The sequence below is a fragment of the Melopsittacus undulatus genome, chromosome Z (assembly GCF_012275295.1).
Source record: "Melopsittacus undulatus isolate bMelUnd1 chromosome Z, bMelUnd1.mat.Z, whole genome shotgun sequence".
Classification (NCBI taxonomy): Eukaryota; Metazoa; Chordata; class Aves; order Psittaciformes; family Psittaculidae; genus Melopsittacus; species Melopsittacus undulatus.
In genome coordinates, this window is record NC_047557.1 from 22,183,259 (window position 1) to 22,415,276 (window position 232,018).

The window sequence follows — 232,018 nt, forward strand, 5'->3', positions numbered from 1 at the left end:
TCCAGGGCTCTGTACAACCTGGCCTTGAACACTGTCACATTGCCACATTGCCTTGAGCATTCACCACTTCTCTGGGCAACCCATTCCAGTGCCTCACCACCCTTACAGTAAAGAACTTCCTCCTTATATCTAATCTAAACTTCCCCTGTTTAAATTTTAACCCATTACCACTTGTCCTATCCACATATCCCACTTCAGTCTCAGATATACCAAAGCTGAAGGGGATCTTCTGATAACTGTATGGTCTTAGCTGCATTTAAAGCATTTTGGTTTGTTTTTTTTTTTGTTTTGTTTTGTTTTGGTACAGAAGTTATTTTAAATCACACTTTTATAACTATGGAAAACCCATTACAAGAAAACGTCTGCCTGGATGAAAAATAGAGTTGTACAATCTTTACTCTCTCCAGATGTTTATGAATGTTTATGAGATGTTTATGAGAGGCTCAGGAAGAAAAAGAGATAGATGGTGACAGTGCCTGGATGTATCAGTAGACCTACATACTCCAAAAATAATTTTGTCACAGACTCTATGTCAGCGTAAAGAGGACTTTATCAGAAAGGCTTTTGTCCCTTGAAAGCATTATATGCTAACTCTAAAGCCTCTGTGTGTTAAATCCACTTCTCTACAAGAGACTAGAATTTCAGAACTGGGTTTGACCTCTTCAGTCTTATCTACCTCCTCCATTTTCATGTCCCTCTCTTCATGCCTGCAGGAGTGATTTCCCCGAAATGACCAACTGTGAATAATCCCTGAAGCAGCTGAGGAAATATTACCATATTTATCAAGTAGCAACTCTGTGGCCTTCCAGGGTTGTGTACTTGACAGTGGTCACAGATCTTTCCTGTCTTTTCCCAGCTGCGCTCAGGTAAAGTTTCCACAGACTGATGTCCTAATGTTTTGTATTTCATGTATCATATAACTTTATTTGCATTATTCAAATTCCCAGTAAACTGGATGACTACAATATGACCATAAAAACAAGTCTCTGAGAGAAATAAAAAATATTATTATATATGACAGTTCTGTAAATATACACAGGTAAATGCCTATTTCAAAATTACTTTGAATTGTGAGGTTACAAAAGCATTAGTAATAAGACTATTCAATTTTTTGTTTAGCATGAATTTTTTTATTCATTGGAAAAGGGAGTTGAAATTGCTTGGAGCTACCTTCTTAAATAACTTCCAGATTGAACATGTACATTTTGCATGCAAATAAGACTGAGAGACTGTGGCTGCAAATAGCTATGCTTAATCTGAATATGCAAAAATAGTATTTGCATGTGTGAACTTTACTAGGAAACGAGTAAGGGAGTTTAAAAAACAGGCTTGATATCTGTGTTTTCTAATCTACAGAATGACAGGCATATTTCTCAAACACATAGGATATCAGGAAAGAAGCAAGTCTGGAAGCTGATGGAGGAAAAAGGGAAAAGTATCAGATTATAATCCAGTAGATTTCCATAATTTAGCAATCAATCAGATTGTACTTTATAGAAATACAGCTTCACATGCCCAAACAATAATGATAAACATATCACAATATACATTAACCGAGTATTTCTTAATGCCAAATTGGTAGACCTTGCTTTCCTTCAGATAAGAGTCCTTGGTTTTTTTACTGAGTCTCCTACAGTTCTGTGCCCTGGTTCTGCACTTGGATGAAGGCCAAATTCTATTCCTGCTACCTGAGGGAATCTGAAAGTTAAGAGACAAATACTGGATAGAAAAGCAGAATAAATCAAGTTTATGAACCATTCAGAACAATACAGTAAGAGCCAGACTCAGAGTAGAAAAAAATACAGCTCTTAAAATAATGAATAGTAAGATCATATATGCACCAAATATCCTACTATTATAAGTGTATTTGAGGCAGGCAGCAGCTGTTACTTTCCTCACCAACAGTCCAGAACTGAACATCTGTGTAAAGACACCACCAAATAAAAGGTATCTAAATTTTTATCCCAGTCTTTATATTTGCATAGTATAGTAATAATACTGGATTTTTTTTTTTGGTAGAGAAGTAATCATCATACTTCATACAAGCATGACACCAGCATTAGTCAAAATGTGTGAAAAATTCTGAGTGTCTAAGACAATGTCCTAATACATTCTAACACATGTAGAACAGACTGGATGATCACTCTACAGAATTTCCATCAAGAGCTGGGTATCTGTGAAATTCCTTCTATAAAGCTTCCAGGAGTTGTCTCCCTGGAATTCTGAGTACTAGCAGGGAATCTCCAACAGGGAGGACAGCGAAAAGATCATCTATACTAAAGTTCTCTGCTGGGTATACTCAGTTTAAACAAAGGGTATATACAACATCATAATAAAATAATGAATTTTCCTGTAGTATTTTTCTTCATAAATGTTTGGCCAAATAATACATTTTCTTGTTGAAATATTTCAGGTTAGATGGTGTTTGAGGCTATGATAAGTAAGAAAGAATATGTGTTAAAAAGTTATTCAAATAACAATGCTGTAGGAATCAGTACTGCAAATATATGTACATATACTTTATGCACAGTAAACTTAGAAAATTAAGCAAACATATTGATTTAATGACTTTGATATTTATAGAATCAGAGAATCATAGAATAGTTAGGATTGGAAAGGACCTCAAGATCGTCCAGTTCCAACCCCCCTGCCATGGGCAGGGACACCTCACACTAAACCATATCACCCAAGGCTTCATCCAACCTGGTCTTGAACACTGCCAGGGATGGAGCATTCACTGCATCCCTGGGCAACCCATTCCAGTACCTCACCAGACTAACAGTAAAGAATTTCTTCCTTATATCCAGTCTAAACCTCTGCTGTTGAAGTTTCAACCCGTTACCCCTTGTCCTATCACTACTATTTGTTTGGGTTTTTTTAAATATTGCATGCATGGGTAGATGGAGAAGCCAAATCTCAACTGTAATCCCTTCCATCATAAAATAATGATAAAGCCAACTTAAAGCTGTCTGGGCACCACGTAAAACAGTGATCTAATAAAAAAAAAAACAACAACAAAATAAAGAGAGTAATTATTAGGTAGGAAGAACAGCAAAATGGAGACTGTAATGCCACCAAAATTTATTATATATGCAGATTTGTAGAAGCTTTCATTTTTTAAATAGTTCAGTAGCATTTTCTTTTAAAGCTTGTTGGGTAAAACCAATAACAGATTTAGTACGACATAGGTTTTGTATGTGGGAAAAAACACAATATGCTTGATTTCTGCCTTGGAGACCGTATCTTTTAAGAGAAAAGAGAAGGGGAAAAAAAGAAAAAGCTAAACCCCCAAACCTCAACAGAATGTGTACAGAAAAATAGATCTTTAAGTAATGGGAATCACCAATACAATCTGACTGATATATATACCAATTCCAAAATTATTTCTTATAAGTCTATGTGTTCCTATATGCACCAGCATATATGTTTGTTGTACTTAATAAACACAACCTGAACCTGTTAGCTTAAGTGATCAGCTCATGTGTTAACATGCTGATTATTTTCAGATGTTTTATTCATGTATGAACCATTAAGATTTACAGTTTTCTTGCTAGTTTTAAATTCCTAATTTCTTTGGAGGTTTCTTTTTCTCTAATGTAACTCTCTTTGAATGCCGTCTTTTGTGTTACAAATCCCTGATTTTTGGATTTGATCTTATCCAGATATCTTTGAATGGCTACTCCAAATTAAATAACTGAGACACATTTCCAAGATTGAGTATCAATTTACTCAAAACATTTGGTGACCAGATACATCTTAAATGATGACCTGATGTAGCTAGTGCTACATCAGCAAGAGCAGCTTCTAGTACTGCATTGACTATAGGATTCCCTAGACTGCTTTCTGCTGCTCACACAATATTCATACAAGCACCTAGTTCTGTATCAGCTGGACAAAGAACTACTTTTGAAAGATGCTGAATAATAAGACTTCCAATATACTTATTTGCAACAAATATTCCTGAATTCTAGAAATCTGTTTCAAAACCAGATTTATTTTATAATTTTTTTGTATAAGAAAACCATGAAAAATGTGTATTATCCCTTCAGTCCTACGAATCTGAATAAACATAAAATATCACCTTCCCCTCTGCATCCATGCTCACAAGAAGCTTAGCCATAGCAACAGCAACAAAGCTACAAAATACATCTCTGGAGCTTATCTAAGCAGGTGGAATTCTAGTCTAGCATTTTTTCTTACTGTATCTGACATAAATTATTTGCAGATAATTATAGTGGACAGCAGAAGTGATCATAGACCTACAGCAAGATGATAAACCCAAAACATTTCTGCAAAAGCAATAAATACAGTTGCATCCATCACTGGACTTAAGAAGAAAGCTTGACTGGACTGCAAGAGATGACTCTAAGGGTGACTGAATTAGGGAGTTTATTCTCATGTAGGGAAATAGTTCTCAAATGCAATGGATATCTTGGATTTTCCTTGGGAGCTTTGAAAATTCAACATCAGTGGAGTTTGGGTTTTTTTTTTGTTTTGGGTTTGCTTTTTCATATTGCCTTTGCAAAATGGAAGTTAAAAGGACTGAACGGATTGTACTAAATCCCATGAGAAGACTGAGAAGAGATTTTCCAGAACTTGAGAATACATAACAGCCAATAACCATGTACATCAAATTAACAGGTTGTACCTTGTTGCTTAAATCCCTTCTTGGAACCATTATCATCCACGTGCACTTCCAGAGCAATTTTCTTAACTATTCTCCCAGTTAAAAGTTCAAAACAAATTCACCTGTGGTCAGCAACAGAAATGCTTCTGTAGTTTTAGAACAGTTAAGATCACAGGTTGCAGTCAGCTTACAGTTAACCTAATTTGAACAATCGCCAAGTTTCACTGTTACATGTGCTTGTTTTTACCATCTCTAGTGAATACCAACAGTATAATTAAAATTGTCTTGTGATCTCTAGAGTCCGCTCAGTAACAGAGAATATAGCAGATGCCATGGTACTGCAGCATAGCAAAGCTGCTTTATAGGAGTGTACCTGTCGTTGACTGTATCCGCACTGTGTACCAGAAAAAAATAGCTTATTAAAAATTTAATATTTTGTCAGAAGTATTTTATTCACAGTAGGAATGCACTGTGTAACTCAACAGCAGTAATCACATAAGAGATTTAAGTGTAAATCTCTAGGGATTGAAGTGGTACAGTAGTATTAATAAATATCTATAATAAAGGAAATTCTTATGGATGGTGCTCTTTCACTTAGAAAGTCCTAGCACCTATAAAACAGAATGTTACTGAATGCTGCAGTCTTTTACTCTGCCTTTGTTTCTAACTGTTGAATGAGTAACTATTGCAAGGATAAATTAATTTATATTAATCCATATGCCATTCATATAATTCATATACTGTCACCAACTAATTCTGCCAAGAATTCAAGAAGTAAACACAGAGGGATGTCAAGGGCACTTGTTTTACTATGAGCTTTCCTATTCAGTAATATTTTAGGAACAAACCTGATAAATAATAAGATTTCTAAATGCCATTTTCATTTGATAAGGTGTTGTCTTTTAGTAGTGATCAAATTTAGTTGTGGTGAACTAGAGTAACATTTCATTAAAAATTAAACTGAGGCAATTAAAAAAAATAGGCCACATTCCTCTGTGGTCTAAGTCTACTGAATCAGGAAGAAATATGGATCTAATTTCAAGATAGAGGGGCAAATTAATCCACAAATTCCTGTTAAAAATAAATCTAGACTGTATTTATAAAAGCAGAAAAATTCTATGACCCCAATGGGATGTACACAAAGTACACAATGTACACAAAGTATATTTAATTGTATCTAGAGTAATAGAGAGTAAAGGACATAGAGCACTTACAGCTTCCAGCCCCCTAAATTCACACTCCAATATGGAATCAGAATGCAGCCATAGTAAATCTCAAAATCCAGAAATAACAAGGTGCTTTCTGGCCTGGTATTACTGATATGACCATTTAAAAGAGTTGTTGTTTTTAAATAAATTTGAACATGATTTTTATTGGCCATTTATTTTGTAAATAAATCATCAAGAAAATCACAACTACATGAAAGTTCTCAATATACACAGTGATCACTGACTTTATGCATAAATCTCTTTTCGGGATTTCCCAAAATGTCAGTTCTTTGAAAATTATACTGAAAAGGTGAACCAAAGTGGTTTTTTTTTCGTTTCTTTTCTCTTCTTTTTTTTTTACTTTTTTTTTTTAAAGAAACTCCTAAAATGAGATTTTTTTTTTCCACGGTTCATGTTCCACTAACCTTTTTTATTTAATTTTCATTGTCATGGCCAACTAGTATCAGATCTGCTTCATGGATATTCTGTGCAAGTCTGACATTTCATTTGTGTCATAAACTCTGATAAGCTCTGCTTCTTCTACTTTTAAGTTTTGCAGGTATTTCATTAGCTGCTTTGATATAACCTGGATTGGTTGTTTATAGTAGCAAAAGCATTGAGCCTGTTAACCCAGTTTTTACACTATTCCATATTGAGCCTGTTAACGCAGCTTTTACACTATTCCATGTTCCATTTAATTGTATTTTTTAATATGCCTAGACCTAATGGTTCCAAAGCAAATCTGTCATATATATTGTGGAGGAAACCTGGAAAGCTGCATTTGTTACATATATTCTTCCAGAATATCCAAGGCCAAAATCAAATTCACGGTTTCCTAAAAGTAAGTTCAGAAAGTAATTTTTTTAAAGTTAATAAAAATAACTGTAAATTTTAGCCATGTGCTTTTTTATGGTTTTATTTTGGTTTCGGGGTTTTTTTTTTTGTTTGTTTGGTTTTTTTTACCATGAGGTAGAGATTGGGGAAATGTACACTTCACCTTGTTCTTAAAATAAGCTCAGTAGGGGGATTTAGTCCATCTATCCTTTATGTCAAGAAAAGATGGATCAATTTAATTTATTTTTACAGTTATTCCAGATGCACAGTTGTAAAGGACACTTTTGTGCATCCATGATTTTCAATTCACAAGTTACCTAAGTCAAAACAATCATAAATCATCCTTACAGGAGCATTTTTTAATGAAAGCTCAAGGAAAACATTTACATTTAATGCCCAGCCAAATAGTTGAAGTTAAAATAATCTCTCTCAACTTATGACATTATTTTCTGAATTGAATATAAAATAATATGGAGGAAAGAAAAAAATCTTTATCAGTAGCCTGATAAAGCAGTATTCTCAGATCTGTGTATGTTACAGAATCCTACGTAATGGCAGCAATAAGTGGGCTTTTGGTTCAAACCCTGCACCTACAACTGGTGTAGTCCCTGAAAAGGTCCATCTTCAAGGAATTATCAGAGATGCTAAATTAGCTGCTTCTGCAGAGGATTTAATTGCTAAGGGCAAAATCCCACACACTTATTAAATTTGAAAAAATACTAGCATGAGCAGAAGGAGTGTTTAATATGAAAGTGACTGTTAACATGCAGACAGGCAGATTTTTACAGATAAAACCACTTTTCTTTGAAAAAATATGATCTTTTCATGTTTCATGCTGCACACATTCTTGCTCTGGCATATATGTATAACAAGAGCTGAAAACCAAATTTGATAAAAAGGAATTAAATTTACTTCCTAAAAATTAACTAGCCTCTGAGCTTTGTAAAAGAGTAACCAAAATAGTAGGAACTGAAAAAAGACTAGGTGACCTCATCCTTCCATCTAATAAAATCCATGGCTGAAAGGACAGATATGTTTGGAAACAAAACAAAACAGCAAAAAAAAAAAAAAAAAAAAAGAAACCCATTAAAAGAAAGAATCAGCTACTTGCTGTATTTTTGCTTTCCATTTCTGTCTCATAAGAAGTCTTGTACTGGCTTAGCAGCCCTAAAGGACCTTTGCCTTACTTACGTGCATAGCTGCTGAACAAACTAGCTTGTGTTTTATTATTTTCTGGGTTATCACACTGTTGTTTTCAGTAGCCAGTTTTGTTGTCTACTCATTCCAAAGCTATTTATCACAATCTCATTTGGGAATCTGAACACTTGCTGCCCACATCAAAACCAAAGTCTGTTTCAACTGAGAATCAATTACTCTATTTATTAAAAAATATTTCCTCACAAAAGCACATTGTATATTGTCTGCCTGTGAATTTTGAAGTAGATTGTAGGCCAAACCAAAAAACTTACATAGACTTGAAAGGTCTTGGATTTACTGTTCCCCTGAAGTGATGGTCCCATAGTTGCTCCAAGTAGCACAGATCAGAGATGAGCTGTTTTCTTCTTTGAAGCTACTGTTGACTGATGATTTTATGTTACAGCCCCGTACTTCTGTGATTATGTTTTCCTTTTCTTTCTAAAATCCTAGAGGCAAACTTTGACTCTTCATTCATTCCTGAGAAGGATATGCCTCTTGTAGAGGAGTGCTGGGGAAGAGCTTGCAAAATTGCATGCCCTACACCCTGCATATGCTATGAAGCTGGGCTCCTCAGAGCATGGACATACCGTGGTACACCTCCATAACAGCAGCTGGCAGAGGCACAAAGACGTTGCCACTGTACAAATCATGTGCTTGGCCTGCTATGACGAGGTCTATGCTGAGGCTTGACTACTACTTCAGCCACTGAGGCTTGAAGTACTACTTCAGCCACTAGATCAAACAATGCTTTTCTATCCATCACATCAAGAATACAGGCTGTGTTGACAAGGCAAAGACCACAAGCTGCATGAAAGGTAAGAACAGAAGGTGTTGCTTGAGACAGCTTATAATGAAAAGCTGCAGATGATCACCCACAACTGGAAATAATCAAACAAACCACAAGTATTATTATATTTAATTTATCTTAGATTTATTTACCAAACACAGCTAATGGATAGCACATGTAAAATAGGACCTGTGTTTTTCTTTTGTTGTACAAGCTGGTGGATTTAAGCAGTGTCCCCTAAAAAGTAGATGCAAGTAATCAAAGTTTTTCTATCTTCAAGATACAAATATCTTGTAGAAAATATATAAATATCTACAGAAAATGAACAAACAAAACACAGGTCAATTTGACATAGTCTTGTTGCTGTTCATGCATACGCGTAACTTCCTTTTCATTGCTCAATTACACCAAATCTCACTTGGCATTTCCTCAAAACAACTGAAATAAAACAGATGTACAATGCTTAGAACACTCCATTCTTTTTCAAATGTCAAAAGAAAGTGTCCTGTAAATAGAAAGGGAGGGAAAACAGAAGAAGGCTAAAGGCAAAATGTGAACTTGCTCTTTTTCTGTGTCACACTGACTTGTGTTTTCTCAGTCTGACGTCAACACCTAAATAACTGTTCTTACCACTTTCCATTTCACTTTATTTTGTCATTCATAAGCATTCCTTGTTGCTGTTCAGCTTTTTCCACCCTGTTTATTCATGTTAGTATGTTTCTCTTTTTCTCCTCCTTTGTTTCTTCCCCACTTCTTCATTAGCTTTATCTGTAAAAGCTGTGTACATTTCTGGAATATTTAATAGCACTGATGCTGGTGTCATTAAATCACTTCCCTAGTGCTCTACTGGGAAAAGCATTTCCAGTAACTTAATGCTGAGAAGTGTTGCTTCCAGCAGTACTGAATTTGAAGAGTCAAAATAATGCTGAAGTAGTGGCAAATACAGTAGAAGAAAGTATTTGTCTCATAATTCCAATTTCCAATAAATAACGTTTTCTAACACTTGGGAAGATTGTGAAACCAGAATTTTATGCCTCCTATAGGAATATAAGTTAATATTTCTTATGAAACTGGCATGATGTTTTTGTCACAGAAGAATAGAGTTGAAAATGTCCTTGAGGAGTCTATAATCCAATTTCTTTCCCAAGGGGTGATTAACAACACACACATAATTTCTGGCAGAAGAGTGTTTTTTCTTAAAAACTTTCAACTAAAGTCTCCTGTGGGAAATTAATGCAACTGTTCACTATTTTTAACATTAAATCAAATTCTGTTTCTAACCTGGATGCTCTCACTGAAATTTATTATATATTTCTATAACGGAAAAAAAAAAAAAAAAAAAAAAAAAAAAAAAGAACCTGTTTCTGTCCCTGTGCTTTAGCACTTTTTGGTGTTGAGAACAGTTGTTTTCCGTCAGTCATGTACTTCCAGCACTTTCAATCTCTACAGAGTGCATGTTTTCTAGCCTACCTTATCACTTTTCTTATCCCTCCCTCTTCTCTCCAAGTGGCCCACATCTTGCTTGATGTGCAAGGCACCAGACTGGATAGGTCTTCATCAACTGGTAAAGCCAAGACCAAGTAAATATTAAGTGGAACTACTATCTCATCTATCGTGCTGACTATAACACTAATTCTGCCTCCTGGTATAATACATGTATTTCCCATTAATAGTTCCATCTTCAAATCAACAACAAAAGCTGCTAGTTCCCATTCTGCAGGGTTTTACCTACCCGAATCTTGTATTTGTGTGGTGAATAACTTCTACCAAACTGCAGTATCTTACATATTCTTTTACTTGATTTCACAACATTTTAAGAGATGGTATCGTCTCAGCTGGCTAAGTTCCTTTTACATTCATGTCATCTAACTTAATATTCATATTCCCATGCTCTCATCCCTCAGATAAGGTGGACTCTCAAGCATCTCCTGAACCCCATTCATGTTAACACCATGTTAAAAGTAACCCATTGGTTACACCTTGAGCTATTCTTTAAACTATTTGTCCTCCCTTAGCATTGACATTCCCTAGAGTGAAGGGGAAGAAATAGTACATAAGCAGACATTAACCATAACCTATATATATATATTCTATATATATATGTAGCATATATTCAATATGATTTCTCCAGTTCTCTATGGTTACTCATGGTGAGCAATCACAGAACTAGGTATCTGGCCCTGTAGATCTACCATGTAGTGCAATCTGTGTGAACTCTGTCCCACATGACATCCTTGTCTCTAAATTGGAGAGACATCAATTTGATAGGTGGACCACTCGGTGGATAAAGAACTGGCTGGATGGTCGCACTCAAAGAGTTGTGGTCAACGGTTCAATGTCTGGCTGGAGACCAGTAACGAGTGGTGTCCCTCAGGGATCGGTGTTGGGAACGGTCTTGTTCAACGTCTTTGTTGCTGACATGGACAATGGAATTGAGTGTGCCCTCAGCAAGTTTGCTAATGACACCAAGCTGTGTGGTTCAGTTGATACGCTGGAGGGAAGGAATGCCATTCAGAGGGACCTTGACACACTTGTGAGGTGGGCTGATGCCAACCTCATGAAGTTTAACCATGCCAAGTGCAAGGTCCTACACCTGGGTGGGAGCAATCCCAGGCACAGCTACAGGTTGGGCAGAGAAGAAATTCAGAGCAGCCCTGCAGAGAAGGACTTGGGGGTGTTAGTCAATGAGAAAATGAACATGAGCCAGCAGTGTGCACTCACAGCCCAGAAAGCTAACCGTATCCTGGGCTGCATCAAAAGGAGCATGACCAGCAGGTCGAAGGAGGTGATCCTGCCCCTCTACTCTGCTCTCGTGAGACCTCACTTGGAGTACTGTATGCAGTTCTGGTGTCCTCAACATAGAAAAGGACATGGAACTGTTAGAACAAGTCCAGAGGAGGGCCATGAGGATGATCAGGGGACTGGAGCACCTCCCATATGAAGACAGGCTGAGAAAGTTGGGGCTGTTCAGCCTGGAGAAGAGAAGGCTGCGTGGAGACCTCATAGAAGCCTTCCAGTACCTGGAAGGGGCCTACAGGGATGCTGGTGAAGGGCTATTCATTAGGGACTGTAGTGATAGGACAAGGGGTAACGGCTTGAAACTTCAACAGCAGAGGTTTAGACTGGATATAAGGAAGAAATTCTTTACTGTTAGTCTGGTGAGGTACTGGAATGGGTTAGGGTTAGTGAATGCTCCATCCCTGGCAGTGTTCAAGACCAGGTTGGATGAAGCCTTGGGTGATATGGTTTAGTGTGAGGTATCCCTGTCCATGGCAGGGGGGTTGGAACTAGATGATCTGAAGGTGCTTTCCAACCCTAACTATTCTATGATTCTATAAGTCTATGGATGTTTCTGTCTTTTTTAAAACTCATTTGTGTAAGTCTTCCTCTCATAATGAGTTTTAGCCTATGCAGGATAAGTTTTGAATTTTGCTCATATTTGGAGGTCTGACACATTAACTTCAAAACTATAGTTCCACTTGTCATTTAGAAGAGCAGAACACAAAACCATTCTTTGATCACACAGTAAAAAAACAGATGGGAATGTGGACAACAGAGAAATGAGTGAGAAACAAAACGGGAAAAATGAGGACAAAACACAGAGTAGAAGGATAATTTGAGAGTAGAAGAACAAACAGAAGGTGAGAACAGGCCAATTAAAAAAAACATACAGCATAAACTGTGAAGAAATTAAAGCAAAGAAATAATTGGACAAAGTTAAAAGGAACAGGGGAAAAAAGGCATGAAAATTGAAAACAAGCACTTATTTCTTTGCATGTATAGAATAACACAGTCCTATATATTTAGCATGTATAGAATAATTCAGTCCTATATATTTAGCTGAATGGTCATACATTCTCAGATCTTTAGCTCTTTACTGGCAGCACAGCAATCTCATGCAGAATTGTAAAACTTATTTCAAGACAAAGATGCTCTGTGTCTTTCCTAATCTCTGCAGGTCCTCCCACATGCTTTGTCCTTTTCTGAATCTAAGATTTGTTAAAAGTGAAGTTGCCTTGCTTTTTCTGCCTTTGAAATACACTGTCAGAAACATTGATCCTGGAGATTATGGCTCCTTAAATCCTCCATCTTCAGAATTGATGATCTTGTTTAATCATTTTTTGACTCTTACAAAGCTGTTTATTTCACCATCATACAAAGCCCAGGTAAGAATTATTAGAAAGCATTATTTATTTTTCTGTCATCCACCAAGCAGAAATGAGGAGGAAGAATTAGAGATGGAGTTTGCCAGCCAGAGCCTTCATCCTGATGTTTTTCAGGTTCCAAGCAACGAAGCTGCCACCACAAGTGGAAGCACACATCCCTTATTATTCTACCATTCTAAAACACAGGGACAGGGGGAAGAATATAATCTTTCATTTACTTTCTTATGGATAATCCTATGTTTGGGGGGGGGGGGGGGGAAGGGGGGGTTGATTGATTTTCATATTCTTAAATTCCCTAGTTTATTCAGTTCTAGTTTTCCTTAAATCTCTCCCTGCTTTCAATAAATATCCTTTGAACAACACCAAGGAGCACCATCATTTGTAATAATTTTCTAGATATTTTTTTAGAGGGTAGTGTGGAATTTAAGGGTCAGGAAAGCAAAAAGGAAGGTCCTTGTTATTGTCCTTGTATGTCAGACATGCACAGCCATATTCTCAGAAGGGCACAGCATTCATCAAGAACAATTGCAGGATTTGTTTTGTTTGTTTGGAGTTGAAAATTATACCCATGAAATGTAAAAAAAAAAAAAAAAAAAAAAAAAGTGATTTTTTTTCTAATCAAGCTTATCAAGTCGCTTGATAAGCATGGTGGAAGCAGGCTGGTAACTGACTAAGGACAAGTACAACCAGAGGCATTTGGCAGTATATGTTTCTATTAGGAATGGCTTGATTTCAGTGTGGTTACTCTGAGCAGAAAGGCTAAAAAGCTTGTAGGGCAAAATAAAAGCTCAAGTTACCCCACTGAAATCAGTGGATCATTTGATTCAACCCACACTGCATTTTCATGTAAAATGAACTGTGCTGCACCTGCCATATAGTGAAAGTCATTGTTTGTGTTGTCCTGTAAGGACACTTACATGGAAACCACATTAAGTTTCCTTGTTATTTAAGCTTTCAGTTGAAGAAAATATGAAAATTCAGTTATTAATACAATCTTTCAAATGTGAAAACATAACAGTCCAAGTGATAGCTCATAAGAGGATATGATCCATTTCTGTTCATTTAAATAAACATTAATTCCAAAGTGAAGTAATGGCAATTTCGAAAATCAATGTTGTATCTCTTCCGACCATTTAACAGAAATGTGCAAGGATACAATAACTGAAACTGAAGTCAAAGTTTACTCTGTAGGGCTACATTGTTTTCATTGTAGCCTTTCAAACATGTAGCTACTTCATAGTTATCAGGACAGGCAGGAGAGCGGAGATACAAAGTAGCCAATAAAGGCCTTTTCACAAAGTCCGGAGAAAAAAGGTTTCTACTTACGGCTGCCTCCAACAAAATTACTGATTTTGAGTTGTGTTCTCATCATCTGACAACACAAACAGAATTATGTGAAACTGACTAGGCCTGAGTGTCCAGTATGATTTGGTTTCCAGATTTTCACTAGGTCATTTTCTCTGGAAGCTGTATTTGGATTATTTCTTGGAACAGTATAATTTTTGTGCTGTATTTACATTAGAAACAGTAGTGAAGTTTTACCATGCTTTTGAAATCTGAAAATATTTGTCCTTTAAATGTTATCAGACCTTTGCTTTTTAAATCTCTAAGGGGAACGGCCAAAATATTACAAAAATAATCTTCCTTAAAAAAATGTGTGCAGATAGCCTAGTAGCAAGATTTCTCTCATTGGTATAGATTATGCTGCTTGTTATTCTGTTTCTGAGCACCTGAACCATGTGACTAGGAGACACTATGGACAAAGTGACAAACCATTTCTCATGCTGACTAAACCAGAAATTTTCTATAGGACTTTTATTTCCAGTAACCCCCTGGGTCTATGGGAAAAAAAAAAAAAAAAAAAAGTACTTAATAATGACTACAAAATTTTACATCTGTTCCACTTCTATAAACCGTATGACTTCTTGAAACTTTCCTGAAGATGTAGTGAAGGGCCTCTGTATTGGTCCAGTCATTTTTCCTGTAGGAGTAAAGGGGATGAAGATATTTGGGTTCAGTATTTATGTGTTATTCTCAGATTCTCAAAAGACTATACTTGGGTTTTTTTGAATTAAATATATATGTTCTGAATACACAGATGACTGCGATTTATACATTTAATATAAAACCACAAACCACACATACATCTTTCAAAACCACACAGACGTCTACCACACACGCATCTATCAAACAGCCTCCAAACCACTGTATGCCAAACATTACATTTACTAAGTAGCAAAATACTGGTACATCTACAGACATTAATTTCTTAAGCATCCATTTGGCGAAAGCTATGTTCTCTCACTCCTCTGTCTTACAGCTCCCAATAAACCCCTAGTGTTTTCTTTTCCATAGCTGTTCCTATTCTACTGTAATAATAACAATATTTTACTTTTAAGAGTTTAATCTTCACCATTCCACAAATAATGTACAGATTTATTATATGTAAGACTTTATCCTTTTATTTTACTACCTAGTCATTTATAAAATTCATCATGGAACTTTGAATTCATAATGAATTTAAATAATATAATAAAAAATTAGCTTTTAATTGTTAGTTATTATAAGTAGTTCTTAATTATTTGCAGGTTCTGTGTTTTATGATTTTAAAGATAATTTTTCTTGTCATATTTTTACACATACTTACAGAAAGATGTATGAGTGGTCTTTTTCATCTTCCATTCATTGTGTGGCTCTGTTTTCATGCCAGGTTTTCTATCACAGAAAGGTAACATTAAGAAAAATTTATATTTATTTATTGCAATCAATCTCTGTTCTATTGGCTACACTACAGATAAAGGTAAATTACTGCATTGACACTTTCATAATGAGAAACTGATATTAGCCTTGTGCTTTTCAAGTTTCTGCAGTTTGAAGATTTGTCAAGATAATGTTTGTTTTTTTAAAGTAGGCATTTGCTTTTTTCCCATAACAGAATTGCTGATGGCACTAGTATTATTTTAGTAATTATGTTATGTTTTAAAAAGTACTTACACAGGTGAAAGCAAAAAAAAAATATCTGGTTGCATGGGTCATTCTCTCAGACTTCCTTGTCATTAAACCCTGTAATGTATCAGGCAAATCTGGCTAAATTTGAAACAGCTAACTACCTGAATGCCCCCAAAGGTATCTCAATGTGAATTCATGTTCAATTACATATGTAAACACATATTGTAAAGGAAATAGAGAAGGTGGGAACACATCCTGGATTATTTGATTTAGAATTTCTTTCATTCTCTAATTTAAGGAATGCAACAGTTCATAAGTGCCAAAAATCTCACCACAATGATCTCTAGCATCCTCAGGGCACGACTTCCATGTCACAGTCTTGCAACACTTACAAAGAAGGCAAGTAAAGCAGACTAAGCTGTTTTGACATTCTTGCTAGCCTAAGCATATTGTTTCATGCATACATAACCAGGAGCAACATGCTTGTACTGGGCTGGCAGCTACAGACAGGCTCACTAATGACTGCATGCTTTTTTAAACGTTCAGTGTTTGCAAGCAAAATAAACCTCTTCCTCAGCATCTCCACTGCTAATGCACTGCATGAATATTAGATTCCTAAGTAAGCTTGGGAATTGTTGCTAAAGACACAACAGAACTTAAAGTTCCTGCTTTCTTTAAAATCTCATCTCTTATATCAGTAGTCTTTGTTGAACTGTGGCTAAATTTCACAGAACAGAGATGTTTGTCTTTGTTTTAAGCAGTACCTAGATGTGCTGGGTTTAGGAGTAGCAGTCATTTTTTCTCCTTCTCAGTATCTGGTGCAGTGCTGTGGTTTTTATTTTTGGCCTGGGAGCAGCGCTGATAACACTGATGTTTTTAGTTACTGCTCAAATATTTAGTCTGACCAAGGACTTTGTGAGTCTCATGCTCTGCCAGGGAGGAGGGGAAGCCAGGAGGAAGCAAAGACAGGACACCTGACCCAAACTAGTCAAAGAGGTATTCCATACCACAACATGTCATGCCCAGGATGTAACTGGGAGTTACTTGGAAAGGTTGGCTCACTGCTCGGTGGGGCTTGGTATCAGTGGGTGGTATTGTTATATATATATATATCCCTTGTTATTTCCCTTATCATTATTATTATTGGTGGCAGCAGCAGTGATTCGTGTTATACCTTAGTTACTGGACTGTTCTTATCTTAACCTGTGGGAGCTACATTCTTTTGATTCTCCTCCTCATCCTCCAGGAGCTGGGGTGGGGGGGAGTGGGGGAAAGAAAGGTGGGGGGTGAGCGTGAGGACTGCATGGTTCTGATTTACAGCCTGGGCTTAAACCATGACAATAGATAAACTGGTTTTAGACACTTAAAAAAAATTAAAACAACAAAATAAAAACTTTATTACTATACTTAGGGTCAGAACTGCTGTATTTACTTCTATGCAAACTAGGTGTAATATTTTTGTCTTGGTACTAGACCAGTAGACACTAAAAATACACTAATGCACAATCTTTGCTACAAAATTATTTGACTTACTGAGCCCTGCACTGAGTACAAGCTGAGGAGAAGGGCTGCAGGGAGCTGCCACTGATGGAGGAGCCCTGAAATCAAGAAGGCTAACACCTTGGGTACATGAAAGACTTATTTATGGAATCAGGCCAGAACAGCGCTTCCTGTGGCACTCCTTTCTCTAACTTGGCCTGTAGGACATGAGTAACAAGAAAGAAATAGCAATTGAAGCTCTGATTCTCAAATGCATTATTACAGTGTTATTTATGAAGGTTGAACAGTTTTACTCCAGGGGAAGCTTGGTACAAAATTTAAGCACTTTACCTCCAGACACTGATCCAACCCTGCATTTCCAGGGAATAAGTCTGTGCTCTGTTTAAAAAGTACAATATTTGCTTAGAAATATGGTTGGTTCACCTTCTTTACTACTAAAAAAAAAAAAAAAAAAAAAAAAAAAAAAAAAAAAAAAACTTTAAAGAAATTTAGAAAATTCTCTTCTGTTATTCTTAAGCTTCTCATTTTCAATCCAGCATTAACACTTATGTTTTATTTTTCTGTTCTATAGAGATTGTGCAGAATTACTTTATTCATTACCTGTTTTTTGGTTTTCTCCTCTCTCTGTATCTCTGTACAGAAATGGCCTTTTTTGCCTTCTCCATTCTTTTGTCTCTTTTTCACTTTTCTTTTTTTTTTCCCTCCAAAGACATCTCCTCACATTTCTCAGCTAATCAGAGTATCAGTGTCTCTTTCATAACTTATCTAGTCCATTAAATTCTACTCACTCTTGGGAAATGTTATCAGAAGCCAACAACCAGAGAAATAAATGGATTAGACAAAGATTGCAACAAAATGGAACAAGGGAGACTCCCAAGTAAAAAGTTAATCTGAGTTCAGATTTTAGAACCACAGTATAGGGTAGGTATAGCAAAACCTACATATTTACATTTATTTCATTTTATTTCATTCAGTTGCTGTATAAGAAGAATCTGATTGTGTAACAGATACAGTACTCTGTGAACCTGTTTCAAGGTCACCAGCTGTAGTCCTAAGAGGCTGCTTTGGGAGGGAGCAGCAAGTCCCTGGTTGTGGCTATCAATTAAACATCAGGATATTACTAGGAGCTTCTCCCACATAACCCTGGGGTGTCATCAAATTCATCATGTTCCGTGATGTTTTCAGAGGTCAGCTTGAAGAATGATGAAAATATGCAGTCTTACAAACTGTAGAAAAAATCATCAGATCCACTTCCAAATGTGGACATACAGAAGATACAATCAGAAGCTAACGTGCTCTAGGTCACTGGGCCTTCAAAACTGCACCCAGATGTTGGCTGAAGGGCAAAATTCAGCTGTGGCTCAGCTTTATGTAGGAGAGATATATCACCAGGAACTAAACTGTAACCATTCTAAAAGTCAGTGAGACTGGCATAGACTTGAAGGGACCAGAACTTCAGCCAAGGAAGGTAATGTACAAGTAACCATGCTGCACTCTTTGGTAGATGTATTGCTATTCGTTTTGGTTTTAGAATTAGTATTAATTATTGCTATTACAGTAGCTCTTAATAACACTAGAAATAGACTGAAGTAAGACTAGAGCATATGAGTAAAATCATATATGAACAACAATTAAAACACTAGCAATAATGTAGCATAGTACTATGTTTTAATTTCCTTTTACAAATATATGTATTTTGTTCTATATAGATGTGAGGAGATGTACTCAATTTGCTTTTTGCCAGTATTTAATACATTTTCCTTGTCATTAAGTAATGGTTTGTCTGGATATGGATGCAATATGATGTCCTGGCTTGTGCTCATGCAGCACCAAATTCAAGCATTTATTTCGTATCTTTAATAGAATTAAGTTCAGTACGGAGTTAAAAAAAAAATGAAAAGGAAAAAGAAGAAGAAGAAAAAGAAAGAAAGAAAAGAAGTGGTGTCCTTAAAACAGCTCTTGCAAACTGCAAGTTCGGGCTGTCTGAATGCTGAAGATCTAGTAGTGGGTTTACAATTGTAACTTTGTAATTACAAGGTCATTCTAGTTTTACCTAAAGCAACCACAGGGCTTGCAAAGCACTGCAAATCGAACGCTAGCACATCCAGTAGCTTTCACTTCTGGGAAAGCAGCTGGAAATGTCTAAACAAAGTTTAAAAGCAGACTAGCAGCAATTTCCACACTCAGTCAAGTACCACCAGGATGTCTACTACAGTAACGCTTAGGATTGCTTGGAAAGAGGCCCTCGACCTGCCAGAGTGTCGTCAATTGCATATTCAAACTCCGTGGCAAGACTGGGTTTTTGTGTGTGATGCATCTGGTGCTCCTTCGCTTGCAAGAGCATTACTGAAACATAAAAATCTTTTTTTTTAATGTTCTGAAGAAATAAAATTATACCAGAAGTCAATTAAACAGCCACAGCTGCATGACTACAGAGGAACGGGACCGGCTCTGCAGCTGAAGCTGGCCCAGGCTGTCTCAGTGCCCATGGTGGCCTGGGGAAGTGGGTTCAGAGGAAGCGGGCACAGCCCCACAGCCGTCTGCTACGGAGGGACTGCGGCCGAGCATCAGCCCAGTGAACTCCAACCGTGCTGGCATGCTGGAGCACAAGAGGAAACTATTTCTCCAACCGATTACTATTTCACTTCTTCAACACTGAACAAATACAATCTACAGTGTAGCTGCATCACACACTCCAAACATCTTCCTTAGAGACAAAAATAAGAGGGGTTTGGTGACAGAAAACAAAACTTCTGCGTCTGCCGGACGACCGATGTGCTCATGGCTGGGGGAGTAGGTATCTCTAAGGCTGCGGCCACTGGAGGAGGCGCCGCGGGCTTCTCCCTGGGGCACGTACCGGGAGGCGCTTCTCCCCGGCCCTGACCCGCCTCCCGCGACGGCCGGGCTCGGGGGCGCTGGGCGGGCGGGCTGGGGTGGTGGCCAGCCGTGGGGGCGGCTGCCGCTGCTGCTCCCGCCCCGTGGGGGCGGTGCGCTGTTGACAGCGTCACCCGCCGGGCCCCACCGGCCCCTCCGAGCTGCATCTCCCGACGGGCGCCCCGGAGAGGCGAAACGCGCCTCTGGGGGGAGCGCGTAGGGGCGCGGCGGGGAGGGGCGGGCTCCGCCGCCCGGAGCTTCGGGCAGGGCTTGGCTGTGGCTGGATGGGAGCCCGTGCCCGCCGGGCACTGCGATCGTCACCCGCCCGCTGGCTGCCGGAGGGAGGACGGCAGAGCATGCCACCGGCGGGGCGGTTCCGCAGGGACTGACATGCTGCTGAAGGAGGCAGGGCCCCAGCCCCTCCGCCTCTCCCCGCGGTAGCGGAGGCGATGCTACAGGGCGCTCCCCGGGCTCTCCCGCAGGCGCCAGGCTACCGCCCGCAGTACCCGCGCTCGCTGCCGTGAGCGGCCCGGTCCCGGGAGGGCCGAGCCGACGGGCGGCGCGGACCCGCACCCTCCTCGGAGCGGCGGCGGCGGCTGGGGGGGAGGCGCTGCCCGCGCCCGCGGGGCCCCGCACGGCGGGCGGCTCCGCACGGCCCATGCGTGTGCATGATCTCTGCACCGAGCGGGCGCAGAAAGCGCCCCCGCTCCGCCGCCTCCATCTTCCAGGGCAGCAGGACCTCACCGCACGGTCGCGACAGTGAACGGCGGGGCAGCGGCTCCGACGGCACCTACCAGACCCAGAGAGCCCTGGATGACTGCAAGATGGTGGGTACCGCGAATAGGCTTGTCTTGGTTTTTCGTCTGTTCCGAGTGTCCTCCTTGCGGGCGGCGGTGCCGCTCCTCACGCCGGCTTGCCTATTCCCATCACGTGCAGATGCACTATTTTTAAAACTGCGGTCCCCATAGGGGGTGCTGCCCCGTAGCCCGACTCATCCCGGTTCCAAAGCGAGAGAGGGGAGCGGTACCTGTGGGGAGCCGGCGGGGGGACTGCGGGTCGGGCAGGGCAGAGATCACGGCCCCGCGGGAGCCCTCGCCCCAGCACACGCCGCCTTCGCGGCTGCCAAAGCCGGAGTCACTTTTTGCAAGTTCTGGCTAAATCTGTCCCCAGACTTGAACTCACCGAACCCTAAATAAGAGGTGAGGAGCTGGTTCCTCTGCGTGACTGCGCGCTCTGCGTGCTGTCTTGTGCGGCAACCATGCTCTCGACCTAAAATCCTTCTGAAATGGGACTCGGAATTTGAGGCTCTGAAATTGTGCTCCTGACATATGTGGTACCTGTTAACAGTCTCCCCGGAGTAGCTGGTTGCAACTGTAAAGCCCCGGGTCAAGTAACTGTATTCATGCTGGTTTTGTACTATCACATTATGGTGTGATATTTTTCCCCTTTCACGTTAAAAATTGCTTGGATCCTGACAATTTCCTCCAAACCGGTGCAATTTATACCCCCATCTGGGTTCGTCCACGAGCTACGGTTAGCTGGACATTGGGCCCCAAAATTGCCCTACTAACCAATGACAGAAATGGAAAACAAAATGAAGTTGCTGCTACTTTACTTGAAAGATCTGGATATTGCTAAATCTCTGTCCAGTAGCATTGGAAATGTACCTGCTACTTCTGTTCTGCTGGATTCTGGCAGTTTTTTCCTCTAATACTGCAAAATGTGCTGGCAGATATCCACTCTGATACTTCAAAATTGGGAGCAAGTCCTAGTGCACCGAGAAACAAAAGCTGCCACAGTAGCTCTATAAATATACCCAACAAGTGGATCCTACTGGGTCCTGCTTTTTTTTTTCTCTCACCCCTGGCAGCAAAATGTGGTTAGTTAAACAGAGATGTTAGCTTGGTAGAATCCACCAATTAGAAATAAAATATAATTTGCAGATGGGTTGTCAAGATGCAGTACGATTCAGGAGTTAAACTCAATGTTGTATTTTCTTGTCCTGTGACTGGATGCTGCAGCACTGATGTGGTTTTGTTTTCCCAGGCAATACTGAGGTGGCTGAATGTGTCTGTTTAGACAGGGGATGTCAGGAGAGTTGGCAAAATGTGTCTGCAGAAACAGTTACCAGTTCCAGGATTCTCTTGATGCCGAATAATTATGCTGTGACACAATGTAGTTCTTTATTTTCCCTCTGTATTGCTTTCATGCATTCTCTTAAACTAAGAACGAGAGAGTTGAAGCCAGGTTTAGCAAATACTGTGCCTACGGCTTTGTTTGGTGTGCGCTTTTAATTTAGCTTGGGGTTTACAAGTGTGAGGGTGCAGATGTATTGGAACACACCAGGATTATTTTGCTGCTCCAGAAGCAGAGAAATCTATTTGATACTCTCACAATGAAATTCGAGAAAGCACATCCAAAAATGAGGTCCCGGTACTAGTTTTCAGTTATACAGGTAATTACAGTTCCGTGCATGAAGAGTCAGAATGTAATACTACAGGAGAAGTGACTCGTTCATTTTCTAGCTATGAAAATTTGGGGGGTTGACTTTAAAATCTGGTAAAACTCAGGTTTTAAGCATACTTATATGTTGGTATATATTGAACTCCTGGTAGTAATGATGGCTGGAGAATTACAAGCAGTTCTCTTGTCTGTTTTTATGTAGTTTGGAAATTGAGGTCAAATTAGCAAAACACAGATAAATAAATATATATTCTGTTCCATTGCTCCCTGCCTTCCACCCCCGCCACCATGTGGAGCAAATGGTCTGGTGTGCTTTCTTTCAGAAGACAGCAAATGCTTAATTTCCTTAAAATATAGTCCCATGTACGTGATCAGTAGAACTAAACAATAATGATCTTTCCATCACAGTAAAATCTACCCAATATCATGTAAGAGTTACCCAATAGCATTCGTGTGTATCTGCTGGATATTATATTTCTGTAAAGGTTTAATTGTTTATTTTCTCATTTGATTGTTTTACACACACACACATTGGGAAAAAAAAAGTGCTTTCTGGAATCTGAACTGGAAAGTGACAATCTGGTGCATTCTCTAAGCCAATAACTGCAGATCAGTTTTAAGTCTGAAATCTGGTTTGGGGACCAGTGACAGAACAGAAATTTTTACAAAATAAATTAGCAAAATTGCCAATGTAAAAACAAATGCCACATTCCAATCTGTAAATGCGCTGTTAATCAGGAAGCAGGAGGAGCAAAGGCAATAATTTCTGGAGTTATTTTTGTCTTTTATGATAGCAAAAAATAACCTCACGCTACTAGTAAAACAGCTGGTTTTTTGTCTGCTTCATATTTAAAACTAATAATTCAAACACTTTTGGAGATCAAAAGCAGAAACACTGCTTTCCTGCAAATGAACATTTATAGTTCACAGAAGAGGCAGCCGTCAGGGAGGCCCTAGTCATTTAGTAAATCTTGGGATCTTGATCCTGTACACCATGCTATTGGAAGCAGCAGGGACAAGCCCTAGGTGGGCATGTTTTTTAAAAGTGATTGTTTTCATCAGTGTAGTTAAATGTCTCATGTAAGTAAATCCTCTTTGTTTTTCAGCTTGTCCAGGAGTTCAATACCCAGGTGGCCCTATATCGGGAGCTGGTCATATCTATTGGGGATGTCTCAGTCACCTGTCCATCTCTGCATGCAGAAATGCACAAAACTCGAACCCGAGGATGTGAGATGGCCTATCAGGCTCATCAAAAACTATCAGCAATTTCTGGGTAGGATTCTACTTACTTTTAATTAAAGCTGTACTCATGCACACATCTTTCCACACAACATTATGGAAACCTTCAGCCAAATCATTGACTTGTGTTTCTGTTTTAGGCATAGATGTGCATGACCACAAATTCTACAGAATGCTCATATTCTTATGGTAGTGCAATTTTGGGTCATATCCTTGTCCCCTTACTAACATGATATCGTACTGATATCACTGGATGCTTTTATGTAAGATGAACAGGATTTTATTCTGCATCACTAGACCACTTTAAAAGATCAAGAGGGAAGCCTTGCTCTTCAACAGTGAAATAGCAATAACATTCTGCCCACTCCTTTACTTGGTATACCGATTGAACAGTAAGAGACAAGCTCAGCTCAACTAGAGACTTTACAAAACTTTACAAAACTAGATGAAAAAATAATTAGGCAAAAATTACATAGGGGAGGGGAATACAAATACTGTTGTGAAAATTTGTGTTTATATTCTACAAGTTTCTAAATCCTTGAAGTAAAGAGTGAAACCTTCCTGGCATATAATGTTTTCATTTACGCTTTAATATTAACGTTATATACATTTCTTTCCATGGTGACAGAATGTATTATCACATACTTGAGACTATGCCTCAGTACAAGATAAACCGGCATAAATAGCTGTGTCTTTTAAAATGGGTATTCGTGCTACTTACACAAAGTCTAATATTTGTGTGTTATTCACATTATGGTGACTAGGGCATTTGCATTAGCACCTGTACTCCTGAGTCATGCCTCCCTGACTACACTTTGTTGAAACTTTTTGCACTTGCCTTATTCACTGTAGTCCTTTGTGTACCACTGGAAAAAACAAACTTTCTCTTCTTACAGCTCTGCCTAATTTCCATTGAAGTTCTTTCATGACTTTAATGTATATGAGAAATCTGTCATAGGTTTAGTGTAAGAGGGAAGACCACACTAACAAACTTAACAGAAGGAAACACTGGTTGGCCATTTTAGTACAGCTGTCAACATTTTCAGATGTTGTTTTGTGCAAAGACTCGTAAGTTGATATCGTGACCTTTGATTTGCTCCTCAAACAAAAGTTGTGCTTTCAAATTCCTGAAGAGTATGAGAATTAAATACACAAAAGCAACCAAGAGACACAGGTCCTTTCAATCAGTGCACTGAAAACATGGAAGCAATCAAAATAATACATTCAATTATCAGAACCTCACTTAGATTATTTTTTCCCATTAAAAAAAAAAAAACAAACAGAAATATATGTTCATTTAAAAATATAGAGGCTTTTTAAAGTAATAATTTCACAGCTGGGAGTCTGTCACATACACAAAGATGTCCTGAAGGTTGTGCAGTCACTGCGAGATTGACATTTAGCTAATCTAAAACTGTTTTAAATAACTGTGATAATAATGTGATATCCATAACAACTGGTAGGTGTTAGAAACCCTCTGGAAATTACTTATTTGGCTTGACAGACATTTCACTAGAAGTGCTTCACATCCCCACATTCCTACAGCTGAGGAAAGCTATATGAGCCATTAACTTGTTTGTTGTATCTGTGAGGAAAGATGGGACATGAAGGTGCAGCAAGGATTCAGTGTAGAAAAGAAATAGGAGAGGAGCAATAAGTAGTCTCATAGGTTCAGTCATTAATTCATCAAGAACAGTGACGTAGTGCTTATGGCATAGGATCTTGAATGGGAACCTAATTTGGTAGGGAAAAAAGTCTTCTCAGTAAGAAAAATACTTAGGGACAGGAATATAGTAGGGACAGAATGTATTAAATCATACAGTATTAAATAGTCAGGAGGGTAGTGTATTACTCAGAAGCTACTGTTAGTTAACAAACAGGACAAAGGCTCATTTAGTTTGCTGCTTTATTTCAAAATGCACGGCCTTGCACTGTGAAAGCTGCTGGGTAACACACCCAATTCTGTCTTCCAAAGCTTGTTAAAGAAAGCCTATTGCTTTCCTACCCAGAGACAATAACAGCAATTAGTGGATTATGTTTGGTCTATAAAATTTTCTTACATATCAGCATTCTATTGGTTAAGGTCATCAGTAATGTTCAGTTGGTCTTTAAGTGACCTGAGCTGTTGTGGGGCACAGTTTCTTTCAAGAAGTTGGCATCACTATCCAGTACAACATTAAGTTCATTAATCTTACTTGGGCGGGTGTCTTTCTTGGAAAATCAGCAGACAGCTTCATTTTACGCCTCCTGCTTGAATACATCAGGATTGGAGACTCTTAAATGCACTCCTAATTCAGGCAACTAGAAGAGGCAGCTATTCCCATTCCTAACTCACCTGTTCCACAAGACTGGGGAAAGTAACAAAGAGGAAATGTGCAAAGACTTAGAAGGAAGGAAAAAAGAATATATCCTATGAGTGCTGAGAAAGGCAGCTCTGGAAGAAAATTTGGAAACTATGGGAAGAGAAAGAAATGATGAGGTGGAGATAATGCATTAGAAACTGAACAGGATAGAAGTCATCAGGAGAAGAAAACTTTGACTATGGACATACCAGTTATGGAATATTAAATGGACATCATAGTAGGACAATGGTGTAATATGATAGGAAGACCTATATAATAAGATGTAGCTGTAGAAAAAGTATACAAAACAAATGAGATTCAGCTAGTGAAAAGGAGGAACTAAAAGCCAGACTTACATTCTAAAAACTGAGAGAAAGGAAAACAAAGGACACTATGACAAAGATAAGGAAGTAGCAAGGAAACGTAGTCTTATGAAGCCTGCACTGGATTAGACCATCTAGCTCAAATCTGACAGCTGCTGGTAGCAGAGATCTCATAAAAAAGTGTGTTAAAACCAGGCTGTGCATAGAGCAATAACTCCCATAGTATGCTTGCCACTACCCAGCAATCAGTAGTTATGAGATTTCCTGCAAAGGATGCATCTGAACAATTTGTATTTGACAAATAGGAGTTCTTACAAAAGATTTTAGGAGTTATCTAAATACAAAGGTCTTCTACTCAGAAAATGTTGAGGATGAATAATGGCATCTTTAGACTGTTGTGTGTTTAAAAATATTGCAACAGAGAAAAAGATTATACGAGAAAGAAAACTTAAGATTCAATCTCCAGCTTCATAGGGCCTCCTAGCTGTTACATCCTTGTCTTCACTTGTTCTCTTCTGATTTTTCTTGTAGAAGCAGGTGAAATTTTTCAAAAAGCAGATGCATGCCTGACTTTACCAGCACTATCGTACCTTTCAGGAAATGATGAATACGAAGAAAAATAATTCAAATTCAGATATCCTAGTTCTAGTTGATGATCTTCTAGGAATGCAAGTTGAAGTATACTCTTAAGTGTTGGTTTTCTCAGAACTTCAGGCCAATTCCTGCTCACCACACTCATGCTAACAATTCTTAGTGATTTTTAATGAACTGTCTTCTGAAGAAAGTGAGTATGGTTTGGTCTTTTTATTACATTTTCTGCTGTATCAATTTATCAGAAATGCAATATCTCAAATTAATTACATTGTGCACCCTTGCGGTATCAGATGACATGGTCAAACCTGGAGAAAGAAAAACAGCAAGAAAATGAGTCAGCATTACTTTTTCCAAAGGAAAAATACTTGTAATAATATGAAGGGGGGGAGGTGGGTAGAATGCAGATCTCTGTTTTCAAAGTGGGTCTGCTTTATGGGGTGATAAACAGCAATGATATTTTAGAAGTCATCAAATAACAAGCCTGTTTTATAGGTGAAGTATACCAAGTCTGGGGTGTAAACGGAAAGACAACTCAGAGATGTATTTTAAGATACAGGTCTGCACAACTGTCTACACACTTTTGTAAATGTCCCTTTCATAGTCTCAAGCACTTGATACACTTACATAATGCAAGTATTTCTGTGTGTACTTGGCACACTGAAACCAGAACTGGCAGTATTATCTCTGTGACAGTCTGCTATTTATGTTGACAGTGGGGTTTTTGATTGGTTTAATTTTTCTTTTTGAGTGAAATGAAACTGAGAGGTGTTCAGGGGTGCATGGCAGTGTAGATCTGTGCGAACACAGCTTTGAAAGTGGTTCTCCTATGTTGTTCAGATTGGTGTTGCAAAGTCCTGATCTAAGGAGGAATAAAACCCTATATCAGTACAGGTGTGGAGCCCACCACCTGGAATGCAGCTTTGCAGAAAAGGAGCTGGGGCATTCTGGTGATCACAAGTCAAACATGAGCCAGCACTGTGTCCTTGTGTCAAAGGGGGTGAAGAGCCTCCTATGCTACATTAGGGAGTGTTGCCAGCAGGGCGTTGATCCTTACCTTCTGCTAAAGGCTGTTGGGGCCATATCTGGAGTACTGTATCTAGTTCTGGGCTCCATAGTAGAAAAGAGAAAGGGACATACCGCACCAGGTTTAGTCAATGGCCACGAAGATGATTAAGAGAATGCAACATCTGACATACAAGGAAAGGCTAACAGACCTGCTATTGGCTAGCCTGGAGAAGAGGACTGGAAAGGGATTTTGTCAGTGTATATAAAAAAAACCTGATGTGATAGTGTAACAAAGACAGCCAGGCTCTTCTCAGTGGTATCCAGTGATAGGACAGCAGGCACAAATTAAAATACAGAAAATTAGATTTAAACATTTTTAAAACCCTTTTTTTCTGTAAGCTCTGTAGAATATTGGAACAGATGCCCTGAGAAGTTTTAGAGTCTCCATCCTTGGAGATACTCAGAACTCAGCTGGATATGTTCCTTAGTAGCTGCTGTAGCTGACACTCCTTTGAGCAGAAGCAGTGAATTATTTCTAGATGTCCATTCTGGCCTTTGACAAGAGACACTGTAAATCTTCTTATTGGAAAAATTCCAAGATGAAGCTTCCTTCTTTGACATTGAAGTTTCCTTCTTTGATATTGAGGTTCTGTAAAACAGTTGTCAATGTAACTTCCCCCTGAATCCAAGAAAAGTTAAGGAAGTAGACCTAAAAATCGCATTCTGATTGCATTCCTGTGTTTACTGCAGTGCAGAAAAATGTTACCATAGTTCAGGGAATCATGGAATCATAGAATGGTTTGTGTTGGAAAGGACTTTAAGTTCACCCAGTTTCACCCACCAGGCAAGGATGCCTCACACTAGACCATGTTGCCCAAAGCTCTGTCCAACCTGGCCTTGAACACCACCAGTTTCAAATGCTCCAGGGGTGGAGCGTTTATCACTTCTTTGGACAACCTGTTCCAGTGCCTCCCCACCCTCATAGTAAAGAACTTCCCTATATCTAACCTGAACTTCCTCTGTGTGAGTTTAAACCCACCTCTTGAGCCTGTCAAGGTCCCTCTGCATGGCATTCCTTCCCCACAGTGTATCAACAGAACCACACAGCTTGGTGTCATCAGCAAACTTCCTGAGGGTGCACTCAGTCCCACGGTCCATGTCACTGACAAAGATGTTAAATGGGATTGGTCCCAGCACCAATCCCTGAGGGACACGACTCGTTACTGGTCTCCAGCCGGACATTGAACCGTTGACCACAACTCTTTTGAGTGCGACCATCCATCCAGTTCTTTATCCACCGAGTGGTCCACCTATCAAATTGATGACACTCCAATTTAGAGACAAGGATGTCATGTGGGACAGTGTCGAACGCTTTGCACAAGTCCAGGTAGATGACGTCAGCTGCTCCACCCCTGTCCATCACTTTTGTAGCCCCATCATGTTGTTTTCCATGTGTCTTAGCTGCTGCTTGAAGAATATAGTTCTAGGTAATTCCTACTTTTGTTTTCCTTTGAAATCTACAGTAGATTTCTGAATTTTTCAATAAGCAATAGAGGTTAATTTGTCAGCCCCAATTAATATATCAGTTCCTATGGTTGTGTGAAAACATTCTGTGGTTACCCAATTATGGCCAAATTTTTATTAAACTGCCCACCTTTTCCCCAAATTATGACACTTTGAAATTAATAATCTTATTTCCACTAGCACACAAGGAAACAAAAAAGACTGCTGCGAAATATTTTACAAATTAAGAGAAAAGGAGACTTCAGGCGTATAACTTAGTGAAAGCTACATTAAGAGAGACATAAATTCGATTTTAATCTTCAGATGTTAAATAAAGCACTGCTGGCAGGCAGTATAGCTGAACAGAAACAAAACACTTAGCTCAACAGGGCTAACTATAGTTATGTCAGGAGATTGAGCAACAAGCTAGAGCTTCGTCCAAACTAGATACCAGTCAAGCAGCATGTATGGAGATCTCCACCCTCCATAGATGTCAATAAAATCCCTGCTATTGTATCACTTGGAAGTGTATGTGTGAGAGGTGGGATGAGTGATATTCGTGTTGATCCCTGGAGTTCTGAATTACAGGAACGGTGTCTATATCCTACCTCAGTTACAGTTAGCAAGTTGAGAATAAGGTAAGTGCTTCATAGAGGTTGCACCATGATAACCAGAATGTGGCCTGGTGAGAGCATAATTAAATGTTAAAAATAATGTGGTGATATGTAAGAGAACAAAGCAAGCAGTCTATATTCATTGAAAGAATCAGTACTGTTACACATGCTAATGCCCCCTGAATTCATACAGGGGTTTTTTTTGCTGAAATACTGCAGGTATTTGAAAGAGTAAGATCTTAAAAATCCTATGAAGAAAATACAAACTGTTAGGATTCTCCACTTCTGAAAACTGCTGGAAATATAAAACTTCCCCTTTGCATTCACATGTGTATACTAAAACCATATCAGTAAGTTTTTCCAACCTGGCGGGCCCGATCTCACAGTTCTTACAAGCATTGAACAGTACCTTACTCAGTAAGTTGTCCTGATGACTTAATTGGGACTGTCCAAAATGAGAAAAGTCAGGAGGACCTTTGTCTCCCTCTGAAGAAGAGATTTGAGGGTCTGAAGTGAATTCATTCCAGATCATTCTTATAATTATGAAGTGTTGTTTTCCCTCAACTTTACATTCAGCTTCCATAAACGTTGCTGTAACTTTCTTCAATTCTTACAATTTTGTTGTGATTTCGACCATATCAAATTCTAGGGGCAAATTCTGACTGATTGTTCCACTTCAGAATATCTTCACTGATTTCTTAGTCATGAAGTTGCTCCAATCTTTCTGCTGTGTATCAGAGACTGCACCTGTTCCAGTGACTCAAATCCTGGTTTTGACTAATGGGAGTTGGTCTACATGAAAATGTTTGGGGAATTAAGCTCATACATGGATATTTTGTGAACATACTGTTTATGGACAAACTAGCACACAATAGCTCAGTAAGTATAACATAGCTTTCTTCTTTCTTAAGAGGGTAAATTACACATACATAATTTTCATTAGATTCCTTTGTAAATTTCTCTCTAATTATACCAGTCATGTGCATCTAAAATGAATGATGGAAAGGGACATGGAAAAGCTAAAACCATTTTATGTGGCACTGAGTTAAAGTGGATTCTGTTGTTGAAAATAAATATGCTTATTTAAGCTGCAAGTTGAAAAAGAAATTGTTTAAGTTGGCTACCTCAAGTTCTAAGAGGCAAATTCAGAAAGCAAATAATGGAGGAGGAAACAAGGTTACTTACTTAAGCTAGAGTTCTCAAAATAGCTAACCTCCAAAGACTCATTTTTCCTTTGTACCTCTGCCTTTGGAACTTTGCTGTAATAGGTAGTTGGGATTTGAAAATACAAGGTACTAATATCTCCCTTTCTAGAGCTATCTTTTATAACTGGAGGTCACATATAATAAAGGGCAAACATCCCTAGAAGTGAATTTAGCATTTACTTCTCTGTGTCCAAAACAGCAATACTGAAAAGCCTGGAAGTTCTACATCTGCAGTGACACAGTATAGCTTAGTTTTGACAAAGCTGAAAAGCTTAGAGCCTTGCTTAACAGTAAACATAATCAGCCGGCAGAAATGGGGCATTCTTGCTTGTCCAAGCTGTGATGACCTTCATCCCAGAAGTGCTGTCAGAGCATCCTCAGAGCCTGACACACACTGTCAATTTGGACTCTTCACAAAACACAGTGACACCTGCTACTTTCTTTTAAACCAAAATTGAAAGTGGGTCAACTTAATTTCTAGACCACTTGCACCCACTTCCTAGAAGAATGCTCTGACTACAGTCAGGGGAATGTGGGAACTAAAAGTAGAACTGGCAGCACCTTTGTCAGTCACTTTTTTGACCCTTTCATCCATCTCACACTAAACTGCACATTCACAGAACTTGCCAGTGCAGCACTGCACTGTTCAGACACTCAAGGACATGCTGGGTAAGCCAGGCAGGTAAGCCTGCTGCTGATATGAAGGGTCCTCTAACAGAAGAGAAGCTGTGTCTCAGCTCAGCAGCCCAGGGCTCTGCCCCATGTTCAAATGCTCAAGGATCACCACAAACAGCAACATTCTCCCTGGGAGATATAGAGCAGCATAGCTTATCCACTGTGACATGAAGCTGTAACTGCAGGAAGAAAGAGGTACATTGCCATCATCTCTACCCAGTGCAGAGAGTATTATGCACAAGGGAGCAAAAGGGTGTACAAGTCTGCACTGTACTTGGGTTTCAAGCAGTGCTGGTGCAGGTGAAGAAGACTGTTAAAGAGCTTCCTTGGTGTTAAAGAGAGCTTGTGTTCTAGTCCTTTGTTCCATGGTATTTTCTGTGCTTAAGCAGATAAATCACATAAAGATGGAAAAGAGATTCAGAACTCACATAAATGCTGAGTATTCTTCAGCATTCTCCATCTTCAATTTGGTGAACTGTAAATTCAGCTGCCTAGTACCTTGGTCTAGGGTTGAAGTAGGCTGAAGATTTAGGGTGATTTGGCTTCTGTTTTGACATGTCTTCTGCATTCTGCATTCCATTCTGGATCCCAAGCTCCAGCCTGGAAGAGGAAAACAAATAGGAAGGTGTTGCGGTATTTGAAGTCCTTCACTGGAATACTCTTCTCTGCTACGCAAATGCAGCATTTCACTAAAGTTAAATTCCAGGAGGGTTGTTTTTCTAAATCTAAGTCAGGAATAATGAAGTATTCTAGCCATTGGTAAGCCTATTTATCTGTAGCAATTCTTGAAATAACCAGTGTTTCACACTGCTATTTTAAGGTATAGGAAACTTTTACATCAGAAATGGAAGGAAAACAAGATATATAGCCTGAGAAATTTGGAGCCTGAATTACACTGGCAGGGTCCCTTTAGAAATGCTGCAGAATCAGAGCTGACCTTGTTCAGATCAGTTGGTGTTTGTGCAAGTATTCTGTAACTTAGTGCCCTTCTCCTGCCCCATTTTGTCCTTCCTTCAGAATATGTGTTATCACATTTGACATAAAAGGCTTTCCATGCTTCCTCTGTGAAAGCAATTTTCTCAGAGACTAATCAGCCAGAGGATACAGCTGTTAGGTACATCTATAGGAGCAAGAACTGTGGGATACCTGTGCTTATTATCTCTGAAAAATACTATACTACTTCATGCTTTTCATGCATCATATTTCAGTCTTTCAAGTGAAGGCATAATATACAGATATTATATTTTATTATTGCTATAGTGTTTACTAAATAAAGAATGTGGAGATTACATTTTTTTCTTAAATTCTTTTTTTAAAAAAATTATTTTAAATGTCAGTTTGGTAGAATTTTAAGCCCTGACACATAATACCACATAATGACTCCTTGTGACACAGTTAATAAGCTATTCTTGAGCAAAAACCTGAGTGAAACTAACATATATCTGTAAATATCTATGCTTTAAAATGGGATTTAAAACTAGATTTTAAGAGGTATTTAAAGACTTTAAAATGTATCTAATTATAAGTCTGTCATCTCATGCTCATGACCCTATGGTCACAAAAATTAGGGGTATCAGAGAAGCCTACATGATCCAAAATTAATGTTAGACCAATCCATTTTTTTTTTTTATTTCAGTTTTTCTGAGATAAAATTTCTTTCTCGGCAAAGTTTTGGAAAAAACATATTTGATAGGAAAAAAGGGGATATAGAAGCTTCATATGCAGGTTCACAGGTGTGATTAAAAGTTGCAGATGGCTGATCTGTCACCAAGATAGTAAGAGCACCTTTATGTCCCCTTGAGGCCTGCTGCTTTAAGATCTGTCTCACTGGTTTATTTCATTAATTTTCTTCTCTAGATTTATGCTGAAACACAGCTGATGCCAAAGCTGAGAATTTAGTCATGAGTTTTAAATGATTCTTTCCTGATCATTTTCTTAAATACTGTTTGATTAAGAAATTCCACATAGCTGCAATTTTTAGTGTTAGACACTCTGTTTATCTTGGTTCTGTACAGCTTTGATTATACTGTGTCCAGAAAATTACTTCTGAATCTCACTGAATCTTATAAATCCAGACCAGCTTAGCAATATGTTCATATATCTCAAAGGAAGTGAGAACATGAAATAATTAAAGTTGTGCATTAGAGAATACTTCCAACGTGAGATCCTAGAATTCCACATATACTGTTTTATTTAACAAGTATTCTGATTTATTAAATCGTTTCTGGAGTCTGGACTTAAATTTTCCTGTTAACAGAAATATTTTTACTAATTCTCAGTAATTCTCAATATTCTGAAACACTTTAATTAGAAAAAACCCCAAAACACCCAATTTTGATTCTGTGCCCTCACTGGAATCAGCCAGTGCAGTTGCTAAGGTAGTTGTGCAGGACCACGCAATAAAGTGACCCACAGTCTGTCATGCCCCTTCAAGTGCTAGATTTCTGCAGAGTTATCTAAGAAAACATTTCATTTATTATGAACATCAGTGCATGGTACTCTAGTAAGATGTTGACTACCAAACAATAAAGGATAGCTACTCTCAACAGCATCATCAGGAACTTGCAAGATCAGTCTCTGACTCAGGGTTATACAGGGAAAATTCCAACCACATGCAAACTTATTATAAGGTGTGTAAGATCTGTTATATTTTTTCTAGTTGTTTTGTAGTTTTGTTTCATAGCAGTTAAATATTTGAAAACATTTTCTGGCATTAAAGTCTTATATGAACAAAGCATTAGATTAAGAATTACTTGATCAGGAATCCTTTCAGTATTATCAATTAAATGATGTTTAAACTCATGTTCATAAATAAAAGTATGCTGAAGTGCTGGCTATTATTTAACATTATCTTCTCTTTGCTGGATACGTTTGCAGATGTACATTTAGATTTACTACATCATTTTAATTGTAAGAGAAATAATGCACTTAGTTGTTTGTATATGAACAATTATTCACTGTTTTCTTTTAATTTCATTTATTTTAATTTCATTTATTTTCACTTCTTTTCTCTCTTATGTTCCATTTTTTACCTTGCTATTCTTATATTTTATATGAATATTTTCTGCATGAATGTTTCCTGCCAGCAGATCTGCCATAAGAATTCAAATACTGTCATAATGTATTAAATTATGTGCTCAAAGTTGTTGAAGAAACTGCTTTCCCATTGCAGAAGAAAGCAAGTTTGCATTTATTGAGTGAGCAAAGGAAAGTTTACACTTCATATATCTGTCTGTCATGGCAAGGCAGGTCATTACAAATGTACTCTTGGTAAACTTATCAGAATGGCAAATAGTTAAGCAGCAAAGTTATTTCCATAAGCTCTGGAGCTGTGATTTTGGAGAAGCAGAGCTATCTACCCATATACATTTACACCCAAAAAAATTTACCCATCCACAAGAACAGCGATTGGTACTATGGGGATAGTATGACAACTACAGCCCTAGGCCTTTTACAGAGGCTGACCAAAGTGAGGCCTTATGCTGAGGAAGCTGTCCCATCATGCAGGTTGAAGAACACCAGACATGATTTCCACAAGTGAACATTAATAGTATGCCTGTGCAGCTGCCAATACAGAATCCTGGATGCCCAAGGAAGACTTTCTGGAGGCATCCTTGCTTCCTAAGCAGAAATAAGCATTTCAGGAAAGGAAAAAAACCAACACCAGTTCACAAAGTCAAGGGGAGAGTAGAGTAGGATTAAAAACCTGAAGTGAAAAATTTGCAAAGCTCTTTATGCTGAAATACTTCTTTCTGAACACATTTTGTCAACAGATGGTTTTTAAAATTTCTTCCTCTACATGGGAATTTAAATTCAGAAAGCTAATCTGTATCTTTTTTTTCACTCCTCTTTTTTGACACATGGAAGTTTTCTCACAGTCTCTCAGCTGTGATTTTTAACTACTTGTACAGATTTGATCTGTGAAATATCTGGTGGGACTGTGCTACGTACTTCTACTGACACCATATCACAATTTCTTTTTCACTTGGAAAATCCAGTATGTTAGTAGTTTGTTGCGAGCTAGATCCTACAGCACCAAATACCTGAAGTATATCATTCATTTTCAAGCATTTCTGGGAAGTCTGTCTTGTTTGTCCACACAAATCACAACAAATAGATCATCCCACCATGAGATACTTGTTTTTACTAGTTTTCAAACATTCTCTTTCCAGCTATTAACCACTGGACCCGCACAGTGGTATAGGTATGAGTTCTTACCATTTAAGTTTTGTGGACTTTGAAAGATCATTTATAAATAATTTATCAGTGAGTAGTATCTGATTAAGGGACATTTAAAATAACTTAGAACCTTAACTAAAATCAAAGGAGAAATCCGTAGGCAACATGAGTTTCAGCTGTTAAAGGTCAAATTGTAAGAGGCAATATGGAGGAATGCAGCACTTACGCCTGGTAGCTTGCCACTGACCTGTTTACAGGTTTATCAGAGAAATTCATTTGAGAAGAACTTGCAGATGCTTACAAGGCAGGTTGCTGCACAGACATTTCTTTGGGAAACTTAAAAATTGTTGCATATAAAGCTAATCTGACTGCCTCCTTGGTTAACATGGATCTTTTTGGGAAGTTCTGTGTTATATTTTGGGTTTATCTGTTAGTTGGTATCATAAATCTGGGGCAGTGAGACTGCAAGGTGTTTTGACCAGTTGAGGATAGAGCTAAGAGAGGCTGACTTGACACTACCTCTTCAACAGGGAGTCTGATAATGTGAGAATGAGACTGATAATGAAAGGCTCTGTTCAGCTCATCTTTGGTTACTGGAGGAGTCTTACAGATTTCCTCAAAGTAAAAGCAAGGGACAGCCAGCTGAAGAGAAGAACAATGGAAAAGGTGCTTAGAATTGTTTTCTGCAAAAAATGCAGAAATGCCCTGCGTTCATTTTTTTTTTAATCTTACAATAACTCAAAAGCATAATTAAAGACATGTGCAATTTCACTTGGAATTCTGAGTGCTTAGTATCCCATTGGGGATTTTAAGCTTAACTAGTGTGGTGGTTTAGCCTTGTCCAACAGCCAAACACCCACCCAACTTCTTGCTCATTCAGTCCTCAGCAGGACAAGGGAGAAAGCAGGCAGAACAGGAAGGAGAAAGCTGGGTGGGGGTAAAGACAGGAACATTGCTTGCCAACTGTTCGAGGCAAGGCAGGCTTGACCTGGGGAAGATTAACCTAATTTATTGCCAATGAAAATAAAAATAATTACTGATTTGGGTAAATGGGAATCAAATAGACAAATATTGAACCAACACATTTTCTGCCCCTTTCACATGCTGTTTCACTCCGGACTTCTCTGCCTGCCCCCTGCCCTGAGCAGTGCAGGAGGGATAGGGCATGGGAGGGTTACAGCTAGTACATAATAGTTCTGCTTCACTCTCCTTCCTCCTCACTCTTTTCCCCTGCTCTAGCGTGGGCTCCTCCACTGCCTGCAGCCCTGTTGGGAAAATCTGCTCCAGTACAGGCTCTCCACAGGTGACAGTTACTTCAGGAATATCCATCTGCTTGGGTGTGTACTTCTCTGCAGGCTGCAGGGAAGATCTGCTGTGCTGTGGAGAGCCTCCTCCTCCGTTCTCTGAGCACGATGTTCCCTCGTTTCTCACTCTTTTCATTCCCTTTTCCTCTCTCCTTGTGGTGCTTCCTGCCCTTTATAAAAACGAGTTTTCAATGAGGTGCCGCATACTTGACTGGTGGGCTCAACTGCATCCTGCTGTGGGAGCCAGCATGAGCTGTCTGGAACTGCCATGCTCAGCGCTGGGCAGCCTCTCACCTCCTCACACAGAGGCCATCCTGTGACAACCACCACTAGCAAAACGTGGCCACCCTCACCCAGTACACGTAGTCTTACCTGAAGTGGTGCGAGTTTGAGCAAAGTTTATTCTAGTAGTGCTATTTTACTCAAATCTGTGGAGTTTTACCTAATGGTTGTAATCAGACTTGTCCTCTAGTGAAACAGTTTGGATAGTACTCTGGTAATTCTTGCCCATGCTTGAGTTAATTCAGCTATTAAAATTAACTTTCTAGAACAAGTCTAGAAGACTCCAGTCTGTAAATCTGAAAGCTGAAAAATATGGTTTTCTGAATAGCATATCATAGAATAGTTAGGATTGGAAAGGACGTTTAGATCATCCATTTCCAAATTCCCCTCTTTCAGTTTGAAACTCATAGCAGCTTTCCAATATTTGAAGGGGGCCTACAAGAATGCCATAGAGGGACTCTTCATCAGGACTATAGTAATATGACAAGGGATAATGGGCTTAAGCTCAAACACAGGAAGTTCTTTTACATATAAGGGAGAAGTTCTTTACCACGAGGGTGATGAGGCACTGGAATGGGCTGCCCAAAAAAGTTGTAAATGTGCCATCCCTGGCAGTGTTCAAGGCCAGGTTGGGCAGAGCCTTGGGTGGCATGGTTTATTGGGAAGGGTCCTTTCCCGTGGAACTAAATGATCAATCCAACACTAACCATTCCATGATTCTGTGGTTCAATATAGTGAGTTTCCAAGAGAATTTTAGAACTACAACATAAAAAAATAGAATACTTCAATAATACAAGTGATGGCTTTTTTTCTTTTTCTTTTTCTTTTTTTCTTTTGGGGGTATTTCTGAGAGAGAAATGGAACAATAGCATATTCAAAATCACTGTATCTTGCAGACCACACATGCCTTTGGTTTATCAGATAATTTCGATGGAAGTAGGTGAGATTTTCTTGAATGGATTAGAAAAGAATATTTCCTACTATAACAGTTGTAGCTAAATTGTTCTAGCATGGGGACATCTAAACTGCCATCAACCTGATGGTTAGAAATGTCTACAATATGAGTCACTGTATTGTGTTTTTAGTCCACTTGTGTTATCGCATACCCAACTGACTCCATCAGCCTTACCATTGTAACTGGAGATTTTGACTAAACAAAATATGATCTTTTATGTTATTAGGAGCACTGTTGTAATTGCTTCAAAACAACAATAAAAAAACCCTGCAGACTGGAGAAACACAAACAAGGATTTTTTTTTTTCCAATATCTGTTTAGATGAAAACATTGTCATTGGATGACTTTTTTACTTATATTCAAAATGAATCAGCAAATCTTTTATTACCATTAAAGATGAATGATTAAGTGGTAAAGAAATAAGTTATGTTTTTAAGGTACAAAATCAGAGGCAGGTTTAGTAGGCTGCTGTGCTTGAGCCATAATTGGAGCAGTCTCTTGCCCTCAGTATCTAAGGGGATTAAGAGTATCTCATCCACTGTATTCGTCAAAGTTTTCATTCTAGCAGAAGCAGCATAATGTTTGAGATAGATCTTGTTTCCAGATCATATTTGTAGCTGTTATTTATTTCTAAACTCCAGTGTTTCTGATATTAAGAGACAATCTACAGGGTAATGTTTACAGACAGTGATTTTTCACAGCTTCTCAAGTTGATCTACCTTTCTTTTCATGGAAATATATGGGGTGTCAGGCAGAATTTGATTAATTCATTTTCACATCTGATTTGGTAAAGATTATTTTCCTTTTTCTTTTGAACACAGTCTTCATTGTATGTCTAAAACATATCTATCTTTACATCAGCTTGTTAGAATATAGAACTATTGATACCATTCATAAAATGATACTTTTCCTTAGAGTTAAGCATGGAATTTGTCAAAACAATACTTTCACTAAAAAGTGTATCAGACCGTTCATAAATCTTAACTAGTCTTTTAACCAGAGATAATAACATCAGTATGTATTTTTAAATGTTGTTGATAGTAAAGTGCTGCTCTGTTGTAAATGTAACTCAAAATTCTTGAGTTAAATTCATAATTAGCCCATAAAATTTACTTTCAGTAGTCTTAAGTTTCGTTTATTTCAATGGAACTATGAATGCTGAGCAGCTGTGAGAATTCAGGAAAACCTAAAGGTATTTTTCAGGTGTAACCAACAATAAAATAATCTGATCATTATTTTGAAAAGAAAAAAAAAGGAATTTCACTCTTTGCCTTTTCATACTAAGGAGTTGCATTTTAGTCATGCTTATTCTTGTATTTTAAAATTATTACCCAGAGTTGCATTCACCTTTCTTGGGTGTATCAGGCGCTGCATAGTTGGTATAAGAGCTCCCTCTATAGGTTCTGTTTTAAATATCAGTTTAGGGAAATACAAGGGAAAGTAAATTCCACCTCTTGTCAGTGCTCCGTTAACATACTTAGTTGAACAACATGACCTGATTTTTAAGAAGCATGATTTTATGGTAAGAAAAACGTCGGTTTTAGCAGTAGTTAGATTATTAAAATGTAGTGTTATTTATTGAAGCTGTATTTACAAAATTTGTATTTTTAATTTTAATAGCAGCCTGAGAAACTGCATAACTTAAACTACTTTTTTTATAAAGGAATAAACCAGTATTTTCTTTCTTATAAGTACCTTTAATACATATATATCTCAGGGCTCTCAAACTGCAGAAGTATGGCTGACACAGTAGTATGAGTTTCTTATCAAGTGAGTGCTATTCGTATCTTTGAATAAGGACTTTTACCCTTTATGGCACGCTGGTGATACAGTTCCCATGCAGCAACTACAGAAATTCCTACTAGAAAAAGGGACAGGATATTTAGAACTATTAATGTACGGTTATCAGCATAGTATAGCAGAGAGATAAAAGGAAATTCTGAGCCAAATGACTAGATATCAGCAAGTGTTTCTGGGTCAGATAAACAATCCTACAGTCCTCATTATGGGAAATATTGTTGTTGTTATTAATAAGCTAACCATCTGGCAGTTTATGCAGTTTTTATTACTAAAAGCAAAACCAAAAAGTCTCTTATAAAGGAACCTTTTCTCTGAGTTCTCTTTAAAGAGCAAAGCCTACTGTTTTCTAGTGAAGACCATATGGGAGTAAAGTCTGACAGATATTAAACAATATGCCAGCTTGTATGGACGTATAAACTTTACCTTACACGAGAAACATTGGCATAAGCCCATGCACACTTTTCTCATCATTTTGTCTTCCTCATGTATGGGAACATGTGTGTCTTGCCACTTCACTGACAAGTCAAGAGTCTTTCTCAGAGACAAAGAATTCCATAAATTCTGTCCTTCATCCTTTCCTATATGGGCCATTCATTGCATTCATCTTGTGAAAGGCAGCAGTTCTGCCCTGTCAGATGAAGTATCCTGAAAAATCCCATAAAGGTTATCAGTATGTCTTTATCTTGCCTAAGTGGGTAGAGAAGCAAGAACATTTCTGCTCCACAGTGGATGCATGAAGTGAGCACAATTCCTATTCACAGCTTTGTGGCAGCTGTGCTTAGAAGTCAGTGATGAGGAACTGGTGTTTGGCTCATGGGCAGGTGCTCAGTGCTGAGCTAGCTTTCATATGTTCAGCTCCACATGAGCTATTGAACAGCTCCATTGAGAACAGACCTTAGCATAGTACTCTTATGAGACTGTGTAGTGTGAGATTTCTCTTGAATATGTAAGTGGTCTTCATACAGAAAGCAGCTGGACTAATTGAAACAGAGTAGCTGACTTTGGGGGTTACTAATACAAGTTTGCATAAACTTTTCTTTGTAAATACGAATTTGTTATATTGCTATTTCATAATAAACACATCATAATCATCTCACTGAAAATTACATTCGTACTAGTCCACTTCAGCATTTCTTATGGCATGACACTGAACATACAGAAAATCACTGAAAGAAGTGAAACTGATGGCACATTAAAGGGAAATTTTAAGCCCGCTACAGAGAATGTACTTCAGGAACTGTAAACAAAATCTTTATGTGCACTGGCATCAGAGCATGTGGCTTTCAGAGATGAAAATGAAGCCTATACACATGAATAGGAGAGAACTGTTTGGTTGCAAACTAATGGAATCCTTGTGGTCATTATTGCAATTAAATGCTAATTAAACAGTTTGAGAAAATCCGTGAGGGCAGTGGCCTGGAAATAATTCTTATTGTATAAACTTTAGATAATTAAAAATATTTTTCTTGGATGTCACTGCTGTTGTTTTGGATTTGCAAATCAGAGAAGAATTTTGACACAGTCTCATTACAGATTCTCCATATTCTGGAAAAAAACAAGAATGGATCAGAATATGCATATATCATCATAGACGTTTCTAGTTCTTATTCGCATGCTCTTCATAAACATAGTTTACAAGAATACATTAGATAAACACAGGAAAAAAAGTCAATGAAAATGCTTATTGCTGTGCTTTCTGATTAATCTTCCAACTCACTTGTGAATAGCAAGCCACTGATAAATTTGTATTGGCCTATAAGCCAATCATCTTGTGTATAATTGCGGCTTTCTTAATTTGCACAATCAAAAATTCTGTCAGTTAGACCAAAAACCTTTTCACCGTTCACAAAACAAGCTTTTCACCATTTTTGCTTCTTAGAAATTTAATACCTGTATGAGTAAAATGACATTTTCTTACACCAGAGTGCAGACCCTTACTCATTTTGCAGTGACAGCTGGAAAGGAATAAAGATTCAATATTGTAAATAAAGTTCCTGTAATGGCCATGATTTCTAAAATATCTAACGATTTCTAACACTTCAAACAATGCAGATAAAAATAGGACAACCATAATCTGCTACAAGGAAATTATCTTCTCAAGATGTAAGTTAACATACTCCTCTTAGTGGTACGCTCGTGGTTAAAGAATCCTAGCTTTCAGAAGAGCTAGAAAGGTTCAGCTTTGCTTGCATAAGTGAGTGGAGTGAATATGTATCTCTCTCTCAGAGAAAGCTCTCATGACTGAGCAGAAAAAGGTCATTGTTACTATCCGTAGTGGCTTTATTTTTTCGCAGGTTCCACTTTGCACTTGAATGTTTATGGAACAATGCCCTGCAGGTGGAATAGGCAAGTCAATGACATTAATCCATTTTTAAAAAGTTATGTAATTGTTTGTCTTCGGGACAGAGGAAACCCTGCTCAGAAAGACAGTAGAGGTATCTATGAAACTGAAGCAGAAACTGAATGTGCTTGTGTGTATGATGGTAGGGCTCCAGGACTTACATATTACATGAAATAAGCCGTAAGTTTGAAAAGCTAAATTTTGGACCTGAAGGCTAAATATGGAAACTTAAGCTAAATTCTATACTCCTAAATTGTTTTTGTAATCTCTCTTTTGGTAAGGATAGCTTAAATGAAATTATTGTGTGTGTGTGCTCATAGGGAAAGAGCTGCAACAGTATGTAATGCAGATGATGGGGGAAAAAAGGATGCATCTACTGCAGGAAATCCATGGTGCTGAACTTGGGAATAGTATTCAATGCACATACAAGAGTATGTGACACAAAGGGGTATGAAAAAATCTCATCTGTAAGCTAAAAAGGTCAGATAAATCAGGACAGTAAAAGAGTATTATGTATTATGTAAATATATACCACATGATTCTTAGATTTAGCTATCAGAGAAAGTTCAGAAATTTAAAATACTGTTCCAGAGAAAGAAAAAGTGGTATGCTGTACTTTTGCTGTATTTGGCTAGTTGCTGGTTCATGCTGTATTTGATTAGATGAATTCTATAAGGTTACATTTATTCCTGGAACTGCCTCCTATATCAAACATGACAAATCTATTCTGCTGTAGGATTCATCCAGTTTTGTAGCAACTGTTGTAACGAAAATGTTGAGATCCTTAAGACTAGTATATGCAAACTGAAGGACTAGAGGCTGATCTTGAAAATGCTAGTATGATTTAGAAATAAGTCTACTTTTGAAGAACTGCTCCTGATTTATAGTAAAACAAATTAAACTGATATCTGGATTACATGTGGTTTATCTCATTTAATTAATAAAAATATGATTACATTAAAAACCCTTCCTGCCATCTGCCAATTTGAAAAGAAATGCTGTTAAATTGATGGTTACTGTTTATGTAGAGACAGCAGTCCATTTCTAATCAGCTAAGTGATCACAGATCTAACAGCTGCAATTCATATAACAAACAGATTGGTTAAAAATTAAAGAAATGGCAAACACAACTGCAAAGAATGTTGAGATTTAATTCTTTTTAAGACAGGACTAGATACTTCGAATTAATGCAAGATAAAAGATACTACATACGTAATTCAAGGTAAAAAAGTACAAAATATTGTAAGAACTTCAAAGTGTTTGAGGAGTCTGCAATGAAGTACAGTTTTAAAAAATCAAATTAATTTTATCCCAAACCGATTTTGTGTGCATGTGTGTGTGTTGTAATGCTAAATTGTTTTCTAAGCATAATTTTCAGTATTTCAGAACTAGCATTCTTTATTTTTTTATACTATTGCTTATGCGGTCACTAAGAATACTTCTTTTTGTATACTTTGGGAAGAATGTGGGATTTGAACACAGATCCATTTCTAGGAGATACATGTTTTCATACACAGTTAAGGACTTGACTCTGAATAAAGAAAAAAGTCTGTCAGGTAGCTAATTTTTCAGGAAAATTATTCAGGGTCTTCAGGCTATCAAATGTTTTCTGGGTTGGAATCACTGAGAATAGGATATGAAGCATCTGAAAAGATGTCTGCAGGGTATTGAGGGTGAACCCTTTTTGTTTTGCCACCATAGCTTTATTCTGTATTTATGATAAGATGCAGGAAATACCCTATCTTGCATGGCATATTTTTCCAGCAAACTCACTTAAAGACTTCACTTCAAAAGCAGAAATATAGATGTGGCTTAAGAGAAATGCACATTTATAGCCTAGCCAAAAGAAATCAAGCTCCTAGGATGGGCAGATTTATTACGACATGTATGGTGTTGTTACTGAGATAACAAGGACCACAGGAATTGTAATTCGTACCCCAGTCATTTCCTGCTTTTTTTAATAAGGTCTGCTTTGTAAGGGGTTGGCAGCTGGGGCTGACTGAGTCCAGTATCATTTCAATCTTCAGTCTTTTCCTATGTTACCTTTTTTTTTTTTTTTTTTTCTTTTAGCTGCACCTTCTCCCTGTGTAAGTGTTCTTGATTGTACAGTTTGCTGCTACTGTGATTTGTAGTTTTCTTGATTTTCATTGGCATGTATGAGCATCAGTAGGCCTCTTTCATATTCTGCGGAAGTGCTGAGGTTGCTTCTTCCTTTTTGGAAGGTTTTCACTAATTCATTAAGACCTTCATGATCTCATTTGATTTCTGATGTCACTTGGAGGGACAGAAACTCTTAAGGACCTTGGAAGACCACAGCTTCTTCCTCAGTGAAGGCAGATTATGGCAAGTCCTTGAATCAGTAATTTCTTTGAGACGGCTCCTTTATCCTGCTCACTGAGCCACCTACATCAGGGCCTACCTTAAACTGGATTTATATTCTTAACCCAGGATATCACTGGGTATATTCTTCATCAGTATCACTGAAGTCAGTGGCAGAAGCTGCACACTTTCTAGGCAATGTATGGTTGTCTTTGTTAGAAATAATGGTGAATATCAAATACCAAGAATTACCAGGTTTAAATGTGCAGTATTCATTTGAATTGAACTTCAGGAAAATTGTATCAGCATAAACTGATCAAATTTTCCTCAAAATAGAGGGTTTAGGTTTTGTTCTTGACAAAGGAGCTGGATGTAACATTTTGAATGGACCCTGAATCTGGGTATAAATAATGCCCTCTTACCCTTGAAAAGGAATAACCTATATCATCAGTTTAGATAAACATTGTTTGCTATAGCTTTCAAAACCTTTGGCCTAAATTGTCATTAAGAAATTTGACTCTAGCAGTAGAATTTATTGTTGCTACAAAAAATTTATCAGCAAATAATTTATTTATAATAATTATTAAGATAAAATTATTACTTGTGATAATTTATCAGCAATCATTTATCTGCTTTGGTTTTCTTAAGGAAATCCAGAAGTCTGCTTTTCTCTCATACACAGCAGGGTCTTTTGAAGCATCAATTTAACCACAGGAAACTCAATCACTATAAAGAATGTTAGCAATCTTTTTATCGTAAAAGCTTCACTTACATTATTCATAGTCTAGAAATCTGAAAGAAAGCATGCTGAAATTTTTTTTTGTTGTTTCTTAGCAATAGTAACCAGAAATGGCATTATGTTCAGGTTATTTAGAAAAGCAGGTTCCTCTAGCTGTTATAAAATGCATTTTTGAGGGTTAGTTTACCATTTAACATCACTATGTAGTAAACAAATAGCAGGAATGTCTGAACATGAAATGGCTGAAATCCTGACTCTTCAGTCTTGCCACTTATTGCACCTTGGAGCATTGAAAACCTAGTTTTGGGATATGACTGGATACATCACTTTGTTAGTGTAAATCACTTACAGAAACAGTTACATTTATTAAAAAGTATGTTTATCTCCATGCTGCATTATTAGACTACAAAAATGAGGTTTAATGTCTGATTTTACAGCCAGGCATGCAAATTGGCTCCTGGATCTGTATAAATTATTTTCCTAGTGTCCTAAACAATTTGTTGAAGGTGAAGGATTACTCTGTATTTCAGTTTCTGTTTTCAAGAGAGTTACTACTCTGAAAAAAACTCTCCTCTTTGTGCAATATTTAAACACGGGGGGAGCATGAAGAAGTTCAGGTAGAAACTGTAGAACTAAACGACTACAGATGACTTTTTCCTGATGAGTGTCTTCAAAGTAGGGTTAATTATACCTTATCCAGGATTTGTAACTGCACGGTGACTGTGAAAGTGGCCATGCAATATCCTGCCTCTGCACCAGGACCAAGGGTAACTGAAACTGAATGGCAAAAGAACACTTCAATCTACCAGAATATACTTATCTAAAGCTTTTAAAGAGGAAAAGAGATCACAGTCATTTATTTACCCCTTTTTCCAAAAACAAGCAGAGGAGTAAATAAGGACATGCAATTTTACCAAAGACAACCCGAGTTTTGCTGGTTTAAGCTTGGAGCTTTGTAGAGCTGAAGTATTTTTGTAAATAAAGCTTGATATAAAAGTTGGGTTTTTTTTATCATATACACATAGCTTTATAGTTTATGAAGCAGATTATGATGTGGTTGCTTGCAACAGCAAGGAAATGGATTTGATGACCCTCACGTCCTTCCAGTCCCATTCCTAACAAATTCTTTTCTCTTTTACTGCAGCCCGGAAGATGGTGAAATTCATCCTGAAATCTGTAGACTATACATCCAGTTACAGTGTTGCTTAGAAATGTACACAACAGAAATGCTAAAGTCCATATGTCTGCTAGGATCACTGCAGTTTCATCGGAAAGGTATGGAATTGCTCAAATATATAGATTTAAAGAAGAAAACAGAACACAGTCTTGTGAGGGTATGGTTGGGTATTTCTGATAGACAAAGCACTGTGCTGGTTTTGGCTGGCATAGATTTCTTCATAGTAGCCAGTATGGTCTGGTTTAGGTTTGTGCTGCCACAGTTTACAATGCAGGGATGTTTTCATTTCTGCTGAGCAGTGCATACACAACATCAAGACTTTTTCTGCTTCTCACCTCACGCCACCAGCAAGTAGGCTGCTGGTGCACAAGAAGTTGGGAAGGGACAGAGCCAGGACAGCCAACCCCAACTGACCACAGAGATAGTCCATACCATCATACTCAGCATGTAAAGCTGGCAGGGAGAAGAAAGAAGTGGGGACCTTCCATGATGATGGTGTTTGTTTTCCAAAGTAACCACCACACATGATGAAGCCCTGCTCTCTTGGGGATGGCTGAACACCTGCCTGTGCATAGGCAGTGGTGAATGAACTGTGCTTGCATGCACAGCTTTGCTTTTTCCCTTCTCAACTGTCTTGAGCTCAACCCATGAGTTTTCTCACTTCTACTCTTCCATTTCTCTCTCCCACCCCACCAGGGAGGAGTGAGTGAGTGGCTCTGTGGGGCTTAGTTGCTGGCTGGGGTTAAACCATGACAAGCACCAAACTGTAAAATGAACTGTAACACTGAAGCTCTTCAGCTACTGAAAAAACAGCTGTATTTCTGCTTCTTTATCATTATTCTTACAGAAGGGTGTCATATCAGGCATTTATCTCTAATGTCCTTGAAGTTTAGAAGTCTGAAATAATTTTTTTAAGAGTGATCTCAAAAGTTTTATCTGTCGTTGGTCAGATCAGTGGGCAAACTATCTTAGTCATTTTGTAAGAGGCATTTGTCTGGTGCAGTATTTGAGGGCATGTGGTAGGTAGAGCAGTATGGCATGGTTTTAGTACTAAACTGATCTCTTACTGTCCCAGTTGTTACTTCTGCAGAGATGCCAGCTTGGAGCAAAAGACAGATACATATGGTCAGAAACTGGCTCACCTTCATAAAACTAGATACAAGACTGGGAACTGAAAACTATCTCAAAGAGTACTTTTACACACAAAGGAGATGCTCTTGCTTCAGCAAAGTTGCTTCTCTCTAATGATCTTATATTTGATTAGCCACATACTAAAAGGAAGATGTAGAAATGCAGATAATTTACTGAATAGGTTACTTAGTAACCTCATTACTCATTGATGGAATACATTGTTTGGGAGCATATCTCTGCTGATTGTAACTGCCCTTTTCCCAGACAATATCTCAGCAGAATTTATTAGGTGAAGACAAGATGAAGTTCTGTAATGAGCTGTAATGTAGGTTTTGTAATGAACCTTATATATTTCCTGTCACCCTGAAAGATCTCATAATGTATTCTTCACATCTAGCTATAGCATACAGCTAAATCAAATTATTTTTTTATTGTTAAATTAAGACATAGAGGTTTATAACTGCTCATTTGAGCTTTTCAGTGATTTTCTCAAGTCTAAAAGAAATCTATAAAATAGGAAGAGACAGAATTAACAGAGCCATCATATAACAGTTGACAGTAGCTGCTAAAATGAATCATCATTTTTTATGACAGATTGTATTGCATTTCCTAGCATTGGCTACAGTTGTCAAACCATCTTCTGTAATTGCAGAAAGAAAGTAGCTTGAGGTGACTGAGTAACCCTGATATATCCATGTCTCTCCCTTTTGCCTTTGGATGGAATCTACGTTAATAACTTAATATCAAGCCATTAGATGTCTAAATTGGATAAGGTTAATTACAGCATTATAGTATGGACCACCTTAGTTCCTATTTGGCTGTACTTTTGTCCATCATTATTTCCTCTTCTCACTATAAAGTTATGGTAGCTATTCTCCCATTGCTAAATATAGTAATTTTTGTCCTGTATCCATGTAGAGATAATCATAGTAGCTTGACTCTAAATTTCTATGACATTCTTTGAGAAAAATTCATAATAGGCAAAACATGTACAATTGCAGTGATTCAGGTAATTTGAATTTTGGAACTTAGCCAATAGAACATTGATCTTGTATAATAAATACTGGGTGTTTGCAACATCTAGAAGTATTTTAAAGGTATCATGCCACAAGGGGAATTCCAGTTATATGGGTTTTTTTCACACTGAAAATAGTCATATACTCAAGAGGCACCCAAAGAGGCTGTGAAATCTCCATCCTTGGAGATACTAATAACTCAAATAGCTGTGAATAATGTGATGCAAGTTGACCCTGCTTTCGGTAGGGTATTAGACGAGATGGCTTTCCAACCTATTTATTCTACGTTCTGCCAAAACGTACTATTTTCCAAGGAGCAGAATGAGCCCATACCTTTCTTTAATTTCCTTACTTTTGGAGAGTGGTACTGCAGTGTAGGCAAAGTACCTACATAAATCTATCTTGGGGAATGAAGGAGCTGGTAACTTCACCATCATAAAATGCATTGTGCTGTTTCTAGTATATAGCTTTTTTACTTTTTCACCTGTTTAGTTCTTCACCATCTGAGTGACCATATTAAAAAAAGATTAATAATTTTCCTTGGTATAAAGACTACTACCCTTAGAAAACATCTTTGCTTAATTCATAAATATGCATGTCTGATGTTTTTGTTGTGTCTTGAAGCTCATTTCTGAAAGTAATATTTTCCATTTGAATGTAATATTTTTCATTTTCAGGTACCATTAACTGTTGAGTACGTAGCTTGCAAGGTTTTTAACTCTCCCATGAGATTTCACCAATTTGTGTTCTTACTCAAACATCAGATATTCAAGTAGGATAACATGTAGGCTTTTCTCAGCAAACTCCAGTTAATAAATAGTAATGTGCATACTAGTATCTTGATGAGATTGTTATCAAACAAACTACAGAACTAAGGCAGTGGGCTGATGCTGATGCTCTTTTCCCAAGAGAAACTCAGTGTTCCCTACTGAGAAACAGATGCTTTTTAACAAAATACCAACTATAGTTTGAAGGGCTGAGCTCTAAGTATCTTCACTGTCTTTCACAGCACTGATCTTCTCATCTCTCTATCTGTTCTTTCTGTTGTACAGAACAGTCCTATATATAACGTATAGTATATACCAAGCTTCCTGTACAGAAATTTCTTGCATGTTTATAGGACTTTAGATAAACTTACTACTGTCATACAAACTCTGCTAGAAAAGTCATATAGTCTGTTATTTCTTTGAGATGTAACAGTCACAGTGGGGCCAAAAGTCATAAATATTTCCAGCTGTGTTATGCAGTAAGTAAACTGAGGTAAGTGCTCTCTATAATTCTTTTCTAAGATACATACACCCAAAAAGCCAAGTGTTGAAAACACATTATGACTGTAAAACTCAACATTCAGAAAGTCTCCAAAGGATGCAATGAAAGTAGCCTTAATTGAAGCTTTTTGTAGCTACTATATGTTTGGTTAGCTGATCATATAGTTTATTATTCCTCTTTTCCACAATCCCAATATTAGATTACTTAACCTTATATTAGTATTAGATTAGCCCTTTTCCAAATTAATACTGAAGTTGTCAAGGTCCCACACTGGGACAACCCAGAATTACTGCAGAGTTCTTAAGTGCACTTCAGCATATGTTGCTGTATTCAAGCCACAAATATTTTGCAGTCAGATGTTTTTACTGATACCTTATAAAGAACTTAATTGTATGTTTAATATGTAAACATAACAGATAAAGGAGCTTTGCAGATTCATATATGAATGATAATAATATATTAATTTCACTGTGAGGAACTGTAAAATATTTTTATTATAATTGAATCATTATAGCATGTCACTGTGGAAATGCACATTATTGAAATTTAATGTCTATATATATATATAGAAGCCATTAATTTCTTAGGATACTCTACAGGAATAATTGACTTGTTTGGTTATACAATTATATATTACAAAGTATTCTGTAAAATCCTAAATAGCAGATTACAATAATTCTGTTAGTTAGCTATGCAGCATGTGAGCAAGGCACTTACTTTAATAACCAAGGGAGTGGGCCCATACAACACATCAAAGGCAAGAGGGAACAGTTAAAATGAACTGGAGGTGTTCTCCAGAGTTCAAAACATGCTGTAAAAATAGTTAAAGCTCCCTTGTCTAAGAAATACAAGGTCTGAAACTGATAGCTGTTTGTGCTGAGTTTGAGGAAAGTAATTCCTGCATTCTTGATACATAAAATCACAGATTTGATATGAAATCACAGATAATTGTGTATCATATACCACTCTAGAAATTAATAGTGTAACTGTTGTTTTTCCAGTATGCATCTTGTAATAACAACATGTTATTTCCTTAAGGTAGTACTTAAAAGCCTGTGATAACTTGTGTTACAGATTACAAAATAAACCCTCAATTCAGTGAAGGGATTTTGTTTTATTTGGTTTGTTTAAATTACATGATTTTTAGGGTCTTGGAGGAGAAAGGAATGATTGCTTAGTGAAATTACTGCAGTCTCAGAAATCTATTTTAAAACTGGTAGTAGATATGTGTAATTACTTACACATACTACTTACACAGGAAGGATAAGACATGAGAGAAAAGCACACAGATGTGGAGAAACAAGCACTTAAAAAATCCAGAGACTTGCCCCTTCTCAAGTGGACACTGAAGAGACCAAAATGAACAGAACAAAAACAGGCATGGAAGGAGGACAACACAACTTCTACCACAGATTTATTCCTACTGTGTTTTCTTTAGTAATAACGAAGGACAATCACTTGAGTTCTGCAGGTCCCATATGTGAGTCAGGAATGAAGTTCCTCAGGCTGTTAGCCATATTTACCATGTTTCTTGTTTACTTCTTATGTGATTCTTTCCTATTCCACTTTTTACATTCTCCTTTTCATTTAATTAAGCTGTGATCTACAACTTATGCATTTATCCTTAATAGCAGGGTAGAGGTTTGATGCAAATGCCACCTTCTTTTTGAGAGAGAGGTTCTGTCAGCTTTGTTAAATTCTGTTGTTCCCCTGAAATATCTGTCCAGTTCATCTGTAGTAAAATCTATCTAGCTCTGAGGTGCCTATAATAGGTCCTTTATTCATTACATGAGTTTCTCTGCAAAGCAGGTGATGACTGAGTATGTGCACAGGGTAGCATGACTAGCAATACGGAGCAGAGCAAGGGAAACACATTAAGCACAGTGATCACAGATGTTGTATGTAACCTTAGTGAACTGATTATTTTCTACCCTTTTATTTAGCATCAATAAAGCTCAAATTTGATGTTCACAATTATTTAATTCGATAAATTTAATTTTGTACCAAAGGCAAGTAAAAAAAAAAAAAGCTGAATTAGAGGCTAAAAGATAAAGAGTAATCATGCTTTATCTTAAAATTTCACAGTAAAAAGAGCCTCTGCCTAGTCAACTGGCAAGAGCAGCAAGCATATATGAACACCTTTAACAACACTGTGGGCATAATCAAAGTCCAACTGAAGTTAATAGAAGTCTACTCACTAAATTGAAAGTAAAATGTAGGATTCATATCCCTATTTTAAGAATGTGTAACAGAAAAGCTATCCTTACCACCACTAGGAATATAAGAAGATTTGAAAAGCTTTTGTTTCCCTACAGGCTGTGCCATGTAGTAGAAACATTGAGCCTGAGTCATATACATTATTAAAGCAAAACCTTTATTATTAGCTGACTCTAACTCTTTTCAAGTGATTGAAGAAAGGCTTCATGAATTGCTCAAAATACAACAGAATTACTGTTAAACAGCTCTTTTCAACTGAAATTTGTGCTGTTCTTTCTCTTAAATCTACAAGAGTTTTCTTTTGTGCTAACAGAAAGAATGTTACATTCTCAGTGCTTCTGTTCTCAACTTGCAAAAAATAACCTTTACTGTTATTTCATGTGGTACTGATATTATTGCCACTGAAACACCTTTCATATGCTTGAAGGATGCTTCTGTAGATAGGGTTGTTCTTGACACCATGTCACCAAAAGTCAGGTCAGATTTTCAACATAACACTTCAAAATAACGGGAGAATTAACTAATACCCCATTTCACAAGTAATACCTTGTGGTATCCCTGGTAAATTAGATGGTTTCCCTGGGGCAACCCTCTTACAAAGAAATAGTAAGAGGTAATAGTATGTAGTGTAATGGGCTTCTTGTAATGGGAAAAATAATGAATAACGAAGCTTACACAATTAACTATTAAACTTGTACAATATGAAGTACCTAAACCAGCATAAGCTGCATTTAAGAGACAGAAAAATTGGAAAGTTATACCTACAGGGTGATACAGAGTAAAACAAACAATGTGGGAAGTAGTCTTTGGCTGCTTTTCCAGAAGCAGCTGGATCAACATAATACCTTGTTACCACCAGAAAAATACTCAGTTCTTCCTCTTTATTAATGCCCTACCCTGTATCATGCCTTCATTTCTTCCTCCCTTCCACTGCTTCTGGCCACATGATCCTCCTCTGGCACTTGCTCTCAAACATGTAAGCACTCTTTACTGACCTAAAACTTTACTGACTTCAAACACTTCATCAGAAAACTTCACATTTTATTTGATCTTTTTTTTTGTGGTAATCTTCTACCATTTGATGGTTAAAGTAGCTCACAGAGGGGTCTCACAAAGCACAAGTTAGTAGTAGATGCCAAAGTAAGGAGCAGAGAAAGGAGAGAGTACATCAGTCTGTTACAGACAGTAAACTTGCTGTGTCAGGTCATGCGATCTCTTGGAATCATAGTAAGATGACTTAGTCAAGAGCAAAGCAGGAAGGGATTCCTACTGACTTAAAAAAGTAATGAAAACATTAAGCAACTATCTTCTGTAGTACAAGTAATGTCTAGTTTGACATTCAGATGAGTTGCTAAGAATATTATCTTCTTTTTTTAGAAAAGGAATAATTTTCCTATTAATATAATTCCTATCATTGTTATTTCTTGTCAAATGTTATAGTAACTACTCAGGGTTTTTCCTGATGTGAATTTTTTTTTAAATTTCAAAAATTGTGAGGTGAAAAAACATTTCCTATTCAACTCCTAATATCACTGGTTTAAACACTGGCAGGTTTTCTCTATTTTTAGAAATTTTTCTTTCTTTCTGAGATTGTTTACTCCATTTCATGAGAGAACTCAGAAGGGAAAAAACTTTAATTCTCAATAACATGTCTGGGATGCACTCCAATTTGAATTTCCTTATTTAAATGTACGTTGTGCCAGGACTGTATTTGCATTACAGAAAGGAATACCATCAGACAGTCCAAAGGAGGTTTGGAAGGATGACAAAAAATCCCACCAATACTTAACTCTCTCTTATTCTCCACTGTAATGGACCACATCCTTTATCCCATTCTCTCCCTGGCAGAGGCAATGGCAGATCTGTCATGAAGCTCCCATTCGATTCCAACACTGCATTTCATTTCCATATAGTGAGCATGAATTAGGCAAGTGTAAGCATGGAAATTCAAAATGTGATGCTCTGAGTGGTGGCAGCTATATATTGCTTTTAAAATCACAAAGTAAATATTTTGTCTCTTGTTTTCCCTTAGCATTACTAGGAGACATGGATTGCAGTGTTCTTTAGTGTCAAAGTTTTTGAAGCTGCTTTCAGAATGTATGCTGTAGTTTCCTTGCTTATTTTGTTCTGTTTTGTATCACATGTGAACCACTAGAGTTTAAGTGAAGCCTTTCGTAATGCTCACTATGTAAAATTCTAAACTCCACATGTGCCTCCCTGGAACACCTCTTACTTTGGCAGGAGTAACACACAGCAGCACCCTGATTAGCAGATGGGTGTCTTGCTCTCTTTATGAGCAGTTCTTCCTCAGAGTTTGCATTCATTGCTTTCTTCATTTATACTCTGCAAGACCGAGCTCAAAACATCAATGCTATTATCTGAGTATACAGTTTAATTAATAAATAATGGGGATATATGTTTTCTTTAAATATTTTAAAGGAAAAGAATCTGGTGCCTCGGCCAAGATCCTAGATACTAAAGTGGAGGAGAGTTCCGAAGTACCTTTTTTAGAAGACACATCATCATCACCAACGGATATTCAACAGCATTTATGGCAGGTTTCCACAGATATTGAACACACTGAAAGGTATGTGTAGCACTTCAGTCCTAAACAAAGCTAATTTTCATCTAGGGTTTATGTAGTCTTTTACAATTAGGAAGTCAGTGTTGCTAATATTAAAGACATTGATAAATTAAATCACCTGTTGACATTTCTGTTACGTTTATCATACCTGCGAGCAACTCCTAAAATAAGGGCAGAGAGAGGTGACATGCTTAATTTGGCCAGTTAACGGGGGGTAATTAGCAAAAACAAAACATGGGAAACTGTGTTGCTAGTGGGCCAGGTTCTCTAAAAGAAGCAAATCTGCTGGCCTGCAGCTCTGCATTCAGAAGTTGAAAGCACAGAATCTAGTTCATTTCAGTTGCTTCTGCCCATAGTTATCAATGTGGAAGCCTTAGGAGGGGAACATCATCCACAGGTTTATCAAAGCGGAGTTCTCTTACTCTCTTAACTGTGCAATTGAAAGACTGGGAGTAATCCTGATGGCCAACATTTCTTTGCAAGAAATACCTGATGTCTTCACATATTAAGCTGCTGATGAGATGTTAATGGTTATCATGTATGTTTGTATAAAACTAAGCTCTACTGAGAGAGTAACCTGGAGATTAAATCTGACAAATTTCTTATGAGACGTACTGCTTTATTTCTAAGAGCCATTTTGCATGTAGGTGCAAAATCCTGAAAACTTTTAGACATTACAAACCTGCTCACAATATTGCTGGTGTGCCACCTATCTGTAAAACAGGAACATTTTTGCAGCTTTTGGCCTCTCTCAAAACATATCCAAATGTAACTTGCTTTGTGAGACAATATTTTATTACCATTTTCTTTTATTTACTTAGAAAATTTCATGCCAGATTCTCCTAAGAGAGATAAGAGTGACATCTCTGTTTCCAAATTTTCAGTTAGTGTGCAGCAATACATATAATGGGTTAGCTACATGTATTATAATTTCCTTTTGAACAATGAAACACATTCGTGGCACAAGCTACAAACTTCTGATAAGGCATATCAAGTTGTCATTAGTACTAGCTTGTCCTAAAAGATGTATTGTGTATTTTGCCACTAGGATCACATTGTGCCCACCAATTCATTTAATATGATTTAATATGGAAGTGCCAGAAAAGATCATAAATGTGGACCAGATGAAACTAGTTAATATCAGACTGGCTTAAAAGTGCTCCATTATTAAATCTACTGCCCTTTATTGTATGCATCTTCTGAAACATGTATGTGAACCAGCTGCTTGCCCAATAGATTTTTGTATTTATTGCTCCATTATTTCAGCATATAAAGCTATCCCGTGAGCCATTCCCCATGCAGTCTTCAACTGCTGTTCTATTGTATCTCTTTAAACTTTTGTTTCCACAGAGATATTAGAGAAATGAAAAACCTTTTAAGTAAACTCAGGGAGACTATGCCTTTACCACTGAAAAATCAAGGTAGGTTTTGTATTTTCTTCATATAAGGAAAAATAAGATAATTAAAGGGCTTGCCTTCTATTAAAAAAACCAAATTAAATAGAAATGACAAAAAGAAAAATCTAGGTGAAGACTCTTCCCTACTGATTCAGTGCAGTCAAAATTTAGTATGTGAACTTCAGCCTTTCAAGTTTCACATGAGGTATTCTGGAATTTTATAGGTATGGTATCTATAGATAAAATAATACACTTTTTCTGGTGACATGAGGGAAACAGGAACTAATTCCCTGATGTAACCAGAATAAGAACATAATGAGACATAGCTCTTAGCATGAAACCTGCCTGAAGATGGCTCAAATTCAAAGTGAATTCTAAAGATTTTGCAGCTCAGTGGTAGTGCATGAGTTGGTGCTAATATATACATTTTGTATGAATTTAAAAGTAGTTAATATAAAAACTAGAAAGCTAACCAGAAATAGGGACAGCATATTGTGCTGACTTTTCCAGACAAATGCCTCTTCTCTTGATGCACCGAGATGTACCAGTGCTCTAGTTTTTAATTAAAATTCTCCCTTATATGCACAAATGGTCACCAAATCATGCTGGTCAGTTTTATGCTGAAATTAAGCCAGAATTTACCTTAGGATTGACATTTCCAAACTTGTATGTCTGCAAGATCTCAAGCTACTTATGCTTAGGTTTCATCTGGGACCCTAACATTATTCATTCATGCAGGAGTATTGTGGCTTAGGTGTCGCATTTTTGGAGGTGTAATTTCTCTTAGGTTTCATTAATAAACTGCTATTCTCCTTGACAAAATTTCTGTTACATTACCACAGAGACCCAGATAATTAGCATTGCAAGACCCTTATTTACAAAATTCAGGTTATTATTTTCTCTGTGCCTAGAGCAGTGGGATCTATTACTTAATCACATCATTGCTGTTAGAATGTATAAATGATAAAAACGCTTGTGTGTGTGCATGTGTACATGCTTGTATTAAAATGTGGGGTTTTACACACAGATGATAGCAGCCTCCTAAACTTGACTCCGTATCCATTGGTAAGAAGACGGAAGAGGAGATTCTTTGGATTGTGCTGTCTTGTCTCAAGTTAGAAGATTAAGCCAAAAGCACCAAGAAAATCATTCATAACTTTGATTAAACCACTATTATTTGACCACTGAAAAGGTGAACATTGCTACTCTTAATTATAAAGTACATTTTCTACACTAGCCTATTCCTTTTTCTCTTCTCCATCCCCCTTTTCAAAAAAGGGTTTTAATAATTTAAGTTGTGGTGGTCATAAACCAGCTGAGGAATAGATCTAGCATAACTAAGAATGCTTTTAAAACTTTTTAAAGTATGTTTTGCATGCTTACTTTCAACCACTCAAAGACATGTGAATTATAGTTAATAGATAACTTTAAAGGGGATTTTTATTGTTCAAACTGCAGCTAAAAGTTTGTGCATAGTATAATACTCATATTAGTATCATATTAAAATACTTGATCATATCCTAACAGTCTTTAAGCATAGAAAGCTATTTAACAGTATTAAATGAAGTATTAAAGTTCTAAAACATTTAAACAATATTGTAACAGAATTTGAACAAAAACCACAGTTGCTTTTTTGTGCTCTTATTCATATTTAGTCTTCCACTATATCTCAATTTAAAAACTTCATAGAAAAATACCTTAATTTATGATACACAAACCATATACAAAAATACTTAGAACTTGTAAATACAGAGAAATCATAATACATACATACTGCACAATGCATAAAAGCAACAGATTTCCTTTTAAGCTGATAGTATCTCTACAAGATTTTTGTGGGAGCAGAAATAAATAATTTATTAAAAGAAGAGTATTTAAAAGAAACCCAAAACAATGTAAAACACAACACCAACCCATTTTGTTTCCAATAGAATTCAAAGCATGGTGTCTGCATCTAAGTACTAATTCATATAGGGCATGCCAGAATTATCTGAGACTGTAATATATTAAATGTTTTACATTGTTAATAAAGTTTTTTTATTTAACTTAAATGTTGTCTTATTTCTAGTTATATTGCCAGAATATGTCTTTTTTTCTAATTTTGAGTGCTACACAAGGTTTTGGTAATTTCTCCATTTTAAGAAGTATATTTACAAAGACAGATAAAAAAATATGATGAATATGTAAATGCTAAAATGACAGCTAGTAGCAGCAGTAAACATTAATAGGTCATACTTACTGTATTGATATTTTAGGATGGTAGGCAAGACACCAGAACTGATCTCATCCTAGACTATAATGCTATGAAGCCCATACAAATCTGTAACTACAGTATAGAGCAGGTCAGCACAACCATGTTAGTAATACATGAAGAAAGTGACTACGAGCCCTTCTGCCATTCCACCATGACCCAGCATAATCCAGAACCAAATTCTTTCTTCCTGTGTAAGGGATTAGTGATGGATAGGCAGGTATTGTTTTCTTGCCACAGGTAACACACCTTTAAATTCTCCATGGGAGTTTTTTTGGTAGGATATGCTCCCCAAAGCAGTTTGTTCAGCTTATTCAGGTTATCTATTCATTGAACCTATAAAGTTTGATCTGACTGATTTTTCTACCAAGTTTTTCTCCTGAAATGCTGTTTGTTGAGAAAGGAAGGGAATACCCACATCATCAGAAATATTAGTGTATTGTCTATAGCAAGGACCAAAAATTCAGATTTAATTCCCAATTAGGGAAGGCAGAAACTTTTCTCCTAAGAGCCACACCGATCCTGTTATAGACATTCATGTAACCGAGCTGCCAGCATTTCTCTGGAAGGATATTTTTCTTTTTAGTCAGAGAAACCAACGTGTTTTGTTTTTTTGTCAGGTCGGACTGATCTGTTCACCTTTCACCTTGCAGTATCCCAGACAGAAAATATTTTTTTTTTTATGCTTAGGTCCCCAAATAAATACTTTAAATGCAACAAGGGAAAATAAATCTAAAATGTCCTCATGGTAATTCTGTCTTTCCATAAGCAAAATTAATTCAATCTGAGGAATGCATGACTTTATTTTAAATAGCACAGAAAAAAAAGGTAACTTCAGTATCTTTTAAGATTTCAGGTCACAAACTATTCATGGCATTTAACACAGGGAGATCCCTATAACTCAAAAAACTCTGCTTGTGAGCATGAGTGCATTTTTAAGAAGAATGGACTCAAAGACCACAGCATGACTTTTTTTTCAAAGTTATTTCTTTGACATTTTCCTCACATCCCTCATGAACTATGTCCACATTAATCAGATCAAAGTTCCCTGTAATTAGTTAAAGAATGTCCAAAAGATGGCAGGACTGACAGGCTTTCATTAAAAGTCTACAAACTAACATGCTTGCTCTATGGCTCCATCCCCACAGATCCACTAGGTTTTGCAAATGTTAAAACTTTGGAAAAATTACTCCTGATTTCTAATGGCTATTAAAAATATTGCCTGGGAAAACAATCTGTAATTACAATTAATAAATTACTTCTGGCTTAGCATAAGTTAAAAAAAAAAGACTGATACTACTTTTTTAATTCTGAAGACATTGATGCCAAAAAAACAGTGTATGAACACACAACTGAATATGCAGAGATGCTACAAGAGAAAAAAGGCAGAAGAAAATGTCACACAGTATTTCTTTAAAAATCTTTTCAGATTGGTACACAGAGAAATTCCTGCAGGAAGCCAGTACAATGCCTTTTTTCAACAACCACTTTCAAAGGAAGATGGGCAGATTAAATAGGGTAATACCCACCACATATCATAACATGGAAGTTAACGTGCCAAGTTACATGAGAGCTAGTATCTCTGTATTTTTACTGCATCTATTGCAATGGAATATACATTAGTGACACAAATGTATAAATTTTTATTAATTTTGCAAAGCTTTTGACATCACAGTGAGTTGCACAAATGTAGCATATTCTGTGAAAGAAACAGGTTTGCCTATATTGTCTTTAAAGTCCCTTTTGGTTGCACTGTTTTAAAAGTGTACAGAAATATGCACATCCTTGTACCTCTTGTTATTCTGGAAACATTAGTTGTGTCTCTTCTTCCTGAACTAAACACTAATAAAATTTCAGTCTTTGCTCATTTTGAAGACTTTCTATATTTGTAATCAATTTTACAGCTTCTCTCAAACCCCTGCTATATGTGGCACCCCTTATTAATCCTAATGGACAAATGCTGTAATCCCCAGGCTTTATGACCACTTACAGCATATTGGCAATCAAGGATGAATGGAATGTCCTCCTGTTATCTTTTAATAGAGAGTGGACATAAATCAAGACCTGGTAAGTATCTGAATTGAAGAGGTTTTAAGGGATAAGTTGCCTTAGGCATGCAGAAGATTACATTTCACTAAAAGTCAAAGGGAAACGAAACTTTTTTTAAGCCGAGCACATTATGTAGGTCCAAAAAGGATAAATGTTAATGATAGTTTAATGGAATAGAGCAATGTGGGATCAAAGTTCAAAAGTTCCCACAATAAAATGATTCACAAATTATTTACAAATTATTTAGGACCATTTTTTGAGGGTTTTTTATTTTCCAAAAGAGAACTTTACATTGATAAATATTAGAATGCATGGAAACAAACAATTTAGAGAAAATACTGAGGAAAACAGTACTTGCTATTCAAACAACAATATTTGCGTGCTCAAACCCTTCAAGGGGTTTGAACAGTTTATATGAAATGATACAGGTTAAAGGCACTACAACTTTTTTGCTGTACCCTTATTAAAACTTTGTGTACCTTGGCTTTCAGAACAAAACTAAATATTTTTTAACCATTGTTCACTTGTAAAACCATGCTTTTTTTCATAGGTATTTCATGTCATATAAATAGCTGTCTAAAAATTGCTTATCTGCATACAGTGTAAAGTTAGCATTTTCAGAACAAAATACAATCATACAGAAATAATAAATACATAATGCAGACTGCATGTTAACCTACCCAATATATAGAAGTTAACATGCAAAATCTGAATGTTAATTTATGCGATAACTTTCAGATACTGTATTTCTTGCTCTTCTGGGACTACATCTTGATGCCAGTTTCCAGCCTAAATCTACTCCTGGACAACTAATACCAATTTATTTGTATAATCTTTTAAATGCTTTCTTTGCTGTTATTTACATCTTCTCCCCTAATATTTAGGGAGGATTACATCCTTATCAACTTGCATTTTACTAATTAAAAAGTCAAGTTTTCCTAGTTTCCTGCAAACATTCATATAGCAATATCTTCATGGTGAAAATGCCTTCCTCCTCAAAGACTGAGTAAATACCAATTTTCTTCTGGTTTTGAGTTCCATCAGTAACAGTTTACTGAAAGGAGACTTAATACAATGCAGTTACCAAATTTAAGAGCAAAAAACTGCATAAATTAAGGCTTTGTTTAGGACACAAAAGATCAGTTTACAGCACCTAGAAAAGAGTAAAAACATCCTTTAATAATACGTGTGATTGTTTTCACTCATATTAGGAATAGTTTATTAATTTTTAGCTATTAAAAAGTAATCTAGACATACACTCATTTCACAATGGACAATAAATATTCCTCTTTGCTTTTTCTTCCTTTAGTTTACTTAACTCCAGTATTTGGGGCCTTTACCTGGAAAATTACAGTTTTAGACATCCGTGAAAATTGAAAGAATTTCTACTGTGTGCATTGAAACACAGCTTTTTAATATTCTTTGTGCTGCAACTTCAAAGAAAAGTAATAAAGTTTCTGGAGCTGTGGAGGATGGGTAGAGAAAGTTGTTGACCCTAAGAGCTACACTCTTTCAGCTGCCTTTCTCCAGATTCAAACCATTAATCTCTTTTAGTCAGCTGAAGATACAAGAGCAGCAGAAACAGCAATTAAACACAGAACAGGTCTGGCAGATGTTCTAGAGAGAGAACATTATTCCAGATTCAGAACAATTAAGAGATTTGGAAAGATCTGGCAAAGCAGATTTGTAGAATTTAAATGTAATAGATTTCCTTAAGTAAGCCAAGGTTATTTATCTAAAAAAACATGTCTTTCATAGAATTAAGAATCTGCTTTTTCTCCTTTGAAAGAATGAAGTTCTCATTGGTACAAATCCACAAAAAGACTTTTTTGTTAGACTTTCTTTCATGCTTCTTCCAGTAACTTGCATTCCTAGTCCCTGGCAAAAGCAACCCAGTCTCCCAGAAAGAAAAGTTCATCCTCCTGGACTTCCTTACTTCTTTCATTCTGAAGTTGGGCTTAATACCACAGCGACTTCTTTAGGTACATAAAAAAGTATATATACTTTGAATCAACAAAGAGAAGAAAGGATTTTCCATGTTGACTCACATGTTGCAGAGAATGGTGAAGTTGTAAATTTTGTGCTGTGAATGTGTATTTCCTTCAGCTATTTGTAAAATAATAGTTTTATAGAGCTTTGATTCAGTGACTCCAGCCTTTGGTGCATTTTATAGCACAGCCTGTTCTCTAGTTATTAGCTGGGTGGCAGATGTGCACATCTTTCTTCTGCTATCTGCAAAAGACAACTTAAGGAAACACCAGGTATTTACTTTGTTTCCTCATGCCCACCAATGAAGGCTGCTGTATGCTAGTAACAAGTGCCAAGACATGAATAGTGAAATTCATGTCTCACGCTCTTGTACAAAATACCATTGTAACAACCATAAATAGCTGCTGTAAAGCTACATGGACTGTAATTACACTATTACCATTTAGATACGTAATCTTTTGATGTCAGCAATTAGAACTAGAATCTAAAATGGCTATGTGAAACTACACAAAAGTATGAGGAACACTACTAAAATGTATACCAGTTTTCTCCTGAACTTTAAGCTTCTATCCATTCTCTGTCATTAAATAAAGTTTGATAGATAAATTATGTATCCACAGAGATATACTAACTCTAATAAAGGTTAACAAATGCTTCAGCCATCCTTGTCTTCAGATAAAGCTGATTCAGAAATCAAGAAGGGTACAAACTCCCATTCCCCAGAGCTGGCATCATGGGATGATCAGAGACAAGATCACAGGAAAACCATGGGAAAATTACATATGACATCTGAATTCTGCTAACTCCAATAATCCTTCTAATCTCATTAAATAAGGAACATTTCAGGGAAGGAAGGGAGGGGTGGAGTATAATGAGTTGTGTCTTAAACTGTGGTCTGTTTAAGTATTTCCTCTGGCAACAGCACTGGCTTAGGTAGCTCACAACTCCCCTGTGCTCTCTACAGAATGACTGTCTAGAGTTAAGCCTGTCAAAAACAAGCTCTAACAGTCCCAGCAACACTAAGGAAACTAGAGTGAACAGGGTGAAATAATCTGTTAGATTAATATTTATGAAATAAATGTTCTTTAAACTATGCACAGGTATTAGCTAATTAAGGGGTCCAGTCTCCAGCTACGTTACCCAAGCACATCTCAAAAATCATTATATATGACATGAAAAATTAGCGTAGAGCAAAGCCAGCAGGAAAAAAAAGCAGATGCAAGGACTCTTGCCATCTACTGAGACGTACAAAGAAGGTTACAGGTAATTGCTCTTTGCTCTTTGGCTTCTATGACTATTTTTATTCTTAATGCTCCTAGCACAGCACCTACAGCACGAGTTGCCCAGTAATAAGGGTATTGGTCTGAGACATAAAAGGTTGAAAGACAGTCATATTTAGGTATCTAACTTTCAGACCAAGTGCAGTAACCATTAAAATACTTTGTACTGACTCAGTCCTCTAACCCAACACAGAAAACATAAGCTTTTTTAACAATAATATCCATGGCCTAGGTGCTCTCACTCTTATTTTCACTCCCATGAGACTTACACTGCAGCTGTATGCAAGCTGCTCAGGCAGAAACAGTTCCATGTCTAATGTATTAATCCTTCCCCCTCAAAAAAAAAAAAAAGAAACCACAGGCATGAACAGCATTTTCAAGCTGTAAACATAATCACTTTGAGGTTTAGGCATTTCTGAGGTAGAATTATACACCACCTGCTCAACTCTAAAGAATCAGTCTGTCTTGAACCAGTACCCTACCACAATACAAGATTATGAACTGGATACTTCAGAACCCAGTTACTAAATGTTGACATGCTTACCATTGCTCCTGATAGCAAATGGTATATTTTGCTACTGAGCTCAACATGACGGATTGCTGACATTCCACAAGAGCTTTATTTGTTTGGGTTTTAACTTTTCAGTGCGAGTTTTATTAAAATGAATGGAGTCTTCACAATTCTTGTCAGTCTTCTAATTTCCCATTTTGATTCATGTAAGTATTAATCACCACATGTTGTATTAACATAGTTCTTAGAACTTTGTAAGGAATCTTACTTTTCAAAGAAATGGACAGACAACTAGTGTTAGGAAGTGGCACTTTATACCCATGCTTAAGATGAAATGGCCGTAACTGTAAAATAACCAAACCTAGGCAGAGAAGACTGAAAAATTAATAGAATCATATTTGCACTTACTGATTAATGTATGTAAGCAAAAAGTGTTCTGAAAAACATACATTTATTTAAAATATAACATAATAGAAAATTTCATTTGAATTTCCAGGTTTGATTTACCCATTCTGTTAGTACATATATTTAAACCCACATCTTTCTACACAAAGACCTGCAAACTGAATTTTATCATATCCTACAGTAAAGGATTCCAAACACAAGTATTCACAACTGAACTTAGAGTGAAGAACTAATCAGATTTGAATGTCTTTAAGCAGAAGAACAAGACTTTTTCCCAAAAGTCTTTTTAAAAGTTTGAAGCACTGATATTTGCAAACAGATTTCTTAAAAATATGTGTATAATATATACATAAAATATATTCAAATATATATATTTTATATATACATAAACATATATATAAAATATATAAATACATTTTAAAACAACAGGATTGCAAAGCATAATAATTTTGATTTGAAAGGAAAATCATCTCTGCAGAAGTGAACACAAAAATAGGCCAGCACCTCAGTCACTACTAGAACTGTCTGAACTATCAGAAGGTGAACTTTTTTCCTTTCGCCTCTTCTTTTTTTCCTTTTTATGATGTTTTCCTTTCTTAGATTTATTCTTTTTTTCCTTTTCTCTTTCTTTTTTGTGTGGTTTTTGTCTTTTTGACTTTGGCCCATCCTCTTCAGCTGCACTTGATGAGGAAGATCTAGGGAAAAAAATATATACAGATTGATATATAATTAAAGAAGAATAATGCTACAAACATAATGTGGGGGGGTTAATTTCAGTATTTATATAATGTCGCAAATTGAACATGGTGTAGAATTTGTACATCCACTGGAAAGCTTATGATATCTTGGTCTGCATGTTCAACTGAACGATGACTTTTCTAATTAGGCTATTGTGATAGATAATCAGACTATTTATTTAGACTATTGTGCCAGAAAAGCAGTATGTTTACATTATATTAAATAACAAAGGAATAGGCAAGTTGTGTTTTTCAACATTCAAGAAAAGACTGAGTACAGATTAACTGAAAACTGAAAGCAAGACAATATGATAGAGCTTCCAGCTTTTAAAATATCTTCTGATCAATAACAATGCTATAGTAACACCTTTAGACAAATTTTATTGTATTTCTCTCAATACAAAATCTAAAAGAAATATGTATGACAAATGTAGATGCTCTTGCAGCTGCTAATATTGGTCTCTAACCAGCAGTGATGAGTGACTACATATATCCAAGAATTAAGATGACAGTAAATGAAAAGTCATGATTATTATACTCAAGAGGGCAGATTTATGCTACTGTTTCTATGATTATTAATTACTTGCCTGTAAGGACCTCAGCCAGCTGACTGACACTTTTCTACTGTTTCTGTAAGTTTAAGTTAAAGCTACTTTATGTAAATAAGGAAGGAGATAAATGCCAATACAACCGGTGTTAAATCCTGTTTGATTATTTCTGAAAAACACCATACTGTGGCCTTCAAATATGTTATACATTTCCTAGCTCTCAATGCTGTTCCCAGGACATTGTCCCATCAACAGTCCTAATGACTAACCAGTCTATAGTCTCATCTAAAAAGAAAAAAATTTAAAAAAATTAGCAGGCCAAAACTCAGATTCACAATAGATTTGGGTATTATGGCATTTCCCTTTGAAATTACAGTAACACTTAACTTAGGCTTCTACAGTGACACTGAAAGTCAACACATGCTAAGCATAACTACAGAAGTTTTCCTTCTGATAGTTGCATATTACTCAGAGTGTGCGTGTCTACACATGCATGCACGCACACAGTGAACCTTAGGGTCTCTGAACTGCAGAGAGGTTTCTGTAAGCTCTGGACCAACTCCATGTTCCTCCTGACTCATTGGTCTTTTCCCACCACATCTTGCCTAGCACTGAATAGTCAGAGGTAGCATTGATTTCTCAGACCTGCAGACCTCCAGCTTGCTAGAGAGCTTTCTAGACCTTCAAGGTCCTAAATCCACAGCAGAAAGCCTATGGCTTTAGCATATCTCAAAGAACAAACAAGTTCTCACCAGAAAACAGGAAGCTTTTTAAACCTAAGATGTACTTGCAAATAAAGTTGCATCAATAGAAGCAGTGCTCTCTGAGAAACAGCCCCAAACATCAGAAATATTTCTGAAGTTCTATTTTGAAAATAAAATAGGTATGTGATAGTTACCTTTTCCTTGGTCTTTTCAATTTTGCTTTTTCCTTGCTTTTTCGTTTTTGTTTCTTTTTTTCTTCCTCCTCATTTAAATCTATGGATAAAAAATTACAGTTTACAAAGCACTTGTCTAATTTAAGATCAGCATTAAAAGAGTGCCTTCAATAGCAAGGTAATATTACCACAAAATGCTTTTTAAAAGTTTTACTTTCCTTTCCTCCAAATTCTGGTCCAGTATAGTAATTTTAGAAATATTTTGCAAAGTACCACAACTTTCCATACAACTTACATTCTAATGACTTTGATCCAAGAACTAAAAATGAAGGAAGGCCTGTAAAATGTAGCAAACTTGTGACTTTACATGTTTACATCAGCTTTAGGTTTTCATATCCATTCTTCTGTATTCTAAAAGTCTTGTCCAAGTCTGAAAACAGATAATTTAACTAGAATGTACCAAAAAAAGAAAATTCTCTTAGGCTTACCTAAACAACTTCCATACCTCCTCATTTCACAATGCAAAAATAGCTATGCCATAACTAAGATACATTTGAGTTAACTGTCAATAGTGTCTACAAAAATTGACAGAAGTCACCCCTGATCTGATCAGGTTTGTTTCCTGCCCTGACACTTTATAGTACTGTAGAGCATCTTCACATTTCAGTTACAAGCAATATTTTTATCACACTGGATGAAATTTTTGAGTTTAGACTTTTCTGTAGCAGTTCAAAAAGTATTTTTGAATTCTTTGAAATGCACTACATAAATATACATGACAATGTCAGCTAACAGGAAAATACTGGCTTTACAATTTATCCTTAAAACAGATAGCAACTTTTGAGCATTTAATCTTATTTCTATCATGCAAATAACTTTCCATAGAATCTGCATGGTAGTGCAGTTATTCATTTGCTACCATGAATAGAAATTACTGGTACCAGTATTTTCTCGAGTGAAATTTTAAAGAATCCAATGTGAATTACAAAAAGCAAATTACTTTTGGAGCAATTAAAAACCACAAACAAGAATGTGTGAACAAGCACTCAGAATTATTTTTAAGAAAACAGTGCAAAAATCTTGAGATGAAGTCACCCGAAAATGGCAAAATCCTGCCTAGATAATGGAAAATTAAAGATCCATATCTCGTTAGAGTACACATAGCAGCCACAATTCAAGAAAGAACGTATAATAAACAGAGCTATTACAAGATCAAGTAAACAGCTCTTTTTCCGGCAGACATCCATCTTCAATCAGTTTAAGGCCAAAAAAAACCCCTTATATCCAAAAGTACATAATGAGAACAAGTTTTTCCAAAGAGACTTGTTCCAGAAAGGAACAGAAAATGCTGTTGCAGTATCAACTCAGTACTCCTGACAAGCAGACTATCCATTTCTTTTGAAGTGATCCAGCAAATTACAAGGTTCTCTTTATCCCTTCTCCTTTCTAAATAATACCTATAGTAGGAACTGAATGTGAGCCTGGAACATGAGAGCAATAGAACAAAACATGACATTTCAAGGGGCACAGGGGAGGAATATTCATGTATTTAAAACTTCATATGGTGGAACAACCTCCACTAAGAAGGAGGGAGGGGAACAGCCTCTTAGGAGTCCAAATTCAAATGAACTCAAATTATCTGCTAAACAACCCACCTATTCTCTCTCTGACAAACAACTGATACTTAGACCTTACAAACAAAGAACAGTACTTCTCCAAATATCAATGTTTAAATTCAATTCACTAGCTGTTTCAGTCAAAACACAACTTAGAACCTGGAAACAAATTAAACTGTCATATTTATCATTAGTTTTAAGAGTTACTGTTAACTTTAAGATTTTTAAACTACATGCCATAAACAACAGATTAACTCAGAATGTCCATGTAATTTTCTCCTAAGCAGCTTCTTAGTAACAGTCTTACAATCTTCTGCATTTAGAAGCCCTTTTTGAGATGTTCCAAATGCATACAATACTAATTTGCTATGACAGGAATTAATGATAATTAAAAAAGATGTCAGTATAACAAAGCTCTGAAGCCTGAGCACATGTAGTAAAAGACCACCTTTTAAAGCACAGACTGAAAAGAACTAACAGTAGTTATAAAAAAGGATAAAACGGGCATTCCCAGTATCTAGTGTATTTATTTAAAAACAAAAAACAATAACAACATCTTACTCTTTTTTTCACGCATGGCTTGCAGTCTCTGTAGTTCTTCTTCCTCACTGTCTTCACTGCTAGTGCTGCTAACATCTAAAACAATATCTCTTTGCGGATCTACCCGGAGGAAGTTTCGACATTCAAATGTCAGATGACCAGCTGAACAAAACAAACATTCAGAAAGAAAAAACAATTTACCAAAACCAACAGAAACTAAAGAACATACATTTTAGTATGATTCAGTTTTGAGAAGTGAAAAAATGGTAGGCAGCAATCTGTGAACAAGGAGGGAGAAGGCTTACTTTGAAGAAACCTCAAAGAATTTCAACAGGTTGTCCCTTTAAGAGTGCTTTATGACCTCTCTTACACCTAATTTCAAGATTTTGTCCAACCTTTCTTTTCCTTTTTTTTTAATAGTCTCAGATCCCTCCTGAAGAAATTACCTAAAAGTATGAAGCAAAATATTTAAAAAAAACATGGCAAATGTGTTACATTGATATTTCTGCCTCCTCTAGTGTTATAGAAGAATCTTGTTTGCTTATGAGACAATTTTTAACAACCAGTACTTAATACTGACGGAGGTACCACTTGGCTAGTATTTTTAATTTTCTAGGTTACATCTCAATAATCGTGGCCAGAGTTAGAAACCTACTGGAATAATAAAGACATATAAAATAAAGTGAAGGTGTGATTTGGGAGAAACTAAGCTAAAGACACTGGAATTCAAGTCATTATTTAAATAAACTCATCTTCATATCAAAATACCTACATCTGAAGACAGAGCTTTTAGGAACACAAATACAGAATGTGTGATTTGACTGCAAGTTTTGTTAACTTCCAGAAACCTTGATATTTACTGCATGTAGAAATGAACCACTAAATCTATTGATATCCATGCTATGTTGGAAGAACAGATATACAAAGCAATTCATTAATAAAATTTTTTGGAGGCAAAGTCACCAATGAAATAATGAAGCAAGCTTTTCCTCCTTCATCTCACACAGCACTTATTAAAAAGAACAGATTAACCCATGCTGTTAAAAGTTCAGCACAATTTACTGCCGAACAGTGCCCACTGCTCCATTGTTCTAAAAGTAAGAGGTAGTGATTAACAGACTAAAAACTTCACTAAGACCTGTCTCCATTCATCAGGAGAGCAGCCACAGAGATGCTTGTATGATCAGAGCATAACGCAAAGCAAAATTTTAACCTCAGAACTTGTGGCAGAACTGTTTCTTGAAACATAGAATACACAAAGAAGTGTGTTTTCTTCACACAGAAGATCATACAGATTTTAAACTATTTTTTCTTTTAAAACAGACCTAAGTTGAGCTGAAACACTTGCCTAAGTTTGCAGTGAGACTCAGAAGAAGCACAAATGCTAATCTCAACAGATATCGAAGACCATGCATTCAATTCAAAACTTCTCAAGTAATTGCATTGCAAATGTAGCATATGTGAATAAAACAGCACACTTTGTGGGGGTTTTTTCCCTGAGAAAACTGAAGAATTTTCAAATGCAGAAACAGATGTAAGTAGCTGAAGAATGTAGAGAATAAATAATTTTTTAAAATATGGTAATTTAAACTGACAAACATCTGTGCCACAAGGGGGACCATTTCTTTCTTATTTTCCCCCACTCTTCAAAAGGCAGTTCCAACATCATAAATTGAAGAAAACATTGTAACTCCATGTTGCTTACTACAGACTTACGGTAGCCGCACTTCTTGCATCCAGCCCTGATGTTATCCTTATTTCCACCTGAAAGATAAAATTTCATCAATTAGGTGTTGCTAAACAGAACTGTCAAGCTTCTTTTAAACCTAGCTGGATAATGTCAATACATAGACAGGAGTGATCCTGACTCAGAGTATTAAGTACACTAAGATGTCTTAAAAAAAAGAAAAGCAAACCAGTGCATTTCTAAGGCCACTTTTCTGTGCATTAGTCTCATTCTCATTTGATTTATTCTGATCTTTCTATTATAATTTTAATAATTATTCTGTGTCTCTAAAGATTTATGCATTTGTTTTGGTACAGCATGAACACAGTAATAACTATCTGATATTCCAGTGGTACCTAATTGGACACTACAGGTCTACTTATTAATTCTAGTAGTGCATGGATACCTACAAACATTCACTGGGAACCCTGAAATAATTTATATTTTAATTACAAGAACCGTGTTAGAAAGCCAATTAAAAAAAAATCAAGGTTTTCTGTTGATACCAAAACTTTACTATGACATGCCACCTTCCAGGTCTATAAACTCAGCAGTGTGTAGGTGCTTGTTTTATAACTGTCTTTTGAGGAAAACCCATGAGACGTAGGGAGGTAAGGAACAAAGAAGAAAGTCTCAAGAGCCAAGGAACAAAAGTATACCTGTGTCTTGCAATGTCACATCAAAGAAATACTCGAAACAGCATCAGCTTGTTCACTACAACTCATGAATAAAATGCAGTAAAACCCAAGCTACATACTTCGTCTCAGCTTTCTGAAATACTCAGTAAACTTTGGTGCTACTGTGTAACTGACCCACAGGTAAAGAAAGAGTTGGTATTCCATGGAAGTCAGATCAGTAAGGTCATGCACATGCTGCAAAATCTCCTGTAATACATAGAGGTGCCATTTGCCAGCATTTCCAAAAGAAACACCCAGCAAATGACAAGAACATTGCCACCAAACACACCAAATTCCTGAGACTGAAATATAATTGTTAATTAATTTAAATAATTTAAATTTTAATAAATAAATAATGTTATAATAATGCTTTAAATAATAATGTTAGAAGCAGGGTTTTACACTAGGTGAAGTTTTAATTATTAAATCAAATTACTGGCACAGGTTGCCCAGAGAAGTTGTGGCTGCCCCATCCCTGAAAGTGCTCAAGACCACGCTGGATGGAGCTTTGAGTAACCTGGTCTAGTAACTTGTACCTGCACAAAGCAGGAGGACTGGAACTATATGATTTTTAAAGTCCCTTCTAAACCAATCCATTCTATGATTCTATGAAGCTTCCTGTTCTCATGCTCTTCTTCCAAGATGTGAATCTTCCAGAATTACAACTGACACAGCAGCAACCACCACTAGGGACCTTACTCATTTAGTAGTAAAGCTGCAAAAGTATCTTTGGAAACCTCTGAATGCAAACATGAGATGTCTTCCTCAATAACTCCTTCTGGAAGTGAAGTAAGCTTATTAAGGTCTTCTCTTTTCTCAGGAGAAGCTTACCAAGGCTCAGACTTACTCAGCTGTTCTTCAACCAAACACTCTTCATGTCTTAGGCTTAAGAAATCTTTAAGCAGTGGCCATATGTGTGGCTAACGTAGACTCAAATACCTCACATACAGTGCAAGCCTTCCAGTTCCTGTCTCATTATTCTCGGTGGGTCCATTTACACAATAATATAGTGGGACACAAGCTTTACTCCATTAACAAACGACGAGGAGGAAAACCAAGTCTGACAACAAGCGTTCTTTGGATATAACTTTAAAACAAGGTGGTTTATAATAACAGACAAGAGGAACACAGTACTCCGTCTTCTCTCATCCAAAACTCTGGGAGGAGACCCCGCAGGCCTAGAAAGAAGGGACTGCACGAATGGCTGCGCTCATCAGCGGCTGACCCGCCGCGCGGCCTCCTCCAGGCCATCTCCCTCCCGCTGCCCCCAGGCTGGCTGGTTTGGAATGCCGGCCGTGCAGACCAAAGCAACGCTTCTCCACCGGCAGCCCGGGCTGTCTGAAGCAGGCACGATAAGCCGCCGCCGCCGCCCTCCCCGCCTCACGCTTCCAGCTACGACCCGCAATCGCGCGCGTTCCCCGCTTAATTTTCCATCACCCCGCCGCTTATTTCCCCTTCCCAACACGCCAGCACCGGGGTCAGTCGGTCTCTGTCCCTTCTTCCCCCGCACATCCGGCGGGGCGACCTTACCCGGCAGAGCCATACTACCTCCCTCCTCTGTCCTCCCCAGCCCGGCCCGCGCCCTCGGTGGTCTCTTCTTCCCGCCGGAAGGCTTTGCTCGGCGCACTCTCTGACCGTACCACTCGCAGGAAGGATAGGGGATCTCAGTACCAGACGGAAGCCACAGAGAGAGACTGCAGGGACCTGGAGAAGTCTTTCTCAACTTAATTTCTTCCTCAGTGATTCCCTTGGAGGTTTTGGCAGGCACACATCCCTTCATTCTTTCTCCTGGCTTAAGGCAACCTCCTCCCCACCTCCCTTCGCTGCATAAAGGCGCCCAAGATGGCGGGAGGTTCGGTGTGGTAGGAAGCGTTAGTGGCGTAGGGTAGCTGAGTGTCGAGGTTGAGCAGTTGGTTAGCTGCCGGGACGCTCCTTTCTCGACCATGAGCAACATCTACATCCAGGAGCCCCCCACCAACGGCAAGGTGAGGCCCGCCGCGACAGGGGCTGCGGTGGGCGAAGGGTTGGTGTAGTCAGAGCAGGCCGGGATGGGAGTTGCACTGCAGCGTAGGTGAGGGGGCTGCGGACGGGGATCTGCTGCTGGGGTGTCCATACGTGCGTGCTTTCGAGTGAGGGGTGTGAAGAAATTGTATGTTGTGGTGGGGGGCAGGAGACAGGTGAAGAGAGTGTGCGCCGTATGTGTGTGGTGATGGTTGTGGTTTTTATGTCGTGGTGGTGGTTTGCTTAAAGTTGAAGTGATGTCCTTAAAAACACTACGTGAGTCAAAGCACAAGGCGTGCAGTGTGGATAGGTAACACAGCGCTGTGCTTAAAGCACTACATTTAATTTTCTCTGTTCTTGACTGTATCTTAGCAGAAGCTAAGGACTGGTGGTAAATGGTGTCACATCGAGCTAGCGACCGGTCACCAGTAGTGTCCCTCAGGGCTCTGTATTAGGGCTGGTGTTGTTTAATGCCTGTGTTGAAGATCTGGATGAGGGGATTGGGTGCACCCTCAGTAAATTTGTAGATGACATCTAGCTGGCTAGGGGTGTTGGTCTACTGGACGGTAGGAAGGCTCTGCCCCTGCTCAAAGGGATCTGAACAGGCTGGATCAATGGAGTGTGGATAATGCCACTTGCACTTGGGCTACAACAACTGTATGCAGTACTACAGGCTTGGGAAAGAGTGGCTGGAAAGCTGCTCAGTGGAAAAGGAGCGGGGGGTGCTGTTTGAAGAAGTTGAACATGACCAGGTTGTGGCTAGGCAGCCAAGAAGACCAGCAGCATCCTGGCCTGTATCAGAAGTAGTGTGGTAGCATGACCAGGGCAGTGATCATCCCCTGTACTGGGCACTGGTGAGACTGCACTTCGAATCCTGTGTTCAGTTCTGGGTCCCTCACTGTAAGAAAGACAGTGAGGTGCTGGAGTGGGAGCAGAGAAGTTTCTGGAGCACACGTGTGAAGAGGAATGGCTGAGGGACCTTGGGGGGGTTTACTCTTGAGAAGGCCTTATTGCTTTCTATAGCTAACTGAAATGAGGTTGTAGTGAGGTGGGGATGAGTATCTCCTCCCAGGTAACATGTGATAGGACAAGAGGTAATGGCCTCAAGCTGTGCTTGGGGAGGCTTAGATTGGATATTGGGAGAAATTTCTTCACAGAGGGGATGGTCAGGCATTGGAACAGACTGCCTAGGGAATGGTGGAGTCACTCTCCCTGAAAGCATTCAAAAAGCATGTAGATAAGGCCCATAGTGACATGGGTTACAGGTGGTCTTGGCAGTGCTGGGGTAATGGGTGGACTTGGTGATCTTAAAGGTCTTTTCAAACTGAGTTGATTCTTATGATTTCTGTAATTAGGTTCTTAATTTTATGATCTCTTACTGCATTGAATGGTGTTACTTGTATGAAAGATATGGTTTTGGAGATTTATGGTGTAATTTTTTTCCTTTCCCATGTTGTTTCATTATGGAAGTGCTAAAGGGTATCAAAGTATCTGTTGTGTCAGGTACCAGGTCATTGTCCTTGAAGCCTCATTATACATAGCAGTACAGAACTGTATCTGAATAAATAACTTTTTACATACTGTAGAGGGTGATAAAGTTCCTGTAGTACACATAAAGAAAATGCTAAAGAAGATACTCTGTGTTATTCCTGCATCAGGCAAAGGCAAACACAGTCATGGAATTGCTTTCACTCAAGGACCTGGGCGCACTTGGTGGGTAATGCAGAAAAAATGGGGAAGTCTGGTGTGTACCTCAAGGGGATTTGATAGTGCGTGAAAGTAGTCAATTAATTAAACTTTATGATGCTGTATAATACCAACTGTTGTTGCATGAAAGCTATCTGAATAGATGCAGTTCTGGCTAGAATTATATAGTTTATATTTTTAGAATATATAGTGCTTATTATATACTATATATACACAATATGTGTAATATTGTGCAATATATATATATAATTATGTAGTGTTTCTAGAATATATAGGATTTTTTCTAGAATAGTATTCTGGTAATACAGTTTAAATTATCAGTATCTGCCTGGCACATTTAAATGGCTATTACTGGTAGGATATAATGAGTTCAGAAGTATTTTTTTAACTCAGGATATGTTCTTTGGTAAGTGACTGAGTTACAATAAAACTAATGGTGTATTTATCTATCTTTTCCTAGGTTTTGCTGAGAACAACAGCAGGAGATATAGATATAGAATTATGGTCAAAAGAAGCACCAAAAGCATGTCGAAATTTCATCCAGCTTTGTATGGAAGGTAATGGCTGAATGAGATAGGAGTTATTGAAATTATTTCATATGCAATCTTTGTGTTTTGTTGTTTTTTTTTAAACAGAGGTCATGTTTTAATATGTTGATAAATTTATTTGTATTTAGAAAATATTAACTAACAGTCAGACACTATTTCAAGGTTATTAGTAAGCCCAGTGGGGAAAAAATAATAATTTAAATGGGTTTTCTCCAGTGTAGCAAATGACAAGTATTGGTGAAAAATTAAATGTCATAGGCTTGAAAAGGCTTATTTTCACCAAGTCTCTACAAATATTACTTCTTCTTTAATATATGCATGAAATGGCAATATGCGGTACTGAACATGCTCCAAAATTCTCATTTCTGTATCACCATCTTTACTACGTTATAATTTTTTTCATGAGTTCTTTTAACATTTCCTTTGCTGTAGTTTTTGTTGATGGAGGCTCTGTAGTGCTCTTCACTGAGGCAGTGGCTACCAGAATGAGAAGCTTCCTATTGGAAAAACTGTAACAAGAATTTGTGAAGGACCCTGTGCCTTTATGTGCTCTCTAGCTGCTGCTGTTATCCCATGTATGCATTTATAAAGTGGTTAAGAGTTCTTTTAGCACTCCTCTATTAAGGAAAAATATTAGTTTAGGATTTGTACCTCCAGCATGTGTCCAATTTGTTCCATATTCTTACACCTAATGTGGAGATATTTTGCAATGGTGAATCAGTTTCTTAGTTCTTGGTGAGTACTAGGAATTCAGTTGTCCTCAGTGTTGAACTGGGCTTTATTTCCTTTCTAAATGTGTCTGACTGCTGTGTAGGATCCTATGCTTCGTATAATAAATTTGAGTAGTTCTCTTATGAGTATCCTAACATGTAACGATCCATTAATAGAATCACAGAATCATAGAATAGTTAGGGTTGGAAAGGACCTTAAGATCATCCAGTTCCAACCCCCCCTGCCATGGGCAGGGACACCTCACACTAAACCATATCACACAAGGCTTCATCCAACCTGGTCTTGAACACTGCCAGGGATGGAGCATTCACAACCTCCCTGGGCAACCCATTCCAGTACCTCACCACCCTAACAGTAAAGAATTTCTTTCTTATATCCAGTCTAAACCTCTGCTGTTTAAGTTTCAACCCATTACTCCTTGTCCTATCACTACAGTCCCTAATGAGTAGCCCTTCACCAGCATCCCTGTAGGCCCCCTTCAGATACTGGAAGGCTTCTATGAGGTCTCCACGCAGCCTTCTCTTCTCCAGGCTGAACAGCCCCAACTTTCTCAGCCTGTCTTCATATGGGAGGTGCTCCAGTCCCCTGATCATCCTCGTGGCCCTCCTCTGGACATGTTCCAACAGCACCATGTCCTTTTTATATTGAGGACACCAGAACTGCACACAATACTCCAAGTGAGGTCTCACGAGAGCAGAGTAGAGGGGCAGGATCACCTCCTTTGACCTGCTGGTCACGCTCCTTTTGATGCAGCCCAGGATACAGTTGGCTTTCTGGGCTGTGAGTGCACATTGCTGGCTCATGTTCATTTTGTCATTGACTAACACCCCCAAGTCCTTCTCTGCAGGACTACCATGAATTTCCTTTTTGCCCAAACTGTAGCTGTGCCTGGGATTGCTCCCACCCAGGTGTAGGACCTTGCACTTGACATGGTTAAACTTCATGAGGTTGGCATCAGCCCACCTCACAAGTGTGTCAAGGTCCCTCTGAATGGCATTCCTTCCCTCCAGCATATCAACTGAACCACACAGCCTGGTGTCATCGGCAAACTTGCTGAGGGCACACTCAATTCCATTGTCCATGTCAGCGACAAAAATACTAAACAAGACCGGTCCCAACACGTATGCCTGAGGGACACCACTTGTTACTGGTCTCCAGCCAGACATTGACCCGTTGACCACAACTCTTTGAGTGTGACCATCCAGCCAGTTCTTTATCCACCGAGTGGTCCACCTATCAAATTGATGTCTCTCCAATTTAGAGACAAGGATGTCATGTGGGACAGTGTCGAATGCTTTGCACAAGTCCAGGTAGATGACGTCAGCTGCTCCACCCCTGTCCATCACTTTTGTAGCCCCATCATAGAAGGCCATGAAATTGGTCAGGCAGGATTTTCCCCTAGTAAAGCCATGCTGGCTGTCACCAAGCACCTTGTTGTTTTTCATGTGCCCTAGCATGCCTTCCAAAAGAATCTGCTCCCAGATTTTGCCAGGCACAGAGGTGAGACTGACTGGTCTGTAATTCCCCGGGTCATCCATTTTCCCCTTCTTGAAAATGGGGGTTATATTTCCCTTTTTCCAGTCATCAGGAACTTCACCTGACTGCCATGATTTTTCAAATATGATGGCCAGTGGCTTTGCAACTTCATTCGCCAGCTCCTTCAGGACCCGTGGATGGATTTCATCAGGTCCCATGGACTTGTGTACATTCAGGTTCTTAAGATGGTCTCAAACCAAATCCTCATGTACAGTGGGCCCAAGGTCTAGGTTTTCACAGTCCCTGCATCCGCCTTCCAAGACTCGGGTGCTGCGGTCAGAGCCTTTGCCAGTGAAGACTGAGGCAAAGAAGCCATTCAGAACCTCAGCCTTCTCCAAGTCCTGTGTAGCCAGTTCTCCTGAAAGTTTCCGGAGGGGGCCTACATTGTCCTTAGTCTGTTTTTTAGCCACTACATACCTATAAAATCCCTTCCTATTATCTTTAACATCCCTTGACAAGTTTAGCTCCAATTGGGCCTTAGCTTTCCTAATTTATTCCCTAACTACCCTGACAACATCCCTGTATTCATCCCAGGCCACCTGTCCTTGTTTCCACCTTTTATAAGCCTCTTTTTTCTTGTGATTTTTTCTCAGCAGCTCCTTATCCATACAAGGAGGTCTCCTGGCCCTCCTGCTGCACTTCCTTCTGGTCAGGATGCAACACTCCTGAGCCTGTAGCAGGTGATCCTTGAATATTAACCAAGAGTCTTGGTTCCCCCTTGTCCTCTAGGGCTATATCCCATGGAACCTTGCTAAGCAGGTTCCTGAAGAGGCCAAAGTCTGCTCTCTTGCAGTCCAGGGCAGTGAGCTTACTGCATGCTCTTCTCATTGTCTTGAGGACCTCAAATTCGACCATCTCATAATCACAGCATCCAAGACTTCCCTGGAGAGTCACATTTCCAACGAGCCCTTCCCTGTTGGTGAACATGAGGTCAAGCAGGGCACCTCTCCTCGTCGGCTCCTTTATTGCTTGCAGAAGGAAGTTGTCTTCCACACAATCGAGAAACCTCCTGGATTGCTTGTGCCGGGCCGTACCGTCGCCCCAACAGATGTCAGGGTGGTTGAAGTCCTCCATGAGAACAAGGGCCTGTGAGCGTGAGGCTTTTCCTATTTGTCTGTAGAGTTCTTCATCCACAGGTTCCTCTTGATCAGGCGGTCTGTAACATATCCCCACAGTAATGTGTCCCATCACCGATTTCCCCTTAACCCTGACCCACAAACTTTCTGTTAAGTGATCACCTGTCCCCAGACAGAGTTCCGTACTCTCTAGCCTATCCCTAACATAAAGGGCAACTCCCCCTCCCCTCCTACCGGGCCTGTCTTTTCTAAAAAGCCTATAACCCTCCATTCCAACACTCCAGTCAAAGGAGCCATCCCACCATGTTTCTGTGATGCCTATTATATCATAGCCCCGTAGATGTGCCCACATCTCTTAATTCCTCTTGTTTATTCCTCATGCTACGGGCATTTGTATAGAGGCATCTGATCCGAGCTCCAAATGAAGGCGGCTCAGTGGCTTTGCTGCAACATTTGTAGATCCTGCTTTGTCTTGCAGCATCCTGAAGATTTATTTTTAGTTGTTGAAAAACCCAAACAAAAAAAACCCCAAAACCCAGAAATCTATGTCAGATGAAGTTTTCATTCATTTGTTGTCTTATTTATGATCTCATATCACTTATCTGGATAGATAGATGGATGGAGAGATGGAGGGGTATATAGATGAAAGAAAATAACTTAGGGTGCAAAATGTACCGCATGTTTCATTTTGTGAAAATTACCGGTTTAGGTACAGTGTAGGTGGTGAAAGGGAAGACACCTGTGTTCCATGCTGTTGAGTGAACATGTTAATCATTTGGTGTATGGATATGGCTAACGATTTATGTGAGATGTTGGCTGGGACACAGCATACTAGTTTTAGCTCTCGTTTAAATTGATATACATTAGTAGTATCATTCCAGTGATAAAATTTGAAAGCTGAAAATAATTCATTTATACCATCTTGTTGGTGATTGGCAGTATTTTTTAAAACAGAAGCATATGGTACCCCTTCTTTTTATCTTTTCTTCATAAATGTCACTAGCATTACTCTATAGCTGAGATACAGTCACACTGAATGGAACAGTGGAAGAGGAGGGAACCCAGTGGAAATAGCAGAATCCAGTTACAGTACTTCTTTCTGGAACTTCAGCCTCTGGACATTTATATGAAAGTCTGATTTTGAGACTACTTAGGTATTTTTAATATCCTTTTTTTTGTTTGTTTTTTTTTTTTAGAGTATTACAGTAACACAATATTTCACAGAGTAGTGCCTGGCTTTATAGTGCAGGGAGGTGATCCTACTGGTACTGGATCAGGTGGAGATTCAATCTATGGAGCTCCTTTCAAGGTACGTATCTGTATATCTTATGCATTAGTTTTTGGTTATTCTCTATCAGTTGTTCATCCTGTTATGTTAGGTTGTGAGAAAACAAACCTTACATTAGACAGCATCATTATACATGTATAGAATCAGAGAATAGTTTGGGTTGGAAAGGACCTTAAGATCATCTAGTTCCAACCCCCCTGCCATGGGCAGGGATACCTCACACTACTTTCACATGTTTCTTTGGTGTGTTTGAATATGTCTTTTTAAGTTGAGAGTTCTTAACTCTGGGTGTTCTGATACTATGATAAATGTATAACCTTACTAGCGTGAACTTCACATGTTCATGTGGGGCCAGGAAGAGTGAAGAGTGATCTGTGGCATATGTACGTTGTTTACACATATTGTCTCTCATTTAGCAAAGATCTTTTAATGTTGTTTGTGTGTTCGTTAATATTACTGACACTAGCATGGCTCATCTCTTAACCAGGAGGCTGAGATCCTGAGTGAAGCTACACAGCTGTGTCCTGTTCTGCCTTCTTATTTTATTTCAGATGGGGCTGGCACCTTTAACTCATGACAAAAGCTGCATGGCCTGTATCTGGGCCTTCTATTCCCCTGCTGCCAGAGTAGACTCATAACATAAATGTTAAGTTTGTGAAAAGGGTTGGTATCTGAACAGAGAACAGAAAAAAAATATTACGAATATTGTGGAAGCACCGCTCCTTAAAATTAATGTATCTCAATCTTGCAGGTTTTAAAACCATTATATTAATGGTATTTAATGGTATTAATATGTTACTCATCACTTCAGCTTCGCTTTGAAAGTAATTGTATTCTATCTCTTTATAGTCCAGAAAATATTCCTCCTATGAATTGTTGCAATACTGTATTATTGCAACCTGTTACTGAGCTTTCAATTATTCTACAGGAATTAGATTTTTTTGCCTAAATACAGTGGTTAACAAGAATAGTGGTTTTACAATACATGTAAGAAATGTAGTTACTTTCAGAAATGCTTTGGATTTTCTAAATACTGGGGAGATAATAATTCCAGTAAAAATAATGAATAACAATTATTATGCAGTGATAGGAGAAAGAGGAAGTTAGTAAAACAGGACTTAGAATTTTATTACTGATATGTTTCTATTATTGATATACTAATTTCTATTTTTTTTTATTTCAGTGTTTGTTGAATACATGTTTACAGTTTCTCTTGAAACAAGACTGTTCACTTGTCTTCATTATTATAGGCACTAAGAACAAAAAACACTGACTAAAAATAATCTTCTCTGCTGAAAACAGAAGTTTTTAAATTTAATTTTGGCATGAAGTTTCAAAAGACTTTTTCTTTATTACTGTCTGAAATAAAATTAACAGCAAATATTCTGTGTGTGCATATTGATGTAAATAAGATGTAGCTAAAGAAGTGGAAAAAATATTTTTATACTTAAATCGTGTTCTTTTCTCTCTGTCTTTGCCAGGATGAGTTCCATTCGCGATTGCGATTTAATCGAAGAGGACTTGTTGCTATGGCGAATGCTGGGCCCCATGATAATGGGAGTCAGTTTTTCTTTACATTGGGTCGTGCAGATGAACTTAACAACAAGCACACAATCTTTGGAAAGGTCTGCTATACAGGCTGGAGTGCTAGCTTGAGTGTAACAGAAACTACTATGAGTTTCTCTGTGTTGAAAGGCTATTTTAGTGTTGTCTGCTGCTACATACATTTGAAATTTATTTCACTGCTTTCTAAGCTGTTTCTGTTCTCTGTGTTTCCCATGTCTAATAGAAATGTTGGTATGGGGTTTACCCATAATTATCTACTTTGCTGTTGTTATTCTTCTAAACTATATTTTCGTGGTGTTCTTTCTTTGGATAATCTTTCAAATATTACTTTGGTTCTGTCTTACTAATCAGTTCCGTCTAATACTAGTGACACTTTAGAAAATTTTGATTATAAATTCCAATTACCCAAGAAAACCAAGAAAATGAAAAACATGAGATGAATTTACCGCTGGTGATATAGTTGAAAGAAAATAAGCCAACTATTTTTTATTTCACAGTGTCTTTTACTGTTTAACAGCTCACACTGAGAATTTGACATCTTCCCCTGCATGTGCTCTCACACATTAAGGTTTAGCTACCTGTTTTCCTTCAGCTTTGGCATTTAAATTTAAAAAACACAAACCTTTGTACATTGTACTTGGTGTCTTTCAGAAGTCTTAGATGTTTACAACATGTAAGGCAGTGATATTTCCTATATCATTTGTATTTTCAAAATTCTTTACATGACAATTGCTTAGCATACTGCAGAATAATTAATGAAAATTATAGGTGAGACCTTTCAAACTTTTTTTTTCTTTGCAAATTTAACAGGTTACAGGGGATACAATATATAACATGTTGCGCCTGGCTGAAGTAGAAGTTGACAAAGAAGAGAGACCTCTTAGTCCACACAAAATAAGAAGCACTGAGGTGAGCATGCTCTGGTGTGAAATTTGAATTTTGAAAATTATTTTGTTCATTATGTTCAGAAAACAATGTTCTAATATGAAAACTTGGCATGGATTTATATATATTGTTTTAAAATATGGAATCATTTAACAAAACACTTATTAAAGATTACTTTTGTTTAACAGGTTTTGTTTAATCCTTTTGACGACATTGTTCCAAGACTGAATAGAAAACTGAAGAAGGACAAACCAGAAGAAGAAACTAAAAAATCTAAAGTAAAAGGCACAAAGTAAATATATGCAACATAAGTGGTGGTTAATTTTCTTTCAAATTTAATTTGCAGCCTGGTAATTTTCTCTTGCCAGTTTCGAAACACAATGCTTTACCAAGATGTACAGAGGAGCGTTCTCTGATTTAGCAAAACTTACTTCCCTGTTTCTGAGAGGATAAGGAATCTTAATTGCACTGACTGAAGTGGTTACTGTTACATCAGCTGAGCTATACCTATTTCATGCATGACGATAGTTTGTTTTGTAAAAGAGGAAAAGGTAGCTTAAGCCTTTCCCATGGGCAAGAATATGCAGTAATTCTTTTGTGACAGAGATGACACTGAAATTAATATGTATTAGTAACTAGGCTGTGGCTCAGTTCTTTGACATTTTTGAACTTGTTTTATCAGCTATCACTTCTCTTCCACTAAAACGCTAAGCAAAAAGCATTTTAACATGAGAAATTTCTGTTTCTGTGAATGAAATTTGGTAGTCATAAATATGCAATGAAAAGTGAAATTGGTGCATTTAGCAGGAAAAAAGGGGTTATTTTTTTAAGTTGCATTCAGTATGAAAGTAGTACATTGAAAGTTTGTGGAATATTATTAAGATAGTATGTAAAGATTTACTAGAAAATGTGTTTTCTCTCTTAAAGGAATTTTAACTTGCTTTCGTTTGGGGAAGAAGCTGAAGAAGAAGAGGAGGAAGTCAGTAGAGTTAGTCAGGTATCATACTAAATCATCCCTATTTTTCTTTTTGATTTAAGATTACCTTTTTTGCATGTCTCTGAAAAGTTCTAAGGTTTTTAATCTTGTTCCTATGTTTGAGTTTTGAACAGTAATAGTAGAAATTATGTCAGGTTTTATGTTTCTACAATTTTAACATGTTGAAAAAATAGGGGTTTTTAACTTGTATCTTTGAAGGTTCCTTCACTTATTGTGTGATATTTTTACATTTCCTTAAACATAAAGTTTCGTACTTCATAGTGTGGATCTATGTCTGCCATTTAAAATTCATGGAGGTGATGGATACTTCATTGTTCTTCACATAATTATTCTTAATGATAAGAATGTGATTTCTTGGTAAAATACCTGTGGTTTGAAATCAACTTGCTCACTGCCAGCACATTCTTAGCTCCATCTTCTTATGTATATCCATTCTGTGTGCAAAATGAAGTGGGATTGCTGTGTGGAAAATAGTACATTGTCATAACTAAATATTGCACTATTGTGAACTGTCCACATTCACAGAACTAGGGTTGCATAGGTAGTCTTTGAGTTAATTTTTCTTAACTGAATTTGTCTTTTAAATAGGGCTAGTTAAAAAATTTCTTTAAAAAACAGTAATTTTGATTTCTACTGCTGAGCAAATTATTTCTTGAGAGCACTATGGTTTGGCTACCTACCTGCTTCAGTTAATGATCAGACTGCATCATGGTGAGTCTTGTACCACATGGTGGAAAAATGGTCCTTAGGATTTAATTAAAAATGCAAAAGATAACAGTGAATAATGGTGGTCAGTATTACAGAGAGATGGTATCAGGATTATAATAGAGGTTTATCACAACAGCAGTTTTTAACTTGATGCTTCTCTTCCTGGAACTCCTCTATTCTGCCATTAACAGTGTTCATACTTATTGATTGATCTGAAGCTAACATGAAATAAGTTATCTTTTTCTTACCATTACCTTTGTCATCATCTATTCCCTCAAACAGTGGAACTGATAATACCTTTCTCTTTCTTTTTTTTTTTTTTTTTAACAGAGCATGAAGGGAAAAAGTAAAAGTAGTCATGATCTGCTGAAGGATGATCCACATCTAAGCTCAGTTCCTGCTGTCAAAAGGTTAATATGTGATTTCCCGTTTCCAGAACAGCTTTACTTTCAGGATGTTAGATCTGATTAGCATCATGCATACTCATTTTTTGTCTGTCACTGTTGTAAGAAATTAAGAATTGGCAATGCTGGATCTGACCAAATGCTCCTCTAACCCACTATGCTGTCACCAGCACTGGCCATCAGTGGATGCCCAACAAAGAGTAAAAGCAGGGCAAGCATAATGTTTAATTGAGCAGTCCACCCAGCCTCCATCTACTTTCAGCTCAGGGGACTGTCAGAGTTCGATGTGGTTCATCTACATAATAATCCTTAATAGATCTCTCATCAAAGTACTTCCTCAGTCTCTCATGATATTGTTTCTATTCACAGCTTTATGTCTGCTGCAGTAAAAAGTACTCCTCTTTTTGTTTTTGTTCTGAAACTGGCATCTACTGGCATTATTTAATAAATACTAATCTTTACTGGATTGCTGGATGAGACAGTGAGCAGTCAGTTTCTTTATACTTTTCTTTACCACAATCCCTACTTAGGCCCTCTTTTGTAGCCTAAACTTTTGAAGCCTCCTCAACTCTTCTCCCAACAGAAGTTGTTTGTACTTTTTGTTATCGTTGCTCTTGCAGCCTTGGTTCTGTCCTAAAATCAGGTGAATTTTAAATCTATATGCTTGCATAAAGATAGTCTGCTTTCTTTTCTATTTCTTTTTAAACTTTTGATCTGCTTTTTTTAACCAGTGTTGAGCACTGAGCTGAGGCAGCGCCATGAAAACACATCAGCTCCAAGAATTTGCTTATCATAGAATAGTTTGGGTTGGAAGGGACATTTAAAGGTCATCTAGTCCAATTCCCCTTGCATTTGTGAGCAGGGACATCTTCAACTACGTCAGGTTGCTTAAAGCCCTGTCCAACTTGACCTTGGATATTTCCAGGGAATGGGGCACGTGTGGCCTCTCCAGACAACCTGTTCCAGTGTTTTTACTACCCTAATTGTGGCAACAGGCCCTACTAAAAAGTCTGTCCCTATGAAAGGGCACAATAAGATGTCACTGACACTTCTATTTTCCAGACTGGAGAATCCCAACTCTCTCAGCTTTCTTCATATAAGAGGTGTTCCATCTCTGATCATTTCTGTGTCCTTCCTATGGACCTGTACGAGCAGGCTCAAGTCTTTTCTGTACTGAGAACTCCAGAACTGGATGGGGTCTCACGAGAGCAAAGTAGAGGGGAGAATCACCTGTGTTAACCTGCTAGTCACAGTTTTTGATGCAGCCCAGCATACGTTTAGCTTTTTGGTCTGCTGGTGCATACTGCTAGATCATGTCCAGCTTTTCATCCACCAGTACCAGTCCTTCTCCACAGGGCTGCTCTCAATCTCTTCATCAACCTGTATTGATACCAGGGAGTTGCTTCAACCCAGATGCAGGACCTTGCATTTTGCCTTGTTGAATTTCCTGAGGTTCACATGGGCCCACTTTTCTATTTTGTCCAAGTCCCTCGAACGGCATCTAATCCCTCAGGTATGTCAGTTGCACCACTCAGCTTGGTGTCATCTGCAAACTTGCACTCGATCCCACTGTCTGTGTCATTAGTGAATTTATTAAACAGTATTGGTCCAGGTATGCACCCCTGAGGGACACTTCGTTATCAGTGATGGCCAGCTGTAAGCAACTTGTTCTGGCTCTGGAAGACCTTTTCTTCATGTGCATAGCTTTACTTTTATCTACTTCAGATTTCATCTGTCATTTTGTTGCCTTCTCATACATGTCCATCTTCAGTTCTTCAATCTGCTCTTGGCTTTGCCATCCTGCATAACTTAATATTACCAGAACACTCAATGACCTGGCTGTTTGCCTGTCTCACTGAACAGGTTAAGCTCCCACATGGACTACCATGGATATACACTAGTGAGCTCATTCACTGCAAGAAATGATTGTTTTCTTCTAACTTTTGTTCCCTATTACTCGTCTTTTTTTTCACACATGGACTTACACAGGACTACTTGGTTTCCTTAAAAACCTTCGGTCCAGAGATTCTGTGTGAGTCCAAATAGATCAGAGAGATCATCCACAGCCATGTATAGCCTCTTCAAAACACTCCCAGATTGGTAAGGCAGTTCCCTGTATAGCCATGTCACAAGTTCCAAATAGAAGTAGGCCGTTTAACTCTTACTGTAGCTTCTACTTGTTCTGGGCTAACACAAGAATTACAGATCTGAATGAATGCATTCTAAATATTTGCTTTATAAATGGGGGGAGAGGCTTGGTTTTGTTCCTGTTTTGTTTGGGGTTTTTTAATAATCTCTTAAGTAATATTTCCTCAGCGAGTTTTCTGAATGAATTTTTGAAATCATTGTAATTGATTCCAACAAATTTATAATTTCTTTGATGACCTGGATGACTTCCTTGACTTTCGGGACTCCTTTAATATTCCTTGCTTTGTGTCTCTACTGTAACTTTTTTTTTTAATAGTGTGATGGAAGAGTCCTCAAGGGTCTTCATTATTAGTTTGTGACAGTTAATACTGGATATGTTAGCCTCAGTATATTCACATAGATTCCTTTTTTTAATGCATTAAACTGTAGCTGTATAACAAATTAAAAATTTTACTTTAAACTTAATTATCACTATAGTGCAAGTTAAACATGCCTATACAAAGAAGGCTTTCCAAAATATAGAACATTTGCAATGAAATACTAGGGATAGCTTGATACATGAGATCAAAAAGCATGCATCTTAAGTGAGTTCTTTGTGGGTTTTTTTCCTATCTGTATACGTTAGTGTCTTCTCTTGATGGCTTAAGATACGGTTAAAATTTGTCTATTGTATGGAAGTGTGGTTTTATCCTGTGTTTTTAAACATTTTAATTAGAATAAATGACTAGGTTGACTAAAATTTCAAGAAGGTAACCAAACAATTTTTTTTAATATAAGAACTTGGGTTTTAAAACACTTTAGATCTCTGGTACTTCAAAATAGTTACAATTATTTTTCTTCTTTTAGTGAAACAGCAAGTGAAGAAGGGGATGTGAGTGAGGTAGGTAACATCTTTTTACAATTAGACTTGTTTTTTACACTGTGTGAATTAGATTTCCTTAGGGAACAAATGCTACTGTAGAGGTTTCTGAAAACTAGCTCAAATTGTATTTCCAGCAAAAGGCTGGAGGCCTTTAAGACGTGTAAGGTTTGTCTATTGTAAATATTCACAGCAGAGTAGTTACTTCTGCATACTATCTACTGCATTTTATAAAAACTGCTTAGCAGATAGTTCAGTCAGTAGATCAGGTATACAAGAGGTTATGTACCACAGAGTGATAAACCATTAATAGAACCTGTGAAATTGCTTCTAAAAAATAAATTGTCATGAATAATTATATAATTGCAATGTCTGAAGAGAAATCTGTGTGTGAGAGTCTTGTTGGAAACATTTCTTCAAGGAGACAAAATTTCAGCAAGTATTTGTATCTCAAATTGTATTGGTGAAGATGATCACATCTGAAAGGCAGGAAATGTGAGTAACAAAGCAGTAACGTTCAGCCAAACATGGAGGCTATTTTAGTTGCAAGGAGTTTGCTATATATGGTGTGAAATAAGTTTGCTAGCTGAAGTTTGCAATGTTTTTGCCTGCAGCCATAGGTCATGGCAGTACCCCTTTGAGTTGCCATTGAGACAAGAATGTAATATTTCAGTAGGAGCATAATTTCCCATTCCCCAAACTGCATCCTGAAAAGTCCTGTACTCCATATGTTCACCATGCACAGGTGCTGCGTTGTTAGCTGATGCAGTATGTAGGTGAAGGAAAGTCAGAATCTGTCCCATTCTTGTGTCCAAGCATAGAAAAATAGAAGATTCCAGCCTCATTCCTTTTTTTTTTTTTACACAATTCATAGTACGAGTTCAGGTTCTTGGACTCTTCATAATTCCTGCTTTACAGGAGAATTTAAATGTTAGAAGGGTTCTAGGAATGGTATTTAATTAATAATTCATCAGATGTTCAGGTAGGCCTTTGTTAAATGAACTGGATTTGGGGAATATAGAACATTGTCACGTTAGATGTATATATTTAAATTTTTATTTTTTAATCCTGAATGTTCTAATAATGTCATGACATGGGAAATAGGAAAGCTTTTTTTTTTCCCTGCAGGGGCTTTCCTTAGATTTCATTGGATTGAAAGAGCTTAGCTAGAATCTAGCATTTCAGGTGGTTATTTGAGCCTTGTAAAGTGATACTAGTATTTTATCATCTTTCTCGGATTTATTTAACACATAACAGGATCACTTTTGCATTTGCATAGCTGCAACGTGTTGTAGTTTCATAGCTGTACAAATAATTTTTCCAGGTCCCCTACCTCCCCCATATAACAAGTCCTTGGCGTGTAAGAGAAATGGTTATTATTCCCTATGCGTCTAACCTTGCTGTTCATGCTATTAAATACCATCCTGTTTCTCTTACTGCAGTCCTCAAGGTCATACATTTCATCCTTTAAGAGTCAGATCCTTTGTATTAGCAGTACTTTGTTGCTGTTCATTAAACCTCTTTTAGTGCCTAGTGGTACCCACTTCCCAACTCAATAATCTTCTCAAATGTCTAAATCGTATTACATACAGTAGCTACTAGTCATTCTGACACAAAAGCTCTCATTACATTTTTATTTCCAGAGGAAACAGAAGAATAGGACAATTCCACCCAGCTAATAACAGCAGCAAAAACCAGTATAGCTTCCAGGCAGGCAGTTTTGTATTTCTGTGTCACAAGGGGAACACTGTCATCCAGCTGAACAGCCACTTCCCTCCTGAGTCAGGCAGCCCTCTGTGAGTGGAAATGTGTTAAATCTATTAGTTGGTAATGAGATCTCAGAAAAATGAGATTCTGTAAGGTCTGAGATGAGATGGAGTTAATGAGACAGAAGAGGAGCTGAAGGTGGAGACTGGGCAGAGAGAATAGTAGAGTTGCAAGAGGGACAGAGTTGAGGAAGCTTACATCCTCATTTATCAGTGTTTTTCTAGAGAAAAAGTGGTAAAATCCTGTGCAGTCAGGGGAATGGGAGATTTGGAAAGTAGGGAATTCAACTGAGCTCGACAAGTAGAACCATTTTTTCTCTCCCATTTTAAAATACCGTCCTTGGAAACCCTTCCTGTTAATCAGATTTCTGGGGTTGGGTTGGTTTGGTTTGTTGTTTTTTTTTTAATTAGCTTGCTACTTAGCAATTTCAGTTTGTCTAGAGCTGTCCATTTTTATTCTGGAAATTCTCCTATCCAAGTCTGTGTTTCAGTGCAGTGCTCTCACCTATGCCCTTGCCAAATCTCCACCAGTAGTCTGTCTTTATTCTTAACTGTTAAACACATTGAACACAGTCTGTCACATTCCTTTACTAGATTCTGCCCCATGCCATAGAAGTCTTGTCATCCCATCTCCCTGGTAATTTATCAAGTAAGCAAATCCTTCATAAGTTTTCATTATCTGATCTGTCAAGCAGTACTTCAGGAAATCAAGTGAAATGCTGATTCTGACCTACTTTTCTCTTTCACATATTTAAAAAAGAACAGACAAAACCTCAACAAAAACCTTTCAATTATTTCCCTGACAATATATTCAGTTATTTTACTGTGCTGAATATTCGCATATTTCATTTTGTATTCCTGACTGGTCTTCTCTTGTCTAAACCTAAAATCTAAGTATGGTGGTTTGAAGATCCTGAAATAGTGACTGAAATACAAAATCTGAAATCCAGCTCCTGATTTTTCTCTTTATGTTGCCAAAATTGTACCTCTTGCTGCTTTTACGTTTTCTCCTCTCTCCCCTTCCATATTTGTGGACATAGTCTTCATCCTCCTTTTCCTCCTACCTGTCAGTCACACCTAGAACATGTGCATTGTCTTTAGAGTGTTCCACTCCAAGTGCTGGCATCCTGACAACCTCTTGGTTAAAGTACAGTCCTTTGGAATACCAGTTCTAAGTCTGTCCTTTCTCTCTGTAGTTAAGATTGTAATTACATAGGATCTTGTGCTTTAGCTAAGTAGCATCACTCCAAAATAAATATAAAAATATGTGCCAGCTAGTCTTTGTGCTGACATCCTTCATTAAGATTCATGCAGGCTTTCTCTTTTGAGGAAGGGAGTAGTCAGAAGCCTGACTAGACCAAGGAATCTTATTCATTACTGAGAGGAATGGCTTATTTATCACTCCAAATGTCTTCAAACAAGGTGGTTTATTCTCTTTGCTTCCTGTACTAGGAAGTATAGTATCTCTGCAGTAAGTCAGGATGGTAGATTCCACAGGTTTTCCCAGCCTGCTTATCAATGTGGTATTTGTAAATTGTCTCATGGAGACTGGTGGACAAACCTCTTCAATACCACCATGACTGTAGTATAGTCCTGTGGCAGGAGCTTCTTAATACATTTTGTTTTATTCTTGGGAGAAATTGGAGATGTTTAATGTATTGCCTTGGTCAAATTTTGGGTTCATGAACAGTGACCAGGCTAATACTACCTACCTGTGAGATCTTCTACAGACCTGTAAGGGTTTACAGTCTAGAATAAGCCATGCAAAATAAGCCACTTAAAAACAGTCTTACAAAAGATATGTAATTTGTGTACAGAAAGATATTCAATTAGCATATTTCTAAGTTTTTGTTCTCTCTGAAGAAAAAGCTAAGACATTTGTTTGAAAAGTTTGCTTTGAAATCAAGTATTTTTCTTTCTTTCTTGTAACTGATTGTCTTGGAAAAACTTTCCGTATTCAACATCTATAGTGAAAAAGAAAAAAAAACCTGAAGGAGCAATTTTACATTTTTAAATCCATAAAGGAGGAAGAACATGATGAAGATGCTGATAGTGTAGAAGGTGAAGCTGCCAGCAGTGAGAGACTTCAAATAAAGGAGCGCATTGCCAAGAAGTTGAAAATTGATACAAGTGAAAATGTGGAACAGCAACTTCAAGAGGAAGACACTAAGATAGAAAAGAAAACCAGTCGCAGGTAAATATCATGGGGTTTTTTTGTGGGTTTTTTGGTTTTGTGGGTTTTTTTCCTTCAGATTGTTTAGTTAGATTTTACGCTCAATTTCAGTTTTGCAGTTACTGTACTGGTGGGTTAATATTACAATAAAATTATTCCGCTTGCCTGCCTCCAGAATGAGATGGAAGATGAAATTGGCTACTGCTTTCTCATTTCTTAGTTTCATTTGGCAGTTAAGCCAAGCAGTTACTTTTTTTTTTTTTTTTTGACACTGAGCACTAACTGGTACTTTGTAAGGAAGTTCTATTTTTTCCTGAGTTATAAATAAAGAGTATTTCTATGTATCTATCATGCTTTACTTTGTCTTTCTGCATAGTTGTAAGATTGAGTTTTGTAGCTTCTTTATCTTTGATTGACATGTGGTGGTCATCCATCATTGAGATTTAGAGAAAGTAAAGGCTTCCTAATAATCCATTCAAGTCTGGTTTAACACAGTAGTAATTCTTGCAGTTTACCAGTTTTTTAACACTGCAATTGGTACCTAGAGTTGTAAATACCATCTAGGGCTGCTCTTAGAGGATTGAAGTATGTCTGTGTTTAGTAGCGTAACAGGGTATTCAAATTATTAAACTAGCTCTAGACAAATTATTATGTTTCTATGGCAGTATTCAACTCTTTACGGATCTAAAAGTGTGTGTTGCAGTCATGTAAATAACTGTGCTAACCTTGTGAACATCTGTACTGTTTAGCACTAATTTTTCAGTGAGTTAATTTGTTTTCTTGGAACTTTGCGTCTTAGCAGTCTTTATTCCAGAGTTGGTTTCGGAATTTCTGCCTAATAATATTTATATTACATAAAAACATTCATCATGTATGGAAGTGATATGTAGTGAACCTGATGGCAAACTTACTAGGAATTATTGTCCACTATTTCAATAAAGATGGGCTCCAGAACTTGCTGAACAACTTTGCAGTTATAAAATTTAGAGTGTAAATTTTCTTATTCAATAAAACTTATTGGGGGAAAGATTTATATGATCATAAAAGCAAGATTAGTAAGTTTTGAGCATCTCACATGAGGTACTCTTTTTAACTCTGTGCAGCCTGCTTGCTTAGGAGCAGGCTGTGGTGGGAACACTTGCATTATTTTGGATCATTTTTTAATGTTGGTGTATTATAATGTAAAAACTTTTCTTATAATGTGAAAGCTTTTTGCTTGCCTGTTTTGAAGACATAAAAAGCCCAGTCAGAACATTGCCAAGAAAACAATTCTTATTAACCACTTTGATAAGTTTGAATAGTTCCAGAAAATAAAATATTAATGGGATTTAAGCAGAAAATTTGGTATCTTTCTCCACATCTTCTCCAGCATTGATTTGAGTGTGAGAAGCACACCAGTACGCTACTGCAGCAAGCTTGTAGCAGGAGGGGAATGCGAAGCTAGAGCATAACCTTAGGAATGAGATACTCTATGCCCAAGCTTATGTGATGTTTTACCATATTTTTAGAGATGTGTGTGGACATTCTGTAAGCTGCTAGCTCTGCATGTGGGTGGTTAATGTGCTGTATTTGTAGTTATCCAGTCTTTTAGGGCAGTGGCAGTAGTATTACAGCCAAATGGGCTATCTTAACTCAGAAGAGGGGTTTACTGGATGTGTTTTTAAGTAGTTGGGAGCCATTGCTCAGTACCACAAGTAACATCAGTTTCCAGACTTATTGTTAACCAAATAATTGTCTGGCATCCTCTGGCATGAAAATCAGAAGCATAATATTGTTTATTATAAACAAGGTGGTGTTAACTGTGGTCTGATGAGATAAAGTAAGATTAATATCAAGTTTTATTGTCTGGAATAATGCCTTTTTTGTAAGTATATTCAGACAATTGGTAATATTCTTATAGGACTTCAACATCCACTGTAGTCCAAGGGTGTGTTGATCAGAGGAGGTGGAGATATGGAAGGTGCAAATATGAAACAAAAAATTATATCCACCGTATATATTTTGATGGGTAATGTCTACTAACATATCAGAAGACCATGAAGTATTTGATAAGAATTGTTTGTCTCCTCAGGTATTTAAATGTGGTAATAGAATAGTTAAACTTCTAAAAATAAGTTTTCAGAGTACAGTCTTCTAATATGCATGACTTTTTTTACAAATCTGTATTGATTTATATCAGTCCTGTTTCTTTTAATATTAATCTATTTATGGCGTCAAAAGTTTGCACGCATCTTTCAGAGACTTAAGGTGGAAACAGTAGACACTTTCTCCAATTCATGGTACTGAGATCCAATACCATTTCTAAATGCAATCATACTTTAAGTGCTCAGATGGTGAAGTTAATTTCAGTTGTTTCGGTATGCATTTGGACCTTATGTGTATGTTTTAAAACGTAAGTTCAAACACTTCCCACTTTCGTGTTAAAAGGAAACTTTGAGAAAAAGAATTTCCCACTCATCCTGGCAAGTTGTTAGAGAAATTCTGCAGGTCTGCTGTTTTTTTGTTAAAAGGCTTAAACCTGATCTTGAAAGAGTTGAACAGGTGTTTACATGAAGTAATGTATACAGATAGAATAAGTGATTTCTATCATTGTAAGAGTAATTACATTTATCAGATTACATCGAGTTTGTAAATTGGCTGTGGTTTGAGGTGATCGTGATTTCAGAGTAAACAGTCTTCTAGTTTGGCAATTAAAAATATTGAGTTTACATTTGTTCTTATCCAGTAGGTGGAGCTCGGGTACTACACATTTCTGGTTACTAGCTTCAAAATTTTTCACTGGTTTTTGGTTGCAAGATACGCAGTCCTCAAATAGAGTACAATTGATTGTACAGTTGCATCCTTATAATGGATGTGCTAGCAATATGAAATAGGTGTCTAGAATAGCTAAGCTACTGAGGAAGAAAAGCTGACTTTCTTTCTGGGTGATTAACATCAGTTGAATTTAACTCTGTGTTTGTATTTCATGTTGTGTATTTTTCTCCTAATAATACTAGCATTGCAGTTGAGCTAAGTAAGCACATTTCTTTTGGCTTATAAACCATTGCTGACTATCATAAGGAGATGAATAGTAATAGAAATAGCTACTGTTGACTGCTTTTGTAATTAATAGTAGCTATATGGCCACTTTACATTCTTAGTTTTGCTTATATGCATGTTGCTTGTCATGGGTAAAATGAAGCTTTCGACATCTACTTTGTGTATATATAAGAAATCACCTGCTTCATCCTCAAAGCAGAATTCTGTAACACTTTTTAATCTGTAATTTCTCTGACTTCTTTTTTCTCAGTTTGTTCAAAGACGAAATAACTAGTTTACTTACAGATATCTACATTTGGTCAAGTGAGTTGCATCCCACTGTCATTTTGTCATCTAGGCACAGTAGTAGTAAAAATAATGCTAGGCAACATGCTCAAGTTCATGCAAAATCCATTTTAGATCATGCAGTAAAAATTCATGTAGTTAAGACACCTTAACATTTTCTTAGCATCTGAAGAAACATTGACACATCGAGCATGCAAGATTGCTTTCCTATGTGCACTCATATTACTGTGGTGTAGAACAGTCAAAGGTAATTCTGTTTGTGATCTGATGGATGTCTTTTAAAAGATCTTTAAATCAAAACTTGTAAATCTGCAATTGTTATAAATGAAGAATTGAATATAGATTAGCTGCAGGTAAAATGTTTTGTTGTAAATGCATTTTCTGTGCACTTCATACCTTGTGCTTGTAATGCAGGCATTAAAATGGAAAGAAATAATTTTATAGGCGCATAATTCTACAGTGGAAGAATTTTTGTCATTCTTGTAATTGTTGAAAATCTGTAACTTCTTTCTTATTTGTAACAGCTGCATTTCTGTGCATCTATGGAATATGTTCAGGTGGGCTGAGATGGGTGTCAGACAAGTCTGCTGTTTATAACCTTCATTGCAAATTGTCTGTCGTTGCAAGGCTGCTGTCTGTAGTCTTTGAAATCCTGTGGAAATCCTGAAACTAAAGGATGTTGCAGATGTTGCACCTGTTTTCAAAAAGGCAGTGACCATAGGGATAATCCAGTTAGCCTTACTTTGGCCCTTGGGTAAATAATGGGGTAGATTCTCTTGGAAGCTATTTCTGGTCATGTGAAGAAGTAAAAGGTGACTGGAAATAGTCGCCATACATTTAGCAAAGGCAAGGTGAAGAGAGAGCAGTGGGTATCATCTGGTTTGATCATGAGGCTAGAGTACACAAGTGTTAGAGATTCATTCCAGCCTGAATGCTTCTGTGATATGGGGGTTTTGCGTTTAGGCTTTTTGTTTGTTTGGGGAATTTTTTATAAATTTTTGGGACATGGGTGGTAGGTTGTTTTTAATTGAGCTCTCTGTCCCTCCCCTTTGGACTCTGCTGAGGTCTGTAGTAACAAGAGCAACAGCTCTTCAGTTGTTTGGGGTGGAGCTGTTTTTTAGGTACCTGTATTTAGGCATTTTATTTATGCTTCTACTTATTTAAACTTAATCCAGTATCTCATCTTCTGTTCTGGAAGATACTTTTATACCTTTCTGTGAATGTTGTTTGTATATAAATTGTGGCAACGTAATGTGAATACCACGTACTTAGAGCTACCAATTCACTCTGCAGTGTGAAGTTTATCTAACTGTAACTGTGATATTATTTCTGCACAGTAATTACTATTACAACTTATTAAGTAAATTTATAATCCTACTAGCATTTTCTTAAACTATTTATGAGTGTAACTGTCAGCCCTTGTCCAGCAATACAGCTTGTCTCTTTGCTTTTCAGTTTAGCAACAGGAAATAAAAATTCTCTGTTAGTAGGACTGGCTTTTGAGTTCTTGAGTACTAACTCTCTTTGGAACTAACTTTGAATTTCACTACATCTAAAGAACTGCTTCTGTTTTCATACAGTAAATTCAGGTATTCTGTTGATAGTGTTTTAAGCTGAAGGAGAACATTAGACAAATCATGTGTCTCATGCCATAATTTACTGCCAGTTATCCCTGTATTGAGCTCACTATTTGGCTACAGCTGAACAGGAAAGCCATTGAAATGTAATTTGTAGTTATCAAGAGAGTATAGTTTGGTCTGTATTTAGTCAGTGAATGTAATCTATTCCAGTATTTAGATACCTTACCCCTAACAGTACCTCATCCAGTTTTACATTTTAATTTGTCTGGGTTCAGCTTGTAGCCAATTTTTTTTTTTTTTTTTTTTTTGCTGTGCCTTTTTCTGGAGTTCACTGCAGTATGCTGCATTTGCTTTTGCTTCTTAAATTCTTATTCAGTCCTTTCTGCCTTTTTGATAAGCTGTACCTGTTGAGTTCTTTCAGTCTTTCACACTAAGACGTTTTCCAGTCCTCAAATCACTTCATGGCTTTTTTTGTTCCTTTTCCAATTTTTCAGCATTCTTTAAAGAGCTTTGATCAGTAATCTCTTATTATCCTTACTACCAGAGTATGCAGAGATCAACAGCTTTTTTTTTAATTTCCACCTCCCTGTTTATTCATATAGTGTCCACATCAGCCCTTCTTACTGATACTTCACTAAGACTGCTTTTGTTGCTGGGGCTTTACAGATTATTTTCAGTCATCACTGTCCAAGAACTAGTTTCTCATTTTGTACACTTTCGGTTTTTTCATTTCCTAGATTTTGGCAATTAGTTGTCTTCTGCTTTTGTTTTCTTTAGCAACAGCCAGTCACCCAGCAATCCTAACGGGAATTTGCTACTGTAGCAGTTTTTGTGATTGGCTAGTAATATATTTAGTACCAGGTTCCCTGGACTGAAAAGATACATTTTGAGGTTAATATGTCTTGGCAACTCTTAAGTTGCCGATGTGGTAACTATTAAGTTTCCAAAGCAATAACTTCGTAACCTAATTACTACTTAATGAAGATATGCTTTCATGCTGGTTTGTGTTGTAATTTTTTTAAGGACTTTCTTAACTGAAAGTACTGAGAAGCAAATTTTCCTGATTTGATATAATAAGAGGGGTTATTTGGGCTGATGCTAAGATTAGCCAAGTTAGCAATGAGTTAGGAACTCATTTTGAATTCTGCTAAGAGATTCTTTCATAGAATCAGCTAGGTGGGAAGAGACCTTTAATGTTGTAAAATTCTTTGATAGCATTATGTCAGAATAGCTATGCTACCATTTAGTTGTATTGTTGTATTCTAGCTTGATTTTTAGAAGTACTTTTCTGTGTGCATGTAATCCAGTACCAGATTTTTTTAAAGTTACATTGCAATAAAATTAATGTGATGTTTATTTAACTCTTTAGATGAGTGTATGTAAACTGATTAGTTTTCATTTTTGATATGTAATGAAACCAATAGCTTTAGCTCCAGCTCCTCATAATACAACAAGCCTTTAGAGAAGTGTAAAGACAAACCTTTAATTGTGACCTCTTAACTTTGTATCCAGAAGTATTTGCTAAAGTCCATAGAATGACAGGTTTTAGAATAATGAGAAACACCTTTAGGTATAAGAGAATAAAAGGAAAACTTAAACACACCCCATCACACCAAAAACTAAAAAAACCCCAAAGAAAAAACCTGTCAAGGGGAAGCAAAAATCTATCACTATAGATATACTATACTATTACAAAAGCTTATTGCATGTAATCGCCTTGGTATTTGCAGCTTTTCCTGCTGTTGTATTTTTTTCATATTATGGTATCTATAGATCTTTGTTATTCTGCTGCCCCTACATTTTGAATTCAATTTTCTTAGAACTTTTGAATTTTTACATATAATTTAACTATGAAATTTGACTTATTAATAAATGTATATAAATTTTGTAGTTAAATTATAAATATATAAGTTGAGTAATGGTTGTGTCTCATCCAGTAGTGGAAACTCAATTGTAAATATTTGTATTTTATTCCAAGTCATTCATTCTGGATTTCAGAAAAAAACATGTTCCCTGTGTAATTATTATGCTTCATTTGTATGGTTATTCTTTTAAAACTAGGAACCACTGATAGCTATAAATCAGCAAACCAGCTTAGTTTGTTTCATTTTAACTTTCTTGAAGTGGGCCATTTTGTGCTCCGCACTAGAATGAGTATCCAAAACTATTTTAAACTATTTAATATATTAAATTGAGAAATCATGGTTTTATGTAAAAGTAATATTTAATCACATACTGGTGTAGAACAATTACTGGTGACATGAAATTAGACTTCTTCCTATCTCTGCTTTGGTAGATACAGGAGTATATTCAAAGTACATTGTCTTGACTTGAAAACAGAGTGGATAGTGATGGTTGCATAGCACATGTCAAAGGTATACATCTATGTAACATACTTCTATAAAACAGCAGTTATAGAGTTGCAACACTTTACATTTGACTCCATTGTGCTTTATGTAGCCTGCATTTCAAGTAGGATAGTAACTAGAGATCTGTAATCTTTTCTTAGGGCTGGGGAAAAAGTATTTTATGACCAAAAAAACCTTCAGCTTTCCTTCTGAATACTTCTGATTTGTTCTTCAGTGCTTCAGGTATTCATATATCTGTGCTGTGCTTTGCAAGACTACCTTAAACATTAAACTTCCAGAGAGTACCCTCTAGCATTCCTCACCTTGCCTTCTGCATTCTGCTTTTTAGGTATAGTGTAATCAGCATAAGATTTGGAAGTTTTGCTGGGAATTAACTAGAGTTCAGCACCAGCATCTCCACAGCTCCATGTGTTAGAGTACTATATCTATATTAAAATATAGTCTACTACTCAATATCTAATATTAGAGTGGAAGCTAGATGCTGAAAGGTTATCTATACATTCTTGACCTTGTAGTTATTGTGGCTTGTAAGAGACTGGAAAGTGTAATGGAAGAATCCTATATCCTGAAATGGAGGTAGAAGAAGTTACATGTTATCTTCTGTAATCTCACTTCCTTTATTCAGTTTTGCCCCATAATATGCTGACAGAGAGGTCTGAAATTATTGTCTTAGGAACAGAGCTCATAAACTTTCCAAAGAAGTTGTTTTGCTCTTCAGAACTGCTGCATAGCTTTTCTCAAGTGGGATGTGGCACCAACTTCATAATCCATAAACTTCTAACCAATATTTCTGGAAAAGTGCAAAAGCTCATATAATGATGAATTTCAAAGGAACAGCAAATCTTTTCTACTAGTCCTGTTTCAATGCAGAGTATCAAAATGTTTGCCTTAAATTCTAACTTTTACTTTTATTACACTAAACATACTTAGGACTGTTCTAAATGCTCTCATGGTTGTTCTTCAGATGTTAATAGATTTGGATTTCTATTTTTGCTCTTTCAGTATTGGATTGAAATACCATTTTTAAAGCTCTTTGGAGAAGCAGTACCTCTCTGATGGAAAGTGCTAAAAATTATGCTGATATAGCACTATGGCAGTATTTCATATATATATAGTCTTCTTGGTTTTCTTTATCTTGATTGACCTGTGCCCAAGCAGAATTTCATTAGGTTAGTCATTTGCCTTAGATAGTACATCATAAACACTTGCTGAATTAGACAATTTTTCTTGTTGCTCCTATAAATTCTTGAGAAGGCACTAATTCAAGCATGTGAACTTGGCTGTGAAGACCTGGCAAGGACACAGGAGGTACCATGGCTGTATTATGCAGATAGTACCTACATAAATGCTGTTTCACTAGAGGAGCACTTTGCAGGAATCTGGACAAGACTCAGTACAAATAAAGAGGTGAAGAGTTTTGGCTATTAGCTGTGAGGGACGGATTAAGTTATTACATTAATTATGAATTTACTTTACAGCATAAATACAGAAAGCTGCTGCCACATGTCAAGATCACCAGATTTTCAGAATTTACTTCGTAAGTGTACGTGCATCTACATGCAGTCCTTACCACACATACACAAACTTGTATCACACTCAGACTTATGACTTACTTATGTGGGGCACTACCTTTAAAGAATTTTGAGACTATGCCAGAAATTATGTAGAAAGAATAATAGTCTATCAAATATTAGCATAAAACATAATACCTAGTTGACACTGAAAGTGCAATACACTGGTTCTGATTTACACATGCCACCTGTGGTTTGCAGGTGCAGCTCTCTTGTATTCTAAATATTTTTAGCTCTGTGTTACCTAAGAGAATACGTCTGTTGTACTTTATTGCCATAGCTATGGTAAGCAGATGTGTGTGAGCTGCAGCTACCTGATAGGAAAGTGAAAACTTGGCTTTTTCCACCTGCAATGTTGAGAAAAAGCGCAGCATTCATTGTTGAGGTATGAGGAGGCAGTGGGAATGGTGTTGGTATAAGCTAAGTCGATGTGGCTTTTATAGAGATCTGCAATAGGAACTTGTTTTGCTTGTATTCTTTTAAAATAGTACTTAGAAGAATTAATTATTTTAAATTCCTGTTTGGCTGAGTGTGTGTCTGAGTAGTGTAGTAGCTGTTTTAATTTCTGCCTTTCAAAAAGTGTAAAATCTTCCTCATCTTTGTAAGTTAGATACTTTTTTTCTTGGTGTCTTCATAAATTAGATCCCAAGAAAAAAAGAATGTTAAATATTTTTGTGGTGCATTGCTTGAGTTTGACTATGGCAAATATTAAAGTCAAAAATCAGAACCAAAAGTTCACTTCACATTTCAGAGGAAAAGGAAAGAAAGCCATTTAGTCCCAGGTATTTTAGGAGTCCCTGAAAGGAGGGAAATGGTTTCTGAACTTCTTGTTTTGGTGTTGATATCCTAATTTCATAATGATACCATACACAGACTCACCCACAGGCCATATTATATCTTACAGTCATACATACTTACATGTCATATGCTTGTTTTGACAGGCTACCACATTAATTCTGTGTTTTTTATGCTTGGAGTAACTTATCACATACGGATATGACAAAGATAAATTTATGGATAATTTACGGATAAATTCAATACGGATTTGAAACCAAAGTGCTAATTTATAAATTTACATTTATCCACAGTCATATAGAAATTGCTCCCAGCTGCAAATGTTTAAATGACTCAGTGATTCCAGTGAAACTGTTAATGTAAGTAAAAATTCATGGAAATAAGCCTGAGAGCCACTGAAATTCCCTAGGACTGGAATTTGACAATCATTGCATTGTAGGAAGGATGAAGGAGAGGAAGGAATATTTTGGCTAAAATGACAGAAAAAATCCTTACTCGTGGGACTGAGTAACCTCCTCCCCTGCTCCAGTCTCCAAGACTTTCATAAGAGATTATCACCTTCCTTTCATGTCCCCTTGGCCACTTTTTCTTGCCATTTTTTTACTCAGTATCACAGTTGCTTATGCAGTTCCTTGTAAATCCCATATACAATCCCAGTAAATAAGATTTTAAAAAGTTAACTAGAAAACCATGGCCAAAAGTAAGCTGTCAAAGACAAGAGACTTTTAAGCAAGTTTAAGTGCTGTAGAAAGTGTACATGACCTTCTGCCCACAGCACTCTGAATAAAAGATGCAGACATCAATCTCACAGAGAAATGGGGACAACACTTTGCTGGGACTAGAAACTTGAATAATATTTGATCTAGCTAAGTGTGATGGTTTAAATTTTACTCATTCTTCTTTAAAACTGAAGATCAGTTACTTTTAGACTGACAAGATTCTCTTTCTGTTTATGTCAGATAATAAAAGGAATGATCTCTGTTTCCTTTGGTAGAAATTAATCCTGAAGTTATCCAGAAATTTAAGAAGCTAGGGTGTTCCTTTCGTTTGCATTTTTACTTTTTTGTTTAAAAAATCAGTATTTCAGACATGTTAGCTGAAAGACAGGAAAGAAAGATTACATAAGAATTGGGTTTAGAAATGCTTTATTTTTCTGAGTAAGACCATTTATTTAGTGCTAAGGATTGCATGATTCATTTATTCTTTTCAAAATAATGTAGATTTTTCTGTATTCTTTACCTTAATAACATTCATTGTAAAGAAAAAATAATCCCAGACATGCTGTTTGTAGAGTTAATGATTGGCAGTAACTTAAAAGCAGACTATACTATATTAAACACAAACCCAGATTGTTTGGGCACAAAACCCAGAATCCCAGCACTGAGATTTTTCTTGGCTAAGCATCAAAGCGTGTTAATAGGTATAGTGTTAGCCTGGGACAAAGGAGGGATTGTTACTGTGGTATATTTCATCCTGCTGCTACTTGGCAAGGGTCAGTGTATTTTTAGGTGAAGTTTGTGTGTGCATTTGTCTAGTCACCTGGAAAAAAGGATGCATGTATGACCCGTGAAATTTCAGTTAGCATGATGGAAGGTGAGAATGTGTAATCCTTATTATACAATGAATTGTTAGCACTATATTGTGGGTAAGATATCATTTCAAAGGGCTGTAGTGTCTCAGTTGTTTAACTACACATGTGATTTTTGTGGTTTTTTTTTCTTTTTTAACATAGCATGACAGATTTAACAGTGGTAAAGCCATGTACTCTTTAATTGCTGAATGTTCATGCTCCATTTCCTTTCTTTGTTTCAGCAAAGTTGAGTAGCATAGGAAGAGACATTTTGAGGTTTTCTTTTTTCTGTTATCGAACACGTTTTTTTGTAAATATGAGCAGTACATCTTAAAGTGATACAGCAGTAAGGCATGGCTACAGGATGTTCCAACATTTTCTGTATTCATCACATCTGCTGTTTGTCTCAAGACAGTCAATTTGTGGTATAATTCAATATTTTTATTATTTTACCTACCTTACTACCTCGCCAAGCAGGTAATAGGTATTTTCCATATAGTACAGAAAAGTAATTTTGGTTATCAGATTCTGGTTGTGGAACCTTTATAATTTGCAACGTTTCCTGAGTAAAAAGAAGTAAAATTAAATTCTTGCCTAAAAAGTTGTTAAGATTCTGATAGGTAATAGTAGTAGTTGGCAATTTGGTAATAACAAAATGAAGTAAATAACGAACTTTGTGAGCTGAGCTGATTTAATTTTAAAATCTTTCAGATAGTAAAGATAACTGCTACTAAACTGGTTACTGCACTTTTGTTTTTACCTTCCAAGATTGTAGCTATTACACTAAGATTAAAAGCTGTATTTCGTAATATTCTCCATCCTGTTTTATAACACTTAGCATGCTGGTAATATTTTGAGTACAGGTTTCACTGATTTGTCTGCAAATACACCTATCATCTTTGCTATTAAGTGGGGCTTTCTGCCTTTTTAAGCCCTTTTCCTCTTCAGCCTAAAATACGTAATTTCTAATGCAGTCATTAACCTTACAGTGTTATATTAGTGGTGAGTTTTACATAAATTCCTATATAAATCAACAGTGATATTCAAGGTCTCTTTTTCTTCCGCTTTGGTCATCAGGGCTGCTCAGCTGTCTTTCTCTGAGAGCTGTGCAGTATGGAGAAATTAACCTTTTCATCATTTTTCTTTGTTTTGGGTTGAGGTGTTTTTCTGAAAGCACTCTCCCCCTTTCCTGTGTTTTTCTTCCACAGATATATGAGCAATCTTTGCAAAGCAATCTTTACAGTATCTTTTCCAGGAGAACATTTCCTTTACTGCTATATATGTACAGCACTATAATTTTCTGATTCTTTACCACTTGCTGAATTTTAATCAATCAAATTTTTAATCCTTTTCCTACTGTTGTGAGGCTTCTACTCTGTTTTCATTCAACTGTCACTTTTCTTTAAGAGTTGGACCTATTGAAGATCACTTATGCTATCATTTCCTTTGTAAATTTTTCATTTTCAGTTTACTTTGATAGCTAGTCCTCACAACAGTTTGTTATTTGGTAGGGTGATTGCTGCTGGCAGTCTATTATTAGTTTAATTCCACTGCGGAATATTTACACAGAATAAAAAAAAATGCATAGTAAAATGGTTGTTACTACACATACCAACTTTCTTAAATAACTTTGAAATTTTTAAGTTAAATGGTGTCTGTCTTGTTACAATAATAATTTGATTTTCTGTTTGCAAATCTGTTTAATTTTTGTGTACAGATATGTTTAAGTTTTGTAAATACATTCATATCTACATAGTATTCATTCTTAACTGTACATTTATATTTCTTAATGTGGGCATAGAATATTTGGGAAAAAAAAATTAATTTTTTGGCAGTACACTCATACTGAAATCTGTTTTCTTTTAAAATTGTAGACGAAATAATTTGAGAGGAGCTTCAATAGCTGGTGATGGTGGTTGTATTTAGTCTGCTGCTTTTATTTAAGAGATGATTTTCAAGGTTTTTCACAGATACACATATATATATATGTTATATATGTAACAATTATACATTTTTAGATGCATTGCTGCCTGCATACTTCCAGGGGATATTGTGTGAATCTTACAGATGGGATTTCAAAATGCTGTTTCAGAGTAAATGAAGAAAGATTTATGAAGAATCAGTGTTCTAGCAATCAAATTTTATTGAAGGGAATATTTCTAGCTTAATAGACATCTTAGTCTTTGTATTTTTTCTTCAGTATTTTCTAGAATTGAAGACCAGAATTTACTGTATTAAGCTTCACTTTTCTGTGCATATGCTTTGTAAAATATGCATTCTTACTCCTAGAAATCTATTCTCTATGGTTAATATTAAAAAACAAGGGGGGTAACAGGAAGGCTGGCAGAAGAACAAACCAAACCCTGAGGATTGCGCTGTTTTTTTGGTCTTCATCCTTAACACTGTCAGGTATTCCTGAATGGATTATTATGGACCATATTTATAGGTTAGCATTCCTGGACTAAGTTCTGCAGTGAACTTTACAAATCCAGTCTTGCAAAAGTCTTTCTGTTCTTTCTGAATTCTTGCATTAAAATAGTAGTTTCCTCACAGTTGTGAACTCCCACAATTGGAAGACTATAGTTGTGTTTTAAGTTGAAATTATATAGCAGATTCTATGGAAGTTAAAGCAATATGTATGTATTGTTTCTTGCATAAACAGACCAATTTTTGTCCAGTGGTAGTAGTTGCAATTTCAGTCTGAGTTTTGTTGAAATTTTATTACTGGTTGACAGATTTTCACAAATTTATTGTTAAATACGTGCTGCTGCTGCAAAATGTCTCATAGGGAAATTCAAGTTACTCAAGCTTTGTTATGTTTGTTTTTTTTTTTTGCATTGACCATTTGAGTGAATGTGATTATATGTCATCATGTTTAGCTTTCCATGTGAAAAAAAAAATCTTTATGTAGGCTTAAGAAATAGTGATACTATTAATAATAACCTTCAGATTCAATCATTTTAACATTTTTTGTTAAACTTCACAGTTTTAAATTTATTTTGTATATAAATGACACTCTGGTTGCATACTGTCCCAATTAAGAGTACATGTATCAAATCATAGCTCTCACTTAAGCAGTGAAGCATTTTACTTGCAAACTGTGTGTAACTTGCTTTTTTATTAGTTGATCAACTGTGTTTTTAGCTAGACATGCAGCCAGTGACAGTATGGATTGGTTTCTGCCTCTGTGCAGTTCTCTTGAATTCTATATTGAATGACACTAGTATAAATAATATTAAGTCTCAATATATAGCATGGTACACGGAGTTTATGGTGAAAAATTACCTTATTTTGAAAATGTGCCTCTATTATACTGAGAAGCAACCTTACTCAAAATGTTGATAGGATAATAAGTATGACTAATACTCTCCTATAGTCTTGTAAAGCAATATTTTTACGTTTATAAATTACATGCACAAAACCACATTTCACAGACCTGTGTGTTTATGAGTATAATCTCTATTCATTATACATATTTATGCAAAATGTTTTCATAATAAAATATTAACAATTTTAAAATTTGTGTGTGTGTGAATGTATCTTTACATGCTAAATGTAATACAGAATTTGGAATTTGTTTTTCCCTCAATTTTCTTTCAGTGAGGTTAGTTGCTTAAAATGAGTGGTAAATTAGATTATTTCTTGCAGCTCAATTTTAGCTTCTTTGAGTATACAGGAGTTTACTTGAGAACAAGGGACTAAAATACGGTATTTATAAGCTAGATTCTCCAACCTTTTGCTGCAAGTATCCTGGTTTCTGTAAATGGTAGTCTTACAAAATCACTGAGTCTGGCTAAACATGGTAATAATTATTACAGTAAAATTTAGGAATTACATTTTGACAAACAAACTTCTGAGGTTCATTGCTGGACAGACTTTTGTTTGGTCAAAAGTCGAGAATATGAACAGACTGAAATACTCCCTTTTTGATCAGAAACCTTTGCACATAAATAAGGCAAAGATATGTAAATAAAATTATTTGCTTTTTTGGGGAAAAATGTGGTTTATTCAGCAACTGTAACTTTAATGAATTTCATGTATAAAAAGTGTATGCAAACTGATTACTGTTTCTTATTATCACTTTACTTTTAAAAGTAAGTTTAAGCATGGAGGACATAGTAGTTTCCTAGTAATTGTAAGCATGAAAATTTTTTTTAGATGTCTTACCATTAGTGTGCTTCATGAAAATTATCGTTGCAAGCCCTTGCATTGATTATTTCTGCAAAAAGATCTAAGAGGTATTAATCAAGATTCTGAGATGAATTTGTGTCAGCAGGAATAAATAAAACCCAGCTTAAATCCTTATAAGGGTATATCTGGTTCTAATGAGAAGGAGCTGTTTATCTAATGAAAATGGAAAACATCCAAAAAGCCTGGCCTTTAAGAGGATAAGGCAGAAAAGACTGCTAAGATCATGCAATCCAGTGTTGTACCTAATAGAGCACACAAGACTCTCTTAAATTCTTTATATCACTCTTACCTCTTGGTGAAAAACAAAAAAAAAAAGATCCCATTTTAATGTAGAGATGTATGCTGAAAGATGTCCCAGCAAAATTTTCTTTAGTAAGGATTTTTCTTCTTAAATAGATTAAGATGTCACTTTTCGATCTTTTTGCTCATCTTAGAGCCGTTGGAGCCTTTTTCACTCATCTGCTAGACTTCTTTTAGGAAATTCACCTTCATTTGCAAATTTTGACCAAATCGGTCTTGAACATTGTTTGATAAGTAGATTGAGCATTAACTTTCTTTTTGTGCATTTTACTGTTTACACTTTGTCATGTGTAAACTTGATCAGAAATTATGCTTTTCTTCCTTCTCACAAGGTAGTTTTACTGTCTCTCTCAAATTTGTGTCCACGACTAGTGGAAATATTTTTGTCATGGTTCTAAGTTAATAGTTATGCTTAAGAACAGTTAATGTCAGCCTTATAATTATCTGAGTTACATTTTCTCTGTATAATAGTGATATTACTGTTTCCCCCTCTTTATCCCCTTAATTCTCAAGAATTTCCCTTCTCTGTTATTCAGAACCAGTGTTCCCTATGGCTCAGAAATCTCTTTTAGCATCTTTTAAAAAACATTTGGATGCAAATTGCTGACAGTTTTTTTGTAATGCTTAATTTTTAGTAGCTGTTCTTTCTATTATGGGGGATTACTCAAGAGGGCAGGAAAATGTATCATCTTAAGACATATCTGGCTTTCTTAGAGAACAGAAAGAGCTGTTGATTTTTTTTTTCTTTTCCTACATTGTTAGTCCTTTTCCATTTTTTAGGCTTTAATCCCTAAGATAATAAAATTTAGACATTCTAGTTTCTATATATACTCAGAGATGCATGTCTGTATAACTATAACAGTACCATTTGTTGTAAATAAATGGAAATGGTTATTTAATGATCCCTTTTCTATTTAAAAGTATTTTTACCTTGTTAAAATAACATCTGAGGCCAAATTAAGACTTTTTTTTTCCGCTTTCTTGGACTTTTGGCAGCAAATTACAAATAACCAGCAGTCTCTTCTCTGTACAGCTGTTTATCCTTCATATTTCTCCAGACCTTGAATATAAAATTAAAGATGCTGTTAAAGTATCAAGGCAAAATATCATACTTTTTAATAATATTTTTGTTAGTAATGCTTCTTTTGTATTCTCATACATTAAAAGTTGAAAATAGGTCTTTATGAATTTTGTAGAGAATGCTTTTATTACAGAGAAAGTGTTAAAGGGCTGGACTAGTGCTACAGGATAGCTACCCAGTCAGCTTGTTACTCTCAGGGATATTAGGATATTAGAGCATCTCACATGAGAGAAGAACTCTATTAAAACATACAGTACTATTAATTGCAGTGGAAACAGTGGTACAGAGTAGATGATTTCATGGCTTCTAGCCTTGAGTTCTGGCTCTAGCCTTTGAGTTTTCATTTGTCACTTACCGCTGACTTCTTTCCCTATGGTATTTTTCTAGTTCTTTCAGGTCCCAGAGCACATATAGTGGCACTGCCTCTTGTCTTTGCAATGAATTAGGAGAACTGCTTTGAGGCATCAGAGACAGGGGTCACAAAAACAGGCAGAAGTGAATAATGCAGTATGCTACAATGATACATTGTTCTTATCTGCCCATTTTTAGCTAAGATACATTACAAAAGAAAGAAGTATTGCTAGAAGAGTAGGTGAAAAGGCAGTCTGAGTTTCAGTGGATTTTGTGCAGTGCTACAGAAATGTGGATTAACTGTCTGCAAAGAGAACTTGGTTTTAAAAGTTGTATAAACCATGTTACTGCAATGTGGAATCAGTTAGTAAGTCCTGCCCAGCCTATCAGGTGACATGTGGAGACAGCTTGTGTATTCTTGCACATGTTCTTAGAGCGATGGAGTTAACTCTTTTGGACCATATGGTGGTATGTGGGGTCAGCATGGCTTATCGAGAAAATTACTGCACATTATGTTATTGGAACATACTGAGCCAAATTTGAATTTATGTATTTACCAGAGGGGAAATCAAAAACTATGAGAAGCCCTCCCAGAATACTGGAAAATGTAATACGAAGGTATGCAAGTTTCTCATTGGGAGCCATCTTTGGTCCAATATATTTGATGCCAAATTAGACTGGTAGATCATAGAGTCATAAAATGGTTAGGGTTGGAAAGGACCTTAAGATCCATGTTGGACCTTAGTTGATAACCATGAAGTTAGCTGCCTTTGCACCAGTTTGTGTGCTTGAAACACAAGGGAGCGATGACAGACCTGGCCTGAGAAAGAACCAGTTATTGTTAGCTTCTGTATCTGGTTTTATGTTTCATTAAAGCAGTCTGCCCTTTTCAGACTTCATTTGTCTTTGGAGATGACTGTTACAGTTGGGGCTTGTCAGCCCACTGTCCTAACACTGGTATGTCTGGCTAGATGCTTTGTGATCTGCTGCTGGATTCATAGGGTTCTTCAGTTCAGCAGTGGCTGATGTTGGGTTGTACTTAGCAAGTCATACCATGCTCCCAGCTCACTCAGCATTGAGTGTCTATGTGCTCTGTGGCATCTGTGTGATAGGTAGGGTGGATTTTAAGACATGTCTCTTCAACTAAGCCTAGACATTAAGGGTACATATCTGCAGCTTTCTGATACTGTGAGTTTGAGGAAGATCCACTATCTACCCCTCTTTACTGAACTGATTGTACCACTCTGCATTATAACTGAGTTCCAAGTTGTTATCTATTGACTGCTATGAGGTGCTGTGGGACTACATACTTTTTTACTGTATTCAATTAGGTGTATAATGGTGATGTATTTGTAATCTACAGTTAACCTGAGGGGCTGTTCATGGTTCAGAAAATCTGTAACTGTAACCTAGGCTTTTATATGTCAGTCTGGGGGGTTTTTTACATGTGTGTGAAAAATAATGGCTAAATAGAACAAATGTCAAGCTTAAAGAAGTTATGGCTTAATATATACTTACCCATTAAAAAGACAAAAGACAGATCTTAAAACAGTAGTTGTTTGAAAGGGCCAATTTGATAGTGGAATACTTTCTCAGGTAAGTAGAGCTTTAATGCTTTCCTCAATTTTCTGCCTCAAATTGTAACAGAAAAGACAAAACCCTGGAAAAATTACATCACTGTGTGGTAACTAACATTAGGAAAGGACTATTGATAGGTTTATAGATTGATATAGTTTTCAACTGTTTCTAAAAATGGTTTGGACTGTCGTGAAGTTGGACACTATATTCCAAACTATGAGCTTAAATACATTTTGTGCATATTTAATACTTGGCTCTATTGCAGCTATTTGGTTTCTTGTATCTTTTTTTGAGATATTTAAACTGACGTGCAGTTCTTATTGTTTTCATTAGTTTTCATTTTGACTCACCATATTTGAAATTTTGTTATCCTCTCAAAGGGTTAATGCACATTGTTTGACACCTTCCCAAGTTAGAAACAGCAAAGCATACCGTGGTCACAGTTGGATAATTTCACAGCAAAATCGCTTTTTAATGAGAAGTATATCAGCAGCACAGAGCTTTTGAAGTTGCTATGAAGCTGGGCTGACAAGCAGCATGCACACTGAGCTCATTGATGGAAAAGCGTCATTGATGAGCAAGCCTTATGCTCAAAACTGGAAGTCATGGTTATGTCATTCCTCGGTTAATTGGCTGCACCTGTCCCTTGTTAACAGCTCTAATCCACTGGTCCCTGGACCATGTGTGGAAAGGTCAGCGGGAGCAGGAAGGAGCCTGGTGCACTGGGAAGCATTGTTAGATGTAATCTGAGTTTGGCAACCTGTTGTGCTTGTTAAATTCAAATTGTCACTTTTCAGCCCTGACATGAGCTTCCCAAAATGAGAATATTGCAGATAACTTGGAAGTATGTGGTTCTTTTCCTCCAAGGCAATGCTTAATTAAGAACACTTTCCAAGAATGTACAAATTTGTGGGTTTGTCTTTTGTGAGGAAATATTCATTACAACTTTGTTCTCCTTAGAGTGTAATTAAAAATATGATTTTAAATTCATCTGTAGTCAGGGAAAATATATCTAGATATCCATATATATACATATATACACACATGCACATATGTATGTATTAATATTTAGATGCCCCTTCCATGAGTTTGAGTCCTCAGCTGTCTGAAGTGCTTGTCATTGTATAATCATATTTGGGGGATTGAGTTTTCACTATACTTATGGTATATATGTTGCTGTTTCCTACTATCTGTATACTTAAACAAACTTCTAATTTTGGTATGCTTTTCCTCGTTTGAGTTCTTCAATATATCTTGAAAATACTTGCTTTCTACAAGTGTTCATGATGTATATGAATTTTGAAAGTACATATGAGTTCACATGGGCCCACTTTTTGAGCTTGTCCAAATTCCTCTGGGTGGCAACCCATCCCTCAGACATGTCAGCTTGATGTCATCTCCAAACTTGCTGAAAGTGCACTATCTGTGTTACTGATGAAGATATAACACAGTACTGTTCCCAGTATGGACTCCTGAGGGGCGTCACTCAGCACAGTTCTCCATCCAGACCATTGAGCCATTAGCCACTCCTGTCTGTGTGTGATTGGCCATTCAGTTCATTATCTGCTGAACAGTCCATCCATCTAATGTGTCTCTCTGATAAAGATGCTGTGGGGGACCATGTCAAAGGCCTTACAGAAGTCTAGACAGATGACATCCATAGCCCTTTCCTTGTCTGCTGGTGTAGTTACTCCATCATAGAAGGCCACTAGGTTGATCAGGTAAGACATGCCCTGATGAAGCCATGCTGGCTGTCTCGTACCACCTTCATGTGCCTTAGTGTAGCTCCTAGGAGGACCTGTTTCATGGTTTCCCCAGGCACAGAGGGCAGACTGACAGGTTGGTAGTTCCCAGGATTCTCCTTTCTACCATTTTTAAAAATAAGTGCAATGTTTCCTTTTTTCCATTCACCAGGAACTTCACTGGACTGCCATGAATTGTTCAATATCATGGAGAGTGGCTTGGCAGCTACATTAGCCAATTCCTCAGGATTCTGGGATGCACCTTGTCATGTCCCATAGATTGTGTATGTTCAGATTCCTCAGGTGGTCTTGAACCTGATCTTTTTTGGATGGGAGAGGCTTTACTCCCCCAGACCCTGTCTTGCTGTCCATCTGCTTGAGAGGTATTGGAAGAAAGGTAACCAGTGGAGACTGAGGCAAAAAGTTGAGTATCTCAGCCTTTTCATCTGTTGTTACCAGTTTTCCAGTCTTGTTCATCAAGGGTGGTACCCTTTCTTTGACCTTCCTTTTTCTGGCTGACATACCTGTAGGAGCTGCTTTTGCTGTTATTTGTGTCACCTTGGGCTTCCTGACCCCATCCCTGCTCAACCAGGTAGCATCTTTATAGTCTTCCCAGGATACCTTGCCTGCTTACACTGCCTGTGCATTTCCTTCTTGCTCTATAGTTTGGTGAACATGTCTTGACTCATACATGGTCAAACTCTTGCTTTCCTTTACTGGTTGCTTACACCTGTAGATCAAGAGCCCTTGCACTCTGTGGAAAATGGCCTTAAAGATCTGCCAGCTCTGTTCCATTCCCTTACCCCTGAGAACAGTTTCCCAGGAGTTCCTGTTGACTAACTCCCTGAACTGGAATATTGCTTTACTGAAATTCAGGGTCTTTTTTCTTTGCCTATCCCATATTCCTCAGGTCTGCAAATTCCATCACTGCGTGATTGCTGCATACCAGGCTGCCTTCAGTTTTGGTGTCACCAGTTCACTCGCTTGCACTGGTAACCAACAGGTCTGGTATTGCACCTCCTTTGATAGGGCCACCTATTACCTGACTTAAGAAGTCCTCAGTGCATTCCCCAGTGCATGGACTGCCCACAGCTTAGTAGTATAGTATACATTTTAATAGATACACTATGTTATGTCTGGCTCATTCCAGAAAGTAAATCTAGTAAGTCCTGATTAGATTCTTATTTTATTTTTTTCTTCTGTTTTTGAATATATTGCTTTAATAGCTTCAATTGGTGTGGTTCAGAAAGAACAGAAATTTTTAAAACTACGGTATGTAACAACTACATTTTTTAATAGATGGCTTACAGTAGATCTTTATTACTACATTTGGATAATATATGTAAGTTGAATCAGAAGAGTCTTTAAATATTGTGCCCTGGCCATCTCCCGTAAAAAAAATTAATACAGTGCTGTTAGACCACTAACTGGAATACCGCCTGGATGATCAGGTGAATTTCAAAGGATATAACATGGTTTATTCTTTCTATAGATCCTTTCCAGAATAGGATTTTTTGCTTCAGCTTTTCCACAGGAATTTAAGTAGGTTTTGTTCAAATTTGTGAAGTTTTATGGAACAGGATTAGCTGCCATATTCTGTCATTGTAAGTAATGTTAAGACTATAGCCTGATCTGACAAAAATACTCCCGTTTTCCTTTACTATATGTAGATGATCACAACGATGCTTCTAGCAAATATGTCACCTCTCTGGCTCCACAGTGGCATTACAATTGCCTCACCTCTGTCTGAAAGCAGGAGATGAGAATGGCTGGGAATGATAAGAGATGAAGGTGTAGGAAGAGGCAAGGAAGGGAAGGGTCAGAAGAATGTAATAGACAAAACTGTGAAGTTTGAAGGCATGAAAAGAATGTGGGGACAGGTCAGCAAGGAGCACATGAGAATGGTAGGATTAGACTATGGTGGGTGGAGGCTTGTGGGAGAATGAGAAAGGAAATTCAAGGGACTGTCAGGAAAGAGTGCGAATGGATAGATAATGTAGAATCTGACTGAAGGCAGGAAGAGTTTGTTCTCTTTTCTCACATGCTCAGTCCTGAGGTAAGTCTTGTGGCCCCTTGGGACACAGGAGCCATGTTTCTTCAGAGAAGGGCATAAGTTAGTAGGATTTTTATGATAGAATTAATGTTTAAATATTAATTGTGAGATCATAACATTTAATTTGGAAGTGATTGTTGTATATGGAATGGAGCATATTTCTGAATGCATGTACATTAAATGCTAGCCTAGTGCCAGTGTTTGCAACTCATTGTGTTCGAAAAAATCCAGCAAGAAGTAGCAGTGATTTTATAGCAAGTTATTATTACAGAATTGTCATTATGGTAATATTCTCTTGAAGAGTATATGCATAGTGTAATTCACTGTACATAGATGATAGTGAAACAATCAAAATACGTTTATTGCGAATTGAGGCCAGCAGTTACAAAATCACCTCCTAGAAAAGAGAATGGACTTTATATGTTCAGCTTTCTCTGAACTGCAATATTTTATTTTTTATTTTCAATGTATATTATCTGTGAAGCACTCAAACTGACAGCTTCTTGAAGACTTACTTAGGCTACTTAAAATAGCTGTATTTTTTTATGTTGTGGCCTCTCGTATTCTATGCTGAGGGTGATATCTTTATGATAAGTGTTTTAATGGAAAATGTCATTAATTAGATGTGGCAGTAATCCTCAGTTGCTGTAAAAGCATAGAAATTAAATTAAAAGCAATTTTTTTTTAAACAGTGCATAATCCATTGAAAACAATCTTTTTAATTGAAGCTGTTGGGTTTTTTATTACCACCCCTGTGCAGAAAAAAGACTTGTGGTCAGTGGAATTCTATCGGGGGTTTAAAATGACGTTGATGTATAACCAAATTCAAACCTCCTTAAAAGAAAGATTTACACCTACCAAAAAAACAGTCCATAATTTGTATGATTGTAAGTTTCTCCTGTGAAATTTCCAGTGGCCATTAGAAAGAGGATATATAATGCTTAACTTGTCCAAAGGCATACACATCTGTCCACTACAGATACAAGGTTATAGCAAGCATTAGAAGTGAAGGCATTTTCCAAAAGGAAGTTTAAAGGATTAAGCAGCTGTTTTCATAGCTGTGTAATCAGTAAGGTTGCAGAATATTGGTGGGGCAAAATGCATTCATGAGTGTCTGTTTTCATTAAAGCACTTCCTCCAGAAATTCACTGCCCAGTAAGCTTTAGGCTCACTCTGTTGTTTTGTTGGGTTTTTTTTTTCATTGACTGCTGAAACGGTAGTTGCAGCCTGTTGGCATAAAAGGGTGGGTTTGAATAGTGGCTATTGTTCTATTAATGTTAGAACCCTCTGGCTAGAGGATCAGCAAGAATGCCGGCTAAGATAAAGTGACAATGTTGTCCTCTGTTCCTGGCTGATAAACTATGAGAGTATGAAAAGCCCTAAGGGCTGAGGGCAGGAAAATGCTATAATAAATTCTATGTATTACTCAGCAGAATTCTTATTTACAAGCTAATTCATCCATTAGTACAAACAGGAAGTATAAATTCTAAGTGCATCTTGCACAATAAACCTTACTTATCTGTACTGTTACATTTTATAAAATAATTCCTGAAACAATTACAAATAATAAGGCTCTATTTTTGTTTTATCTATTTTTTTTTATAACAGAACGTTTAAGGCATCATCTAATCCTTACAGGGCAAGGAGTTATGTAATGTTTATTAAATATTTCCAGTACTCTTATGCAGAGTCATATGCCAAAAGGCTAAATAATAAGTTCCTGTCTCATACCTCCAAAACTTTGAATAATTCTTAGGTTCATACTAACTGTATATAGGAATTGGTACCATCATTGTTTCATCAGGTTCTGCTAGAATACTCCACAAGATACTTAGCTTCATTTAAATTCTAGTATAACAAATATTGTGATTAATATAGCTTTACAAAATACATACTTCTAAATACCTCTAGAATTAAAATGTTTTGCGCTTCTTGAAATATTTTTGTATGTACTGAAAATTAGAATTCTCAAAGACTGGTATTTCATCCTTGCAGTAGTGTATGCTGTTGAAATTTTGTAACAAATGTTCAAACTGTTAACTCAGAATCATAGAACCATTTAGTTGAAAAAGACCTTTAAGATTATATAGTCCAACTATAAACCTAACATTGCCAAAGTGACTATTAAACCATGTCCCTAAGTGCCACCTCTATATATCTTGTCCATAAACACAATGATGAACAATGAGCATGAGTTAGAAATCCAAACTCTTAGGAATTTTAATGTAATCCTTAAAGATGTATTTCTAGGTCTTATGTGTATTTGAAGAAGAAAGTGTGGTAAATATCCTTTTATTTTCCTTTTTTTCTGTCTCAAGAGATGTTTCTTAGGTAGAATCATGACATTCTAATTATTCATAGAATCATAGAACAGAATAGTTAGGGTTGGAAAGGACCTTAAGATCATCTAGTTCCAACCCCCCTGCCATGGGCAGGGACACCTCACAATAAACGCTATCACCCAAGGCTTCATCCAACCTGGCCTTGGACACTGCCAGGGATGGTGCATTCACAACCTCTCTGGGCAACCCATTCCAGTACCTCACCACCCTAACAGTAAAGAATTTCTTCCTTAGATCCAATCTAAACCTCCCCTGTTTAAGTTTTAACCCATTACCCCTTGTGCTATCACTACAGTCCCTAATGAAGAGTCCCTCACCAGCATTCCTGTAGGCCCCCTTCAGATACTGGAAGGCTTCTATGAGGTCTCCACGCAGCCTTCTCTTCTCCAGGCTGAACAGCCCCAACTTTTTCAGGCAGTCTTCATATGGGAGGTGCTCCAGTCATCAGATCATCCTCGTGACCTTCCTCTGGACTTGTTCCAACTTCATAAGGTTGGCATCAGCCCACCTCACAAGCATGTCAAGGTCCCTCTGGATGGCATTCCTTCCCTCCAGCATATCAACCAAACCACACAGCTTGGTGTCATCGGCAGACTTGCTGAGGGCGCACTCAATCCCACTGTCCATGTCACCGACAAAGATGTTGAACGAGACCGGTCCCAACACTGATCCCTGAGGGACACCACTCATTACTGGTCTCCAGATGGACATTGAACTGTTGACCACAACTCTTTGCATGCAGCCATCCAGCCAGTTCTTTATCCACTGAGTGGTCCACCTATCAAATTAATGTCTCTCCAATTTAGAGACAAGGATGTCATGTGGGACAGTGCTTCTTGTATACTTGGCCTTGGCCCATTAACACAGCCTGTCTACATCCCTCTGCAAGAGCCTTCCTACTCCAGCATATCAACACTCCCATCCAACTTGCTGCTGTCTGCAGTGTACTGAGGGTGTACTTGATCCACTGGTGAAGGATCTAGAGCACAAGTCATATGAGGAATGTCTGAGAAAACATGTTTAGCCTGGACAAAATGTGGTTCAGGTATCGCTTTCTACAGCTACATGAAAGGAGGTTGTAGCAGGGTGGGTGTCAGTCTCTTCTCCCAAGAAACAGCCACAAGTTGTACCCCAGGAGGTTTGGATTCAAAAGAAAAAGTCCTTCAACAAAAGGGTTATTAAGCACTGGAACAGGCTGCCCAGAGAAGTGGTTGAGTCACCATCCCTGGAGGTATTTAAAAGACATCTAGTTGGAGCAGTGTTACATTAATGGTTCATGACTGGACCTGATCTAAAGGTTCAGTTCTTTCCAACCTGAATGGTTGTGTGTTTCTGTGATCTGCCAAGAGAGTCTCTCAGAAACTAGTTATGGGAGCTCTGACCTGTTTTCCTCAAATCTGTAGGTTCTTGTATTACTTGAGGGTGAGACTTAGAGTTGTGAAAACCTTTGCATATAAGCCAAGATTTCTTGTATGAAGCATCCTCTGCAAGGGCAGAGTAAACCAGCTTTGAAAGCTCAACAATGCATACTGCACATCCCAATCAAAATTTTTGCCATACACATGCTCCATTCACCTCTAAGACAAACGATACGGTGTCATGGGATTTTTAATTGGTCATTCTGATAGAAGACGAGATTTGGTACTACCATTTCCAAGCCCTTTTCTCCCTTTACTAAGTATGCTCTTTTGCACTTTCTTTTCCTGCTGTATTTCAGTCATGGTTGTATTACTTTACTGTTTGAAGCCTTATAGTTGCAAGGGAAGAAAAAACTTGTGTTCAGAATAGGTATTTAAATGGAGTTGTGGAGAACTATTGTTGTTGGAAGTGTCTGTTAAGGAGCTCTCAACAGAAGTTTTAGCTTCCAGTATTCTTATTTCACAGTATACCAGTATTTCGTATTTTCAGGTCTCTTCCTACAGTACGTCCTTTTTCTCCTCACATAGCAGCCAAGAAATACATTTTATGCCAGCATTTATGTAAAGAGTAAAAAAAAATCTCTAAGAATGCACGAATAAGATCTAAAATTAAAGGAAATAGATTTTCCATTGACATGAGAGGTCTTTTATGTTTATTGGAAAAGAAAAGATACTTGCTAAACTTAATTTTCACCATTAAAATAAAGATGTAAGATACATTCCCAGTAGTATAAATTCATTATATTAAGTATTAATCACATATTTCTTACCTTTGAGTCTTGTGGTTGTATGCTAAAAGATACGTTCCCTCAACATATGTACTCTGAAACTGAACAAATAACAAACCTGGGAAATGCCATAAATAACCTTACTGGTGATGAATATTTAAAGAATGACCTAGAGACTTAAATAATAGAGGATGACCAGATTACTAAGTAAAAATATTTGGTAATTCCAAATAATAATGAGCAGGCCTGCAGTTTTGTAGATGGGATTAATTTACCTACCTCTTTATAATGATTCTTTTCTCTGTATGCCTAGCTCCTGTTTACACATTTTACCTTTACTGGGCACACCTGTTCCAACCGCTGTCAGAATCCCACTGACTTATTTCACTTTTCTGTAAGAAAATTAACTAAGCAAAAGCCATAAAAAGTATGCTTTTCAAAAGGGAGTAAGGCTACCTAAACTAGATGTCATCATAGAGGAAGGAGGTACCAATTAGGAGGCAACAGTAGTGTAATTCCTTCTGGTTTCAGTGTTAGCAGACTCTGAAATCAGCTGAGCTGTTCATGAAACCTTCATCTATGCATACAAACAGTATGCATACAAACAATACGCAAATCTCAGACAGTTCCTGTAGTATTTCATTATGTTAGTTTCCAGATGTCAAATTGTATTAAAGCATTTTCAGGATTTTTCTTATTTTCTGAACTTTGCCTTTCCATTAATTTTTTGTTATATTACAGGTACAGTTGTTACTTAACTGAATGAGAAATAATGGACTATTGTGATATTTGGTTGTTTGGTTTTTTTTCTTTAAAACTGTGAAATAATGTTATTTCTATATCATTGGTACCATTGAAGCACTCGCCCTGGAACAGAAGAAGAATGGCAGACAAATACAGAAAACTCTCATGTAAGATCAGATGTATAGTTTTCTCTCCCTACTGTGTCTGCCAATCATGTGGTAGAAGGATGTAATTATAAATTCTGGGAAAGAAAGAAAACCTTAATTTCACAATAGGAAGAGTATGTATATGAATAATATCTTTCAGTTTCTTAAAAATTTGTGTCCTTATTACCACTAAAATTGAGGGACATATTTGTAAGAACCTGAAAGGCCTTATAATCTCTTCTTCCTACTGTTTCCTTGAGAACATACTTTACTTGATGAATCTGACATGCTGAATTCAAATACATCATCAGATGCTTTCTGTCCTTCAAATGTGTTTTCTAGGACTTGAGTAGTAGTTTCTGCTCACTTTGTTGGGTTCAAGTAGACTCAAAAAAGATTTCTTCTTATCCTTCTTTATCCTCTCTCCTTTTCTTCCTCTCTCCCTTTCTTTCTTCCTCTCTCCCTTTCTTTCTTCCTCTCTCCCTTTCTTTCTTCCTCTCTCCCTTTCTGTCCCTTTCTTTCTCCCTCCCCTTTTTTTCCTCTCCCTTGCTCCCTTTCCCTTTCCTTTCCATCTCTCTCCCCCTTCCTTTCTCTCTGCCCCATTCTTTCTCTCTCTTTCCCCCTGACTCCCACTCTTCCTTTTTTCTCTTCCTCCCTTCCTCTCTCCCTCTCTCTTTTCCCCATTTTCCTCCCCTCCCTCTCCCTGTCTCACATTATCCTCCACTCGCTCTCACCCTACCTCACTCTCTTCCTCCATTCTTCCCTCTCTCCCTTCCTTCCTCTTTCCCTTCCACTGTCCCTCCCCCTCTTCATCCCTCCATCTCTCCTGTTTCCTCTTGTCTCTCTACAGTTGCTGATAAGTTATATTATCCACTGCCTAGACTGATTTAAGATTTTAAATGTACATTTCCACAAAATCTGAGTATTTTTGGTTGTTTTCATTTTACAGCTTTGTTTTTTATAGCAGGACATTTTAAACCTTACTTATTTCATATTGATTTGTGAAAAATATGCCAAAATGGTATTCATGTGCACCCGATGCTCTTTTCATGCTTTAAGTGCTTCTAACTAATAAAAGGAAAAAATTTCCATAATGTGAAATGAACCATAGTATGCCCTCCAACTCACCCTCCACAGAAGAGTCTAGGGTTTCATAAACTTTTTGCTAACCCATCAATAAACTACATTTTTTTCATGGCTGTCGTAAGAGTTATGAATTCCATGATTTTCATGTATTTTAAAAAATGCCTATGACTTTTGACATTGTGGTTTTTTGCGTGTGTGTGGGAGGATGTGATGGTAAACAGTTTGAGCCATTCTCAGTGAGAACTTTCAGAGCTGCCAAGTTAAGCTTTGAGCTCCATGGGAAGCAAGCAGAGAACAGGAGCGCAGCAGCAGTTCTGCAGTGACACACTGAATTAGGCATGCGAACTCTCAGTGAGAACTTCTAATTCTTCCAGAGGTAGTTATGGTTCCACTTCCTCAGCAGGGTGGGATTTTTTTAATACTGTTACTTAGAAAGGTCAGTAACTGTATTCCTGTTTGAGATCATGCTGTGGTTCTCGAAGCAGATTCCACTCTGGTTTTTGAGGGGGTTGTGCCTTTTTTGGTGGAGTCAAGTACTTGAATTTCTTGGTAGAAGAAACCATGGCTTATGATGCTTTGCAGCACATTTCTGTAATCTTCAACCTTTTACTTCAGTTCATTAGCTTTTAAAAAATACGTAAGGAAGCACTCTTATACATTTTTTGATTAAAAACACTTGAATCCATTTCAATAAATACTATTTTCTGTTTTGCTTTGAAAATACGATAAAATTAAAATAGCAGAACCACTCAGTTTGTGGGTTTTGTGGTTCCTGAATCTGGCTGGGGCTAAGGTTTGCAAATAACTTCGGGGACATAAATTAAAAGTGCATTGGATTAAATAATGATTTGGAAATTTAACCTGTTTTTACCTTAAATGCCTCTGTCTTTCCCAGTTGTCTATATATGGGTGCCAGTGTCTCATTATTTGATACCTAACACATTTTTGGATGACAGATCTGCTTTCAAAAGCACAAGACCAGTATGTGACTAAGCTTTATATTGCAGATTGGTCTCAAAGAAAGGTACATACATTCTTGTAGGAAATGCTTTTGTTATACACTGTTTGCTCTTGATAAGTTGTGGCATTTTGTAAACTGTCTTAAATGGTCTAACATTATGATTGAAAAGCAGTCATGCTTAGTCAGGGAGTATTTTAACCCATGCATAGAATCATAGAATAGTTAGGATTGGAAAGGACCTCAAGATCATCTAGTTCCAACCCCCCTGCCATGGGCAGGGACACCTTACACTAAACCATATCACCCAAGGCTTCATCCAACCTGGTCTTGAACACTGCCAGGGATGGAGCATTCACTACCTCCCTGGGCAACCCATTCCAGTACCTCACCACCCTAACAGTAAAGAATTTCTTCCTTATATCCATTCTAAACCTCTGCTGTTTAAGTTTCAACCCGTTACCCCTTGTCCTATCACTACAGTCCCTAACTTTCTGTTATTGAAGGTTTTAGTTTTTCTGTCTATCTATGCCAAGTTTTGCAACTGTGTTGCACAGCAGAGTACCAGGAGCTTAGGCTAAACAAACTTCTGCTTGATAAATTAGACTCAGTATCATTGACAGACCATGTCCATTCAGAGAAGACCTCTGTTTTCAGCTTTAAATTTTGGAGGTACATCCTTTTCTTTTTAATGTATCCAATTCATGAGGTTTTGTTGTTGTTTTGGGTTTTTTTTCTTTCAAATTTCTATCAGTATAACATAATATATGAGACTGTGTTGTGTTATTGTCAGAAAAAGAGGGGATCTTCAGATTCTAGCAACTTGTTATTAAGGGACATGAATTAATATCTTTGCTTTTAGTTTTGGAAGTCCAGAAAGTATTATTAGATTGTGTAATCTGACTTTTCATATCACATATTCACCTCTACAGTTACCCAATACTTAAATGAATTATTTCATGGTTTAGTCATTAAGCAGTTATTGTTAGTAAATTGTTATATTCCTATATTGTTCTATGCCACAGCCGGAAGATTCTAGTGAAAGATCTATTACCAGTATGTAAACACATACCATACCAAAGTAATAAGATATGCCCTTATTGGTAGCTATATGTAGCAAGAACTCGCAAAATTTCATGTCAGCTAGACCTGTGGAAAAAGTCTCTTGTGATAAGCAGTTAGAAATTTTTAAGTCTTTATCTCAAGATTTTACAGATTTTTTTTAAAACTACCTGTAAAGAGTGATGTAGCCCCTCTTATGCATTATCCCAATTCTTTTTCAATCACTGATGCTGCAAAGAACTGGAATAAAAATCTTTTTTGTCCTTGTTTGTGTAGTATCATATATGATTATTACCATCTTAATTCAGAATTGCAAGTATCGTGACCACATTAGAAGAACTGCAAACCTTATAATTTCATCACAGACTGTAAAGTATGTGTAGGGTAAGTGGGAACATTTGTTTGCTAATGAGTAAAGTAGATCAGAACCAAATGTCATATTCTTAAAATCACGAAGTTTGGGTTTATTCTTTGTCACATGGGAAGTAATTTTAATAAATATACGCTTACTGCCAGCATATTTTTAGGTAAACAAAGGCTTGCAGAGGAGTGCTTAGGAGTCTAGTAAGAAAAGTGTAAAAGGGACTTTCAAGGGCATTCAGAACAGGCCCCTGCTGTTGCAGGTACCGAATTATACAATCCCTTTAATGGACTTATGAAGATTTATTTCAAGAAAGAGTGTTTTTTTGCTTAGTTTAGATAGATACTACTATATACATATATTTTCAGTGTTGGGTTTTTTGTTGTTTGCTTTTTGGTCATTTATTTTTTTTTCTTTTTTTTTCCTTGTCAGAGTTTTACCTGGACATGATTTCCTGGAAAAAAAATTAAGACCACTCCCAAAAACTAGTTATTTAGTAATTTAATCTAGTTATTAATCTGGAAACATGATAGCTGGTTGCATTCTCTTTCCATAATGTGCTTACAGAGCTTTTATTCTGCTGCTATTCTCTCTTCCATTCTCTACCATATATCCTTTTCTAAACACATCCTTTACTATCATGCTGCCTAGAAGCCTGCAGTTTTCTTCAGAATATATGTAAAAGTAAACAGGGGTTTATTCTATCCTTGTCATTATATCGTTCATTTATATGACTGACATCCATAAACTAGATTAGAGATATCATAAGAATAAAGAGAAAAAGATAAAAGCAGACATACTTTCTTCTTAATTTGCAGCATACAAGTTGATGATCTTCATTCCTTTGTTTTACAAATACGGTGACTGTTTTGTGTTCACAATGTGTAGCAGTCATCTTTAACTCAGAGTTATGGTTAGACACTACAATATTTCTGCCATCAAATATGCCAGAATTGTTCAGGAGAGGATAGGAGTTTGATCTGTTTATTAAAAAGATCATATCTGTCTTTTAAAAATTATGCATTCATAAAATTAGTAGATCAAGGTGATATCTAACTGTTAATTTAAGAAAATGAACTTTACCTGCAGTCATTGTTATAAAGCTGAATATTTTTCACATATCCTTCATAGATTATGCAGAGACTGGGAAGAGAATTTCAGTGTTGGTCTGCATGAATCTGGCATTAACTCAGGTAGCCAGGATGTTTATTAAATTTGCCCAGGTAGGTGAGCTCCAATATTCTAAAATAGCTTTGGAAAGCATGACAGATCCAAAGGGTTTTTACCATATTTTCTTTCCAGCTCTTTGTAGTAACTGGCCAAATTACAATGATAGGGTACACCGTGCTGTCTCCATATTTAAGTGAGTAAATGCTGCCTGATTCTGTCACCTTCATACTTATCACTGTTCAAAGAGAATAGTAGGCGATGGAGACTTGTCAGAAATCTAAAAAGTGAACATTTCTGGTTTTTATGCAGAAGTTTGTGTTCTGGTCTATAAACTTTAGTTAACTTTGGGCACTAGATTTTTGAATGCTTCACAAGAAATGATGTTTATTTTGGCTAAGAGTGTGGAAACATGAACTAGATTTTCTCATCATGTAAACTAGAAATAGAAAAATGTAGCATGGATTTTTGAAGCTATTACATCATCTAGCCCGACTTTCTGTATACCATGGTTTGTCCCACTTACCTGTATTGTAAACCCAATAATCCGTGGTTTGTGAAGGCAGAATCTGTGGTCAGTGGCAGAATATACTTTGCAGAGGTGCAATAACAAGAAAATGTGAAGAATGTACTGCTTCTTTTGATGGTTTCTTCTCATCATTAGGTATACCTCCTATGAAACATTTGTGCCCAATTTGGTAACAGCAAATGCATTTTTTTGCTTTTCTCTGCTAAGGTTAAGTCCTTCTTGACCACCAGTATTATTTCCTCTGATTTCATTTGTAGCTTTATACTGTCTGTTGTCTCAGTTGGGTTTTTGGGCTTTTTTTTTTATTGGGAAGACAGAATAGGCAGTCTTGAACTCCTTATGCAAGATATTTTCTCCAGTAGCTGGGCTGTTTTTTGTCCTGTTTCTGTGCCACCTAAGAAATTGCACTTGTTAGATAAGATCTGTTTTCCATAAACTTGTATAGTAATTGAAACATTACTACTTATTATTTGCAAAATACCTTTTTCTTTTTCCTTTTTCCCCCCTCTCAATTTTCTTGTAATTAATAGTTTGTTGATACCAAGATAATTGGCCAATAAAATATATGGATAATCCTAAATTCACTTACAAAGGTTGACATCATATTTTCAGTCTTCTAACATTCATGTGATAAGTTGAAAGGTGAGGAGACAGTCTCTCAACAAAACCTTTTGGAAATATCAATAGAAGTTGACAGATTAAAATGTATTTATTATTCCATTAGATGAGGTCTAGCAACTTCATTTACAACTGATGGCCTGAACAATACTGCAGCATTTTTGTGTAGTATGGTAAGGCAATTTGGGATTTTGCCAAGGAGAGTATTATGTGTTCATCTCCCTCATTATCACATGTAGTGTTTTTCAATTCCTGTTGCTGCCTTCACTGTGACTGTGAATCTGGCTATATTGCCCTTTTTTGTTGCAGGATAGTGATTTTGGAGCTGCTATATTGCTGTCTTTAAGGACTTTGAATTGTAATTGCAATTTCTTTGCATTTTAATATTCTCAGATTTGTAATAATTCTACAATCCTTCTATAACTTTTTTCAGTATTAGAAAACTAGCTCAAAGGTCACAGTGTTTTCATAAGGTTGTGAGCCAGTTTGCTCTTATTTTCTCTTATATTTTGGTTTGTAATTGGTGGTATCTAAGCAGTCACTCACAAATCAGTAACCAGCTTACCTTCATCTAACATAATGAAGTACAACATACTTTGTGTTATGTGCAATAGGCACGATGTTAAAAGGTTGTATGATACTCCTTAAACTTTGTTTTCATTTGAACTCCCAATACAATTTCTGATTTTTTCTCTCAGTCTCTTATTAACGAGTAATTTTGAAGTATTGCTCTTCTTTTGTTTGGGTTTTTGCTCTCTTTTTGGATGTTGTTTTGTAGACAACGTCATAAATACTCTTTTTTTAGGATGTTCATTTTTTTCTCATAGAATCACGGCATGGTTAGGAAGGGACTGTAAAGATCATCTAGTTCCAACCCTGCTGCCGTGGCCAGTGACACTTTCCACTAGACCATATTGCTCAAAGCCCCATCCAGCCTGGCCTTGAACTCTGCCAGGGGAGGCAGCCAGAACTTCTCTGGGTAACCTATTCCAGTGTCTCACCACCCTCACAGTAAAGAATTTCTCCTAATGTCTAAATCTGAATCTTCCCCTCTTTCAGTTTAAAACCATTCACCCTTGTCCTGTCACTACATGACGTTGTAAAAAGTCCTTCTCCAGATATCTTGTAGCTCCTGTTTAGGTACTGAAGTCTTCTCCAGGCTGAAAAAGCCCAACTCTCTCAGCCTTTCTCCATAGCAGAAATGCTCCAGCCCTCTGAGCATCTTCATGGTCCTCCTCTGGACTGCTCCAACAGGTGCATGTCTGAGGACTCCAGGGCTGGATGTAGTACTCTGTGTGGGGTCTCATGAGAGCAAAGGGTAAGAATCACCCTCCTTAATCTGCTGGCCATGCTGCTTTTGATTAACTGTCAGATTGGTTTGCAAACCTGAAGATTTCTTTGGTGCCAAACATATATTAAACTAATTTCACCTTCCTCACCTTTTAATCTTCACTATCTTTCTTAAGTAGATTTCTGGGAACACTCCAACCATGCATATTGAGGTTTCAGTAACGTCAATTGTATTAGTTAGCCAATTACACAAGCTAGTGTCATCTTACTAAGTAGTTCATATGTGGGATCATTCTTACTAGAAGTAAGGGCATTATAGTAAATTCATGCAGTCTATATGCAGGTGGGATATATTGGGTCATCTAGTCCATCATCTCACCAGTGGGGGATTACACTCTTTCGTACTTTTCTAAAGTTGTGTTGAGGACAAAATATTGGTAGTAGTGGTACTCCCATCACTTGTCTTCATTACTCCACAAACAAGTATGTTTTCTGGCAGAAAAAAAAAATCATTTCTTTTTGTGTTTCCTACTTATTAAGTAACTGAACTTCAAGGTGCAAGCAATTGTCTTGGTCAAGTAGACCTGTTTCAGCAATATAGTTGCATATTTGTTATCTTTGTGCCCCCTGTTCTTTTACATTTCTGTGTCCTTACCTAAGATCCAGATCATATGGATTCTTCTGAACAGGAATTGTTTGTGCAATTCTTACAGCTTTATCTAGTTTTATGAAGAGTACTTCCATAGTGAGTTCATGTGTCTAAGCCACAATATTTTCCACTAGAATGTCAAACTGTACTCATTATACCTCTCGCTGTTGATCCTTAATTCTTTGTAGTGTATTGATTTTCTACATCAATATGTAACCTTACTCCTGGAGGGGAAGAAGAGGGTCATGTACCTAGCAGGCATAACATATAATTAAAAAGTTGGGGTTTTAATGTACTGTGGCATTTAGTTTTGGTTTGGTTTTTGTAATCACTGTATGTATGTGAGTCAGAGTTATGTTGTATCTCTGTCTTTGGAATGCTTTTCCTCTCCCTTTTTCCTCAAGTCAAATAATTATTTCTGAATTTAGCTGTTTTAGTTTTTAAAACCAAATCAGTTTTATACATTTAAAATAACCTAACTAATTACAATTTTTATTGTTAAAAATTATTGTGGATTAATCATGAATGATTCAGTGCAAATCCTTAGCATCTTGTAGTGAGAAGTTACATAGTTTGTCATTATCTATTTCTCTCTTTTGGTCCTAGGCAATGAGTTTGCTTAAAGTTGGCAGTTTGTGTGAATGGTTTTATCACTAGCTTATACCCTGGCTGCAAGTAAAAAAACTGCAGCATTACAGCTGTAGTAATCTAAGTTCTAAAGGCTGACCTAATTGTTTTAAATATTCAGTGATCTTAAATGGAAGGACATAATGACTCAGTTTGCCTTTTTTTTATTTTATTTTTAATAAAGTTGGTTCTACATGTAGTGTGTACAGTTTGCCTTTTGGTGGAGACTTAGAATGCTCTGCAAACATTTCTCTGGAAGGTAAAAGCTGCTGACTCATTGGATTCAAGAGGCTAGACTCTGGGTTATGGGGTAAGAGGAGAGACTTGTTAAGACTGAAGCAGGATACAGACAAAACAGTGTCCAAGTCTTAGAACTTCTTACGAAATACAGAAACATGTAACAGAGAATGGAGGTGGGAGAAGGAGTTTGGAGGTATCTCAAGGAAATTAAGTTATAGGGAAAGGATGCATCTTAATGAAACTCACTATGTGTGCTGGAAATGTCTTTTATAAGCCCCCCAAGCAGATGAAAGGATGCTTTTTTCTTTTCATGAATTGAGACCAAAGCATAACATCACTACTCCACTGGAGACTCCTGTGGGACAGGTGTGGTCAGAAAAAGACTGCTAAGTCTGTCTGAAGGGAGGGAGTCTGAGTGAGCAATGCTTTGAGACAGTTAACATTCACTCTCCTATAACAAGTTTTTGCACACATTTCCAGACCATTTTTATATAAAGCTTACTTAAACAGCAAACATAAGTTTTTTTGTATTTTCCCTTTTTACTAAGAAAAAAAAGTTAGATTAAGATTTATAGATTTGCTATGTTTTAGAGTATTGACTTGAAGTTCTTTGTATATCATTCTTGCCTATCTGTATTGAAAGATAATGTGAAAAAAAAGTGTGATATTGAGTTAATCTAAGCCTGGTATGAAATGAAGCATGAACAACCCAGAAGTTAGAATTAGTTTGATCACAAAGAGAGGCAAAGGCGCATCTACTTTTTGTACAAGAAAGTATTTCAGACTTGCAGGTGGCTTTTTAAGTGCAGTGAGGTATATGTCTGTAGTGTAATAGTGTTTGACATACATTATTCTGTGGGACAGTACAGTAGCTTTTTGGTATGTCTTTAATTCTGTGGCCATGCAGCATGTTACCTTAAAAAAAATTGCATCAATTTTTAATAAAGAGTAAGCTACTTTTGTATCAGGTATAAGGACAGGCATGTCTTCAGTATAAGGAGTCCTAAATTACTGGCATTTAGTTGTCTAAATTGCAGTGTTCTCAAAGGCCTCTTAATGTTATAGGAAGAAAAAAATCACAAAAGTTGCAGATTTTATGAAATATTATATAAACTTGTCATTAGATCTCTTTTAATTGTACAAGATTATTCTTTTCTGTGGCAGAATTCTCAAATAGTGCATTAAAATGTCATATCCTTCTTAAGAAAAATGGTAACTGTCAGAAAATTCTGCATTTTGGGATATAGAGCATAAGATAGGCATATCTTTTTGACAAAGTTCTGTTCTTGTAGTTATTTCCAGATATTTAAAATACTAAAAAAACCCCTCAAACTTCCTTCAAAACTTACTATCACAAGAGCAAAACTTAGAAGTTGCATTAAGAAGATCATTCCTATAAAGCTCAACCAGCTGACACAAAACAAAATGGAATTTTATTTTCATATCAGAATGCTTTTAGGTTTTGTCATTGTTTCTGGGGCCATATAATCAGATTGTTTAGTTTTAAATTATTTAACATCCCCAGCCCACTCATGCAGTGCTAAAAATGTCACAGCAGGCAACATGTCTGCTTCAGTGTGATACCAGAGATACTTCTGAGTTTTAGATTTGATTTTTAGTTGTTTTTTGTTTTGGTTGGGGTTGTTTTGTTTTGTTTTGCTGGGATTAAAATAGTTACCTTTACATGCAGTAGATGACCCTTCCTTTGATCCCAGCACTTCACATGCTACCTAATCTGTACCTGTGCAGCTTTACAGCTAACAACTAATTTTCATATGTTCCTAATGTATCTTTGTGGGACCTCAGAATATAGTGAACAACAGAACAGCAAATGTTTTGTTGTTTCCATACTTAAAAATACTAAATATGTAATAGCAGTTTAATTCAGTTCAACAAGAAAAGACACAAGCAGTAAAAATCAAAAGTAGTGTCGTAGCTCATGAGTTATTCATGAATAAGTATGTATGTAATAATACTGCTACCAAATGTGACAAAACCCACCCAAAACAAAACCAAAACCCACCCAGATGAAGCTCTGAAACATGATTCAAAATGCATGCATACCTGTTCTTAAAATATTTTGTGGAATCTGTTCTCCATGCATGTTTAAAACTCAGGTTTCAATTTCAATAAAAAAAAATCAGTTAGGAAGTACTGTTTAATGAATTGTTACCTTCTTAAGATGTGCATTTCTTTCTGCCTGTCACTTAATATGCAAATATTTGCAGGTGGTGTCTGTATTGAAGACTGCATATAAACCATCTGGGTACTAGCCTGTCATGCTGTTAACCAACTACCCTTGCAACTGATAGTTTCGCAAACAAAACGATTACTGTATTTCTCAACATAGGAAGTGTGTCTCCACCCCTAACTCTCTTAGGGCTCAGAAAAATATTCTGAAAGAAACCAGTAGGTATTTAAGGTTGAAGAGAGTGTGCCTTTTAGCAAGGGTACTGCCGTTGTGCACCATCTCCACCCTTGATTCACTGTGAGAATGTTTTCCCTTCTCCAGATCTCTGGCAGTGTCATAGATCTGATCAGAACAGGCTTGTGTACAGCAGAATAGGAGGGAATAAGTAAAGAAAGAGTACCATCAAGTTGGTTTGGCTGGGGTTTAGGCAAAGCAAGATGCACATGGGTTGGATACATAGGTTGAATAGCTCACCAATACTGGGAAAAGAGTCAGAAGACTAGAAGGGAAGGGAATACCTAAGAATTGAGATGATATATCTGATAGCATTCACAGTTTCAAACCAGTAATAAGTGTTTACGTGTTTTGCTATTTAATTACTGGTTGTGATTGCCATGGCTGGAACACAGTTACTGTGGTTCAAGTGAAGAAATGCAAGTACACAAGAGGATCTGGGTGCTGTGAATGAGAAATATTTTTAACACTAAAACTATAAATTGATATTCTTTATTTGTTGTCACTGGGTGGTGTTACCCATTTGCAAGATGGTCTTGTAATGATTTTTTAAATAATGAATAAGTATTTCTGCTGATCTTAAAGCACTCACCAATGTTGCAATTAAAAAATAATTTAATCCATATTACTTTTTAAAGTCTTGGTGATTATTGACAGTGAGGGTATTGGTGCCACCGTACGTAACTGGATTTAGGTCCTTTCAGATGGGATTCTCTGTTAGCATGGAAAGGCTACAATCTTCTTACTGTACTTCCAAACTATGGGTGAACAGAAAAGTGGGAATTAAGTGGTATAGGTACAACATATGAATACTGAGCACCAAACCATAAAATTGTCTTTTAAAAGTAATATAATTCCTCTCTTCTTGTCTGCTGTTTTAGTAAGCAGGAGTAGAGAAAGGCAGTAGGAAAAAGTAAAGAGAACAGAAGGTGGATAAAGACTGATACCTGTTTACCCAGTGTCCTGGGTTCAGCAGTAGCGGTCATTTTTTCTCCTTCTTGGTAGCTGGTGCAGTGCTGTGTTTTGACTTTCAGGCTGGGAACATTGCTGATAGCAGTGATGTTTTTAGTTACTGCTCAAATGTTTGGTCTGGCCAAGGACTTTCTGAGCCTCATGCTCTGCCAGGGAGGAGGGGAAGCCAGGAGGAAGCAGAGACAGGACACCTGACCCAGGCTAGCCAAAGAGGTATTCCATACCATAGCACGTCATGCCCAGGATGTAACGGAGAGTTACCCGGAAGGACTGGGGCCGTGAGGGGGTTGGAGGAGGTATCAGTCGGTGCTTGTGCAGGCAGGGTGGGGTGAGTTATCAGTCGGCGGATGGTGAGGTGTCCTATTCACTTGTTATTTTGTTTATCATTATTATTGGTAGTAGCAGTAGTGATTTGTGCTATACCTCAGTTATTAAACTGTTCTTATCTCAAGCCATGGGAGCTACATTCTTTTGATTCTCCTCCCCATCTCTCCAGGAGTTGGGGGAGGAAGGGGGGAAGTGAATGAATGAGCAGCGTGGCTGGGTTTAAACCACAACACCCAGTGGTATCAGCGGGGTTTTTTTGGATGTCTTGGCAGAGGATGAGTAACGGAGGAAGCTTCTGAGGAAGAAGTGTTATCTCTGTCTGCATTTTATCACAAAATTTCAACTCAGATAAATGAGGCAGTAAGGAAGAAAGCAAAATAATAATTAGGGGAGGAGCTGACATTTATGTATAGAGCTAGAGACAGGTGTTACAGCAACCCTGTGAAAAAGGGGTTAGTCGTATCATTTTACACTGTACTAGATACATGAAAGACAGATGCCTGAAGTCTCTTTACTTGCCTGTACTAAAGCCAAATTTTTATATTCTTGGTGCTCATATAGTGTGGAGTCAAAACACAGCAGTTGTGTAGGATTGCTCTCCTGTTGCATAAATGTAAGCTACAGTGAATGTGTGCTGTTGCTGTATTCAATTTATGAGTACTGAAAAACTGCTAGGGCAGCATTTTGAGCTAGTATACCCAAGGCAGTCTCTACGTGTTTCGGTAATACCAGTTACCACATGCTTTGAAAGAAAAACAGTCATTATTCCTTATTTCATTTGCTGTCCTTTTTAATGCAAAGGAAGACAAGACTGTAATCATAGCATAATATAAAATTAATTTTGCAATTCTGTTACCTCTTTCAAATCTAAATTTTGTAAAGTAAGTGTTTGTACACCCCTGAACTTCAAGACATCAGTTGTCTCCAGAAGCAGTAAATTCCATTGTTTTAAAAATACAATTTTAATGCATTTTCTGTTTTAAAGTGACATCTCTGAAGCTTAGGTTTCAAAAAATATTCAAGTTTTAATATGCCCATTCATATTTGCCTTCCTGAATGCTCTAGAATGTGTTTCTGGAGAGGTACGAACCTAGGTGCTATTTTTGCAGCAGATTATAAATAAATAGCCTACTGAATCTGAAGTTAGCACCTTCCCATATACTACTAGAGGAGTGAGATGCAATTAATATTTATACTTCTTTCCAAATGCATTCATTACCTAGTTTGCTTGGGTTTTTGATAGATTTGATACTTCACTCTCAATGGGAGATTTATATGACGTCTGTTTTTGGTTTAGCCCTCACGACCTTCCTTTTCTTGCCAAAGCAGCTTACCATGTAAGTTTTTAGGCAGTGTTCCCTGTTAGTAACCAAATCCTTTATCTAGAATCATAGAACAGTTAAGGTTGGAAAGGACCTTAAGGATATCTAATTGATACTTTCCAAGCCTTACTGTTCTGTGATTCTATGATCTAATTCCAACCTCCTGCCATTGGCAGGGATGCCTCACTGTAGACTATGTTGCCCAAAAGCTCTGTCCAGCCTGGCCTTGAATACTGCCAGGGATGGAGCATTTACCACGTCTCTGGGCAACCTGTTCCAGTGCCTCACTACCCTCACAGTAAAGAACTTCTTCCTTATATCTAACCTGAACTTCCCATGTTTAAATGTTGAACCCATTGCCCTTTGTCCTATCGCTACAGTCCCTCATGAAGAGTCCCTCTCCAGCATCCTTGTAGGCCCCCTTCAGATACAGGAAGGCTGCTATGGAGTCTCCATGCAGCTTCTCTTCTCCAGGCTGAACAGCCCCAAAATGCTAAATATCGTAAACTGCAGGAAAATGCAAAAATAATCACAGGACTGCTTCTTTTTCTGCTTCTAAACTTTATAAAATACAGCAAAGAACCTACATTTAAATATCCCTCTATAAAAAGTGTTTATTAATTTTGCTTTAGCTTCTGAAGCCATTTGACTGCTTCCTCCAGATTTTTAAAGAAATTACTTTCATTTGTCATGGGCTTCTGGCATGTCTGCTTAGTGTCAGGGGTGCGTAGGATGGGCAGACATGATGCCTGGCAAGAGAAAGGCATGGCCATACTTCAGTAGGACTCACAACTGATCCTGCGGTTTTCAGTCTTCCACATACCTTAAAACAGTTGTTGAAAAAAAAATGTTCTTAATGAAATAACCCTTCTTTTTAGCCTTTAAAATACTTTTAGTAAAGGTATTAATAAAAGTATAAGCAATATGGCTCTTTGCTATTTCATATACTAGTCATAAATGTTAAATAAATGCATTATCTTTTTTTCTTGTATTTTATACAACACTGCAAATTATGCAATAAATTATAAATTTAAGATTGCAACATTATTTGTAATAAGCGCTTAATCTTCATGCAAGAAAGATAAGGCAAATATACAAAAGAGAGTGTTTGGCAATAGTTTGTATAGGGGTGAACAGATAAAAGTTAAAAAATAGGCAGTAGAACAGTCTGAAAAGAAAAATGACTGTTAGAAGTGCAGGAAGAACTGTTGCAAGAGTAACTACTGGAAAACCAATGACCCACACACAAAACTGTGGCTCACTGGTGTCAAACACATGAATCTTTAACTGTAAATATCCAAGTAAGTATCAAGCACTTCTGTACCTAAAATAAATGCTAGAACTAGATGGTCTCAGTGTTTGGTTTTGTTTCCCCATGTTTTTTTAGGCTCTTAAATATTTACTTCAAAAATGGTCTGGTTGATGTTTTTCTTATCAGTGAGACAGAAGAGTTGGGCAGATAATTGCAGTTACTCTGACACAAAAGACAGGCTGTTGAAGACAAGACAATCAAGGTTTCTTTTGTGAGGAAAACAGGATAGTTCTTTTTCTGCATCTGAGCTACACAAAGCTGATGATAAGTACCTACAGAAAAAATGTGTGAATGTAGCTGGCCAGCAACCAGCTCAGTGCAGCATTCATTATCAGGAAAAAATAGGCCCACAGTCTATTAGCACATTAGTTCAGAGTACCATCAACACTAACTGTTTTCCTCACTTGAATTATATGTAATATGAACACCAACCTTTTCTTGGAAATCAGAATTTTAAGGAAGTGGAAATGTGAATAGTAGATTCATTTAGGAGAATGGTTTAGAAGGCATTTGTATAAAATATTAATCAGCTACTTACAGAGTACTAGGCTTAGAGATAAGTAATACTGTTTTGTCTTAGAATCATAGAATCATAGAATAGTTAGAGTTGGAAAGGACCTTAAGATCATCTAGTTCCAATGTCCCTGCTGTGGGCAGGGACACTTCCCACTAAACCATGCCACCCAAGGCTTTCTCCAGCCTGGTCTTGAACACCGCCAAGGAACCTCCCTGGGCAACCCATTCCAGTGCCTCACCACCCTCACAGTAAAGAATTTCTTCCTTATATCCAATCTAAACTTCCCCTGTTTAAGTGTTAACCAGTTACCCCTTGTCCTGTCACTACAGTCCCTGATGAAGAGTGCCTCCCCAGTATCCTTACAGGGCTCCTTCAGACACTGGAAGGCTGCTATGAGGTCTCCATGCAGCTTTCTCTTCTCCAGGATGAACAGTCCCAACTTTCTCAGCCTGTCTTTATACAGGAGGTGTTGCACTCCCCTGATTATCCTCGTGGCCTCCTCTGGACTTGTTCCAACAGTTCCATGCCCTTTTTATGTTGAGGACACCAGAACTGCACACAATACTGTAAGTGAGGTCTCACAAGTGCAGAGTAGAGGGGCAGGATCACCTCCTTTGACCTGCTGGTCACGCTCCTTTTGATGCAGCCCAGGATACAGTTGGCTTTCTGGGCTGCGAGCGCACACTGAAGCTGACTCATGTTCATTTTCTCATCAACCAACACCCCCAAGTCCTTCTCCACAGGGCTGCTCTGAATCTCGTCTCTGCCCAGCCTGTGGCTGTGGCTGGGATTGCTCCGACACAGGTCTGGGACCTTGCAGTTGTCATGGATAAACTTCATGAGGTTGGCATCAGCCCACCTCACAAGCGTGTCAAGGACCCTCTGATTGGCATTCCTTCTCTCCAGCGTGACAACCGAACCACACAGCTTGGTGTCATCGGCAAATTTGCTGAGGGTGCACTCAATCCCACTGTCCATGTCAGCGACAAAGATGTTGAACAAGACCGGTCCCAACACCAGTCCCTGAGGGACACCACTTGTTACTGGTCTCCAGCTGGAACCTCTTACAATAGCTATAATAACTCAAAATTGTTGGTCATAAAACTTCTGGGTTTTATTCACTAGAAATAGTAATTGCTTTATAATGTCATGAGAACAGCAGTCTAGCTTTTTTTTACAGAAGGCACTATTTTTTTTCTTTGAAATGTACAGTACCTACTAAGGGCTAAAGAAACCTCAAAAGGACCCAGTTACTCAATTGAATTTTTTAATGCATTTTCAGTACTAATATGTCTAAAAATCTTTAAAGTACCTCTGCATCTTTGGTGTTTCTTTGATTCCATTCAGTTTGAAAATACAATATATCCTTAATCAAGTACATTCTGGCTTGACTTACCAAAAATGTTAGGAATTGAATTGATTTGGTGCAACTACAAGATTAATTAGCTCATGTAGCTGTAACTGACACTTTAATTTTAAGCAAATATGTTTTATTTTTTATTTGGGATTGCTTGAGATTATGTAGAATTATAACTGGTCAGTGGACACAAGGTCACTTCTAAAGCTTAGGTATCTACCCATGTCTGAGGGTGTAAGACAGCACGTTATGTGGGAGCTTTAAAAGAACAATACCAGAAAAGATTCAGGGTGCTGAAAGGAAGGGGGAATCGGAATTTTTGAATTTGATATTAGAAATATTTTCCAGATCATGAAATGTAAGAAATTTGTGTTTCACATATTTAAGAGTACCAAAAAGTGGTATGTGTGTGGTAGAAATGACGAAGTAGATAAACTACATAACTTTCTAAGTCTGTTGCATTTTCTTCCTCCCATTTTAAAAATTGTTTGCTATGAATTTTGAAGTATCCTTTATCAGCTCTTCCAAAAACCAATTTAACATTTGCCCTGTCATTCTTCACAGTGAAATTTCAGCCTGGGCTGTTATGACCAGAATATTAACTCCACAAAATTTTTAAAAGGGAACCGTGAAGATAGCCACAATGCTGGCTTTAATTAGGTTTGTTTGCATTGCCTTCGGGTTTCATGTTCCTATTTAGTTTTTTCCATCCACTATCTGTACTTGTAACTATTTTTCCTACATGTTTTTTCTAGCACTTTTCAAGACTGCCCATTTCTGCCCATATTTTAATTTTTATAAATCTGCTAATGCATTTCTGTTTTCTTACTAGAGATAACAATTATTTAGAGTCTGCAGATTTTGTCAATGTGCTATTTACCCATGTCTGATTCATAATTTAGCCAAGACAGTTTACCCATGTCTAATAGCTAGTGAAGAAACACAGAGAGATGAGCAATACCAACAAATTAAAATCACAGATGTTTATTGAAAGGTGAGATTTGTGATACTAAAAGCATGGCAGACTGTGTAAAATCCAAAAGAGCAAAATTAAATATTTCTGAAGTAATTTGGCCACATGGAACAAGCTTATCTCATGTGTGTTGCATCAGTATAACTCTAGCTCCCTCATAATGTGAAATGAAACACTTTCTACATTAATAGTATTTAGTCTGAGCATAAATGTAATTCAGTTTGTGGAAGTGCAATGCATCTGTATTAGCAGACACACAATGATTTAAAAAAAAAATATCTGCTAGCAGATGGTGTCCAACAAAGACCACTATTGTTTCACTGTGAGATGCTTCAAATGTTCTGGGCATTTAGCCCAGACAGAGCCATTTTTCCTATAGTATGTGACCAGGCAATAACAAAAAGAATGAAAATAGAGGTGTCAGTCCATATAAAAATATTTTTATAACTTAAGATATATAACAAGTCAGTGGCAATTATTAAACCAAGTTAAATTAACAAAAATGATAAGATCATTCTTTTTACATTTTCATGTCTCTCCAAACAGTTATTTGGCATTCTACTGTCTAATAAAAATGAGTTTGGAAAGTTAAGCTACCTGCTGGTACTGTTTAAATGCCCACAGATAACATAACTCGAGCTGCCTGGTGCCTGAAAATGAGTGTTAGGGCAACCAACAGGAACAATAAAAATCTGTTCAAACAGAAAATCCACAAATCCCAAGGATTTGGAGCCTCCCTATGGATTTTCCACACATTTTGCTGTTTTCAGCAGAATCTAAGCTTTTATTTTAAAGGTGAATTGCAAAGCCGAAAAGAAAATTGAGTTAATAAAATATGTGCTGCATCCCCTGCTGTCCTTTTGCAGCCTCCTAACTGGGGCCATCAGTCACATATAAGTTTCTCTTTATGTAAAATTAAAAAAAAAAACAAAACAAAAACCACGACAACAAACTCCCTCTTTGAATACCATCTAATGCCTACTTGTTAACTTCAAGAATAAACTTCCATTCTTCTCACTAGTCTAGTAACACCTAAGTGTTTCTTAAATCCATTCATTTATAATCTTCAAGACAAATGATATCTATTTTTAAGAAAAATGAAAGTAAGTGTTTTGGGGAAATTGCAAGGCTATAACAGTTATAAGTTTAGGTTAAGATTCTGATACAGGTAGCTTGAATGAGGAATGGCTATTGATTTTAGCTTACAACCATCAAAGTGCTTACCGTTTTGAAACAACAGCTGTTGTGAGAATTTGATTTGTGGTTAACTTAAGAGCCAAAAGAGAGTTTATAGAAAACATTTTTATATAAAAATATTTCAACTGGCATTCCTTGAGAATATTTAGTGATAATCATTAGTAGTTGAGTAAAACCAGGGAAAATATTTTAATGACCAATAAATTAAAGTCAAATCACAAAATGCTGATAGGTATAAAAGTAACTAATACTTCTGTTAGTAGCTGTGAATTTTTAAGTAAAAAGAAATCCCTGAATTATTGTACATGTGTCAATTTTTATCTGTGCATTTTATGATAGATAGAAAGAAATCATTAAAATTGCCTTTTTTTTTTTAGCATAAGGGAGCTGTAATGTTGAAGACTGTGAGACCCTTTCTTTATGTTCCAGTAACCTTTGTTATTCTAGAAGTGAATTAACAGGTGCAATATAAAAACTAAACCAGAAGATGGACCCTAGTAAAAAGACTATTGGCAAATTTTTTTTATTTTATGTTGTTCCACGAAGACTACATCTTGCTATGATCTCTTTATGTTTTTCCTTATAGTAGCCTTTTTTCTTCATTGATCTAGACTTGCAATAAATGTTCCTTGCCTGTAATTTTAGTGAGAAAATTAACACTTTTAAAAAGGAAAGGGCATTCTTTGCTTTCTAAGTGCAGATATTATCATTATTTCAACTGTCTGACTTCTTAAACACTGAGTTTTATTGATTTGCTGGTAAACTTCAATATTTTTAGCTGATTAAATAAATGTGAACTCAAAGCAGTTTAGAGATAAGATAGAGTTTGATGCTGAGAGCATTTTGAACAATTAGACTTCTACCAGCTTTGAGAATTTCTCACAAACCAAGGTTCACCTGGAACATTATGTATTTAATTGGAACATTGTGGAAAGCGTTCATGGTGCCATGCACGTGTTGTGATCCACAGGTAGGGGTGCACTACTCCAGTTACTAATTTATTGTTTCTTAGGCCAAATGAGCACTGTCTTTAGCAGGTCACAGAAGTATTTCATTATTGTTACAGCAGAACTGGTTTTCTTGTTAATGGAACTCATCTGTACTAAGAATAATTTGCATAACTTTATAAAGTGTAAAACATGTTAAAATATTGATACTGTATGAAGAGTATTATGTAGGATGTTGATAGCTTATGAGGTATATTATGTAGAATGTTGATAGTATATGAGGTATATTATGTAGGTATATTATTTTGGCAATAGTAGAGCAGTTGTGTTATTCAGAAGATTTCTTTTTAATGAAGTACTGTATTTACACATAATAAAAATATTACTTTACTTGCATAATAAAATATATATACGTCATGGTTTAAGCTAACCCAGGACAATATACTTGACAGATAAGTGCTTTCTAGAGCACGGATCAAATTGATGCCAGTGGTGGCATTGTTACAAGAATTGTTCGTGTGATACAAAATGTAAAAATATTATCTATGTCAGCTTGAGTATAAAATTTAGACAACTGTTCTATAATAAATTAGACCAGTCATGACATAAATTTAATTGATTGAAACCTAGAAAGATGAAAACTGCAGGATACTTATTGATCAAAGTAGTTATACATGGGATAAAATGAATGTCAGCTTGCACCTGCCTTACAAATTTTCAAATACAAGCTTAGCTTTACTTGCATGCTTACAGCTAATTGCTTGGAAATGTTTAATTCTCAACATTTTAAGTCTATGTAATACACAATTAACAGTCTCACTAATTTTTTTTAACATTTTATTTCATTTTAAGGTACAGATATAAGTCATGCTTGCCCATGGTAGGGGGGCTGAAATGAGGTGATCTTGAGGTCCCTTCCAACCCTAACTGTTCTATAATTCTATGAAATTAAATTATTCTTTGAATAATACAGTAGAATTATTTGCATGTAAAGCAAAGTACAAAAGTGCTGAATTGGAGACCGTGGTTGTAGCAGAAATAATTAACTTGGTCAGTTATGCCAATTTGTTATCTCTATGTTAAAATAATGTTGAGCATCATAAAATAAATTTGATATTATAATATTCGTTATTAGTCAATTACCTGCTTTGCTTTTTCAATCAGAATAATTGTTTCCAATTAATCTGGGAGTGAGTTGATCATCTGAAGTGGACTTTTATTGCATCATGTGATTCAGGTCCAGTGTGAGATCTAGTGCAAAAGTAAAACGTCTTTGGTATTTGATTTGAATTTTCGAGACTTTCTTTAGCTCAATTTAAGAATACTTTTTATTCAGTCTAAAGAGTTCTTAAAATGTTTTTCCTGGCTTACAGTCCATGCTTAATTGAGGTACAGATGTGAGATAATAATGTAAGAGTCATAAGAAGTAATGGGTAAAGGGAGCAGATTAGAGATGGAGCTACTGCGTAAGAATATGAAATTCATCAGTGCTGGGGAGTAAATCAGCTTAAATATTCTTTAAAATAACCTAGAGCTCAGACTGTGCCTCTATAACTCTGAGTTAATATACCTTACTTTCCATTCTTCACAGACTTCACAGAATTTAGTAGCTGCTGTAGCAACTATCACTTTAATTTGTTGAATTAGTTTTCAGTAGTCTTCCGACGAAACTATTATGTTAGTGATTGTTGTGACTAATTGTATGGGTGAAATTAAAAAATTAGTTTTACAAAATATACTAGGCATACAGAAATACATACTTGATCATACTGTGGGAATGTAGAGAAGGTGTTCTGGTTTTTGCAAACATCAGTGTACTTAACTATAGTCTTGAGGCATTTAGCTGGATAACTGTATCAGCTATGGCATAATGGTCATACATTAACTATTCAATATGGAAGAAGTTCACACAGGTCCTAAATACTGAGTCAAGCTTTGATTATATTTCAAAATCCAACTGATAGTAAGCTCATTCTTCATTTAAATATTCACGCATTACTTTAAAAGTATAATTCTTTTTCTTTTTGTTTTACCTTCACATAATTTACAGTTTTTGCTTGCAAAGTTATATGAAGCTTTTCCAATTACATAAAAAAAGAATGCTCTTTCTTTGAGCTGTAAAAAAAGCTTGCTTTCCCCCCATTCAAAAACGGAAGATGACAGATTTCTTTCTCTGATAAATATTTTTACGTAAGAGATATTTCATCCAAAAATCAGAAAAAAAAGGCAAATATGGTTGTGCACCTTTACACATCGACTTCTCCAGTATGAAAAATATCACTCTGTGCTTATGTGCTGCTAAGTCAAAGTAATAAATGTCAGGTTTTTAGAAGTCATAATTGATTTAAGAATAAACTATGCTGGATTAGATCAAAGATCCATTTAGCCAAAGAATCCTGATTCTGACAGTGGCCAGAAGCAGGGTAGTTCTAAGATACTAGTGGGGAACTTTCCCTTGTTTCAAACAGTCTCAAGTGTAAGACTTACTTAGTCTCAAAGTTCATTTGGCCTGTTGTGTTTAATTCTCTTCAGTGTATTTTTCTTCTGTGTATTCTGGCTGCTTTGAATTTGTTCATACTGTATGACGTCTTGTGGCAATATATTCCTCACTTTAATCGTAAGCAGTGTGGACAGTATTTCTGTTTGTTTGTTTTAAATCTGAAGTCTTACAGTATCGTTTTGTACCTGCAAGTCCTTGTCATATGAAACAGTGAGTAACACCTATAGCTTATATTCTGTTGACATTTCTGTCTTGTATTTGTTTAGATATCATTTTCAAGCTCATTCACATCTCTATTTATATTTTAATTTGCCTTCGATACAAAATGTCCATATCCAGGTTCTCTAATGGCATCCTGTCTGCCATACTTGGATTCTGAATCATGAGCAGACTTTGGAAGAAGTAAGACATAAGGGATCTATCTCTTCATGCACTGGACAACCAGAGGGACTTGATGGTCTGTCTTCACTGAAATCCCAACTGCAAACGGTCTGCTCCTTCTGTCAGCATATTTATATAGAGGGGATCACAAAAATAAGGCACAGGGACTCTCGAAAGGTCCTCTTAACCACCATTGTGTACTGATATAGAAGCAGTTGTAGACTGAGCTATGGTGGTTGACTGGTGAGTGAGCTGCATAGTTTTTCCAGAGACAGAGAATTTCCAAAATGTTACTTGGCTTATAGTGAATGCATTGTTCAGTGCATCTGTGAAGGTCAATTCCCTGAAGTGATGTATTTACTGTGTGTGCTTGTGTTTTCTGCCTTAAACAAGAAAAGGGAAGCAAGGAGCAGGATACTGCTACCAGAGTGTCCAGCCCTACCTAGCAGTCCTGCCTTCAGGAGCTCCCTCATACCTGGATGCGAAGTATGATGTAAGCGAGAAAAATTGTTCTGACAGTGGGAATCCTGGCTTTTAACTTCTGCAGAGTCTTGCATCCCTGTCCTGTTGCATTGTGTACATGTGGTCCCTTCATGTGACAGAAGAGGGCTTATGAAAGGCAGTTTTCCAGCTAGGGTTTTTTCTTGCTGCTAGAAAAATTCTTTCCAGTCTGTTCTTTTCTTGTCTGGATCTGAGGCACTCCTAGAAAAGGGGACAGCCAGGAAGGATCCTCAGACTGGTTGAATCACCCTCGTGGATCCTTTGAGGCTCAGATAGAACTATTGGAGAGAGGAGAATTTTGTTAGCATTGAGTGTGACTCAGTGATTGCTTCTAGACTTAAAACATTCTGCAAATCAGTCTTTAAAGTAACATTGTTGATGACATTTTTATGTATAGAAAAGCAATTTTATGTAATGTTGAGGTTTTAGAAGAATTGAGTTATTTTGTTTCTCTTCAGAGATAATCTCATTTTGAGTCAGTAAAAAAGAGAATCTGTACTTGCTTGTGGAGGAATACAATGAGTAGAATGTTAGTTGATCTTTCAGACAATTTGGCATTGATCCTGCAAACACCTCAACACATGCTTAACTCCCAGCCTTTTTTGACATCATTAAAACTACTAACTACTGTGAACTCAGAGTTCTCAGTTGTATTTTGCAGTAGCAGAGCATTTGAATATGATTTGTTTGTTTAAAACACGCACTATATAGAGACTGCAGAGCAGACTCACTTGGGAATAATGTTGCCATTTCATAATAGGGAGGAATACTGAAATTTAGATATCTCAGCCAGCTAACTATGAAGTTTTTTTGGCAAGATTGTCTTTTTTGAATCTGGCTTTTCAATATAATAATTGCAAATCAAACAAAGTTGAATATTCGTTTTATTTCAGCAGCTCATATGTCAGGATTTACTGTTTTGTATAGATAGGTGATATGGCAGGTCAGAAAATGATTCTGTATGTCTGTGGTAACTATATTTTACATTGTCTGATAGTTTTGTGTGGAAATCGTTTGGTGATCTCATCAACAAGAAGTCTGTTGTTTCATTACTATCAGATTCAGTGTGTTTGTGATTAAATCAGCAGAGTGGAGAACATAGAGGGAGTGCTGTTCACTTTGCAATCATTTCCATCTGTTATAAATTTTTATCAGATGTTGAGCAACAGCAGGCAAAACTTAGAGCAAGTGTTATAATCAATTTCCAAGAAACAGGGATATGTAATTGGCATATATTGTGCTCTGAGTTTAACCTGTCCATTTAGGTATTTAAAATGTTCTCTGGTATTATGGTATTCATAGAGTATGTAAAAAGCTGTTTCCATCATTCAGTGGTTTTGGGGATTTTTTTGAAGGCTCTGATGCTGATGTAAATATTTTGGTACTTAATAATTGTGAGCACTGATTGTACTTTTCATAAAATGGAGAGTCAGAGTGAGACTTGGAGAGGAAAATCTCTATTAGGCATACACAGCTGTTCTAAGTGTCTTTGCCGCCATGTATCAATCTGCAAGTGGAATTGGCTGCAAGTGGCCAGGACCATTTGCCTCAGAAAAGTGGGAGAGGAATCCATCAGCAATACATGTCAGTTGATCTGTAATTAGAATATCCCAAGGAAAGAAATGTTATATTTCTCCTGTAATTAATTTTTAGTGTTAGTGGTTGTAAATGGATGTTTCTGCTTTTCATGTAAATTCCTGGGATCCTTTTAATAATATGAAGGCTTTTACGCCAAAGAAATTGTCTACGAAAGAATTATATGGTCTAACCTGAAAAGCAGAAGATACTTCTTTTTTTTTTTTTTTTTTACTAAATTACTGAGATTTTACTGGGTGTCTCCTTGACTCAGATATTAGACGTATGCAGTATTTTTGTTTTTCCTACCCTTTTTCTTATTTCCTCTCTCTCATTTTCGTTCTGAAATGAATAATTCCATTTTACTCTATATTCATGTCAGGAGCAATGTTTCATGGTGGGAATAATCTTTGTTATTGTTTCTGGAGTTTCCTGTGTTACTGTGTTGGCCATTTTAACATGGGATATCCAGTTTCATTGATAGTATTCTAAACTGATCAATATTGTCTGTCTCTTGTAGCAAATAATAGTTTTTGTATTATTCTCCTTAGTAAATGTACATTTTTTTTTACTGTTTTCCGCATCTACATATTATTAGAGGTCTTCATTGAGCTTTCACTAGTAACATCCAGAGGCTTTTCATAAACTCATTCTGTTGCTATAGAGCTGTGTAAGGCATACAAGGATTTCCCTCTACAGAGTCTCCTTTGATTTTGTAAGAGAATAGAACAGAATTTATGAGAATCTGGATGTGGCCATTTGTTACAATCTCTATTACCGAGTTAAAACCATGAGAAATCACTATATTTTGTCTGGGCTAGATTGACCTCCTGATTTTGGATCTTTCAGAAATGTACCACGCACTTCACTCAGTTTTGTCATAGTATTTAATTTGAACTATGATCTTTGCCTCACTGAAAGGTAACTGATTATTCTTGTCTCAGTTTGGCTGTTTTTCTTTCACCGTGTGCTTTGTTTTCAATGTTTCTCACCATTTGCTTTTTCTTTTTTAAAAAGCTCATCATAAAGACTTTTTAAGCATCTAAAGCTGTTCACCTTGTCTATTGACACATTCACCAATGCATTGTAATGAAATTGCTAGATTAGTGAAACAGCATAGAAACTCATTGTTCAAGATGGTGTTTGTTTTATTAATTGCTTAAAACTACTTGACAGAAGCTGCCATATTGGTTACTGTACTTTCTTTCATCATTCCTTTTGTTCAAAAAGTACGGTGTTTGTTACTTAGTAGTTGTCCAGTAAAACATTGTTTTTAAGGTTAGTGGAAAGCCATTCCTGAGTTCCTTCCAGAGGATTTACTCTGGAGCTTCATCATACTTTTACTGGTTGATATCACCTCTTTTGACACCTCTGTCTATGGCCTTGTCTCATCTTTATGTCCAGATAAAATCAGGTTCTTAGAGAGTTATCTCACTAGCATCTTTTGAGAAAGGTGACACAAATCCATCATTTATATTATCAGCAGTGGTTTTATTTTACTTTATTATTCCCTTTAATCCCATGTGACCTAGTGACCTTTTGCTGCTTTTATGTTTTCTTGTTTTAGTTAATTCAATCATTTTAGCATTAATACCTTCAGCTGTTTCCTCTTTAAAACTCATCATAGTTCCTTTTATAGGTCATCTAACATACGACCTTCTGCAGTCTGTTCTGACAACCCTAGCTTTAGGTTTTATCTCTTAAGCCTTGTTTAGTCACACAGTTTAATTCCTTAACTTTCTGTCCCTTTCTATAAACTTTGTGTTGCATCTAATACTTTTTTCGTTTTACAGGAAGCATCCGTATTGCATCTAAAGCATTTAGTAGTAGCATTTAGAACTTGTCTAACTTATCTGGTGAAACCACGCTTCTAAATTGTAATATTGATTTGTGGATTTAGTTTGATTGCTCTAAGATGGTAAAACAATATAAAATACAGTGATAGATTTGAAAGTAAGAATAATTAAAGGCAACTGTTAGTGGCTAATAGAAAAATATGTTTGCCGCGGAACAGACTCAGTCAGAGACCAGTATGATCAGACAAAAAGCCATTCATTGCAAAGCATTAACTCCTTATATACTATTGCTTACACACACCTACAGCAATTTGGCATGTCATGACTGGATACTTGTCTTGAAGACCCTTAGTGACTAACATATAATTGGTTAAGCACAGGTGTGAGAGCTTGACCTCGAATGCTTGCCAACAGTCCACAGTTCTCATAACTCAGTGAATTCCAGCTTCTTATTTTGCTTGCTTAGGCTTCCTTGGGCCTCCCACGGCCTTGCTGTATCTTTCGGAGTTATCCAGAGCTCATGTACCAAATATCCATTCTCCTGTGAGAACACTGTCTCCACATATGTTGAATTGGTTTACTAGAAGAGATTCTGATAAACTAACATGTCTAGGTATTTCCTGGGTAAAAGTAATATTTTTCTTGGGTAAATGTATATGATAAAACTTACTCTGGATTAATCTGTAGGAAATGGTTAAAATGAAGGAGAGGGAAATATGGAACAAGAACTGTAAAATAGGTAGAAGTTGGTTCAAGGAGAATATATATTATGTTGAAAGAGCAGCTATTGGTTTTGGTCAAATTTATTAGGCTGGTTTTTACTTCAGTAATATCTTGCATATAAGAACCAAAAAAAAAAAAAACCCAAAACAAAACAAAGTTTATTAGAAAAAGCTTGCAGATAGTACAAAGTTGTAATGGAAGGAATGTCCTAATGGAAATTTGTATTATCCCAGAAGCTTGAGTGATAGAAATAGGCTGAAACTTAACAGTCATAGGATCATGCAGTAAGGGACTAAAACAACAACTCCTCCTGCAAGCAATCATTTGGGAGTGTCAGAGGAGGAGGAAAATCTCTTTAATTGCAACAGCTTTGAGGGACCATTGTGGTATGCTATTACAAAAAAAGAAAAAAGACAAATGCGTTTCTTATTAAAGATTAAGCTAGGCATTTTCAATCCAGATAAACATACCATTGATCTGTATGAGAGGTGCTGTCAGTTTCCTCCAGGTTTTCTGTTTATTTGTTTTAGTTTAACGGTGTTGCCTATCTTACATTAGCCAAAGTTACGTTCTTCTCTTACATTGGGAAAATCTATGTTCCCATATCTGTTCCAGAATCTTCTGTGAACATAGATAGTGCATAAAATCAGCCTTAGGCTAAAACCATGATATATACTTCTGTACATGCCCCTATGCATACATCTGCATTTTTTGGCAGTGTAACTGGTGGCTGAACAATGTAAGTGAAGAAAGTTTGTAAGGAAAGTTAATACCTTTTATTAAGCAAACTGTAGAAGAAAAATAAACTAGCTGAAGAAGAGCTCATGTACCCTGAGACCTGTGGGGCTTTTTCTTTCTCCATCTGTCTTAGTTGCTGTAGTGAATTATATTACTTCTCCGTTAATATCTTTCTTCTTCTTGTGTAAGTTTATGCTTCATGCTCAGTCTCCAGACCCTGCTATTTTGCTGAGCTTCTCCCAGCAGAGTAAAATGGTAACATTCTTCATCAGTCCCAGCCTGTGAGAATTCATAGCCCAGTACTGAGGCTGCTGACATACAGTGTATAATCTAGGATGTATAATTACATCAAAATAAAGTACCAATTATCTGATGTTTTAATGATGTGATACATTTATTTACACTCTTGCTTATGAAATGGAAAAACAGTAATGGTTGCCCATGTAGTCTTTAATAAGCATGTTGGTCATGTTAGAGTTCAGCATTTAAGTCTTTCAGTAGTCTTAGATAAAATACATAAATAATGGCAATTCATCCATAAACTCAGTATAGAAGTTTTTTTAAACAAAGAGTTAAATACTACTTGCAAACTGTAATACTCAAAGTACTGTTAAAGTCAAAGCCAGCATTAACTGTTAGCATTAGCACAGGTGTCCAAAAGAGGTCCAAAAGCTATATTAAAATATTTCATTTACAAGTTTACAATGTCAAGACCTGCTGTATATGTCTTCCATAATTTTTAAATTATATCTATATTTGAAATAAGACTGTGATGTATCATTTGGAGAAGACAGCAGATTTATATCTGACTCTACAGCAAAACTAGGCTGGCAAAAATATACAGTCATAGTCTAAACCCACAATTTTCATTCTCATTTTCACAGCTGTAAAATTCTTTCAGTGCCAGAGATGAACAGTAATGTAATCCAGAGAAAAGCTTTTTGAACCCTAGAAAAATCTTAGATCTACATGCCAAATGTGGGAATTTGCTACCCATCCCAAGAACTGTGTAGTATGCAGGTAACCCAAAGGCAGAAGGGGGTATATCAGAATAAGCTTCAAAACCAGCGTTATAGAGCAGACGTTTCCCTTGGTTCTTCCACACATACTGCAAATATCTTAGTTTTACAAGCATGACGCATTGTTTCAGTATACTGTTAGAGTTCTTTGTTTGAAAATACTGTTTATATTTTAACTTAGAATTTAAATTCTCAAGCAGAATATTATGCATATTTCAAGAGTGTTCTAGCAGAAACTAAAAGTGATGGTAAAATTATCATAGAATGATTTGGGTTGGAAGGGACCTTAAATATCATCTAGTTCTAGCCTCCATCCAATGAGCAGGAACATCTTCCACTAGACCAGTTTGCTCAAAGCAAAATCCAACCTGGTCTTGAATACTGCCAGGGATGTGGCAGCCACGACTGCTCCAGTGTCTCACCACCCTCATAGTGAAAACTTCTTCCCAATATGTAACTCGAATCTTCCCTCTTTCAGTTTAAAGATATTTCCCTTGTCCTGTCACAACACATCCTTGATAAAAGTCCATGTCCACCTTTATTGTGAGCCCCCTTAGGTACTGGAAGGCTGCTCTAGGGTTTCCCCTGAGCCTTCTCTCCAGGCTGAACAACCTTTCAACTTGTGCTCCAGCCCTTTGATCATCTTTGTGGCCCTCCTCTGGACTTGTGCAAGCAGGTCTATGTCCATTCTGTTGTGGCTCCAGAGCTGAGCACAGTAGTTCATGTTGAGTCTCATGAGAACAAAGTAGAAGAGGAGAATCACCTCCCTCTGACTGCTGATCATGGTCTTTATGATGCAGCCCAGCATACGGCTGGCTTACTTGGCTGAAATACACACTGACAGGTCATGCTAAGCTGTCATCTGAATAGGTATTCGTTTCATTGTCCATAATACTATTAAGGTGTCCAGTTTTCAGTTCTAGAATGACCTTTCCACATAAATCATTTTTGTTAATGATACAATAGGCATTAAAAATATCATTAATAACTTGAAGATGCTTTTCATGGAATTAATGTATTTGGGGAAATAAATGTGACTGCCTGTAATAAGAGGGAATTGAATCTAAGATTTTTTTTCCAGGCTATTGGCTTATTTTTTGAAGGGGTAATATTGTACTACAGCTTAATTTCTATTTGATATATCTGAATATAAATTAGTATAATTTATTAGCTGTGAAGCCAACATGAGTAGTGTTAAAGTACTTCAGTGTTCATTGAATTTTGTTAAGAGGTTAAAGGATGCTACTCATGTAAAAATTAAGTTAATGGTACAATTTTTACATACTTTTATTACTCATAACATTTTAAAATGTGTAAAATGCTTAAGAGGTTTTTTTGGAGGTTTTTTTTCTTGTTCTGATATATTTACATAGAAAATACTTACTAAATAATTATACCATTTAAGAATAGCCAGTTAGAAATTTTTTGTCTGATGCTGCTGAATGAGAAGACAGCAGAAGCAAATGAAAGAAAATGGCCTTTAAAAGAACAAACAAACAAACAATGTCATTATAATAGCATAAAAATAGGAAGGGAAATAACATGCTTTGCCATTAAAAAATATTATTTTATACTCATTATTACAGAAAACAGTGCTTCCCCTAGTTATTTCTCGTTTCAACTGCAGCATGCCTTTTAGAAGAACACCAAGTCTAATGATGCAGAATGCACTGTAAACTTTAAGTTGTTCAGTCACTGAATGTTTCCTCCATTATAAATTCACATTTATCTCGGGGAATCCTCTGACTGTGAGGCTATCTATGGTTTTTGCACCACCTAATTACTTAAGCTTTGAAAGAATGTGGCCTTGTTTAATATTGCTTGTACCAAGATCAATGCAGGACTATGTGCTAGGGTAACCTCAAGCAGTTTGGGCACCTTTAAGGGGCCTAGGTGAAGTCTAAATGGGGAGGGATGAATACTCTGAATTGTAGTGAATTTTAGACTGGAGTTGGGATAAATTTGGAAAGGAATAGAAGGCAAAATTTTCAGGCAATCAAAATATAGATACCAAGTGAATTTTTGCATCTACTAAGCTTTGTCATTACTGGATGAGGAATATCTAAATCACAGGTTTGAGTATATACAACCACTCCCAGTTGAACACAACCTAAATCACAGCTGAAAATGTCACTGTGTCTCTCTATGTCTTACTTGTGGCTATGTGTCATGTATTTTGTTAGTTATAGCCAGTTACGATATATATGTACATAGAGGAAAAGTGGTGGTTTTGTGTTTGTGCTTAGCAAGTATAATCATATGGTCACTTATGCCAAAGTCACAATTTGTGTTTATTTCTCTAATCAGTTCTCAAATACACTACAGTTGTAACTGATGCTGGTTAGCGTGATTTTGTAGGTAGTAGACAACTCTGTTGCCTTTTGGGGAAACTGGAGGGACGGGTGACACAGGTCTAAAAAGGCTTGACTTTTTCGATTTATAAAAATAACTTACTTGGTACAGCATTTATTGTATTCATGTCAAATATTTGTTTAAAAGCCACTGACATACTTATTTTTAAAAAGTTTTTGTAAGAAAATAATAAGGTACATGAGAACAGACTTGTATATTATTTGCATTGAATATCTAAGTGATCACAGTGCAATATAAAACCCCTTGTAATACAACTAAATCCCAGGCTATACAATTGGAAACCAGAAATGCAGGTTGTAGCTGCATTATAGAACAACTGCTGAATGACGCTTTGGAAAGAAGTGACTAAGAGGTTGGTTTAGAGCCATTGTGGAAATTAATGTGAGTGCTCAGTGCTGAGATGGATGTTGCTTGTTGAGTTAAAACTAAGGTAAGTAACCATCAGCAGAGTCTTACAGGAATGCTGAAACCCATCAGTTGCCCTCAGAGACCCATGTCCGATTCTGAAGTCCACATCCAAAAGAACTGTGAAATACTGTGGGGAGTTCTGAAGTAGACAGAAGTGATTAAAGCTAGGAGAACATCCTTTTTTTTAAAAGGAGATCTTAAAAAGTATAAATTACTTGTCTGCTAAAGAGAAGCTTGAGTGGTTACAAGGTAACAGTGTAGAGGTGTTTGTTGATCATGCATTAATAAAATATAAAAATAGTTTACACGGAAAGCTGATGCCCTTACTGTGCATGGTGTCTTTAGGGTGTACTAGGTTTCATCCTGAAGTTACCCAAGTTCTCTTAGCTCTTAGATTCTGGTGTTCCTGTCAGTTCTGTCAGATTGATGCACAGACCTATCAGACCAAGCTACAGTTGAACCAAAAATTCAAAGGGATTTCTAGACTGGATTTCACTTGAAAATTTCTAGATAAAATGATTTTATTTGTTCTGAGAAAGTAATCTGAAAATTCTGGACTTACACAGTTTGTTTTGAAAAAGCTCGGCTGGATTTTTTTGTTTCCTGCAGAATTAATGATCTGATTTCAGTCAACTCTGAAATAAGTAGAAAAAATTAATAATTCTTTTGATATTGCTATTTCATTCTAGTTTTATACTTCAGTAGGCAGGTTTTTTGGTTTTCTCTTAGTGCTTCTTACAACAAAGTCACCTAGAGAGTTTTGGCAATGTTACTTAGAGAAAAAGAATCTGACCTACAATTCTTATCTTTAGAAAGTTTCAATATATCATTTACTGTATGAATGCATGCATATAGACACACATATACACAGAGTTACTTCTGTGCTTGATCTTGAATATGGTTGAGATAGTTGAGACAGTTCTGACCATTGTGCTTGGCCCTAGAATCATATAAGCCAATTGGTAAAATTGTTTAACAGCTTTTATGTTCCAGGACATTCCCACTTCAGCCAGCAAAATACACTGAGGGTTGTGTTATTAAGAGAGGGTGGTAACAACAGAAAAATAATTAGGCTAAGCTACTTCAGATAAAAAGTTAAAACCTGTTGTTCACATATAAGCTAGTGATAGACAGTATTTGGGATGTTACTGCTTTTATTTACTACAAAATGTGATTTATTTTCAAAAGCTATAAAAATAAATTGCTGATAGTAGGAAATTTGGTCCGTGTTGTCTGGTTTTTGTTGTCTGGACTTTTCTTCCAGGTGAAATCCAGCTTGGTACTTAAGCAATTTCACAGAAACATTCTTTACAAACTTTGGAGATTGATTAACATTTTAAAGAAAAAGCTACATTTCTGTTTTCAAAATAAGAAATTTAGGAAGGGCATAACATTTTTGTTTTATATGCAACTTGGTAATGCCATTTCAGGAAGCAAGAAAGTAGAATCATAGAATAGTTAGGGTTGGAAAAGACCTTAAGATATATAGTTCCAACCCCCCTGCCATGGGCAGGGACGTTACTTGGGGTTTTTTTCCACTTGTGTATTTTGGACCTTTAAAATGGTGGTAAGTAGGCAGGGAAGAGATTAGACCTGCTCTGGAAATACTCTCTGTGTTAAGGGAGGGAGGACAGCTTCCAGGGTGCTGGAAGTGTCAAGAAGAGGAAGAAGGAGGGAAGCAAGAGAGTATCTTGCAACATAGCAGCAGTACTGAGAGAGGAGTGAGACAAGCATGAAGCAGACAGAGGTGTACCTCTGTAGCAACATAAACTTACTAGGGACAGGAGGCAATTTTGTAATGGGCTACAAACCAGCAGCCGTATTATATGAAATCTGACTGCAAGTTTACTGCATGCAAAGACCTTTCTTCAAAGAGTGGGAGTAGGTACAGTCCACTATTTTGATTCTGCTCTGCCTCATCAATCAGACATTTTCCTGTTTATAAAAAGTCAGTTATTTCCAGTTCTGTTCCAGTATAGCCTGGCTTTCCTACCAGTCAGCTCTTGTGGTTTGCTCTTTAGCACGCAGGCTTTTTGGAGTACCTGTCTTATCAACCTAGCTTGGTAAAATGAGCCTATGAATGGAAAGTGTAGAAAGCATAGAGTCCATAAGGAGCCAAGTATTAAAGTCCTTTATTGACCTAGCACTGATCAAAGGGGGAGCTTAAAAAACAATGTAAGGCTTTCTAGGAATTAGGACCTTCAAATATCTTTCCATTGTTCATATGTCATTCCACAATAGCATAAGATAACTAAGAGAAGGTGTGTCCCTCTGTCGGGAAAACTTATGTGTTAGGGTCTGTTATTCAGAACAATGTTTCTGTCACTATATTCTGGCTCTCTAACTATTTTAAGCATATGACATTTATTGACACTGAATGTTGTTCCTGCTCTATTTTTATGAAAAAATTTTGCAGTATACTCTATTAGTGTTATAGTGCAGCTTGCTTACCATACTATCCCCTTTTATCTAAAAACAACAGTTACTTGAATTAAAAATGTCTCTTTATACTTCTGTCATTTTCTCAGTACAGAAAAGTAGAACTGTAGTCTTATATAAAAGCTGTTAATGTGTCTTAGTGTAGCTCCTGCCATGCTGTTGAAAATTAAGACCTACTGCTGTAGCTAATTGTTTGAATACCTTTACAGTGGCAGTCTTATTTTTCTAGTGCTGTTCACAAGCTCAGTATCTGTGCATACATACAAATGAAAATGAAGTTCAGAACAAGTTAACACCCCACAATTCCAAGTTTTTGCATAAAGAACAGCTGTCATGTTGTGAGTAATGGTATTACAGATAGGAACTGAGGTACATAAGACCAGCTGCAGGGAGATGCTTGTATGCCACGTTCCTGAATTGTAATAATTTCTGCTACTCATTGCCTTTGATGAATACTAAATCAATCAGAATTGTTTCTTTTTCTTTGGCAGAAAATACAGATTCCATCACCAGAAAAAAAAATGCAGCATTTATCAGTTCTTTTTCACTGGTAACCATTTCACAGAAATAGGGATAAGAAGGTGAAAATCAAGAAATTCCATTTAAACATAGAAAAAAGCTTTTTTTTTTTGCATGAGGGAGGTCAAGCAGTAGTTGCTTGGAGAGGTTGTGAAGTCTCAGTCTTTGGATATTCAAAACCTGACTGGACAATGCTCTTGGCATTGTCTCTTTTTGGCCCTGCTTTGAGCAAAAAAGCTGGTCTGGCTGATCTTCAGGGGTCCTTTCCAAATTTGCAAATCTGTGAAGACAGATACTTCATTTGATATTGGCACTATGACTTGCAAAGTTTGATGTCTTCTTTCTATGTTATCACCTGATTTTTTGTTTACTTTTTTTACTTTGTAAAATTAAATTAATTGTCATATGCAATAGTCTATGCTTATATACATATTATGTCTTGGAAACTTAGCTACCTTACCTCTCTATTTAAGAAATCTAGGATGGCTTACTTCAGTAAATGGGATTTTATAACACGTGTAATATTTATTTGGCATTGCCTCTGTTGCAGGTTTTTTTGTGTGGTTCTCATGGTTAAATATTACAATGTTAAATTAAAAATACAATGGGGGTTCTTTCACATTCTAGACATTTTTCTAATAGGGTTTTAAAATAAGTCATCTGTTGTGTTCTTTTGTTGTCTCTTCAAATGAAAATACGAACTTTTGTAGGTTCAAATTGATTTTTAAGCCATGTTCCTAGCATCAGTGAGTCAGTACTTTCTCTTTGTTTATATCAGAGATTTACTGCCCATTAACTTTGATTCTGTTTCTCTTGAGTGGCTTTACATTCCCAGAAGATTAAATTCTTGTAAATATTTTTCTCTTTGCAGTGAGGAGTTACGGAAAGAAGCGCGACAGCTGAAACGTGAACTGCTGGAAGCCAAGCAGAAAAAAGAAGCTTTAAAACCCAAGGAAAAGGAAGGTAAGAATATGGTTTAGAAGGCATGATGTGGCAATCCAGTTAACATTCCACTTTTAAAGATTTTAGTAGTTTTGGCTTTCATGTGGATAATTATGGACACTATTGTTGAAATGTACTTTTTTTTCCCAAGAAAATTAATTTTCCTCAAGAATTATAGTAGTGTGAGGATGTCAGTATATAAATTGCACAAGTATCATTCACTCTTTCAAAGGAGGTAGTATTTGTTCTTCCAGATGTTCCATAGTTATGGCTGTGTGGTTGGGCAAGCTTCTGCATTTCAAGTATCATAGCATATGATTAAATTCTTTGTTGGGGCCATACCTGTTCTGACCTCTGACTTGAAAAGTCTTCATAACATTCTGACTTGGAAGTGTGCTTAAATGAAGATGGTTAACTTCGAGCTTAGAGCTACTGACTGCAAGCTTTTATGCATCTTTTGACACAAGTGGAATTCAAATTCAGGAAGTCGCTCCTTTGTCAGACAAATTCTATATTGGTTTCTTTCTTGAATAACAGTTTAGCTTAATAAAAATTGAAAACAGAGTATCTTGAACTCATATATGAAATCAGGCACCAAATTTTACAAAGTAGTGGCTCTGAAAAATTTCTAGGAATCATGATCAATCGGTGAATGAATGTGAGCACTCATTGGCAAGATAATGAGTCCTGTCACTGGCCATATAAAAAAAGAACTACAAGTAGAAGTGTAGTAAAGATAGAGTAGTCCATATTTACAGGTGTGATAAATTCTATTGAATAGTGCCACATATGGCACTTGTAATAACATTACTTAAATATTGTTCCTATTCTGGTGCCAGTTAAGCCAGAGGACTTTCTGCGGAGTAATTTGAATAACTCCACCTTTACAGTGACAGGTTAAAGTAACAGTTGGGCAATACTTACAGTCACTATTATGGTACAGTTTTTAAGGATATCTTTTTTTCGAGGAAAGGAAGCTTATATACTAGGGTTGTTGCTTTTTTCACTTCCTTCAAAATAAATAACAGGTAGGAAATAAACCTGTTGAAATTCTGTAGTAACAGCTAATGGTGAAAATAATCTTGATATTCTCAGGTTTCCTTTTTATGCTTGCTGTCAGAAGGGGTCAGGAACGGGTCTGTTCCAGTACGTGTTGAGAAAGATATATGGCAGGAAAGAACCTACTCAACAAGTTGCTGGAGTGCCTAACTAAAAATTCTAAAAATAAACATGTTCTAAAATTAAGACAAAATTAAAAAGATGTTAAATGAAATGCAAATGGTAAAGGGCAAAATGGTTAATGAAAATACAGTAACAGGAGATGAATGAGCAAGAAGAGTCTTTGGTTGTCTTTGGCTAGACAAACAGGAAATAAGCTTAAATGCTTGTTTTCACTTTGCATTAGTGTAGCGGTTAACTTTGATCATATAGTTACATACAATCAGGGCATAGAAGGAAGCATGCAGGTACAGAACAAGTAACTAGAGACTGCCTAGCTAAATTATGTGCCTTAAAATTTGAACTTGATGGCATTCACTGAAGCATACTAGGGAGTTGGCTAAAGCAGTCCCAGAAACATTAACAAAACGCTAACAAAACATGTTAAGAGAATTAGTTGTAATCAGAGTAGAAAGCAAGATTACTGGGGAATCTGTTTGTTAGGTCTGGAGAAAACAGATTACCTTTATTAAATTTGCAGACTGAAAATCAACTTTTACAAAATCCACACACAAAGAATAGATGTAAGAACTCACCAAACAGAATTGATACAGTCTTGAGGGAGGGGAAACTGTTCCTACATTTAGCTAGATTGAATATGTAGTGCTTAAAGGTGATGATTGATAGGCATATGGGAGATATACTGTATAACTGGCATATAGTTTGAATCATAAAGGATTCTGGATTAAATATAAGAACAGGTTTAGCTAAAATAAAATTTCACAACACCAGATGTTTAAAAGATATCAAAACACGATTGTGAAATATCTGAATTCACTGAGCATTACCACATCATCTTTTCATTAGACATTTAGTTGAACAATACATAAATGGTCCTCTTACTAGCTATGGATGTTTATTGAGACCGGTAGCATGAAATAGCTGTAAAGTTGCCATAAATACCGTGTATTTTGACAACACCAATATAACAAATTTTAAAATGTTACCACTGAGGGAAATTATGTAAACAAAATATTTAGTTGTGGTCATATTCTCTTCTGTGAATAGCTAGTTTAGCCAAAAGTGATGGCTTTGTAGGATATCCACAAATAGTTTGGGTGAAGAGGTTTTGTTTATAAATAAATAAGATTTACATTCTCCCATTCCTGCTTCTAAGGGATTTCTCTGGTGTCTAATAAAATCCATATTTTAATAGCTAGGTAAATAATCAAAGTTTACCTTTTTGATTTTCTTCATCCATGCTTTAGTGGTTTTTCTACCTCTAAATACTTTTACAGCTCTCACTTTGGATACTTTTTTTAGAGCCAGCAGCAATCAAAAGAGCAGAAGGTAGAGATTCAAACTTAAGTATTTTTTTTTAATCTGTCCTTAAATTTCAGGAGTCAGTTACATACTTCTTTGCTTATTTGTCAGGACAACAGCTCTGTTGGCAGTATTGCCAAAATTCAAACTAAGAGGGAGGAACTGAGCTTTTAAATAATGGAAAGATCTTAAAATGTACATAAATGTCTCTTGCAGCATTTTGCAGGTTGCATTTTGTATGTCATTTGAAGTCACATTTACTTTCTTTCATAAATAGATTATTTAGTAAGGAAGTAGATATATTTAATAAATAATTTTACTGTCAAAATTTGTTCAATAAGGAAGCTTTCAGCCTTTTCGGAATCAAAAAACATTAGCATAATCTGTGCCTTGATATGCTTGGTTCACATTTGTGACATATGGGAAAAACTAAGATTCTAGAAACACATTTTTGAGAATCTTAGTTTTTATTATTTAAAAGTAAATAAAAACTTAGGTTTTCATATTTAAAAGTAAATAAAATGTATCAGACCATCAGCTACACCTGAATCCACCTAACATTCTCAGACATTGACCTTTGATGATTAAACAGCATGCTTAAATTATATTGTAATACAAAATTAATTAGGTGATGAAACTATCTAATGTTTTGCTGTTGGCTGCCTTTGTCTTGACTTCAGCTGATGTCAAAAAGTATAAAAATGCTGGCAGCATCAACTTGCATTTGCTAAATATCTCTTCCCATAGTGCTGTCTCTGTCATTATTATTATCATATTCTGTGATTTTTAAGTTTGTTAATATGAAGTTTAAAATGGTCAGTTTTCACTCCTGGATTTTACCTGCTACATTTTAGAAATAATTCTCCAGATGTCCTTCAGAAGTGTATCAATTTGTTGTCATTTAAATTATACAGAATATCTCACCTGTTGGAAAGAACAAGTACAGGTGCATGGTAGGTACATTTCTGGTAAGGGATGAATGTACTTGCAGACTTCAAGGAAAGTTGAATTTTTAATAGGAATTTTAAGGAAAAGGTTACATCTACATTAATGTCTTACTGCAGACCATATGTGCACTTTGGATGAAGCCATGCTGGAAGGATGCATTCCAGGGGCACATCTGATTAGCTCCAACTGGTAGTATGAAATAGAATAGCCTCCAAAATACATAGTGAGCATATCAGGGCTTTAGTGTAATAGTTTTGTTTCTGTTTTGTGATATTGTTAGGTAATGTTGAAGTACCCAAAGTTTTCCTTTCTTTAATGAATTTCAGCCGTATAACTAGAGGTGACCCACAAATACAAAAGTGATCCAGAGATAACTGCCTAAATTTTTAAACTATTTGAATATGTTTGCACATAGGACAAAGCTTTTATTTTCATCATAGTTTGTATGGAGCTGAAAGCAGCTTTCTGAAGTTTGCCTTTTTTGCTCTAGCCAGATACTCATACTTTTTCTCTAAAGACTGTTGGAACATTTCAGTTCTGAATCATCAGCTTTGAAGAAGATACAGATTAAAACTGAGACTGTATATTATAAAAGTAGCTTCTGACTGCTAACTTAATAATACTGCGGTTTTGTGGCAATATTGGAGAAGTAATTAAAGCAGCATAATTTCATTGAGCAAAGATCTCAAAACACTTAAGCGTTATAAGTATTTGTAAGTATTTATAAAATTAGCATGGCAGTGTATCTTAAACTTCACTTTGACTGTGTAATGTTACCTCACTATATTGTAATTCATGATTGCTGTGTTACCAAAATTGAAAAAGGACTGTGTATTTACACTGGATCTTATGACTATTGGAAAAACATTGTTAGAAAACCATTTATTCATAATCAAGTAACAAAAGTAAATGTCACAAAATACCAGATTATAGAAGTACTAGTTAGGAGGAGGAAAGAAAAGGTGTGGAAAATGTAAATGAAAATAGATTTTCATGTTGGAATGTTGTTTTTTTTTTTTTTGTATTAAGAAAAAATATTCTCATGCACAAACTTATAAAATAAAGAAGATATTTCAGGTTTATACTAGAAAACAAACTGAACATGAATTTACTCTATTACATGGGTATAATTCTGTGGTCATTGCTACAAAGGCATTAACTGTACCACAAAAAAGATGCTGAACAACTGGATACAAATGGACAACCTCTATCCCCCAAAACTAGCAGAAGGCTGCATGAAATAACTTATTAGGAGATACTTGAAGATATGCCTAGTTTAGGTAGGGAGTGGGATGGAAGGGTGGAATCTTAAGTATTTAAAGACAGTAAGTGAAAGGAATGAAGGATGCCTTTGCTGTGAAACAGACATTTACATGTGAACAACAGAAGACACTTTAGAAACACTTTAGTTTGAATATAATGAAGTCTGACAGCAGTAAAAACCAGTGGTTTACCTGGGCAAGTGATTTTGCCCCAGCGTTAAAGCATTGATTATATCTCACTTCGGAATTTTTTGTTTATTGGCCAGGATTTTCACCAGTGCAGTAGAGCTGTCAGCATGCAGGATGGTCTGCTAAATGTATACCAGTTTACCTATTCCCCATCAGTTTACATGTCAGAAATTGCATATATTTGAAATGGACTGTTATCAGGAAATTAATGTGCATGTAGAAAGAGATTTTTTCCATGGTTCTTTGCCTGTCCTCTTGGGGAATGTGGAATGGAGAGTGAGATGTGTCATGCTGTATCAGGTATGACTGTACAGATGGTGGAGACACTTGCACAGTGTCTGCCTACGCCCTGAGCTGTCTACATTAGGAAAAAATGCTAGCTCAGAGACTATGTAACTGCATTAATATGATTCTGTGCTTGATTAATAAAAACTGCATCTCAGCCAAAACTTGTGACCATAGCAGGAAAAATTCACTGAAGACCACGGAACTATGAGAATAAGGCTGCTTAGGTCACGCTGGACTTTTCTGCAGGATCAGGATTTCAGAGGTCATTAATGAACATGTGGCAACATGAAACATCTATTTTACATTCACTTGCAAATCTTTATTAGTTTTGGTATCACATTTAGCATCACTATTTCAAATGTTCCATGCTACATACTATGCCTACATTTTTTTTTCTCCCTGTATTCAGAGTTTAGAGTAATTAAGGAAGATTGGGGGGTGAAAATTTAAGTGTTTACATTGTTGCAACAGGACAGAGGGAAAAAAAACTAATTCCCTCTGTACATTTGATTATAACCAGCCTTCCAATTTGTGAATAAGATTGTTGACTATTCCAGACTGCTGTCAAGACCTTACTTTAAATAAGATGTTTTTCTTTTATGTGACATTTGCTGAGGTGATGCCAGAAATTACATCAAACACTATAATTTGAGTGCTGAATTACTTCAGCATTTTGAAGTAGTTAATCAAATATGTGAAAAAGATACACTTTTCAAAGTTCTGTAGTGTAAACCTGTGAATATGCTTCAATGAAATTTGCTTTAGACAAATACCATCTGCCCAGTTGTTTAACCATATGTTGGTTTTGAATAACAGTAGTATTTAAGAAGTAGTACTTTAATTTTTCTTTTTAAAACAGTTTGTAAGCTATCTGATAATGTGGGGATGATGAAATTTGTTATACATTAAAAAACCAGAAAAGCTACAAAATACTATCTGAGCAGAGAAACATAACAACTGCTGTAGAAACCAACATCCAAGTGCAAGAACTCTACTGAGGCATGAACAATTTTCTGCTTTGCATTTAGTTGTGGTATGATAATCAAATGATTGAAATGTTTAACTCTCAAAATCTAGCAAGGATGCCAATTTAAGATTATCTTTTAATTCTGTTTTATTATTAAGTTTGTGAAATGTCAGTGGCACTTATATCTGTAAGTCCTGGCTTACATGGACAAATGCTTTCTTGAAGTCTGAAACTTTGAGTTTGCACCCTTGAGAACATCATGAAAACAATGAAATTCAAATTTTTGTGGTTTGGGAATTATGCAGTATAAATACATTTAGCAGGAAGATTTTGCAGTATATACCATATAGCTGCATTGTACCAAAGTATGCATCTTGAATGTGTCACTTGTGCAAACCTCTGTGTTTTCTTGCCCTATTTACACTTTTTTCCTCATTTAATCTCATCGAGTAATACCCAGTATCCCTGTTCAGAATCTTCTCTGTTAAAGTGGATGCTTTTTCCTCTTGTCTCTCTGTCTGCAAAAAAAGAGGACAAAACCCATGCTATAAATAAGCCAGCTTTGATTTTTGTATTAATCCTAAGCATATGCCCAAAATCAAATGACATTAGAGAAAAACCCACCATGATTTAGAGTGGTACTATGTGCCTAAACACTACCAAAGTTCAGAAAAGATTCATTAGAAACCTTTGCATATTAAAATCTACATTGTTTTACAAACTGGTGGGCTCTGCTCTTTCAAATAAATGTTTTGAAGCTCTAGAAATTACTTCTAAGATTTTACTATTTGAGTTGGCTAAATGAACTAGAAAGTTTGTTCTACGATGGCTGCTTTTTTCATTGTAGCAAGCTGAAAATCCAGTAATCAGTCCAATCTTGGAAACTCATTCTGTAAGCAAATCTATTCAGTCATGCATGGGTACTAAATATTTCCTGAGTCTCACCTGACTTGTAAGCAAACAGTGGCTCTTCAGGAACTTGGGCCGACCAGGGCTATAGTGACAGTAACTGAGTAGTAGTCAAAGGTGCAAAAAACCCCACAGGCTGAATTAGTCCTAAGCACAAGTATACTGGAGAGTGTGTTATAAAAGGAATCAGAGATGTGTGCGTGTCTATGGGGATATGTTGTCATTGTCATCATGGAAACATGATGGGATGGCTCCTATGACTGGAGTGTTGGAATGGAAAGTTGTAGGCTCTTTAGGAATGAGAGACCAGGAATATGAGGGGTGGGTGTAGCTATTTATGTCAGTGGCAGGCTGGAGAGTACAGAGCTCTGGCTGGGGACAGGTGATCAGTCAACAGAGAGCTTGTGAATGAGGGTCAGAGGGAGAACTGCAATAGAGACATTACTATGGGGGTCTGCTACAGGCCACCCAATCAGGGGGATTCTGTGGATGAAGCACTCTATAGAGAGATAGGAACAGCCTCACAATTGCAGGCCTCTGTCCTCACGGGGGATTTCAACCACCCTGGTATCTGCTGGAGGGATGGTACAGCCCAGCATAAGCAATTCAGCAGGTTCCTCGATTGTGTGGAAGACAGCTTCCTTCTGCAAGTAATAGAGGAGCTGACAAGGAGAGGTGCCCTGCTTGACCTCATGCTCACTAACAGGGTTGGTGATGTTGCAAATGTGACGCTCCAGGGAAGTCTTGGATGCAGTGATCATGAGATGGTCAAATTTGAGATCCTCAGGACAGTGAGAAGAGCGTGCAGCAAGCTCACTGCTCTGGACTTCAACAGAGCAGACTTTGCCCTCTTCAGGAACCTGCTTAGCAAGGTTCCATGGGATATAGACCTAGAGGGCAAGGGGGCCCAAGACTGTTGGTTGATATTCAAGGATCATCTGCTACAAGGTCAGGAGTGTTGCATCCCAACTAGAAGGAAGTGCAGCAGGAGGGCCAGGAGACCTCCTTGGATGGATAAGGTGCTGCTGAGGAAAATTCGAAGGAAAAAAAGAGGCTTATAAAAGGTGGAAGCAAGGACAGGTGGCCTGGGAAGAATACAGGGATGTTGTCCAGGAAGGTAGGGACCATGTTAGGAAAGCTAAGGTCCAGTTAGAATTGAGTCTGGCCAGGGATGTCAAGGGTAACAAGAATGACTTCTACAGGAATGCTGCCACCAAAAGAATGTCTAGAGATAATGTGGGCCCTCTCCGTAAGGAAACAGGAGAACTGGCTACCCTGGATTTGGAGAAGCCTGGGGCTCTCCATGACTTCCTTGCCTCAGTGTTCACTCGCAAATCATAGAATCATAGAATAGTTAGGATTGGAAAGGACCTCAAGATCATCTAGTTCCAACCCCCCTGCCATGGGCAGGGACACCTTACATGTTCTGGCCATGCTGCTCAAGTTTTGGAAGACAAATGGAGGGTCTGGGAGAATGAAGACCCCAGGCCTACTGAAGGAGAGGATCAGGTTCAAGATCATCTTAGCAACCTGAATGTTCACAAGTCCATGGGACCTGATGAAATCCATTTGTGGATCCTGAGGGAGTTGGTGAAGGAAGTTCCTAAGCCACTGGCCATCATATTTAGAAGATCGTGGCAGTCAGGTGAAGTTGCTGATGACTGGAAAAAGGGAAATATAACCCCCATTTTCAAGAAGGGGAAAATGGATGACCCAGGGAATTACAGACCAGTCAGTCTCACCTCTGTGCCTCCCAGAATCTTGGTGCAGATGCTCCTGGAAAACATGCTAGGGCAAAAGAAAAACAGAATGCTAATAAGCGACAGCCAGCATGGCTTCACTAAGGGGGAACACTGCCTGAACAATTTGATGGCCTTCTCTGATGAGGCTACAGAACTGAAGTAGAAGGACAAAGCAGCTGAAATCATCTACCTGGACTTGTGCAAGGCGTTTGACACTGTTCCGCATGACATCCTTGTCTTTAAATTGGAAAGACATCAATTTGATAGGTGGACCACTCAGTGGATAAAGAACTGGCTGGACGGCAGCACACAAAGAGTTGTCAACGGTTCAATGTCCAGCTGGAGACCAGTAACGAGTGGTGTCCCTCAGGGATCGGTGTTGGGACCGGTCTTGTTCAACATCTTTGTTAGTGACATGGACAGTGGGATTGAGTGTGCCCTCAGCAAGTTTGCTGATGACACCAAGCTGTGTGGTTCTGTTGATACTCTGGAGGGAAGGAATGCCATTCAGAGGGACCTTGACACACTTGTGAGGTGGGCTGATGCCAACCTCATGAAGTTTAACCATGACAAGTGCAAGGTCCTACACCTGGGTCAGAGCAATCCCAGGCACAGCTACAGGTTGGGCAAAAAGGAAATTCAGAGCAGCCCTGCAGAGAAGGACTTGGGGGTGTTGGTTGAACAGAAGCTGAACATGAGCCAGCTGCAGTGTGCGCTTGCAACTCAGAAAGCCAACCGTATCCTGGGCTGCATCAGAAGAAGTGAGACCAGCAGGTTGAAGGAGGTGATCCTGCCCCTCTACTCTGCTCTCGTGAGACCTCACTTGGAGTATTGTGTGCAGTTCTGATGTCCTCAACATAAAAAGGACATGGAACTGTTAGAACAAGTCCAGAGGAGGGCCATGAGGATGATCAGGGGACTGGAGCACCTCCCATATGAAGACAGGCTGAGAAAGTTGGGGCTGTTCAGCCTGGAGAAGAGGAGGCTGCGTGGAGACCTCATAGCAGCCTTCCAGTATCTGAAGGGGGCCTACAGGGATGCTGGGGAGGGACTCTTCATTAGGGACTGTAGCAACAGGACAAGGGGGAAGGGGTTAAAACATAAACAGGGGAAGTTAAGGTTAGATAGAAGGAGAGGTCCTTAACTGTGAGGGTTTTGAGGCACTGGAATGGGTTGCCCAAAGATGTGGTGAGTGCTCCATCCCTGGCAGTGTTCAAGGCCAGGTTGGTCAGAGCCTTGGGTGACATGGTTTAGTGTGAGGTGTCCCTGCCCATGGCAGGGGGCTCAAACTAGATGATCTTTAAGTCCTTTCCAACCCTAACCATTCTATGATTCTATAAATTCATCCAAGCATAACATCATTTTGTATTTTCTAGTATGTTCATTTTTATATTACTTTACTGTGAAATAATATTTTTATTTTCATAGACATAGTATTTAATGCTTCCTGGATATTAAAATATCCTGGGTTTTTTTTCTTTTCCTGGATTCTGGAAGAAGTGTTTTATCTGTCTTAGATCTTGATTATAGAAAGTGGCTTTATGTTCTCCATCTGTCATTTCTGATAGGAATTCAATTTTAATTCATGGAATATTAAGCCATATCAGAATTTAGTTTGTATTTTGTAAGGATTTTATTTGTTTTGGAACAAAAATAGTTTTCCTTTTCAAGATCTCAATCTCATTAAGATTTTTTAAACCAGTACTGCATATCTGTATAATTCCAGAAGAATGCAGTATAAACTGAATATTGATGAATAGCTGAAAGTGGAATGTACTGCACAAATACAGGAATGTGGCTTAGATGTTTTATTTTAATGCACAAAAACATTCACTCATAACGTCTTTAATTTCAAACAAGGAGCAGCCCAACATTTTTGAGTTTTTTGTTTTCCCCATAGTATTTAGTTTAGCTATATCATGTATTTCTTGAAATTTCTGTCCAGAAGGTCTTTAATCGCCTGTCATGTGAGTTGTTAAAGAATTTTCTTGAGGTACTGACAAAAATTAATGAGTCCACCACATTTCAAACATATGGAAACCCTGCTAAATAAACTGGGGTGCCTTTTCCTACAGATTTCTTTGTACAGTCTCCTTGTTATCTCACTTCTGCATGAACTCATGATATATGTAAAGTGCTTTTTAACAGTTTATGGGATTAATTCTGTGAAATTCAGCATATCAGGAGTGTTTTGTAATGTAAGATACTTAAGTCTATTTATGTAAAAATCTTCATGCTAGCTGTACCTCATCAAATTAAAACATAAACCAAAATTCGTTCACTGGTCCTTGTCAGCACTGTAGGGTCTTTCTTTTTTATAGTGACATTGAACCGTGTATTTTCCTCTGTCACAATAAGTATTGTTTCTATCATTCTGAAGGTTAGCATGTTTCTGTTAATCCTTTCAGCAAACTGCTTCTTTTTTTCCAACAAATGTTTTATGTGCAGCTTCATTATCTCTTTTATAAAAAGAAGAAACAAAATCTCTAGATTTTATATGGATTCTATCCCTTATTACAAGGACAGTCATTATTGCAAATTTTGTCAAGACTGATACAAAAACCAAAATGATAAAATAACAAATTTCATACTGTGGAAACTTGTATGCATATGTCAGAAGTACCTTTGTCTCAAATTGTATCTTATCTATACCACAATTGGTGTGCATGCTAAGCAAAAGTTACCCCATCTGCAATGCTAGAAATAAAGCACAGCCTTTAAGGCCAGTATGAACACATGCAAAGGCAGTGATAGTAAACTTCTAACCTGCAGGCCTAAAACTCATACTTCTTGGTTTTCAGAAAGTATAAAATAAAGTTCAGTTGCAGTTTCTGAAACAGAGCATGTCTGATGCAATTTTTGTTGAGCGTTTATTATGCTGTTAAATTTACCAGGTGTTTTAGGAATTAAGTTTAAAATTGTCAAGCTTTCTCTTCTGCTCTGCTTCCTATTTCAAGGTTGATCCAAAACCATTCAGACTGCCATTCAGTTCAGTTCAACACCCTTGGATCAAATTCTCATGTCTTTGTTATACTGCAATTTTGCAGTTAAAAATTGACATAATTTTAACTGTTTCTAGTTTAAGTGTGAGCAAAATAAACCCTTCAGTATACTGGGTTTCTTAAATCAATTTTCCTTTGTGGTTTAAAGACTTAGAAATGGCTTCCTTAGTTGCAGGCTATCATTGGAAACCACATCCCAAAAACAAAGTTTCAGGTTAGATTACAGCATCAGGTTGGTATATGTTGCTCCTTAAAGGAGTATTTTAGGATGGAAGAATCTATCTGAAAAAAAAAAATTACTTAAATGCTTAAGTTTTTGTCACAGTAAGATGAAGGATCTCTTGGTAGTAATTCAAGCTAGCTGAGGTAAGTAGCAATGTACTCACAGCTTCTGTAAGTAGAATGAAGTGTATTTTCAATAAGAAAGGTTGTATTTTTCCTTTCCCCCCCCCCCCCCATCTTCCTTACTGACAGAATGTACACAACTTGTTCAAACTGGGAGAAAAAGAAATCTTTCTTTGCCTGATGCTATTTACACTTTGTGATGGATGAGAAGCCTCTTGCAAGACCCCTCTTACATCAACTAGCATCTTCTGTATCCTGCCATACTTACATTCTCTGCTGTGCATCCGTGTCATGTTTAATTCAATTTTGTCTGAATAAATCCTCTCACATTAAGGAGTCAGGAGCTTAAATATTTTAATACTGATGTAATGATCCTTACACTTCTGCTGGATCAGCAGGCTGGACCTATGTTTGTCAGACTTGATGTGAAAGTAGAGTGCTTTGGATCCTCTTTTTTTCCAACTCTACTACAGAAGATTTGGAGGTGTTCTGGGATGGCTACAAGATACAAAGTAGCAGCTGGCAGTCTATTTTTACATTTTAAAAGGATTTTTACATTTCTAATGTGTTCTTCCCACCATCAGATCTCTCTTCCAGATGTTTTCTTTTGCTTGCTAATTACCTGAGTTTATTAATGCAGACATGAAATAATTTTATCAAAGAATTGCTACTTAGCAAGACAATGTTTTATTTATGTTTTTTAAAAAAGACACTGTGGGTTTGAAATGATTGGAGTTTTCAAAATTTTTAAAATGTGCTAGAACTCCATTGACTTATGTGCTCATGAAAATCCTTCCTGTTGTATTACTTGCTTTTAATATGGAGTAATAGACTGTAAGGCCTCATGGAGGAACAAGCATGTCTTTAAGTTATCTTAATGAAAGATGCAGAAATATGATGCATACACGTGTATAACTGGTTTGCTTGACTTACTCTGAAGTTAATTCAGGTGTATCTGATTATCTTTTGTCTGACTTACAAAAAGGCTTTCCTAGGAGGTAGAAAGAATGAAGTTGGGCGTTAGAAAAAGTTTGACAGGCGAAGACCCAAGAAAACAATCTCAGGAGATGGCTCAAACTGAAATTTAAATCATTTGTGTTAACAGTGAGTGATAACCATATGAGTATGATAAAATACACAAACACACAACTGCAGGGGAATTTAACCTATTTGCATGAAAATTATATTTGAACAGCACTAGATTAAACTAAAACCTTAGTCAAAAGACATGTATGACTAAGGATCACATCTTCTTTAAATTCAACATATGTATATCGAAGGTTGGATCAAAGGTTTAAACATTTATGGCCAGCTTGAGACTTGCATTTTCATAAGTTTACAAGAACATTCTTCTCAGTTCTTTTGTATGTCATGCATGGTGAATTACTGGGTAAATGGGATTCAATTCAAAAGAGCATTTAAATAAATGTCACCTGAAAGTTTGTTTTCTATAAGAAAGTAGGTAGTTTTGTAGTTCAAGTTATTTGTCTAGAAGATAAATGTTAGTAAAACAAGGCAGTATGTTGTTTCCACACAGTCAACAAGTCTGATTTGATACATTTATGCAAAAACTAGTGGTTTGTTTTCACAAAGTGTTGGTCTTGAATTAAGAATGGGATTTCTTATTAGGAGAAGAGAGAGAGAGAGAGGTAATTGGGGAGAGAAGTGGAGCTGAGCCCTTATGATTTATAATTTTATGATGTACTCTGTTACTCTCTTCAGTTCATCTGATGTTATGCTGCATGAGATTTTATGGCAGATTTCATTTCATTCATTCAGCTGTTTAATCATCCCTAAATGTATGTATGTATGTATCTTTTTTGGTCATTCTGGAAGATGGTTTTTTTCTTTCTTGCTGTAATCCTCTGTTCTTGATTATATCCAACATGTGAGCCAGGAAACGGAAAATAAACAACTCTGAATGGTATTGTGTATGGCTGTTTTCCCTGATATTCTTTAAATACATACATATAACATATAAATTGGGATTAAAAAGAAATAATATATTTCATTTGTGGAAATATGTAAAAAATATTTCATATGTAGATACACCATTGCAAATGTATTCCTCTTTATTGTAAGTTCTGTGTTTATAAATCTTATAAAAACTTCAGGTGAAAAAAAAATTTTGTTTGAAACCAGAAATTTTCCCTGTATAGCTGTCAGCAGTCATCTAAAATAACCCGTTATACAGAGTATGATTTAGGTTTACAGTTCATCAGGCCATATATCCTGAAATTTGTTGAAACAATTTCCTCCATACATATTTTCTGTTCATCATTTGCAGTGGACATCTGGAGGTTTTATTCTTCTGTTCCTTATCAGGAATAACAATCTCGTAAATATGTTTAAATAAATAAATTTCAAGCGTACCAAATCGATATGTGGAATATCTTAATGCTATTCAAGGGGAAGAAAATGTGACAGGATGGTGTTAATCAGATCTGAGATAAAGTTTTTGCCCTGTTAAATTCATAATTTGTCAAGGCAGTGGATATTCTGCAAAGAAACTGTTAAAAAAATGGAGTAGTGTAGCTGTTAACTAGTCCAGGTAATACTATGTTGCTGTAGAGTTTTTTTTCCTGATTGACATGACTAATTTTGTTTAAAGTAAAAATGCTATGGGTTTTTTCTTTGTTGAAAGATCAAGGATTTAACTTGTGGCTACTTCAGCCTACAAAACAGGAAGACTGTGAATTTGTCTGTAGGCAACAGTCATCTGTATTTGTCTCCACTGCAACAAAAAAGTCACATAATATTAATATATGTAACAGTTCAGCTGCTTCAGAAAAAGATCTTCAGAAATTAAGATAAACTTGTTAAAGGAATTTCAACAGTTTTCATTTCTCATCTTAACATCAGAATTTTTATTGGTGTTACACTGCTTTATCTGGCTCCATAGTAAAATAAAATTGAAACAAAAATTTTTGGTCTCGGTGTCTGCCCAGTACACTGTTGCGTTTTTCATTTCAGCAAGCAGCAAATCATTCTACTTGCTGAGAAAGCAATACAACGGAAACATTTTGTGCAAGTGTTCTGCTTGCTATTTCAGAAGTTACAGATTATCTCCAAAATTATACTAAACCATAAAACCAAATTTAGTTTGTTTAACCAAATATGTTTCCTTATTCAGAGGAAGAGCCTGCTCCAAACAGTGTTGTTGAAGAGTACCTTCAGGAGAAGAAAAAATATGAAGACAAGAGGAAGCAGCAGCCAAAGAAAGGGGTTTCTCGTGAAGATCAGGTAACAGTTGGAAAACCTGGGGGGGGAAAATCCAGAAAAAGTTCTGAAAAAGTTTCTCTCTTCATCTGTGTATAAATAGTTTCAAAGTCCATTATAGAATCGTAGAATCACAGAACAGTTAGGGTTGGAAAGGACCTTAAAGATCATCATGTTCCAGCCCCCTTACCATTATGTTTCATTTTCCTTTCAAAGAATCTTATTATTTATAAAAATAAATATATAATCTTTGATCCCCTATTTTGATTACCCAGGTAGACAGATAAGTGAAATTTCAATGTGCATTTGAAAGTGCTATCAGTTTAGTCACTAAAATCTTGCAAACGGAAATTATACCCACACAGAGGTATCCTTGATTACATGTACAAGAGTTTTGCATTTATGTACAGTGCTTTCCTTGGCTCTGCAGCATGCCATAACACTGGGACAGAGGTTTTCATACTTGGCATCTGTCTAAGATGGGTTTTTTAACATTTTAAAATATGTTTAAGAGATATTGAATCCATCCATACCTTTTGGTGGTGTGAAATGAGCAGAAAAATAGTTCTTTACTCCAAAAATAAAACCTTTTTTAAATATAGTGTAAATTATTTTTCAAAAGGAGTTACAATGTATGTAGACTTCAGTCTGCAAATACGAGCAAAGTTACATTTGACATAAATATTTGTTTTTTTCTAAAATAGGAAAGTTTGGAATTGTTAAATATATGAAACTGCCTGTGAAATGGAAAGTACCATTCGTTTAAAATCTGTGCAGTATATCAAACACAGTGGTTTATAAGTGCATGTCAATTCAGCTATGAAGATGTTCATATTCAACTCTAAAAGCTAGAAGAGGTTGGAAACTTGAGGCTTAATAACTTCAAAAGAATGGTTGGCAAACCTTTATACATGTGGCAAGTGGATTTAGCTCTAAACTAAGTTTATGGAAACTTTGTGCATTCAAAAGCCCATTAGCTTTGAATCAAAGAATACTAAACCTCTCTTGGCAGCATGGATCAGGGGTCTTAAAACCACTTCTAATGAATTTATATCAGTCCTGTCCTGGACATCACAGGAAAACCAGATGACAGAGATGTATATTGTAGTAGATCTTAATTTTCATTTATGTAACCCTGCTGGGAACTGTTCAGCAATAATTAATCAACTTCTTTGTAATCCATTTCACTTGTTGAGAGCCTCTTCTAGCCTTTCATCCCTCCTACTTGGTCCTACAGCACAATACCATTTTGCATCCTTTGTACAAGAGTTAAAGAAGAGGGGAAGGGTATGTGTCTCCTTACAATACTGGATATTGGAAGTCCTAAGCTTACAATTCTACAAGGGTCAGTTTTAGAAAGTTATTTGATCCACAGTAAGGCATCTAATCACTCACTGCAAAAATGCCTAATAAGGCATTTTGAAATTATTTCTATCACCAGGTCTACTCACAAGAATGCTGGCACCAGAGATAATTATGCACATGGAATGTGTCTTTGGTCAGTCACAGTTTCATGTAAGAATGGTTAGTTTGTTTTCTTCTGACAGTGTAGGCAGAGATTTGCTCTCTCAGATGTTGCAAGTACAGGGTTTGCAATACTATGGAAGGCTACAGAATTTGAATGATTTGCAGGCCCAACTATATTTGAAATTTTCTTTTCCATCTTAAACAGAAGGTTAAACAGAAAATAAAGAAAATAAATGAATAATTGCAAATTAAAAAAACAAAAAGCAAAAACCAAACCAAAACACCCAAACAACTCAAAACCTGCCTTTGGCAGTGTTAAAATATGGTTTTGAAAGAATTCAAAAGCCAGGAAACTCCTAAAGTTAAGATTGCTCCCAGAAGGAAATTTGATTCCAGCGAACACTTCTGGTATTTCCTATTTCTGTTTTCTATTCTTGTTTAGTTTTTATTCTTTTAAATTTGAAAAACTTGACCAAACAAAACTAAACAGCCATACAGAGGTGTTTTACAACATAGGTTGCCAACCTATCACCTCCAGATCAAATGTAGCCTGCCACATAAATTTAGTCAAGCACTTACTCCCTCATGCTTTCCTTTCCAGGAATATCTCAAGTATCAGCAAGAAGTAACCTGTGGGCTGTGCAAGTTATTCTTGTGGTCTGCTCTTTTTTTTTAATTTTTGAAGAGCCCCCTCTCCATTCACAAGGTTCAGGCATACAGTTCTTGTATAATCAAATCTTATTCCAGGTGATCAGAAACAATACTTGTGGTACAATCTTCAAGTGTCACCTGAGATTTGGTGACTTCATTGTAGCTGAAATACCCGGTAATTTCAGCTGGAGAATAAAATACCAGATATATATCAGCATGAGTTTAATGTATGCTGCATAAGAACTGGTGTCTCTAGAATTAATTAAGGTGGTTCATTGTATTTGAGTCAAAAGCTTTGAATTCTTTTCAGTGTCAGTACATTAAAGATGTAATGTGAAGTGTATAAATATCAATCAAACCAGGTCTTTAAAGCTCTAAATTCAAAGCTTGAATAAACTCTAATTTATGTAATTAATTGCTTTACAGGAAGAAAATGACAGGTGCAAACAATAAAATTCACTGTCAGCAGTCACTGTTGTTTAATCAGCTATTTTATTTTATAAGCCATAAGTTTTTGTGCCTTTGATACACATTCTGATTTCACTAGGCAGCCAGACAAGTGCTCTCTCACACCTGTGGAGTGTTCTTGCGCACCTGCAGAGTGCCCTCCCTGCTTAATCTTGCTGCCTCAATGCATTCTCACCCCAGCCCACCCCCTTGCCCTCTCACTTGCCTCTCTACAGCATTTCTTTCAAATTCATATGAAAGATGTCTCCTTCATCTCATTGTACTATTTCTCAAAATAATAATAGTTTAAAGATGTTGTGTATACCTGTTGTTGGTGTCAAATGCATGTAACTTCCCTAAAGCCATGTATTTAATTTCAGACACTGGCGCTATTGGACCGATTTAAATCAAAGTTAACCCAGGCAATTGAAGAAACTCCTGAAAATGAGGTTTCTGAACCTGAAGCAGATAATGATGAAGGATGGTGAGTTCTTTTGATTTAGATTCCTATATTTACTGCTGGAAATCCCATTGGAGCAATATAGTCTTGCTGTTAAGTATAGATTTAAGGAGTAGCAGAAACACCAAATGTGAAGATGGCTGCTGCAGGCAGAAATCAGCTAAAAGGTCGTGATTTAGCACTGTGGAAAACAAGGTGGGAGAGTAGAAGACATTTTGCTTTGTGCAGTTTTAAGTCCTATGAATACTCTGTGTTGGAAGTGGTATTTTAAAGACTAATGAATGAGATGAAGACAAACTGACAAGCTCATCTGAAATGTCCAGTGACCCCAAGGAAATGGGGTAGCACTGCAATTGATAAAGCACTGCAGAAGTTATGGCCTCAACACCTACCAGTCAAGGAAGTAGCTTGTGCTGTGTTGTCTCATGTTCATTTTCCATCCAAAGAACATGCCTTAGGTAGGGAAAGGAGATAAAAGTCATTATGATTTGAAGTTTGATCCTGAAGTCCTAGACTGCAAGCTATTAGGTGATAATAAAAATTTCTGCATAAAATGACCAGAAAAGAGGCAAAAAAAACCATGTAAAAATGTTTTGTAAGGGCAGGTCACTTTTTTTTTATACAGGAAGCAATATAGCTAGTGTAATAAAGTAGGCTGTCTCTGCCTGCAACTTTTTCCTTAGTTGTATGCATGAGCCATCAAAGCTACAGCAAAACTACCATTAAAATAGAAACTTTGCAAATGTTAAAAGACAACCAATGTTTCAGTATCTCAGATAATTTATTAAGTGAAAATACATCAGGTGTATGCTGATGATCTTCCTGACGGCTCCCTTCTTGGGGAGAAATTAGAGGGAATCTAATAGGATACCTGCCTGCCCCAAAATCTGCAAACTAACACTAGTAGCTAGACCTGAAAAAAAAAACTGTATTATAATAATGAGAAAAACTAAAATGTACAAACATGTAGAATAGGCACCCTTTTTAAGCAGAAATTATGTAACTAAATGTGATTAAAGCATCCTGCATCTGTTGCGAGAGGGTTTATATACACATGCATAACCATGTTAATGAAGTTGCTTTTCTCAGATGCATCGGTAGGAAATGTGGATTGATGAAATAACTGCTGTTTTTACTGTCATTCTAAAAATGAAAAAGGTTTGCAAATTGAGGTGAGAAGATACACCATAAAAAAACACCATGAGGGAAGATTAGACAGGGAAGGAAAATGCTTCTGACGTCTTTACTCAAATTTTTTTCCACACATTGATACATTAAATTCTTCAATTATCTGGAAGTTACTCATCAAGTTACAGTAAGCTATATTATAAAAATGTTTAACTTTTATATATTGAATCAGAATATGTTAAGGCTACTTGAAGATACATTCCTTAAAAAAAAAATTAAAATGTTAAAAAGTCATAGGTCATGAAAGGTAGGCCAAATTGCAAATTCTGAGGCCAGATGTGTTGATGAGGCTAAAATTTTAGGTCAGTCTTGGGTAACTGATCCTTTCTTATTTGAATCAATGAATGTGTTTTAATGTAGTAAGATAAAGCTACACAGATTTGCAACTTTATATTCACACCTTCTTGCTTTTCAGTGAATTGAACTGAGACCTCACAAGAGAAATTCTAAGATTTGCAGAAAACTTTAGACATATGAACTGGCAGAAAGAGTAACGCTAGTAGTATGGCACTTGGCTATACTACAGCTACTTGACTATATAGAATTTTTGCCATTTTTAAAACAACATTTTTACACAAGTAGCATGTAATGAGTGTGTTTATTTTTTCAGTGTTTTATTTCCCAGGGGAGGGTTTGTGGGTGTTAGCATAGTCTGCTTTCATCCTAACAGATAATCATGGCATAGCCATCATTGAAAATGTGCTGTCTATGTCTCTTTACTCCTTATACTCGTCCCATTTATTGTACCCAAGAAGAACGGAGCATGGTATTTTAAAATAGAAATGCAGATTACATTTCTAAAGAATAAGTTTTCTTTCTACTTTTGATGTTAATGCCATTATCTGGAAATTCAACCTTGCTTTCCTTGCTTGTAGTCTTTAGAAGATAACATTTTTAAAGATAAATCAAAATATAAACATCTTGGCTTTAGATTATAGTTTTTCAAAGAACAGACAAAATATTTTCCTAAATCTTGCCCCTTTCATGTTAACTCTTATTGCGAACTTGCTACTATTTTTTCACTTGTAACCATGTATTTGGTTGTTTCTTTAAACCATGTGGTCTTCATTATGTTTTTTTCCTGTCTCAGTCTTTGAGGATAAGAGGTAACATACAGCATAAATAGAATCATAGAATAGTTAGCGTTGGAAAAGACCTTAAGATCATCTAGTTCCAACCCCCCTGCCATGGGCAGGGACACCTCACACTAAACCATATCACCCAAGGCTTCATCCAGCCTGGCCTTGAACACCACCAGGGATGGAGCATTCTCAGCCTCCCTGGGCAACCCATTCCACTGTCTCACCACCCTAACAATAAAAAACTTCTTCCTTATATCCAATCTAAACTTCCCCTGTTTAAGTTTTAACCAGTTACCCCTTGTCCTATCACTACAGTCCCTAATGAAGAGTCCCTCCCCAGCATCCCTATAGACCCCCTTCAGATACTGGAAGGCTGCTATGAAGTCTCCACGCAGCCTTCTCTTCTCCAGGCTGAACAATCCCAGCCTTCTCAACCTGGGAGGTGCTCCAGTCCTCTGATCATCCTCATGGCCCTCCTCTGGACTTGTTCCAACAGTCCCAAATCCTTTTTATGTTGAGGACATCAGAACTGCACACAATACTCCAAGTGAGGTCTCACAAGAGCAGAGTAGAGGGGCAGATCTCAAGGTCCTTGGATTTCACTGATAACTCTGAGCTCCTATCTGAGCTATCAATCTGCTTCTAAGTTCCCCAAGAATTATAGTATGGACTGTTTCCATTGTAAGGGACCTACAACAGTTGTCTAATCCAACTGCCTGGCCGCTTCAAGGCTGACCAAAAGTTAAAGCATGTTATTAAGGGCTTTTTCCAAATGCCTCTTAAACCCTGACAGGCTCGGACCATCACCCACCCCTCTGGGAAGCTTCTTCCAGGATTTGGCCACCGTCTAGGTAAAGAAGTGCTTCCTAATGTCCAGTCTAAACCTCCCATATCCGGTATAAACCTCTCCTATGCAACCTTCACATGAACCTGAAGGACTGGTCCTCCTATCTGGTATTTTCTTATCACAGTAACATAATCAGTCTTGTAAAGGCTTTTATAAAGTTCAGTCTCTATCCCTATTTCTTTCTGAGTAACTACTAACATCTAATTGGCAATGGGTTTTTCTGTAAGTAATTCATAGTGAATGGAGTGTTGCAATTTCAGCTTATGAAGCTGTATTTTTGTTTAGAAAATAATACTGCATTCAGAATTGCACTAAAATTAAGACTTAAAATAATATGAAACTACATAATAGACTAATAATTAACATCATATTATTAAATTTGCAGCACAGTAAATGTGCATGTTAACTTTACAAACAGATGAGAGTCTTATTTTCAAAGAATTTACTTTGAATCTACATAAATGGTAGAATGTACATATTACATAAGTTGGCTATAAACACATAGAACATTGGCAGTACAGTGAAGTCTTCCAAAAGCTATTAATGATTATTACAATCACTTGGAAAGTTACATTTCATATGCTGGTATAAGGGTTTACGTTTTCAGTGTCTTTGTTGTTTTGGAGTATAGCCGTAATAATTTTAGATTTTTAAACTCTCTTAATTCAAATCAACTCCTCAAATGACAGTAATTCTACTTTATTTGGTTTTTATTAAATGTAATTAAAGTATAGCATATGCATATACAATATACACAAGTCGTGTATAGTCCTCCAGGCCATGTGAGTCCTCCAGGCCATTTTGTAGGTCATGTTTGCTGGTTTTATGAGAAGTGAAAGCCTGCCAGTATGCTTTGCTCTACTATCAGGGTGCGTTATCTGAGGTAAAATGATTGCCTCTAAGACAGTTTTATGTGTCCACATGAGTGGCCACACATTGAGGTATAATTTTCATTCTCTGTCAAGATAGAAACCATTACCAATTTGTTATGTTTTCTTTTATTTGGCAAACTTCTCTCTGCATATTTGGCTGAGCTGCTGTATTGGCATGGCATATAGCAGACATTTGGGCACTTTTCAGCAGCATTCTACTTTTTTATTCTACTTTTATGCAAAAAAAAAAGAAGAAATATGACTCTATTGTAAACAGTGTGTATGGTGTTTGATAATTATTACCAGATTTCACTGTCTATGAAGGCATCTGAGGAAGTGTTGCGAAGAGAGCTGAAGAGAAATGCATAATACTAAGTTTTAACATGAAATACCAGAATCTTTGCTGAGACATTCTATTGCAAACTCTACTGCTCTGTGAGCACGATTATATATATATCTGTCTGCAGTAATCAAAATGCAATTTCCCCCACAGAATTCAAAAGTATAAAAATAAACATGGTATGTACTGCCAGAAAGGGTACTCATAACAATAAAAATGTCTGCAAATAAGTAGACAGACACGTTTTTACAGCATCTGGCTACCTCAGGAAGACATGCCTGATCCTAGTTCTTCCATGCACAAGCATTATTGTCCCTGTGGCTCTGTATTAAGAACTGTTGCTTATGCTTTTCATAATTTGTCAGATGTCTTCAGCAATGTTTGATCATTTATATGCTTACAGTCCAAATAAGAGAGTCAGATGCATGACTTTATTCTTCTCTTTCACAAAGGTTTTACAGAGTGCTGCAGATGCTGCAGGTACAGATGATCTGGCAGAACTCAGTTGCTCATTCTAGGCTTAAAGTCTTACCAGGAAGACTTTTCACCAAAATATAGATGAAATTCATTGCAGCAGCAGTGACATGTCATCTGCCTAGAAACTAATAGTATGAAAACCAAATATCACAGAATAGAATGATAGAATAGTTTGGGTTGGAAACTACCTTAAGATCATCTAGTTCCAACCCCCCTGCCATGGGCACTCTAAACCATGTCAGCCAAGACTCCATCCTGCTTGGTCTTGAACGCTGCCAGGGATGGAACATTCACAGCTTCTTTGGACACCCTGTTCTAGTGCCTCAGGACCCTCACAGTACAAACTTCTTTTTATATCTAACCTGAGATTTCCCCATTTAAGTTTGAACCTGTAGGATGTGTCACAGCAAAAGACTCAAATGGATTAATTAATCTGCTTAGTACTTCCTATCTGGATTTCTGTATAGGCCGGAATTTGGAAGTAAAAACACTGTGCAAGGGCTATGCTTTATACAGAAGACTGCTGCTCATCATCTTCTTTAGGGTTTAGACTGCTATGTACATATAGCTGCATGCATATGACACCCAGTCAGGTTGCAGTGCCACTTCAGAGCTCTGATTATAAAATCAAATAGTTACAGCTATAGTAAAACCTATTTCAATCCAGAAAGTGTTATGGCAACTGCAGAGAATGAAACTGATGATGCAGATCTTGTGAGCACGACATAAAATATTTTCCACAGAGAAATCCAGTTATGGGAGAAAAAAATTCTGATGCACTCAAATATATTCAAAGATTGATTGCTTTAGTAAATCTGTGCAAAATATTCCTCCTCAAATAGGGTAATACTTAGTACTCTGAAACACCCTCCCATCAAGTAATACTGAGTGTTTCATCTCTCTTTCAAATCGTGAAATCTGAGACTAGATACAAAAGTCAGCTAAGTCTTTGTCAGTGTTGAGTGGAAGGATTACTTTATTTGTCATTGTTTCTTTCATGCCTGGTTTCCAATCCTAAGCCAAAATTTTTTTCTACTGAATGTTTGCCTAACCTAGCTCTGTCCTGTACCCATGCTGTTGATGGCTCTTATTGAAATTCAGCCACTGCACTTTCTGAATGGTACTATTCCTGTTTGACAAAATCACATAAATTCTAAATACTCCAATAAAATTTCAAATACTTTTCACAAAACTTCAGATTATGCACACGTTGTGTCATTTTCTCTAGTAAAGTCATAAATGGACGTGAACTAACTAACCCTACCACATTCATGTTTTCAGTTTGACATTAAACTATGGCTCTCTACTCCTAAAAACAGGGCTTTACAGCTGAATTTCTATCAGCCTCTACATCTTTATGGTGTATCATGGTTTAAGCACAGCACCACACAGCCCTTCACTCACATCCCCCTTCCTTCTCTCCCCCTGGGTGGGATGACAAGGAGAATCAATCAAAGAATGAAACTATGTAAACCCCTGAGGTTGAGATGAGAACAGTCCAATAACTAACTTAATATAAACCCACTACTAATAATACTGATAATGGTAAGGGAAATAACAAGGGGATAGAATATAAAACTTAAAAGGGAAAGGAAAAAACCCAGTAAACACAAGTGATGCACAATGCTCACCACCCACTGGCCGATACCCAGCCTGACCCAACCAGCAATCCGGGCCTTCCAGCCATCTCCCCCCCCCCAGTTGCTGTACTGATCACAATGTGATGTGGTATGGAATACCCCTTTGGCTGATTTGGGTCAGGTGTCCTACCTCTGCTTCCTCACAGCTTTTTGTGTCCCTCCTCGCTGTCAGAGCATGAAACACTGAAAAGTCCTTGATCAGAGTTAGTGCTGCTAAGCAACAACTAAAACATTGATGTGTTATCAACATTGTTCTCAGACTAAAGCCAAAACACAGCACTACACCAGCTACTAGGAAGGAAAAAATAACTGTTACAGCTGAAACCAGGACAGTATGAAATACGTATCTACACTTTTCCAGATGGAAATCTGGTCTTTTTTGGAAGGACAGTTTCCCTGCTATTAAAATCCACCTGTCATATCCTTAACCAAAATTCTGGACTATCTTCCACTCTTCTTTCTCTGATCTTTGAAAACAAGCAGAGGCTTCCTGGAACTGCTAGATTTATTGACATACTGATGTATCTCTATTCCTATGATAAATTTTACAATACAGACAATTTTGAAATGATGGAAGTTTCTGCAAAAAAAATACGCACTGCTTTTCTTCATTAAAGCTCACCAGTTGCCAAGTCAAGTTACGATATTTCTGTGAGTATCCCCATTGTTTGTGAATTCTCACAGATAAAACACACAAGAAGATTTACAAACCAGCTCTGGTACCATTCTTGAATTTGAAGTATAGTGGTCATGATCAAGTAACCCAAAGCTTAAAAGGAGCATCACTCCTTATTACCAGGGAGGGAGGGAGAGGAGTGGATACATTTTACACTAAACCAATCATTTACAGTACCTTAAAAAACTTGGGAGAGGTAGGATAGCAAATCATGGTGATTTTTTTTTTCTTGGATTGACTGAAAAGGTATACCCATCCATTCACTTCTAAACAAGGTTCCTAGCTGAAGTGCATAATAGCTAATAGGTAGCAAATACTGGAAAAGCACCAGAAGGTATTGGTATATGAACATTGCATTGAGGTAATATTCTGTTCTTGCTTGAAAACTGTTTCCATGCTGGTAATCTGAGTCCAAAGAAGTATGGTTTTACATTATTGTTACTTCTTTAATTTATATTTGATGGAAGATGCCCAATTCATCCTGCTGGACCTTCAATATTCAGTGCAGAAACTGGGATATTAACATGTGAAAGCTGTTTCTTACCAGATGAACATGATTATATGAAGTACATTTAAACCATTGTTGCCACTAGGGAAGCAGCCAAAGTTTGTATCATTCTCAGTAGAGGGGTTTGTTCTGTTATTAATCCCATCAATTCACAAGTCAGGGCTGCAAGCAGACCTCCAGTTGGTTTTAGAGTTTGTGTTGCAGTGGAGCCCAGTAATTTTTCCTTCATTCTACACCCAGCTAGAAGTTTAGGATTTCTCTTTCTGGATTCAAATCTCATCACTGGCTGCTATCTGCTGTCCGTAATGCACTCTACAGCCATTTAGAATTTGACTGTGACTGCCAGCAGGCTACATAGTTCATTTAATCAAGAGCACGTTGTTCCAGTGCTTTATAACTGAACGGCTGCAGTGTTTCCTGGGTGAAATGTGAGGTGTTAAATGCGAACTACAAAGCTTCTTAATCTTTAAAAGAGATCAACTTTTTTCTTCCCCATGGAACATTGTCATAGATGTAACTAAGCGACAAATGTAAATGAGACAGTCATTTGAGTATTTTTGGGAGGATGTCTAGACTCTGAAACTTACTCTTTCTTTTTATATGAAATAACATAAATCCATTCAGCTTAAAGTTTTACTGTGGGACTAGAAAAAAAATCAGTAAAATGAGAATTTGGAATGAGGTTTTCACATGGTTTTTCAGTTTATAAGTCTTATAGTTAGTTACCTTCATTGAGTCTGAGCTATTCTAAATGTTGGTTAATTTGAAGATAGGAAAAACAGGCATTTTTTAAAATCAAAGTGAATCAATTTACAGTTAAAAGGTTCTTGTAAAAATTGAGTAAAGGTCTTCCATCCCAAACAAAAAAGGCATTTTAGATCTTGCTTAATAGGTTGTTTCATGTGCACGTTGTGTAATGCTGATGTTGGCATGACTATTGTCATTTTAGTTATTTATGACAAACCTCATTTAAGATAGCAAGGATTAAAAAAAAATTATGTGGAAATTTGTTGTCAGTGTTCACTTAAATAGGTTGTTTAAAATTGCGGCTCTTAAAAGGCATTCAAAGATGTCTTGGTCACAAAATATAGTTTTGCATTGATCCAATCAGCCGATTATAGCAAAAAAATAAAGGGAATGGGTCTGAACTGAAATTCAGTGGGACGCATTTTGCAGTCTCATTTATATATGTCAAACTCTGTCACCTGTTCCTAGTTCTGAATTTTGTAAAATCACCATTAAGGCCATTTACATATTGTGACAACATTGGGCAGCTAAGCACTGTCTGCCAGGACATTCATTGCAATTTGACTGTATAATTTTTTACCCAGTTTGTAGAGACAGTTATATTTTACTCCAGAACAAGCAAACAAATCTGTATATTCAGTGATGCTATTTTCTGTCCAGCACCAATAGCTATGTCTTTGATCTTCTTCAGAAAATGTTTTTGCTAATAAGACAAGGAAAACATCTCAGAATATTTAGCATTGGTTTCAGTGAGAAATCTGGTGCAGTTGGGAGTGTGAATACACAGTGTTTAATTTACTTTGCATTCCCCCAGTGAAAGGATTTGTGGCTGTGAGAGATTAAGGGCTAAAAAAAGTATCAAGACATCACCTTTCTGATGTGTGTTGGAGAGAGTAGGCTAGAATTGGTTTGAGTTTGAGGGGGTTTTGGTGTTGTTTATATTGTTTGAGATTTTTTCATTAAATTGCTTTTTCAGAATCAGGTAAATGTTGAAGTTCATCAGACTGTTTTTATATTGGAAGATTTCATTTATATTAAGAATTAAATCACAATGCACACTGTTAGTATCTACTCCACATATATGCGAGAATGTCTTCCACAGTTTGTTTCCAGGATTTCCTATTTATTACAGCATCTATTGTTAAACTTGGCATAGTGAAATTATCCTGGATAAACACCTAAAAGTACTGGTTATATTTCTTTCATAAAGCTACCTTTATACATCTTTTCTAAAATGCAGTCTCTTTCTTTGCTATAATACCTAAGACTGAGGATTATGAAATATGGCTTCCTCAAGATTAGCACCAGTCTCTGAAGACTCAGTTGCAGAAGCTTTACTGTAACAAACATAGTAAGCTCCTGAAAACTAAGCAGCAGTCTTTTTCACATGCCGATGCTAGCTTGGGGAATGAAAGAAAAAGTGCTGCTGTAATTTATGCCAGTGAGGCACAAAGATGGATTAAAGCCATGTTTGCTCCCCTCCTCCCATCCAGACTTGAGCCAAGGTTCCTCCACTAGTCTGGAAAAACTGGCTCTATATTAGGTCTCTCCTGCTATGGCCATTGATTTACTCAACTACTTTTTAAAAAACTTGACAAAATACTTACTTGATTGTTACAAAGGATAAATGAATGCCAGAGGTCTGTATTGGAAACAGATTGTAAAGAGGGGGTTCTTTTCTGTTTGGCAAAAAAAACCAGCATTTGTTTGGGTTTTAGTACTGCCTCTAACATTTAAAGGGAAAAAAAAACCTTTTCCACCTTCTCTCCTCTACTGCTAGAATGTGGTCAAACCTTGATATGTAAATGCTAGCTGCTAGCCTGCTGCTTCAGTCAGTAATTTTGTATTAACAAATTGTGCTGCTGGAGTCATATATTTATTGCTTCTAGCTTTTCTGCATGCCTGAGAAACTCAGAGTATTTGGGGTAGGCTTTTTTGTTTGTTTATTTTTTGTTAATTCCTCCATGTCTAAGTTTATTTGGACTAGGCATCTGGGCCTGGAATCAACTACTGTTTGACTTTAAGTCAGAGATGATCCACACTTTACTCAAGGGATATCTAGTGTTACATTTACTGTCTGGAAATCCTACATTTTATTTATTGCCAGCAAACCTAGTGAAGAATTAATAAATAATCTTTTAAACCTTTAATAGCCTAGCTTAAGCTTCCAGTGTATTTACACACCTTTTCAAGCACCCCAGCTTCACCTCATTCAGTGAAGTGTAAAAAGTAAAGATTTGGACATACTCAGAATGGGGAGGGGGAGGGACAGAAGAGAAGTAGTGTGTACAGAGAATGCTGTATAAAAATCTTGAGTGTTTTTGTGCTAGAAATGCTCTCCTGTCCTTCCCCTCACACTGACTCTCTGCTCTGGTGATAGTGACCACGTTCATTTGGGAAGGTGATTTGCTGACTTCTGGAGTATCAGATATTGTACAAGCTATTGGCAGAGACAGGATGCTAGACTGGATGGATCATTGGTCTGTTCCATTGTGACTGTTCCCATGTCCTTATAGTAAATGCCGTGTAAAGTTTTTCTACACTGGTACACTGTCTGGAACAACATCTGGAATATGCATTATAGTCTTCCATACCAATCTACTCTGCTAGGAGTAGCTGTCTATTTAAAGCACCTAGCTTCTTACATCAAACTACTTAACATCTTTTAGAAGGGGATAAGGATATAGTTTAAATAGTATAAATGAATTGTCATGGAACAGATGTGATATAAAAATAGGGTAGCTAAATTTTTAATAGAAAAATATTTACTGCTTAGAATCATAGGTCATCATGGGTTTATGTATTTCTAATTCTGATACTATGAGAACTAATCACATTTTCCCCAGTGCTTTTGTTGTCTTTTGAATAGGATGAGGTTTTTTGTAGCTAAGTTGATTTTCCCTTTCTCTTGGAAGGTTTTTTACAAATAAATCTTATTTCAAGAGGAAAATAAATACTTAATACTATCTTGAACAATGGAAAGATGCTCCATTACAGTAGTCTTCAGGAGGAAGGGTTTACTTTGTTGTTAGCTTTGTAAAAACTGAAATATCTTTTTGGGGTTTATGACCTGGATACCATCTATTTAATAAAATTATTAGTTTCTTGTATGTTTGCAGTTAATATTTTCAGGTAAAACTGAGCATATAACATTCAATTGAGTTTGACATTTCAAATAGAATTATGTCAATGTAGTATCATGTTAGAAATACCTGCAGAAGTTCTGATCATTTTCTGCTGTAGGTGTGCACTGAAAGAAAACACAAACAATTCATTCTTTGGCCTGTGGAGGACCCACAACTTGCTGGTTATTCTGAAGAGGTTAAATCAATTTCTTCATCCTCCAATAACTGTAATACAATCTCAAAGAGCTAATAAAGTTAACGTAAGTGTACAGTCTGACTTTGCATAATATTTTTAAGCATATTTTTAACAGTTTTGCTTGCTTAGAATTGGGGAGATTTTTGCTATGTGCAAGAGCAGCCATAGTACATTATGTCCATTGCTAACATCCAAATGCTGGAATACTATAGATTAATAGTACTTTATTAATCTGAAAGCTGTAATAATAATTTTGGGTCTTGCAGAAATGAAATAAACTTCATTTAGGGGTGGGAGTATTAACAGCAATGGTGAAATCTGAATTTCAATCTAAAATCTGTGCTCTGTCCTGTATTCACTAATATGGATTGAAACAGTGTTATTTTGATGTAAAATTTAATACTTAACCTGTGAAGCTGACAGCAGTATGGTAGATATCTGTATTTGTAGTAACTGTTGGAATACTTCTCTAGGCTTTTTAAAAAAATATTAGTTACATGGAATAACTAATTATTTGAATTTAGTTAGACCTGAATAGCAAATTTTATCTCTCTTTTTAAATATCAAGTCAATATGAAAAACATAAGGTTTTATGAAAGTACAAAAGAATTGGGAGGGATGATTGGTCTGATCATTAGGAAAAGATATGGGAGAAGAGGAGCAAAGGAATGTGGAATGGTGGAAGCAAGAAGTAAAACAAGAAAGAATGAAATCTCTTGGTGATAACAATCACAGCTAAAACCTGTGGCCACAGATTATTACTCCTTCAAATTTCCCATTGTTTTATAGTTTTGACATTATTTTTGTCTTGTTTGTACTCTTGTTCTCTTGGTTCAAAATTTTTGCTGGTTTTCAGTTGTTAGTTGACATTTTTCTTCATTTTATTTACATTTTGATCAGTCTCTTTTTCTCTGTTTTTGTGTTTCATTCTTATAGTTTTAGTTTTTTAGTCTTCACCTTCCTCAGATTATTTTCCTTGGTCTGTCAGCTGTCTCTCAGTGTTTCTCAGCTGCTTCTCCTCTTCTGTGCCATCCACTACTCTGGTAGTGAAGAGAGTGCCAGAAAGTCCTTTCTTCCAGAACAGACAATTTTTTTCTTTTCCTTAGGAGAGAGATCTCAGTTTGCTTTGATCTGTGGATTTTCTCATCTGTTCACATAAGCTACATTTCTACCCACTGCCTACATATCATGAGGGTGTTACAGTGTTTCCTACATTAATGCTTATAGTTTAACATACCCATTTAAAATATTTGAAGGCAAATGGTAATGGCAAAAATAATACAATTTAAGGAAAGCAGTAGTGCTAGAGTGCCTCTCATTATTTTTCTTCTAAATAAACAGTGCATTGGTGGTAATTAGATTGGGTAGCATGTTACCTGCAAGTGATGTTGAGCTTGGAAGCACATGGCAGTTATGGTCCATACTGGTCTCTTTTTTGTTTAGACAGTCTGTAAAATGCAAGAGAAAACAGAATTTCTTGACACAAATACTTATGCTTTGCTCATTTTGAGCATCCTGATGGAGAGAGCAAACAACTTTCATAAAATGTAGCAATAATTTGCAAAATTCTGATACTGCTGCTGTTTGGGGGCTTTCTAAAGAAAAGACACAAAGTCTAGTTTAGGAAGGAGACATTGTTTATTCTATGCAGGGTGCTCTACAGAAGTCTCTACAAGTCAAGCACCCCGATAATTGTAACTTTAAGCTATTTAAACAATTTAACAACGAAATCGGTGAACACTGATTGAGAGTTACACAATTTGTTCATTAATTAGTATTCCACCCTTTATTGGTTAGAAGTCCCTCTTGCCTCTTATGCTAATTACGCATGAAGGCTCAGTCGTTCTGTTTGTAGCCAGTGGGTCTTGAGTCGCTGGTCCTGCTGCCCCCTGCCAAAATTACCTTTTAACTAACTACTGCCCATTTTCTTCTGGGTAAGTCATGCAAGGGTTGGGACCTAATGTTTGTTACCACTTCTGACTCATCAGCCACAGAAGAAGGATGCATGCTCTTTTTTTTAGAGAAGTCTTTGTATATTATCTCAGTCGTGTAGATCAGCATCGTTATCACTTCTGAACTACTGATTGAATTACCATTGTTTCATGAGGTGCCGAAAGCATTAACACTGTAAATTTTATAGGATGTGGTGGTTGCTTAACTGCATTTAAAAGCAGTATGTGTTTTTTACCAATGTTCTTAGCACCAATTTGGGTGTACTGTCTGTAACACAGTAACATACAGTTCTGCATCAGGAAACTGAAAATTTGTGTTACTTTTTCTTGACCCCTACTGATTGCAGAAACAAAGGCTTTATCAGCAGCTGCCATGTTTTGTGCAGGCACCTCCAAATGAATCCTGCTTAAAAAGTTACTGCCTGCCTGGCAAAAGCTGCTACCCTCACAGCAGGGTTGGGAGAACAGCACTTTAGTCCACACCTGTTGATGATTTACCACAAAGCTCATCTGTTTAAAATGCTGGCATAGGTGAGAGCAAGATGATGTTCTAGGCTCTCCCCTGCAGTATCAGAGGCACCAAACAGCATGCTGTATAGAATCACTTGTGCAAGAAAAGTTGAATGGGCAGTAGATGAGCTGGTAACAGTTTGATAAGCAAGTGTGGAATTAAGCAATGCGGCTTGGCACTTTCAGTTAGTATAAAAAACACTGATACATGCAGTGCGTTTGTACCTGGAGATTGGAGCTTCCTCACTGATGCGAAAGCAGAGTGCTTACTTGCTCTTGCTGAATTTCAAAACGATTCAGTTCACTGACTGCCACTTTAATTTCTTCCAAAGGGCAGTTTTGGAAAGGACAGAGCTGTTGTGATACCAGACTTCTGTTTATGCTACACTTAACGTGACTGCCACCTGTCAGCAGCTGGCATATGGTTCAGATCCAGTGCATGACTCACACATCTGAACACCAGGGGCATTACTGTATATCATATCTTTTCTTACAAGTACCATCTCACTAGAGTAGTTCAAAAGAACATGATTTGTCTCCTGAATAAACTGGTTGAGTCTCCCTGGAGAGCACTGTGTGGGTGGAGTTTGTTCTTTGATGCATAGTCAGTAAATACGTTGTTGCCTGTGGCAGACTATCAGGGAGACAGTTTAGTTGTACTGTAATAGCTCGTGAAAGCTTTTTGATGTACTGAAGTTTGTTAGCTTCATTTGCAGCCAGCATTCTCCTTGTTAACCTCCGAGAAGGTAGCCAGACTGATCACCAAAGTAATGTATCAGTTACCACCGCTTAAGGACATACAGGGGCTGCAATTCTCATAATTGAAGAAGCAGTCTTGTTTGCTGACTGCTTAAAAAAGCATTACCTGGGAATACCAATAGGACTGGAGAGTATCCATATGCCTTTGCGGTACTGTGCTGTCTCTGAAACTGTATTAAATATATTCAGGTATTTCAGTCTAATGTTTCAAGACATTTCATTTTTTAAATACTGAAGAGAGCCAAGTACTGAATGTTCTTTAGTTACACTGAAGGAAAGAAGTTCAGCACAACAGAACAGCTGCTCTGCCATTACATGGGATATGATAGTGATTAACCTGTAGGATACTATCATCCAGCTGGCATAAAAATCAACCCTCTCCAGCAATAAATCCATGCTAAGATTGCTGGTTCTTTTTTGCAGCAGCACTATCTTAATAAAACAGGTTAAGAAATTAATGTTGTGGTTACTTCTTCTAAAGGAAGTCAACAGTTTGAACACCCAGATACTTTAAACCCAGGATCATCTGGTTTGGCAAGCGATTTTATTAAAACTAGTTTTACAAAAAAAAAAAAAAAAAAACTAAACTGCAGAACCTTTTTTTTTCTTTTGAGTTTTGTGTAGGAGAATTGACAAACTCAGAGACATACAGAAGCTGCAATTCTCGTAACTGAAGAAGCAGTCTTGTTTGCTGACTGTTGCAAAAAGCATTACCTGGGAATATCAATACCCTTCCAATTCTGAAAAAAAAAAAAAAAAAAAAAGTATTTTAAAGTGTATGTCTCACTCGTTTAAAATTAACTGCCAACAAGCCATGATAAGTACAAGCTAGTAGGTTCCCAAAGACAGATAAAGACACGAAGTTAGAGCTTTCAGCACAGTGACTGCAGAAGCATGGCTGGGCAGCCAGCTGCCTGCTGAACCCAGGAGCATGCAGAAGGGAAGAGAGCTATAAACTGAACAAGGAATGTCTCAAGTAGCCTGTAATTGTGAAATTGCAGCCCTAACTCCACACTTGGAAAATTTTGCAAGCACAAATTTTTGTTGGAGGGCATTGAGTCAGAATACTGTGAATTCAAATACTTCATATAGAAATTATTATTAAATACTTCCGATGTTCATTAAAAAGGAAAACAATTTGATTTTTTTTTAAACATGATTAAGTATGATTTGCCATTTACATAGATGTAAACAAGCTCTACCTGTGAAAATGTGTGACTTGCAAAAATAAGCTTTAATTAAGGAAAGATTTTTTTTATTTTTTTTTAATCTCCACCACAGTCTGTGTTTATTTTGCTTTACCTATGAGATGCTGCATCTGAAATTGATTCTGGGAATATCAAAAAGTTTCTTAATATTGACTTATTTTTAATCACAGCTGGGAGCCCCTCAGTGGAGAGTTATGAATAGGAGTCAGAGACTATGACTTCTTTCAGCTCTTGGAGAGAAGTAAACATTATTAAGTCTGAATCTGCTGCATCTAATTTGCAAGCTACCTGGGACACAGTATGGCCTGACCCAAGATTTAGAAATTTATTTATTTTTAATTCCTATTAGTTGTGTCCTGCAAACTTACAGTTGGTTGATGAAATGGCTGAATGTGACTACTTTTCTACATACACTCATGTAACACACTCTAAAACAACTCACCAAAGAATTACTCCATCTCTTTAGACTGTATTCTTATTCAGTCTCAGATAGTGTGATTTGGTATGTGTTTCTTCAAAAAATGTTCAACTGCTCATCTTTAATAAGTTGAGAAGACTATGACAAATGCAGAAAGCATGTTAACTAAAATAAATTACTTCAGTCCCTCCACTGTGAGACAATGTTTTTATAATTAAACTACAAATACACATTCATGAGTCACTGTGATGGTACATTATGTTATTCTGAATTGTAGATATGACTAAAAAAATAAGTTTTCATATTAGTAGTGTGTACAGGGTTATAAACTACTGAAGTTTTATACACTGGAAACAACTCTTAAGTATTTCCATTGGACAGGACAACATGCAGGCAATGCTGTACAATAAGAGATTTATGAAACCCACATGTCAAGAATGAGTTGTGATGAAAAGTCTCAATTTTTGTTTCTAAGATTTTTCTAAAGCATTCCAACAGATCCCTTATAATCTATAGCTTTGAATTTTGTCTGGTTTCTCTAATAGTGCTGTATTGTAATCTACAGTAAGTGAGCTGGTTCTTCTTCCCTCGCTTTCTTCATGTATGGAGATTTGCATTGGAGCTCTTTGAAAAACATGTTTAATTCAAGAAATCTTACATATAATCATAAAATGGTCTGGATTGGAAGGGACCTTAAAGATCATCCAGTTCCAATCCCCTGCCACAGGCAGGGACACCTACCACTAGACCAGGTTGCTCAAAGCCTCATCCAGTCTGGCCTTGAACGCTTCCAAGGATGGGACAGCCACAACTTCTCTGGGCAACCTGTTTCAAGAGACTGATAAACCAGTATTTCATTGGCCAGAAAACTTTCATTCTGTTACTGGCTTGTTTTTCCTGGATTTTTGAGGATTTTTTCCAACCCAAACCATTCTGATTCTGTGATTCTAGAAAGATTGATATGCTTAGAGTAAGTTCAGTATAGTTAATTTTAAGTTGTCCATCAAAGATGTTTTTGCAATGGATTAATACAGAACACAAACATAGAATGCAGGTTTTGCCTAGGCATGTTCGTTTTCACTTTAAAATCTTTTAATTGTTTGGTTTGGTTTGCTGGGAGTTTTTTAATCCAACGTATGAACTTTATACTTGTACTCTTGGTTCATAAGTAGCAGCTTTTCTGCAACTGTATAATCAAAAGTCTTGTTACCTTGTCAGTAAAGTTCAATAGGTTTACAGTCAGTTAACTTATAAGCAACTTTGGTTTGGTTTTCTTCTCTTTTCTTCCAATCTCTCTCTGAGTAAATAATTTATCATTTTGTTTAAAATTTTCTAAGCTAACACTCCTAGTTTTCTGACAGCTCCTGAAAATTGTCAGCTCAGTGACACCTGCTAACAAGGCTGTAGTTGATAAGCTCCAGGCTTTCTTGCCTAGCTACAGCTAACAAACTTCTGACTCCATATTGTCATAGAATCATAGAGTAGTTTGGCTTGGAAGGGACATTTAAAGGTCATCTAGTCCAACCTCCTATCAAAGAGCAGGGACATCTTCAACTAAACCAGGTTGCTTAGAGCACCATCCAGCCTGACCTTGAATGTTTCCAGGGATGGGATATCAAGCACCCCTCTGGGCAATCTGTTCCAGTGCCTCACCACCAGCATATATTTCTTCCGTATATCTAGTGCAAATCTATTCCCTTTTAGTTTAAAACCTGTGTCCTTTTGCTACAGGTCCTACTAAAACGTCTGTCCTCATCTATCTTATAGGCCACATTTAAGTACCGGAAGGCTGCTAGAAGGTCTCTCCAGAGCCTTATCTTCTCCAGGCAAAATAATGCACCTCTCTCAGTCCTTCCTCATAGGCGTTACATCCCTCTGATCATTGTGGACCTCCTCTAGACCTGCTCCAACAGGTCCCTGTCTTTCTTTACTGAGGACTCCAGAGCTGGATGAAGTACTCCAGTTGGGTTCTCAACAGAGCAGAATAGAGGGGGAGAATCATCTTTGGTGACCTGCTGACCATGCTGCTTTTGATGCAGCCCAGGATATGGTTTGCCTGTGGGCTGTGAGTGCACACTGAAGCCAGCTTGTGTTCAGTTTTTCATCCACCAGTACCCTCAAGTCCTTCTCTACAGGACTTCTCTCAATCCCTTCATCCCACAGCTTGTATTGATGCAACTTCCCTTGCCCCAGCCCACATGCAAGACTTTGCATTCAGCCTTGTTGAACCTCCTGAGGTTAATATGGACTCTTGGTAGTGGTATCTTTTCAGGTTGCTGGAATTTGCTGAGATATAGAAATATCTAGTGGTGGGAAATTTTTGATCAACAGTGGAAAAAACAGTGGATTGAGCAAAGATTTATTTTAGTCTGATATTCAAAGAACTGAAAAGTAAGATCTGAGCTACATGAAGGTGGAGCAGCAGCACATGAAGCATTCCCTTTTTGATCTTCTGTGTACCTACTTCAAGCATTTTCCATGCTAGCTCTTTACCCATTTTGCAAAGCCCTAACAGTGAAAGGAACTCTAGAGTGACTAATGGGAAAACTTGAGAAACATTCACTCCCTATTTCTGGGAAATACAGTCAGTACATTTGCAAAGATTTGTAAGATAGCAAAAGACAAGATGAGAGTTCATCATGTGAAAAAACCGGTAGAGCAAACTCTAGCTGTACTTTTCAAAATGAGTCTTCACAAAAGTGGTTACACTATAACATTTAGGGTCAACTAAGAAAAAAAAAAAACAACAGGGAAAAAAACCCCAGTTTGGATCTTTTTTGCTACACACAAAAATAGGTCATGGTGCTATGATCTTGTTATGCCCATCATAATTACATATCGTAACTTTCTATTCTTTCACTGAGTTTGATCTATGTTTTACTTTTGTAGGATGTCACATATACTTCAGTTTGAAGATAGAAGCAGAAAGGTGAAGGATGCAAGTATGCAGGATGAAGACACTTTTGAGATCTATGATCCACGGAATCCTGTAACTAAGAGGAGAAGAGAAGAAAGCAAGAAGATAATGAGAGAAAAAAAGGAAAGGAGATAAAAAGAATGTAAAGCTAGCCAGAGCTGCCTTGGAAAGTGACTGCAGTAAAGCACTGGCTGTTTTCTAAGCTGTAGTTCCTAAAAATATCATGGGACAAGTGTGAAAAAGAATTTCTCAAGAACCTGTTGTGCAGTTGTGAAGCACAGCTACCACTTGTTTCGTAAGCTGTGCAGTCAAATGCTCTCATTGCATTTATTGTCCAACCTCTCTGAAAGTTTGTAGAATTATATGTTTAATAAAACATCCAACATGACTTTCATCTGTACTTTTAATTGCTATAGTCACCATCACTGTTTCATAAACATACAACAATCAGAAAGTTTTCAAAATAGTAAGAATTTGCCTAAGTACGGGTGAAACCAGAAGCCCCATCTGCAGACTTAAGATTTTCTAAAGGTATACTTATTTTTATTATTTTTTGAAGAGATATATAAACATAGAACAATAAACCCTGCCTTTACCACTGTTGCAGGGTTACAATGATGCACTTGCAGAAATCCTTAGAATGGTCTCAGCTTTCTTGAGACAAACCTGAGTTTGAGAATTTGGTCATATTCTCCTTCTTTTGAAAGACATATTCCAAAACAAAACTCTCAGTTTGGGAAGCTGGGATAATAAATAATTTTAGGAGCCTTAGTTCACAATGTTCACATGAACAAAAGTTGAATTTGAATGTACTGCAGTGGTTGCTTAAATTGTCACTATATCGGAAACATCCCTCTGGTAGAATTTTCACTGTAAAGTAGCTGGTAATGAGGATTGGTTTATTAATTAGTCCAGTACAGAAATTAAAAAATTGTGATGAGTCTCATTAAAAATATAACCCAGGTTTTAATTATTATTTTACTATCTAAAAATGAACAACTCAAGTTTCCAGTTTATAGACTTTGCACAGATTTTTTTCCCCTTGTGTGTGATTATTTTTACAAAAAAAAAAAGGGAATTTTCAGTTCTTCTTCCTTACAGCATTTCCGATACCACAGAAGTATCCACTACCCATATGGGCAGTAGCAAGGTCATTAAAAAGTGCAGCTAGAGGAGCGTTTTGCTGATGTTGTTTTTAGAACAAGTTCAGTAAGGTATGGTGTCCTTATCAAGCTGCTACTGCCAAATTTCTTGAGAGGGTCTGAGGTGTGAGATACATAAACCTGCATTGGTGGGTTAATATGGCCCAAATGTCAAAGGTTAGATTAATACAGACTATTGCTTTAATGCATGGTGCAGCCTTTGAGATAACAAGAAAACCTGGAGGTGTGATGTGAGATCCTGTATAAAGCTGTCATTATCCTCCTCTTAGTCTGAGTGAATTACACTGTACCATGGTGTGAAGAAGTTAAGAGGAGTTACATTCTTAAACATGCCCATTCACAAAGTAGTGAGTCAAAGTTTTTAACCATTAAGTCATTTTTGGTCAGGCTGCTGTTGGCAAAATCTAATGTCACGTGCTGTTATCTCTATTTATTGCTTTGTTTGTGGAGAAAATTTTAGAGCAGTCATTACAGGAATTGAGCATATCAAACCTCCATTCTGATGGGATGGAAGGGAAGAAGAGAGATGTGTGTATGCATGTTGGCAAATGTGATCAGAATGGGGAAAGTGAGGGCTAGATATCAAAAGGAATGAGATCAGTTCCAGTAGACAGCTACTGCCCCTGTAATAGAAAAATGTTCAAGTTACATATTTTTCCTGTAATCTGAAGTATGATGTATGAGTCAATCAGTGGGCAAGCTGACTAACTGCCCCTTCAGCCAAATGTTTTTCCAGCTACCTGCAGCAGCTCTCTGTGTGCTGTATTAGATGATTCCTGATTTTAGGGACTATTCAAGCACAGGGAGAAAAGCTTACCTCAGAGTTTATGATTCAGCTCAGTAGAAGAGGTTTGAAAGGGTAGACCTTACGTACACAAGGTTGATGTTCACAAGAACAAGATAGTAACTATAATGAAATTTTCTGATCAGTGAAGTATGTGCTGAGAACCAGTAAACATTTTTCCAGAGATAATATATCTTATGTAGTTAATTGAATTATTTGAAACCAAACGTGTTGCCTGTTTAAGCTAATTCCAAGTACTACTCTGGTGGGAGAGCATAAGGGCTGGTCCCAGTGGAAAAATGGTTACCTTGGCAGCAGTCAGGAAGACTGTTGAATGTCCAGTAAATATCACTCAAGAGTTAATGTACACTTAACTGCATTAAGCCCAGGTTCCCAGTAGTAAGCTGGCATGTGCTTTGAACTAAGGCTGGCTACGTGGATACAAAAGAGGAAAGCCTTTTGGAAAGGAAGTGGGATTTGGTTTAAGAGGGTTTTTCAAATGAGAGTTGGGACCAATTTCCCTGGCAATTTACATTTTTCTTTGTACCGAACACCTACATAAGGGTAAGGATATTTGGATTAAAATTCTTCAATTTTATTGTTCTTGTGAATGGAAAATCCATTTTACCTAGATGGGACAGCTGGAAGTGCCAGGCCCTGGATGCTTCGTGAGGATATTTGGACTACTTGTGTCTAAAATCAGTCTTATGCCACAGGGGCTTGGCATGGAGCTTGTGCAGGCAAAATTCACCACAAGGGAGCATCAATAAGAAATGCTACAAACAAATGAATTCAAGCTTTTGTTGTTTTTTGGGGGGTTTTTTTTGTTTGTTTTTGTTTTTGTTATCAATTCTATGGGATAAAAGTATTTTACAGTAGTTGACTCCCAGGAACACAGAGCCTCTAAAGAGTTTTTAATAATCATAAGTGATTGTTACAAATTACACTGATCTTCAGGGCAAACCAGCCTTGCACAGTTATTTCACATCGTTCATTGAATAAGCTTCTCTCAAGAGTTCTCAGTTCATGTGTATTAATGCCTATCAATATTTCTCCAAGAAAAGGAAAGGGTCTGCCTTTATTCTTTCCCTAGGGAAAGAACAAAACTATGCTTGCAGAAAAGAAATATGTATGCTCAAAATTACACCTTTATTTGTCAGTACTGAAAAGCAACAAATGCAGTGGAGGCATGTGTCACCCTCTCTGAGAAGCAGACAACTTGTACTAAGCTAGTGACTGAAAACTGAAAGAACAGTTGGTTTTCTGGCTGCAGAAAGAATTTGTTCTATGGTAGTGACGTTTTCACTGAATGTTTTCTTGAATATTTTTATTAAGCAGCTCCATGTTCCACCACACCTATTTGTATAAACGTGTGAGCATAATTTCTACATAGTTATTATATATAGCAAGGAACATTTGTGTATGCACTACTAGTACCAAAACCCATGGTTTGACACTTCCTTGTGAAGTTTTCCTTCCTAAAAGATGTTACATGTGTGCACAAATCATCCAGCTTGAAGGTGCACACCATAATGCTGGTATGTAAATAATTTCTGTGAAAAAAGAACTTTGAAATTGGAGGGTACATTCTGCTTCACTACCACTGCCACCTGCTTTTTTGATTACTAAGTTCAATAAGCTAAAAATGAGGTCAGGTCAGACTATGACTGAATTTTGAGCTCGAGTACAAACATCAAGACTACCTCTTTTTAGTAGCAGCTAAGTTGTAATTTCAGTACACTAAGGCAGGGTAAAATTCTAACATCCCTGCACAGAGCATCTGTTGGTAAAGCTGACATTTTTGTTTCAGGCGTAGCTGGATTTCAAGTAGATAAGGTCCTTCTAGACCACATCTGGTAATAGCAAGATCCTCAAGAACAGCCTAAAGGCTTGCCTCATGAATCCTGTTGGTGATGCCAGCAGCTAGTACAATGTGCCCTTTCTGCTTTGGAGCTAAAAAAACCCGGAGGTACAACTGTAGCTGGTTTATTTCTGCCAAATAGCCACTACGCTTAGGCTGCTAGGGGTGTAGTCTGTAATGCCACATTACGTAGCTTTCCCCAGACTGCTGGCTTGCGGCATAAGCAGGTTTTGGGAAGAGGGTGTTACCATGCTGTCTTCCTTATGAAGTAGAAGGGTGTCTGAACTCTAATAGTTAAAATAACTGCACACCAGTGTTGACTGCCTTCATCTAGAGGACCTCAAGCCTGCAGGAGACAGTTATGTTTTGGCAACATAAAACCCAGCCTCAGACAGGATCGATAGCTCCAGACTCTGCCTCATTCTGGCAGAGACATGTTTCTCTGTCGTTACTTACATGATGACAGGCTTGGGCAGTTAGATGAGGAGACTCTTATGTGTGTATTCTCAGTAAAAGTTGCTTACATCCTTCACTGTTACAAAACATGAGCTGATTATACAGTGGCTACACTTATAAGGCTCCTGCTGAATTATATACAACACAAAGGATGTAAACTGAAAAGTGAGACCACATCTCCAGATGTTTCTTATCCTGCTGTAGAGAGTTAGACCAATCAGGAATGTCTACAAAACATCACTAGTTAAACAGATAGGGCTGAGCGTCTTGCACAGCCAGGACATATATTGGAAAGAGATGACACTGAAGTTCCTTGAGAAAGATTGGGAGTACCGGAGACAAGTACCCCTCACAACCTGGATGTGTGGCCTCCAACTCCCTGCTTCTCCCTGCTACTCAGGATACATGTGAAGTCATCCAGGTTGGGTAGGAGGAACGGCCCTACTGTGGTGCTGTTGCTGCTCCTGTGGCCTCCTCTTCCAGCAGCTACATTACCTGCTCAGCTCAAGAGCTAATTTATCTTCCTTCTTAGGGAACACCTCGGACCAGAAAGTCTTCTGGTGAGTGTATGCTCATGTCTGTTCACTCTTGTGCCATTTTTGAATGCAGATGATCTTCCTTCAATAACACACTTCTGCTCAGCCAGTATAATGCTGTGAAGTGATTTCCCGTAAGTTACACTGGTCAAACATGCCACATTCCAGCCTTCTAGTCACAAATTCCTCATGTAGACAAACAGAAACCTCATACCCACAGTGGGGCTCTTTGATTGATAACCTCTGGTCACTTCCTGGATTAATTTTCTTTTTCACAGTACTGTGAAGAAAATACTTATTCTTGACAGAATTTCTCCTCCACTCACTATCCAGCACAGATGTGGTTTTCCATTTGATTTTACAGCTTTTGGGTTGTTCTTTTTTTTAGAACCCTCTCACGTGACATAATTTTTAAGACACAGATTGGAAGAGTATGCTTAAAAAACCTCCTGCACACTTGAGCAGGTCTTTCTTATACATCTCAATTGCCTTTTGCCTCCCTAGACTTCACCACCACTCTCTCCTTATCATGCCTTCCCTGTCAGCCACTATTACTGAAGGTAATCCCCTTTCAAAATGTATAGCTATTACATTCATAGCTAGGCTTTGCCCCTCTGTCCTCTCTTAACTATCTTTATGTCTCTGTGTGCTTGGCTTTCCAGTGAAGATCTGGAGAATCTGTACACCCTTAGGAAAGCCACACTTAAACTGGAGCTGCGTTATAATTTTATTACGTATATGTGCAGTTTCTGTACATAGTACAAATGGAAAAAAGCTGAAGTCAGAGCTCCAGTGAGTAGAATTATAACTGATATTTTCACTTTGTGTTTAAAATACTTTCTCTGTATATCTCACTTTTTTATGCCTAAAACACATACTGAATTAGCACTGCACCAAAAGTGCTTTCTGTGTTCACTCTTGATCCTAGCTTTAGCTCATACATAAAGGATGAAAGCTGGAAGCAGCTAGAAATACCTGATATGCCAGACTATTACACTAAACTGACATTATTTGATTAAGTATGAAGTGTCTGCTACTAAGAAAAATCTGACCACAGAATAAGTATCTTCTAATTGTAACCTACAATTGTAAACTACAATAGGTATGTGGTACTCCTCCAAAGCAGTACAAAAGACTGAAAGCTAATCTTGGGGGGGGGGGGGGGGGGAAATCAAGTCTCTCCTTTTCCATTTTTTGGTAGTAGTAACCTCCTACTCCTAAAGCACCGTTAAAAAAGCCCAAAGGACCCTACCTTCACAACTCTCAATTTATAGACATTAAAGGAGACTGCAAACAAATAAAACCCTTCCCAAACTGTTCTTGAACCTCAATGCATCAGGAAAAAAAAGCTCTCCAAATCTAAATGAAGGAATTTTGTAGTATGGAGAAGGTAAATGGAAAATCTACTGCTCTTGTCTTAGCAGATCACATGGAAAAGAAAACAACTCCTGATATAAAGAGCTTCTACTATGGATCTTTTTTTTTAATTTATGAAATGCATTGGCTGGCTGTGGAACAAAACAAGATTCAACAGTTGTATTCCTCAGCCAATGAAGTCATGAAGTCAAAAGTCCAGTCCAATATTCATAAGGCTATTTAAGCTGTACACTTGCTCCCCTTTTTGAATTGTTTGTAGCAGCAAGACAGGACAGTTACAGAATAACCCTAAGATAGCTTTTAGTTTTGGCAGCTTCATTTTGGCAGCAACAAAGAATTAAAAGCTGAAACTCCTTATATTGAACACAGTCTGAAAGATCATGTTTTTGCAGCAGCTATTGAAAACTTGGCTTCAAAGTCATGTATGCTCTTCTTCAGAAGTAACTTCTGAGTCAGATTTTAATACAGTACTGCACTCAAAGGATAGTTCTTCACCTGCTTGGACTGAGTACCTCTACATTCTTGGCAAGCAGTAAGAAACACTGATTCACAAGTGATCTTCTATATTTTTCCCATTTCTTCTTTTTTGCAGCTTCTCTGTATGAATAGCCTGTATGATCTGTGCTCTATTATCAGGTATTACACTCTTCCATCTGCAAAGTTATTTCACTGGAATAACACTGCTTTGGCAGAGAACAACAGTCAGTGTTGTATAGTCATCTTAAAGAATCACGAAGTCATAGAAGCATAGATGGTTAGGCTTAAAAAGGACCTTAAGATCTAGTTCCCACCTCCAAAAGAAGATTCTGATTTCCCTTACAGCTATACTTACTCTTCCTTATGTTTACAGAAAATGCAAACAAAAGAGTTCACACACTGAGCACAAAAATTATTTCAAATGATAGAGCATGAGTTGGTCCCATTTGTTCTTATGAACTGGAATAGACTTGGGAACAATGCCATATTGTTTTCATACTATACCATGTGAGCATGATCATCTGAATAACAATTCAAGGGCATGAGCTGGTAAATGTAATGGATAGTCAGTTATAATACCTACCCCTGCCCTACAGACTGGGAAAGACAGTTTTTAAAATAACTGACCTTTGAAGGAAAACAAAAATATGAGTGTTTAATAGAAAGCAAGATGCTGTCATCTAGAGCACCCAAACAATAAAAGTGTGCCTGAATAACACAGAAAAATATTTGAAAGAGCTGTAAAAGAGAGAGGAAAAAAGAATTCCAGTCTGACTATTCCAGACTTAATTATAATGTAGGCAAAAGTCTCCTTCCAGTATTTCATATCATTTTATTTTTTGAAGACAAAATCATCAGACAGAAAAACCACAGTAAGCAATGTTTGCCTCTGCCAAATAAAGAGTTTACATAAACGTCTGCAACTAAAAAAAAAAAAACCAAACAGCTTGCTTCAACCTCTAAATCTGATGCACACTACTGGTTTTTGTTCAGTTTTGGGTGGTTTCACTCCTACAAGATGAGACCTCATATACTGGAGGGACCAGAATATACTACCACACTGTCATATAATTTAGGCTCAGTCATACCTCAGACAATATTTTTACAAGGTCACTTTGCAAAAGTATGTCTAGCCTATCCAAATGACAATATTATTTATGCCAAAGGTTTCACTTTATGGATGGAAGTATTCCAACTACTGTTTAATAGGCTATATGGAGAGGCTAAGAAAACATCATTTGTTGCACACACAGAGCTTGTGTATATAATATAGAGCTGAAGAGCACAGACTGATCATTGGCAATTCGGCCTAAAACTGGCCTCAGTGAGAAAAGCCACAAAAGCAATGAGCTTTTGAGTTTTCCTCTCTGATACTATTTTTTGAATTCCTGAGCTTAACCAGAATATGAATACATAAGAGAGAAATACATCTGAATTCAGTAGCAACCTGGATATTCAAAATGCAAAGGATAGTTGTCACTGCCCATGGTAGGGAGAATGGAACTAGATGATCTTAAGGTCTTGTCCAACCCTAACCATTCTATGATTCTATGATAATTTTCAAGAGTTTTTAAAAGCAGGCATGGCAGCATATTCTCAGCTACAGTCGTACAATGGAATGAACAGGAGTGGCAGGAACTCTGATAAAAAGCTTTTTAGAAATACTGAGGTAAACACAATACACTCTTCATAGCCAAAGTAATTAGCACCAGACGAAGTGTTTCAGAAGGTGATTAGAAGGTAAAGTAAAACAAGCACATTTCTTTCTTCTCAAGCTCTGTTCTTAGATGGCAGGCTTCCTCCATAGTCAATATCTAACACTTTTTCTGGTGAATTTCTGCAGGGACTGAAACCTGCACTGCAAATTCATCATTATTGACTAAAATTTTTATGAGAATGCAATATATTTTTATGGCACAAAATCTTTGTAGATATTAATACTGTTTCTTGTAAAATGTGTTGTTTAGAAGGCTAATATATCCAGAAAGCAATGTTTTGTTGCAGTAACAGGAGATCTCATTGAATAGTTCATCATTCATGAAGTTCAGCCCTTGAAAACTGGAAAAGGTGTTTGTTCTCTTGTCTCCATCATTTTTATCAAGGACACTGGCATTATTCCTTAAAGAAAGTCGGCTGCCTACTGTTAGAATCTCTTCAGTGCATCAAGCAGTAAGCTGGTTCTCATGCTGTGAATGATTGAGATTACAAAATCAAGTAAACAAGTATTGTCATATGCACCAGAATATTACAGCACTTGAAAATCATCTGGCGTCCAATTTCAATGCACTGGATTCATTAGGATAGAGTAGGTAATGTTTGGAGACACAGAGTACAAGCAGAGACTCAACAAGCTGACTGAAGAGCTGGAAAAATACTGTAAAAATACAGATCTTAGCCAGGGAACTGTGGCTCATGGGCATAGGAAATCCCAGTGTGTCATTTTGAGTAAAAGTGCCTGGCATAAGAGGCTTCACAATACATAATATATTCACTACATATTTTATGATACCTCTCTTTTCAATATAGAAAATTAAAGAGTTAAAGTTTATTCATAGAATGTTGCCATTTAAGTTCACACTTTCTGACAGCACCAAAATATGCAGAAATGTAGAGGGTTTTACCTTAAGACAAAAGCTACAGAAGGGTAAGCAACTTTGTTTGTTTTTTTGTGAATGCTTTTTGTGAACTGTTTGTTGAAGCAGCTACATTACTGAGACAGGCAGCAGAGAGTGGAGTGTTGGTCTCCTACATGTGACCATTCTAGTGTTTAAGTCTGATCTGTGTTTCACAAATATCAATGGGCCTTTCAGTTGCCAGATAGCAGGTTTAGTTCATATTCTAAACAGAAGGGGGAGAGGCCAGGAAAGCGCCTTCATAGTGACAAGCCATTTGTTATTTCCGCAGTAATGCCATGTGGCGTTTGGAGTAGTGGCCCCCTGTGTCCACAGAAAATTGCAAGCATTCAGATCTACTTGGCCAAGGCACTATAAAGTCACACAGTTATGGACAGACAGCGGGTGGTTCCAGGTGGAATGTAGTTTTAGAAGAAAAATACATTATATCACTTTACTGAAGGGCAAGTCCAAAGACATCTCACACAAAGATTCAGTGCATTGACTTATCTGTTGACTTCCACCTTAAACATCTAAAGTACACCTTTATCTCTAAATTGTCCCTTCTCTGGCTTTTCTCCCAGCTGGCCTGCATTGCTATTTACCTGTGGTACCTAAAGAAGGCTAGACACAGCTAAAGCCTTACTCTAGTGCTAAGAAGAGAGAAATGAGTTTTAACTTACAACACTTCTACTTATTTAAACATGGGCTTTGCTTCCCCCTTTTCCATTGACACATTTTTTTAAATAACATTCAGCTTGTGAAAGTCCTTTGCTAATAACTTTCTGGTTAGCTGTTCTTTTTTCTTTTAGCAGCTAAGTATTCCCAGGAGTGGTAGGTTGTATTTATCTGTATTGAACTATACCCTATTTGGGGGTATGTTTTTTTCAGTTAGTTGCAGTCATTCTGAATTCTAATCTTATTCTCCAGCACGCTTGCCAGAGTTTCTATCTGTAGTTTCAAGTAGGCAGTACTTCCTGGATTGCTTATCATAATGCCATACAATACAGGTCAAGCTATCTATTTAAACTATATTTAAACTTAGGTTAGTTCTCTGCTATCTGCAAACCCTGTTAACATACATTAAAATAAAATTAGGCAATCCAATTACATCCATGATATCAAAGCTAAGTGCAATTTCACCATGTTCTGAAGAATAATAGGAAGTGAAAAAATCTGTTCCTTTTAATAAAAGTATTTGCTGAAACGCAAGTTATCCTTAATATGATTTAGGCTGTGTAAGATAAAGAATGCTTTTTATAGTTCACTAAGTCCAGCAGTATGAACCAAGTTAACACAGAGTTGAGGCTTAAAGCCTGATTAGCCATTCAGTCATGGGCATTTCTTTTCCCCAGGTGTGTTGTGAACAGTACCAATACAACCTCTGACTGCAAATAGCAAGAATATTCAACCCCAAACTACAAGTCCTTTTAACTGGCTGGATGAAAGTGCGAATCCAACTGTATAAAAATCCAGCTCTGGGTCTGAAAAGGTGGTATGATGGAGGTAAACATTACCAAGCATTCTCAATCCTTATATATTAGCAAGAGCACAGACACCCTTCTGAAAAAAAGACAAACTGTATAGGCTTATTCCTTGTGTTGATATGGCAAATTGTGTCACCCAGACACGATAACTAAAACAATTTCTTTCCTATATGTCCTTATATGAATGGCTATAATTCTTCTTACAAAGAAAAAGGATGAAAAGAATTAAAGTGTCAGAACAACTGTTCTCATCTGTCATTTGAAAACTGATCTGCCATGTCTGCACAAAGGAAGTTAAACACCTCCAGCAATTGTTTTTAGACTGATTTTCACATGGTTCTTTACACTTTAGTCAAGTGTACTGCCGATGAAAGAAAGCCTACATGCTACAAAGAAGAAAGATAAGGGAGATGCTAAGTGTGTGAAATACTTAGTAGTGACTGTGGATGTAAAACAGCATTTCACATTTGTGAAAGCCAACTGGACTTAGGGTGAGATAACGGGATGCTCTCTAAGAAGACCCTCCAGCCTTGCATGTGAAAACAGATCAGATCAGGCTGAGGGTGTATCTCTTGTCTTTATCTTCTGAAATATTGGACACATAATCAGAATGTATCTTCTATTTGAATTGCTGTAACTAAGCAGGTCCAAATATATCTGTCCTGTGCAATGCAGTCTTTGCTATCATCTAGCCTTTGATTATGGCACATTGATTTTATTCTTCACATTAACAAGACTACAGATAGCTTGGTTTGGCTATCTTGTCAGGATCAAAATACTTATTTTTGTGAATGGGGCCTGGTATTTCATTAAACATAATTCAAGAAAAGCAATACATATTGTCTTGATAAGTCTGTTGAACTGGAAAGCAATTGCCTTTTCTTGCTCCTGCTGGCCTACAAGTACAGTTTAGGGCAGTGGGTTTCCATATACTGCTCTAACCTGGGGAATTAGTGGAGTGATACACGACAAGATACATGTAAAAAAGTGTGTCAGATTTTTCCTGGGAAATACTGGTAGAATGTGGTTATTTGTTGGTGTCAACATAGTCTTCAATGCTCTAGTGATGCTTTTTGTAGGGCTATTCCCTCCAATGCCCAAAATTTTGACCATTCTTAAATCAGACACTTCTTGAACAGAGTCTTTGCTTTCCTCAGCCCTAAATACAATATCATCTGACTAAATGAACATTTCTGTATTTCTTTAACCCTTTTTCAGTGGCCATTACCTGATAGAACAGATGTGGCTATTATAAGAGTAGTTTGTGCTTTAGGTCTTCAAACTTCTGTTCCCAGGACAATAAGAAACAGCTGCTAGAAGAACAGACAGGGATGCATCCCCTAGAAAAGGCATACACAAGACTCATTTTTCTGAAATGAGAAGATTATTAACATGACAAGCAAGGCTGAAACACTCCACAGTAAGATCCACAGAAAATAATCTTTTTTCACATCTAAAGATCTAAAAGAATGATAGCAGTCCTGCATCAGGTTTGAATTGGAGTCAGGCTATACTACCAGTCTCTTGCCTCCTAAGTATAACTTAGAACCTGTCCAGCAAAAAATGGCCACGATCAAGCACTTCAGTCTGGGCTGGGCTTCTGAAAAACACATTACAGGCTATTTTAGCTGGAAACACATGCATGCTGCTTCAAACACAGTACTAATTTATCTACTGTGTCTGCTTGCACCTCATTTCTGCTTTGATTCTGTGATTTGAAAAAAATAATTGTTTTCTTGTTAGAGCAAAGCGCTAGGTGTCAGAAATAAGAAGTGCTACTTCTTTATACACTGATTGCACCAGAACAGTTGCTTCTCTTTTGCCCAATAAGATATTATTTTCACTTAGTTGATGTTAGAATTTATCATTACCAAGTAGCTACATTTCTTTTGGTGTTTCTTTTTTTGGCCAAAAACTGTCTTGGAGGAAGACCAAACAGAAAAGTGTATTTTAAACCTTCTGTCTTATTGAATGGATTTTACTAATGTGACATTTTTCTCTTTCCAAGTGTTTTTTCTGTAGCACCCATACCAAACTTACTCTTAGGTTGCAGGAAGGCAAAAGATAGACAGGGACAGTGCTATTTGAAAGCAGTTCAACTCATGTCCAAATTAATGCAGCTGTAGTCTCATGATACATTGGCCAATGCTAACGAAAAGATTAAATTAAGTGCTTGAAGACAGCACTTCATTCCCCTGGGATCTAAAGAAAACCTGTCTCTGCTCAGTACTTAAATCCTGGTTGGTTTTCACACCCAGGTAGAATTATGGGAATTTCAGGTGTTGATTGTGACCTGGTATTTCAAGGAAACTAGCTCTCAATCTCAGAGCTCTAATTTTACACCATTTAGAGACATAAAAATTCTAAAGTGCTTGGTAATTTCAAAACTGACAATCTTGAAAACTCTAAACATTAAACTTGACTTTTGAATCTTGAGAACAGAAAAAATATATAATTATGCATTACCATGATGGTTAGAGGGTTTTTTTTCTGAATTCCCTTTCAACCGAGCTCTGGGAAGATTTTTATGGAGCAGATTGACTTGATTAATAAAACAGATTTAATGCAAATACCATAAAAATAGATTAAGAAGTATTTGCTTGCTCATGAATGACCTGAAAATTATCATCAAACAGCAAGCATGGAGGCTGCTAAAGAAACAGTCTCTGGGCAGATCACTGAAAGTTTTTCCTTCTTCTCCATAATCCACCTATTAAGGCAAGATCACAGAGTAATACTCAGTATTGTACAGAAATTGATTTTGAGCTGCAAGGTATATGAATGTTTTTGCTCTGAAGTGAAACAAAAGCATGTTTAATAAATTAAAAACAGTTTTAAAGGCTAATGGTACAGAAAAATCACACCAAGAGCTCACACAATGTGTCCTGTTGTAAATCAAACCTCCAGCTGTATTTGTACTAGAAAAAAAGATATTGCTCACATAGAAAAAAGTCATTCTCTCTATTGATCTTATTAGAAACTGTTGAGTGAAAAATCATCTCCTCTCCAAGGAGTCATTGAAGGAAAAAACCTCATTCCTAGCCTTTAACCATAATTACTGCATGAAATTGAAAAAAAAAAAAAAGAAAATATGTTAAATAAGACTTAGTCTTTCAAAATACTTTCCATCATACTTTCAATTCTTGAATTCTTGGCATCTTGAGTGCCATCATGCAGCAGGTAGGGGTCACCAGGTGATCAGGCACAGTCAGCACGGGTTTATGAAAGGCAGGTCCTCCTTGACCAACCTGATCTCCTTCTGTGACAAAGTGATGCCCTTAATGGATGAGGGAAAGGCTGTGGATGTTGTCTACCTAGACTTTAGCAATGCCTTTGACAGTTTCCTACAGCATTCTGCTGGAGAAACTGCCTTCTCATGGGTTGGAGGGATTACATCTTTCTTGCTGGCTGGCAAGGCCCAAAGAGTGGTGGTGAATGGAGTTAAATCCAGTTGGCAGCCAGTCACAAGTGGTGCTGCCAGGGCTCAGTACTGGGGACAGTGTCATGCAGTATCTTCACCGATGATCTGGATGAGGGGATTGAGTGCACCCTCAGCAAGTTTGCAGATGACATCAAGCTGGGCAGGAATGTTGATCTGCTTGAGGGTATTGAAGGTTCTGCAGAGGGATCTGGACATGCTGCATCAATAGGCCAAGGCCAGTGGTATGAGGTTCAACAAGCCAAAGTGCTGGGTCCTGCACTTGGGCCAGAACAACCCCAATCTAAACTTCCCCTGGCACCACTTGAGTTTCTCAAGTACCTGGTAGTCAGTAACCCATACTGAACACACCTAATTAAATGGAAGAGAGGCCATCTTACCACCACCACCACAGAATAATCTCAACACACAACCAGGTCATCGACCTGTCTAAGAGGAAACAGCCAGTCTCACCATCATCAAGGCTGGTTGCAGTGGAAGGACAGAGACATAGGTGTTCACTTTGAAAATGCCTTTCCTTCCCTCCCAATCAGATGACAAGGGAATTTTCTGTTAGTATTGTATTAACCAAAGAAGAAGCATCTGCATTATATCTGTGCTACTTACAAGGTGAGTTAGGAAGTGCCAGCAACACAACACGTGAGTAAGCTAGTACAGCACATGCTGTACCCCAAACTGCATGTGGGTAGACTCTAAGCACAGCCTGCTTGACAAGGCTTCATCCTTGCCCCATCCGAGCATGTCAATGCTCTCGCAGTGTCCTGTCTTGGGACAGGATAAACAGACAGAAAGATTAAACCTCTGGGAAGCCATGTCAGTGGCCTCACAGGACAGCTCACCCATGGTCAAACTTCAGTCTCTCTTCAGGAAGAGGATCAGGATCTTAGGAAGTCAGTCCAAACAGGAGTACAATTAAAAAACATCCAATAAAGACTGGAAAAGTGAACTGTGAAAGGGTGCAGAATATACATAGATGCTTATGAAAGGGAGTATTTTACTGAAAGTGTCTGGAAATTAAATAGGTTTTTTCATCTGCAAGTAAGATTACTTATTCCTCATTTCCCTGCACATTTCTTGTTCAAGGCCAGGTTGGACAGAATCTTGGGTGGCGTGGTTTAGTGGGAGGTGTTCCTGCACTGGGGTTGGAACTAGATGATCTTAAGGTCCTTTCCAACCCTAACCTATGATTCTATGATTTGATAGATCTCAAAGGGAAAGGGCAAGTATAACTAAACCTTCTACAATTCATGCTTTTACCTGTAGTTAATTTTCAAATGCCTAAACCAAATCTGATCATTTAGATTGATTTTGCATTACCCAGTCTGCTGTTGGATTCATTTGCACTCAATTTACATTCCATCCTCCTTCCCAGAATAGGTAATGTGCTACCACACATACAAAAAAAAAAAAGCACCAAGGCCACTGTAAAATTAAAAAACAAGTGAAAAAACCACAACCCCACCCTAAAACAAAATACACCACACACCAGTTTTAGAGCATGCAATAATAACTTTGAAAATTGCAAGAAATGCAGTTGTCTTTTTGTTTGGATAGTGATAGGAACAGTTGGTATTTTGGCTAAGCCCTAAAATTCTAGGCAATTAGCAAAGAGAGGTGTTAGAACACAGCAACAGTATCGACTTAGCAAGGAAATACATATTTAGAATTACTGAAATTGCTACAGGTGAAATTTCATAGATCTCCATTTAGTTGCATGAGGAGAAGTTGCCTTTATGGTGCTATTTTGCTAGAAAACAGCAGCAGTGAAACATAAAATTCCAGGGGAGAGACAGAAACTGCAGGATGAGTAGGGATGAAAAGGAGCAGGTTGTCAGAAACAAAGACTTTCCAGAGAATAAAATTAATAAAGAGAGAGGACAAAACCAGAAAAATTAAACATGTAGATAAAGACAGCATCTAAAACGAAAAACAACACAGAAACAAGGCCGGGGGGTGGGGAAGGCACAGGCACAGCATGCTATCAAAACAGAAAGAAAAGATACAGGAGGAATCCTAGAGGATCAAAGAAGAAAACTAGTGATTCTAGTTTGACATCTGTGAACTAGATGGTTAATATGCTGCAGGTCTAAATTACTTTTTCACGACTGTACACACAAAAGGAAAGATAACATCCTAGGGACTGAGGCATGTTTTCATAGGCTTGAGGGAGTGAATCGTTGGAAGCCTTTACACTCATCATAAAACAGATAAGAAGGCAATTAGAACTACTGAAAGCCAACAAAGCACTAGACCCAGATGACTTAAATCCTCAATAGAAAAGGGAACTGAAACCAGTATAGAAAATATTTATGACAGCTTGCTGAGAACAGGGTATTCTCAGTAAAGGCTGGAGAGAAAATTGATACAGTTACCACATGTAATAGAGGAAGGAAGGAGACAAGGAAAAAAATCTGTTCAGCCATAGGCACAGGTACAGGAAATACTTGCTAGGAAAGATAAAGAAATTGCTTGAGGTTGAGGTGAGATATGGAAATAATTAGGAGAAAAGAAGGACAGGGAGCACACATTTGCAAAACTCATTACTTTTTTTTTTTCTTTGGATATCTGTTCGCCTGGTATTGATCACCTAACCCTAGGAAAGGACATGTGTTGTAATGGTCATTTATCTGGGTTTGAGATAAGAATGTAGTGTGCTGTCTCCCTCAGATCTGCATTCATGGCTGTTAGTCAAAGAGAGCAGTTCTTCCTGATAAAGGATCCAGCACAGGCAGTCAGTGAAGCATAAATATGCTCACTCCAGTAGCAGACTCCAACCTCGCAGGAGCAGAAGTTAATTGAATAACCTGGCGGACACATCTGACCACTTAAGAGCAATTTCAAAAGTGCCACAAGGCATGATGATACACAAATAATCCTTCAGAGGCTACAGAGCAGCAGCAGAACACCACTGAAAGACTTATGAGTCACAGCTCAACACTGGAGGGACACTTTCAGCAGTGCCCCTAATAAGTGCAGACACGCAGTTTGAAATTATTGCATGGTCAAGGCAAGATATAAGGAGAAAACATTAAAGAAATTGATTTTATTTCAGGTCAAAACACAAAAAGAAGGAAGGGGATGCTTGTAATCCCTTTCATTTCTTCCCCAAAACACTCTCAGAATTCATTCCTCTAAATTATATTGTTAATTTACTCTGAACATTAATTTATATGTTTAATTTGTACTTTCTATTTATAAAGAATTAATAGCTTCAGAAAAAGCAAGACCTCTAGGATCAGGTCAAAAATGCCTACATACATCTTTCTATTTGTGCACTCAGATTCTTGAGGCTGAAATTAGAGCTGCCAAATTTAAAATTACTCCAAACACTAATTTTCTTGCCATAATGTGATTTGGCACATGGGGCTGAGAGTCAGGTACTCAGTTACCCCACTAACTCCTTTAAAGATCTTCACACACACCACTTTACCTTACAAGTTGAGAAAAGTACTATACAACCAATACACTGAGAATATTTGTCAAACCCAAAGTATTTTCAACAACTTATAAAAGTATAATATCAGTTAAGGGAAGAGACATAGCCACAAGACAGCCTTTATACTTAAATAAATGTACAATCTTCAAAGGCCTTTGTCTTTCTTATCAGGAAGCCTGTGCACACTCTTTTCCACAGTTTGTCACACAGTTTATCTTTTCTAAGGGGGAAGGAATTTCTACGGGAAGTGCTGTTAAAAGATTGGCACACTTCATTGGTGTGAAACAACTTTAAGAAATAATACAATTTTTAGTTTCAGTGAGATGTTTAGTTCATTAAGTGCCACTTCTAGCTGTCCTAATCACCATGTCTACCTGTTCTGATGGCCAACGTTTCTGATCATCAGAAAACCAAAATAAGCTTGCATTACTGAAATTTACAAACAAACAAAAAACGCCCGAAACAGCACTGGGAAAAGGATTAAATGCACCAAATTAGGAAAGTTGGGACACATGGATAAGAATAATGCTGGAAGCTCAAAACCACTAACTTTTTAATGTAAAGACTTTGAGAAGATAAAAAAATATAACTATATTAGCATCCCAAGTAATTTATAAGGACAGCTCAATTCTGAATAGCCATCTGTCATTTAATATCTGTATATTCAAAACCACACTGTTACCCTTACTAGATGCTAAGAATATAAAACTGGCTCACTACTCTTTATCCATACCATTTTCTCATTGCCTTTCAAAACATTGATTGGATGAAGAAACTAATAAGAGATGCCATTAAAAGTGCTACACAACAATCAGGAGCACACTTGCTGGTTGTTTGCAATAAGATCAAAAACAAATTAGAGCTGTGATGTTTTTTGGCTGAATGGTTAGCTGCTAATTCAACTTCTGACACACCTGTTTTTATCTCATATTTTGACTTTTCATTTTACCAGGTCAGACCGTATCATCTTGGACAGCCTCAGGGCCCTCTGAACAATCAATGGCACAGAATACAAAAGCTGAAAAAGCGATTGCAGGTGCAAACTCTGCTATCTCTGATCCCATTTGGTGCACTGTAATCATCCATTGCTTAGGGCTTCCGAAACTCCAAAGCTGACCCTGTGCTTTATAAATCTTGCTACTTTTACAGCATTATCCCCTTCAGCTATTAAATGAATTGTTTTGTATGAGCATGCATCAAATGTTATTGTTCCTTTCCAAGCTTCCAAAGCACATAGCTTAGCTTACACTAGAGGGGAGAGAGGCTGAGAGAGATTTGGAATATCATAACAACAGCAAAAAAAGTAAACAAAAGGAAAAAAACCTCTTGCTACCATATTCTGCTTATACTCAGGATTTATCCCTGTTAAAATGGTTTCTGGCATTACTGGAATGCTACTTAAGTTTCCCAAGAACATTCAGCTCTCCAACACAGTAAACCAGATTTTTTTAGAATTTTTTTTTCCATTCATAGTCTCATTGAATTAGCATAAACACCAGAATATGCTATAAGACTGACCTTCAGGCAAACAAACAGAAGTATTTTATGGCTACTATCAGTGCAAGGGAGTCAGTATATTAGGCTCATATGGAAGCTCAAGACTTGTACCCATCAAAACATAATTCCTGAAACCTTCCACCTATGCCTTTCAATAACTACTTAGTAGAGTTACTAAGAAACTACACTTAGTCTCAGATACATACCTAAACGCATAACACTTTAGATGCACTAGGCTGAGAAGGGCTGAGTTATTCCTTTTTCACAGATGTTGAATCTTTCTCACTTGTGGGTGTATGTGCTCAGACGACATATATGTCCAAACAACAGGCAAACAAAATACTGTCATTAACTCCTATCTTGTGAGTAAGACTATCCAGGATGCAGGAGACCTGGGTTCAGTGCCCTTATCTGCCTTGGGGAGATACCTCACCTCTGTTTTTGAATTATCTTTTTTGCCAAAGACCAAGCTACATATCTTAAGCAAGGCATGAAGACATATGCCACTAAAGGGGGATATCCCATTACACTGACACAACATCCTGTTGTGCATCTAGCGGTTACACACTCTTGGAAATTCCCCCCACCAGCATTTATTTACATGGCATTTTGCAGGCAGGCACATGAAAATTCCACCCAAACTGAGCCAGCAGGACATGTGCCAGCTCTGCATGAAAAGCCATATTGTTGCGTTTAGCACATCATTGAGCCTCAAATGATAAACTCCTCTCAGCAGTAAGCAACTTTAAATCCTGGCATTTCTTAACTTCTCAATGTTTAATTTTATTAAAACAAAAAATGCCTGCTTGCAATATATTAAGTAGCAGATTAGGAGTATTCCTCTGTAGCACTTCCCTAGGACTTGAGCTAATTGTAGTAATAAAAGTCTGGCTTTCATTTTGTGGCCCTATCTGTAGGGAGAAAAGACACACACCTTACCAATTTGTTTTATAACTTTTTGCAAGACAGTAATGCAATCTGAGATCTGGGAGGAGCAGCTCCACAGGCCAATACTTACTGTGCCAGTTAAAATGACCTAGCTGATTCTGAGAAAAATGTTAGAAAAAATCCAAAGCTTAAAAAGTTTAATGATATTAATGAAAATATTTATCATCCTTGACTTCCTTGTTTGCTTGCTAAGAACAAGATCTATGAAAATCACTGCTAAAATGTCCAAGATTCACACAGAGGACAGAAACCTACTGTAGCTGCTAATACTTCAAAGGATTTGCTTTGATAAACCAAAGATTTCAGTCTATTTAAAACCAAAAAAGCACCTTAAAGAAAACAGCACTAATTTTAAAATCAAGCCCTCAAGGTAACAAAGAAAGGAAACTAAGAGTGATTATGCAACATTAATTCAACTACATGTGCTCAGGCCAGATCTAAACATGGAATGTAGATAAAAGTACACCAACCTTTTACAAATACACTTCTCAAAGCCAGGGCTAGTAACAGTCACTGCAGAATTGCTATCATACAGAAAATTATTTATGACAATCCTGTCTAGATTCAGTTAAGAAGTAGGAATGGTTTGTGCATGCTTTTGGAATGTTCAGTTTGCCTGTATGAAAAGTAGATTTTAGTGTGTAAAGGAATTACATGTGCACTGAGAGCCAGATCCCAAACCACCAGTCCAACATTCCCCTCACAACAGGTTAACAATTTGTATATGTTTCAGCAGCAGGGCAGCCACTAAAAATTGCTGCTTACTGTTAGGAATTTGAGGCTTGCTCAAGGGTTCTACTAGTTTAAGGCAGGTAGGGGTTGTGAAAAATCTGCTGTCACAAGTGTGAAGCCTGACATTAAATTCTGAATGTGCTTGTATTAGTAAGAGGGGGATCTGAATCTGAACAAAACTTCAGGAGACATTAAATATGATGCATATTACTTCATATCCAAGACAGATTTTGCAGGAGTATTAATTCTCAGTTCTGATGTGAAGTACGAAAGTCCCCACCAGATGAAAGAAGTCCTGCGGGGTTCATCTAAGTTAACCTTGTAACTATAGAGTTAATACCAATTTAATACTGAGGTTGGGTAAATAGCTATTTACTTACTTGTCTAACATTTTCTTGTGTAAATGTTGATTCCAGTCTAAGAGACCAAATACCACTGCATTCCTTTCCTGTGAACGTGGCAATTCCTAAAACTGAGGGAAGTGTAGCATTTCAGCAGGGAGAGCCTGAACCTCAGGACACTCCCAATGAGTCTGCAACACTCCCTCACTCCCTTCATCTGTCCATGACGTTATATTGCATACTTTAATGATCACAAAACAATTTTTCTTGAATAACCTCTGCCCCATTCTGTATGTTCCAGACTTGAAGGGTGAATCAAGGCTGCATATGCAGTACCAAAAGCTGTCTTCTGCAAGTACTCAGTTTGGCCAAAAAGCTGGAAGGGAAGTGTGAATGAAGCCAGAACTGGAGAAAGAAGAGTCTGGTTTCATAGTCAAGGCTGATAAGTGATAATATAGAGCATTTTCCTCTGTCCCTCCATAACACTTTTCTTTCAATTTTAGTTAGTGCTATACAAAGCCATGTACATGGGGGAGAGGGAGAAAATAACCTAGGAAAGAAATAATTCAAAGGCTTCTGAAGCTGGATACCGAAATGGGTTAAAGCATTGAATTGTATGATTTAATTATAATCTATTAAATTGTAAAATATGGCATACTTTTAACCTACTGAAAGTGTTTTGAAGATATTAGTCATACCTGACTAATATTTGAGAATGCTTACATACCATTGCCGCATAAGAAACCATCAGAAAATTAATAGAACAGTTTACCTAGCATAGTTTTAAGAAAGCACAGTAAACAGGGACAAATTTTAACACTATTGCTTGTTATTGCATCATCAGTTAGGATATGCAGAAGTAGCACAGCAAATAAAGACAACATAATATATTTGGCCCTATATGCAAAACGTTACACATTTCATTAAGAACCTGTTTGAAAATCATGAGTTTTGTTAACAACAATCCAGAATTCTGAACAGTTTTGTTGTTTCCACAGTCGTCCTGGTTAGGCAGGATTAAATTTCAGAAATAGAAAAGCAACAGCAGATCTGGGGAGGAAGTCCTTATTTTTTCATACTGTCATTAGCAAAGTGTTAGAAAAACACGAGAAAGAGACTACTTTCTTATTCTGTGCAAAGCTTCTGAAACTCTAAAATCATCTAAGGTGATCTTTATCTTAAACACAGAAAACTACATTTAAGTTTTACAGGTTGCTCTATAACTTCTTTAATGAAGTTGCTCACCCTATGGAAATCCTACTTAGAGGCCTGTTTCTTTTCCAAGGATTCAAAGAAAATAAACTGCCTTCAGCTGATATGGGTTTGGCCACAGAACTTCAGGCCTCAAGTCTTCCAAAATCATTTAAAAATACTAATGAATTAACTTGTGATTTTTCTCCTCTTCACAGACAAACTGTGAGCTTCCTGATGTCCATATTTTTATTTACTTTTTTTTTACTAGATCTGAGAGAAAGTTTCCTCTCTAACACTAAACTCCAGGCTACCCAAAATCCATAAAATTCTCCCTAAAATTTTAGCGAAGTTGAAGTGTGTATCATTTGGTTTTGTTACTATGCTTGCTAGTTACAAAATGCCTACGATGCAGAGAAGCTTCTTACTGAGTCTAGACTGAAGTACATCATAATTACCATAATTGTACCAGGCAGTAAAAAAATTCAAGCCCCCATGCAACTCTTCAAGAGGAACAGTTTGATACATTTAAGGTACATAAATTATTTTTTCAGGTGAATTGCTATGGCTTAGATTGAAAGTTCTTTTAGACTGCACATAATGGCATATACATTACAAGGTTCATGAGATTATTTACTATTTAGAGTATTTCTTCATTGCTCAAAACTTAATAAATACTCTGAAGTCTTTGAGCATATACTTAAATAGCACATTTAGCACGATAGTATTTAACTGGCATATACCCATATTTCATATTTGAAAGTATCTTATTTGTCTTCTATTGAAGGTCTGAGGTGAGGTGTGACTTTCTAGGCAAATGACAATGCACACCATTATATATATATATATGCATATTTTAAATTTAAAAAAATCAATTACTAATTCCATGTTACATATAAATTTGCTTTGGAAAAGTAAATCTACTGTGTTTGTACAGATAAACTATGCACAGATCTTTAATACTGTTCCATGCTGGCAAAAGTAAACATATTAACCATAGCATGGAAATATTTTGCAGGTGCTGAAAATCGAGTGTAATGGAATAGTTAAAATGTTGGAAAGATCCCATTAAAAATTCAAGCAAATCCTTCAGTTACATTTAAGATTGTGAACAATCCTTTTAGCTTTGTCCCAGTGTGTTGTCAGGAGAGGATTCCTGCCATTACACAAAATACATTATCAGCTTCTTCAAACTTCTTTCCATTTGCTGTGTAGTAAATATAGTCAGGAATTCAAGAAGGTAATCTGTGTGGCATATTTTGATGGACATACCCTTAGGCTGCAATTCTGCAAGTGATTAACAGGAAGGAAATAAATATCTCATTGTCATCTATTGGCTGAAGTAATCACCATCATGGATGTCAAAGAAAGCAGCAGAAGTTACTGAAAGGAAGAAATTATCATCTATCTGGGCATGAAGTTCATAGCGCTAACCTATTTCACTGCAATATGTAGAGTAATTCAAAGACAGATAATTTTTCAGAGCACGAACAATTGTAAAGAATGACTTTGCACACTAAAAGGATATTAATATTTCCATAAACTATTATTTAATAATTTATTTTTTTTAAAACAAACTGTTGAGGAGAGTCTATCATTAACTAGCAGGTGATCACACACATGGTCTTTAGTGAATGTTGACAATTGAAAGGAAATGCAATTTTTAATGTTTTCATCAAAATATTGTCCTAGTTATTGCTACTGATCCCTTAAAAATTATTGAACAATCAAATGAAACATCAAAAGAAAAACAGTCTGAAAAGAGTTCACTTTGTGAGGGAAGGTTGGAAGAGCTACAGATTGCAACCTCTCTTCCCACACCTCTCAAATAGATGAGCTGCAAGATGGGGACTGAGGAAGGAAAGTCACTCCACTCTGGTAACACCCCACATGTAGTACTGTGTCCAGCTGTGGAGTCCCCAGTGCATGGGAAAAGACATGGACCTGTTGGACTGGTCCAGAGGAGGGCCACAAAAATGATCAGAGGAATAGAACATCTCCTCTGTGAGGAAAGGCTGAGGGAGTTGGGCTTGCTCAGCATGGAGAAGAGAAAGCTCTGGAGAGACCTTATAGCAGCCTGCTACTACCTAAAGGGAGCTTATAAGAAAGGTTAAGGCAGACTTTTTAGTTGAGTGTGTTGTGATAGGACAAGGTGGTTTTAAACTAAAAGAGGGTAGATTTAGATTAGATATAATGAAGAATTTTTTTTCATTATGAGGGTGGTGAAATATTAGAACAGATAGTGGATGCCCCATCCCTGGAAACAGTCAAGGTCAAGTTAGACTGAGATGTGAGCAACCTGATCTAGTTGAATCATAGTATCATAGAATCAACTAGGTTGGAGAAGATCTGTTCCTGTTCATTGCAGGAGGTCTGGACTAGATGATCTTTAAAGATCCATTTCAATCCAAACTATTCTATGATTCTGTGTCCCAAGCAGCAGAGTCAAATCATTGCTAAAGAAAGAATGACTAAATACTTTGTAATTAGTTGTGACACAAAATTATAATCATTTACTTTAGCTAGACAATAAGCATTCATATTCTTGCTTTTTCCTTCTTTTACATCCTTTTCTTCAGAAATGGTCATATGACCATTTATCCAATATGGGTTCTCGCTGTTCATTAAATATCTGTATTAGCCTAGCCCACAGCTTGGATAATGTAAATAGCTTCTATGCCAAAGAAATTCCAATTAAATAGAATTATAGGAGTAATAAAACATAAAGGCTGGTCATGTTGCTTCAGGAGCTGGAAGGTCCTTCTTACAGATGTTAGTTCATAATCTTTGAGTTGTTGGGTCTCTCCAGCCAAAACTGGGGAAGACTTCCATGAAGTATCAGTTGTAACCGAGATCTTTCAGGTCCTCAAGGGATCTTTGGAGACTTTTTCTACATGATTAAATACAGTGAGATTTCTAAACATTCCACAGCAATAATTAATGTTTTTCTAACTTTCTGCCCCCAAGACTCTACATATCAAAGATTAGATACAGACCACAAGATGCAATTAAGTGGAACAGACAGGCTCACCAAACGGAGGAGGAACTGTAGGCAATCATCTGTTACTGTTTTACAACTATTTCCACTCCTACTCCTCCTTTCCCACTTTCTCAATTAATAGCAGAAGTAGAATGGGAAAAGTTTGTCATACACTCAGTTATCTTCAGTGGCTTACACAGGACAGCATCTAGCAAATGAGCAGGTAAACATTTTTGCCTGTATCCTCAACCTCTCTGAAGGTAATAATAAGAAAGTTTGTTCTTAATTTTTTCTTCTTTTTTATTTAGCTTAATTATTACCTCAATCCTTTTACTGAAGAGATATGACTATCTAATTATCTCAGAGGTGACAGTAAGAGTCAAGCTGATATACCAATAAACAAATCTGGATCCAGGATTTTTTCTCCTTTTTAAAAATAGCAAATGATTGATTATTCAAATTAGACCTGAAATTCAGGTTTCGTTTAAAAAAAAGGTAAAATAAATAATGTCTTTAAAACTTGAAAGTTTGGCCACACAACTATAGAATCATTTGCTAATCCAAGAACAGGAGGGTAGACCTGTTCAAAAAGTGAAAATTGGTAAGTCTCAAAGCATGGAATACAGTTTGGATCTAGACTTTGAACAAAAATAATAAATCAAATAGTAAGTTTGTTCTTGTTTTGAGCTGCTTACAGCTCAAATTTTGTATAATCGTTGAAAGTGCAACTTGATGCATGCTTAATACATGTATTTCCAAAAATAATATTTTTATATGACTCCACTTTACAGAGTTTTAAAAGCTGTTTAATTACAAAGACCCTTCCTGACTCATTGTAATCTCTTTGATGGTCATAGAGTATTATTTTTGCTATTAGACAAAACCTCAAATTGCTAGAAAGTTTACATATAATCAAAAATATGTCAGTAGGAAGTTTATATTTCACTTGTGCCAAGCTAAGATGGAGGATGAACACACCTTGCAGTCTAGACTTTAGTGAGACGCTGAAAAGAGGACTCTGTGATAAAGCCCTTATTTTGAATAACAATAGAACCTTATTGTACTAGTCATTTTCTACCCATTAGCTTACTTAGATATTGAAGCCAGAGCAAAGAAAGATAAGAGATAGGTCAAGACTGTTTAAAGAGGAACAGGGAAATCTCTAGTGTTGTTTAATCAGACCAGGTGGGATATACAGAAGACCTTTAAGGTCATTCGGGAGAGGAGTGTTCTTGGCCATTTTAGGTGCTGATACTTTTTTTCCACCAACAAGATGATTGAGATTGGTTAGCTAGAGTACTGAATAGTTTCAGTAAAGAGCTAAATAAATGTAATATGCCTTGATTACACCTTAAGAACTAAGAACCATCTAATCTGCAACTCCAAATGCTTTCTAATCTGCATAGAGCTTAGAAGTAATTGAGTATTGATTTTTTTAGTCTTGATCTTTACATCAAAAGGCAGGTAAAAACTGAAATGTTTTACTGGAATGGGCTTGCGTGCCCTTAGTCTCTGGGTTAAAGTACAGGTTAGTTCTTCAATTTTGGTGGTATAAGAAACTTGTACAGATTATCCCTAAGACAGGGCTCTTCATCTCTCAATTTTGCATTCTTTGGTAATCGGTTTTAATCACAGGACTGTGTTTTATCTGCAGATGTCACTTCATAGCATAGAGCTAAACATCTGGCTAATAAGGTTGTACTGGACTCCTTTTTTATTCCCTCGCATTCCTCAGAACCTACATATCTATGTTTGACAGTGGGCTGTGTCCCTTCCTCAAGGCATATGAAGGAAATACAGTAAACCAATACAAAAAAATCCAGGTGGCTAGTTCTGAATATAGAAAGCTGTATTTTAGCAAATGCTCCTTAAATGTAAGCTTTCTCCATGTTGCAACAACAGCATTATCATCGCTTTAACTTACGGAGAACAGTTCAAAGATATATGTTAGACAAATCATTTACAGATATTCAGTCCCAAAATTTGTCTTGATTTATAACACAGTGTAGTATGTTACAGAAGTATTCATCTTGGTCCAAGGAAAACAAGAAATATGAAAGAGGTGCAGTAATTGTCACCAGAGTATCTGCATATATTAATCACATGGTGAAGAGATAAAAAAAAAAATTGACTAAATTTTGGTCTGTCATTTACAAGTGAAGTAATAATATTGCTACTTTATTGTCCTTTTTCTGGGCATATCTGCACAGCTTGTTTCTCCCCAGACTAGAAGTCAAATATCAAGATACAATGCTAGACCTGGATTTACAGAGATTAAATCCCAGTTAAATTTTTGTGAAATATTTCTTACTGCCTAGGTGACTACCAAGGCCACAGCAGTTGATCAAAGGCTGTACAAGCATCAGGTACAGGCATCTAGGTGGAATCCTTAAGCAGAACACTGGGTAGGCATGTAGGCTTTTAGTAGATGACAGATGAATCTACTACCAAGAATCATACTCAAACAGATCTCATCTTTCAAGGTAGCCACTTTTTTTTGAGACAACTGCTGGAAGCACACCTTTATCTAATTTTCACAGATCTGAAAAAAAAACCCTTCCCTCCAATTTAAAGTGATGTAAGAGAATTTCAGTTTGCACAATCCTATTAAGAGTGCAGTATTCCACTTCATCAGGAATAATCCAGAAAAGTCTTCTTTTTCTGCCTGCCATGCCTGAACATAGGAAGCTGTATCAAGCCAAACCACACTGTGAGACTACTCCTTACATAGCTCTGGTCCTCGCCTTCCTCTTAATTATTTCCATTTTTTGGGAGGGGATCGGACAAGGTGGTTATTCCTCAGGAGTCCTCGATTTGGGCTCCTGCCTGTGATTGATTGTGTGTCCCTGACCTCCTCTGCAGATTGGCCTTGAGTGAGCTACTGGCTCTTGTGATGGGCTTGGCAGGACAGTATTTGGCTTCTCCCTTGTGTAATTTTCTCTGTAAGCTCCTTTGTGAGTCTTTTATCACATTACTGACCATTTAGATTTAAAAATAAAGAAATAGGCAAATAATATTGGGAAAAAAAGAGAACAAAAAATATTTTTAAGGATGCTATTCAGAGTGATAAGACATCTAGAAAATGGTTATTTGTAATTTAAGCTTTCCATTTATCCTTACAGTCTCAAGCAGTAATGACTGACAGTTACAAAGCACTGGTGGAACCAAAGAAAGTAAATTGGAGAAAATGTAGTACTTAAAAACTAAAGCTGCATCTTTCTTTTGTTTTAATTTTTTTGGTCTCATTGGTAATTCTACCTTGCTCAGCAGATTTTGAAAGACATTTTGAACACACTCTGAGCTATGTTTCTCCTGACCTTATGTTATGTTTAGCTTCATCTTTTCATAAAACTTCTGCCTCTTTCAAGACCCTTTCATAGCACGTGACAGATACATGGTAACAGGTACTAGCATTAGGTTGAATAAATACACATTCTGATTGCAGGTTTCAAATACTGTCACTGTGAAACCACACTTGGACACACTTGGACACGAAGTGTCTGATTAAGGCCAATAGTTCAATTTTTTTTCTGGAGCTCACAAGTTCTGGCACAACCAACCAGGTACCTCAGTTTCTTCTACCTCTTTTAGAACAAGACAGAGTTCAGTAACACAGCGTAAATATAATATCAAAGAATTTTTGGCTTCATATAAATAGGGAGGCTAATGAACAGAATAACATAAAAGGAGGCCTAAGACCCCCTGATATAGGGAAAAGATACAATAATTTCTTTTTCTAACCAACACAGCATAAGCTTGACTGGTAGCAATGCTTGTCATTGAGATTACAAGGTTTTCACATTTCTAAAATCCTGTTCCTCAAGTGATTATCTACTCATGAAGACAGCAGCTTTAAATACTTGTCAATTTCTTTTTACCACCTGGGTTTGTAGCATCTATAATTCTTTGATCACTAGAGATCCAATAACTGAGATTAAATCTAGCAACATTCAAGCTGCTGCAGTTTCAGTTTATTACCAGGTGCTTAAAACTCTCACCCTCAATATAATATCTATATGAAAGCAAATTATTAATAGAGTTTCTCTCTATATATCCCTGCTAACAGGGCTCAAAATAGCTAATCGCATGAACGCAAGTTCTCCTAGACTGTAACAAATCTCAGTGATGACCATTTGAATTGCCTCTTAATGTGCACACATGCCAGAGCACTGCTTGATTTCTAAGCAAAGACTCAGTCAGATTGACACTCTATTTTCTGAAAGCAGGCATGCACCATCAGACATAGTTAGTCAGGTCAAAAGATCAGATCTCTACTTATTCTTACCCTGCTAGTGTCTGCATGAGCTACAATCTCTGAAAGGTACATTTACAAATTACCAGTCACCAAATACTTGCTGCCTCTCACAATAGTGAAGTGACCTCCCTTGGTACCCTGCAAAGCAGCATAGGTAAAACTGTGCTGACTACCTGAGAAACAAGAGTATCTCAGCTCTAATCATTGTAGTGTCAAAGGAGCTGTTGGCTCTGTTTAGGTGCCATCTGCACTGAAGGTCTTCTGACTGCTGGCGGACAGTACTAGGGCATTATCAGAACAGGCTGGTTTCACTACCTCTTTGTTCTAAACAGAGATCTAAGAAACAATTAACTTGCTAGGGAAAAGAGTGTTACTCTCCATCAGTGATAAAGAACCTTTTCTTGTAATCTTTGAAAGGGATTATAAACAGCAACTATCTCCTGTATCTTAACCTTTTACTGAATGGCCCACAGGGCATATATATTTATATGTGTACAAATCACAGTTTATAAGAATCTGTGACACCATGGCCAGCCTGGCATCTGCCTATATGCTTTCTTATTTGCCCTCATGCAACTTTATGAGTAAGACACTGTGTCTAGAATTGATTAAACATGGTCACTTGCTCCACACAAATCCCCCCAGCTCCGTAGATTTGCTGCTCTTCACAGTTCGAAATATCGGACATCCCCTGGGAAATCCAAACATCCCTATAGACCACTGTATCACTTCAAGAAATCAGCTGATAAAAGCAGCACCATGACTTCCTAAGTAAGATTTGTGGAACAATTTCCTATTCACTAGAGTTGTATGCTCCAGTCCTAAGTCACAGGAACACCATCAGTAACTTCAGCTTTCATTCATACAGAATTGCCCTAGCAGCAATTCCAAAAACTCCATTCCAAACTGTGAAGGAAGCATCAAAAACCTATTGACAACTCTCCTTAACCTCCTCTTCAGAAGCCTCCCAATGGGGATAGCCACCTAAAGGCAGTTTTGAGAGAAACTGTAAGAGCCATGGATCAACTCACTTCACAGCCTGACAGCTACTTCTATCAGATTTAGAAAGTGCCTGTAGTTGTCTAGGACTAATGGTTTCCCAAAACTCTCAGCAAAAGGTCCACAGACAATTTCCAAACTCTTTCAAACTTTTCCGTGTTTCCAGTGCCTAGCTTGGGGACGAGTGATAATGAAGAAATCCATTCCCTAATATGCCCAAAGCAGCAGAAGCAGTCACCTACAGAACCTCAAGGGGAAGAAATTCTAACTTGCACAAGCATTTTGGAGTGTCCTATTTCCAAATGTACAAGTACTTGACTTTGTTTGTATATAGTCCAAGATCTATCTGTATAAGGCATTTCTCATAGCTGCGATGACAGAACCAAACCAGACAGAGTAAAACATCAGAGAGACTATTTCAGTGCAACATTTTAAGTGTTTGTAAATTAAGCAAACACAGTACTGCATCTCACAAATATTATCTGTTTACTTCCCATAAGCCTTTAGGGTTTGTCACACAGAATTACTGTTTCAGGTCTTTATGAAACAGGAAAAATGTTTCTGTGCTGAAACTCCAATGCTACAAGCCAGTACAGAAAGTTCATTCTCTCCTTTTGTGGCACCACTGTCCCTTGTGTCTGCCTCTACAGACTTCCATGCGTAAGGAACATGGCATAAATATATGAGTTATACCTGGCATAGAGCAGGTCCTTCATAAAGTTAATAGGTGAGTTGCTGTGGATTAGGAATAGGAAGGTAAGGTCAGTATTGACAGAGACCTTTTAAACATGCATCAGGAGTGGGATTTGTCTCTTTTGGGGAGAAGGGGTGATCCAAAGTCGAACTTGAAAGCAGAAAGCAAAAAGCTCTCTGGGTGTAAGAACAGGGAGTCAAGTGTGTGACACAGTCTGAACACATTTGAGTACCTTGAGATATATCATGGGTATAAAGCCCAGAATAGGTAAATGATTACTTTAAAATTAGCTCAGTTTGTGACAAAAAAAAAAATCACATTAACTAAAAAGCAACATAAACACACCTTATGCCACTGTGTTGGTTCTTGCTAATAACCAGGAAACTTGAAACTACTCTGAAGAACAGAGAATGTTAAATAAATGTGAATAGTTGCGTAGCATGCAACTAATATATTTTGGCACTTGATTGCAGGTTCCAATGAAATCAAATATTTGTAAATTCTAAGGTTTAAATATGACTACTAGTGGCCAGTTTTCAAAAAGGGAGTGACAAGTAACTTCTGGCACAAAGTCATTTCCAGGCTTCTTTTCTAGAAATTCTGCTTTAAAAGAAAAATATCCATGTGCAAGGTAGCATAAGATAGAGCTGAAAATTCCTTGAAGTTGACTATTACATGGATGTAATGCTTATGACATTATCAGTGAATAAATACTTTGGTGTGTGGTTTTAAAATCACATGTAGATGTGATCTTGGTGAACTTTTTGAAGCATTAGCTGATTTCTGTAAAATTCATCAAGCTCCACCAAAGAACAGAGATAGCTGAGAGCAGAATCAGTCAGAGGAAAGAAGGGGGGGTGAGGAGAAGACCTTATGTAGATTTTACATTTTTTTGCTGTCAGTAAACTGTGATTGCATGTTAGTTATGCAAATATACGTTTCATGGTGAAAATTTTTTGTTTCAAATTGTTTCCCCAAACAATGTTTTGTGGTTTTTTTTTTCCTCCCCAGTGCATGTATATATTTTTAAAGCAGACTGCTAACAGCTTTTAAAGACTTACTTGTAATTTTAGCTCTGAGTCAGAAGTGTTGTTTGTACTCCCATTTTTTGAAATTTGAATTCCAAGACATTCTTCAAGTCTCCTTAGCCCCATCATTTCTTCAACAGCTGCCTATCAGAAAAGTATATTCACCCTGTAACCACATGGTAAGTTGCAAAAGAATCTTAAGCAGAAGGAAAAGGAAATAAAATAATGTGGGAAAGATCTCTTGCCAGTTTGTAACTAAAAACAAGATAAAGGAAACTGTCGTTTATCTAACACATTCACATGTAAGATGAAGAGTTCAATATGTTTATTTTCATTAAAAGTAAATAAGCTTTCTAAGCATTTGTAAATTGTCCTGGATAAATCACAGGAGCACATAGATACCATAATATCAGCAGAGTCTGGTGTCAGATACTTATGTATGAAAATAGGTCAGACTATCCACCCAGAAAAATCATACTCTTCCTTGAATGTTTATCTCAACATTGTTATGTACTTATATGGAATTGTGAAAGTAATTGTATTTTTGCCAGACTGGCTATAACATAATCCACCTACAACTGACCAACTACAGAACAAAAATTAAACAAACATTTTGCTGTTGTTAAATATTTTTTATGTGGGTTTGAGCTTCTGAAGCCAGAAGATCACTTGGATTATATATACAATGTTGGTAATTGCATTCCTTAAACCTACAAAATGCCATGAAGCTCACTATTTTCCAAAATAGCTTTGCAAACAATGACAATTACTGCCCAGACATTTTCAAACACAGCAGGTTATTGGCTTAGGCAGTGATGGAAACCCTGAAAAGAAGATAAATATTTTGAAACTCATTGTAAATCAGATTTGTGCACTGAAGTAAGAATGGATTATCTGCCTCTAAACAGCAAAAGATGTTTTAGTTTGAGGGGCTTTTTCCATGCTTATTTACTAGGAATTATTTTAAATTTTCTTAGTGATTTTTATTTTTTCTATTTTCTCAAGAATTTTAGTCATTACATTGTCATAAATACTCTACTATAATTAGTTATACATACTTTACTCATCACATTTTACTAATGTCCAAGAATTTACTGTTTCTCAATCTTTTAATAAAAAGTATATTTTTTCAGATTAAAAATTCATAGGGAGCAAGGCTATGTTGGCTTCATGCTGATCTGCAAGTATTTATAGCAGATGTATCTACAGCCTCAGCTGGGCAAATTTCTACAATGTATTTAACTGAGCCCTTGACCAAAGATGAGTCTGTGATGAGGATTATAATATTGTGATGTTCTATATCCTGGTACTGTGGTACCAAGACAAAGGCAGCCATCTATTTCATCCTTTGTTTCAGAAAGTAAGTATCTGGAAAAGTTAAAAAGGAACTCATACACTTGACTGTACAAGCAGCTTTGGCTAGTATTAACAGAGAGGCAATATCAGGATGCCAAAGGCACTGGTTTTATGTATGTGCACTCAAAGCTGGTTATGAATGACAAGGTTTCTGACTTAGTGCCAGATTCACATTCTCTGGCAGATCAAGACTGTTGTAGAATGAAGACATTACCTTTGAACTCTCCAAGGAGTTCTTTGGCAGACCACAAGTTCTGGTTTACTGGGCGTCTTCACGAAAGAAGTAAGACAGGATGTTGCTAGACTGTTGTTGAGGGTTTATTAATTAGTATAGAGTTGGTATTGCATCCGTCTCTTTCTCAGCAGATCACAGATATTAGAGACAAATTAAATTCAGGCAGAATATCCCTGGGCTCTGGCAGTTTCCAGCTGGAAGATAATATCTGTAAATGACCCAGAAGGAAGCAGCATTTCACTAAGTCAGGTCATTATTTCTATAAAATGAGGATCAAAGCCTAAAATTTTCTAAAGCAGTTACTTTCACTGTGAAAGTTAACTGATATTTTCTGAAGAGTGTAGTGAGTATATTTAACGAGAAAGGGATATTTACGGCACTAGCCCTTGTAATTTTAGAAGGTCTGAAAGCGTTTGTTGTTTTCCACTGAAAGACTACTGCAATGATATGAATCACCTGTTGAGTTTCCTACCCTTCCTCTCGATCTTAAAAATAATTTTCTAGCTTTCCACAGCATAGAGAGGGGGGAAATCCTGAAACAAACTATAAAGTGTAAAGAAAGGCTAATAAGAGGAGAGTAACTCACAAATTTGGAGTTGCTTTGGTGTGTTTTTTTCCCCTAAAGACAATTTAATGTTTTTTTTTCCAAATCTTGACTCAAGATTTTTGAGCAGTAGAGCTGACTGTTTATCTGTGCATCCTTTTTGAAACTTCCACAGATTAAGTTCAGGTAAATGTAGGCCATTAAAAACAACCTCAAAGAACAGCATGAACTTGATTGAAGTAAAAATAAGCATGTACTATTGAATGACACACACAGCATAATAAAGAAAACACAAGCAAAACCAAGCTGACATTTTACATTTAACCACAGCACTCCATTGCACAATTCTGGACACCCTATGCAAGGTGACTGCTTTTGTAATCAAGTTGCTCAAGCCACAGAGGAATGATCAAAATTTCAGTCCAAAGGTTACCAAAACATGTTAGCACTCTCTTACCCCTTTATTTTGAAAGGCGATTCAAGGTTTATTGTTTTGAAGGATGTAAGTCTCAGATTGTTAACAAGCAACATACCTCTTGGCAGCTCTTCACTATCCTGATGACCAGCTGAGAGTCAACACACGCTGTAAGCATTTGCTCCTCAGCTCAGCAAAATTACACGGGACTCAGCGAGCATCTGGCATTCAAGAGCGCTGCTGTCTTTGTGGCAGGCAGATTTATGGACATAATTTTTGCAACTGCTACTTTTCGTGATCATTTGCAGTTCACTCATGTGCTAAGTACAGCATAGCCAATTAAAACAGGCTATCCAAAGATGTATAGAGTTCAGCTCACTGCTGTGAGTCACTGCAAGTCATGGCTTCTTTCTTTTTAGAGTATATATAGCATTTCAGGAGCTCACTGAAGGGACCAAAGGTCTCTCTATCTCCACGCCCTCTGTGGGCCCACCATATTTCCTCCTGTGGACTGAACTTCTGCAAGAACTGAACTTCCCTTTGACTTCTCTGACTCCAGGATTTTCTACAAGTTTCTCACACCCTCTGTCTACCCACAGGAGCCACCTTCTCTCTGCTATAGGGGCACCTGTGGCCAGGACCTGTGATCTCCAACAATTCATCCAACTGTTGCCTTGGAATGCCCTTGCTAGCTTAGATTTCCTCAGCCCCTCATGCCCTCCCAGCCTTCCTATGTCATCTCATGGCCCATTCTTCCTCTACTCCCCTGGCCCCTCTGCAGCTTCCCCCCGCCCATCTCTCCCTCACTGAGCAGCTCTGGCCATGTGCTTGCCCCAGAGCCGTGTTCTCACTGTGGCTCCCCAGCCCCACCCTCAGCCTTCCTCCTCAGCCTGAGCCCTCCTGCTCTCATGCAATGACTTCTCTTTTTGGAGCTGCTCACTGTGGCATCCCCTTCACCTCTCCGGGTGGGGAGGGAGCTGCCATGAGCATGAAGCTGGGTGGTGGCTGCTGCTTAGCCTGTCGCAGGCACACACTGAAGGCCACTGGTGCTTTTCACCCATGGTGCTACTCAGGCCTGGTGTGAAGCCAACCCACACCCAGCTCTCAGCCTCATCTCAGGTGCCAGCCGCCATTAGAGGAGACTGGCAGCAGCTCAGAGCTCAGCAGCTCTCCACACCACACAAAAGTGACCAGGGCAATCCCCAGATCCAGCACTAGCCCCAGCCAGGCCTCCAGCACCCTCTCCTGGCTGGGGCTTTGAGCTGCCACAGGCTACAGCCAGATTCCTGGAATGGATGGAGGGACACCCGATGCTAGAGGCAGGGAGCTAAGAGGAGTCTGGTGGCCAAATGTGAAAGATGTGCTAGAAAGATCGGGTTTTCCAAGCGCAGCCTGTCCCTGCCATGTGTGCCAGGTGACAAAAGACCACATCCCACTGGAAACTGATTTGATGTGAGGCACCTTAGGCAGATGCACCTGCACTGTCCGAAACTACATCCACCCATTTTACTGAGTGTCTGCCCACACTCCAGGAATGCCAAAGAGCACAAATCTGTGATGCCAGAAATGTGTTTTGCTTGTACTAGGGTAAAAAGAGACATATGGCAGAGTTTACCATGTAGAGGTAAAAAGGAGTGAGGAGACACATCCAGGGCCATTAAACCAAAGCTCCAAACCTGTAGTTCTCAGTGTTTTTTTTCTTTCATTAACATATTTGTGATCATCATGACTGCAAGAAGTGGCAAAACCAGCATAGCAGCTTCACAAATCAGTGGGGGAGGGAAGGATACTTTACAGAAGGATGTTATCTTAATGCTTTAGACCTATCTTAGGCTGACTGGGATAAGAAATGAAAAAGAAAAAAAATCATGTTAATAGAATTCAGGCCATCTGCCTTCAGCTTTACAAATATTTTACCAAGGTTTGCAGTGAGCAACCGAAGCTGAGCCAAGTTCTTAAACCCCACTGCAAAGCCTGAGATAGAATATTCCTCCCTTGTATCTTCCTTTTGCATTTGGTGCAAAATGTAACCAAAATTATTTTCCCCTTTTATTTAAATACACTGTTCTCTGTTTCACAAGGATTTTGAGGAAGATATAGCTAATTGATGTGTATAATCATAACCACCATACCTCCTTTTTTCCTAGTTACCAGTCCTATCCTTGACAAAATGCTTGTGAAGAGTAATATGTCTCAAGTCAAATGTTATCTGCTAATTGACAGGATGGTTTCAACAGTGTAACCTTATCTTAGGTAAATAAACTTCTAAGGAAACTTTGAGCCAGAAAGGCCAAAAAAGATGTTTGAGATCCCTTTTTGCTGCAGAAGGTCTTGTTTTGATACTGCATTTCAACAGCAAAGGCTAAATGTGAAAGAGAATCTGAGAGACCAAAAGAGAGTCTCAGTTCACTCTGTTTATATTTGCTACCAAGTCAGCGGTTTTCCTAATATCAAAAAGCATCTTGACGGCTCTTCAATGACAGTGGTAAAAAAAATTTGAAAAATTATGTTTATCTGGTATCTTATTTGAAAAAAAGAAGAAAATATGTATCTCTAGCATGTTTTTAGTCTTATATAGATTTTATAAAGTTTTTGCACTTCAATAAATAATTAAAAAAACACCCTAAAATTAGGATTTTTAACATGTAACAGTATTAAGCTACAGATGTGAAAACTCTTAATAACAGTCACATTAAAACATTAGATCAAAGACAGCAATACTATACACAAAATAAATAGGAGATCCACGGATGTGTCAGAGCAGTGAGAAAGAGCAGTCACTCGGGAGAAGAAGCTGATAGGCTGTGCAGTCCTATCCCGGTGTGTGGATTTTGAGGAATGAAAGTGAGTGTCTTGGAAATGACTGCAAACTTCCAACACACATTGTCGTGCATATGCGAGACCCTGACTCTGTCTCTGATCAGCATTCAAAGATATTAGAAGGCAGTGAACCTAATAAAGTGCACTGCACTCCTGTAAAATTATTTGCTTTGTAAAAGCATAGCTGACCTCCGAACAAATGTGGCAATAACCTGAAATGCACTCTGAAGTTTGTCCTTAGAAATTCCAGTTAAATTGAGGGTCCATATCTTTCCATGAAGGTATAACTGGAAGATGTGCCCACATGTGCAAAACTGTTACCTCAGCTTTCTTGCACGCAAAACTTTACTCAGCACCAAGCTGCTTCT

At 37.1% G+C, this 232,018-nt stretch overlaps 3 protein-coding genes across 3 annotated transcripts; 2 read left to right on the forward strand and 1 right to left on the reverse strand.

Moving 5' to 3' along the window:
* Positions 1–20,793: 20,793 nt before the first annotated feature.
* Positions 20,794–58,866, forward strand: RGS7BP (regulator of G protein signaling 7 binding protein). Its single transcript, XM_031051630.2, has 6 exons — positions 20,794–20,969; positions 23,712–23,878; positions 47,169–47,299; positions 55,274–55,421; positions 56,769–56,839; positions 57,843–58,866. The coding sequence occupies exons 1-6, from the start codon at positions 20,811–20,813 to the stop codon at positions 57,932–57,934; spliced, it is 768 nt and encodes a 255-aa protein (XP_030907490.2). The 5' UTR covers positions 20,794–20,810; the 3' UTR covers positions 57,935–58,866.
* Positions 58,867–65,327: 6,461 nt separating this feature from the next.
* On the reverse strand, positions 65,328–73,887 carry SREK1IP1 (SREK1 interacting protein 1). Its single transcript, XM_005151917.4, has 5 exons — positions 73,552–73,887; positions 71,335–71,382; positions 69,640–69,780; positions 67,484–67,562; positions 65,328–65,995 (listed from the first exon to the last, which is right to left on the reverse strand). The coding sequence occupies exons 1-5, from the start codon at positions 73,799–73,801 to the stop codon at positions 65,806–65,808; spliced, it is 708 nt and encodes a 235-aa protein (XP_005151974.3). The 5' UTR covers positions 73,802–73,887; the 3' UTR covers positions 65,328–65,805.
* Positions 73,778–194,375, forward strand: CWC27 (CWC27 spliceosome associated cyclophilin). The gene is made up of 14 exons (XM_031051608.2): positions 73,778–74,006; positions 76,190–76,286; positions 80,818–80,930; positions 82,391–82,534; positions 83,286–83,384; positions 83,549–83,652; positions 84,288–84,357; positions 85,396–85,475; positions 88,464–88,497; positions 92,267–92,436; positions 156,078–156,169; positions 171,415–171,524; positions 174,446–174,549; positions 193,960–194,375. Exons 1-14 carry the CDS (start codon positions 73,965–73,967, stop codon positions 194,120–194,122), a joined length of 1,422 nt encoding a protein of 473 aa, XP_030907468.1. The 5' UTR covers positions 73,778–73,964; the 3' UTR covers positions 194,123–194,375.
* Positions 194,376–232,018: the final 37,643 nt, after the last annotated feature.

Excerpts from the sequence above, each read along its gene's own strand:
- RGS7BP (XM_031051630.2), top strand. The coding sequence starts at position 20,811 with ATGATCTCTGCACCGAGCGGGCGCAGAAAGCGCCCCCGCTCCGCCGCC. Across the intron at positions 20,970-23,711 it reads CCCTGGATGACTGCAAGATG|CTTGTCCAGGAGTTCAATAC; the intron begins GTGGGTACCGCG and ends TTTGTTTTTCAG. Across the intron at positions 23,879-47,168 it reads AAACTATCAGCAATTTCTGG|CCCGGAAGATGGTGAAATTC; the intron begins GTAGGATTCTAC and ends CTTTTACTGCAG.
- SREK1IP1 (XM_005151917.4), bottom strand. The coding sequence starts at position 73,801 with ATGAAGGGATGTGTGCCTGCCAAAACCTCCAAGGGAATCACTGAGGAA. Across the intron at positions 69,781-71,334 it reads ATGCAAGAAGTGCGGCTACC|CTGGTCATCTGACATTTGAA; the intron begins GTAAGTCTGTAG and ends TGTTTTGTTCAG. Across the intron at positions 67,563-69,639 it reads AGCCATGCGTGAAAAAAAGA|ATTTAAATGAGGAGGAAGAA; the intron begins GTAAGATGTTGT and ends TTTTATCCATAG.
- CWC27 (XM_031051608.2), top strand. The coding sequence starts at position 73,965 with ATGAGCAACATCTACATCCAGGAGCCCCCCACCAACGGCAAG. Across the intron at positions 84,358-85,395 it reads AAGTCAGTAGAGTTAGTCAG|AGCATGAAGGGAAAAAGTAA; the intron begins GTATCATACTAA and ends TTTTTTTAACAG. Across the intron at positions 88,498-92,266 it reads AAGAAGGGGATGTGAGTGAG|GAGGAAGAACATGATGAAGA; the intron begins GTAGGTAACATC and ends AAATCCATAAAG.